The 288,358-nt window shown below is 39.0% G+C and overlaps 1 long non-coding RNA gene and 1 pseudogene across 2 annotated transcripts; both read left to right on the top strand.

The window, feature by feature from the left end:
* The first annotated feature begins 83,659 nt into the window (after positions 1-83,659).
* On the top strand, positions 83,660-205,920 carry LOC308513203. The gene is made up of 3 exons (XR_013995516.1): positions 83,660-83,731; positions 205,392-205,458; positions 205,863-205,920. It is a non-coding gene; the product is annotated as an uncharacterized lncRNA (long non-coding RNA).
* Positions 205,921-271,482: 65,562 nt separating this feature from the next.
* LOC308513961 (large ribosomal subunit protein eL19-like) lies at positions 271,483-272,058 on the top strand (annotated as a pseudogene). The gene has a single exon. The product of its transcript is annotated as a large ribosomal subunit protein eL19-like (transcript).
* The last annotated feature ends 16,300 nt before the right edge of the window (positions 272,059-288,358 follow it).

Consider the following 288,358-nt stretch of genomic DNA (forward strand, 5'->3'; position numbering starts at 1 on the left):
TGACATCATACTCTGTGGCTTTTATCTCCACACATCACTTCTAAACTCCAGTAAGAAGTTAATATAGGTAAAATTACAGCAAACGTGACCATCTCTTCTATCCCTTATCTTATTTTCTAGAATTCTACTTGCAGCAGGGATCTGGTGCCATAAGGAGATATGCTTCCTCACTGTCAGGATATGGACCTGCAGTGTTGTACAAAACTCTCTTCTCCTCATTAAAGGTGTACAAAAGCATAAAAATGACTTCTGCTCTTTCATCTTCCACTTTTTAGCAAACCTCTGAGGCCAGTTGCCAGCAAGCCAGTTCAGGTGATGAAAATGAAGCTAAAGTGTTCACAGGACAAAGTAGGAAGGCAGGAATTCAAGCTTACAGGATTGGAATCAAAGGCAGGGGGAGATCAAGAACTTGTTAGTAAGATTTTGATTTTAATATTTTGGAGAACCTTTCACTTCTAAACTCTAAGAATGGTAGTATAGCTGGTCATAGTCAACTGGGCTGTTGCTATTATATAAGGATTTGGAATCATCAGCAAAAACTGAAGATTAGTAAATCTTGCCTTTCCTCAAGGCTCAGCATCCAGGCAAAAAGTGTGGCTCCTTGGAAGAGTGGTCTCCTTTATTGTTTTGATTTCATAGGTACTAATATTCTTGCCCCCAAATACCTCCTCACTTGTCTTGCCAGCATACCTAAAATCTCCATGGTACTTACTCTACTATTGTAATGGATAGGTTACCTGGAAAAGCATCAAATAAAACCATTTAGAACCACTCCAATTTTAAATCCAGTTAATTTATTAGTTTACCTTTGTTTCCCAAAGAATTCTAAGGGATTGAGACATAAATGGAACCAGTTTTGGTGGGGAGAACATTCCTTGAGGAAGATGAGAGCATTATCTTGGTCACTGGGCTGCCCATGAAGAGCACTCTAGAAGTGATCACTAAGAGGGAAGTGTATGCACAGAAAGTCATGGAGGTGCTGATGTCACCAAATTGCCCAGAAGTTTCCTCTACTCCCTGGATTATTTAGAGAATGATGATGGAGCTGTAATTGTTTCAGGACTATGACTCAGAATATTTAATGAAAGCAAATAAATTGTGGGATTCTTAATTTAAGGGGACAGCTCATGCTTTGTTGCTACTTAGATAAAGAGATTAAATTCCAAAACAGAAATATTGATATCTATCTCTTAAACTTATATCCAATTTAAGATTATCTTTTGCTTTCCCCTGACTTTTTCCCCCATATGACTTACGGAATATTCTAGAAAAAGGACAACTCTTATCTTCAACTTAAATGCAACTCTTCAAAAGGTTTAGTGTCTTTTTGTTAAAAAAAATATTAGAATTTTCTGTAAATAGTGAGACTTTATTAAGAAAAATGTTGCTTCCATTTTCACTAGTCTCTGGAAGACTTGATAAAAGCAAATATTACTGCAGAAGAAAATCATAGCTTAACTTTGGAATATGCAAACTTACTACCCTTTGGACTGAGTTTTATCAAACAAAGAACTGTGCTATAGGTTCACTTGATAATATTTTTTGAGGCTGGATTTTTACAGGAGATTCTACAGATATGTTGAATTAAATAAAATAATTTCTCTATATGTACTCTGAATATTCTATTTACAATACTTCCAAAATATTTTTTCTCTACTCTTCTTTTCCCTTTAGAAATCCATATGGTCATATTGTAAGAAATATAGATATACAGACAGACATAGATATAATTTTTCCTATATATACATTTCCCCCAAAGAATGTCAATTGCTTGATATGATTTAACTGGTACTGGGAGAAGGCTTAGATCCCTGGACAGATGTGGAATATATTTAATGTTTTGATAGACTTGAAATATTTCTGTGTTTTCACCCTTTCTTTCAGACTGTTTGATCTTTCAACTATATCAAACATCTTGTTAGATTTTAGAAAGCAATTTTTCCTCTTTAATTTTTAAGCTAACATGAATCCATTTATTCAAGAGAATTTTATTGAACACAGAATTGAAAAGAATACTTATAAAACAGCATTATGAAATAAGAGCAGAGACATTAAATTGCTAACTTTATTGATTGACTATGTAAGGCATTCTAAGCTCACTCAGAGAGAAGCACTGAGGAGCTAAGTTCATTGCAGGGCAATTAAACAGAAATTTTATGCAATGTTAACTCAGCTTTCAACATAGAATTAAAGGGCTTCAGGAATCATATGTTGCAGCTCACACTAAATGTATAAAAGACATACATATATGCATCTGTAAAGATAAGAAATGCAGTATTTTTAAATTAAGTCATAGAATTCATTTAGGATTTCCTAGTCCAGGTCCTGAGAAAGAATTATAATATTTACAAACATAAAATACAGGAGTATATAATCACCACTTTATAGATTCCTGCATAAAGATGTATGGCAATTTCTTTTATTAATTTTCAAAATGATTGCTCAGTTTCCTTGTTTGTAAGAAAGAATTTGATGACAGGTTTGCGGAAAAAAAACCACCCAAAATAAAACAAACAAAAACCCAAACTATATATAAAACAATCAACATGTTAAATTCTTACACACTCACACATAACTATAGACACAGAAGGATTCTAACCTCATAGGGTATATAAATAAAGGATTCTCAGATTCTTTCTCTTGATAACAAGCTTCAGATATTGCTGCAAAGACAAGACATAGCCACGAAACATTGAGATAATCTGTTCAAGGGTTAAATGAAGGTCCAAGCTCACGCATGGGATGGAAACTGTGCATTCCAACAATAAGCATGCTATTATAGGTTACTGGTTTCCTCTTTTGTTCTGACTTTATATCATGACATATAGCTAGCTGTTGCATTTTTTCCCTGCATTTTCTCTCCCTGTATCCTTTCTCACTGTATGTATTTGGGGGTTGACACTCTCCCTCCTTCTTTCTCCCTTCTGCTTCCGTGTGGTATCTGCAGATGCAGCCACACCGCTCTCTCTATGAACATCCACTGATAGACAGGTGCAGAGATTGATCACAGCTCCGTAACAGTGCTGGGAATGGCCGCCAGTTGTGAAGAAGAATAACAACTGGCAGCCATTCTGATTGGTGCTGGCACTGAGTCTTTCTTATGAGATCCAAATGCCTTGAGAACCAAATGTTCCTGGGATTCAGGCTTTCTGCAGCCAACAAAGCTTAGGTCAAAAAGCTAATTGGCTACTTGAAACTTTACTTAGATATCTTCAAGAGAAACAAAAAGGGTTGTTCCTGTTAGCTCACCGTATGCATATACCAGGGAGTGATGGCTAAACAGATAGATGATAAAAATTTTAAAAAGCCAAATGCTCTTTGAAAGAGTTTTTCTTTCAAGGTAGGGTGAGGAAAGGAATTTGAAATAACAATGGAAAATACATTTGCCATATAAACCTGCACCAAACTGTTATTTCTTACATTCACCATGTAATTATGCCTTTGGTGATATAAAAATCTTCACCATTGTAATAGTTCAATGTAGAATGGGTCTAAAAAAAGAAAGAAAGGAATAAAGATAGGAAAAAAAAGAAAGAAGGAAGGAAGGAAGGAAGGAAGGAAGGAAGGAAGGAAGGGAGGGAGGGAGGGAGGGAGGGAGGGAGGGAGGGAGGAAGGAAGGAAGGAAGGAAGGAAGGAAGGAAGGAAGGAAGGAAGGAAGGGAGGGAGGGAGGGAAGGGAGGAAAGAAGGAAGGAAGGAAGGAAGGAAGGAAGGAAGGAAGGAAGGAAGGAAGGAAGGAAAGAAGGGAAGGGAAGAAAAAAGGGCTCTTTTCATTGGATTGCTAGGTGTGATTCAAATAGACACACCAATAAAACACTATGTCCTAAATCTTCTATACCATTGCTTATGTGAAACATTGGTATTCTCTCTCCATTGCCCCTCACTCGAATGCCAGAGCCACTATAGGGCAGGGCACAAAGAGTGAAACAGTACTGTGGCATTCTGATTAGACTCTAACACAAAAATGTCCTAAACACTCTTCCACTAGTAGGCAGTTCAATAAGAGAGGAAACTGGGAAGGCAGAACCTCCTGGACACTGTCATTAATGAACATCCAGTCGACATGGACCTCTGTGTAATGCTATTCTGGACACCATACAGCGCAGTTCACAGACACACTCCCTGCTGCTCTTTAAAGTCTACAATTGAAAACAGATGACAATAGGCTGAGAACACTGATAATAAGCCACTGTATGATTATATGCTGAAATTAAATCATAAAGCAAACAGAATGAAAAAAATTAAGAGTTATAATGTACAATAGATCCGGAAATAAAGAGTTACTCTATGCCATTCATTGAGGAGGATCTTCATTTTTATTTAATGAGAGAAAAAAGTCATATCATAGAGGTGCGTTTGAAGAGATCTTTATGTAAAGGAATCAGATGAGTGATGTTGGCAAACTAGGGGAAGGTCAGTGCACCAGATGTGGGGATCATAGGCTCACAATGCCCAGCATTGTGTAGGGGGCAGTGGACAAACTGATGGGCAAATGGAGGGCACGGCCTGAAGCCCAGGGAGAAGAAAGAGAACATAGCTATGTGCCACTGGATACAAAATTAAAGCTCAATGTTATTTGCTCCAGAATTTTATTATACTGCCACATGAGCGCATACGTACCACATATGCTCATTTTCCACCTTGAAACTAGGCAACTGCTGGTGCCGATTTGTCATGCTGCCTCAAGGTGGCATAGGTAAGAGAGAAAGGTGGGGTTCGGGTGGGCACTCTGAACTGAATTTGCCCAGGTTTTCTGACAGTGCTTCAGTGATAGACTGTGGACTCTGAGAGAAATTACTGGAGTGAAAGGGGAAAGAATATAAAACCACAAGAGGAAAGAAGGAGAACATTTATTCATTTTGTTTCTTTCCCACTTTTATTATTAGAGTTCACTGTGGTTCCCACTAATACTTGTTCCTGTGTATAAACATAAGAAAGTATTTCGTGAACTCATTTCTATTTTCAGTGTTGTGTTTTTGAGCGAATGTGAATATTTTTTAAAGAGATTCCTCTTTCCCAGGTAATCTGGTCTCTTAACCAACCATCATGGATATTATCCTGCCTATTTTAAGATAGTTCATTTTGACCAGCAATGTAGCATTTTTGAATAAAAAAAAACCCAAACACATAATTGTAGGAAGCTATCTGTCTTATTAATATTGCCCTGAGCCCTTTCATGAAAGTACAGTGTCATAGTTTTGAAAATTTCTAAGTTTCTGAACCATGAGATCCTCTGAATGTTCGGGTGATTTAGACAAGAACATGGTTAAAGGGACTTGGAAAAAAAGTTTATAGGACTTGTCACTGTTTCTCCTGGGGAACAGAAAATAAACTATGAAAACCAGCCTGTTTCTCATGGAGAAAATATGTTTGATTTATAAATGTTAACACTTCATTTAGACTAACGGGAGAACTCTTGAAGTAGGGACGCACCACTGAGGAAGTTCAGAGTTGTAACAATGGCACTCTTTAAAGCGGGGATGGACAGACTTAGCTGATGCAGAAATTCACCTGTCTGAGGAGGCAGGTGATTCACACCATATCTTCCAAGCCAGTCATTTGAGGCTATTTCTTGCCCAAGGCATGTGTCAGATGACATGGAAATATTATTGGTGGAAGTGGGATTCTTGGCAAATCGCTGAAACAGGAACTTCCAAAGGCCCCACGGGAGGATGAGGTATTGTAGAAAGCTTTGTTTCCATGGAATCAAACCCCTGAGCTTCCAAGGTCTCATTTTCCCTTCATCCCCTCAAGGAAGAAGGCTAACTCTGGCTTCCACAGAGCTGGAATCAGAGCCAGGGTCCAGAATTTTTGCTCCATATCGAAGCAGTGTCCAGTCCAGCATCAGGCTAGCTTAGTTTGCATTCCCAGTTGCAGTCCAATAGTCCTTTGCATGTGGGGTCCACAGGGCCACATGACCATGGAAGGAACATGGGTCAGAGCAAAGCCAATGGAACCAGAGAACCAAGAGAATGAACTCCTTGTTTGGGGGATTATGCATTCCCCAAATTTTCTCGGCTTGCAATGGCCCTGCCTACTTTAGCCAACCCCTGGTTTCCCAAGCTTAACAGACAGGCATTTTCCCTGTGCCCCATGACTCACTGCACATGCGCCCATCTCCCCTTTGTGGGACCCCTTCCCCCAGTGACTTGCAGGGAAGAGCTGGTGGTTCCCTGGGGCGTGTGAAATTGCAGCTCCCTGGTGAAGCTGCCCAAATGTCCATGCTTATAAGGTCTGGCCTCTCTTTTTCTCCTTTCCTATTATTAATAACTAGCTAATTACAACAGTGTCAGAAAGATGAGGTGTTGTTGTAAATCTTCATTAGTGAACTCACATGTATTGTTATAAATAACAAGGTGAGTGAATAAGTCACCTCCTTTTGACGCAAAGTTGATATTATCTCTTATCTTCTACTACAAATTCAGATTCAATTATTTTTATTAGAATTTGCTTAAGAAGTGTATACTTGGTTCACTGCTCATATATTTTCTCATTATTGCACTTCTTTCAGTTGGTTAGTAGAGGTTTCTTATCAATATAAACAGGGGCTTTTTTTAAATTTAAGATATCCATTTTCATAGTGTCATTACCGACACTGACGGCTGCCTAACAGCCACGTGAAATACATAATTGCCTAAGGAAGAACTTCCCATGACTGCTTCTTTCTCTTTTATATTAAAAAGAAGTTAGACAGGCTTGCTAAGCCCAAGGCTTATGAACTTTATGTCAGTTCAGGAATTCTTTTTATTTTCCATATGTTGTATTCATATCTTTTTCTACATATATCAAATCATTTTCCCTGAAACAAGTTTAGAAATATATTTCTTCCCTGTCTTTATCTAGAGATCTTTCTTTATAGTACCTCTTGCAGGCCCACAAAGACTCAAATAATCCACATGCCCTTACTTAGCAGGTCCCTAGTAATAGTATAAGCCTCTCCCCAAATTCCAAATATTATCTAATGCTCTCTAAATTTTGATTTGAATTTAAGGTAGGGTTTTAATTATTTAATACAAAAAGATGAATTGGAGCACCAACACTTTTTTCTGTAGGTGCATTATTTTTTTTTTACTGCTTTTTCCCCCCAAAGAATCGTCCCTCAAGGCACCCCCAACTGCATTAAACATTCCTTAACTTCTCCTCTTTGCCGCCCTTTTATCTTATCAAACACTCTCATTCAGGACTAAACAGGAAATGCCTGAACTTTTTATGAAGGCATCCCTGCTTTTCTCAAGGACACATCACTCTAATTCCTTTAACTTTCCTAATTGCTCATTTTAACAAACCTGATCGTTTTTGTTAGAATCGTTTGGACCCTCTTCAAGTAATTGGTAAGTATGACATTCCTTTTTCTTTGCAAACTGGTAAGGAAAAGATGACATTACTTCATCGCAGAGAGCAATTCCCTAAGGAATAAAATCTGAAGGCGAGTTAGAGAACTGAGGGCTGAGGGATAAATACAGGATGTGCAACGTATGTCAGACTTCATCTCAATTGTAGTCTTCAAGTTACTGTCATTTTAAGTTACATTCTTTATGCCTTGGGGTCTGAGGAAGATGTCTCACGCATACTCATGACCCCTCTTCATTTTCTTCACTTCGTACCAATATGTAAATATGCATTTTGTCACCCCTACTATTGCTGTTTTCTGTTATCAAGAAAAATGAGGTCACTTCAGAGTATGAAGCTGTCCAGCTCTGGCATGGGCACTGTACTGTGGTCCCCTGACATGGCCATGCCACGGCCACCGTGGTTGGCATCCCTGCTTTACTGGAGCACATGGTGGCTCCAGAATTTCTGCATTGGACATATCTGGGCTCAGCAGTTGGAAGGAAAGGGAGTTTCGTGGGATTTTTTTCTGAGGCTGTTTGTATTATTTATATGATTTTTATGTTTCCTTGGATATGTTTAGAGGAGAAGGCATAATGAATACCAGCTACTTCAGCAGACATCATCGAAGTACGACTGGGGCTGCAATGGAGCTGCAGGACTAATTCAGGACTGAGGTCAAATCCAGGGCACCCTTTTTTAGGGTTTGAGATTAGCTCCCAACACTAAGCCAGCCCTCAGGATTCCTCTGCAAACGGATGCTCTTCAAAAATCACTAGAGTCCTGGAAATTCAAGGTGGGAAACTCAAGGCATTCACAGTGGCAAATTCCTTTTGGCAATGACACATGGTTTTTCTCCCAAGGGTACCTTCCTAAGGTCTGCCTTTTCTTCTCCTTTTTACAATCATATAGAACCTGGTAGTTGGGGGGCATCAGAGAGATGACAAAGTAGTGGTGGCAGGCTGGGGCGTTCAATTTAAACAAAAACTTTGTTTTTTCAGACATGTCTGCCAACCAGAGAGTCGATGTAATAAACCCTGCTGTGCAACCAGGCCTGACAAGATTCCTGGAAAGAGTAGAAGCTGCAGGTAATGGTAAGGTGTCCCTACCAAGACATTGCCAACCAAGGCGAAACACGACCTAGCACCCAGGTCACCGTGGTGGGCAAACTGCGGCTCGCGAGCCACATGCGGTTCTTTGGCCCCTTGAGTGTGGCTCTTCCTAAGCCTTAGGAGCACCCTAATTAAGTTAATAACAATGTACCTACCTATATAGTTTAAGTTTAAAATATCTGGCTCTCAAAAGAAATTTCCTTCGTTGTACTGTTGAGATTTGGCTCTGTTCACTAATGAGTTTGCTGACCACTGAGATGAAGAACAAGGCAGGGAGCATCTCAAGGGGCTCTGAGTGTTGAAAACAAATCTTGCTTTTTGAAACATCTTACTACTCACTCTATTTTTTTGTTCTCAATCTTTTCATTTGTAATTTCATTTTTTTCTTTTGCTGTTATTATCAATTTTAAATTGCTCACGGGTATCCTTTTTAACTTTTTGTCTGAAACAAAATTATAAAATTTTGCTGTTAGTTTTTGTTCCTCAGCATTTTAAAATGTTACCTATTTTTCTATTATTATACTTTATTCCATTAAGTTTCATTTCTGTTTTGTGTGTGTGTGTGTGTGTGTGTGTGTGTGTGTGTTTTTCTGGTGTCAACTTTGTTTTAATCATCTCTTTTTCCTATCTATCTTTTTTTTTTTCATTTAGATACTGCTCTTTTAAAATTATCTTTACATCCTCTTTATAGATTCAGGAAAGACACGTGATCATGGAGGCAAAAAGAAAATTCCCGAAAACGGGGAGGCCTTGAGAACAGCAGCACTCTGTTCTCCCTTAACAGTTCCCGAATCCCCTTTAATGTTGAATCCGCTAAAATGTTAACTTGAGTGGCTCAGGAGACCACCACGTGTCAGATTTCCCCCCAGGATAATGCTAATGTTACCTGCACAAACAGCACATTCGACCTGCCGCAATGGTGTTGTTTTCTCAGCTCCCTCATGAAGGGAAACATTATTTAAAATCCACAGTTTCTGCCATAGATGACTGTAGACATTGGGCAAAGCTCCAGGTCAGAGCTGGGCAAAGTTACACTGAACAGAGGGAGGTAAGTAAGAGATTCCTTTCAGGCAAAGAATATCAACAAAATATCCCGAGTTTGACTTTAACAAGGACATAGGCTGTCTTTTCATTTTCACTGAGACATTCAGAAAGGTGACATTGAGCGGCTTCTTGATGGGTATATTGCAAGAGTTATTGAGGGTAAACAAAAGTTAATGTGCATTTTGGTGTTTTGGCTGCTATAAACTGTTGAAGAACAGTAGAGAAGCTTTCCCTCCAGAGAAAAGATCTACATTGTTTTGTTGTAAAGGTATGAATGTTAAAAAGGAAAATAGAATACAATAAACAAAACAAATTAATTATTATTTTTTAAAGGCCCTCAGGAGGGGGAGTTGGAAGGAGTGAAAATGCTCTGATGAGAAGAGGATTCACACTCTTAGCCTTGGGGAATGGCAAGGAGTGAAGAGGTCTCCAAAGGTGGTGAGATCCATGCCTCATTGCCCTGACTCTTTGATGAGGTGTGAAATGCTTGGGGAAAATGGTCCTAAACGCTGAAGCCTTGAAAACAGCAGCAACTGGTCACTCAGCCTGTGTTAAAAATCTAAGAGAGACCAGGAAGCCATTTTCATAGGCAGGAATACTATGAATTTGTACAACTTGCTGTGCTGTATTTAAAGCATTACTTGATTTGCCTTCATGCCTTCAGTCATTGTGATGATTTACTACATTTGATGACACTTAATTCCCTTAATTTCCTCTTCTTTGAAAGAGAAAATTATTCCTTTATTGGTGCTGACAACATTCGATCCCCCATTTAATCCTGTGTTAGGATACTGTCCTAAATATTTTCCCTACTGAAGACCTTCATTCCCAGATCCAACTGCATTTTCCTCAGTAGGAAAAAAAAAGTATTGTATCTGAAATTATTGAAGCATTAACTTTAACAACAAAGCAAAGCAAGCTAAAGTCTAATGCTAGGCAGAGGATTATATAAGTTACAGAACATTGGCATTATGGAGTATTATTGACCAAATTATGATGGACCATATCCATCATATCCATCATATGACAAACCATATAATGAAATATTATTTGAGTAAATACAGTATGTAAACCTTCTTCAAGTCTTTTTTAGAAAACTGATCAACTAACCACTAAGCCTCCCCATTTGGAAACTAAACACATTTATAAATAACTTTTGGATTAAAAAGAAAACCTAAGTAAAAATGATTAGCATTTATAACTGAATGAGCATGAAAATACCATCTATTGATTTTAACATATTTGAAAAGTTAAAAAATTAATTTAACTGTTCAGCTCAAGATACTGTCAGAAGGAAGATAACATAAATCCAAATAAAATGAAAGGTGATAAATATAAAACAGAAATATTAAAATAGAATACAAAATCCAATGGTGATAACCAACAAATTAAAAAAAAAATTCCTTGAAAGTACTAACAAAGTTGATAAACCCTTGAAAAATTAATCAAGAGAGAAAGTATAAATAACCTTAAGAATGGCAAAGAGGAAATGATTCAGAGAGAATAGATTTATTAAAATTCATAAGAGATTATTATAAACAAATTTACTTAATAAAAATGTGGCAGTCTAGATGAAATGAAAAATTTAGGGAGATATAAATTAATAAGAATATTCTGAATGGATCAACTATAGTAAAAGAAAGCAAAATGGTGGTAAAGACAACTCCTGTAAAAGACATCAAACAAAGGCGATTTTATAAGAGATCTATTAAACCATCACAAAACAGATCATCTCTATCTTCTACATTTTGGTCCACAATATGAAAAATGATGGCAAATTATGTAAAAATTTTGAGGTTAGTAGGCAAAAATGTCATAGAATAGATCAACTAGGGGGTAATTTCATTATGGGAATAAATATAAAATTAACACAGCAGTCCATTCCAAGACTAATGCATCGACCAAAAATTATTTATCCTGGAATGTAAAGATAGTTCAATATCAGAAAATTAAGCAGTATAAAACATTTTGATTAAGAAATATGAGATTAAAAAAACATATTGGGGCATAAAATTTTTCCTGAAATAAATTAAAATTTCCCACAATCATCCTGGAGCAAAATTGAAATGAACATTCATTTTCTGAGGCCAAAAGAGAATTGGGCCTGAACTTTGCTGGGTGGAGGTAACTGCAGATATTGATGATGAGAGGAATTGACTCCTGCTGTGTGAAGATCTCCCAGCAGTAATGCAAGGGCTCTGAATTTTGCTATGAATATAGGAGTCCTAAGAAATACAGCTTAAAGTGGGTATACACTGTTTGGTATGTTATATGTCTTTTTCTCAAGCCTTCAGCAAGCCTTGCTTACTTTCTTCTATCTGAGTGATATTATGGAAAATTGAATGATCTGTGCTTTTCTCAATGGCCAGAGTGGGACCATCACCAGCAGAGAGAGGGGCCCAGCAGAGCACCCATCCCATGAAGTTCAGTGGCAGTGGCCACAAGCTGACACTGAGACAAAAAGCCTGAGGGGTACAGTTTGGGGGTGATGATTATAATAAATAGATTGGTGAGGAATTATAACATAATTTATGTATCAAAAGGTTGGGTAATCTTTTCTTTGGCCACAGTTTAAAAGATCAGGAGGTATAAATTTCTCATTTCCTCTTAAATTCTAATATAGCCTAAGGTTGCTTTTGTTTTGTTTTGTTTTGTTTTCCACAGTTTCTCCATTTCCCCCCATTTATTTTTCATTATTTTCCATTTCATTTTATAGAATTATAATCTGATAATATCAACTATTATGGAGTTTCAGACTCAAGAAATAATATTTGTTATTGCACTTTATTCTCACACTACAGGTAGGTATTATTTTCTACATCTTAGAGGTGAGGATACTGAAGTTAAATAAGGGGACTTATCTAGAGGAGTAGGGAAGCCATGATTTGAACAATTATATACCCAGAACTGGAACCTACGCCCTTGGTCACTAAACTCTAATATCTGTTTTCAATTTTTTAAAAAAATTACAATTGATAGCTTTCTCATTCACACTACTTCCAACTTTCCTCAGCAATGTTTGGTGATTATTAATAAGACTATTAAAATTTTTGTCTATAGGAGGCCTGTGAAATTGGCATCCTTTTAATTAACATGTATCTGTTGTGTCAATCAGTGTTCAGTACAGGAAAAAGAAAAGCCTCTCTAGGTATATTGAGAAGAAAGAGATTTAATAGAGAGATCAGGACCTCAGGTCAAAGCAGAACTGCCCTTTGAGGTGACTACCAATTCCGAGGCCACTTCTGGAAAGCATGAGTTGAAATCGCACACTCCATGGCTGCCAATCAGTGACCAGAAAGTCATAACCAAAAAGTTCCTTCTACCGCTACAGCCGCTGCAAGGACTTCTCAGAGCCCAGGCAGCTAGAGAATGGACTTGGGGAGTCTGTCTCAGGCAGGATCGTGTTTCTCTCTACCTCGAGCCAGCAAAAGCAGCCGGAAGGGACAGGGAAAATGACCCCCTCTTCTCTCTGCCTTTGGAACCTCCCCTGGGTACAATTAGAGACAGACTTAATTTCCATCTGGAATCCTCACAGCTAGAGAGCCTAAAAGTATGTTTAGCTTTCTCCCCTTTCCAAATGGGAGAAATGGATACAGAATGAAGGAATCCACCACTTGCGGGGGGAGGGGAGGGGGCTGATGAGCACTTGAAGCTGAGGACCTTCCAAATGCTTGTTGGGCCCATGAATTATTTTCTCCTGTGAATTGAATGTATGTTCATATCTGTTGCTGATTTTTTTCTTTTTGGCTGGTTGTCCTTTCCTTATGAATTATACATATATTGATTTATTTATTCTGAACAGTAATCATTGTTGGTTGTATGCACTGCAGATATCTTCTTTCAGTCTGTGCATTCTTTTTTAATCATAAAGAAACTGTTATCATAATGCCATCAAATTTATCAATGCTCTACTATATGAATTGGGCATTTTGTGTCTTTGTCAAAAGTTATTCTCTATGCGGAGGTCATAAGCTAAGTCTGTCCATTTTCTTCTAAATGTTTTAAAGGCTTACTCTTTAAAAAACATATTTTTATTGATTTCAGAGAGGAAGGGAGAAGTAGAGAGAGATAGAAACATCAATGATGAGAGAGAATCATTGATTAGCAGAGCCCACAACCCAACCATGTGCCTTTAACCAGATCGAACCCGGGACCCTTCAGTCTGCAGGCATAAGAGCTAAGGCTAAAGGTTAACTCTTTACATTTAGGGATTCATCAATCTGGAATGTATTTTTGAGGATTGTAACAGAGAGAAATGTAATTTAAATTTTCTATAACGACAAATAATTCTGCATAATTTCACCGTTTATTACTTCATCCTTTCCCTTACACTTGAGGTTCTTTCACAGCTCTTTAATTTGGTCCAATTATTTTTTTGTCCATTTCTATTGCAATACAACACAATTTTAATTTTTAACACAATTTCCTATTATATAGTTATTACTCTTAGAGTTAGTGCTAATTTCTTAATATTTTTCTTTTAAATCACTAGTACTTCTTGACCCTTTACCATCCCATAAAAATTTTAGAATCAGTAAATTTCCATTAGAAAAAGTTGGGGTTTTGCTTGGAATTATATTATACTTACAAATTAATTTGGAAATAATGTACACCAAGTATAAACATCATTATGCATAGTCCACTTTATGCATATGAATCTTTGATATCTTTCAGTTTATTTTCTCAATTTTTCATAAAGACCTTTTATGTATGTTTTGATAAACATTCCTGGCTACATTACTGCTTTCTGAATGGAAAGATCTTATTAGTTTTTTGTTTGTCTGCTTGCTTGCTTGCTTGTTTTAAATTCTTTATTGTTAAAAGTATTACATATATCTCCTTTTTAAGATGGCATTAGTTTTTTTTCCTTCCTGGTTGAGGGCATAAAGGAACCCCCTTAGTCCTATGACCTTGCTAAACTCTGAACTTGTTTGCATAGATTCATTTGGATTTTTTTGTCCTTAGCTAAGCACAGCATCTAAAAATACTGACAATTTTGTTTTTTCACTTTCCAATCTTTACACCTCTTCTTCCTTGTCTCATGTGCTAAGAAGTCCTGCACTATGGTGCACAGCACATGCCCTCTGAGTGAGGGACAAACTGGATTAAGGGCCAGCTGGTTCTCACCAGGGGTGCTAATCTGTAAGGGGCTCTAAAACTTCAGTGGAATAAATCAAATATACGGTGCCAAAATACTCAGGTTTCCACAAGCAATTCCTTATATTATTGGCAAAATGAATATTGGTCCGGCTCCCACCAAAGTGGTGGTGCTCTGAATGGAAATTTATTTGAAAAAAAAACACACACACAAAAAACCTCTTTGCCAGCCAACTCTGAAGCTAGCTGGTAGACAGTCACCTGAACTTGGCAGCCAGCAGCAGCTAAAGTTCTAAAACAAAACAATGATTGCATAGTGCTATTTACTTGGAACAAGTGATTTTCTTTATTATCTAAATTTTAATCACTTCACTGTGCTTCTTCCCAAACACACCTAGTTCAGAAAAGCAAACTGAAGGTGGAATGTAAACCTCAAGAATTAGAGTATATTTTGCCTCTTTTTTTTTGACAGTCACTGGAAGCAAATTAGTAAGCGATTTTATATGTGAATACAATATTTATTAATACAAAAATGGTGTCTCTCCATCTTTACTAAGTCAATTTGAAAGAAAATTGCTTAAAGATTATTTTGAAAGGGCCCCAGATTATTAGCTTACATATTTAGGTCCTGAGTGGGAACCTAACAATTGCCCCATGAAATAAAAGTATCTGAGCATGATCTTTTAATAACTTAAATTCAATATTTTGCAAATAATAGTAATTATCAGAAAGTTAAGCATAAATGTCTGCACACACATATCCACATAGACAAGCTCAATTAAATGAACTTAGAACAGACATTACAGACATTTGTCCACCTGCCTTTGGAGCAAGAGGGCATACAGTTGATAAATCCTTTTGACATACAGTTGATATAGCCTTGATTTTCTTTCCTCGTGGAACTCACAGCCAAACATTTATATTATTTTGGTCTTTGTCTTTGGACAGTTTTTGGGATCTATGCCAACATCTCATAATTCAGTCCTGCCACTCATTTCATTTTTGCTTAAAGTTTTTCTTTTTCCATTTTTTTTCTTCTATCTCCATGTCATACTTTCTTTTGGTCTTTGTTAGTTGATTTTTTTTCCTTTTTCCTGTCACTCATTCTGTAGCAGCTCAGTAGCTCAACAGAGTGAAGGGGGAGATACTAAGATTCGTGTGTGTGTGTGTGTGTGTGTGTGTGTGTGTGTGAAAAACGAGAGAGAGAGAGAGAGAGAGAGAGAGAGAGAGAGAGATTTGAAGAACAAAAAAAAAAGAGACTTTCCCTAGCATAAACAAAGCTTGTACAGATTAGCTACCAAGTAGGTCTGAGATGTATATAACAGGTCACAAATTTAGAGCATGCTACTGTGCATACTAAAAAGTATACTTTTTCAATTACATACACAAGAAAGATTTAAAAACACACACAGTATGTCTATTAAAGATAAAAGTAAAGTAATAGCAATTAGAATGAATACGATGAGAAGTAAACAGCAGAGGCAATCCGCAGTTGAGCATAATGTATTCACAGAATCATATTATTCCTAAGAGAGCAAATATTTATCATCTGACTCCACTTAAAAACTTATTTGAATAACTGTCGCAGCCCCCCCCCCCACCACCTCCCACGATGCTTAGAGATATGTGTTTGTTCAGAAGACTTTATTGGAATGCTCCTAGCTGTTGTTGAATATTCACACCAAAATTGATCACTTTCAAAGTGTCCTGCATTTCTCCATTGAAATCATCTCAAGGATGGAAACAGAAGCAGAAACAGAAGTGCTGTTTTTGTGCAAGAACTTGTTTAAAGAGATGCCGACATAAAAATAAGCCGATGCAGTAGAGTTGCCGGGTTAGGATAGAAGGCTACAAAGAACACAGGGTGGTATGGAAGAGGGAGGACCAGGAGGTCGGGGAGTTCTGGGAGATGTTGATATCCCATGAGATATTAGGGTGATTCTGCAAACTGGGATGTGGATGGCGCAACAGGAAATAAGCATGCACAGGTAGGTAAGGCCACTGAGAACACCTATGACTTGCTAAGAAATTTGGAAATTTTTCCTCTGTGAACTGGAAAGCCCTTGGAGGCTGGTGAAGGGGGGAATCAGGAGGCCTAGGTTCTAGGACTGACTGTCATCCATGAGCTGAAGGTTGTTAAACAAAATTTACCTACTTCATGAGAAGAGAGGGAGCAGGGAGTCTATGTAAACCTTATCAATTTTGATCCATACTATTGATAAAAGCCATCATTTATGCATAGTTATGATGTACTAGACACTTCAGTTGTTTTCTCTCATTTAATCCTTGCAATGACCCTGAGATAGATCTGACTACCACCATTTATTACCAAGAAACTAAGTTGAGTAATATTAACACATTTAATGAGTGAAGAACCTAGATTGAACCCATATGGATTTTCCCAAAGCCAATGAGGTTTTAATAGTACTTTCTTGTGCTTCCTTAATTCTAAATTTTTAATGAAAGGTTATGTGTAATAGATATTATTTGAAAGATGGTGGCCAGTGGATAAATTTCTATCTTCCATGAGGAGAGAATAAAGAGAAATGGGCTGCAAATGCAGTATATCAACCGTGATTCCACTTACATACAAAGAGAATTTTTATAGAGTGGAGGCAATAAGTTATAGTTGAGGCTATAGGCATATTTCCTCTAGAGATTTTTCATTAATCAGAGTCTTGCCATTCTGAGTTACTTAAAGTATTGTTCTGAGCAGATATAAGCAGTTGAATAAGACAGATACTTATGGTTATTTTTGAATCATGAATTAATCTAGAAATATCTCCCAATAACCAGACATGTTTCCCCATTGGAAGGGATAGAAAATACTGGCCTTAACATAGTCTTAAATGATTATAATATCCTAACATATACTGGAAATGCTTTATGAAAAATGGAGGTCAGTGTTTTAAATTAATTTTAAAATTTTCTCTCTCAATTAAATTATTACCACGATTAAAATATGTATCTATGCATATATGTGTGTTCTGTATACAGATGCTTGAAGGGGAAAAGACCTGTGAAAATTCAAACTTACAACATTCATAAATCAAGAGGTAATTTATTTAAATCAGTGTTTCCAAACTTCTGAAGACATTTGTTTCTTTACATAAAACTGAGAATTTCATATACCACCCCTCCTAGTATTCTGATATAAATGTCTTCCCTTCATGAAAGACTCTGAATATCTCCTACGTGTGCCTCCTGGTCATTAAGGTAGTGCTAAGCTTTATTCTTGACAATTTCTCTTACAATAACAGTAGTTTTTTTTCTCTCTCTCCCTGACTACAAATATACTTTATGTTTTTAAAATTACACCTTATCTGCCCACCTCTTCAAAAAATTCTGGTTTGCTATTGTGGTCTAACAGATTTCTGGATCTCAAAATACTTGAGTGCCTTCACATAATCTCTGTCTACTATTTAGGGAGCTGGGTGAGAACAGAAAAGAAAAACATTAAAGTTGAAATCTGAGGAATAATTCCCAAATAAGTAGGCATGATCATGTCTTTGAAATTGTGAGATGCTCCACATCAATGCAGTTAAGTGGTTAACTTTTTAGCTGTCTTAAGTGAAATTCGCGTGTCCCCAGTCTTGTTGGTTTCCCCTTTTTTTATTATTAGCTGCTCTTTCAAACACGTACCTAAACAACTTTGCTAGACTTTATTTGAACTATACTTGTACTCTTCAGGCAAGTTAATTAAAGCACAGTTGAAATTCTATTCAAAAGGTCTTTAGCATTTTTACTTAGAGGAAAGCACCCCTGTGAGGACCTGCTACTGTGTACTCAGCTGACATTTCAGATGCATCTATTGCTCTTGAAACTGTCCTTGAGGAAATAATATACCATCAATGAATAAAAAAATGCTAGTTTACCCATTATTATAAAACTCAAAATACTTAATGTATCTCTTGTTAGATACAGTTACACATTTATAAACTGACATAAATGAAAAAGGGGAATGATTATGTTTGAAATTTGGTCACTGAAGTTACTAATGATTTGGTTGATTCCATTTCCCCCTTGCCCCAGCATCAATTACCAGATATCTCGCTCATTGGATGGTTGCCAAAGCATAGAAAACCCTCATAAAAGAATGTTAGTGGAGTTATTAAGTTATTACTATTTCTATTACTCCCTCTCTTCTCCTCTTTTCTACTTTTCTCTCCTCTACGTCCCAAATAGGCACATTGTCTGTAAATGGGCTAATCATCTTGCCCACCTTTATAATACCATTAAGGCACTTTTAAAGCCAACTGAAATAGCAAAGCCTACAGAAAAGTGAGCTATTAACAATAGACATGTAATAGCAACTGCAATTATAATAAATACAATGAAATTGTACTCATTAGAATTAGTGAGGACGACATTCAAGGCTTGAAAAAAACTTATTTTAATGAATTAGCAAAGTGAAGAAAGTCAACTGAGCCCTTGTTTTCACCTTCTTGCCACCCTCTGATAGCTCACATCTATTCCCTCATGCACAAATATCTATCAAATTAATATCTACAGCTAGAAACTGGGCATCTTCACTCAGATGATGCTAAAGGATTCTGTAATATTTTAATAGCTATAGAGAGGTATAATTCACATATTAGACAATTAATCTACTTAAAGCGTTCAACTCATGTTGTTTAGTAGACTCACTAAAACTTAGATTGTGCAACCATCACCATAATCTAGTTTTCTATTTTCTTTTCCCCCCAAACAAACTCCATACCCATAAGCAGCCACTTCCCACCTTTCCCCACGACCCTAGGCAACCATTTCTGTCTCTATACACCTTGCCTAGTCTGGATATTTTATATGAGTGGTATCATACGATAATATTTTTAATGTTTGTTCATGTAGCATTTCATTTCTTTATATGGCTGAATGATATTTAGTTATATGGATATAGCACCTTCTGTTTATCCACCTATCAGTTGATAGATATTTTGGTTGTTTCTACTTTTTGGCTAATATGAATAATGCCTCTATGAACATTCATGTACAATTTTTTGTGTGAACATCTGTTTCTATTTCTTTTGGGTAGATATAGAAATGAACTTACCAGGTCATATGGTAAGTCTATGATTAATATTTTGAGGCACTGCTAAACTCTTTTCCATAGTGGTTACACCATTTTACATTCACACTGCATTGTATGACGGGTCCAATTTCTTCACATCCCTGTGAACACTTGCTTGCTATCGCTTGTCTTTTTTTAATATATATATATATATATATATATATATATATATATATACACATATATATATTTGATTGATTTTTTACAGAGAGGAAAGGAGAGGGATAGAGAGTTAGAAACATCGATGAGAGAGGAACATCGATTCAGCTGCCTCCTGCACACTCCCCACTGGAGATGTGCCCGCAACCAAGGTACATGCCCTTGACCAGAATCGAACCTGGGACCTTTCAGTCTGCAGGCCGATGCTCTATCCACTGAGCCAAACCGGTTCGGGTGCTTGTCTTTTTTTATTATAGCCATCTAGTTGTTTTATCATAGCCATCTCATTGTGGTTTTGATTTGAATTTTTCTAATGAATAATTATATTGAGAATCCTTTGAATGTGTTTTGGGCCCTTTGTATATCTTCTGAGAGAGATATTAACTCAAATTTTTTACTCACTTTTTGTTTTAAAATATACTGCATTAACAAAATTTGAGGTGTAGTAAGGCCCACAGATCAGGAGCTGATTGTCATTAAAAAGACAGTTTATTACAGTTCTCAAGAGGAGGGGGCATGCCATGCTGGGAAATGCCACGTGGGGAAACACCAAGGGTATCATGAGTCAAGAGAGGAAATAGGAGGCAACTGTGGGCAAGAGCTTTTCTTGCAATTTACAGAGAAAGAAACAGATAAGCTTTGAGTTGGCTAGTTCGAATAATTTCAGCAGGCTCTGGGCCATAGGGAACCATCTCTGTTACTGGTACTGGGGTGATTAGGGCAGGTGTATGAGAAAGGAGGTAGTTGAAGGCAATCTATATCGATTGCCATGTATTTAAAAATTACACCCCAGGGAGGAAGAGTTCCAGGTGGTGATGAGAGAGGCAGGTGATTCAAGTATGTAACTGAGTTGTCTAGGATGTGGCATATCCAGCATATGCATCTAGGGCAGATGTCCAAGCATCAAGTTTATAAAAGCTAGAAACATAGTTTATTTTTAAATTGTGTTATCTATTTTATTGTTGAGTAATAAGAATACATCTTTATATACTCTACATAAAGTCTCTTATCAGATATGTAATTGGCAAATATATTTTCCATTTGGGGATTGTTGTGTGTTTTTCACTTTTTTTTTGATAGTATAGTTTGCAGCAAAAAGGCTTTCATTTTTATGTAGTCCAATACATCTCTTTCTTTTTTTTGTTTTGTCACTTGTGATTTTGGTGTCATATTCAACAGAACATTACCTAACTCAAAGTCACAAAGATTACTCTCTTATTTCCTTTTACATTTTTCCTATTTCATTGAATTTATTGGGGTGACACTGGTTAACACAATTATACAAGTTTCACAGGCACAATTCCACACACATCATCTGTACACTGTATTGTGTGTTCCCCATGCTCTCTTATTTTCTTGAGTTTTATTGCTTTAGTTTTTATATTTAAGTTCGTGGTATATGATATGGGAAGAAGTTGAAACTCATTCCTTGGCCCGTGGATAACCAGTTTTTCTTGCATCATTTATTGAAAAGACCTTTCTTTGCCCATTGGATGATCTTAACACTCTTGTTAAAAAGCAATTGCCCTGGCTGGAACCTGCAGCACAATATTGAATAGAAGTATCGAGAGCATTCCTATCTTGCTCTTGATTTTAGGAGAGAAGCTTTCAGTATTTCACCCTTAAGTATGATGTCAGCTGTGGATAACTTTGCATAGACTCCTATTCTTACTGTGTTGAGTGTCTTAATTGTGAAAGAATGTTAGGTTTCATCAGGTGTTTTTTCTGCATCTATTAACATGATTAGGTATTATTGTACTTTATGGTATGATATTGTTCTGGTGTGTTACACTGATTCCTTTATGTGCATTGTACCAATCTTGCATTCTGGAATAAATCTCACTTAGTCATAGTATATGCAGGTTTCCCCTGCTATTCAAAATAGTCAATAGGGGGCAGGGAGGGGAGGGGACATATGTAATACTTTCAACAATATTTAAAATTAATTAATTAATTAAAAAGCATTCCTATGAATCCTTTTGTAAGCTGAAATAGCATAGAGTGAAAAAGCATATATCATTAATATATGTGGGAAAAGTTTTGAGCATTCCCAGACCCAAAAACCAACTTACCAAATCATACCAAATACACTAAATTATGTCCAGTTTAACCCTAAGCGTAACCCCCTTACAAGCTTTCTTAGGCTCTTCTGGTACCTTAGGACACATCTTGCTAACAGATGCACAAAACAAATTGAGATAAAGTGCAGATGCTCACAGACACAGTTCAAAGCTATGGCACCTTGATGCTGACATGCTTAGTGTAGATCCTGGGAAAGGAGTTCGGGGCAGTCACGTTGCTGCTCTGGGTGTGCATTGCCTCAATGACGACTCATGAAAAACAAACGCTGAACACCATTTTTGCTTCTGACCTTTTTTTTTTTTTTTTTTTTTTTTTTTTGTAGAAGTAAAATCCTCTTTGGATTTCTTTCAGTCAGCAAAAACAGGTACTATAAAGTAAAGTGGCATATGCAAACGCTCAAAAAGCAGGGCATGCTTATAATTCCTTATACATGTTGCTGAACTGGGTTTGCTAGATTTTTTTTGAACATTTTTGCATCTATATTCATAAGGAATATTGGCCAACAGTTTTCTTATGATATCTCTGTCTGGTTTTAATATAAGGTTAATACTTATCTCATTTAGTGAATTTGGAAGTATTCCCTTTTCTAAGCCTTTGAAGAGTTGCTTTAAATGTTTGGTAGAATTCAACAGTGAGCTTTCTTTGTGGGAAACTATTTTTCAATTACTAATTAATCTGTATATTTGTTATAGGTGTATGCAGGATTTCTACTTCCTCTTGATTTGCTTTAGTAATTTTTTGGCATATGGTTATAGTACTTTCTTATAGTCTTTTTATTTCTGCAGGGATTATAGTGATGTCCTCTTCATCATCTTTGAGTTTGCTGATTTGAATCTTCTCTCTTTTTCCCTTGGTCAATACAGCTAAAGGTTTTCAATATTGTTGGTCTTTTCAAAGAACCAACTTTTGGTTTTGATATTCACTATTAGTTTTCTATTCTCTATATAGTTTATTTTCATTCTGCCCTTTATTATTTCTTCCTTGTCCTTGGTTTAGGTTTAATTTGTGTTGCTTTTTCTAGTTTCTTAAGATGGAATATTATGGTATTGATCTAAAACCTTTAATTTTTTTTATTATAGGCATTTTCAGCTTTTGATTTCCTCAAAGCACTGCTTTAGCTGCAGTTTATAGATTTTGGTATATTGTTTACCCATCTCAATTCTGTTAGTTTTGGCTTTATGTGTTTTGCAGCTCTGATGGATTTGTGTTTATATCGTTGTATTTTCTTAAAGGATTAACTCTTTTATCATTATGAATTGTCCCTCCTTATCTCTAGTAACAACTTTTTAGTTTCAAATCTAAGGTCATTCTTCTGTAACTATATACAACTTATATGTTAAAGGTCATGCTTACATTCATTTGCCCAGTTAAACTTTAATTCTCTACTGTGAATGTATGTGTGTTTTTGAGGCTGCTAGCACAGATCAGGGAGTTTATTTCTCCTCCCCACCCGCCCCCCATATTCACTGAGGGACTAGTAGCTGAAAGGTTCTCTCTCTGGTCTTTTGAGAGGACGTATGCTTGGACATTCACATAGTCTTTCGGGTTACCAGGGCTGAGTGTGAGTTTATTTTTAATCCTGGATTTCTAGGAGTCACCCCTTGGCTAGAGTCATTTATTGTTCAGTGGTTGACCAGAGAGTGTGCTTGAGGCATTTGTGCTAGTGAGGCTTCAGCCCTGTGTTGATGGGATTGTGAGTGGCATGGAAAAAAAAAAAGTTTCTGCTTTTTATCTTGCTCTGAATGACTCTGAGTGTATACAAACCTAGTGTCTTTGCATGACCTTCTCAACCCCCAGAGTTGACTGTGATTCCAAGAGGGCTCCGGGGTCTTCTTGGTTGTGTCTTTTCCTGGTTCTCTCAATTAAACTTGTGGCTGCTCCACTGTTTTGCTAGTATCACGGAGCTATCAGTCTCCTCTTAATTGCTTTCTACCAAGCTGTCCAATGTTAGACAATGCCTTTAGGCATGGAGTCTCCTAGCTCTGTTCGAAATAAAGTTGGTTCCCTCCTATAGAGCTCTAGAACCCTTAGTCCTATGACTTGCCTTTCCCAGAGGGCATAATCATTGTAGCGCTGTATCAAAGGTGGGGGAAGGAAGCATACTCTCACTAGAGTGATACTGCACTCTCTCAATGAACCCTAGGGCGGTTGCTTGCCCTCCGTTTCCTTGCCTTGTCCCTCCTGTCATTGAACTGAAGGCAAATGTGGACCTCGTATTACAGCCTGCCGCACCAGGAGACATACCACGAGCCTATGAATGGGTAAAAGGAGACCCATTAATCCACTATACTTGCCTAGAACAGACCTCTGCAACTGAAAGTTGAGGTGGGAGTCAGGGGGATAAAAATATTATTGGCCTGACATTCCTAGGGTAAAACTATAGCTCTAGACCTGGAGATGAGAGAGCAGGGAGTCCATTTTCCTAGCTGCACCTGCCTGAAGTAGAATGCCTAGAGCATTGTTTCCCTAGTATAAAACTGAGGAGAGTTCTTAAAGGAGTGGCCATGAATCAAATGCCATAGGCTCATGCTTTCTTCATAGAGAACTAGCAGATTGTCTTAAATGATTGTTTCTCTATTCATTGTATGCTCTTACAGCAATCTCCAGAGACTTTTAATATATATTTTTTAATTTTACAATTTCAATTGTTTTACTGCAGAAAGGCTGTGAAGAGCTTTGAATATCACATTCTGGAAGTTCTTCCTCCTCCTACTCTCCCTCCTCCTCCTCCTCCTCACCCTCCAATATTTCTTATTTCATTAAGTGGCTCTATCATTCATGCTCTCAGTTTTAAAATAAGACTCAGATCTTTACCACTACCCTTCATTATCAGTTCCTTTTTTAATATTGCAATACCTTCCTTATTAGTAACAGTAGAATATTAAACTTTTAATAAAGAAATCTTCAAATACAATGCATTGAAGAATGTAATTCTGCTATCTTTTTATTTTATTTTTCTTTGGCTGTGTTTAGTCAGCTTAGGCACTAATTGAAGAAAATCTGTTATTATATTTTTTATTTATAACGTTTTAATTATTTTTAAAAATATTTTCTAACTCTGAGCTAAAATAATTTATCTCATTTAGCTTTCCCCCAACTTTTCCATTAAAATATTTACATTTTTGTGTTGACAGTTTCAACATCTATATCATTTCTGAATCTGGTTCAAATAGAAGAGATTGCATTGTCTTTCGTCACTGTGTTGTTTTTTATTCATTTTTTTGTATGCTTTATGTTTGTTGTTGTTGTTGAACACCATATTTAAGACAGCAGAGGATGAGATTTTATGGCTGAAATTAGGCATACCTTTCCTTGTTCCAGGCCATGAGTGTGAGATTTAGAGCCTGCTTTTTCAAAGTTGAGCCAGACCTGAGACTTGTTATTGCGATGGTTATTGTACGTGTACTACTGATTTTAAAGTTCTCCAACATTACTTGGTGTTTAGGGTGGGAGCTGGTTTGTTAAAAGGTTTTTCTCAGTGTATGTTCCAATCTTAGTGTGTCTCCTTTGTTCTGTCAGAGAGGGATTTGCTTCATGTTCTTCTCCAGTAACTTGTTTTTGTTATTCTAATGTTAGCATGGTGGAAGTGGGGGAGTGTGGAGCTATTCTATTTTTTTTCTGATTAAGCCTCCATCTTAGCAAACATTCTGTCCTTTGAATTAGGTCATGTGGCCTCCTTATGTCCCTGTCCTTTTCCCAGCTTTAGTTCTATGCAAAGCATAGATTCCGCCACTACCCCAAGAACAATGACTTGTTTTTTTTAAGATTAGAAAGAGTCAGCTTGTCATTTTAGAGCATCTTTCTACAAGTCAGAAATAATTTATTTTAACTAGAAGTCCATTATGATCACATGTCTGGTCTTTCATTTTTCCACCAAGGATAAAAATACAATGAGCCAACTCATTATTGGAATGAGTTTTTAACAGTGCGCTGAATGGGGCTATTGTTAGTTGCCCTTCTCACAGCACTTTAAGACCTGTGTTCAATAAAGAGAATGGGAGAAAGATCAAGGGTAGCAATGCTCATGTCTTTTTCACTGATGTTTCCCTAGTCACACAGTGCTACAAGGGATGCTTTCTCTGGACTCTTTTTGTCCTCATACTTCTGTGTGCCCTAGGAGTTCTATTCCCTTGTTAACTTACACTCAAATATTGATAAACTTTAAAGAAAGTTATCAATTTCTTAAAAATTTTAGCTGAATCATTTTTACCACTGCTCTGTGACATCTGCCTCAAGTAAGGTAATGTTAGCATCACATCTCTCTTTGTATGACCTGTCTTCTTGAATTTCAGGTTAGTTGCTTATCCTATGACCTTTGCTCTATAAATAGTTTAAGAAAAGATGTGATTTTGAAGGTTGTCCAATATTTTTTGTAAGGGTGAAAGTGATTTTCTTTCCACCTTTCTCCATTCTAAGCAGAAGCAGGTAATCTATAATGGATAGAATAATTCAAATGTTGCAGTTTGGAGGATACATATGATATGACTAGAAAATGGATTCAGGAAAACCAGAGGTTGGGTCTCTAGTAGTTCAGAAGTGAACTGGTGGTGATGGTGGAGTTGGAGATAAATAGACCTACTCAAAAGATAGGTAAGAAGTAAAATTAACATGATTATAGATTGGATAGGGTAGGGGAGGAAAATGGAGAATTGTCCAAAATGATGCCTAATTTTCTAGTTTATGAGACAAGATAATGGAAAGACAGTGGACATTAAAAGAGGAGGATTTTCAGGGGACAAGGATGAGTATGATTTTATACATATGGAATTGGAGGTGCTTTTGAAGCTGTCAGTTGAAGACCTTCAATAAACTAGTATATAATGATGTAGAGTTCAGAGATATCTGATCTACTGAAATAGAACTGTAAACCATTTTCTTGTAGGTCAGAATAAAAGCCATGTTTCCTTGAAGCTATAGAAATGGCATAAGTGAGAGAAAAAGAGGGCTTAGGACAGAGATTTAAGAAACTCTTTGAAGAATGCTCTGCTTGTTCTCAATGTTCCCGTTATATATTAAGCCCTTTTAAGTTCATGGATTGCAGTAGGGTTTTCTCCACCTCTGCACATGTTTCCTTTGTGAGATTGTTGTTTCTAATCTCTATCAATTCCCCTTTCCCATCTCCAAATATTTTCACTAACTTCTATTAGGTTATAGTGATTAAAGTATTCTACCAGGAAGCTTTATTAACTTTCTCTAAATCAATTGGTCCCATTCTAGAATATTTTAGGTCCCTGTTACATGCTCCCATCCTGACTTCTCCTTCATAAGATTTTTCACGTTAATTTCTTATTTAGCATGTATCTCCTCCCACACTATAAGTTTCATGTTTACATATATTTATATCTTTCTTTCTCACCAAAAAAAAAGTGTAGTCTTGAACCATTGCCTGGCCCATATGGGCATTCAATAAATAGTATTTGAATAAGTGAGTTCCTGTATGGCCATGTTTTATCTTACCTATTGATCACCTGAAGTTGTGTGCTAAGACTCATCTGGTAACACAGAATAATCCCTAAACTATCCTAGTGAAAGTTGAAATGGCATGTTTTAACCATCAGAGGTTAACTCACTAAAATGTATGAGAGAGAAGAACTGAAAATTGGAAGGTGGGGAAGACAACAATAGATGGTATATATTTTACTTTTATAATTTTCTGCTTGAGTGATAACCAGACTTTTGATAGTAAGGAAGTTCGGTATGGAGTAAAAATGAAGTCCTTCTCCTGATTCATATCTCCATGTCTCTCTGTCCTCTCTCTCCTTAGCATGATTTGTCTCAATTATTTCCTATTAAAAGTGTTTGCATTCTGGAGAAGAAGGAAGAAATCTGGGGGTATTTGAATATATTACCTATATTTTTCTTTCTCATTAGATTAATCTAATTATATTAATCATAATTGTTGCTTCTGTTTGGAGCCAGGAATTATTATGAGCTTATGCCTGTCAATACTTGCTGTTAATCTTGCATTGCATCCCATCCTCTTTGCTAATAAGGTAACAGAGAAGAGTGTATAATACTAAAGTAATAAGGTATAACAAGGTGTGTAATTATTGTACAATAACCTTTCTCATGGAGCAAAAAAGGTATTGCACAAAGGGCAAGATGCTTAGAATTCCTTGCTGTGCAGTTATTATAGCCTAGCTGTGCAGCAGTTATATCACTATTGTGAAGATTTTTTTAAAAAATTGTAACATAAATTGTTTAAAAAAAGAAAATACGTTAGGAAGAATTGTAAAGAAAATGCCAGTTTATGAAATAACTTTTACTATTTTTAACTTCATTCTCGTTAATGTTGCAGTAGATGATAATTTCCTTGCCTGCTGGAGACTAGTTTTTTAAAATGTCTTCCAAAATTAGGTGAAATGTTATAACAAAACTGACTTTTCTTGCACATAGAGTTGAGATGACGGTTTGTGAAAAGTGCTTATTAAACAAAATAGAAATACAAAGTTAAAATGTTCAATATCTTAGAGATACTAAGCCCTTTTAAGTTCATGGATTGCAGTAGGGTTTTCTCCACCTCTGCACATGTTTCCTTTGTGAGATTGTTGTTTCTAATCTCTATCAATTCCCCTTTCCCATCTCCAAATATTTTCACTAACTTCTATTAGGTTATAGTGATTAAAGTATTCTACCAGGAAGCTTTATTAACTTTCTCTAAATCAATTGGTCCCATTCTAGAATATTTTAGGTCCCTGTTACATGCTCCCATCTGGACTTCTCCTTCATAAGATTTTTCACGTTAATTTCTTATTTAGCATGTATCTCCTTTTCAAACTTTTCAGAGCAGAAACTGGACAGCTTATAAGGCTGTCAGTTAGAAACATAAATAACCCCAAATTAAACTAAATATGACATTATGGTTTAATATCTATATTTAATTGCATATAGGTCTTTTAGTGGGGGTGGCAGTCTATTGGTGCTGGAATATCTTTGGGCTAATATTGTCATTTTGCTGCCTTAAAGAACATTATTCCAACTATCGGTCTTATAGAGTTTTCTTCACACTCAAAGATTTTAGATGTATGAGAGAAGCCTTTACTGAATGAATGGGGAAACGTTCCACAACTGCTAATGATATAAGGATAGGATTTTGTCTATGCATCTATTCTTCCTTTAACCATAAGGCAATACTATATAAATTGTAAGAATTCAAAAAATACTTGCTGAATCAACTGAATATATGGAGATGAAATTATTTAGAGAAGTTAGTTTTTAATGTATTATGTCATAAGAAAAGAGATACGGTACCTAGACAAAATTAAGACAAGCCAGACAAAATGAGATCAGATTTCAAAAGTTATTGAGAAATTAGAGCTATTGGTAGCTTCTATAAAACATGTAGATTACTGTTACCTGAGCAATCACAGAAGATATGACTATTCTCATGCTCTGGTCCCATTGTTAGAATTTATTCTACATATGGACTAAAGACTCAGCCAGACTAGTAGTCATTAGTCAGGAATTACTATAGAACCTGACCTCAGTTTATTCTCCCTTCCTTTCAAAGTGGAAAAATCCTCCCCACTGAGAAGATTTCAGAGTCAAGAATGGAGCTACATACCACAGCAGTCAACTTCAGCTTGTGTTAAACTATCACAAAAAGCTAATAAACTAGGCTTGAGGTGTCTTCATTCCCAGTCAACTAATCATAGGAAATGCTCCAGAAAACCATATCAATTTAAAAAGAGAAAGCAATGTAGCACTAAAAAAGCTGAGGGGGTGAGTAATTGGCTCATGCAACTAACTTTTACCTTCTGGATCAGCTGATTACTTATCCATGGAAACTATTTCCATCTGACTGCTGTTGTATGTGTTCAACTTCATACTCAGAAGGAGTGATTATACCTACCTCATAATGGTAGCATGCCAATCAATAACCATGAAGGAGATTTTACCCAGCTTGTAGCTAAGAAGTTGTTCTGGACATTTTATATAGATGCTGGCAGAAGACATAAGACTTCTGGATCAGGACTTTATTTCTCATGGCACAGTAAGTCACCAGCTTGTATCATTTTGATGTTTGTATTAATCTCATGGGGAAGATGTGGAGGGAGTCCCAAAAGGGTGGCTTTGTGTTTTACAGAGGTAAGCAGATGAATGTCTCCCACAAAAGAAATACAATCCTGAGGGTAACCATGGTACTCCTCCTGGAAAAAATGTTTACAAGTGTTGGGACATTCAGTGACACTTATATCCATTGGTGGCATAGGTTGACAGTGCCTTCCATGTGGCTTCTTGTCTGTCTAGGGGTCTTATGATTCCTAGGTCATTTTGAATAACTGAGTTCAGTTCTTATTAGAGGGATTGCCTGAAGGAAGCCAGTTTGATTTGTCTTATTTGTCTAAGACACCAGCTAGGTGTCATTAATCTACCCTCTTAAATGACTGAGTGGGGCAGGACAACATCAGAGGTGTTGATATGTGTTTTATGTGTTGCCTTTGATAGACTTCATGTTAAAGTTAAAGGGAATGGTGATCAAATCATGGTCAAAGCTCCCCAGATAGGGATGGCAGATCCAGCAGCCACTTCCTTGTAGAGCATTTGCAAGAGTTTGGGAGAGCTGCACCAGCATGTTGTCTTTCTGGAGGAAGACACCAAGATCATCAGTGTCCCTCCCTCTCCCATACTTTTGAGGATATAAGATGGCCCCTCCCCAGGTTCCAGGTTGTTGTTTTCCTCCTCTTGCCACAAATGCAGTGCATTCTATTCCAGGACCGACAAGTTCATTTTTTTCCAGTCATGCTTCACTTGTATCCAATCTCTTCATCCAGAAGGGTCAGATACAAGACATTCAAGGGAGCTTTATAAAACTTAACCAGAATTAAACTTGATTCACATAGGCCCCCTCCTGGCCAGGCTGCCACCTAGAGGATGTATCAACCAGGCTAACCTGGGATTACTAATAGGAAAAAGAAAGTTGCATCATAATATTCTAGATGGGATCCTGAGTTTTTAAAGTAAATCCATTTGACCTATCACACCACTCCTGACAATTCCCCAGAAGCAAATGAAAGTATCCCTTTCTGGGGAGGGCTGCACTCAATGACCAAACTGCATTACTAAGGTTTATGGCCTAAGGAGAGGGGAGCTAAGGAAGATGGTTTTGTGTGTGTGTGTGTGTGTGTGTGTGTGTGTGTGTGTGTGTGTGTGTCTGAAAAAGAGTACAGTACCAATGGTTTGGAAAGCCAAAGACATGACATGGATCCATTTCAAGGGCTCCTGTGGTGTATCTGAAGTCAGCTGATCAGTAATCTGAAAAAAAGGTGCCAAAATTGGTGACCGAGGCCTAAGCATTTAGGAGAATCTTTGAGAATCAAGGTCCCCAATGGCCAGTGGTTTAGTGTCATATGGAAGAGGCAGGAATAAAGTTTCCTCCAAAAGAATATCTGCCACTATTTTTGTATGTGTAAAACTGAGATGCCACTGGGGCCAGGCAGGATGTAGTCTTGAATATATCATTCCAAGTTGAGAAACATGCTTTTTGGGCCTTTCCTATTTTGTTAGTCACGGAGTCCAAATTAAGCCACCCAAAAAGAGGATGTCAAGTCAGAGAGTCACAAGACCCCCATGGATCAGACATGAAATTTTGATTAGAATTCAGTAGAAAATTACAACTATTTTTTCAAAGCTGTGCACCTGGTAGATATGTCCGAGAGGCCACAAGTTTAAATCACAGAGCTGCTTCCAGTTGGAGGCTGTGTCCCTTTGCTAGAATCTCCAAATGACAAAAGCATCAGTTCCAGAGACTTGCACCATCTCCAAAAACCAGTGAATCCAATACGGTGCTGCACTTCCTTGTTGATGACGAGGAGCCAAAGAAACAGCAGTTGTTCTCTGGCTGATGGATGGATTGAGTATTGTGAACCCATCCTCATAGTCCCAAGATTTACTTGGCAAGCATGAGTTTTCTTAGGGTTTACCAGCAACCCCTATTGGCAGAAGTATAACATCCTAGTCAGGGCTATTGAGACTGAGGCTTCTGACTTGCCAAAAGAAAGGAGGGTATCATCTCTTCAGTGAAAGCTTTAGATATCAGAGGGAAGAATAATATTCATACTCAATCCTGAAGCCCCTCTAGTGGCAAGTGGAAGTGGAATTTATGCCACTATCGTTTTTCTACCTGCAGCTCTTCCCAGATTACGGTAATCTCCTTGGGCACTTTATACAATCAGGAAGTATAAGCACACAACACATCAATTTGTAGAAGCAACAAAAATAGTCCTTTGAACTAGCCAAGCCCCACTCAGCAGATCTTGTTTGTTTGTCTCCTCCATTGTGGTCCCTGCCTAAAACCCACCAGTGGTATCCAAGCACCACTTTCCCTTGGGGTCTGTATAGAATGAAGACTGAGCTCTTGTTTCTAATATGAGCCATGCCCATAGGAGATGGTTACTTGCCTCTTTAGTGTTCCCCAGCCTACACAGGAAGTAGGTGAAGTTGAGATCTAGTGAGTTTTAGAGATCAAGGGAACAGAGTTAGAGAGATAGAGATACATAGAGATAATAGAAATAGAGATGAGATAGAGATAGAGATAGAGATAGAGATAGAGATAGAGACAGAGATAGATAGAGATAGAGATAGAGATAGAGATAGAGACAGAGACAGAGACAGAGATAGAGATAGAGACAGAGACAGAGACAGAGACAGAGACAGAGATAGAGATAGAGATAGAGATAGAGATAGAGACAGAGATAGAGATAGAGATAGAGACAGAGATAGAGATAGAGATAGATAGAGATAGAGATAGAGATAGAGATAGAGATAGAGACAGAGATAGAGATAGAGACAGAGATAGAGACAGAGATAGAGATAGATAAAGACAGACTTTGTGAAAGCAAAACACATTAACTTTTGGTGCTAGTAAGCAAGTCACTTTTGGTTTTGAGTAACTGCATCATGGTTCAAGTAAATCAGGGGTGGGGAACCTTTTTCTGCCAAGGCCCATTTGGATATTGATAACATCATTCTCGGGCCATATGAAATTATCAACTTCAAAACTAAACGGCTATATTTGGTCAAACACTTAATTAACTCACTCCTAATGCCTTGGCAGGTCCAGACTAAGTGACTTTGCGGGCCTTATACGGCCTGGGCTGGACGTTCTCCATCCTGAACTAAATGAATTTCTAATGCCCGTGTTCCACTCAAATCTCTATATCAGATTTAGAGACTCCTTGGCTCTTCCTACTCCTGCTTGAAGAAGAGTGAATCACCACGAATACAGTGTGTTTCTTTCCTACATCCTGGCTTTCAAACTCCCTGAAAGGCAAGACAGTAGGAAACCCTTACTCTCCCATCTTCTTCACCACTTGGGTGACAGTATTTGCTGCTGAAATCTGGGGCGGCTTCTCAGATCCCCTAACCCAGCCCACAAAGAGCCTCTGTCCTTTCCTCTTCCAGAAAGCCATGTTTCTGTCAGCATCCCATCCTTGTCACCAAAACTGTCATAAAACTTTAAAGAGTCTGAGATTTTACTGTTCTGACAAGCTAACAAGTTAGACTGCTACAGTTTCATAGATGCTAGCAGAAGACATGCAATCCCTGGGTTATAAATGAAGGATTTTGTTACCCATGGCAGGTAGACAGACAGAGCTTCATGTTTGCCTCAATTCCCCTTGTCTCCAAAGTTCTACGGGGTTCCATTGGATGTTGCACACATAGTAGGTTTGTGTCTTAGCTGAGGAGTCTTACACTTAGAAAACCCCAATCTTCTAAAGGGGCTCTTAGCATATCTGCCCAACCTTTGTGTTGTACTGAAGGGACACATCATTTCTATCATCCCAGGCTATTTTCTATACAATCATCCTTAAAAAGAGGGTCCAGTAGATACACCTAAAAAGAAGATGTGCAGGAACATGAGAGATCCACGGAGAACTGTTCCCAACACATTTTTACCTGGTGATCCATGGATAAGGAAGGACTCAGTCTCCATCAGAGTTCATAGCAAATCATACCATCAGCTATTTCCCAAAAGGAGAACACTTAAGAAAGGTGAATGACTTCATTCCAAAACCCTAAAGAATTCTGCAGTGATTCTTCCCTATAGGCTTGTTAGAAGCCCATATAACCTGCCTTAGAACCTGAAGTAAGCAGAATACCATCCCCAGCGATGTCTATGTCCAAATCCCTAGATCTGTGAATATTGCCCTAACATGGCACATAGGAATTAAGGCTGAAGTAGGAATCAAAGTTACTCATCACCTGACCATTATATCCACATGTCCTACTTCTCATTTTCTGACATTTGCAAGACACTGTGGTATAAAAGAAACAATAAGGACTTTGGATCAGTAAAACTAGGATTTAGAATTCTCATCCTACAAGCATTTGGACTGGTTATTTAACCTGAGTCTCAGTTTATTCACATGCATAATAAGGATGAGAAGATTTACATTACAGAAATGTGATGTTAAAATGAGATAATCTTACCAGGGAAGATGCTTAAAAGATGTTAGTATCCAACTTTGTACCCTTATATTTTAGAGAGAGCTAAATAACCAATTTATATCTTAACTCAAAGAACTTCTTATTTATATTAGTGTGCTGGGTCTGGTGTAATAAAGTACTACAAATTAAGTGGCTTAAAACAGAAATGTATTGCCGAAACCGGTTTGGCTCAGTGGATAGAGCGTCGGCCTGCGAACTGAAGGGTCCCGGGTTCGATTCCGGTCAAGGGCATGTACCTGGGTTGCGGGCACATCCCCGGTGGGAGATGTGCAGGGGGCAGCTGATCGATGTTTCTCTCTCATCGATGTTTCTGACTCTCTATCTCTCTCCCTTCCTCTCTGTGAAAAATCAATAAAATATATTAAAAAAAAAAACAACAGAAATGTATTATCTCACAGTTCTAGAGGCTAGAAGTCCAACATCAAGGTGTCAGCAGAGTCAGTTCCTTCTGAGGGCTGTGTGGAGACTCTGCCACACCTCTTGCCCATCTTCTGGTGATTTTCTGGCAATCTTAGCTATTTCTTGGCTCATAAAGGCATCATCCCAACCTCTGCCTTCACCTTCACATGACATTCTCCTGCAAGCATGTCTGTTTCCAATTTTTCTTTTTCTAAAATAAGGACATCAGTCATATTTGGTTGGGGCCCTCCCTACTCCAGTATGACCTTACCTTAACCAAATACTATATCTGCAATGACCCAATTTCCAAACAGGCCTCAGTCTGATGCACTGGGGGTAAGGACTCCACTCTATGAAATTTGGGCACACAATTCAATCCATAATAGTGTTCTAAGCTATCTCTGCTAGTGATAGTTTTTGTAAAATAGGGATGTGGTGTTCATAATTGTCAACCCAATATCATTATCTTCTACTGAAGAGTGCAGGTTTGTCAGATTGTCAGGTAATAATGTCTAGTATAGTAATGTGCATGATATGTTTAATGAAAGCAGTAACTGAAACATTTCTTTAGTTAAACATCATATAATTGTCTTCCCACAATAGCCAGAGAAGGTCAAATCATTATCAACGAAAGAACCTCTGTTATTCAGGGAGCTTTAGAATGTATTATTATCAGACTAAATCAAACCACATTGTTTGATTTCTGTATAGTAATACAATATTTTTCGTGAGCTCAGATTAATAGTGATAAATAGTACATGCATTATATATTGATTACCATTTTTAAAGTGGCTTTGTAAAAGGCTAAAGATTTATGGGATCTGAAGAGAGACCAGAGTATCTGAAGAGAAATTATGCTAAGTGAAATAAGCCAGTCAGTGAAAGAAAAATACCATATGATCTCACTCATTTTTTATGGATAATAAAGAACATTATAACCTGATGAACAAAAAGATAGACACAGAGGCAGAGAAGCATTGAAAAGACTGTCAAATTACAGCAAGAAGGCTGGGGAGGGTTGGGGGGAGGCGAGGTAAGAGATCAACTGAAGGACTTGTATGCATGCATATAAGCATATAAGCATAACCAATGGAACCAAGACACTGAGGGGGTGGGGTTAGAGCATGTGCTGGGTGGTAGGGGAAGCTGGGGGAAGGTCAATGGGGGGAAAAAAGGAGACATATGTACTACTATTTGCAATACTTCAAACAATAAAATAAAATTTAAAAATAATAACATAAAATAAAATAAGAATTAATAATAATTAAGGTAGGCAGCCTTATTTTAAGATTTGTATTGGGGAGAGTTCAGCTTTGTGTTTGAAGAGAGCTCTGGCAATAATGGTGTTCTGCAGATCCCTACAGAAGATATAGGATCCATGGAATTCTGTCTCTCTTTTCCTCACTTTTGTTTTGCCAATCATTTGTTTAAAAACTTCTGAGAAACACAACACTGTATCCAGTGCCAGAAATGCTAAACCTTACAATTAAGGACCTCACAGTTTAGTAAGGGGAAATACAGTCACACATCAATAATTATAATGTAGTATTTCTACTTCCGATCAAGATGGAGTAAAGGAATTTAGCCTCCTGCTGAAACAACTTTAAAAAAGACAAAATCTATAAATCAACGATTCTTAAGACATTGAACACCAGGCAACAAAAGACAGTGATGTCTGAGAGCTTAGAAATAAACGAGGTGAGCCATACGATTGCCCTAGCTTACTGCTGGAGAGAGTTTCCTGGCCATGATGCCTGGAGGAGGAAGCCAGTCTGAGCTCAGAGGATTCTTTGAGTCCAGTAGCTGGACTGGAGAGTCTGGGAGACCAAGTAGCTAGAGGTCTCAGGGCAGACTACAGGAAAGAAGAGAGAGCCCTGGAGACCCAAGACAGTCCCCTCCAGCCTCCAGCCAAGTACCCATCAGTTCATGCTGCTGACGGAACTGTCTAAGGCCAACGGGAAAACTACCTGAAAAAACGAGAAGAACTGATACTTGGGGGTGCACAGACAGCTGAGAGTAATTTGTTTTTCCACCAGCCAGAGTGGAAAGTCTCATAATTCACAGAGCATCAGGCTGACTACTCAGTAATGGCCCCAAATTAGCCCTGGACTAAAGGCCGCTCTGGCCCATCTTACTAAAGCTTATATCCGAGCCCCACATGAATTATACTCTTTTGAAATAACTTAAATGTGTCTCAGAAGAAAGCTCAAGAACATTTCGAACAACACAAAAATACCCATATCCAAGAAGATTAAATTCACAATGTCTGGCATGGAATCAAATATTAGTAAGCATGCAAAAAAGCTGGAAAATATGACCCATCTGAGAAAAAATAATGTAATATGAGTTGTGATATTAGGTATATTCAAAAGAAATTGTGCGAGTACCAAGGAAAGGACAATGAACTCTGCATGGTTAGTATGTACGAGGCAGGTGTTCAAAGAAGGAACACCTGCCTCTCTCCTGGAGGAGAGAGCTAATATGAAATTAAAGACGAGGTATCAGCCAGGTGACAGAGACCACAGGGGGTGTGCCACAGCACAGAGGCACGCAATTATAGATTCTCTATGACTAAACAATGTATAAGTGGGCCCGTGTGGCTGAGGGTAGGAAGAGACAAGGAAGATTCAGGAGAGGTATGTGCGAGTCAGGACTTGGAGTGTGTCTTGTTTGGCAAACTTTTCTGTAAAGGTCTGGGTAGTAAATATTTTTAGTTTTACAGACCACATAAAGCCTTGTGGCAAATTCTTTTTCTGTGGCCCTTGGACCAGCGACTGCAGATCTCTGCTGTAGTTTTTTCGAAAGGAAAAGACCTGTTAGGTTTGTCTTTAAAAAAAAAGAACACACATATTTTTATTGATTTCAGAGAGGAAGGGAGAGGGAGAGAGAGATAGAAACATCAATGATGAGAGAGAATCATTATGTGCCCTGTCTGGGAATCAAACTGTGACCTCCTGGGTCATAGGTATATAGTACACTCAACCACTGATCCATGGCCAGCCAATAGGTTTGCCTTTTATTTATTTGATTGTTTTGTTTGTTTGTTTGTTTAATCCTCATCCAAGGATATTTTCCCGTTGATTTTTAGGGAGAGTGAAAGAGAGATGGAAAATCAGAGAGAAACATCGATGTAAGAGAAACACACCGATTGGTTGTCGCCTGCAAGAGCCCTAACCAAGGCCTGGGCCGAGGAGTAGCTTGGAACCAAGGTACCTTCCTTTGACCAGAATCAAACCCAGGACCCTGTGGTCGTCAGGACGATACTCTATCCACTGAGTCAAACTAGCTAGGGCCAGGTTTGTCTTTTAGATAGATCATTTTTCCAAATGAGTGGAGGATGGATTTGAGGGAAGGCAGGGAGGTGCTCAGAGAACTATTGTGTTAGGCCATTTGAGGGATACTGGGGGTGGAAAAACTGGCTGTATGAGTCTGAAGCACTGAAGAGAAGCCTGGATTATATATAGACTTGGGAAATATCAGCCCATATCTTAGTTTAACCCTCAAGCATGGGAGAAGAGATTTTATTGAAAAATGAACGTGTGCTAGACACATTTACTTGTCAGTGCATTCATCCTTAATACAACACCGTATAGATAGCTTTCATTACCCCCATTTTACAGACAATGAATCTGAAGGCTCTGAGAGGTGCAGCAGCTTACCCAGAGCCACCAATTAGAAAGACCATTGGAACAAAACCGGTCCGTTTGGTTCTAAAGCTCTTACTCTTCTCCATGGCACTCTGCTCTCAGCTCTCCTTAAGAAGTAGAGCAGGTGGCCTTCACCTGGCATGTGGTTCCTGTTCAAGGCGCTTCCCTCACTGCATGAGTGCACAGCGCTCTGTCCTTAACCACGTGGCCCAACTATACACAAGACCTGGCCAAGCTGCTGACAAAGGAGAAAGAGCCTGCTGCCGCCGAACGCCTGTGATGCTTCTATTTCTAAAGATGACACCTTTCCTCATTGCAACTAATTTTGCCTCCAAGATCTCGATTTAAATCAACCTCACTGCCCTGCCACTAATCCCTTGAAACTTAAAAATTCATATAGTTCAGACACACAAGATTCACACGATCCTTTGAGACACTCTCCAGCAGTGAGGAATTTCTAAAAGTCAGTCCTAGCACTGCAACTGTTCGCAACGAGAAACTGGCCAATATTCGTAATTCTACAAACATATGGTAAGGCAGGGTGTATTTTAAATATCAAGAACATTTACTCAAGACCTCCCTAAATGGTTTCAAAGTTTTATTTGGGGTTTGGACACATATCAGAGCATGAGTTTACCTGACAGCTCGTGCCCTGCCTAAGTCTTTGAGGCGGCTGCGTTTACCAGGCCATCATACTGAATGTACGTATTAATTAAATGTTGCATCCACTCTGCAGCAACACCGGGAAGGGCTTTGATAGGTAGGCAGCGCTTTGCTGAAGTAACTCTAACATCCTTCTCTTAACATGAATTTCCCCTTTTTATTTGTTTGATATGAAAAACAAACACTGAGCATATGGAAGGATAACAGGGAGTGCTAAAAACTTTGAAAAATATTTTGTGTAGGTTTAATTTTGGTTACACAGGACTTAATGTTTTGAAGGATTTAGAGAAATTTTTTCCTTCATTCCTAGGGAATTTCTCGATATGAGAAAAGTAGAATTGTGTTTGTTCTTGAACAAACAGAAGCTTTGGGGAGCGCCGTCAGTCACAGATCCATTTTACTAACAGGAAACCAAAAGACATAGAGGAGAGCACATTTCATAGAATTATACCCACACTCTTAGAAAACCTGAAAAGATACCAAATATTTTATTTTCTCACTATTTTCCTCTACTTCTAGCAGATCTATTCTTTTAAAACTAGAAATTGAATAAAAATATTGGAGAGAAATACTTTTTAAATTTATTGGAATTGAAATTTTATGTCAGAACTCTTTAGTAACATGAATCATGAAACAGTGAAAGTATATAAATGTAGGAATAGGCTATCAGTTTAACAACAAAAATACTTGCAATGCCATGGATTGCTTTAAAAGTATTTAGTCCTAATTTTCTGAATTTCTGGTTTCTCCCAATCCTTATTTTGCCCATATGTTTTATATGATTTCTTTCATATCATCTCTGTGTTTCCACTGAGTTATTTTTCTCTGACTAAAATATCTAAAATTCCACTTCTCCTGAGAAATATGCTTTGATTACAGGTCAGAAGGGGTACACAGAGATGGGAAAATGAAAAGATTCTTTTCCCCCTAGCAGAGTCACAAGCATCTGACCGTTCTTTGGCTTTAATTTCAAATAAAATGAAATGTAATGCAACCTTAGTCAAACACTTTATTATGCCTTTCTTCCTACTTTTCTAAGAATGTGGCTTATTGATAAATATTCCTATAATATTAAATCCAGGGACAAATTTATTCTTTTTCATTAAAGGAACCAAAGACAGTGATATTTTTTCTATATGAAATTAAATTATATTTGTTACATGTGGATACATACACATATGTGTACATATGTATGTGATATATATATATATACATTGAGATATATATGTATATATATATATTCTAGTTTTTAAATGTAGCATTTTCAAAATTCCTTTTAAAACAGCAAACCTAATAGCATATTTTGTCTTCAGAATTGCATTGTTTCTGTGAAACACCAGCTCTCTTGTGGACTTGTAAGCTTTGAGAAATATGAATATAATAACAGAGGCCAGTGCCGCTGACATCTCGTGGACACCCACCACTTGTTTTTTAAATAGTAAATGCAAAACACACTCTAATTAGAAGCTATAACTCTGGTACTTGAAAGATTTATCATGTTGACTCTGTTGCAAGTGTACCCACCTTGTAGATCAGAAATTTCCAGTGAAGATTTGCTCTACAAATAAAGGAAGATACGGCTGCACATAAATCTGGGTGTGTGCATAATTGAAAGAGCTATAGAAACGAAAATGGGGAGGGAACGAGCAATTCCTGGAATTGATGCCCATTGAATCTCTGCCCGTTTCTAAAAAAGAACCTTAAGAGAAAAAAAAAAAAAACATATCCTGGCAAAATGTTGGTTTCCATTACTTTTCATTTTCTCTTGCCAGGATCAGAACCAGATGTTCTGTAATATAGCAAAGTCTGTTCTATTGGCATGTTTGGTGTATTAACTTCAGGAACTACTGGAAATTTTATGTGAGAAGATTCACAGGTGATTAGCATCCAACTTTTCTGAGACTTCAGGGGTTTTGATGGGGTTGGAGCAGAGATGGCATACAGTGGAAGTGGCCAAATATCCTGTGTTCTCTTCTTGATATGTTCATATTCATAATGAAATACATATGCTCATGTAACTTATCTTACAACATATGGTGTAATATAATTGAAGAAAGTCTATGCAATTATTTCACCCCTCCTAAAAAAGAAAACAGTTCTACATTACTAATAAAAAAGAGTCAGGGCTTAGAGTATGTGCTAGAGATACAGATTTTAAATATAGCCTATCCTCAAATCCCACAAGTTTATGTGGAAATAGGAATGGGACATTGTACAACTTGGGTTAGTGGTTCTTTAGCCCTCTTACATCTAACCTGACTATAAAGTAAGTGATTTTTAAAATGGATAACTCAAGCATATAGAACTTGAAATTATGTGGCTGATCATACTTAAAATTAGAGTCATGACTTTCATCCTCTGCAAATTTCATCATATCAATTAATGGTGGGAGTGTCTCCTATAATGCAATACTATATTTAAAAGCATGCCCCTACAGGCACACATACTGCATTTGAAGAGCTAGTCAAAGTGCTTGCAGTTAAGAGCATTTTAAAGATTATATTTTGGCAATGCTACCATAATCTGGCTGTCATGAGGGTTTACCACATGGGGAAGCTCTGTTGTGCTGGTCTAGCTAGTTGACATAGCATTGACCATGTAAGTGAGCTTCAATTGGACATGCTTATGTTTTTAATTTTATAATGCTCACTAGGTGAGGCAGTGAAAAGCATGTATATTGGTAAAGAAAATAGGAAAATGTAGCTAATATTTTTCTTTAGAGAAAGAACCTTTCCGAAGAGGTTCCTGATTCTTCATTTTATTCACTACCTCAATGGTGTTGTGATGAGACAGAGCAGGCCTCCTCTCCAAGAGTGGGAGAAGAAGGTGGTTACTAAAGTGTCAAACTTCCCATACCCCCCAGCACACCCCCCACACACACACACACACAAAGGCTTTATGGGTGAGTTTCCAGCATAATATTTCATATCCTGTGGGAAGAATGAGGATCAGAAAAGGTTATCAATGGAGACAGGCAGGCTATGACCAGATGTTCAGAAAATTACTAATCACAAGGCTGGAAGGCTGAGCTGGAGTCCTGACATTTTCCAAAAGCCCCTTTCGTAGGACTTTTGTGGCCAGGTCAACTTGAAATATTAGGCAACACTCCCCTCAAACACATTACACCTATGATCTAGTGAAAGACTCAGCAATTCAAACTCTCCTCGTACAGAACGTTTCCCTAATATTTATCAGTGAACAATACTTTACTTATAAAGCCTTCATGGGACTTACTTGATAACCCACTAAGAGAGAGAGGGAAACATAAGCATGTGAGGCCCTGAGAACTTGAGCATTGGAACTGCAGGGAACAGGATGTGGGCCAGAAAGTGAGCGGATGAGGTAAAGAGCAGTGTTGGTGGTAGGTCTCTATGTGTTTCACAGTGTTCTCTCAAATTGGCCTTGACAATGATGCTCAAAACTAAATTCAGACAGGCCATAGCTTGCCAATACTGTGGACAGTGCTTTGTTTCTCTCCATTCACACTACCCAGAGAGAGATTGCAATTGTGTATTGCTATTCTAATTCCCCAAATCACCTCTGGAAAGAGGCTGGCCTTTTTCCAATTGGTGGGTTTGGGAATCTCTGGAACCACCAAGACATATTTTCCTTAAAAGGTTGGCAAAGTGCCCATAGCCTGGGGAAAGCGTTTGTTATCATATTTTCCAGAGTAGAAAATATAATTACTCCCTCTGTACCAATATGCTTCCAGCTGCTTCCAGATAAGCAAATCAGAGTTGATCTCCGTTACTATCCTCCCTTTCCAGATAAAAGAGACTGTCAGGCCTTGATGTCATGGGACTTCTAGGTAGTCTTTTTGACTCTCTGACAGTCCCCTGGGCACTTAAAGAGCGTGTAAAGAAACCCTGTCCCTCCCCCCACCCCACCCCCCCAAAAAGTGACCCTGCCTAGAGGAAAATTGGAGGGCAATACTTAAATGATAATGTCAAATGCAGGTGTGTCTTATAGTCAATAGACATCATGATCAGACAGTTTATGCTCTAAAGGTTTAAATTCACTCTGTAGGGATGAACCCTACAAATGAACTAAAGTAGTGGTTCTTGTTCAGAAAGATGGCAAACAGTAGAACAAATCATGTCCTCGGGCTGGCTGGGAGAGAGTTGGGTCTGGCATTCAAAGAGTTGAGCACTAATTGTTGCGACCTAAGAGCTGGCCAAGCTGACTCTAGTGATTGGAATTATCCTCCCTCCAAATAGATGCTACAGCAGAAGGGTCAGTTATGTGGACCAGAGCAGCATTTCTGGGTGACACCATGTGGCAGCACAAAGCCAGAGCAGCAGCAGACTTGTGGGACTCATGTTCTCCCTGCTTTGTAGCTCATAAGCTCTAAGGTTAACAGAAGATTTACAGGAAGAAAGAAGCAGATATTTTTCTGGCTAATATATTCATGGGGTATTAGAGTAACTCATTGGAAAAAAATAAAATTTCCTACCGCTGTATTTGCTGTCTGAGTTTGTGGAAAAATTTATGCTGTTATATTCAGGGAAACACTCTCAATATTCAGATGACAAAAGAGAGAACTTGGGTTGGGAGAAACAATATTTAGGGCTAAAGCTGTTGATCTAAATGTTACACAGCTATTTAAGCCCTTGCCAGGAAGGAGAATCCAATTCTGATGTCTCTTCCAAAACTTTATTCATTACACAAGACTTTTTGTAAAGTTCAACAGCCCTGCCCCTGCCCCTTGATGATTGCAGACTTCATTTATCATTCATTTATCCACTTCTTCAATCAAAAAATATTTACTGAGCAACTATTTTGTGCCAAATACTCTCCTGAATGCCAGGCATACAGAAGGGGAAAATACAAATTCCCCATCTTTGTAGAGCTTGTTTTGAATGTGTGTTTTTATTTTCACACTAGGGCTCAGAGAAATAAAAGCTATGTTGATAGCTCTAGCAAATGGTACATGCTTTTCCCTAAAATAGCATCAACTCTTCATTCTGGTGATATAGCCTCACTCTTCAGTCTTTCTTCTTTTTCTTTCTTTCAAATCTACATTCTCTTTAGAGAAAGATGTAAATATATGGTGAGAGTTTTAAGTGCTTAATCCAGGTGGTTTAGCAGAAGTCAAAGTATTAAGATGAATAAATTAAGGAGAATTTAAACCCAACTACTAAAGCTGGGATGTCAAGCATGGATTAGTAGGGAGTAGAGTATAAATAAGCATTTGAACAGTATTTGATCCTTCCAGGTATCTGAGTCTCTGAGTTTGGCATCACAATTATTGATGCCATTTTGGATATTATTATAGTGCTTTTTATTTATTTTTTAAAATATGTTTTTATTGATTTCAGAGAGGAAGGGGAGAGAGAGAGATCAATGATGAGAGAATCATTGATCAGCTGCCTCCAGCATGCCCCCACTGGGGATCAAACCATGACCTCCTGGTTCACAGGTCGATGCTCAACCATTGAACCACACTGGCCAGCCTATCGTGATTTTTATTACATTGATATTAAATTATGAAATATAAATTTATACTAAGAAGTTGGAGATATTTAAATTACTAATTCTTATTTTGCTGTTTAGTCATGTCTTTTTCTATTAGTTACATAATATTGCATAGTTCAAGTATGTAATTCACAGGCACTACATTTTTTCTAAAATCATCAAAACATGGGCATATTTTAATTGACCTTAGCTTTAATGCTACATGTAGGTCCTCACAAGTTCCAGCTTAAAAATCTATAGAGATAATAACAAAAGAAAAACTCACAAACATTAATACCAAAGGAAGAAAGAAAAACATATGTCAGAATCTTAGAGGAATCTAACCAAGTGTAAGGCAGATAAAGTTTGATTTGAAAAAAAGCTTCTCTGATTGCCTTTGAATTAAGACTGCCTGAAAATAAAATTAAGAAAATATATTTTATTTCCCATTTACTCAGAGACTCCCAGCCTATACCAACTCAAGTTTGCCTACAAGCCTGCTCTCTGCTTTGGGAAGAAGGGTGAAGACTATTTCTGTTTCTGTTTCTTCAATCCCAGGTATCTACTAGATTTAGCAAATTACAAAAGCCAAGAGAGCATTAAATTGACAATAAACATGCTTTGCATTTGAGAGGTATATTGTCTCTATGAGTAAAGTGCATTAGGTCAAATAAAGACACCCAGAGCAGTGCCAGCTTAGTGTGACATTTCACATGCTCTCTGATTACTACGTAATATATGAATTGCTGCTAAATGTAGAGAATTGAACCCCACCTAAGAAAAATAATAGGAGAGAATTGATCATCTCTCAGCTTCAGGAATAAGTACTAAGTCTGGAAATATCTTGCCTCATTTGAGTAAAATCAAAGTAAAAATTATATGTGTGTATGATATTTGAAAAAGATATTTATAGACAATAGAGTATCAAACTCTAAAAAGAAATTGCTAAAAATAAATCTACTTTGGAAATCAGGAAATAAGTTTCAGAAAACAAATGTGTACAGTCAATAAAACTTAGGAAAATATGGCCACTATAAGGCTATTAAACTGTTAAGAGACAAAACCTAAAATGAAAAGTCAGTAGGATGGACTATAAATGGGTATACTTAGAAAACACTTCCAGGAAACAAATATGCAACAACTGGAGGTAGTAGTACAAAAATGACAAAGAAAAAAATTAATTAGTCATGCAGTGTGCAGACTTGCAAATCATCTTCGAGCTTAGAGCAAAAAGATAAAGATGTTAAAAATAAGTACTGAGAAAGTGATAGACTTGGACAACTGAGAATAAAAATGTAAATATAAGTAATACACCTGAAGAAGCAAGAAAATACATAACTGGAGAAAATATTCTGAACTGAAAAGGATTCATGTAAACAATGAGTTTAAATGAATTTTACATTTTAGGTTAAATAACTTAGAGAAAGTAACTTCATTAAATACTTTCAGAAGAAATGTTTTAAATACAAGGACTCTGAAAATCCCCTCAGCATTGTGAATAGATCACAATGGCATGTGACTATCCTTCATTAGTAGGTACTATTAAATGGCCCTGCAGCTGTATATACAGAGACCGGAGGAAAAACTTTTATGAGACCGGAGGAAAAACTTTTATAGAATAAGATGACAGAAAGTTTCTCTTTCAGTGTGAGAAAAATATATTCTCAAATATGCAAGAATATGAAAGATACACTGTCTTCTATGTAATTTGTAATTAAAGACCTAAGCAAACTAGACATAAGGTAAAAGGAAAAATGATACATTCAAGGACATGCAATATGTAATAAAACAAGTTAAACATAGATTACTTTTAAATAATGTTTGTACATGACTGTAAAGTTAAATGTTCAATGTCCAAATTATTCAGAAAGCAATAAGTATAGTATATGAATTTTAATAAGTGGTAATCTCATTCTCATATTGGAATACTACACAGAGAGATGTGCCTGACTAAGTTCAGATAAAAGCAAAATTTTGTTTAATTATGTATCTTAAAGAGAAATTAAAAGTTATGATTTCAGCTTATGTTTGGCTGAACAGAGAATTACAGTTAATCTTTTTTTAGAAACATAAGATAACCACTAACAGACCAAATGTATACCTCTTAAAATAATAGTATTTCCAGTAAGTGCAGAGAAAACATAATCTGTTTAACAGAGATCAAAATAAATTAATCAGCAAAGAAAAACTAAAAATATAATGTATAAGATGACATAGCCAAAAGAAGATATATATGTCAATAATAATGATAAATACAAATGGGCCAAATTTTTATGAAAGAAAAAAGATTCTTAGATTGATTTGATGAATACATTAATATTGCATGGTATTTACATTCTACTTCTAAGGCTAAATCCTAGGAAATGATGAAAAATTTTCTTAAGCAAATTTTATCATATTCATAAGATGAATTTAATATAGCCATTAAAATTATGTAGAAGCAGATGACCTAGTATTAAATGAAAAATAAGGATACAAGGTGATCCATCTGTAATGTTAAATTACATATATCATGTAGGTTTTATTTTAATTATACAATTATTATGAGCATATTCATTTATTCAAAAAATATTGAGCACCTTTTATAAAGCAGACAATAATCTACACACTGAAGATTCAGCAATAAACAAAACAAAATAAGAGAAAAATAAATTCCTGCCTGAATGGAGATTTCACATTGATATAACACATAATACTGGACATATTATAATACGTAATGCTATTTACAATATAGGCAAACACTAAGCAATTTTTGCATGTGGCATTATGGATGGTTTTCAAAAATATTTTTATCTTAATTATCTCCCATAACCACAAAAAATACATTTAAAAGTGACTTCTAAACAAGATTTCTTATTAAAGATGTACTTCAATAGAACTTTTTAATATTAATATACTAGAAATGTTTTTATAACGACTATACATTATAGTCATGTTGCAAAATTAAATTTAGGATAATTATTTTAATTCTTGTTACCTAATTAATATTCCAAAAAGTGGCATTTCTCTAGACCACTATTTCTAGAAATGTGAAATTTATTGGATGTCAGAAATTTCCTAGGCACTTCTAATGCCCTAATTCCAATTATTTATTTGAAATAATTTAATTTTGTTTGTACTGTATCCCTTTCCTCCTGCATTAAGTTTCTGTCTGACACTAGTGGAAACAAATTACTAAACAACACAACAAAGGTTTTCCTCACAGCTGCTTCAACCAGATGGTAGATCTGAGCTTCTGGAAACGTATTAGGAAAACCTATTCGCATACAGTCTGTTCCAAGCTTAGACTTCCTGGGGCCCTTGAAGACACAGAATGGACTGCTGAGTTTGAGGTGTTTTTCTGGACATTAATTTCTATCTTTGTGCTATTTAACTGTCATAAACTCTTAGGTTATCTCTGACCTCCTCGCCATCATATACATGCTTACATAACACTATGAACTTTAAAGCCCTTGCACTAGGTAATTCTGTTTATACCCTTTTGCATATCTGAACTCTTGGTATTTTATGATGCCATCTCAGAGAACCAACCATTCAAATCTATGCTAGTCCTTTCCCCAGTGAGATGGTCTTTTTGAAGAACAAGATACGAAGATAACTATTGAGAGCTGATAAAATTGATCCAAATGTTGCTATAAGCAGTCTTAGAAACAACCACCAGGGGTTTAGAAATAAGTGGCCCGTCTCTTCTGGCCACTCATCTCTACATTTTCTTCTATATGGACAACCAAGAAACAGAAGAATCTAATTACTTGATTATAGGATAAAATGTTATCACCACACTGTGGCAGGAATTATTACAAGCTTTTCTTATTTTTAGTTTTTAAATGTATATAATTTGTGTTCCTGAGTTGGCAGTTTGCCATGTGTAGACCAGTGAGCTGAAGTATTGCTGACTTTATACTAGACTAGAGGCCTGATGCACGTAATTTGTGCAAGATAGGCCTTTGTTCCCCTGGCTGCTGGCACCAGCTTCCATCTGGCACCCGGGACCCAGGCTTCCCTCGCAGCCCCAGCTTCATCCGGAAGGTCATCTGGAAGGACATCTGGCCTAATTAGCATATTACACTTTTATTATTATAGATACCCAGATAGCAAGCCTAAAACCCAATTCCTTCCACCACTAGGCAAAAATTTGAGTAGAGTTATGGTCTAAATTGTTGCCCTAAAGAGCAGTTCTAATCACGTAATTTCACTGGACAAAGACTTTTAATGATGCTCTACTGCCTACAGAAAGAAGCACAAATTCTTCAGTCTAATAAGAAGAAGCTATACAGTATGGTGAAGCCTTTTTCAGTTTGACCTTCTTTTGACCTATATGTCCCATGGTTTCTCAAAATATGCTTGGTGCTCACTTTGAGAATGGCTGGACTATAACAAAATAAAACTTGTCAGACTACTTGATTGTCACTCAAATTCCCAGTTCCACCTCCAAAGTTTAGCTCCCATTACTCCCACATTCTTCTTTCTTCCAGATCAGCTCTAATACTCATTAATTGAAGTCTTTCTTGCCTAAGCTGAGAATTCTTTCCCACCTGATTCTACATGAATAATACACTGGCAGGCGAGGGGGATGTCCCTGCATTTTGGGAACTGGAAAGTAGAAGTTCTCTGACTTTCCACAAACCTCTGTGTACTGATCCATAAAATGAGTAATTTATTCATTCAATCCTCCATTGGGCCAGGTTTTTTTTTAATATTTCTATACATTAAGCATTTTTCTAAGAAAGTTATGTAAATGACCAAACATTCTGGGCTTTCAAAGATAGTGACTGCCCTGGACCTTTACAATACTATGTGCTTTGCAAAAGCACCTGAACCTGAAGCTTCCTGGCTTCGAAGGAAAGCACTGTTTCCCAAAGTGGTACCTGGAACAGCAACAGCTTAACATCACCTGGGAATTCCTCAGAAATGCAAATTCTCAAGCTCAACCAGATCTACTGAGTTGGGAATTCTGGAGGTGAAACCTTCCAAACTGGCCATCAACAGACGTAGATGGTTCATCCAAACATTTGAGAAATACTATATTAAAAAAATAAAGCTAAAATAAAATTCTCACTGACATCTCAAAACACTATTAATTCTTCCTGTCTCTGTCCCTCTAGCAACCTAAATATATTTAATTATTTGTTATCCAGGCACCCTCATTCCTGTGTGGCTTTCTCCATCTCATCTGAGCCCTTTTGTTATCCTGCCCTTCAAATACTTCCTCTGTATTCATATTCATTTAGCTCATCACTTTGTACCTATTTATCAGCCCCTCCTGCATTCTTAGAGCCAGAGCATTAGATATATTATCATACTTTTACCTTTCCTATTTTGGTTTTTGTCTCATCTGGAATTCATTTCCTTTTAGTGTGGTGTGAGTTATATATCTCCATATATAGTGAGCCAGTTTCTCAAGACCATCTGCTAAATATTCTGTTTTTCTCCACTGATTTTTTCTCTGAAATTTTTATCTATATTGTCTGTACATAAATAGTTCTTTCTCTAGGCTCTTTTCCATTCCATTTTTTATGGGAGTATCACACTGTTCATTACTATTGCGTATGTTATGCCCTAACATCTGGAGGGACAAGTGTCTCCTCTTTGATCTCTTTATTAAAGTTGATAAGCTTTTTGGTCCCTTAATATTTCCACATGAATGGAAATATATTGGTCACATTCCTATAAAAACTCCAGGTGGGATTCTGATTGGTATTCTATCCAAATTGCAAATTAATTTAAAGAAAATTTTCATAATATTAAAACTTTACACACCAAAAAAAGGAATATACATTATTTTGTTTAGTCTACCTTATTAGAGTTTTAAAATCTCACCTGTGGAGGGCTAGTTTATTATTTTTTAAGTGAAATTCTTAAATATTTTATATTTTGTTGCTATACCATTTTTTGATTATCACATATTTGGATGATACCTGTTTATGTCAAGAAAAATATTTATATAATATTTGCTGCCCTAATTTTATCTTTCTTATGTAGATGATCATATAATAAAAATGGGATATTTAACCTCTTTTATTGGAAGTTTTATGCCTTTTACCACATTCCATGCTTCTATTATTTGCTAGCTCTCTGGGACTAAATTAAACATTAGGAATAACTAGCATCTTTTCTATTTACTGTCTTAAAGGAGACATATCTAAAGTTTTCCATAAAAAACATTTTCTTCAGATTTTTGATATATAAAGCATGACAGAAGGAGAATAGAGGTAGCAAGATATTGAAAACCTATTTGAAGAAATAATGACAGAAAACTTCCCCTGGTGAAAGAAATAGACTTACAAGTCCAGGAAACACAAAAGTCCCAAAGAAGATTAACACTAAGAGGCTTACACCAAGACACATCAAAATTTAAATGTCAAAGGTTAAAGACAAAGAGAGAATCTTAAAAGCAGCAAGAGAAAAGCAGTTAGTAACCTACAAGGGAGTGCCCATATGACTGTCAGCTGATTTCTCAACAGAAACTCTGCAGGCTAGAAGGCAGTGGCAAGAAATATTCAAATGATGAAAAGCAAGGACCTACAACCAAGATTATTCTACCCAACAAAGCTATCATTTAGAATTAAAGGTCAGATAAAGAGCTTCACAGACAAGAAAAGCTAAAGGAGTTCACCACCACCAAACCAGCATTACAAAAAATGTTAAAGAGCTTCTTTAAGAAGAACAAAAAAAAAGATAAAAAATATGAACAATAAAATGTCAATAAATACATATTTATTAACAACTGAATCTAAAAATCAAAATAAACAAATGAGTAATCTAATGAACAAAATAAACTGATGAATAAAATAGAACCAGAGGCATGGAAACATGGAACACACTGATGAATCTCACAGGGAAAGAGTGTGTGTGGGGGGGTGGGGGAGACATCTGGAAGAAATTAACCAAAGAATTTATATGCATATATGCACTTACCCATAGACACAGACAATAGGGTGGTAAGGGCTGTGGTGGGGTAGGATCCAGGTGGAGGAGGGCAATGGGTGGAGAAAAGCGGGGGGGAGGGGGACATCTATAATATTCTCAATGTTAAAGATACATTTAAAAAATTTACTTTAAAAGGAACTGCACCCTTGGATATGCTTCACAGAAGAAAAAAATGAAAAAATAAAATAAGAACTGTGTTCTGTGAATTAGAGTCACTTTTTCTGAATCCATACTTTAACATCACAATATTTTTTGTGAGGCATAGCTATTGTTTACTAAAAAAACTGAAATTTAAAGGGTTAAATTTCCTATACGACATTTCAATTCTATTGATACAATGATCTAAACGCTTGTAAAAAGCCTTTTTAATAACTTTAAAACTATTTAATTATTTTTTAAAGTTTAGAAAGTGAACTTCTAGTCTTCAAATTCTTCCTTACTTGCCTATCATGCATACTTTCCTTATATTAATCTCAATATATGATTTGTCACCAGGGTTCTGAACTTTCTGTTGAATTACTTCATTGCATGGCTGCATCAAGATCATTGAATATATAAGAATACTAGAGGCCCGGTACATGAAATTCATGCGGGGGGGGGGGGGAGGGTCCCCATTGCTCAGCCTGCACCCTCTCCAATCTGGGACCCCTTGGGGGATGGCCGACTGCCGGTGTAGGCAGCGGGGATCGGGCCTACACCAGCAGTTGGACATCCCTCTCACAATCCAGAACCACTAGCTCCTAATCGTTCACCTGCCTGCCTGCCTGGTTGCCCCTAACTTCTCCCTGTTGCTGGCCTGATCACCCCTAACTGCCCCCCACCTGCTGGCCTGGTCACCCCCAACTGCCCCCTCTGCTGGCCAGGTCACCCCAACTGCCCCCTCCCTGCCAGCATGATTGCTCCTAACTGCCCCCCCAACACTGGCCTGGTCACCCCTGACTGGCCCCCCTACTGGCCTGGTCTCCCCAAACTGCCCCCCTCTGCTGGCCTGGTTGCCCCTATCTTCCCCACCCTGCCAGCCTGGTCACCCCCAACTGCCCCCTCCCTGCTGCTTGGTTGCTCCTAACTGCTTCTCCCCTGCCGGCCTGGTCACCCCTTACAGCCCCCCACCCCTGCTGACCTGGTTGCTCCCAACTGCCCCCCTCTGCTGGCCTGGTCTCTCCCAACTGCCCCCACCCGCCAGCCTAGTTGCCCTTAATTGACCCCCTGCCAGCCTAATCACCCCCTATTGCTCCCCCCTGCTGGCCTGGTTGCCCTCAACTGCACACCCCCCTCCCCCCCACGCTGACCTGGTCACTCCTAACTCCCCCTCCCACTGGCCTGGTCACCTCTTACTGCCCCCCTTCCATCCTGGTTGCCCCCAACTGCCAGCCTGGTCACCCCTAACTGCTCCCCCTGCCAGCCTGGTTGCCCCCAACTGCTCCCCCTGCCAGCTTGGTCTCCTCTCACGGCCCTCCTGCTGTCCTGGTTGCCCCACGCAGCCTGCTATTCAGTCATTTAGTCATCCCTCACTAACCCCGCTGCCGGCCTGGTCGCCCCACGCAGCCTACTTGTTCAGTTGTTTGGTCATCCCTCACTAAACCCCTTGCCAGCCTGGTTGTAGGCAGCCATCTTGTGAGGGCGTGAGGGTTAATTTGCATATTATCTCTTTATTATATAGGATGAGAAAATAAAGGAAGGCTGATAATGACTTACACCATTTAAAAGATGGAACTAAATGAATTTATCCAGCAGAAATACTGTAAATTCATTCTATAATTCAAGCATTTTTAATAGCTTTTTCCCTGAATAAACATCTTACCTCAAAATGCAATAACAGCTACTTATGATTAGCTTTAATATTATATTTACAGGGAGGATATCAAATATAAACATATTATGTACTTCACAGTTTTTACTATGTCAAAAACAAATGGTTTAGTGCAAGTGACTTTTATTTCTGTGTGGCAAGACTGTCTCGATGATGGATACAGCATGTTGATTCACTTTCAAATACAACTTCCTTCATTTGGGTAATAATTCCAGAATGTTTTCCTGTTAGTTCATCTATGCCAAAAAACATATCCTACATAGAACCTGAACTCTAAAAGCATATTTTCTGGTAATACAGTCCTTTATAGTGTAGACCATTTAAAAATTGTTGTTTATCCTGAATAAACCTGAAAAAAATTCTTCCTTCATATTATTAGCATGTTCAAATTGTACATATACTATAAAAAATGTCATGTTAGAAATATAGGTGCATTCACTAAGTTGCAATAAAAAGTACTTCGCTAATAATTTTTGTTCTGTAAGTTGGTCTTTCATATCATAAATTAATTCCTGAATATTCTGAGACATTGTGTCGGGGGGGGGGGGGTGGTGATATCTGAATTATCTTCTATGCTACAGATCTTCCCAACAGTTCTAAGCAAATATATTTAGTTCAGACTTTAACTAATGTCTTGACAATTACCTATGATGTTTTACTTTTAGTAATCCACATTCCTTTTAGCAGGAAGCCCAATAACTATCAAATAGTGGCATCTTATCTTTCAGCTTTTTAAATTCATTGTCCTTCCTTTTAAAAATTCTTTCAGTTTTGAACTTCTTACTTTATGTCTTTTTTTTTTAATGTAATCACTACCTACCTTACAATAGTTCCATTGTTTTAAAAGTCAGTATCTATCTGCAAATAACACACCAGGGGTTTGTACATTTCAACATCAATTATGGCTACGAAATTGAACTCAACATATGAAAATATTTATTTCCAAGTAAAACTAATACGAACTTTTTTGGTCTTTGTGTATTTAAAATTGCTTTCATAATCATCATTTGGTTTATCACTACTAATGTAATAAAAAATGGTTTGTTTTTTTTTGTTTGTTTTTTCCCCAAGACATTTCCAGAAAGTTTCTTTGCTATCTGCAAATTGGGTTTAAAATAAATAATATAAATTATACTTCCATAATATAGTAAACAGTGCTAGACTAGAAATTTAAACACAGGTTTGACTAAAAATTAAAGTGATTGCTAAAATAAAAATTTACAATAATAAACGATTTTAAAAGAATTTTACACTTTCAGGTTATAATTGAAACTGATCTTATTGTAGGTAATGTGGTCTCCTGTGTATGACCAATATGCATCTTGTTCCGCATGTGACATACCACATGACTTCAACAATTGGAGCCGGATCTGTTTCCTCTACAATGAAACCAGCCCACTGGTCAGGTGTTTGAATGCAACAGGATGCCACATATCTGTGACAGTTTCTAAGCACTCTGGATTTTTGGATTTACCACAGATTGGTGACAAGTAGTACCCAAACCAGTTCCACGAAACCTGGTTAGGGCCTGTTTTGGGGCTGTGAGTTTGGAGACAAGTAATTGAGAACATATGAACTGGTAGTCATTATGTTTTAGGTTTCTCTACATTTCATATTATGTTTTCATAAATTTATTTCCATGAGGTAAAGTGGAAGTGGTATTTCCTCAATGCAGTTTTACTTTAATAATACTAGTTCCAGTCATATCTCCTACATATTCAATCATTCATTTGCTAGTGATTTGAATTTTGTCCTTTTTTTTCTTCTTTCAGTGTACAGCGTGAGAAGCTGTATCAGATGCTGCTAGTCAAGTGTCTTGTTAAACCAAAAGTGTTTCATATACTCTTTTTGACTGTCCTCAGTGGTAACAAATCTTAAAGTTTTGAGAATGGGTTTGACCTTTTGGACTAGCAAAAAATCATCCAAAATCAAGGTGTGGCTATACAACGATGGGGTTAATTTATTTGCTGCTCATTAATTAAACTCTAAAGGCAACTTCAACAGGGAAGTTTGAAAATTGCTTTGAGTAATGAAAATATCACTGCAGACTAACTGTCCTAAAATAGTTTGCTTATTATAAAATTAATCAATAATTTTCCCAATAAATTTCTTGGCTTACCAATTGAGACATTCATAATGTAGGTATTTTCTAATATTGCTTCTTCTGCCCACACAATATCATTCACTTCGGACATAACAAAGTATTGTAATTCTTCGTCTATATTACGCTTCCTTATATTTTAACTTTCTATTGTCTGCTCAGGAAGCATCTTCTACTTCTAATTACCTAATACCTAGCTCCTTCAGGACTCACTACCAGCATCCTCTTATATCTTATCCAAACACCCTTCGAATCTGAATTACCTATCCGTCCTCTAGTCTAGGGTGTGAAATAGTCTTCACTGTATAACAAAATCACTGACACACTTGTTATGAAAATCATGCTTTCAGTCCTTACCCTAAGAGATTTCAGAATGCTGGATATCATGTATTTTTTGGACACAAGATCAATTCGGTAATTAGAACATAAAATAAATAGGATAGGATGAAATGGAATAGGAAGGAAAGGAAGAATGTAGAACAGAAAAGAAAATATCAGAATGCCTCAAATGTAGTTAGGAAAAGCATGTGTTTTTTTTGTGTTTCTTTTTTGTTGTTGTTTTTTTCTGAAACTCTTGTTTAAACACAAACATTAGCTTGCTATATACAATGTACCTTTTTTTTTTTTTGGAACTACTGTCAAAAAATGTTGGAAAGCCACAGCACTGCATTTTAAGTGCTTGTCGATCTTGTCTTCTTAGTAACCAGCACAACTGCTAGCACGCTGTAGGCAATGAGACAATTGTTGAATGACTCGATAAGTATAAAACTTTTCAAGTTAATTATCTTTAAAAAGATGTACTTGATTTTATAAATCCTAGTATTTTTAAAAGGAGTTATTGGTACATTATAATCAATAGCAATACAGTGTTTGGGGCATAATTATTAAGAGTAATGTTTGCAAGCTCATCATCTCTTGATGCTTCTTATTTTCTCCAGCATTCCTTTCCTATGTTTAGAAAAGTGATGCCTAGGTTCTAGATTTCCAGGTCAAACACTCAGACCACCTTGGGAATGGATAACACAAAGATTAACGTACTTCTTATTTACAGGTTCTTTTAAAAAATTGAAGACAGATATTTTATTAAAAATTAAGCTTAATAGTAATAATTCTGTAGCCACATCCATAGCGCGCATACATGCGCATGCATGTGTACACACACACACACACACACACACACATGCACACACACACTACAGTACAATGCAGTGCTGTTCTTGCTAACATTTCATCGTTATTTTAACTTAAGTACCATAACCCTGTTTAACTCCAGACCTGCTTAGGAAGTTCACTTCAATCCATCTGAATTGCTTTCTGTGGCATGTGGATGGTCCTGGATTCCCAGGGAAGGAACCCTGTATCATATTTGGAACACCTGGGTTTCTAGGCCCTTCTTTTCCTTGTAACTAGATTATATCTAGCTAATCTTTCTATATGTTAGTTTCTTTCAATGAAATATACTCTCAAGTTTCCTCTCAAACTCTGATGTTCTGAGAATCAGGCAAGAGCACTGCTGAGGTTCCTCCCATCTCTAGCATCAGAAAGCCTGTCTTTGTTTCATTTCTAGTGGGAAACCTCTCCCCCCCCCCCGTAGATTCCTGATAAGACACTGTTTGTTTTCCTAATGTATTACCAACTTTCCGACCACCTTTCCACCCCACCCCCAAAAAGGTCTCTTTAATCAGAGCATTTCATCCATGGTATATAGTCCCATGAAAAATAACCACGATAAGTACATGAGTATTAGAAAAAGGGATTATGAAAAGTTTTTCTGGGACAAGTAGAATATGTTTACTGGGTATTAGAATAACAGAAGAAATAGGCAGAACCAATCAAAGGTAAAAATGCATTGCCAAACACCTCATTACAGATAATAATCTTTATAACAGTGTCCTGTGCTTTTTTCAATTTTCTAGGTGGTTGTCCCTTAAAATGCTCAGGTCGTTCTTGATGAGGCTGATTGTTAACACCCATCACTTTCTCTGCCATAGATTAGCATAGATATATGCCATGTTGTCAAGTTAAAAGCAGGGCCTCTCCCATATCAAATGCTCAGAAGCCACTTGTACCTGGTGGCTGCTGCTTTGGACCATGTAGCTTCAGAAGGTTTTGTTGATGAGTTGTTTGGAATCTGTAGTGCAATGTGCCATGAATAATGTAAAGTAAAAAACAGTATAGTATTTGGGGAAAAAGAAAAGAAAAGCAGGGCCTTCTTTGGTGGCATTTAGAGAAAGTACAAAGCATCAATATTGGATGTAAACTAGATCAAGGTGACTCAGTCAGAGTGGCTGTGGGAAATGAGTCTTTCCTTAGAGCATCAGTGGCTGGACTCTGGTGAGGAGAAAGGGAAAGATAGCAATAACCAGACCCTAAACTAAGGTTGTGTCTTCAGGATTAGAAGGTTAAGTCAGCTTGATTCTTACTTTTAATTAACCTCAAAAAGAACTCCAGTATACAATGCTTCAGTGCTTTGCCATTTGTAAAATGCCTTTAGGATCAGAATGCTCTTCTATTCCTTAAAAAAAAAAAAATCTAACCTATACATAAATTTTTCTTTCAATTAAAAATCTAAAGGAGCACTGACTATTTAGACAAATGACATTTTCACATTGGAAGATTCAGAGACTCTTCCGATGAATTTGGTTTGCGTGTCATTTTGTACTTTGAGAGAACGCCATTGTGGAAAATACAGCAGTGCTAAGTGAGCGTGACTATACATTCAGATCAATATGTGACAGTGATAGAAAATGCAGAGCATACCTAATCCGGCTAACTGTGCCCCTGACAAATGCGGTGTGAGCACTGTGTCATCGGTGCTTTTCCTTTCTTTATTTGCATTATCCATCAGGACAGCCCATGAGGGAATGCTGGGAACCGTGGCGCTTTCCGTAATAAGCTACAGCACTAATGAGGCATAACAAATTTAGCAAGTATCATGTATAATCTTGATCTCTCATTGACACTATTACCCGTATAGATTACATGTTGCCATTTGTTATCTGCCCTGAAGCAGATGAAATGGGAGGGTGTAGCTGAGTTGCTCCTCCGATAGTTAAACATTTTTAACAAATTGTCATCTTCCAACACAAAAACTCAATAGTCCTGGCCTCTGTTTTTGTTGCTGCTGCCTCTCAGCAAGGTTGGCTGGCTGTTTTCATAGAAGGTCAGCCAGATTTTGTCTTTCTCACAGTTTCACATTCCTCCTGGGAGTGAGGGTCTAATATATTTCTGTAACACACCAACTGAACCCAAGATAAACAAGTGCCCAGAGGAACATGGCCCTAGTGTAGGCCTCGGGTTAGTTCAACAATTTAGAAATCACATGTCTGCAATGATCCTTGTCTTTAGGAATTGTTGAGCCTCCGCCAAGAGAAGGAAGTTGCAGTAAGGCCATGTGTCAGGGATGAGACTTTTGAGTGGAAATCACTAATGATAATTTATAAAGAATCTGTGTACATTACTATTTCACAGAACTTTTTTAAAAAGCTAAATTCATTAACCCCTTGGGAAGAGCCAAATGTTGGTTTTATTTTATAGATGAATGCATTTTCTAGAGTCATTGAGGTCATTACATGAGTAGAAGAAAAATGTGTACATCCTGATGCTTAGCTCTGAAATTTTCTGAAAAGGGGGAAACAATCATAAGTATAGGTACCTATGAAATACATATGAAAACAGTTTTAGAGATCATGAAAATGCATCAGTTTGTCTAAGAGGATCTGGGAGGACAGGGTGATAAATGAGAGCTGTATCCTTTCCTGGGTGTATTATGGTGCTGTTCTCTATAGAATAGTGTGTCCGTTTCCTCATGTAAAATGGAAATAATAGTGAAACTATTGTTATTATGAGCATTAATTGAGTTTATGCATGTAAAGTGCATTGAACACATGTCCTGGCATCTCCAATGTAGACAACAATGTGATGATCTTAACTGCTTGTTCCAAGGATCCAGAGAGTTGCTCAAGGATGACCTAGAGAGCAGGTTAGATAAACTAGAAATGTCAGCTCCTCACCATAGTAGCTCTGTCTACCTCCCTGGCCTAAGGGCTTCATGACTTCAACACTCTGCTTCTATTTGTCTGAGAGGAGTGCTGACTTCAGATTGGTCTTCTCCTTGTCTGACTCATAAGATGGGAAACATTATCACAATAAATTTGCTCTTTAGATCAATCCTCCCACCTCTTATCTTTCTTTCCCTTCCCTACATAAGTCTTTGTATATGTGATATATGTGTGCTCCTTTGTTTTTAACCCATCACAGAACTCCTGAACTTCTCTACATGGCCTTTGGAATGTCATTGTCCTCAGCTCATTCACAAGGCACAAGGGATTCCAAAGCATAATTATGCAATCGTTTCACCATGTTCCATTAACACTATCCAGTACATATTTATGTTTAACAACTTATAAATACTAAGCACCAATATGGGGCAAAAGAATGCAAGGTGTCAATACATCTGGAGGGCAAGAGCTCCCTTGGACCACTTCTGGGACCAGTTCAATTTAGTGAATTACCTTCAAATTTTTAACTTCTTTATTTTAATCAATGGGAAAGGTAAAAAGAAAAATGCCTTTCAGGATGAAGGGCATAAGGGTGATATTAAAGTAAACAGAGTACTTCTGGAAAACATTGTGGATATACTTAAATTTATATTAAACAACTATATACTCATTTTTGGCGTATATGGTTGTTATAAAGATACTAGAAGCCCGTTGCATGAAGATTCGCGCAATAGGCCTTCCTTCCCCTGCTGCTGGCACTGGATTTCCTCTGGCACCCAGGACCCAGGCCATTGGTCTGGCCGCAGCAAGGCTTGGCTTCTCTCCTGCGGCCAGAGGGGAGAAGCCAAGCCTCTTCAGTCTTCAGTCTTGTCTTCAGTCTTCAGTCTTCAGTCTTCAGTCTTCATTCCAGTCAGAGCCTTGAGTTGCCTGCGTATGCAAATTAACCACCATCTTTGTTGGGTTAATTTGCATAGTTGCTCTGATTGGCTGGTGGGCATAGCAGAGTGATACCAATTTGCATGTTTCTCTTTTCTTAGTGTAGATTCATATCTGAAATGCTTAGTTTCTTCACTTTATAAAGTCCCTCTTATATTAGATTTTGAATGGAAAGCCCACTCAGTCTAGATAAAACTGTCAGGTCATCAGAAATAATTTTATTCATGAAAATATATTCATGGAAAGGATATAGCTGTGTGTCCTTCCTATAAGAACCTTCCTGAGATTGCATTTGCTTCACTGCAGCTCTGCCTGCATCTGGCATGGCTGACCAGTTTTTCATTCTCTCCCTGGCTACAGCTACCAGTGGGCAAACACTTCCTGTCCATTAGACTCACTTTGGTGTTCTTGTTCCATGGTGACTCTGACTCAGCCTGGCCTTGGTTCACTTGACCTGGAGAACCTGCTTGTTCATTCCTGTCTTAACCAACATCTTGGCTTCTAGACCCTCTACTTGCCCTGACTCACTTCTAGCTGCAAAGTGCCGGCACCCAGCCAGGTTTCCAAGCCATGGTCTCTGGCTGGGCTGGGCTGGTTGACCAGGAGTCTGACTGGCTTTGCTTTAAACTCCAGCTTCACTCCCTCAGATTTCTCCAAAGACATTTTAATCTAGTGTTCACATTTGATAGAGCAGGCCGAACCCATTGATACAAGTGATGAGTGTCAGTGGCTGGCTGGCTGGTGAGGGACCAGAGACGGTACAGGATGGCTGTGACTGATAACTTCGCTGAGGCCGAGGGGAAGCCAAGAAAATGTGTCATTCATCGTGAGCAGGCACACTTTTATTCTCAATGATGTCGGTAGCTCTGTCGCCTTTCCCATTTCTAGTTGTTCTTGTTTTTTCCTCTATTTTTTTTCCTTATTTAACTACTTGTTTATGTCTTATTGATCTTTTCAAATAATCTGTTTTGGTTTTTACTTATACTATCTGCTTTTTGTTTGTTTTTATCTCATTTCATTAGTTTTGTTATTGGTTAATTTTACTTTCCTGTTTCTCTTGTTTATTTAGTGGCCAAGAACAACTTCATAGCCAGACTGCTTAGGCCATAACCCTGGTTCCACTGAATACTAGGCCTTGTAACCTTGGATGAGTTATTTGGTTATTAGTAACTCCATTCCCTCACCTATAAAATGGAACGATGATATACTTACCTCATTCAGTTGGTATTTACATTCATCACTACTTCAAAATTAAGGTAAATACTAGGCTCACCACCAGAATTTGTTCATTGTTCCTTGTAATACATTATAATTATTTTATGCATCTCCAACATTTACTTTGAGATAGGTTTTACCATCTGCCAGAGGGTTCAATGACACAAACAAAGGTTATAAAGCCCTGTCTTCTAGAATGCAACAGCAGATTGGGAAGACCCTAGATCCTTGAATAAACCCATAGAGTACCCTCATTCACCCTCTCTCCTCTGTGCTGTTATAGGAGAGAAATAAATTTCTATCTTTTGGGAGATATTAAATTTTGGAATTTAGAATCAAAACATATACTCTAAGTTTACATGCATACAAATATCTTATTTCACTCTGACAGTGAATGCCGTTTGGCCTGGATGAATTATTCTTGAGTTGCATTCCTCCCTCCCACCTCCCATAATAATTTTGTGGACAGTATTCTACCACCTTCTAACATCCAGTGTTTCAGATGAGAAGTACAATGCCAGTCTGATTGTTATTCCCTTGGAAGTTCATTATTATTATTATTATTATTATTACTATTACTATTATCTGGAAGCTTATAATAATCTTCTTTTAGTGTTTGGATTCTAAGAATTTACAGTTGAACATGTTTTCTCATCATTCACTTCTGGAATACAAAGAGCCTCTTCTGCAAATATGCATTTATCTGCTTTGGAAATTTTTATTTTATTATATTAATTTTATGTTTCTCTTTTTCTTTTACAGGAATTCTCATGTTAGGTTTGCTGAATTTATCTTCTATTCACCTTGGTTGTTTTTCTCTAATACCGTTTATGTTTTTTTACTGTTGCTCTGTATTTGAGATATATCTTGCATTTATTGAGTCTCAAAACTGACCATTCCCTATTTCAATTTACAGACCTCTTAAGCTTCAATATAGTGTCTTTTCCTTCTGAGAATTCTTATTTTTTGTTTTCCTGCACTTACTATGTTAAAGTATATAGTAGAAAGAGATGAAAAGCATGTATGATAAGTGAGAGTATTTAGCAGAAAGATAAAAACTATAAAAAATAGACAAATGAAAATGCTAGGAATGAAAATACAATATTAGTGATGAAAACTTCCCTCTCAGGGTAGATAAAATAATCATAAACTGAGAGTTAGGTTAATAAAAATTATCTAAACTGAAATATAATCAGGGAAAAGTGTGAAAAAATAGCTCAGAGCACCTAAGATCTGTGGAAAATACATGAACACAAGAACACACATAATGGAAATAATGAAAGACACCCATTATAATTTTAAAATGTTTAGGTATTGTAACTTCTAAACTGACAACTAAAAAAACAACAACACAGAGGTATAACTAAAAATCCATTAGAAAAGGTAACATGAAGGCTAAAAATTATATTTTATTCACCTTACATAAAAATACAAAGAAAAAAGAGGGACAAAGAACAGAAAGAATAAATAAAAATAAAATATCAAGATGGTAGACTTAAATAGAAATATGTTAATAATTATAGGAAATGGACTAAACATTCGATTTAGACACCTGGCAAAAGAATCTGAGAGAATGGTTAATACGAATAGGTGCTCAATATCATTATTCAATACCAATTAAGCACACCATGAAATAGCTACCCACACACCTACTGGGATCACAAAATTATCAAATCAAAAAGAGTAAAATTACCAATTTTTGGAAGGGATATATAACAACTGGAACATTGGTAACAGAAATATAAAATGATACCAACATTTTGGAAAACTGTCAGTTTCCATAGAAGTTAAACATGCATTTCCCCTCTGATCCAGCAATTCCTCTCCTAGGTATTGCTTCCAGGAAATAAAAACCCTTGCTCACAAGAAGCTTTGTACAAAAAGTCTATATTATCTTCATTTATCATAGTCCAAAACTGGAAACAATCTTGATCTACATCAGTAGAAGAACTGATACATAAACTGCATTATCCATACAATGGAATACTATTACTAAAAAAAAAACAAAAAACAAATGATCTGCTGATACATGCAACAACATGGATTAAACTCAAGAATATTATGCTCAGTGATAGAAGTCAAATGCAAAAAAAATGTATCCTACATTACTGCATTTAAATGAAATTCTAGAATGGATAAAACTTGCCTGTGGTGGAAAAAAAAGTGACACAATAGTTGATTTATCCGGGGGGATTAATATGATGGGACACAAGAGAGCCTTCTTGGGTGATGGAAATGCTCTGCTCATTGATATACATTCATAAAAACAAAATTATATACTTAAGATTTGAATATTTGATATGTAATTTATGCCTCAATTAAAAAAGAAAAACAAGGACAACACTGTCTACTATATGCAAGACACAGTTCTAAGTGATGCTGGAGAAACACCCAAAACAAAGAATAGAAAAGCTCCTGGTTTTCATAAACAAATAAACCAATAAAAAAGTTAACTGCTGGATATCAAATAACTGGAATGGTGGGTAATAATTATTTTGTACACTTGGGAATGTAACATTTGTACTGATTCCTGGAGAATGACAAGAAGTAATCCATGGGCTGTGTTAAACAAAGAACATTCTAGGCAGAGGCCTAAAGTGCTTAGGGTATTTAAGAAACTGTAAAGAGGTCAGTGTATCAGCAACATAGTGAGATAAAGAGGGAGTGGTATGAGATTAAGGACATCTACTGAGGTACCAGATGAATAGGTTCTTCTTGGTCATGATAAGAAGTGTAGATTTTAATCAACATGGCCAACACTGTTTCTGATGGAGTGACAGAAATCAACTTTACTTTTTAACTTCAATAACTAGGCAACCAGGAAGCATGTATAAAACAATATCTTTTGTACATTGACTAATAGGCAGTACAGGACTATGCTTCCTAAAAAAGTGGAAAAAGGAACATGAGCCTTATGATTTTCCCAGTTTATTGCCTAGAAGCAGTTTCCAGTGCAAAAGTAGAATGTAAAACAGATCCTTTCAGTTTTGCCAAATGAAAAAGATGGAAATTGGACTTTGAAAAGATAAAAATAGGTGAAAAAATTTTTGCACAAAATGGAAAAAAAGGAGAGAGCTACACTAAGTGAAATCACCAAAGATTAGAAAAAGAGAGACTCCCTCAAATCGTTGGTTATATGCTAATCTCTAGGTGTTAATGGGAAAGTGTCTTAAGCCAAGAAAATAACCAGAAAGCAATGGCCCGAACAATTTCCAAAGCTTACACAGGGTTGGAAAATATTTGCTCCAGATTGGAAAAAACTTAAAATGCACAAGATATACTGTAAAGTCTTCTGAAGGATGGCCTCTTAGTTAAAGGGTCTAAATTAGTCTAAGATTAAAGTTGTTTTCATTTTAATGAAGCCTGAAGCAATACACAAAAGTATCCAACTTTCCCAGGTAAAGTAACTGAATGCCATAAAAAGTTTAAATCTATGTAAAGCACAAAAATAAATTCTAGCACATGATAGATAAAACACAAATGTCTAACATCCAGTAAAAAAATTACTAGACAGGCAAAGAGACCAGAAATGATGGACCACGATCAGGCATAAACTCAATAATAGGTAAAGATAATGGACTTAGTAAAAAAAAAAAAAAGACTTTAAAACTCATAAATATGTTGAATATGCTCAAAATGGTGGAGGAAATATATGAACATGATGGTAAAAAAACACAAAATGAAACTGCTAAAATCAAAATAATATAACATTTAAAATTCAATAATGGACTAGATGGAATTAATAACATATTAGGCACTGCAGGGGAAAAAATCTGTGAAATGAAAGACGTAAGAATAAAAACTTGCCAAAATGAAGCACAGAGAGGAAAAGGATTCAGCAATTGAAGACAGATCATCAGTGATCTGTAAGGTAACAATAAGCAGTCTAGCAGATATATAATTAGAGACCCAGAAAGTGAGGAGAGGAAAGTGAGGATAGAGAAACAAAAGAAATTATTTCCAAAATTTATTCCAAATTTGATAAAGGTATGTACCTCAGCTAAAGAAAATCAATAAAATTTAAACAAATGAAATCAAACTAATGCACAGCATAATAAAACTGCTGAAAATCAGAGGTGGTTTTAAAAAACCTTAGAAACCAAATACAAATGACATATTACATCCAAATTAACAGAGATAAGAATGACAGCAGATTTCCTGTCAGAATCTCTATAGGCTAGGAGAAAGTTAAGCAATATCTTTAAAGGACTGAAATGAAAAAGATATTAATCTACAACTATATACCCTGTGAAATGTCTTACATAAATTAAGGGGAAATAATGACTTTTAGGACGAAAGAAACTGAGATCATTCTTTTCCAGCAGATTATAATTAGAATAATTTTATAGAAAGATCTTCAAGCCCTAGCTGGTTTAGCTCAGTAGATAGAGTATTGGCCTGCGGACTGAGGGGTCTCAGGTTCGATTCTGGTCAAGGGCATGTACCTTGGTTGTGGGTACATCCCCAGTAGGAAGTGTGCAGGAGGCAGCTAATCCATGTTTCTCTCTCATCAATGTTTCTAACTCTCTATCTCTCTCCCTCTCTGTAAAAAATCAATAAATATATTTTTTTTTTTTAAAAAAAGAAAGATCTTCAAACAAAGGAAAATGATAGCGGACAAAAACTTGGATTTCACAAGGAAATTAAAAACACCCATACCAGTAAATATGTAGGAAAACTATTAAACATTTAAAAAACCCTCTTTGAAAAATAATTTGTTGTTTAAACCAAAATTAATGACAAAGTGTTGTGAGATTATAACATATGTAGAAATTAAGATATGACAAATAAAACCTACATAAACAGGAGAGACTAAAGGAAATATAGGTTAAATTGCATAATATTTAAAAGTATATTGTGATATATTAAAAATATTATTCTAAATTCTGGGTCAATAACTAAAGAATAAACAAATAAAACAAAGAATTTTCTAGTAAATCAATAGTGGAGATTAAATAGAATCAGGAAAAATATTCAATTAAAAAGAAGTCAAAAAAAAAAAGAAAAAGTGATCAAGAAAAGATGGTATGAATATAAAAAAATAGCAAAATTATATACATGAACCCAGAAATATTAATAATTCAATTAAATATTAATAATACAAACTAGGGAAATGCCATAACTTTTTTTAAAATATATTTTATTGATTTTTTTTACAGAGAGGAAGGGAGAGGGACAGAGAGTCAGAAACATCGATGAGAGAGAAACTTCGATCAGCTGCCTCCTGCACACCCCCCACTGGGGATGTGCCTGCAACCAAGGTACATGCCCTTGACCGGAATCGAATCTGGGACCCTTCAGTCCGCAGGCCGACGCTCTATCCACTGAGCCAAATCGACCAGGGCGAAATGCCATAACTTTTTAGATTGACTTTTTAAAAGCTAGATTCAACCCTATCTGTTTATAAGAAGTCAATTGTAACTAACAGAATATAGATAGATGAAAAAGTAAAATAATGAAGAAAAGATACCATTCTAACACAAATCAAAAGAAAGTGAAGTGGCTATATAACAAATAAAGTAGACTTCAGGACTAGATTATTTCTAGGGATAAAAAGAAGCATTTAATTATGATAAAGGTGCTATCCATCAAGAAAACAAAACAATTCTAAATATGTATGCACCTAATAACAGAGCTGCAACATACAGGAAGATAAAACTAGTAGAATGAAAAGAAAAATTAAAAGATCCAAAATTATAGTTGGAGATTTCAACATGCTTCACTCAGTATGTGATAGGACAATTACCCAGAATACCAGTAAGGATATAGAAAATTTGAATAAGTCTTTAAAACAACTTAAATCAATTTATATTTGTAGAACAATCCATCCCACAGCAGCAGAATACACATTCTTTTCAGGTGCACATAGATTATTCCTTAAAATAGACAACATTTCAGACAACAAACCAATGCTCCAAGAAATTTAACAGTGTCCACTGACCATACAGTACTAAACTAGAAATTAATAACAGAAAGATATTTTTTAAATTCCCAACTATTTGGAAATAAAATATTTTTATTTTAAACAATTTAAAAATACAAGTGAAATTAGAAATACTGTATTAAATAAAAATAAAAACACAACATTAAAGTTCTTATATGTACCATAGAGAAGATTTTATAGTATTAAATGCTAACTACCATGGTGTACACCATGGTGTAAAACCAATCCTATATAATAAAAAACTAATATACAAATTGTCCCCTCGACCAGGAGTTTGACTAGGAGTTCAACCAGGGAGTGAGGCCAGACTGCCAACGGCCCACAGCCCCTCCTCCCGGCCAGCCCCACCCCTGATCAGGGGTGGGGCCGACTGGCCAACTGCCCACAGTGCCCCTCTCCTCCCCCCGCCCCCCCCCCCCTACCGGCCCAGCTGGATCGGCCCAATCAGGGCGGGCCAGCCAGACCCCACTCATGCACGAATTCATGCACTGGGCCTCTAGTACAAAATAATATTGAATGCAAACTATAATCAGAAAAAAATTAAAAAAGAGGAATTAAATCACCTGAACAATTTTTCACCTATTAAATTTGTAATTATGGATCTCACTAAGAAACTGTAGGTTCAGATGGCTTTATTGATACATTTTACTAAAGGGTTAAGGAAGAAGTAATACAAATTGTATACAAACTCTTTCAGAAAAGAAAGGAACAGGGATCACTTCCCAGTACAGGTTATGATTCCAGATTACCCTGATAAAATAACCAGTAAAAAATCACAAGAGACAGAAACTATGGAACCATCATCCTGAATAATACGGACACAAAAATCTGTAACATAATTTCACACAGTTGAATGCAACAACTTATATAGTAAAGAATAATGCAACATGATCGAGTTGGGTTTATCTTAAGAATGCAAGGTTGATTTAACATCTGGAAATAATTCAATGTAATTCACCTATTAGCAAACTAAAAGCACAAAACAAAATATCCAAACCAAAAAGCATAATTATCTCAATAGATGCAGACAACATATTAGACAAAATACAGCATCCATCAGCAGACTAGGAGTAGAAGGAAACTTCCTTGATCTGATAAAGAGCATCTAAAGAAAACAAGCTATCATCATACTTAATTAGGAAATTTGAATAGTATCATTTTATGGTTGAAAAATAGGCAAGAAAGATTGTTTTTATTCTGTAGAGGGTACGAATGAGGGGGGGGGGGAAGCTTTATTTTTTAACCCAGTGAGCCCTGGTACAATGATATTATATTTAACTATTTATTTTCAGTTCAAGACATTTTCTAATATGCAGCAAGAACCAAGGAGGAGGCACCGTCAACATTCTGCCTGGAAATCTCTAGCTAAATCATCCGCTTTACCAGCTTACTGTAGGCAACAGTGCTGTTAAAATTCTAACAGTATCTAACAAATGTCTCTCCTTGCCTTCAGTTTCCAACCATCTTTTCCTCACTTTCCTTTAATCCATCACTATGGCCTCTTCAAAGCCGTTGTAGCATCTGTCCTCAGTCCAGTCCGAAAGCCACGGCCAAGTATTTCAGTTTTTGTTACAGTAGCAGTTTGGGACTAGTTTCAGGTACCAAAATCATTCCTAGTCATCTACTGCTGTAGGAACATATTACCACAAATTTAATGGTGTCAAACAACAGCTATTTATCTTTATCTTCATCCTCATCCTCTCATCCTCATCCTCATCCTCATCATCACCACCACCTCATGGTTTTGGTGTTAACTAAACCCAGCTATGCAGGTCTGACTAGGTCTGACGTATTACTGAAATCAGATGGTAGCTGGGTCTGGAGGCATCTCAGACTTCCTCACTCATGTCTGGTTGTGGACATTAGCTGCCAGCTGAGACCTCAGTGGGGGCCGCTGATCAAACAGCCTCTCCCTGTTACCTGGCCTTCACAGCACAGAGCAAGCATGTCAAATTCGCGGCCTGCGGGCTGCATGCCTTGTTTATTTGGCCCATGTGAGCCTTTGAGTTTCACATCCTTGGATAGATTCCAAAGGCAGGAGTTCCAAGAGAGAGAGGCAGAAGTTAGCAGCACAAATCATGTGGGGTCACTTCCTTTACATTCTGCTCTTTAGAAGCAAGTCTCTAAGGCCACCCATATTCAAGGGGCGAAGAATTAGGCTCCACCTCTTCATAGGAGGAGCATGCAAGAGTCTGAGAACACTTTTGAAAAAACATCACCAGCAGCGTAAATTATACAGGTACCAACTGGAAAACAGCATTGGGAATACAAACATTCCTAGGCTTCTACTAATTCCTAGGCATCTACTGCGACAAACCCAAACATCTTTTTGGATTTCCCAGCAGGGAGGACACCATTATTGGAGAAGGTATTATAAGGACTTCCTCATGACTGTAGGTCCAGGTTAGATCTGTGAGTACTCGCACACTCCCTACATCCTGCATTTTCCAACTCTATGTCTGGACCACTTCACTATTTTATTTTTTCATCCTCACCACCATAGACTCTCACAACCAAAATGTACATCTTGTTATAGTCTCTTCGATCCCCTTGGTCCTTGGATATAAGACATATAAGCATCCCCAGTGCTGAGACTTTACATCAAGTTTGCCTCCTTAAGTACCTCTCTGATCTTAAACACTTCTCTCTCCGGATTCCCAGGGTCTAGGCAAGCTTTGTGCCCTGGCTGTGGGAATCAGGTCCCTCTCATTTCTGGCCTATTTTCCTGCTTGCCAGCCCTATTGTTTTAAAGACAAAAGCCTCCATGTGAACCCCATTCCTCATGGCATCATGGGACCCTATCTGCTGCTGCCAACATGCCCTCATCCTGTGATCTGCCCACCTGCCAGGGAGCCACCTATTGTTCACCTCTGGCCACCAATTTTGCCAACCACCTGCCTGCCTGGACATTTAGCTTCTACCTGTTGCCAAAACCCCTGGACAGCTGGCTCTGCCATCTTTTTGGATTTCCCAGCTGCTGAGTCCTTCTCCAAAAAACTTTATTCTCCAGGTCTGGCCCTCTCCCACTACCTCTAGTTCCTAGCCCTGACATCTACCAAAGAGCATTTGACTCTCTCTCTGGCTGCCACTGTTTCCTTTGCACTCTTATGATCCGTGCCCAGTGAGATCTATGGAAGCAATTAGAAAAGCAAAATTCACCAGGCGAGGATCGGCCTGATTTTCTAATTCAGTTACAACCTTGCACAGCATCAAACTCCCTTACTTCCTCTATCGCTTCATCTCTAGGAAAACTGCCTGCCCCAACCTTCCCTGACTGGTTCCTGAGCTTCTTCCCTTTTGGCTTTCTCTTGGCTTGCAAGACCTGCAAACTCCATGCCTATGGCCTGATGCCCTGGATTTCAGATTCCTGGCTTTCTCGCGATTCAGCAGTCGTCTGGCCCTCAATGCTCAGACTGTACCTTGCACACCCGGCTTCCTGGCCCCTGCCTAACCAGTCCTATTAGCTGCCACCCACATCTGGTTGGGTTTTCTCATATCTGGAAAAGTGGGGAATAAGTTAAATTATTTTGCATCTATAGTACAAAACTTTATTTTTGCTACTTGTAGACATTTTAGATTTTTAAATGCATAACACACAATAAAATCTTTGCTAAGTTTTCCTTGAACTCCAGTCCACTTACTGGAAGCTTGAGACTTTGACTTTACATGTACGATATATTTTTTTCTAAGACTGCTCACAACTGGCATGAAATTTTTTGATGGGAATAATAATATGATTAGCATGTTTATAAATTAACAGTCAAGGAGGTGTGCAAACCCAAAATTATTCCCACAGGAAGCAAGTTGCTGGCTCTGACATCCCTTCTCTTTCTTAGCCTGCCAGAAACAGATGTTGACAGTTCTCTCATTTGGGGAATTTATCCAGAAGGATGAATATTACCCTTGAGAAACACAATATACTGTACATGACTTCTTATAAGCAAAGGAGAGGTTTATTTAAGCTTAGAGCAAGTACATACTGACAACCGGTGCAGAGAAAGGGAAGAATGTCATAAAGCAATCTAAGAGCTGAGCCAGGCCTCAGCTTCATGCGCCTTTTCTAGGCTGGTTGAAAGGGGCAATTGATCGTGTGCTCAGAGGCTGCAGATGGAGTCAGACTTGAGAGACCAAAGTCTTCTCCACACAAAGCCAGAGTTCTCTGAGAAGTGAAAAACATCAGCCATCCAGCGGGCTGTTTTGCCCACATTTCACAAAGAAACCCAATTTCTCTTAACACATAAAAAAACTATAATTAACCTGTTTTCATTGAAATCCAAAGGTATTTAGAAGGAGCTTCTCATATACCAACACTATGCATGCTTATATGTTTGCATGGAGGCATAAAAATGGTGTGTGATAGTTCCTAGTCTCAAAGACGTCAAAATAGAAATTAGTTCGATTCTGAAAAGTAAAAAGTCTTGGTGAAATAAAAGAAACTAGTTAATTTGTCTAGTACTGCCCAGAAAAATCTAGTCTACGTTTCTTAGCATAAGTAGCTTTTGTTCTTTAATGCAGCATGCCTGATTTTGCTGGGGGTCGAATATCTGACATGCAACTCACAGAAATGTGTCTATATTGTTGAATGAATGGAAGCATATACTGGGAAGGAAATGAAACAGCTCAGCGATCCCAGTAGATGCGGAAAGGGTTGAAGCCACCAGAGCCCAGCGGTGTGCAGCAATCAGAGATGGATGAGTCCCTTTGAACAAAAACGTCATGCTGACCTGGTGGGGAAGGTGGCAGAATGCAAACCCTGCAAGTGGTATCTGGCAGCCACTATCAAAAGAAGAGAGTCGGTGTATAATCAGCCAATCACACACTTCTGACTTCAGGGACCCAAGCCTCCAGCACTTTCAAATATGCAATACTACCCTTCTATGCTCATCAAGCAGGAAGCACGTGTGCTCAGGTGTCAGCGGACCTCTTCATACAACCAGTTCAGGGACCCTGAGCTGCTGGTCTCTGGACTTTGATGCCTGTGGACAGAGCCCTACCTGGCATTTGGTCCCAGCATTCAATGGTCATTAAAACATGTCATATTTGATCCAAATACATCATATGTTGAAAGTGCAACACTCGCTTTTGACCAAAAGTTCTGACAACTTTATTGGTTTACAGAACATCAACTGAGTTAAAAATAAGATCTGCCTAATATTATTTTTAGCTGCCAAGGACTTAGTTCAGGGTCAATATGGTTAGTTATGCCTGTCAAAATATCTGAAAAAAGAAAAAGCATTTAAAATAAAATCAAGGATACTACTTCACCCAATGTTTTTATTTCTATGAATCTGTTGTGAGAAAATAATCATGAAGTAGCAAAAATATATATATAAAAAGAAGTTTGAGAAAACATTGTTTATAATATTAAAAACGACATGAAACATAAAAGGTTACATGAATCAGGTACATTTGCCCCATGAATGTGAAGAAATTTCAAAAATAAAAATTATATTGTCAGGAAAAAAGTCTCACAATGTAATATTAAATGATAGAACTTATATTCATTAAACAAATATAGGTGCTGACCATGCACCAAGCATTATTCTAAGTCTAGGGGAATGACTACAAACCAAAAAGAAAATCTCTTCCCTTCTGGAGATTATAGTCCAGTGTATCTTAAACTGTTCTTTTAACTATGTAAACAACCAAGCAGCCAAAATAAGCAAGTATAGAAAAGAAAGTAGAAGGGATACATTGTCGTGGACACTCCATTCGTATCCCTTGGATCCCTAAATATTTTGTGCACGATTCCTCCTGTGTCCTTTCCTTCCCCAAGCCAGCACCTTCGTCTCTGGTGAAAGGCTACTCTGGGCTGGCTGCAGAGCCTGCTTTGCTAGACGTGCCTGGAAATACACAGACCCTGGGGGCAGCCCTTATCCAGTGACCGAAGGAAGCTTGGTGTAAACATTGCATCTCTCATGCTCTGACTGGGACATCTCTCTCCTGTGGATCGGCCCACAGATGCCCACTGTACCACCTTGTTTCCTGCAGCACCTTTGCTGCTAGAGAGCCAAGCTGAGACTAACATGTGAACAGAGATGGCACAGTAATAACAAGCAAAGCTTATTTACTAAGCACCTCTTACGTTTCAGATTTAACATGAATTATCTTAATTTTTACAGCCACAATTGAGATAACTACTATTAATATTATATATCCTCATGGTACAGGTGACTATAAGGCTAGGGGCATTTTCTTTCTTTTATAATCATTTTTTTAATATATCTTTGTTGATTTCAGAGAGGAAGGGAGAGGGAGAGAGAGATAGAAACATCAATGATGAGAGAGAATCCTTCAATTTGACAAAAACGTAATTTTTGTGCTGCTCAATAGTGAAGCACAATCAAAAGAGGTATTACCTGCCTGATTTCTTCCAATTTGTCCTAAAATGTCCTAATTTTGTTTTTTTAAGTTCATGTCATTCAGACATTAAGTTTTACGTTCAGTTTTGAAATTTTTCTAAGCTAATGACATTTTCATAACAAAGAAAGAAGTGATCATCTAGAGGACATCAAAACAGAGAATAGGATTAAAAATCAGGGATAAAGTAAGCAATATTTTAGGTAATTATTCATTACATTCCTCCATTAGTAACTATTTATTATTTGCTTGTTATATATTAGCATTATAAAACTATGTTTCTTTATTCAATCAACAATCACTGAATATCTCTTGTGTACCAACCACTGTGGTATTTTTGGGAAATATTGTCTGCCCACATTGCTCACTTTGTAGGCAGCTCGATCCAACATAACTTTTTGCAATGATCATAACCCTAGCCAATATTTACAAGTGATAATGAAACTGAAGATCTATCTATATTTTTAGTATTATTTAGGGTTAAAATTAAATTTTGAATAGTTAAGATGGCTAGGAATGCTAATACAGATACACATGCATACACACATGGACACACACTTATGGTTAAACCTATTAGTACTAAATGCAGGGCTTCAAAAATAAGTTTCAGAACCCAAGAGGAAGAATTTAATTCCTTTGAAATTAAGATGAGAAAGGAGAAAATTTGGCTGTAATTTGAAGGAAAACAATTTAAACACACACACACACACACACACACACACACACACACACACAGAACAGTGATGGAGAAAATGTGTTCCTGGTATTGGGAAAGGCAGTTGCATAGGATTTGGAGACCTGGAAGTCAGGTGGGGGCTTTTTTGTTTTTGTTTTCTTAGGCCAGAAAAAAAAGTATATAGTGGGCATTAGAAAAATATAAAGTAAAAGCACATAGAAAAAATATACGATATTCATTACACTACAATATTTGAACTTTTTGTAAGGTGCTAATAATTAGAATAATAAGTTAATTTTTAAAATACTGTGTAGTTAGCTTGTAGATAGAGGTGTTCAAGAGGCTATTAAAATAACCTCTCTGGCCTAACCGGTTTGGCTCAGTGGATAGAGCGTCGGCCTGTGGACTCAAGAGTCCCAGGTTCGATTCCAGTCAAGGGCATGTACCTTGGTTGCAGGCACATGCCCAGTAGGAGGTGTGCAGGAGGCAGCTGATCCATGTTTCTCTCTCATCGATGTTTCTCTCTATCCCTCTCCCTTCCTCTTTGTAAGAAATCAATAAAATATATTTAAAAAAAAATAATAAATAACCTCTCTGGGCTTAGACGAGGCCTGAGCTGGAGATAATACTTACAGAGAAGGGATGCAAAAAGAAGAAAAGAGGACCAAGGAAGCTTCATCTGGGTTGATTTTATTATCAATTGCCCTAAGAAATAATTAACTTAGACAAGAATCTTTTGAAGACCTAGACCATTTATGCTGTGGCTCAGGAATGCTTAATTGGAATTTCTGAATCCTCAGAGGGCTAACTCAAAAGCAACCTCATAGGTCAGATCTCAGATAGGTGTCCCTGACTCATAGTGGGTAGAGGACTTTACCCTTCTTAACCCAGGCATCCTTTTCTCTATGCCTCAACTGCCCTCTGAAGCCAGGTCTGAGGGACTGGCATACAGGCCTATTAACATCATACATCCAAGGGTGGCATAAATGTTCTGAAGAGGCAATGTGCTCTAACTAGGAATTCAGATGAAAGGATTTTATTCCAAAGGTAGATTCTCCTTGTCTTTGACACTATTACCAGGTTACTTTCATTGGGATTGTAAAATGACTTCATGTAGGTCATCAAGGAGAAGTGAGTTTTTATTGTCTTAGGGGCTAAAAATAAAATTAGATTAGCAGTAATTAGTGAAATGGGTGTAATTCCATACCTTTGACTATAATCATTTCCCAAAGTGGTTTTCTCTTGATTTGACTTTTGAGTGTTTTATATTCCCTTGTTGAAAGAAAACATGCATTCTGTACCCCCTACAAAGGCAATTTTAAGGAAAGTACAGTTAACATCAACTAATGTAACGATGGGCTACATAGAACACTCTGTTTTCATGAAATAAATCACTAAAAATACTTCATACAATAATAATATTGTAGTTCAAGACAATCCCAAGCTATTATTTTATTTTGCAAGATGTTGTTGGCAGAATCTAGTCTCAATAATTACTTTTTTAAGAAAAGAGAAGAAACAATTTAATGCACTCCAATGCAGACTCTAAAAATATCAGAAAACCAAGTATACAAGGATCAGGCTATTAATAGCTTGAAGCACTGTCAGTTGGTGGGATGAGACACTTTTTTTTTTTAAGATTGTGAGCCAAAATCTAAATTTTACTGCCGAGATATACTTTGAATCTGCAGCATGCTTAAAGGTGAGAAAAGGCTGTAAGTGATTAAATCCCGTGTTTCTTAACACCCTGTAGGAGATATTCATTGTTTCAAGAGATGCAAAAATCCTCAAATGTGATTGATTCAAGTGTAATTAATTTCAAACAACACATATAGCACTTTTACAGAATTGGTAAGAGTTATATGCAAACTAAAGTGTGATTTGATATCACAATTTTAAAAATCTATGTATCCCTGAACTAAGCATTAGAACCAGTTTGACTAAATACAGTAGGAAATGGGACAAAAGTTCAGCAAATAGGGTTCAATCCTGAGAAAGCCTTTCAGCTGCCATAGATACCGGTTTATCTGTCACCTTCCATGGCTTATTCAGGCTCACCACTATCCATACTGGGTATTTCACCAGTGGCCATTTCTTTGACATTTTAAAAATCACTAAGCATAAAAGAAAAGGTTAATAACATTTTTATAAAAATTATGAATTTATCTTCATCAAACGTCAGGAGGGTGAAAAGGCAAGTTAGATGGTAGAATAAGAAGTTTATATATTGGGAATTTGACCAGGGTTAAACATTTTTTCCATTTGTCACACACAGTGAAGACAAGAGCAGTAGGTGCTGCTTTCCCAGTGCTACACACAGTGCTGGGCATAGGGTTAGTGGTGAATGACTATCTGTGAATGAATGCATGGATACTGCAGTGAATGAATAAAGGGGTAGCCCCTATTGAATGGTATACAGATCATGAGACTCTGATGGACAATTTGTTTCCCATAAGGCTATGAGAAACCTCAATATAAGCAGACAAGGGGACTCTGAATAAGAATCTCATACCTGAGCAATACCAACCTGAGAGATGGCCCAGATGACCACTCATCCTTAGAGCTAATGTACAAGTTCCTGTGGAGTACTGTCTGTCTCCCCAGCCATCTTTATTGATGCCCTGGGTCACAGTAGCTATCTTACCAATGATGCACCTTCTGCATTAAAACAGGGGTGGAGACCACTCGAGGGGCATCGTGGTCTACTAAAAAGAAAATACTACCACAAATGCACCCTAAATAACTAATTTCCCATTCTGGGATTTAGTTTCCCAAATGGTAAAATAAGTGGGATCATCTTTGAGCTCTCTAGACCCTACTTGCTTTAACATTCTGTCACCGAAGAGTCTGGGGAAATAGCTTTTCTGGGAGAAACAGTACTCATCATCCCTGGAGGTCAAGATGACCTGAGCAATGTGCTCTGCTCATGTCCCAGAAGGCCCACAGTATCTTTATACTGGATCCAAAAAGGCAAACTTTTAAGTTGCCCCAGCATCTAACTACTCTTTTCTGTAGGCTGAGATGAAAAAAATGTCCACACTTCTTTGGAAAAGAAGCCCAAACCCTACACAACAATGCTCCTTGGATACAAGTAACATTTTCTTCTAGAAATAGAAAGTGTCCTCTAAGCATACTTATAATTTCTACAATCTGTTCTGCCAATTTTTTTTGTTTGTATAACTGTTATTCACAGTTGTTTTGGCAAAAAATGAAAACCTAGCTTATTTCTAATAGCCTAATAATTTTCATGGGTTGTCCCATTTAAGAACTGATGAAAAAGTCACCATAGAAATCTTGTTATTAAGATATTTAACCATAATTACCTATTTGTTATTAAAAAAAAAAACAATCTGTGGAATACCATCAATGTAAAAGAAAGCTTTTTGAAAGAGTTCACCATGCCATAAACATCGCTTTCTCCTTTCTCACTTAAAAACAAATCCCTGCTTCCAGTTTAAAGAGCTGTATCCTAAACATGTGCTGTATAACCGAGCATGTTAATTATTTTGCCTTAAAAAAATAAGCTTCTCTAATAGCAATCACCAAATTCAGTAGTAGAAGAGATCCACCAGCCTGCATGATAAGCCATTCTGGCCTTCTTGAAAAAAGACATCCAATATAATAAAAGGCTAATATGCAAATTGACCGAACAGCAGAACTAATGGTCACTATGACGTGCACTGACCACCAGGGGGCAGATGCTCAACGCAATGACTCCCCCTGTGTGCACTGACCCAGGCTCATGGCTGGCAAGCATAGCGGTGGTGGCGGGAGCTTCTCCCACCTCCATGGCAGCACTAAGGATTTCTGACTGATGGCTTAGGTGAGTGGGCCTAAGCTATCAGTTGGACATCCCCTGAGGGCTCCCAGATTGCGAGAGGGTGCAGGCAGAGCTGAGGGACCCTTCCAAGTGCATGAATTTCATGCCCCGGGCCTCTAGTCATATATGAATGGCATGCCAGTACCCAATCAAATGTAAAGTAGTAACATCCCAGCCTATGGAGAAAGCATGTGTGTAACCAACTTAAGATGCCACTGATGCGGTCAGAGAAGCTCTATCATGGAAGGGAGGTGGCTGAGTCGATATCCAGTCCTTAAAGTGACAAATACAGTCCAAAATTGTGTCATGCTCTGCTGAAAATCTTAAGCAATACATAATACGTATATACATACATACATCAGTACTTTTACATGCCTGCGTAAGCCTCATGTAAACAATGCCACTGTCATGTACACATGCCTTGCAACATCATCCTCAAACCCTGATAATGATAATCTAATCTAATAAAAGAGAAACATGCAAATTAATCATACCTCTGCTACACCCACAAGCCATGCCCACCAGCCATGCCCACCAGCCAATCAGGAGTGAATATGCAAATTAACCCAACTAAGATGGCAGCAGCCACAGAGCTGGAGTGAGCAGGAGGCTTGGATTGCCCCTGGTGATGGAGGAAGCCAAGCTTCCTGCCTGCCCTGACAGCCCTAAGCTCCGCTCAAGGCTGCAAAGTTTCAATTATAGAAGATAAATATATCCCAAATACCTGCTTCCAGCCTGCAGCCATGACCAGCTTGAAAACACCCATCAGCCCCTCACCCAAGCTGGCCAGGCACCCCAGCGGAAACCCCACCCTGATCCAGAACATCCTTCAGGGCAAACCAGCCAGCCCCCACCCATGCACCAGGCCTCTATCCTATATAATAAAAGGGTAATATGCAAATTGACCCTAACAGCAGAATGACTGGGAATGACTGGTCACTATGACACACATTGACCACCAGGGGGCAGATGCTCAATGCAGGAGCTGCCCCCTGATGGTCAGTGCGCTCCCAAAGGGGGAGCTCTGCTCAGCCACAAGCCCGGCTGATGGCTGCCAGCACAGCGGTGGTGGCGGGAGCCTCTCCTGCCCCTCAGCAGCGCTAAGGATGTCCGACTGCAGCTTAGGCCTGCTCCCCGCTGGCAAATGGACATCCCCCGAGGGCTCCTGGGGTGCCAGAGGGATGTCTGACTGCCAGCTTAGGCCCAATCCCCCAGGGAGCGGGCCTAAGCCAGCAGATGGACATCCCCCGAGGGGTCCCAGACTGCGAGAGGGCACAGGCCAGGCTGAGGGACACCCCCCCACCCCCGAGTGCACAAAATTTTTGTGCACTGGGCCTCTAGTAATAATTATAATAAATAAAGGTCAGAGGTGTCACGACCGAAATGACAAAACAACCAGTCACCATGAGGTTCATGGAGCACCTCTTGGGCCCTCCCCACACCCACCCTCATACCCCCACCCCCACCCCTGGGGCCCTGGCAGCATCAGCAGAGTGAAGCGGGGTGCCGGCAGTGTCAGCAGAGTAACGCAGGGTGCTAGCAGTGTCGGCGGAGCATCGTGGGGCTCCTGCAGTGTCTGCGAAATGTGCGAGGCATCGCGGGGCGGCGGACATGGCCCTGATGGCAGCTAGGCCTAGGGGACCCTATATGCACATGATTTAATGGTGTGCTGGGCCTCTAGTAGATAATAGTTACCAGGTACTGAACCAAGCACTTTTTAATGCATTACTTATTATTCTTGAACTACCCTGTAAGCCAAGTACTTATCACCAGTTTATAGATGAGGATGCCAAGGCACAGAAGGGTTAAGAAAACTACCCAAGATCAGTGGGAAACAAAAGTCTAGATATGAACACAGGTAGTCCAGCTTTTAAGCACTTCTATACTACTTCTAGAGAGATGCTGATATGCTCTATGGTACACTAAAATGACCACAAATTCTTTGCTCTTTGCTGCTTTTATTTCTTCATCCTCTAGGTCAGGGACAGGGAACTTTTTAATCATTGAACTCTTCAAAACTTTCTTACACCTTTACTGTAAAAAGGATAATACAAATAGGTTTGCTTTATATTCAAGCTCTCCAAAATAGAATACAAACCTTTCTTTCTAATTTTAATTTTTACCACCTCTAAGAATGTCTTCTACTCTAGCCAGTGTACTCCGGTCACACCATATACATCCTTGAATCTAGGACTTTGCTTATTACATGCCTCCTGTGGAAATGTACTCCTCTTCATAATTCCAACAGAAAATCTTGATCTCTCCATGGACTAATGTTGGTAATTGTTTTCTCTTCTTTTATCAGTCAGGATTTAGTCCAGGAAACAGAAACCACTCCAGGTATTTCAAGTAAATGGATTTTCCCAAGATATTTTAATGCAGGGAAATAGTTGGAAGAGCTGGAAGATCAGGGAGCTGTCATTCATCTATGGATTATAAGGTTGTACTCTTAGTTAAAATCTAGCAGTGAGAATATTTCTACTATAGCCTCTTAAACTCACCAAACTGCACACCCAATTCTGTGGAACCTAATTGGAATCCACAATCCTAGCTGCAAAGGAGTCTGGTTATTCATTTTTAGCCTTCCAAATATAAGTAGGGTAAAATGGACATTAGGAGTATCTATTTAAGACATCTATCATATGTTTTTTCATGCTTAATATGACTTTGATCTATTTTTTTACATGTCCTGTCCTTTTACTTATAAAAATGTAAGTTTCCTGAAACAATACATTTTATATATTTATTTTGTCTAATAAACATTGATATAGTACTTCCCAAGTGTTTTAAGTGCTTTTCAAATATTATCCTATTTATTTCTAATGACAGCCCTAGGACGTAGATACTTACTCAGCATTATTTACATACTCAGCATGAAAAATCTGAGGTATCAAGATGCCAAATAACTCACTCAAGGTTACACAGCTAGAAAGTGGACACACCAGAATGTGATCATGAGTAATCTGTCTCAAGAGTCCATCTTCTTATCCATGGTGTCTTGGTTTTCACAGTGAGCAAAATACTAACCCAAGAGTGAAGTGAGTGTGTGTTAGTCTTGGATCTAATAGCATGCCACTCTACAGAGATTATATAAGGGCTACTTTGATTAAATCAATGAACAAGTGACATAGCCTTTTATAGATTAATTATGCATAAATTGATTACAGACCATCTGACTTTAATTTGATTATATTTAAATATTTGAACAAAGTAATATATTTGAAATTGAAAAAATATTAAAACAATATAGAAATGCATACTGTAAGGACTTCTTCCCCTACCAATGCCCACATTCTAGAGGTAACTACTGTGCAAAGGTAGTCTCCAGCTTTCAAACATTTTTATGGAAATATACTACACATATATCCACACACATACACACACACACACACACACATGCACAGTACTTTTTTCCAAAATTTGAATCATATTATATATATATGACACTGACAACTGGCTTTCCCACTTAAGTACATGATTTCTCTCTGTTCAATACATGTTCTTTCTAAGGGCAGTGTAATATTCCATTATATCTGTTATTTTACATGTGATTTCTCACTTTTGTGTCATAACTTACAGTTTGCAAAGCATCTTTGTATTCATCATCTCATGGTCAAAAAGCTTTGGCTAAACATATCTGTGCTCATTTTAATAAATAAAGAAGAAATCAATAACCATTTTTCACATTAATAGCCTCCAAGAACATAACCTAAAAACAAAAAAGAAGTTTACTAGTATGGTCTGAATTTATTGTATTTTAAAATATTTTTATGAGTGAACTCCATTGGTGAGGAAACAAATGGAAATAATGATTTATTGTGCTTCTACTTCTGCTGGGATCCCAGTGAATTCCTGAGGAGGGGTAGATTACATCAAGCAATATTTGACCAGAGGACTAAATTTCCCCCAGTGACTTCATCTGAGCTCTGACACTTTCCCTGATTTCACAAGAAAATCCTTGAGGCTGAGAGGGAATTGAAAAGCTGGCTCAGTGTTGGGTAAAAGTAAATCTACTTTATAGGACCACCATATGGGGGAGGGGAGTGTTATTTTAACACTTTTCCTCCTACAGCGCTCCAGTGTAATGCTCAAGGTCCCTGCCTCTTTTGATGCTCTTAAGCAGGGATTTCATTTTATACTAGTGACCCAGTGCGCAAAATCGCGTGAGACCTGGGACCCCAGAGGCTCCTCGATGGATTGCCCCAAAGAGGTAGGCTGGAGCCATGGGCCCCGCCTCCACAGAGTGCACAGCCGCAGGACTCCCACGCCCTACCCACCCACATGCACCCTCCTCACACGCAGCCTCCTTGTGACGGTGTGAGGGCACCACAGCATGAGGGCATGACCAACACCTAGGCTATTATTAGTATAGATATGGAAGACACAGCTCCTGCAGGAAAGAGCACTCCTGGCATTGCTATGTCATTCACCAGAGATACCTAAGGTCCTTCCATTGTTCAGACGCAAAGCACAGAGTTGTCTATCTAGCACCATTTGACCCTCTCTTAAACACCCTAGTGTTTGGTTTCAAACCATGGAACATGGCTTGAAATGTACACTGTGCACTATTAGAGCAGGCAAAGGCCCTCAAAGTTCTTTATCATGCTTGAAAAAATAAGTGAGAGAAGGAAAGAAGGAAGGAAGGGAGGAAGGAAGGGAGGAAGGGAGGGAGGGAGGGAGGGAGGGAGGGAGGGAGGGAGGAAGGAAGGAAGGAAGGAAGGAAGGAAGGAAGGAAGGAAGGAAGGAAGGGGAAGGAAGGAAGGAAGGAAGGAAGGAAGGAAGGAAGGAAGGAAGGAAGGAAGGAAGGAAAAGGGAGGGAGGGAGGGAGGAAGGAAGGGAGGAAGGAAGGAAGAGGCTCTCTTTACCTCCTGGAGCTTTCTCCCACTGCTCCAATAGGAAGCATTAGTGATACACAGCTTTGGCCAAATCATGTCTCAGTGAAGGCATGCTTTTACCCCAGTTTTTCAGGTACTTAATTTTTTAAAAAGAAAAACACAAAGAATCTGACCTAATACAATAAGATTCAGCATAGATGTTTGTTAACGAATCGAAAGGGAAGCAGAAAATTCAGTGTGGCCATGGATCACCAGAGAAAATTCCAGGCTTCCCAGTGGGAAGAAGGGCAAGGCAGCTTAAGTGGATGGACATCAGAAGAAAATGAGCAGAAGGAAAAGAAGATCAGCTGTGGCTGTGGTGGAGGATTTGACTGCGGCCTTACAACCCCCAAGGCAGTGAGTGTATGTGTGCGTGCGTGTGTGTGTGTGGCGGGGGGGAGAATTGTGTGTGAAATTTTGAGCTTCTCCCTTTCTAGTACATTGCAATGTTTCAGGACATCGGGGCTTGAATTGTTTCCCTTTGACTGAGCGTGTAGCCGAGAAAGCTGTCTGGAGAATACAGTATTGGACACAGCAGCGAGGATGTCTGCGCAGAAAGGTAAGAGTGGGATGTATGGGTAGCGCACTGGTGGCACTCTGCCAGCTCGCGGTAAGCCTCTGCTGCAGCACCCAGTGGTCTCTGACTTAGCAAAAGCATTATGAACATATTTGGTGTCATAAAAGGAACACTTTATTTAACCTTCCTGTACCAACTTTAGGCGCATTAATCTGTCACAGTAGGCTCTATCTTGTACATGTAAATGGACGAGACTCTGTAATCAAATCCTAAATGTGTATTTGTAGCAATATGGCTTTTGAGAAGAATGTGTGATAGGAAGCAACAGACGGAGCAGGGGACAATTAAAGGAACAGCACCAGGCTCGGCGAGACCTGTTCCACCCTGAATGGAGTTCCCCAGGACTGCACTGATTTCTGAATTTTCATGTTTATTTACCAGCCAGCACCACTTTATTGGGACCCCCACATGGCCTCTCCTCCTCTATCACCTGCAATGGAGACTCATTTAGGCCAAGAGAAACCTTGCCTGGATGTAATTCAAGGAGCAACCTAATTTCCTCTCAACACCAGCTCCAATTATGCATTGCAGCTCTGTGTTCAAAATAGTTTGAGTCTGAGAACAGTCCTAGGGAGAGACGCTTTGTGAATCTCAGACCGGAGACGGGCAGGCCACAAGCTCCAGGTCTTGGGATTTGGACTCAGTTCTGTCCCCACCCAGACTGTCCTGGCGAGGAAGGAGGCATTTGCAGATGCCGCCAAGCCCACTGGATATTCGCCAGTCTGTTTGGAGCTTATGATTTATTGATCCTTAAATTTCAGCCACCAGAAACAAATTCCTCGTGACCAAAAACAAAAATCTTAGATGGCTTTGTATAAAATATTCATTGTCAACAGTTGGGGCAGAGGAGAAAAGCAATCGTTTGACTTTAGATCAGAAGAACAGGGGGCATTAGAAGTTATTGATGTGAATAATATCAACACATTTCCTCCTTAAAAAAAAAAATCTTCGCAAGATTTGCATTCGTGTTTATTGTGCAAAACATATGCATCTTGCCTGGAATATATTTTATTGTGTGGCATATGGTTCCTTTCAGCAAAGGATCTTAAATGACTTTTACAGAAAGAGTTCCTCCCTTCATTCACTCCCAGAGAATAAGGTGCTATTTAAGAGGCAATAACTCTTTCCTGAGGGCTCCACTTAAGCCCTTAGTAACGGACTTGTAAATTGCACGCCCATCAGTTTTTCTCCCATCACTCTCTTGGCAGGGCTAGCTGGGCTTAACTGCCCTAGGCAACCCGGGCCCTGCAAATCCATAATAGAAGGCAGGAGTGTCTCTCACTCACAGTCTAGAGGTGGGATTCCTGAAGGGAATCCAGAAGAATTACAATCTTGGGCAGCACTGTCTAATAGAACTATTATATGTCTCACAAGTGCGAGCCACATACTTAATGTTGAACTTTCTAGTAGCTATTTAAAAAATTAAAGAGAAACAGGGCAAATTAATTTCATCTATTTTAAGAAATCCACTATAATAAAGATAGTACAATTTCAACATGTAATCAACATAAAACTATTGAGATATTTCACATACTTTTTAGTACTAAATCTTTTTAATCTAGCATGTATTTTTTTCTAACGGCTCGTGTCAGTTTGAACTAGCTACATTTCAAGTTTGAGTAGCCACATGTGACTGGTGGCTACTGTATTATATAACACCGGTTTAGGGAGAATGCCAGACAATTCTACCCAAGTAAATTGTATTCTATAGCAGAAGAGGCAAGCATCAAGGGCTGAGGCAATGCTAATGACGATGACATTGGTAAGGATGAGGATGGTGATGGTAATAGTTTATATTTACTATTACTTTAACTATTTACAATGACAAAAGTACTTATTTTTTATTATTTTATAAATTTATTTATTATTGACTACCACGATTACTATCATAGGCTGTTTTAAACATTTCACATGTTATTTCTTCAATTCATAAAAGACCCTTATGCAGTAGACACCATTATGATTCCCTTCTATAGAAGAAGCTAAGGCACGAAGGTGGCACTGGGAGGATGTGGGAGAAGCTGGTGGAGAGAACCAGGAGCAGCAGGTGGTGACAAGTGAAGAGGTGGGGATGCTCTCTAACATCAGGAAGCTGGGTCCAGACTCTGCATTCTCAGGACTCCTAGTTTTGGTGGAAGGTTAGGTCCATTGCCTCATCTCTGCTAACTAAATCTCCCCTGAGCCACCCTAAAGTGAATACATGGCACCTAATGTACTCCCATATAAGGTAAGTTCAGAGAGAATTTGAAGATGAAAGGTGCTGAGAGCAAGTTTATACAAAAGAGGAGAAAAGTCCAGGTGGAGGGAATCCTCCATGCTTAGCCTCGCACGTACCTGTAAAGGTTCTGCAATAACCTGAGCCTGGTCATGCGAGGGCAGCTTTTTGTAGTGGATCTCAATGTGTGTGATGGCCTGCAGTTGTTCCTCTAAAGATCCTGTCCTGTGCTCATCCCCCGGCTGTTCTGGTCTAGGAAAATAAGGATTACACATGAATAAGACACAGACCACGAGCGGCCCATGTAGTGGGAAAGGTGGGACCTTCATCACATAATCCCAATGCAACGTGATAGAACTAGATGTAAGAGCCATCGGTGGGAGAGAAGAGGAAGTCAGAGAGAAGCGTGTGGGGAAGAAGCAGCGTTGGGGGCCAGGCCAGGCAGGAGTTAACGCTGAGCAGTAATCTAGAGGATTGAGGAGCTCCCAGAGGGCAAGTGGGAGAGGCATCCCTGAGAGGCAGTCCTACTTACTCATCTTGTAAATTGTGCTGACAGCACACCAGCACTTTTTCACTGAGCAACAGGAACACACATCCAGTCAGAGAACTGAGTCATCTGGCATTCACAACATGTTCACATGCCAAAACATGGCCTGACCCACATCACTCTTCTGTACACCCAAATATAACATATATTCACTGCAAGAAGTGATGAGAAGCAGTAACTTTTTCTTCTTCTTCTTCTTTCCATGGCAGCACTCTTGCTCCACACCCAGCGCTGTGTGAAATGTACACATGGGAAAGACAGGAAAGGTCATGTGACATCAGTTCAGCCCACACATTGGAATGGGAATCTGTTGGCAAACTGTGAACTATTGGTCCTGCAAAATTAATTGGGACGGGAACATCAACATGTGAGAATGTGGCCTTTTTGTTCTTACAATGCCACAAAGAAGCATGCCATGGATATCCCAAAGTGTACATTTAAGAACGTGAACTTGAAATTCAGTAGGGGAGAAGGGAGAGAAGCAGGTAGAATAAAGCAAAGGGGAAGACAGTATACCATTTTTTTTCCAGATGTGACTGTTAGCATCTCCTATTCCTCCCTGGAAAGCCGTGAATGTTGATAACAATTGTGAAGACTGGGGGCTTTCAGCATTTTGGAGAACGTTTCACAAAGCAAACTTTAGTCATGTAAGATGGGCAAACATAATGTGAAATGTATTAACACATTTGGTGAATTCTGCAAATATATTTTTGCACAATTAGCTTAATTATTTAAATACATATTAAACCTTACTTGCCTCAAGCAATTTAACATGGAATGTAATTTCACATATTATCACAAGAAAAACACATTTATAGAAAATCTGTGTCTCTCCTTTCATAATAACACTTCAACCCATCATTACTTGAGACATAAATAGATCATTTATATTTCAAGGATGATGAATGTTGTCTTCCAGAGAAAGTGTCTCCTAATCCGAGCAAGTGGCCCCCTAAGTCCCCCTCCATTCATTTGTGGTGCTGCAATAGGCCCTGGTACTGCTCCCTGGGTGACCCCATAACAATATGCAAAGCAGGTGCCCCCACCTCGTTCCAACTGAAAGATTAGTTATAATTTACTTTGAGGGGCTTTAAAAGTAAAGAGCATGCAGAATTAATTTTAAAAGACTTGGGGAGGAGGTGGGGATGGTTATGGAGGTAGCTCTGCATATTCCCATGCTTACAAGGCAATAGTAGCTACTTCAACCATGAAAATCCTGCTCTCCAGTCATTGTTGACTGCTGTTCCATAAATATTTTCAATAGATGGTATGTAGCATTGCTTCCTGAAAGGGCAAATTATTTTTTGGATGTCCCCTGTATTTTAAGGCGACCCTGCTAGCCTTAAAAGTCCTCTTTGCAACAGAAAAAAGGGTAGCATGCCCTGGTTAGGTGACTCAGTTGGCTGGAGTGTTGGCCCAAACACCAAAAGGTTGCAGATTTGATTCCCCATCAGGGCACACATCTAGGTTGTGAGTTCGATTCCCAGTCAGGGTACATATGGGAGTCAACCAATCAGGGTACATATGGGAGTCAACCTATCAATGTTTCTCTCTCTCTCTCTCTCTCTCTCTCTCTCTCTCTCTCTCTCTCTCTCTCTCATCAACAGAAACATATCTTCAGGTAAGGAGTAAAAAAAGAAAGAAAAAAATAAGCATTAATGGTAGGAAAACTTTGTACAGTGATTAAAAGAGCTGCCACATATATTACTTTTTTATGGAACAACTGGATGGATGATCTAGGGGACAGTGTTTAGTATTGTCCATTTACATTTAGCGAAACTCCACTTTACAAAGAGACAAAATAAATCAGAGAGAAGAGTAACTTGCCATAGTCACTTAAACTGTGACCACATAGACAGAAGTATTTTTTTCAAATATGTTTTTGGCATTTTACTGTATGACAAGCAATAGCATTTTGAAGTGAAAGCACGCGTGTGCGCACACACACATACACACACACACACATCTTCCAAAAAGTATCTTTTAAATTTCCAGTTACATAGATTTGATCTCGAAAACAATCGCCTGTTATATTTTATAGTTTGAGAGCTTCAGGAGGGTAGCAACATGAGGAAATTGTCTGCCTGAGGGGGGCGATGGACAAAGAACAGCAGCACGGTGGCCCCAGGCTGAGACCCCTGTGAACTTAAAGGCGACCCTGCTAGCCTTAAAAGTTTTCCCTTTGGGGTAGAAACCAGTCGCACAGGAAGAAAGACCCTGGACTCCGTTTGTGGTGCTTTTCATTGAGAACTAAGCTAAGGGGGCTGAGAAAAATGTCTGTCCGGGTCGGCTGGGGGTGTGACAGGTAGGGACTGAAGGAGCCGGAGGCAGGACCCTATTAGAGAGAATCTAAAAGGGACCGGGGCTGCCAGGATGAAGAAATTTCCCTCGCAAACCTGAGGACAGTTCAGGTGGGTGTTAATGTCAGTTTAAAATCCTTTCCCACTCAACAGACGAGCTTTGAGAAGGAGCTCTGGCTGCCAATCTGACTGAGGGCTGACGCCTCAATTAGAAAAGCTTCTATTCAGTGAAGGTCGGGGGAGGAAGAGAGAGGAAGCCACTGAGCTCATGCACCCAGAAAAGGTGAGCCCCGCGCTCTCTGGAGGACAGGGCAGCATGGTTGGACTCTGAGGTTCCCATTCGTAACCTGCTCATTTTCTACAGCCCTGAGGGTCCCCGGCTGTGCAGTTTGTAACGTGGAAGCCCGATTTTAAATTGGTGTTTATCGGAAGGAAAAAGTGTCTTAGTAACTGGCAACCCAAGATCCACCTCCCACTCTGGGTTACTCTTTCCTCCTCTGTCGGCACATTTCCTTAGAGGAAGAACTCTTTTTTAGCCTCTGTGTGAAAAATGGTCATTGTGTGTGTGGCAGAGACAGCAATACTCCCTATTCCATTTGCTTTCTTGCACTAAGGTGGGGAGGGAGGGTGTCTCACGAAACCCGTGTGGAAATAATATGTCGCTGTGGGCTGCAGCATGAAAAGCCACACATGGCTTCTCAAGTCTCTCTTTCCATCCGAGGAAGGTCTGTCTTTCAGGGGAGCAGCTGCGCGATGGGCCTCTGTTGGGCTAGTTTTCTGTGTGGGCGAGTTGAGCTGAGTTCCCCACTCACTCACGCTGAGTATGACCCATGAGTGTGAATAAATCCATGTGGGGTCAAGCACGGAGATGTTACCACTGCTGCCCCAGCATAGCCTAACCCTTGCTAATGAATGCAACAGAAGAGCTACAACTTTGAACAACATTGTAAGGCAGTTACATTAAGAAATAAAGACCCGCTGAAACCGGTTTGGCTCAGTGGATAGAGCGTCGGCCTGCGGACTGAAAGGTCCCAGGTTCGATTCCGGTCAAGGGCATGTACCTGGGTTGCGGGCACATCCCCAGGAGGAGATGTGCAGGAGGCAGCTGATCAATGTTTCTCTCTCATCGATGTTTCTAACTCTCTATCTCTCTCCCTTCTCTGTAAAAAATCAATAAAATATATTTTTAAAAAAAGAAAGAAAGAAATGAAGACCCACATCAGGAGCCTATGGAAATACTAGTTATGTCGATGTCTGCAGATGTGAGGGCTGTCCTTTCCTGTTGCAGCGCCTGATGCAAAGAACTTAGTGACAGAGAGACAAGCTGAAGTTAAATGTTCAGTCGCAGGGCCTTTTGGGAGACTCGCATACAACTGGTTGCCAAGTTTGGCTTTTCACCTACTAAACATCACAAATCTCTCCAACTCTATGGCCTTACGATGAGGTTACCATCATCTCTCATCTAGACTGTGGTATTCACCTTGGTGCCCTCTAATGCACTGGCTTCCTTCAGCCCCAGTCCCTTTCGCTCCCCAGATTAGAACTCTTCAATCGGTTCTCATTGCTCTTAAAATAAATTCCAAACTACTGATTATGGCTCCAAAGGCCATACCTGAGTGGAAGACAAGGACAAGAAGCATGGAAGGTCATCCCATTTAATTTATCCCAAAGGGCTCCTAAAGTCAACTTGTCTTTGACCTACTCAGCTAGTAGAGATTTATTTCTGGGTTCAGAAAAGAGTGTTTGGCAAACAGCTATTCACTGTTAGCAACACTCTTTTCCATAACTGCGGATAGAGGAAGTAAGAGAAGATAAAGACATGGTTTCAACGAAATGAATGAGCATTTATCTGAGTCTCACACTCCCATAAAATTTACCTTTTTGTTAAAAGTTCTTTTCCAAAATAATTGTGTACAACTGGGGAAGAGGGGAGCTGGAAGACAATTTTCTCTTTTCATGTTTTACTCCCTTTATCACTTTCAAGACCTGACTTCTATGATACTTTATTTTGAACACTACCCTGAATCTCTCAAACAGAGTTAACTGAGCTCTTCTAGCAATGAATTGATAGTTCTGTACCAGGGTTAACCATGTGGTATGGTCATTGATATCATTATTACTATATGTTTCTTTCTCATGAGGACAGAAAAAACATTATTACTATACATTACTTAAAAGTGACTTATTTCTATAAAAAGATATTAGTACTTTACTCAAGGTCCTATTTCCCAGGTTCCCCAAGATACTTGAATTCGAGGAGGAGGCAAAGGGCAAAGTGCTGCTGGGAACCACTCTGAGCAATAAAAATGGTGCATCTGCCATCTAGTGGTGACCATGTGTAAATGCACGTGGGTGTGATTAAAGAATCTCAAAGGCCATCCAATGGTGAACACAGTAAAAATAACACCTAACATGTCTTGAGCTCCTACTATGTCCCAGGCACTGTGATAAATGCTTTATATGAATTATCTCATTTAACATTCAAGACAATAATATTCAGTACATTCTATCTTTATACCCATTCTAGAGATGACATGTTTAAGGCACTGAAAAGTTAAAGTTTCTAAGCCTGGCAGCCTGAATTCAGAACTCACATCCTTAAAATCAACACTATAATAAATGATGGTCAACTGAGCTAAGCTCTACACAGAAACATTAATTTCTGTATTAGTACACATAGTAATTCTTCAAATGTGGTTTTTTTTTTATTTTAGAGTTGGAATAACACATTTGTTTTATCTTTGCAACCTCAAAGGTTGAGTGCATCAAGGGTTTGAAGAAGAACCTGGGACTATCAGAGCACAGAAGGCAAGGAGTCGCCAATTCTCTTCTCTCCAAGAGGCTCTCCTGTGCCAAGTGCTCCATCTGCCAGAACATTTCCTCTACCAACAAGCCACATCACCAGCACCAGCATCCAGCCCTCACTCCCTAAGCATGGCTGACTTACACAGTTAAAAATATGTCTGTGTCATCTTGAGAACTACCATTTCTTCCCAACATGCCAAACCTCTTAGGAATTCTGCTCAGACACTGCTCCCAGGCAGGCCGTAGGAAGCTCTAACTAGCTCCTGGATCTGTTGGTGCTCAACTTGGGGAGACAGGTAACTTTATAACATGGATCTCAGCTTCTGATTATAGGACATGTTCTTTCCCTTTGTTGAAATGTGCTCTGTTCATTTGGGCTGCACTTCAAGCTTTTCTATATTTTGTCTACTCAATACTCCATTTTATTCCTCCTTTAAAAATATTTATTAAGATGGAATATGTAGCCAGTCCCTCACTTCAAGGAGCTTGCAGTCTTGTAGAATGACATATACCAGTTAAATTAATAGACAAGGTAATGACAGACTGTGCTAAGGACAGGGGAGAAAGTAAACAGCTGATGGATGGAGAGGACCATGCTAGGGAGCACCTGCATTTCTGAATAAATGGGAAGGGAAGTGGGAGAAGACACGATTAGTGGGAATGTCTGAGCCTCTCTCAGACTTACTTTTGTGCACTGTTATCACTGCAATCATACCTCTGATTTCCTTCCTATCTTCTTATCTTCTCATCTAACCCACAGATCTCTGGGCATTTATACTCTATCAGCATACAATGTTATATAGATTTACACATCCCCGCCCCTTACATTTGTATATTATACTCACATATAAGCTCCTTAAAACACTATTTTCAAAGTTCTTCATATTTATATCTCTCTGCCTTGATGTGGCAGAGTAACAGAAAAGTAGCAGGCAATTTTTGCAGTAAGAGAAAGGAAATGGAAAAGGGGTAAATATCTGAAAGAAATAATTTTGGATAGACAATTGTCTTGATTATAGAACACTCAGGGTGGATGTTCTATATGATCACAACATTGGCAAGTAAAAGGCTCTAAACAATAAAAATTTCAAGTGATATAAAACTAGCAGTTCTTTTAGCACATGGATGATTTTGAATTAGTTGCATTTTGTGACATCAGATGAGAATTAAACTCTTAATATTTTGCTGCCCACAGAAATCCTCTCTTTATCACAGCAGTGACAAGTGTGTGGGTTGTTCTTTGGTGGGGTGCATAGAGCCTCAATTACCATCCTTTTATAGAGAATATATTATGTGAAGAAGAATTCAGAGTGTTTCTATAAAAGTAGAACTTTCTTATTCAATAGTGTCATGCCCAGTGTTTTCAAGTCCTATACCCTCCCTTTCTTAATCCCTCCCAAAATATACAAACAAATATAAAAACAATGACGGGAAAAAAAAAAAACCCTCACTTTTCTCTATATTCTCCTTAGGCTATCAGAGTCAGAAAATCCTTCACAGAAGAGACAAGCTAGATTATATTCAACCTCACGCACCATCAACACAGTTGTCAGCCATGTAGCATGTTCATTACAGCGACGGTATACGAAGCAAAGTGAACACAGCTGGAATTTCAGCTCCCAGGTTGAGTCTGCAGGGCTGCCTGTTAGAAACATCATCTTTTCACTTATACACTGAGAGAATTTGATCTGGAAGTCATTGAAGGGGAATATGGAAGCCCCATGATGTCACTCCTATTGAGTGGCTTTTCCATCTCTCAGCTTTGGTTCAACACAAACAACATAAGCAAATGATTACTGAAATAACATTTTTAGATATACAATGATATACTGTTTGGAATGGTATAACAGATGAGTTTCTTTCAGGTCATTAAAAATCTTGAAATATATTTTAAAATAATATGTTCTACACTTTAACATTTTTAAATATTCTTTTCTCTTCATTACCACAAAAGCTGTTGTTTTTCTCTTGTGGGCATCACTGCAGCTAAACAAGACTTACTGTGAAAGAAATGTAATTAATAGTTATCATAGCAGCAGTAAAAGAATTACTCTAATTATTTGTCTTTTGCGGTTCTTTAAGGGCTGAATTTTTATTGTGTTTGGTTTTTAAAGGTCATATTTAGAATTATTTTGTTTGAGATCTTAAACAAGTGGGCCTTTGTTTCTGCTCCAGAAGTTATTGAAATGCAAGCCAAGGTATCCCATATGCGTTTTTATTTAACTGCTTAATCAAACTATTCTCCTGAAGGAAAGAAGATCGTTCCGCTCATTCTTTGCTGACTGTTTAATTAATTGATTCTCTTCAGAGAGGACATGAAGTTAATGTTTGGGGACCAGTTCCCTGAAAAAAAGAATGAATATAATATCTGCATATATGGGTCTTTCCATTATACGCGCATCCTTTTCTTCCTCCTGTCATATAAAGTCAGCTTCGCAAAGCACACTGGTTACAGACCAAAGTAGAGTGTCTTTGGACTGTTTCTCGGGCTCTCTACAAGTCTCGAGACTCCATTCGATAGTGTAGGCTTTTTATCTCATCTAACTCTCAGTTCTCTACAATGGAAAAAATCTTGAAGAAATATATTCTGAAACACCCATGCTTATTTCTTATTCAACAAGCAAATTAGCTGGATCTTCCACCCTGAGCTACTGTAACCTATTAAGCCACTTTCATTTCATTAAAAGTGAAAATTTCTTTAACATATTACCAAGCTACTTACCCACACTCTTTTTTTTCCCTTCATTGAGCTCCTGTCTTTGTGCAAATCACTGTGAACCTTAATTAAGACATTAAAATTCCCCACAATGATCCTCTATTGTCACTGGAATAGAAGCGTTATCTCTTGGCACTTCCCCACACTGTCCTTTAAATACTTTAAGGCAAAGAAATCACATGCTCAGCTTATGCGATGCTCTTTATCTTTGCTGAATCATGGCATAAAGGGCCAAATCTTCATATACTCTAAACTGCTACAATATCTGTGCGGTCCACATGTGTCAGTTCTCTATTTTAGAAGTTTGAAATGAAGGTTTTAACACTTTATTCTCAGCCATGCATTGTCAAAAAATTAAGACAATGACTCAGAGAGAAATGTACTATGTCAGACAAGATAAGCTATGTGTCCCTTCCAATTTCTACCAGGCCTAGCCAGTCTGTTCTGTCCCTGTGGTTTTACTGCCTGGGACCAACCAATCTTCCTCTCTTCTCCTCTCTTCTCTCCTCTCCTCTTCTCTTCTCTCTTCTCTCTCTCTCTTTCTCTCTCTCTCTCCTTTGTCTCTTAGTCAAGCCAACCAGCCCAAAGTTTCTGGCTAGCCCATCAATTCTGGATTACATGGAATCTGTGTCCCAAGCAACCGCCAATGGGCCAGATGATGTTGCAATCTCCAAGTTCAGGAGCATTAACTCCGTGTATGAACTCTGACTGATGGGTCAGGAGATGAAGAGCTGGGTAGGTATTCTCTGTCCTTCATTCAATCCATGAATTGCTCCGAGGTTTGGTCATTCAGTCTTTCCAGAGAAGTATCACGTGTCCTACCAAGCTGATGTACCTGCTGCATGGTCTTGGAAGCTCATTGTGAAGCACAGGCTGAGCAGCAACGTACTGCAGTGCATGGCTTCCTGTGCTTTTCTGCCTTCTCATTCTCATTTCCATGGATTTATACCTCTAAATAAAGAGAAAACACTTAATTCTTTGCCTCAAGTTACACTTTCTAGGGTGCCTAGGTGAAGGCAAATACAATAAAAGCAAGAGGCTTATACTTCCCATTTCCATTCAAGAGTCTATGAAAATTACTGAGAAAGAGGATCCTAAATGTTTATGTTTTAACAAATAATTATTTAAAGTTTTATTTTTTAAATTGATGTTACCTGGAAAAATGTAAACACTAGCTTAACCAGATGATCAAACTTAAGATCTTCAACATTGAAACAATCCAATATTATGTGCCTCCTAATGTAGAGAACAGCAGCACGTTGCTACCATGGTATGCCTGACCAATATACATTACATGAGTGGAACCATGAGAAAACAAGTCAGCCTTAATGGAGGGGCTTATTCTAAAAAGTACATGGGCTGTACTCTTCACTTTCGAATCTCAGAGAGGAGGTGGGGGTGAGTGGGTGAGAAAAGATCAACCAAAGAACTTGTGTGCATATATGCATAACCCATAGAGACACAGACAATACGATGGTGAAGACCTGGGGCAAGGGATAGGGGGCAGGCTAGAAGAGGTCAATGAGGGGGTGAGGGGAGAAAATATGTAATACTTTCAACAATGAAGATTTTTAAAAGTAAAATAAAATAAATACTTCAAGGAAGATAATAAAGTCATTAATCATATCAACATTAAATGATGACCAGATGAAGCCCAAAGGTGAGAAGTTTGAATAGAGCAGTTCTCAGAAGAGACAAAGGGTTAAGTAAACAACAGAGTGTATGTGTGTGTGCTTAGTACTCAACCTAGCACAGGCTATGGTAACAAACAAGACCAACATTTCTAGGAGCACAAGAAAGAATAGTTTATTTCCCATTCATATAACATTCCATGTGGCTGTTTCTGCCTGATGGGAGCTTTCCTCCACGTGATGCTTCAGGCACCTAGTCCTTTCCATCCCGCGGTTCCACTACCCCTTAGCATCTCCCAGTTCTCTATACTCAGCAGTGGGGGAATGGGAATGGATAAGGCGTGATTGCCTCTAAAGCAGCGATTCTCAACCTGTGGGTCGCTACCCCTTTGGGGTCGAACGACCCTTTCACAAGGGTCGCCTAAGACCATTGGAAAACACATATATAATTACATATTGTTTTTGTGATTAATCACTATGCTTTAATTATGTTCAATTTGTAAGAATGAAAATACATCCTGCATATCAGATATTTACATTATGATTTATAACAGTAGCAAAATTACAGTTATGAAGTAGCAACAAAAATAATTTTATGGTTGGGGGTCACCACAACATGAGGAACTGTATTAAAGGGTCACAGAATTAGGAAGGTTGAGAACCACTGCTCTAAAGTCTTTAGCCTGATCCCCATCTCTTTTATTCACACTGAATTGGCAATAATTCACAAGTGGCCACACCTAGAAATAAGTGGGGCTAAGAAATGTAGTTACTGGCTAGGCAGCTGCCTCCTCCCTGTAACAAAACTCTATAGAGAGTGGAGCACAGAATTTTTATTTATTTTTGTGTGTGTGGATGGGGTGGCAGAGGGAAAAGATTTTCCTATGTTGTATAATTTGCAATAAAATCACTACCATTTATTGAGCACTTACTATGTGTCAGAAATAATGCTAAAAGTTTTATATGTCATTCATTCAAAAGTCCTATAAAATAGATTTATTATCCCCATTCTCCAGTAAAAAGCCAGAAGCTTTCTGAAATGAAAAGCAACTTGCCCAAGGGCACACAACTAGTTGGTGGTATTCTGAGGTTCGCCTTGCTCTCAGTCCCCTATGGTGGTTACATGCATGAATTCAGGATGGACATCTGATTCAAATCTTGGCTCTCACTTTTTTAGTTCCATGACTTTGGGGAAGTTACTTCATCTATTTAAGCTGCAGTTTTCCTGCCTATAAACGGGAATGATGATCTCACGGAGGTTTTTTTTTTTTTTTTGGTTGTTGTTGTTTTTAAGAAAAAGATAATATTAACAAAGTTCTGCTCTTGGCATTTTACTAAATGCGGGGGATGCAAATAGTAGTATTTGCATCCTGGGAATCTTAATTTCTTTCACTGCTTCTTCACCTGTCAAAATTAAATGGCTTGATGTATAAAGTGATCAGCCCAGTGTGTGTTTGTATTAGTTTCCTATTTCTGCAATATCAAATTACCACAAATTTAGTGGCTTAAACCACACAAATTTGTTATCTTATATTTCTGGAGAAGTACAAAATCAATCTCACTGGGCTAAAGCCAAAATGTCAGCATCCCTTCTGGAGGTTTTCAGGTTCAGAGGTTGCCTACATTCCTTGGCTTGTGGTCCCTTCCTCCATCATGAAAGCCATAAGTGAACTTCTCTTTTCTCTGGCCTCTGCTCTGTTCCTACATCTTCTCTCCCTGACTCTACTCTCCTGCCTCCCTCTTATAAGGACTGCTGTGATTACATTAGGCCTACCCAAGTCATTCCTTTCCTCAGCTTAATCTCAAATTCCTTAGTTTAAGCACATCTGCTAAGTCTCTTTTGCCATATAAGGTAACATAGCCACAGGTTCTGAGGATTAGGATATAGATATATTTAGAGACCATTATTCAACCTACCACAATGTAAGCAGTACTGTTTGTATAATCAGAAGTTATTCCAAATTAAATGAGATAACACATATACGTGACTAACACAATGCCTGATATTCAGTAAAAACTTCATTGGGTTACTCCCCCCAAAAAATCTTGAATAACCTCTGGCACTTGAAGAGACCAGCTTGGTTCCCCAGTTAAAATATGAAGAACCAAAGTAATTATCCCACCTATTTAATTCAAAAGACTAAAAACTAACAAGAAAACAGAGCTGATATGTCTCCCTTGGTATAAAAATTCTGGAGGAAATTGAAATTTCTTTTTGGTTTGATTGCTTTTATTGAAATATCTGAATATTTTAGCCTTAATCTCTTTTGTGGCAAAGACCTGGCTCAAATCCCCTATTTTCTTATAAGTTAGCTAGAAATATTATCTTCATGTTCTTTTTAAATTTATTTTTCTTTTATGCAGTGAGCCTGCTGCAAGATGGTGGAAGACCATGGGCTATTTGGGCTCTAGAGAGAGCTCACCCTAAGGCTTCCAATGGGGGAAGTTATTAAAGACACAGCAGGACTACATGGTTTTAGAAACTTCCATGTACATTGGGAGGATCCTAGCTTGCAAAGTAATAATTTTCTTTTAAAGCCAAATTGTTCAGCTCAACCCACAGATGATCTGGCTTTTGGTTACCTTAAGGTATGTTTTATGACATTAGAAAAATGAGAACATGTGTTATCTGGCCTGGGGAGGAAAAAGCAGCACCCCTAAATTCTAATAGTTTCTTTCACAATCCAAAGGAAATCTCTTAAGTCTTTAAAAGGTTGGGTTAACAACACTGAAAATATTTTTATTTTTCACACTCCTCTGCTTTTCTTGGTTCCATCTGGAACCAGAAGCCAGTACGTTGAAATACCAGGAGAAAGGCAGGCCTCAAACACTTCCAGCCTGATGAGAGGCAGGAAATAGCAGAGAGCTCAGAAGGGCAGATTTTCTTGTCTGCTTACAAGATTTTCAGGCTAATTTAATATGTTAACAAGTTTGCATAAGTAATACTCAATGTGATTTGGGAATACCCAAGTTTTGAAGCCTGTTAGGGTTTGTGTTCCAAAATGAATATTCATCTTTATTGTCACTGTGTTATTGTTAATATAAGTGATATCATTTTTATTTATGTAACAACATTCTTATGGGGATTCTAACATCTTTAAATAATAACATGACTGCAGCAAGCCTTTGTTCTCTGAAGATTTCATTAGGAGATCAGAGTATAAATAAAAAGTTATGATTTTTTAAAAGATAAGCATGATGTTGGTTTAAGTTCACTGACAAATGCAGCTAAGTGTTTCTTCAGTTATATGAATAAATGCAAGATAATGTAGGAGGAATACCAATTGTTTAAGAGACCCAAAATGATTTAGCAAAGAATGTAAAAAATATCTCAATATTTTCTTCATACAAGTAAACTCACCAACTCAAAGTTCTCCAAATATGGCTTCAAAATGCTTTGGAGGGGCCAGAGCCAACTCTCATGAGTCAACAAAGTAAAAATACCTTAAGAGAATGATTTAATAGCTACTTCCCATTCTGGTTCTAATAGAATAGGCCTAATTTTTTTTAAATCTATAAGACATTGAGAAATTGGGCTTTGTTCGTAGCTTGGACCTTTTCATATATTCACACTGAAAAACACGAGAGACCCAGGGAAAAGAATAATTTGCAGCAGCAGCTTTTAGCCATTAAGAATTTAGAGATTGTTGAGATCAGTGAGACTAAGGTTTAAAACTTTCCCCAAACAGTCCTAAAGCTAAATGGATTTAATTCACACTAAACATGCCTTTTTGTGAAATTTATTTGTGCTAGGTCTTTTTTAGATCATTAACATACTGAAGGGCAGGATTTGTGTCTATAATATGTTCCTCTTATAACATCTCCAGTAGGTCCTAGTCACCATTCAACATTTATGGAACAGCCAGTTCTAGGTCCCAGAAACTGGACTCTGTGAGATTAGAATAATCTCCTAACCATTTTTAAAGAAATGATTAATTCATGTATTTCATCATCAAATATTGCTTGGGTTTCTACTACCTGCCATGGACAAGACTATGCTTTACACATTCAAGGATCTCTGTCTTTATGGAGCTTACAGTGTCTTGAGATAATACAGACAATAAGTGGGTTAACAAATAATCACTGAATTTCAAATTTAGAGAAGTGTTGAAAAAGAAAGAAATAGGATGTGGGGTTGGAGGAGCGGGTTCTGGAAAAGCCTATTTAATTATATACTATCTAAGGTACAATCTGGATCTATTAAAATAACCAAAGGGGAGCATTTCAAGAAACCATATGACCTACCCATGTCAAAGGCTAATGAATGATCAAGCCAGATCAGCTTTTGATCCATCAATCAGAGAAACAGCAAAAGTGTGTCATCCACCTCCTGACTTGTACCCATTTGGCTTCTCCAAGAACATAGGTTGAGTCCCTTAGCACAGCCTTGCTATGGCCCACTCTCTTCACCTACCCATCTCCCACCACCTCTGGGGGAAAGTGAAGCTAATTGTTCTAGCCAATATTATGTGCCTTCCCTATTGTCCTAACAATATGGCCTCCCAGCCCGCACTTATCTGGTACAATCTTTTTCCATCCTTTCTAAGTCTTCTCACAATTTCAAAAGGTATAGTCAAACTTTTCTTAATAATGCCATCATAAAAGTGAACAAGTCTGAAAAGTTTAGGGGGTGATAAAGTAACCCATGTTCGCTACAAACTCTATGTTCCCAATTTATTTATTGTTCATGTCTCTTCTCATTGAACTAATGTAGGTGAGCAGGGGAGAAAGAAACTGACCCAAGCATGAGAGTGATCAAGGAGTTTACAGTGGGGTCTCCAGGAAGAATGGGACTATGCCTCAAAGCTACAAGTATATGGGGTCCATAGGCAGAACAAAGAGAAGAGAAGGTGAAATCATGTTTGAGGATGAAATGATGTTTATAGCCCGGTGAGAAACTGAAATTACAATTTGAATTTCTAGCTCTTTATCTAATGCATTTTTTTTCTTTATTATCTTTCTTCCACTTACCTAGTTTAAGATTTTGAGAGTGAAAACACTTCATATAACTCTGAAATTTAATTTCTAGTAGTGTTAAACCAATACATTTTTTAAAAATTAGCAATCAACTTTGAATTTTGACCTGCCATCCTAATATTAGGGTCCAATTTTATTTGTAAGGCAATAGATTGAATTAAAATTAGTGTGCAATATTAGGGAACCACCTGCCTTGTTTAGACAGGGGAAATAAGCAATTATAATACAACGCTATAAAAGTTGGCATGAAAGGAGTGAGAAGCATCTGTAAGAAACTGTGCTTTTCCAGTTTTCTGATCTCAGTCAAGTTCTCTTTTTATTGACCACACCTCAATAACACTAAAATATTCCTCAAAGAGTGCCACCAAGCTAGTTAGTGACCTCATCCTTCCACAAACAGAATTATTTCCCTTGTATATAGTTCCTTTGTAAAAGACATTTATAGTTGTGCCTTTTAAGGCTTAGCATTACCCAGCTGTTTCTGCCTTTTTGCAGAACTCATAAATATTATGTGCTTTGATATATCAGTTTGGGGCCCTGAATTGTAGGTACTAAGGTTTGTCAACATAAAAGGTGTGCATTTTTTGATGGTTTGGTCATTCTACAAACATAGGAAAAGGATGCCGAAACTATTCTTCATGAGCATCATTCCCTGAAAGACAATTGAACCTTACAATCTCACAGTTCCAGTATATGTTTTGCTGTTGAAAGTTGTTATATTGAGCCTTGTTTTGTGGACAGATAGCTATTGGGATTGTATCAATAAAGGTAAAACAGTCACTCTTTAGTTAACAAACTTGTCTGCTCAGAGGGAAAAGTACCAGGATAACTAATGTGCAAGCCTTGCCCTTAAGATACTCATGACCAGTGGGAGGAGAGGCAAGGAAAGTCAGATGTTATGAGTGCAATGTTATGAGCCTACCTGGTCCTTGGCCAGTGTCCCAGTGGATGAATAGGGGTTTAACAGGCAGAACAAAAGGTAAGGACATTCCAATAGAAAGAAATAGCATCATAAAGAAATGGAGGAATGAAGGAACATGGAATATCAGGGCAATGAAAGAACAGTGTGAAAATGAAAAATGGGGTCCATTTGGGGAAGTAGCTAGAGACGAGTGGGCAGGTCATGGAATTTGCATTATGGAGTTAACTTGGGTGTTTCCTTGAAGTCATTGGAGAATCACAGAAAGATTTTAGGCAGATGAGCAATATAGTCAGATTTCTAATTTAGAAAGAGGTTCCTAGTGACATGGCGTAGGAGGGATTGGGGAAGGTGAGCTGAAATTCTTTGGGCACATGTCATACTAATCCTAGAGAGAAGTGGTTCAGGCGAGACAAAGGCTGCGGAAACGGGGATGAAGAGAACTGCTGTGGTATCTGTAGGAGCTGGTGACTGGCTGAAGGGGGCTGAGAGAGTTGGAGAAATCGAGGGTACCTCCCAGAAGCTTGGGAGTTGCCTTGGATGCCGAAGAGCATGGAGCAATTTGTCAGCCGGTACAATCTGCATTATGGCCAAAGTGGATAATTAGAGCAATGCCCCAAATGCTCTTTGCCAGTTTACAGTAATAGCTAACAGGCAGTGTGGGCTGGCTCTGGGCCAGCCTCTGATCTCAGTGTGTTCCATGTACACAGCATAAGGATGGAGAGCACTTACTCAGGATCCAGACTGAATTCAAATCCTACCTTTGCCACTAACTGACTGGATGGCCTTGGTCAACTTAGTTAATCTATACCTTAGTTTCCTCACTTGCAAAGTGGGGGGTAATAATGATAAAACCAACCCCAAAAATGTGGTGGTAAAGATGAAATAATTCGAGTAATTCACTTGGATGGGTGATGGGAATATAGAAAATGTCCACTGAATATTGATTATTATTGTTATCATATGTGTTACTCACACAATCATGTAAACTCACATAATCTATAGAGATAGGTGTTATTATCTCCCTTTGCAGAGAAGGAAATGAGACACAGAAAAATGGTAGAGCTAGGAAATCAAACCAAGCAGTCAGATTCGGGAGCCTTTACTCTTAACTATTTTGCCATCATCCTCTAAATCAGGGTTGGGGAACCATTTTTCTGCCAAGGGCCATTCGGATATTTATAACATTATTCGTGGGCCATACAAAATTATTAACTTAAAAACTAGCCTGCTATATTTGGTCAAACATTTAATTAACTCACCCCTAATGCCTTGGCAAGGCCAGACCAAATGATTTTGCAGGCTTTATACCACCCAGAGGCCAGATGTTCCCCACTCCTGCTCTAAATTCAAGGGTATTAACAGCACAGGACTATTCCAGGTAGAGGCAAATAGAGGTTTGAGTGGTATAGGGAAGGAGGTCCCAGCACACATAACTCTATTAAAATCAAACCTGAATTTGATACTCCTATGCAAGTGCTGACAGCCATAATAGCCATACCACTTGCTGACTTCACGATAAGGACTCTGTCCCTCATAGTAGAGAGGCAAGGAATCATTTAGCTGATTCCTGCTACCCCACACCTTGTTCCAGGGCTACCCGGACAAAAGAAATGACTGTCACACCACTGCTATAAATTAGCTAAATTTGGTGCTATTTTCCCTGTCTAAATAAGTAATAGTTCTTGCTAAATTTAGAGTTTTCAAGCTTTATTTTTATGGAAAGAGGCAGTTTAGTGTAGTGGTTAAGAGTTTTAGCTTGGGAATCAAAAAGACCTGTCTGGCTCTGCCAACAACTAGCCAAATTTAGCAAATGAAAATGATGGATGCTTAGTTAAATGTGAATTGCAGATAAGGAACTATATATACTAGGGGCCCAGTGCATGAAATTCGTGCACTGTGTGTGTGTGTGTGTGTGTGTGTGTGTGTGAGTGTGTGTCCCTCAACCTGACCTGCACCCTCTCCAATCTGGAAGCCCTCAGGGGATGTCCTACTGACAGCTTAGGCCCACTCCCCATGGTTCTCTGCTCTCTGCGGGGCCAGCCTGTTCCACACCACAGCAACTGCCAAGTAGGCCATGCTGGGTACTGCCTGCAGGCAGGGCTTGCCTGCTCCCCGGTCGCCCTGGTGACGGCCAAGCAGGCCATGCTGGGAGCTGCCTGCTGGCCGGGCTTGCCTGCTCCCGGGTCACCACATGCCGTGCTGAGAGCTGCCTGCGGGTGCGCTTGCCTACGCCTGGGGCACCATGGCGACGGCCAAGTAGGCCATGCTGGGAGCTGCCTGCAGGCCGGGCTTGCCTGCTCCCCAGTTGCAGCAGCAATGGCCAAGCAAGCCGTGCTGGGAGCTGCCTGCGGGCCGCATTTGCCTGCTCCCTGGTTGTGGCGGCGACAGCCAAGCAGGCCATGCTGTGCTGGGAGCTGCCTCCTCCCTGCTGTCAGTCTCCACGGAGGCGATGAGGTTAATTTGCATACTCACTCCTGATTGGCTTGTGGGCATTGTGAAGGTATGGTCAATTTGCATCTTTCTCTTTTATTAGTGTGTGTGTGTGTGTGTGTGTATATATGTAGTTGGTATGTTTCCTGGGACATACTTATACTAAAATGAAGTGTCCATTGTTTATCTGAATTCATATCTACATGGGCATCTTATAATTTATCTGGCAATCCTATATGGGAATTGACTTCTTAGTGCCTCTGTTCTCTCACCTACAAAATAGGGATAATAAAAGACAGCAATAGTGACCACAATTGATATTTGCTATGAAGATTAAATGAGATAATATATATTGGCTATTGTTATTGTTATTCTCAATATGTATTAGTTATTGTTATTCTGGGATGATGGAAAGCTAGCAAAGTATGAGGGAATTTTCCAGTACTGATTCTTTTGATGGTATTTTAAAAAGAATTGGAATTGGGAGTAAAAAATATTCTGCACGCTACAAGTGCACTTCAGAAATGGAAATATAAATCCAACTTCATTTTTCTGATTTTTCAAGAGGAACTGGGTAGATGCTCTTATTTCCCAACATAATTTTCACATTTTCTCCTAACTCTTCTGTCCATAAAATATTTGCCAAGCCAACTTTATAAACAAGGAGAGGTTTCAGGCACTTAGGCCTTTATCATGAATAAATTCAATAAAATATAAAATAAAATTGGAAAGCCATCTATAAATAAAGTCGAAGTAAGATGAAGTAGTACTCATTAATCCTCCCCTATTTCCTTGGGAAGAATTTGACAAAAACTGATTTTACAAACTCAGCCAGCCATCTTTGAAGGCTATATGCTCTGGGCCAATTATATATTACATGATAACTATACCCAATAATTAACAAATTAGTTAGTTTCTTTGGGAAATGATCAGAAGTGTCAGGGATTGACGAATGTTTAGATTGCCGCCATGAATCCTGCTGAAGAAACATCTGGTTCTTTTTTCTTCAATCAACATGCACCCTGAAGAGTCCCAAATTCAAAAATGATTATATTTCATGTCATTTATGTGCCTTACAGTGTGACAAATTTAACTTGTAAGAATAAGTGACTCCGTGTTCAATTTACGTTGATCCCATTTTCATCCAACATCCAAAGAGAGAGGACCATTATAGATTGATAAAAGCTGCTGATTGATCTATTGATTTCCAGACCTTAAATCTCCTAGGGACATCTTTGTAAAGTTCGTGTTCATAAAATTCTTGTTCTGCCACAAAAGCTCCCAGTGGATTGTGTTTCTCAACTACAAGGAAAATCATCAGGGACAAACCCAGAAAATGTTTCTTTAGTATACACTAGGCAGGAGGGCCTTCCAAATTCAGTCTCAATCTGGTTTCTTCAAAGGTTTATTTTTATTTCATTTTTGAAAACTTTTAATTTGAAGAGGGGGGAAAAGGCCCTTTAAAGTTTAACAACCCGCGGTGATGTAAGTGCCTTTCGGTCTCATATATAATCATGTCTGTTTGGACGTGCTGGGTGTCATGTCCAGGGCAATGGTGCCACATTGAGAACAATATTGAACTAAATAGTTTTGACAGAACAGCCAGACCTTTTCTTGGGGCTCCTGCTATATTGCATATCTGTTTCTTTGTACACAACGGGGTGAACGAGTGATGGAAAGCAGGGAGTTCAATTGTGGCTAGAGTCCGAAAAAGAGCCATCAATGGAACCTCTTTACAGATTTGCACGAACTCCTGGGAGACAGAGTAGAGATGACTATATTTTCCAGGTTATCAGGTCTGAGAAAAAGCAAAATCATTTTTCTAAAATGAGTACTCTAGCACAATAAATGCCCTGGGTTCTTTCCATGCAGATTAATGGTGGCCTGTGTGGACTAGGCTGAAAGAACATTGTTAATCTCAGCTCCTCTTCTCCATTGCTTTATGGAGAGTAGTTTATGGGTACTGGGTTCTGTGGGTGAACTCTAGATGCATTTGTCTCTAAGCGGGGTGTTTTATGTATTTATTCATGAGAGCTCATCTTTCCGATGGCGTAATTTACTGAGATAGTTTATTGAGATTTTAATTCAATAATATTAAGTGTAAGTGCCAGCCTCCACTGCCATCCCCATGACTGGCTCAGCTTGTAGATCTGTGTGCTCCAGAGTAGACATCAGAGGCTTTGCTTTTAAAAAAGAGCTACATTAAGTAAAGGAAAGGAGAGGCTCAGAAAGTGGTGAGGCAGAATCTATCTAAACTAGTAAATATTTTCCAGGAGGCACAGAAAGAAGATGGGTTCTGGGGCTTTCATGAGTGTTGGGAGACCTGAATTATGTTCCAAGCAGCACTGAGAAAGATGACAAACATGTAATGTGGTGGCAGCAGTGTCCTTTCAAATCTCACTGAAGGATCGTGGATCCCATGCTTGGCCCAGATGGAAGGATCTGCTTACCTTGTATTGACACATGGGCTTACTCAGTGACCCATGGCCTTACCCGATTACTATAAGGAATTGAAAATTGAATCCTAATCACCTGATAGTAGCATTTATCTTCTCCTCAGTGTTATTTTGATTCTGGTCACCGTTTTCAGAAATTTTACCATTATTAGGAAATTTAGAATCTCTCCATCATGAATTTAAGGTCTTCCCATCAGGTACAGTGCTAAAAACTTTTAGAGTTATAGTTTGGTGACTTATGGCTAAGTTCAGTCAGTAGATACGTTTTGTTTAGTTAGCATGACATTATTCAAATTTGAGCATTTAATTTTTTTTTTTAAATCAGAAGGTTCCTTATAAAAATCTGGAATTCTGGGTTCTTTTAAAAAGCACAGATAATCTGGCATGATTTGGCCCATATTCCTAGTCTAACCACCTCTTAGAGCTGGGCAATGAGTCTCCAATTCACTACAATTCTTTCTACTCCTTTGACTCCCTGCTGGTCTGCTTCCCTTGTTTGCATGTGCTGCGTCTTTGTAGACCTATTTGCTTGCAATCTCTTTGAACTGAACAGAAATGGATGGGTGAACTGGGACCAGAGGTGGAGTTCAAGAAGTGAAATGTAAAAGTTCAAACTCTGCAGCAGAGGCCATGATAAGTTCATTTTAGCTTTCAACTTGGGGCTAGAGACATGAAGATCAGAATCTAAGTAGAAGAAGATGCAGCAATGTATTGGCATATGAGTCTATAGCTATGTAACAGATCGCCCCAATGCTTAGTGACTTGAATCAACAATCCGTGTTTCACCTCTCAGTTTCTGTGGGTCAGGAATATGAGCGTGGCTTGCCAAGTCAGTTCTGGCTTGGGTACTCATGAGGATTCAGTCAGGTAATAGCTAGGTCCTCCCAAAGGCTTCTTCACTCGCGGTCTGGAGCCCAGGGAGAGTCTATCAGCTGGGTTAGCTTTGACTCCTTGGGCATGAATGTCTATCTCTAAGTGATCCCTTCACCTGGTCTCCCCAGCACAGCATAAGGGCTTCAAGGCCAAGTACTCAAAGAAGAGAGCTAAGTGGAAGCTGCATCCCTTTTTTGGACAGCCCAGGATGTCCCTAGTCTCACTTCTGCCTCAACTTCAGAGGGGGAGCACTCACAAGCCCCCATGCAGACCTGGGAAAAGGAAATACGGACCCTACTCTCGGTGGGACAGGCGTCAGTCACATAGTAAGTAGAGTGTGTGGAATGGAAGCTATAGATCGGGGGCATCCTTCTGTGGAAAATGCAATTTGCTACAAACAAAGACAGGAAATAAGGTCAAGAACCCAGATATCTGAATGGAATAAAAACAAATGAGAACTTGAGTTTCTCTGTAAGAACAGGAAACGGAAAAGAATGTCTGGAGATTGAAATACCTGCTTGGTTGGTTTGGTTTTTCCCCATCTGACCATAGCTCAGAGGTTAACTTGGGAATGCCAAGCCACTTAACATCACCAGGTTCTGAAACCCTCTCCCACTCTCACCTTGGATGGTATGATTTGTCATTACCCAGCTTTCCACTTTAGCCTCACTATGACCAGTGCACAGCTCACCTCAGCCTCTGCCTGTCTCCTCTGACCTGGGTTCTCCCCTCCCCCCCCCCCCCCCCCCGCTTTATTCAATCTCTGATCCCTTCTTCAGGGAAGCCTTCAGTTCGCTCCTGGTTTCAATCAACATGCATTATACAGATTTCTCAAGCATGGTAGCTGCCCTTTACCAGTATATAAATGTGAGTGTGCTTTAAAATCATTATTCCTCGCTCTCTCCATTTAAATAGAGTATTTGACATAGAGTGAGCCTTTACTTTCTTATTTTGCAGATGAAGAAAGAGAAGCCCAGAGAGGTGAGGAGCCTGCCCAGAGTTACTTGGCAGAGAAGGGACACAGGCTGCCCCTCTTGGCTTGTTTGGAGCTCCGTTTGGTACTCAGGGGTCAAAACTGGTGGGCAGCCCATAGGCCTGGACACACCTGGTTGGCCAGCACATAGTGTTGTATTTTACTTTGCTTTGATTTTAAGCTTTTACAGTTCTCTGCAGACTTCATTAATCTCTACCACCAAGTCACTCACATAGTTCATTACTGGCCTGGTTTATGAAGGCATTGAGTTTCTGTAGCTCCCCCCCCCCCCACTATAACTTTATGTACTTCTTAAAGGGAGAAATTTTACTCAATAAGAACAGCTGACACTTGTTGATCTTTAGTCTGTGCCAGGCAATTTACAAATGCTAACCTATTTAAGAGTAATAGCACCCCTATGGTTATCCCCATTTTGTAGATAAGAAAACTCAGACACTGAGAGAGTAGGTAATTTGCCCACATCCTAACACAGATTAAAGACTGAAAGCTGGAATTTGAATCCAAACACTTTCACAGAGCTCATAATCTCAAAGGCTCTGCTGAAGTAAGTAGACAGACAAGAGGCAGTAAAAATAAACGTGGTTAGATCTAATCAATCCTTTTAAAAATAGTCATTATATTTTCAGATTTATAAAGTCTATCTGTTAGTTTATATTTTAAAGAAGAGGATGGGACCAACCGGTGTGACTCAGTGATTGAGCATCGACCTATGAACCAGGAGGTCATAGTTCGATTCCAGCCAGGGTGCATGCCCGGGCTGCAGGCTCAATCCCCAGTGGGGGCATGCAGGAGGCAGCCAATCAGTGATTCTCTCTCATCTTTGATGTTTCTATCTCTTTCTTCCTCTCCCTTCCTTTCTGAAATCAATAAAAATATATTTAAAAAATAAAAGAATAGGATGATAGTGCACTAATGCGTTAATGTGGCTCATCTGCCAAATGAAATGTCCATGTATCACGAAAAGTGAATTTCACTACCTCAAAAATGCCTACCATCTGGATTTGATTTTTTCAGGCTAAAACTCAAAATTTAAGCATTTTAACCAAATCACCATCTAAATCTTTATTTTAGTCTCCAAATGCTTTTGTGGCTAGCGTAAAGATGAATGGAATTCAAAAGTGGCCACTAAGATTACTACTGCATGATGGAAACTAGAGTCTACTACATAAATCTAAATCCCTCCATAAATTTCAAAGAAGATTTACTGCTTAAAAATAAAAATATAAATCATTCTCATTTTCTAAATCATAGCTGCTGCTGATCATCCTCCGAGTGGTGAGAGATCACTACATTATTCTGGATATAGTACTACGTTTAAATTTCCTAAGCAGTCTCAACTGCTCCTGGGATTTACTACTTCATGGACTTGCCAAGATAGAAGGTATTTCTGCATAATTCCTGTAGCTGAACATTATTGATGCTCTAAGTGCGTGGAACATTTAATATGTGTAGCAAGTCCAGCAAGATCAGTTACTGACATGAATTATGATTTTTACGCTGAACCTTTGAAGGCCCAATTAGAAAATTGGTCACTTTTGAGGAGTCTGTCTCCTAATCTCTCCTGTTTACAGAACAGGACTCAGGGGCAGGAACAACTCACAATAGGGTCAGATAGTGGTGGGCCCTGAAGACCAGGCTAACGCATTTGAACCCTTACAGATAACAGAGGGCCACTTAAGGATTTTTTTGAACAAAGTGAGTGATATGATCAAAGAAGTGTTTGAGGAGGGTTAATCTGTCAGTGGTGTGTGGAATGTAGTGACAAGAAAATGGCTGTGTGGACAGAAAACAGTGACATAATTCACAACATATGAAGAACAAACCAAGTTCAACAGCTATCAATCCAGACCAACATTCATGTCCATTATTCAGATGCTCTGATCACTTTCAAGTCATAGCCTCAGAACTCCAGATCACTGATGACTAAAGGACGTCCCTGGCTGTATTTGCAGGTCAGGGAGAAGAAGAGGAGAAAGAAAGCCTGGAAAGCTATAACGCCGTCAGAGGAGCACCCGGGACACCCCAGCAATTGACTGGAAGAGGACCCTTCAGCCAGTTAGTTTTCATGGATGACTGTTTGTTGGGTCCTGAGATTATTTCTGACTTCCTATTGTTCCCTGAGCATCTGTCCTTTCCAGTGGACCCTTTTCTTGTGTCTTCTGCAGCAGATGCCCAGCCACCCAGGCTGTTTTGATTGCTTTCTATACTGGTGCAGTCTGGGAGGTTTCTACTCTATCCAGTGCTGAGTGGATGGCCAGGCTCTTCTCAAAATAACCCATTATCTGTACCGCAGGACGTAAAAGCAGTCATCTCCTACCATGTCAATGCAAAAGTGTTAACAAAATGTTTTTTTAGCCAGTTTGGGTAATAATATTTTATTGTTCTACTATTTCAGGAAATTCACCAGAACTGGGAACTGCTCTCACATTAAAAATGCCTGATTTTGTTACTTATACGCTGGCATGGAGCCAGATCTGTCTTAAATCAGGGATGAGAAAATCCTTAAGATCTTTTACTATGCTCTAGCTCTGCACAGCCTGTCTAGAGACGTGAATCTATCAGCTGGAAAATAAATAGGATGGGCAGCTGAGAGGCTGCTGAACTAATGCTTATCTCAGAATGAGGTGAGCCTCTCTCTCTCCTCTCTCTCTCTCTCTCTCTCTCTCTCTCTCTCTCTCTCTCTCTCATTTATTCATTCAGCAAATAGCTATTGGGCATCTATGGAATGCCCATATTGCACTGCATGGTTGGGATGCAGAGGTAAAAAAGACAGTAAGGTGCCTGCCTCATGGGGCTTATAGTCCCCAGTGAAAGGTAAATGTTTTTAAACAAATGAGCAAACAACTGAGTATAAAATTTGAAATGACAAGCGCTATGAAGGAAAATAAATGGGATGGGTGAGAGATCTGCAGAGTACACCTACTTGAGATAAAGTGGTCAGGGAATGTCTCTCTGAAGAAGTGATGTTACAGCTGAAACCAAAAGGATTAACAGGAACTAATAGGGTAAAAAGGTTGGGGGAAAGGGTATCACTGGCCTAGGAAAGAGAAGGTGCAAAGGCCTGGGGGAGGGAAAGACAAACTGGTAAATGCAAGGAACTAGGTAACAGTCTCTCTCTCTCTCTCTCTCTCTCTTTCTCTCTCTCTCTCTCTCTCTCTCTCTCTCTCTCTCTCTCTCTCCCCCTCTCTCTCTCTTCCTTTCCTTCATTACTTCTCTTTTCTAGTTATTACCTCTTTTTCTATCGTATTGTTTTTGTTACCATTATGTCTCCATAAATTAAGTATTGTATAAAATATAAACACAGCTTTAAGAGATTTGGGGGATGAATTCCACATTTATTTATTGTTTAGAAGTTAGAGATGACTTTTTTGAAAGTCATCTGTATGATCTAGACCAGTGGTTGGCAAACTGTGGCTCGCGAGCCACATGCAGCCCTTGGCCCCTTGAGTGTGGCTCTTCCACAAAATACTACATATGGGCACACATGTACAGTGCGATTGAAACTTCGTGACCAATGCGCAGAAGTCGGTTTTCGGAAAGGAGATAGACGAAACAAGTATACAAGACGAGTGTGGATGGGAGAGTTGGAAGGGGTCGACCTCAGTGAACATACCTCAATCAGATTGAGGACGTCTTTAGCAAAGGCCAGCTTAGGAGTACCCTAATTAAGTTAATAACAATGTACCTACCTATATAGTTTAAGTTTAAACAATTTGGCTCTCAAAAGAAATTTCAATCGTTGTACTGTTGATATTTGGCTCTGTTGCCTAATGAGTTTGCCTACCTCTGATCTAGACCCTTAAGTACCACTGTGGGAGAAGGTAATCCCCTGATTTTAAGAGTTACAGGATGTGAGGAGAAGATTAAATCCATCCACTAGTGAACAGAGGTCTGCTGATACGTCTGATGAACAGAGACCTGGATAGAAGCCACACTGCAAGGAGGAACAATGGAGCCTGTCGGAGAAAACTAACACAAGCGAAAAGGGATGAATTAGTCACTGAAATACAGCACTTGAAATGCTAGAGAAGATGGTGGCTTACATGACGTCTGAGACTGTGAAAGCTGCTCTACCCGGGTATCTGTGATGCCTCTGCCCCGGGAGAATGGGCTGGCTTCGGGGACTGCTAATTGTCTTACCAACCAATAGCCATTGCCTCCTTCTGCCGTAGTGTGAAACCCTAATTTTGCTTAGAGCGGTGTTCTGCCCTGCTGAAACGTGAACTATCTCAGCCGCCTTTGCAACTGGTTGTGATCACGTGACTAAATTCTGGCTCCATGTTATCATGGTATGGACTTCAATAAAGACTTCTTCAAAGGCGCTGACTCAGCCAGGAGGCCTGCCCCTTTTGCCCTTTCCTCCTCTGCCTTCTTGCTGGCTGGAATGGAGTTATGAGAGCTGGAGCTCCAGCATCTATATTAGTTCAGGAGGTGACCTTAGGATGAAAGCCACATATTAAGAGAGTGGAGCAGAAAGAGCAGCTTTGGGGCCTGATGAATAAGACCTCAACTATGTACCTTGACATGTACATTAGATGAACAAGAAATACACTTCTATATTATAGAAAGCAGTGTTCTGGTTTGTTATAGTTTTGTTTACTTTCTCTTTTTTTTGCATAAAGGACAACTTTCTAAAATATAAAACCAAACCTAACCTTGATTGAGGACTGTATGAATGTTTCATTACCCATAGTGGACAACCATAATTTATGATATCTCATGATTCTGTGAGTCAGGAATTTGGGCAGGACAAAGCTGGGCCATTCTCTGGTTCCATGCGATGCCAGCTGGAGTCCCTCATGCAGCTGCATTTATCTGAGAGCTTGGCTAGAGCCGGGACACCCAAGGTGGCCTCACAATCTCCAGAACTTCCCTCCATGTGGCCTCTAGGAATTCGATAGCTTTGCTTGAACTTCCTTCCAGCATGGCAGCTGGGACCAAAGAAGAAGCAAGGGAGAGTGCTATGACACTAAAACCTGTTCACCGAAGTCCCAGAATATCAATTCTCCCACATTCCATGGTCAGAATAAGTCACAAACACTTTCTAGGTTCAGGAAGAGGGACATAGGGTCACTTCTTTATGTAAGAAGCAGTATGCATGAACAAGAATGGCAGTAATAATTGGCAACCATACTTGAGGACTATTTCACCAAAGTAGTTAAAATAAAAGAATAGTAGACTGGCTGGCATGGCTCAGTGGTTGAGCATTATCCTATGAACCAGGAGGTCATAGTTTGATTCCCCATCAGGGCACATGCCCGGGTTGCAGGCTCAATCCCCAGTAGGGGGCGTGCAGGAGGTAGCCGATCAATGATTCTCTCTCATCATTGGTGCTTCTATCTCTCCCTCTCCCTTCCTCTCTGAAATCAATAAAAATATATTTTAAAAAAATAAATAAAAATAAAAGAATAATATATTACCAGCCATTTTAGCCCCTCTGCTACAAAACTGCTCACTGAGAGGTGGGTAGAAAAACTGGAAACCTGTCCTGATGGAGTTGTAAGTCTGGTGATGACAAAGCTGCAAAATATGACCGAGAAGCTCTTAGGGGGAGCTGAGAGGCAGGCAAGTACCACCCGGAGGAGTAGATGACGTCCTGCAGATAGCATCAATATGGAGCAAGACATAGTGGTGGATGGTGCGAGCAACAGCTAGAGCAGAAAGACTCCAGGGACACAGGAATTGGTCCTGATTATACATGAGAGCTTCTTCCTCTCTCCCTCTCCTTAATCTCCTACCTCTACCTCTGGCCTCAGCAAAGACCCTTGAAGAGACTTAGGGGTTTGAGACTGGTGGCACAAACTTTTAAGGTGGCCTTCCTAGTCACTTAGACATCACAAACTGGTGATTTAAATTGCATTAGGAGATAATATTTGCATATGCTTCCCTCTTAACCTGAATGTAAATTCATTCATACATTTCTTTCTATGTGTACCTATACGTCACTACCTTCACATAGGAAAAAGTCTAAAAAGATATATACAAAATTTTAATACTTACTATCCCTAGGTTATAAAATTACTGTTTTCTTCTCTTTACTTATTTATGCATTTTAAATTTTCTAAAATGAATGTGTGTTATTTGCCTAATATTTAAGTAATTTTATTAAAGATGTGTTATTACTATTTTATGGTTCCCCAGGGAAACTTACTTCTCACTTATCACTGGCCTTTAATTGATCATTTTCTCAGCAAGTTGGTAGTCACAGATTGCTAGGAAAGGTCTCCAGTCTTGCCTCAGATTTGCTCGGTGAAATAGTAACACTCCTGCAGAAAGATTCACAATCCCATGACATACATCTTAGGTGTTGCAATGCCAAAGATTAAAGAAATTTCAAAGGAACCTCCAGAAGGTTGAATTATTGAAATGCTAATGAAGACATGCCCTCGGAGAAAATGCAGGGAGTCTTCCCAGTGTTTAAGGCTTCATCGGAAAGACCTTTGCAGAATAAACATGCTATTCAATTTATGTTTCTCCAAAGGGCTGCTGGAGTTTGAATTGGTGCTCCCAGAGAGGATTTCAAAGCAGAGCTTAGATCACTAACCAGTAAAATTTCCACTTGGTATCCACAAAATCCATGTGTCTAAAATGTGAATTTTTATTTTGTTTCAAAACCAATTGATTCACATAATCAGTCTACTGATGGGTAGGATGCTGAAAGAAGTAAATTGGCTTGGGCAGGAGGAATAATACATTGTTGGGAATGCCACAGTATATTTACATAAAAAGCTGTCATTGCTACATTTTTAAATGATAGCACTTTTAAAAGATGGCCTCTCCCAAGGAAGTAAGTTTATTATACAGCTCTTAAATGTCCATGTGGTAAAGGTAATTATATATCTCCTATCTTTTTTAAAAATCCATAGAGAACAACTAGACATAAATAGTATAAGTGATTGCAAAATTATCTCTAGAAATATTTTGAATATTATGCATATGAGTGGTGTGTGTGTGTGTTTGTGTGTGTGTGTGTGTGTGTGTGTGTGTAGGTAGATGAAAGAGAAGATGGATAGATGAATAGATAGATACATGGATAGACAGGTAGAGACAATATTCCATATGCATAAATGTATATAGTCTTATAAGAAATATGTTTATCAGGCCAAAATATAACACACATAATCATAATTAAAATGCATTTTATAGATTACAATTATGCATATTTCCATGTTCTGTTACTAGTTTGTTGACCTCTCAAATTGTTTGAATGTCATGATATAAAAATCAGAGAAATATTCAACCTTTTGTGCCACTTCTGGAACACTAGAGAAGAGAGATCAAATTCCTTGACCCTCATTACTGATAGTTTTCATGTGTGATTAAATGACTTTTTTAAAAATGTTATCCTGCTTAGGATGTGAACATGGCATTCTAATTCATAGTAGCATGCCTGGGCATTCATATGTTGTCACACATCCAGAGACTGTAGGTGTTAGGCTACATGAAATTCTACAAGGAAAAGTCTTGAAATATTTAAAAGGGAAAAAGTCAAAAATTCTTATGAAATGAGAATCCCACTAGCAACCTAGGGAAGAAAAATACTGTAAATGCAATGCAAAGGTCTTATGGTTGACTGTGTTTTCACCTATTTTAACAACCATAAACTGTAAAATTGTTGGTGAACCAACCTATCACATGATGCTAAGCTCAGATCATATTTCCTCAAACTATTTAGGAAAAAAGCATCTGTGAGTTAGGACTTACAGTGACACTGGTTTCTTATTAAGATTCTTTACCCAGTACAAACGGAAAATTCATTCTTGGTCTTGCCATCTGAGTAGTTTCCATGATTTTGTTCTTACTTCTAGCATGGTTAGATTATGGTGATAAACAAGCAGCTATTAGAGAGAAACTGACAACATGATATGTGCAAAATCTCTGTTGATAAGATTCCTTGATCTAAATTTATAGATCCAATATCCATTTCCAGGGCAGCCAAAGTTTAATGGCAGGGCAACCATGGACATAATAACAAGGCTTCAACAGCGTGATATTTTGAGTGTCGAGGCATTACATTTCAGAGAAAAAGAGAAGATAAGTGTTGTCATTTTAGCATACAGAGAATATGAAGCAATACGATTCCACGTCTTTTTCAAAGACTCATGCAAATCCAATGCATGAGCAATTTCTCCAGCTCTGCATTTACTGGTTATTCACTCATCTGTTAAGCAAAAAATATGTTTAGCTATTGAGCTAGCAGAAGCTATGGTTAGTCCAGTAAAGGATACAATGTGATAGAAAACACAGTCCCTGTTCTGTAGTTGCTCCCAACTAATAATGTTGTAATAATGTAGTAAGTACGTCAATACATATTTGGAGCTCTGACCACTAGAGAAGAAACAATCTACATTTGCTTGAAGGAGTTAAGAATGGCCTCGGAGTAGTTACATTTTAAATGGGACTTGCAGGATGAGTTTACCAAAAAAGGGCACCTCTTGTACGCTCTAGAAATACTATGATCTTCTCAACCTGTCATGGGATGGAATCAGTGTCATACGAAGCTAAAGCATGTGCATCCTAGGCAATAGAGATCTCCTGAAAAATCTTGGGCTACAAAGTGGTGGCAATATGAATCATTGGAGATAGGAAGACAGCTAAAGATACATATTTGCAATGGCCCAGAGAAGAGAAGGTAAACAACTCAGCTGCTTCTCATTGGGGTCACTCTTGCGCTCTCTTCATGTCATTCGGTTGAACAGAACTCCTGTTCTGTGTGGCAAGAATGCATCTAAGAGGCACAGAGACCCTGGGATGTCAGGGTAGGGCCACATTACTGATCTTCGTAAGGAGGCCTACATTTGGGATAAAAGAGAATATTTAGAGATCTAACAATCAAGTGTTGGCTCACAAAATTACTACTTTGAGCAAAAAGAATGAGGCCACTTTCAAGGAAATTTGTGAAATGAGGAAATGACACTGTTATTTTGGGTGTTGACATGTAAATATCCTCTGGCTCAATTCCCAGGGAATCCATTTTTCTACACAAGGGATTATAAGCTCAAAAAATAGGCAACCTGAAAGAAGTGTGTCAATTTTTATTGTGTGTATGTGGAGAGGAAGAGATGTGTGGCAATTTGTGTATACACATATATATTTTTTTTAACTTGGCACATTGCTTAATTCACTTGAAATAAAATAAAGGACCATCATAAGTGTAAGTAGTGATCATCTCTTTTCTAATTAAAGAATAAATAAAAGCAAGTATTATGTACCACTTGATGATACAAGATTAGCAACAGTTGCATTAACAGAATTACTCAATGAAACTTAATATAATCTTACAGAAATTAGTAAATGTGGGAGAAAAGTTTATGTGTATACATACACTCACACACGAAAGAGAGAGAGAGAGAGAGAGAGAGAGAGAGAGAGAGAGAGAGAGAGAGAGAGAGAGAATGAATTTATTTAGGCCCAAAACACCTAAGGAATGAGATGAGCAATGGACCTGAATTTCACTTCAGCTGTCTTAAGCCCTGATGGAAGTGGCTGCATCTAAAGATGTGGCTGGGAATGACAATAGCAGCTAAGGAGTGACTAAGTGACAGGCAGAAATGATAAAATCCAGAAGGCATGACACCAGCAGGGCCTTTGGCAGCAGCCAAGCCACACAACAAACTTCCAAGATAGATTGTGAGCCACTGGCATCCCCAAGCTGAGCAAGCACTTGGAGTCAGGGCAGGAGAAGGTAGAAATCCAGAAATAACAATGTAATAATCGGTGAGGAGGACTCAGAGAAAATTGCTATTATCCTTCATACTCATGAGTATTTGCTGAAACTGCTGGCAGGATTCAGAGAAACAAGGGTTACACATGCGTTCACAAGGACCTGAATCTGCTATACTCCAGCTGTACCAACACGGAGCCAGTGAAATGGACCATGGTATGGAAAATATAGTGTGTGATTTACTTCTGTCAACTTGTAAAGCTGGGACAGATTTCTGCAGCTGCACTAGACAAGCAGCGATCCATTGAGCTCATTAAGATGTCAATGACCAATCATGTGCACCATGTTTCTCTGGGTTCACAACTCTATCCACGATGCTGAAGGCCAGAACCTCCTGGAAATCAAACTTTTTGTATTTTTTATAAATTCGATGATTGAACAGATGTAAGGCTACTTTCCATTTTTACTTCATTTACTGTGAATATTCACACATTTTGCTGCTGAAATTTAATGATTGGGTGCCGCCCCAAACACGGCTGGAAGTATTGCATAATGTATGACACATGTACCCAATTACCCCTCTAAACTTTCTGACTTCTGAAGCCCATCTGGCCTCGGGGGCTTCAGATAAGGGATCGTGCACATATATTCAACCTTTTCTCCCATAGAAACAATCTTATTTTAGATTTAGAAGCATTTTCGCAGTCATTATTTGTATTGACCCTTTCCAAAAATACAGAGGTGAGTCTACTCTTAAATTTGCTTATAATTGCATATTTCCATGCCTTTCAAAAAAAAGAGTAATAATTATAGCTAACACCAAGTGCTTACTAAGTGCTAGACTTTGCTTAAAAGCTTAGTTCACTAGCAACATGTAGCTAGGCCTAGAACCCTGGCACCTCAGCAAATACCAGTGACATATACTTGCATTCCGCTTGGTTTCGAATAACCATTGTCAATGAATCTTCTTTAGACTCTGCCTTAGCGTTGCTGAATAACTCCAGCAGCTTCCATAGAGGGCAAATTTGGTTCTGTGGGATTCCTGAGCCCCTCCTAGCCCCTTGTTTTTTCTATTTACAGCATTGATCACATTTGTCAGGCTTCAAACTCACACCTTGTCGCTTCTGCCACATTCTATTGGTTAAAGCAAATTGCAGGGCCAGTCCTGTCTAGGGCCTGGAGAAATAGAGCCGGTCTCTGGATGAAAGGAGCAGCTTGTGCATACTAGGATGGATGGCACTTGTGGCCATGAAACAATTTACCGCATTCTACCATCTGGCCACAAATTGCTCACAATCCTCCCACATGTAAAATATGCCTATTCCTGCCCCAGTACCTGCGAAAGCTTCACCCCAGGTATGGCACCAGGCTTGAAATTCACCAGTTTGTGCTTCCCTTCTAGTCTACACACAAATGAGACTTCTCTGTGGAGCCCTTCAGTTCTCCAGAGATCTGTAAACTGGAACTACTAGTATAAGGTATCTGCGCTCTCCCACCCAAATATCTAAGACACAAAGGTGAGACAAAGGAAAGATAATCACACTGAATATGCCTTTTTAAAAAGAAAAAGAACTGGAAGTACATAGCAGTCACTGGTGTGTAGCAACTGTGAAATCAAAACAGGGCATGTCCTGGGACAAGGAATGTTGCCTGATTAAGTGCCTATTTCTTATCCTTTGCAGTGATTCTCTAACCCATTTTGTTCCTACACTCTCTGACTGATCAGCTCTCTTATTTTTTTAAATATATTTTCATTGATATCAGAGAGAGGAAAGGATAGGGAGAAGGAGATAGAAACATCAATGACAAGAGAGAATCATCAATTGGCTGCCTCCTGCACGCCCCCTACTGGGAATCCAGCCCACAACCATGGCATGTGCCCTGACTGACCAGGTTTTGAACCATGACCTCCTGGTACATAGGTCGATGCTCAAACACTGAGCCACGCTGGTAGGGCTGTTCAGCTCTCTTAGAAGTCCTTCCTTTCTATAAGAACTAGCTCATGTTTGCTAGTTCTCTCAGTCAGCTTTGTGCTTATAGGAAGTTGATGGCCCAGAAGTTTCTTAAACGGTCTCTGTCCCTTTTCATCCACCTTAAGACAGGTTCTTTAACATTCCTTATGGGATTTCTCAGATTAAAGTCTACTCTAATGGATAATAGCGAGGCTCACTGTTCTTATCAAGACAAGCCTTCCTCTAATTTTCCTGATGTGTCAAAGTTGGGTGATATGTATGGATTCACAGATGTTCTGTTCAAGTGAAACGACAACTAGACACCACGTTAAATCATTCTGAGGTTTTATGGCCACACCCATGAGGCCCCATTTGACTGAATGTAACTTTTTACTCACAATTTCATTTTCTTTGATAATCTTTTCCAATCCAGCACATCCTGGGTCTTCTATATTTTCTCTAAGTTCTACTTACAAACTGAATAGTTCTTTCTCAAGTTAATCTCTGTCTTCCTGCATTTCATCATACACAGCTATAAAAAGCCAAGTCACAGTTGTAACATTCTGCCCGGGAATCCCCCAGCCAGATCCACAAGTTCCTTAGGGAAAATTTGTATCTTCCAACTGTAGCAGAGAACATTTTGCCATTTATTTGGCCAATATTTAACAAGGGTGGTCCTTTTTCCACCCTCAATAGCAATTTCCTTATTCATCTCCCAGCACTTACTAATCACCTCCTCACCTCCTTTCTAGTCACCAATCTCCCCCATTACCAAATCCAATGCCATATGTTTTTTATTTTTGTTATGACAGCACCCCACCTCTATGTAGTGATTTCTGTGTTAGTTAACCATTTCTGTGCAACAAACCACCCCGAAATCTAGTGGCTTAAACAATAATGGTTTCTTACCTCCTATACAGGTCTGCAGGTTGGTTAGGATGTTCCACTGCTGGTTTCATGTGCTTGTTCATGCTGGAGAGTCATCTGAAATGGAAGGTTCAAATGGCCTCACTTGCATGTCTCATGATGGGTATTGACTGTGGCTGGGACAAGGAATGTTGTACACGGAATGTCCTGGGACATTCTCTTGTACACAGCCTTTCCTCCTCTGGTTAGTCAGGCTGGCTCACTTATATTGTTATCTCAGTACATCATTCCAGGAGGGCAAGGGCAGAATCTTCAAGGTACCTCAGGGGCCAGTCTCTGGGATTTGTACTTGAATGTGTCTCTTCTGCTACATCCTGCTGGTCCAAGAGAGTCACAGGTTCAATCCAGTGTAGGAGGTGGAGAAACAGCCCTAACCCTGGATGGGAAGAAAGGCAAAAATCACTATGCAAAGGGATATGCATACTGGGATGGGAGGGATTTTTGGTCATTAAGCAATCTACCAGACTAAGAATCTATTGAAAGAGTGGATGCTTCATTTTTATTTAGGGTATGAACATGGCCTTAGTCCCTGATCTTCATTTTTGTCTCTGGTATCAGACTCATTATGTGAGATTTCCCAAGTGATTGGTTATTCTCTGATTCCCCCTACTTCCTTAATTTTTGTGAACAATGGGGTCTTGAATATCCCAGGTCTATTGTACTCTACCTCATATTCTAGACCAATCTGGAGGAACAGGTAGATCTGGTTTTGAAACTTGGCTTTACCATTTACTCACTATGTGACCTTGAGCAGGTTATTTACATTATTTAAAATTTCTGCCTCATCAGATTTGTAGGATTAAATGGCAGAGTGTATTAAAGTTCTCAGCACATGGTAGTAAATTAAAGAATATCAGTTTTTCACCTGGCCGGCATGGCTCAGTGGTTGAGTATTGACCTATGAACCAGGAGGTCATGGTTCATGCCCAGGTTGTGGGCTTGATCCCCAGTCTTGGCATGCAGGAGGCAGCCAATCAGAAACAACATCATTAATGTTATCGCTCTCTCTCCCTCTCCTTTCCTCTCTGAAATCAATAAAATATATATTTTTAAATGCCATTTTCTTCTTTCGTGTCACCAAATAGTAAAAGACATCTAATACAAGATTAAGACTACAGATTTATCATCAATGGCCAGTTGTTGGTAATTTTTTACACCAGAATGTTTCAAAAATAAAAAAGGTTGAGAAATTAAATTATCAGCTATGTGTGAATTCTATATTAGACTATATTCTTCTAAATTATTCTTCATTTTACATATAATTTCAGAGGTTGTGAAGAAGTACCAGTATATTAATATAATCCTCATACAGTGATGGATTATTCAATTAATCCTAGAGATATGTTTAGGACACTATAAAATTAGGGCATTGCAGAAAAATTATATTTGATTTTTTTTTAAAGGACACTGAAATAGTCATCAAAGGAAAACCCAAAACTTTGTCAGACTTTCCTACATTTATATATTTTTAAATCTTGTCTTCTTTTTATTTGTAAATACATGACATAGAATGTACTACTGTCTTCTCAGTACTTTGTATCTTTGATTCAGCCTTTCCTTCACATATCATATAAAATATGAGGCCTTGAATAGCATTATTAGAAATGAAATGGAAACCAAATAAGAAACATATTTCATAATGAAAATAAATGATAAATCTTGGTTGTTGGTGGATAATAAAGATTGATGGCATGGGGAAAGTCAAAGATCTCACTATTCAACGAATATTTCACTTCACCCAAATCATCAATGCTATGTCAAATTAACTGAACTATCTTTTATATATATTCTATCTTATATTATATATTGAGTTTTCTCTTCTCAGAATATTTTATATTTTCAACAATAAGTCTTATTTTATTTATTTTTTTTTTTTTCAATTTGTTATGTTTAATTGGTAAGAAAATCCAGTCTTTCTATTGGAGGTGGTGGCTGTTACCAGTCTCTGTACTTTCTTTTTTTTTTTTTTTTTTTTTTTTTTTGCTTAAAGTATTACAAAGGGTATTACATGTGTGTCCATTTTATCACCCCGCCCTAGACAGTCCCCTAGCCTCCCCTATCCCCCAGTGTCTTATGTCCATTGGTTATGCTTATATGCATGCATACAAGTCCTTTAGTTGATCTCTTACCCCCCTACCTCCTGCCCCCCAACCCTCCCCTGCCTTCCTGCTGCAGTTTGACAATCTGTTTGAGGCTGCTCTGCCTCTGTATCTATTATTGTTCAAAAGTTTGTAATGGTCTCTATTATCCATGAATGAGTGAGATCATGTGGTATTTTTCCTTCATTGACTGGCTTATTTCACTTAGCATAATGCTCTCCAGTTCCATCCATGACGTTGCAAATGGTAAGAGTTCCTTCCTTTTTACAGCAGCATAGTATTCCATCGTGTAGATGTACCACAGTTTTCTAATCCATTCATCTACTGATGGGCACTTAGGCTGTTTCCAGATCTTAGCTATGGTGAATTGTGCTGCTATGAACATAGGGGTGCATATATCCTTTCTGATTGGTGTTTCTGGTTTCTTGGGATATATTCCTAGAAGTGGGATCACAGGGTCAAATGGGAGTTCCATTTTCAGTTTTTTAAGGAAACTCCATACTGTCTTCCATAGTGGCTGCACCAGTCTGCATTCCCACCAGCAGTGCACAAGTGATCCTTTTTCTCCACATCCTCTCCAGCACTTGTCGTTTGTTGATTTGTTGATGATAGCCAGTCTGACAGGTGTGAGATGATACCTCATTGTTGTTTTGATTTGCATCTCTCGGATGATTAGTGACTTTGAGCATGTTTTCATATGTCTCTTGGCTTTCTGAATGTCCTCTTTTGAAAGGTGTCTATTTAGGTCCTTTGCCCACTTTTTGATTGGATTGTTTATCTTCCTTTTGTTGAGTTGTATGAGTTCCCTATAAATTTTGGAGATTAGGCCCTTATCAGATATGACATTGGCAAATATGTTTTCCCACACAGTGGGTTTTCTTGTTGTTTTGTTGATGGTTTCTTTTGCTGTGCAGAAGCTTTTTATTTTGATGAAGTCCCATTTGTTTATTTTCTCTTTAGTTTCAAGTGCCCTAGGAGCTGTGTCAGTGAAGAAATTGCTTCGGCATATGTCTGAGATTTTGTTGCCTTTGGATTCTTCTAGAATTTTTATGGTTTCCTGTCGTACATTTAAGTCCTTTATCCATTTTGAGTTTATTTTTGTGTATGGTGTAAGTTGGTGGTCTAGTTTCATTTTCTTGCATATATCTGTCCAATTTTCCCAACACCATTTATTGAAGAGACTATCTTGGCTCCATTGTATGTTCTTGCCTCCTTTGTCAAATATTAATTGAGCATATTGGTTCGGGCCGATTTCTGGGCTCTCTATTCTATTCCATTGATCTATATGCCTATTCTTGTGCCAGTACCAGGCAGTTTTGAGAACAGTGGCTTTGTAATACAACTTGATATCTGGTATTGAGATCCCACCTACTTTGTTCTTTTTCAGGATTGCTGCAGCTATTCGGGGTCTTTTTTTATTCCAGATGAATTTTTGGAGAGTTCGTTCTAGATCTCTGAAGTATGCCGTTGGTATTTTAATGGGAAGTGCGTTGAATTTATAGATTGCTTTGGGTAGTATGGACATTTTAATGATGTTGATTCTACCAATCCAGGAACACGGTATGTTCTTCCATCTGTTTATGTCTTCCTCTATATCTTTTTTCAACGTCCTGTAGTTTTCTGAGTAGAGGTCTTTTACCTCTTTAGTTAAGTTGATTCCTAGGTAGCTTAATTTTTTTGGTGCAATGGTAAACGGGATTGCTTTTATAATCTCTCTTTCTGAAAGTTCACTACTGGTGTATAGAAATGCCTCAGATTTCTTGGGGTTAATTTTGTATCCTGCTACATTGCCAAATTCATGTATTAAGTCTAGTAGCTTTTGGATGGAGTCTCTGGGGTTTTGTATGTATAATATCATGTCGTCTGCAAATAAGGACAGTTTTACTTCCTCTTTTCCAATTTGGATGCCTTTTATTTCTTCTTCTTGCCGAATTGCAATGGCTAACACTTCCAGTACTATGTTGAACAGGAGTGGTGAGAGGGGGCATCCCTGTCTTGTTCCTGTTCTTAGGGGAAATGGTGTTAGTTTTTGCCCATTGAGTATGATGTTGGCTGTGGGCCTGTCATATATGGCTTTTATTATGTTGAGGTATGATCCTTCTACTCCCACCTTGCTGAGAGTTTTTATCAAAAATGGGTGTTGAATTTTGTCAAATGCTTTTTCTGCATCAATTGATATGACCATGTGGTTTTTTTCTTTCAGTTTGTTTATGTGATGTATCACGTTGATTGATTTGCGGATATTGTACCATCCTTGCATCCCTGGGATAAATCCTACTTGGTCATGGTGTATGATCTTTCTGATGTACTGCTGGATCCGATTTGCTAAGATTTTGTTGAGGATTTTGGCATCTATGTTCATGAGGGATATTGGCCTGTAGTTCTCTTTCATTGTGTTGTCTTTACCTGGTTTTGGTATTAGGGTGATGCTGGCTTCATAGAATGAGCTTGGAAGTGTTCCTTCCTCTTGAATTTTTTGTAGTAGTCTGAGGAGGATAGGTTTTAGTTCTTCCTTGAATGTTTGGTAAAACTCCCCTGTGAAGCCGTCTGGTCCTGGGCTTTTGTTTGATGGAAGCTTTTTGATGACTGCTTCAATTTCTTCCATAGTTATTGGCCTGTTGAGATTTTTAGATTCTTCCTGATTGAGTTTTGGAATGTTGTATTTTTCTAGGAATTTGTCCATTTCCTCCAGGTTGTCTAGTTTGTTGGAGTAGAGCAGTCCATAGTATTTTTTAATGATCATTTGTATTTCTGTGGGGTCTGTTGTTATTTCGCCTCTATCGTTTCTGATTTTGTTTATTTGGGTCCTCTCTCTTTGCTTCTTGGTGAGTCTGGCTAGAGGTTTGTCAATCTTGTTTATCCTTTCAAAGAACCAGCTCTTGGTTTCATTGATTTTCTGTATTGTTTTTTTGGTCTCTATGTCATTTATTTCTGCTCTAATCTTTATTATTTCCTTCCTTCTGCTCACTCTGGGGTTTTCTTGTTGCTCTCTTTCTAATTCTTTGAGTTGTAGAGTTAGATGATTTACTACCATGTTTTCTTGTTTTTTGAGATAGGCCTGTAGAGCTATAAACTTCCCTCTCAAGACTGCTTTCATTGTGTCCCATAGGTTTTGGATTGTTGTGTTTTCATTGTCATTAGTTTCCAGAATGTTTTTAATTTCTTCTTTGATCTCATTGGTAACCCAATCAATATTTAATAGCATGCTATTCAGCTTCCAGGTGTTTGAGTATTTTTGGTTGTTTTTATTGTAGTTTATTTCTAATATTATGCCATCGTGGTCTGTGAAGATGCTTTTTATGATTTCAATCTTCTTGAATTTGGGGATACTTTGCTTGTGACCCAATATATGGTCTATTTTTGAATATGTCTTATGAGCATTTGAGTAGAATGTATATTCCCTGGCTTTGGGGTGGAGTGTTCTGAAGATGTCTATTAAGTCCATCTGATCTAGTGAGTCATTTAGGATTGCTGTATCTTTGCTGATTGTTTGTCTAGAGGGCTTATCCAGTGCTGTCAGTGGTGTATTAAAGTCCCCTACTATGATTGTATTGTTGTCGATCTCTCCTTTGATATCTTCCAGGAGTTTTTTTATGAATTTGGGTGCTCCTGCATTGGGTGCATATATGTTTACCAGAGTTATATCTTCTTGTTGTATTGATCCCTTTAGTATTATGAAGTGGCCTTCCTTATCTCTTGTTATGGCCTTCACTTTGAGGTCTATTTTGTCCGATATAAGTATTGCTACCCCAGCTTTCTTTTCCTTTCCATTTGCCTGAAAGATATTTTTCCATCCTTTCACTTTCAGTCTGTGTGAGTCCCTTCTAATGAGGTGGGTTTCTTGTAGACAGCAGATGTATGGGTCATGTTTTTTTATCCATTCAGCCACTCGATGTCTTTTGTTTGGAGCATTTAGTCCGTTTACGTTTAAAGTTATTATTGAAAGGTACTTGTTTGTAGCCATTTCTGTTTTTGTGTGGCTGTTTTCTTTCTGAGCTTTTTATTTCTTATTTTTATACCAGTCCCTTTAGCATTCCTTGCATTGCTGGCTTGGTGGTGATAAACTCCCTTAGCCTTTTTTTGTCTGTGAAGCTTCTTATTTCCCCTTCAAGTTTGAATGATAGCCTTGCTGGATAGAGTATTCTTGGATTCAGTCCTTTGCTTTGCATCACTTTGTAAATTTCAGTCCATTCTTTTCTGGCCTGATGTGTTTCTGTTGAGAAATCATTTGACAATCTAATGGGAGAGCCCTTGTATGTAACTTTCCGTCTCTCTCTTGCAGCCTGTAAGATTCTCTCTTTGTCCTGAACATTTGCCATGGTAATTATGATGTGTCTTGGTGTGGGTCTTTTCGGGTTCACTTTGTTTGGGACTCTCTGGGCATGTGTGACTTTTTTCTTCCCCACCTCAGGGAAGTTTTCTGATATTATTTCTTCTAATAGGTTTTCTAATCCTTGTTCATCCTTTTGTTGTTCTGGTACTCCTATTATTCGTATGTTGTTTCGTTTCATGTTGTCCCAAAGCTCCCTTAGGCTCTCCTCCTGTCTTTTAATTTTTTTCTCCAATTGCAGTACATTTTGGGTGTGTTTTGCTTCCTTGTCTTCTAATTCACTAATTCGGTCCTCCGCTTCTCCTAGTCTACTGTTGATACTTTCAATGGAGTTTTTCATTGCAGCTATATCACTCTTCATTTCTTCTTGGGTCTTACTTAAGTTGTTGATTTTTTCATCTGTTTCTTCTAGCTTCTTCCATATGTTATCGATTTTTTCATCTGTTTCGTCTTGCTTCTTGCAGAGGTTGTCGATTTTTTCCTCCATCCGGTTTATGCACTCTAGGACCCTTATTCTGAATTCTTTTTCTGTCATGTTGCATGCCTCTGTATTACTTAGCTGCTTTTCTGGAGAGTCCTCCTTCTCTTTCCTTTGGGGGTTTCTTTGTCTACCCATGTTTGATCTCACTGACATATCTAGACGTTGAGTCGTTCAGTGGTTGCTCCCTTGGTAGCAGTGACTCCTTGATCTGTGGTTGCTCTTCGGGCGGTTGCGGTAGCAGCTGCTCTTCAGTTGGCAGCAGCTCCTCTGGTGGGTTCTGTTCACAGCTGTGGTGGCTCTTCTGGCTGGTGGGCGAGGTTTCACGTACAGCTGCTGTTCCTCGGCAGAGGGTGTGTTGCTCAGGAGGTTGCTGTTGCTTGGACCTGCTGCGTTGATTTAAAGGCACAAAATACAACACAACAAGGCACCACGTACCAGGCACTATACACAAATATATTCACGATATTAATAACCCCAAATAAAGGTGATCACCCGAATTAAGAGAATTAGGGAACAAGGAAGAAGAAAGAGAAAAAGATAAAAGAGAAAAAGAAAAGAAAAGTAGGGACCAAAAAAAAAAGGAGTGCAAAAATGAAATTTGGAAAAAGAAGGGGGGAAAATAAAAGCGATAAAAGAAAAGAAAAAAAAAAAAAAGAGCGAAAAGAGAGAATGAAGTGGAAGAGGGGAAGAGACTTTTTATATGAGGAGAATACTCCTATAGAACAGCCATTAATCCCAACAAATTCCAGCAACAGCTCCCTGGAGATGAATGCAAACTAGAAACAACCAATAATATAACGATGAAAATAGAATGGAGAACACTAATCCCAAAATAAAATAAAGAGAAAATAAAATGGCACTTTAAAAAATGGTAAAATGGTAGCAGTAGTAATACTGGTTAAAAATAAGAAGGTAGTAATTAAAAGGGTAAAATCAGGTGATGGAAAAAGAAGAAAAAAAAAAGAAAAGAAAAAAAAAGAAGAAAAAAAAAAAGAAAAAAAATTGGTTTCTTAGTTAAGAGGTGGAAAAAAAAAAATTGCAGTAGTGAAGGTCCCTTGGTTCTTCTATTCTTCAGTGTGGCTCGCCTTAGACCTGCCAGGTATCCAGGAGAGTGTTGAATTTCCCTGCGATACACTGTTCCTCTGTGTTGTAAACCACAGTCCTTATTTTAAAGCAGACCGCTTTTGTTTCCCAGACTGCCTTATTTTGTGTTTAGCAAAGAGTCAGTTTGTGGGTCAGCCTCTGGGTGGCAGTGTTTTGGGGTTGGCCTCTGAGGCTGTAGGGCCTTTCTGTCCAGTGGAAGTTCACTGCCCAGAGCTGGCTGCGTAATAGTTAGTTACCAGCGCTGTGTTGTTGCTGGGATTGAAAATCCCTCTATAGGCCAGACCCTGTTAACTCCTAGGGACTGATCAGGTTATTTTAATCCTTGATCTTGTACAGGGTGGAATCTGGGTGTGGCTGTGCTCCTTGCCTGGGGGCTGGGGGGAGGAGTCTCACTCTCCGGAGAGAATGGCTGCCCCAGTCCTGTGCTCGGGGGTGTCTCAGCACTCAATTCGCTGCCACCTCTCTCCGGCTCCCCCTCTCTCCTCAGTCTCTCCCCAGATTCCACTCCTCCGCACACTCTCCCTCTCTTCAGCACAGGTGAGTGTCTGTATCCGAAATGTCCCATGAACAGGATTCAGTGAAAACAATCAAACAAACGCCGGCCGCGGAAACGGGGAAGGCTTGGTTTCTGTAAGCTTCTTCTCCTACCGGGACTGCATGGTCTGGTCAGCTCTTCAGGCTGCCCCCTTTAGGCTCAGTCCTCTGTGATCACAGCACTGAGCTCTCAATTCCCCCGGCGGCGCCAGGAATCCCGCGGTTCTCCTTTCCCCCGTCAGGGGCTGTGCCTGTCCCAAGGGACGCGGCTGCCGCGCGGTCTCCCTCCGACTCTCTGGGTTCAGAGGTCTGGCAAACTTTCCTGCCCAAATCCCTGGGTTTTTTTTTACCTTTCCTGGGGAGTTCTGCTCTTCTCGGCTGCAAACCGTCTCACCAGCTGAGCAATTTCGCCAATTCGGTGTGGGTGTTACTAGTTTCAGCTGCTGACTCCATTTGCTCCGGGACACGACCTGGGACGCGTCTGCCTATATCGCCGCCATCTTCCGTCTCCAATAAGTCTTATTTTAAATATATCTTATTTTATCATTGAGTCTTTGAAGAAAATGCCTAATAATAACAACAATAATAATAACCATAATAATAATACTGTGAATGATGCACTTGTCTCAATTCTGCACCTCCCTACTGACATCCACTCTGTTCCCAACTTCCATGAGGTCAAAATATTCTGAGTAGTTGGGGGCGGAGATTGAGTTCTACAATATCAGGATCAGGAAGTACCTGTTGGCAGGAGACAATGATATTGGAATCAAGGACCAATGAAGCCAAGAACCTGAGTAAAGACCAAGACTGGAGTGAGCACATATAAACCCTGGGCCCTGAGGGCTGCAGGTAGGGATAACATGCAGATTATTGAAAAGTTTAGAGACAGGGGGAAGCATGATCAAAGCAAAAGTAGGTGTGAGGCAAGGTCACCCAGGTTATTTTAGGTTGATATACATAGGTCCATTTTATAGTAAACAGGTGGACCATGATAGGTCAGGCCTTCTACAAGGTCAGGGTGAAGCCAGAATAGAAATTCACTGAACACATTTTTTTTTCTCCTACCATGCTTGATAACATGTGGCTTTATCTCTGACGATTTACTCATACTTGTAATATTTGAAGATGTCTTTACATTGGTAAGTCTCCAGGGTCAGTCCTGAGCTCATAGCAGAATTAAAGGCCTTTTAAGTTGTTTATCTGAGAGTTTAGACACATGTCCATGAGGGCCAACGAAAGAAGCAGCTAGCCTCTTGGGGAGCTGGGACTCAAGAGAATTCAACTTTATGGTGGAAGTAAGATTCAAGTTTTAAGATTTACAATGATGCACTCAAAAAATTATATAAAATGAAAAATGATCATTTATGACCCCGCACATCTAGAAATCTATAGGTAAGATATTCAGTTTGACTTCCTCTCAGGTACTTTATCCTTGTGAAGTATGTCAGCTTGGTCCTCCGGTTTGAGCTTAACACATTCACTCAAATAGTAGGGACCTCACTTAATAATATCATCAAAGTGATATTTTTCTTCTTTTACACATTTTCAAGGCCAGGAAACCTTTCCACTGTGTTTTTAACACTCCAGAACTCGTAGACCTATGGGACCTGGAGGTAATGGAGTAGATACAAATGAAACATGTCTTTCATGACCATACTTTTCTTTCAAAACCCCCAGAGACTTGAAACATGGTTTGAAAACCAGTGGACTAAAACAATGAATTGAAATATCTCTTCTTTTCCCTTGAGATGTTGGTTTAACTTCAGTGTAGAAATCCAAGAGAGATAACGTCAATTGGTCTTTGGATGTTAACTGTGCAAGATTTCTATTTTTCCAAAGGGCAGGTGACCTATTGAAAAGGCACAAAGTCACAGTGCCTAAACTCTGCAAAGGTGCTCAGACTTCTTGTCCTTCCTCTGGTAAACTACTTGCTATTGAAATAAAAGTACTACCTGAGCTAAGCCATATAGCATACATGTACACATTTACCCCAGGAATCAGAAACTCTTATGAAATCTCTATTGAAAACAAAACAAAACACCTGTTCATTATTCCATTCTTCAGATAGTTCCTCTCCAAATGTATCTTTTGGGGTGCAGGTGGTATTCTGAGGCATATTAGAGATTAATCAAGTAACACGGACAAATTTCTTCTCTGGCATTGGCATGAATTGGGGCCTTGGATTCCAACAGTAATTCAGCAGTAAGAATCCTGTGTAGGAGTTATTAAGTGGGCCACAAAAACCTCCTCTCACTAATTGTTCCCTCTTCTTCCTCTATGCCTTCCATAGAAGAGCAAGAGAAGGCCTATACTTTGACTTGAGGCAATCAATGTGTACATTGCCTATTTAATTATGAATTTAAAACATTATTATACATTGTCTTCCAAAGGCTTTATATCCAAACATATTAGCACTTTTTAATTGATCTTATGAAACTCAACAAAAGCCATTATGTTTGTTTTTTAAAAAAGGAAAAAGAAAATCCTCCAGTGAACATGTAATAGTGAGTTCTAGAAAGCCAGATAATTTCTTTGCTTAATAATAGTTTTCTTTCCTCTTGGCTGCAGATTCTCATAACTAGCACCATGCCAAACATTCGAAGATTGGATTATGGCCTGTCGTACTTGATTATTTTTGTCAGCATGCTGACCCGGGGTGCCCTTTTCTTGTGTTGTTCCTTCTGTTTCCATTTTTCATGTCATCCAGCTTTTCATCTTGTCAATCAGCTTTTGACTTCCTGATTAAAGTGTCTGTCACAGGAGCAGCCTGGTCTCCAGTCAGTTGTTTAATTTGTTCCTCATGGCATCCAATTGAGTTATTCATCTGGCCCAGCTGTTCCCAAGTGCTTCCAGCATCACTTTTTCATGTGTTTGGGTTTAACCTCTATATCTATGTACAACAGTGTGAATTGTTCCATTCATACTGTTGACTGTGGACTGCTTTGCCTTCCTAATGCCTCGACGCTACTAGGCTGGCTGCTACGCTGCAGCCAAACCAACAGAGAGAAGCAGTATTTCAATCTGATGTTATGGTAACAGCTACAACTAAACAGACTAGTTTTAAAGAATTACAGCAAGCCCACTTTTTAACAATTAGGACGATGTAATGGAAACTCTGTACTGTTCAGATTCAGATCCACCCAAGAATAATGTTGATGGTGCTTGGCAGAGGAAAGGAAACGTTAGTCTGCCAATATTGTGGATATTGCCGCAAACGCTCCAGGACCTATTTGTTGCATTAGGTGACATGGGATACTCTCTTGGCTTGAATTGGTACAGATATCCTACTGGAAAAATAAAATTAAGTAAATCTGCTGAGTTTGCAAGCTAAAACTTGTCTTCTGGTGGTAAGATGATTTATATTACGCAACATTCAAGAAGCCACATAATGCAACAGGAAGCTGAAGAAAAGAAAATGAGAGCACATTCACCCACTCTCCCTTTTAGCCGCTCAAACCTAATTAATTCAGAAGTTCAGTAGATTGTTTATGAGTGAGCCATTCCTTCCTGCTATTGCCTATCATGTTTCTCCTGTACCCCCTACAAACCTGAAATGGCAACTCCATTACAGAAGTCATGAAAATAACCAGAGTCCGTGTGCCTAGGACCGAAGAATGTAGAATGAGTCTAATGAGAATCAGGCAGGAGGCTGAGTACCAACTTCGTAGCCTGCTTCCCATTTTGGTTTGATTCCATGCAACTATTTGCAAAGAATTCTTATTCCTATAAGAATATCCATTTGTTTCTTTAGGCCAATAATATGGGGTATAGTGAAATAGTGTAGAAATCCTGAAAAGAATTAAAGTTGATAATACCATATATGGAGAAGGCTATTGGCAATTAAACAGAGGAAATAAAATAATTTTTCTGACTATGGGTTTTTACAAAATATTTTGAATTTTCTTAGAGAGGTATTGTACATATGTTAATTCATATTATTAACAGTAATGCTGCAACTTATTTAGAGGCTTAATATATTTTATTTTCAGTTAGAAAAACTATTATCAAGTAAATTTGACTTCAACGAGTAAAAATAAAATGTTAAATCATGGGGACATTGTAATTTGAAATGTATATTTTTTGTTTTGTTCTAGTTAAATACCACTAGCCCCTCCCCACCATGGAGGTTTTCCATGATGCATTTCTTAGAAAAATAATATTATCAGTCTCTTCCCTGGGAGGTTTTCCTTATTTTCTTACATGGCTCTACTTTCCCAACTTTTCCAAATTCCTATCTCTGGAGGAATATCCCTATTAGTCTTTCCATTATTATCCCCAGAAAAGTGAACACAATGAGTTGGTACTCAATAATTATCCCATCCATCTTCTATTGTGTCTTTCTGTGCAGCAGGGGCTACAAAGTTAAAAATTACACTTGCTAGACTCCCTTGCAGCTAGGGTCCAGATGCGCTTTGGGTCTGACCCACCAGATACACTTGTGAAAAATTTGGAAAATGTAAGTGAAGCAAAGGCCACTATTTTTAACCATGTTGGTAAGCACAGTCCTGGAAATACTAAGCTTTGCTGTAGTAGTGTTAGCAGATGTCCCTATACGAAGAAGCAAGATGAGGGGCAATCACTTTTCTGTGGGGAGAGATCTAATAGGCACAGCATGACTTCGAAGCCAACAATTGTGGATTCAGAGTCACACCTAAACCTGAGTCACACCTAAAAGGTGATCCAAGTGCTTACAGTACAAATGGTGGCTTCCTGATTCCTACCTTACCAATTGCGACTGCCCTGGTGGGCCAGTTCTATGTTATTTCTCCAGGAGTTTTTCTTGGAGTTCTAACCCAGAGGCTGTTCTTCTAAACCAGGGGTGGGGAACGTCCAGCCCAAGGGCCATATAAGGCTCTCTTAATCATTTGATCTGACCCTGCCAAGGCATTAGGGATGAGTTAATTAAATGTTTGACCAAATATAGCAAGCTAATTTTTAAGGTGATAATTTTGTATGGCCCGAGAATAATGTTATAAATATCCAAATGGCCCTTGGCAGAACAAAGGTTCCCCACCTCTGTTTAGAGTGCCAGCGCTTCTCAACCTGTGGGTCGTGACCATCAGAAAACACATATAGCATATCAGATATTTACATTATGATTCATAACAGTAGCAAAACTACAGTTATGAAGTAGCAACGAAAATAACCTTATTGTTGGGTCACCACAACATGAGCTGTATTAAAGAGTCGCAGCATTAGGAAGATTGAGAACCACTGCGACCTTCCGATGATTTGCAAGCTCCGTATTCCCTGCATCACATCCTTTTCTGATTTAAAAGAGTAACATTTTACCTGAAAATTCATTCTGATAGTTTGTCTTTGCACTTTTTCAAAAGCTCTTGCTTTACTGTAAGTGTCATAGTGCAAATAGCAGATGCTTTGGAGTCATAAACATCATTATTGGTTATATCACTTTGAATAAGTGTATAAGCTTATCTAAGCCTCAGCTCCTTCATCTGAAAAAAAATATGCAATAATACTTAAATGCATTGTTGATCTACAAATAAAATGAGATGATAAAAATTTGTTGCCTGAACCTCTGATGCAAGTATTCAATAAATGTCAGCACTCTTCTTCAATATTTAAATTTGAACAGTTAGTTCCCAACATAATATTCCCACTAAACTAATCAAAGACCACATTTAGTAAGGAAAACAAAAGACTGGTAAAATATTGCATATTTGCCCTAGCCGGTTTGGCTCACTGGATAGAGCGTCGGCCTGCGGACTGAAGGGTCCCGGGTTCGATTCCTATCAAGGGCACGTACCTTGGTCGCAGGCACATCCCCAGTAGGCGGTGTGCAGGAGGCAGCTGATTGATGCTTCTCTCTCATCGATGTTACTAACTCTCTATCCCTCTCCCTTCCTCTCTGTAAAAAATCAATAAAATATATTTTAAAAAAATATTGCATATTTTATTAAAAGCATATTCCTGTGTCAATTGGGATCCAGTGAACCACTTACTTATGGATACTAGCACTGAGTTTAACACAGGGAACCAGACCCCATGAGATTTCCAGATTGCTATAAATTTAGAAAATATATATATATATATATATATATATATATATATATATATGCATGCCATATATGCCACATATAACCCTAATATGCAAATAGACCGAACAGCAGAACAACCGAATAACTGGTCACTACGATGTGTGCTGACCACCAGGGGGTGTGTGCAGAACATGCAGGCATCAGCAGCAGGTGGCAGAGCGCGGAACATGGCAGATGTCAGCTGCAGCAGGATGGTGGAGCAGGTGATTGGGTGTGCCAGACCAAGGCCAGGCATCAAGCCTCTGATGGTTACTGAAAATTCTTTGTTCCCATACACCACAGTCCTGCCTGATGCTCACCAGAGCTGCCACTCATACCTGCTGCCAGCACCCGGAGCCAGCCCCATCAGCGGGTGCGAGCAGTGGCTGCTGGCCCCAATCGCCCCTGAGGGCTTCTCCACCTCCCCCTGTTCCTGAGGGGTGATTGGGGCAGCAGCCGCCATTTGCACCTGCTGCTGGCACCTGCCCCAATAGCTCCGCGCAGTCAGTGGGTGTGAGCAGGGCTGGCACCATCAGCGTGTGCAAGCAGTGATGGTGGCAGGAGAGGAGCTGCCAGCAGACCAGGACCCGGGGGCTGCAGCGGGTGGGGCCAGGTGAGGGCACAGAGGATGGGCCAAGACCCGCCTCTGTGTTCACCACAGCCTCACAGCCTACAGTTCCTTTCAAGGTGCACAAATTCGTGCACTGGGCCCCTAGTACAGGCAGTCCTCAAGTTATGTCGGACTCGACATATGTTATTTTGTGGTTACGTTGCCATCTCCCACTTATTTATAAAAAAAAAAAGTTTCATCACTTAGAAGTATGTACATATGTGCTTTGTGTTTTTTATTATTTATTTACCACAAGTAAAGTTCAGGAATTGTTGTCTTTCTTTTAATTTTTTTTTTTTAATTTTTTTTTTTTTTTTTTTACTGTTTCACTTCATTACTGCTGTGTATGTGCTCCATGTGAGCGACATAGGTTCTCATGTAGGTGGGTTCCAACTTACGGCAAAAATCGCATTACTTTGCACTGTAGGAACAGATCTCTGACATAATCCAAGGATCTACTGTGTACTTAATTTCACTAATTCCATTTTATTAATCTAAGAAATTAAATGCATCTCCCTCTAGGAATAATGAGGAGAAACAGAAAAATGGACTTACAAGAAAGAAAGACAAATGCTCAGCTGTTGAAGTAAAAATGGGCCTGAAATCTTATCGGTGCATGTGTAGAAGATATTGTGGTGGTCTGAGATAGGATCTAATAGCTATAAGTTTGAGTTTAAAACTCAATAGATATCAAAAAAGAGATGAAGCTTTGGGCATACTTGAGTAGGAAAGCATAAATGAGAACCCTACAAGCCAGAACCATCAATGGCTGCATCCTCAGTGAAAATAAATACTAGAGAAACACACAATCATTGGGCAAGGGAAATGACAAGGAACCTTGCCTCTACTTGAGGCGCTGGGTCATGAAGTAACAAAAATCACCATGAAAAATTAATACCAGAGCCATGAGCAAATGCATATTGATTTCACATGTTTGGGGAGACAAAAGAAGTTTCAAACCAAGAAACATGAGGGGGGAAACTATTACAATGAACCTTGTGTAAGCAAATGGAAATTCAAAACACTTTAGGGGAAATACTTCCAAAACTAAAGCTAATTTAGATGTATCTCCCACTCTTACACACACACACACACACACACACACACACTGCTGAACTCACAATCAAAACAAGTTTAAAAAAACAAGAGGAAAATCCTTTATAAGCAAGATTAAATACACATAATACCAAAATTTAAGATTACAGAAAAATATGAAAAACTTATAAAAGTAAATAGGCTTTAAATGATTAAAATAGAAATAATAAGGCAAGAATGACACCATCATAAAGGCAAATTGAAAAAAAAACAATGATGTCAAGAAATAATGTATAAAGTTATTGAATTATAGACTCAATGGGTATAATAAAAAGCAGATTAGATACAAATTAAAAAAGTAAAATGGAAAATAGATCTGAAGATCTCATGCAGAATATGCACAGATATATAAAAAAGTGGGAAATATGGATAATAAATTAAGGTAAAATAAAAACGCACCTAATAGAAGGTCTGGGACAGAGTATAGATAATAGTAGCAGTATACTGTTCAATAAAAAAAGAAAACACTAATTGAGACTTTTCCTAAATGCCATATATCTTCAGATTCAACAATCATAACTAAAGAGAAGTACAAATCCTTCTGCACAAGACAATGCCAAAGCCCTGCCCATGTTTCTTTAATCCTTTCCTTCCCTCACCCTAAATACTGATTCCAGGTGTGCCTTCACTCCCAACTCTAACATCTGCATCTCTTTGTCAAGAGTTCCCTTTACTTCACATCCTCACCAATAGTTGTTATCTCTTGTCATTTTTATCATAGCCTTTCAAACAGATGTTGTTTAGGATTTTTTTCATTTATATTCATAAGGGATAACAGTTTGCAGTTTTCATTTTTATGTTGTTTTTATCTGATTTGTCATTAGGTTAATTCTGGCCTCATAGGATGAGTTGGAAAGTCCCTCCTCTTCTATTTGGAAGAGATTGTGAAGTATCGGTGTTAATTCTATAAATGTTAGGCAGAATTCACCAGTGAAGTCAGCAAACCTTATTCTTTATGACGAGGGTAAAAGACGTTTTTAGGAAAACGCAAGCTGACTTGCACTTAAGCTGAAGAATAATTCTCAGTTGTAAACTCAGAATCACACAAAGTAATACAGATCACAGAAATTGTTTAATATAATACAACATTTCTTTTCTATATTCCTTAACAGATAATTGTTTAAAGTACAAGCAATAGCAATATATCATGGGGTTTATACCAAATGGAGAAGTAAAATGTATGACAATAACACAAAGGAAGAAACATTGGAAACAGACTTTTATTATTGTAAGACTTTTAAATTATAGTGGTATGATAATATTTGAAGATTGCAATAAGATAAAAAAAACACAACTAAAGAACAACTATAAAATAAATAATATAGCAATAGTGGAGATGAAATATAATACTAAAGCTATACTGAATTACGTCTCTCCCCCCACTCCCAAAAAAGAACATAGACCAGATGGAACAAATAGCAAGATTGTAGTTTTAAAATGACTATATTCATCATAATCATATTAAATTTAAATGGTGTACAGCAGGTATCTTTCTTTAAAGATCCCAAGAATAAATAGATTTTGTAGGCCATACCATCTCCATCAACTACTCAACTCTGTGCTTGTAGTGTGAAAATAGCTACAGACAATATATAAATGAATGGGCATTGTTGGTTTTGAATAAGTTTCTTTTTTACAAAAATAGGCAGTCAGCCTATGGCTGGCTTAAGCTACCTCCTCATTGAGTGACCATCTATCTTGCCCCTGGGAACAACATGGTATCTTAGCCACTGCCAACAAATCCTAGAGAGTCTAAACATCTTGGTTGCCTCTTTAGCTTGCTGCTTGTTACAGTAATTATGTCCACTTGCCTCTAACAGTTAAGTGCCCCAACCTGGCCTCTTCTGTTACAGACTGCTATCATCACATCTGAAATAAGGAGTGGGGTTCTAGAGCAGCATCTGCTACAATGAACTCTGGCCTCCAGGGGAATGTCACCCCTGAGCGTGCCTACAATGCCAGTATCACCATGTCAGCAGCGCAAGTATCCTCTGGGTCCTCTAGGGAGCATCCTGCTAGGCGGAAGTCCTCTAAGAGAACTGGTAGAACACATCTCATAAATGTCCGACCAAGTAGCAAAAAAGCTGGGGTATATTTGACCATTCCCATCTCTCATTAGTTGAAAGCTACTCCTGGGGATGTGACTCCTCAGCATTGTTAACCAGGTCAGCACACTGCAGAGCTTCTCCAGGAACCAGCAAAGGGGCCTTTAGACTAGAGAGATGCAGAGGCTTGGAGAAAGAAGCCTCTGGTGTGTGCAAAGCTGCATAAATATGCAGAGGGGATGAAGGGTAAGGCCCTCAAAGTTTGCGCTTCTTATGAGGTAAAGAAATTCAACTACATGGGCCAACCTTAACCATTTAGAAGGATGTCTATATTATTGCTCTTTGCAACACTGAAAAAAATGTAAATAGTATAATCGTTAATCTCTTGGGAATATTGGGGAAGGGATAAATAAATGGTCTCTTCATCAATAAGAACACTAGGCTGTTAACATGAATAAACTACACTTATATTATTATTAGGGACAAATCTAAAAACATAATATTGAGCAAAAAATAACATAGAATGTATATATTAAAACAATACTAAATAATGATGTATTACTTATAGTTATCTGCATCTATATATATAAAAGCCTAAGCAACCGTTGAGACGGTTATGACCCAACGACCAGAACGATCAGTTGACCAGTTGCTATGGTGCACACTGACCACCTGGGGGCAGACACTCAATGCAAGAGCTGCCCCCTGGTGGTAAGTGCACTCCCACAGCCAACCTCCCGTGGCACTTCCCCCTGGCTGGCCAGCCCCCATTGGACCCTGGTGCTAAACTATTTGTAGAGACCCGATTCGGGGTTGGGGTTTTGTACTTAGCAGAGCAGCTCCCTTGCTGTGATCTATTGAAAGTCAGTCTTCAACACAAGGGTTTGTCTTGCTCCAGTCCTCTCCCTTCACCAGGGGCTGTCCACCTGCCACAGTGGTGGCGTGGCAGCGAGGGAAGGAAGAAGGGGGGGGGGGGAAACTGTGCGGTGGCAGGGCGCCAATAGCAGCAGCGGCATCTGGCGTCTGTTCCTTCCTCACCCAGCCCAGTGACCATCGCCTCCTTTCCCGATCCTGCCAGGGCCTTCGAGCCCCGGGCTAGGATAAGGAACCAGGGGTGGGTTGTGGCAGATGCAGCCCCTTTCCCAGGGAGGCCAAGGGCTGGGTCCCTCCTCTAGGCCAGTGGCCAACTTCCCATGGTCCCTCCCCCCGGCCAGCCAACCCACGGTCCCTCCCCCAGCAGGCCAACCTCCCGCCATCCCTCCTCTGGCCAGCCAACCTCCCGCAGTCCCTCCCTCCAGCTGGCCAGCCTCACCCCAGATCAACCCCAATTGCCAGCCAGGCTGAGGGATCCCACCCGTGCATGAATTTCATGCACCAGGACTCTAGTATTAAATAAAATTACAAAAATGTACATGGAATGATATATAGGTTCTTGGTTATTTCTGAAAAGGAAGGGATAGATCAGACTGGAGGTGAAGCTGTTTTTATAACACTTACGTCTCAAAGTAAATTTTAAAAGATAATCTGAAGCAAAGAGGTAAAAAATGTTGATAATTACTAAATTTCATGGTAAGTAATGGGCCTTATATTTTGTTTGAAACATTTCATGATTTAAAACTTTAATGAATTTATTTTATCACTATAATAAAACAAGTGGTGGGCTAGAAGATAGATTAAGGTGGTAATTTCTAGATCTGGTTGTTCATCAGAATTATCTGGAGATATATATATATAATCTCCCCCAAAATCAGTTTCAGTAGGTCTAGGGCAGGATCCCAGAATTTTGTTAAAAGTTTCTTTTTTTTTTTTTTTTTTTTTTTTCTCATTTTATTTTTTATTTATTTATTTTTTTAATTAAATCTTTATTGTTCAGATTATTACATTTGTTCCTCTTTTTTCCCCCCATAACTCCCCTCCTCCCAGTTCCCGCCCCACCATCCGCCCTCACTCCCCACCCATTGTCCTCATCCATAGGTGCACGATTTTTGTCCAGTCTCTTCCCGCACCCCCCGCATCCCTTTCCCCCCCAAGAATAGTCAGTCCATTCCCTTTCTATGTCCCTGATTCTATTATAATCACCAGTTCATTCTGTTCATCAGATTATTTATTCACTTGATTCTTAGATTCACTTGTTGATAGATGCATATTTGTTGTTCATAATTTGTATCTTTACCTTTTTCTTCCTCTTCCTCTTCTTAAAGGATACCTTTCAGCATTTCATATAATCCTGGTTTGGTGGTGATGAACTCCTTTAGCTTTTCCTTATCTGTGAAGCTCTTTATCTGACCTTCAATTCTGAATGATAGCTTTGCTGGATAAAGTAATCTTGGTTGTAGGTTCTTGGTATTCATCACTTTGAATATTTCTTGCCACTCCCTTCTGGCCTGCAAAGTTTCTGTTGAGAAATCAGCTGACAGTCGTATGGGTATTCCCTTGTAGGTAACTGAGTTTCTTTCTCTTGCTGTTTCTAAGATTCTCTCTTTATCTTTTGTTCTTGGCATTTTAATGATGATGTGTCTTGGTGTGGTCCTCTTTGGATTCCTTTTGTTTGGGGTTCTCCGCGCTTCTTGGACCTGTAAGTCCATTTCTTTCACCAGGTGAGGGAAGTTTTCTGTCATTATTTCTTCAAATAGGTTTTCTTAAGTAACTAGTGGCTCAGCATGCAAAATTATGCACAGTAGGCTGCCTGCCTCTTCTGCGGGAGCTGGTGGGAGCTGGCGGGAGCCGCAGCGCACCACAGGAGCCAGCGAGAGCCGCGCCACTTCAGCGAGAGGGAAGGACTGAGAGGTGCTCCATGCATTTCCTGGTGACCGGTCGCATATACAGCCCCACCCAGCCACTCACACCTCGGAGCGCACATAGCCCCACCCACCTGCATGCTCCTGCTGTGCACACAGCTCCTGCTGATTGGTCGTTACGCATGAGGGCGTGATGGCCATTATTATTATTAGGCTAATATTGCTTATTAGCCTATTAGTATATAGGATTTGATGCACAGTATATTCAGTTTTGGGAGCTACTAATTTGAGATATATTTCTTTCCCTAGGAAATCTAAGTTATATCCTAGTTTGGGGTTCTATGATTGTAAGTTAAGTAATTCACTGTAAACATTTTCATTAAGTTATAGCACAATGATAAGTCCTTCATTTTTAATGAAAAATCAAAGAAAGCTTTGGGATTTGCTGTAAAATCATTGATGGGTACAGTGTGCTATTTAGTGTCATTTGTAAACTATAACTTATAAAAAATGACACTCATACTTTACTGTCAAAAAATCTGTCATTCTAAATAACTGATATTATGCCTTTTACCTGTTAATAATTGTCATATAAGTAATTATGCATAAATTTTGCCTGCACTGCCAAAAAAAAACTCAAAACAAAATTTAATACTTAAATTTTTTTTATTATTTTAATAGCTTTAAATAGATTTGTGACTCTTAATGAAAGCCATTTCAAATATTTTGTAGTACTAGGTTTGGTATGAGTAATCAGTGGAGATGATGATGATAATAAGAATAGTAGCTACCATATTGGAGGTCTTTTAATATGTGACTGCATAAACTTAGTTTTTTAAATTTAATCCTCAGCTCATCCTTCCTCAGCAGGAATTATTATTTTACAGAAAGCAAATTACTCAACAGATTAGTTTTCCTTCACTGATGAAAAAAATTGGAATTATAGAAAAATAAGGGGGGTGTCTTAAAAATATACATAGTAAATTATTTCCCTACTAGAGGTGCAGTGCACAAATTTGTGCACCAGTGGGGTCCTTTGGCCTGGCCTGTGGGATTGGGCTGAAACCGGCTCTCCAACATCCCCCGAGGGGTCCCAGATTGTGAGAGGGTGCAGGCCAGACCAAAGGACCCCTCCAGTACATGATCAGGGCTAGGGAGAGACGTGGGAGGTTGGCCAGCCAGGGAGTGACCGTAGGAGGGTTCCACAGTATGTCTGGCTCATCCCACTCAGTCCTGATCAGCCGGACCCCAGCAGTGAGCTAACCTACCGGTTGGAGCATCTGTCCCCTGGTGGTCAGTGCACATCATAGCGACTGGTCAACCAGTCAACTGTCTGCCCCCTGGTGGTCATTGCACATCATAGCAATTGGTCGACTGTCTGCCCCCTGGTGGTCAGTGCACGTCATAGTGAGCGGTTGAGCAGCCTTAGCATATCGTTAGCATATTATGCTTTGATTGGTTGAATGGCCAACCGGTCGACCAGACACTTAGCATATTAGGCTTTTGTTATATAGGATTAATCTACCCAACAACTAGCCATTAGTCTAAAGCCACTATAGTGTATAGTTTTTATGGCTCCAAGTCTCAATTTATATCTTTAAACAGAGGAGATAGGTAATGATTTCAAAGGTTCCCTCCAGTTTGATATGGTCTTAAGTCATGAAACTTGTAAGGCTGACTTTAGCTAATATAGTAGCTGAGATGGAGGGCTACTATTTTTCAATTTTCTCTCTTCTCAGCAGAAACCAAAAGTATGGGCAGAATAGAGCTCTAGGGACTTTGCAATCTTAAAGATAATAAATACAGGGTAATCTCTAGCCTTCACTGTAGGAACATTTTTATTCAGTATACTTCCCACATTCCTCCTCTATCCCATCTTTGTCATTTTCAAATAATGAATAAATATATTATAATTAATAATAAAATGAATATTGTGTTGTTATATTTGCAGGTGACAATTATTGCATAATAAAACATAATTAACATAGTGGGTGTCAAGAAGGACATACATTCAAGAGGTCAGAATCTAGCCCAAAATATTATTCTCATGGTCTAAATATTTGTTAATTGAAATAATTACAATAACATTTATCTCTTGGATGTTTTTGTTATGACTATGTCACAAAGGTTGTCACCCCTTTTAGTTTGTCCTGTTTATACTAATGGACAGAAAAACAGCAGGTTGCATTCAAGGACATTTTAGAGTACCTTCTTGTTCTACTTGTTGATGCATTTATGTCATAAAACCATTATGTCCTAAAAAGCAAATTTATTTTAGGGCATGCCAGAATATAACTAAAGCAGGCCTGAAGGCTTGGATCTGTACATGCTGACTGGTGGTACACTTCTAATTTACTCAGATTTATAGGAAGAACCCATGAAGTTGCTGGGACTGTTTTTAGTGATTCTTCTTGATGATCAGACAGGCATATAACCAGAGTCTTCAGAATATTTGAGAGGGCCAGGAAGCTATAAAAATTCCTGGAAAATCAGAAAATAGGAGCTTCTGAAGAGCCTGAGAGTATCTTCTCCAAATCAGGAGACATCACTGATAGGTGAACACTTCTGGAGGAATCTGAGGGCCACAGAAACTTGACCATCTGACCTGGAGTAGTTCTTGGGTTCCTTGCACTGTGTAGCCATCTGTGTGAGAAACTTGTGTCATCTTACCTACTTTAAAGCAAGTTTACCCTTTGCTGTGTCTTTGGTGCCTTTGTATCAATCAAATACCACCAAATATTGACAACTGTTCATAGGGTTACCAGGAAATCAGACATAAATTTCATCACTATCAAAGTCACCCAGCTGGATCATGTTATGTAAAATGACATGAAAGACACAGAAATCACTCCTTGGTCTTCTTTTTCTATTCTTCTTTCAGAATGGATCAGAGCCGTGCAACTGAAACACTTTTTATCACCCCCTCAATAGTAGGTTCATTTCCCCTTTTTATTCATTTATCTCACAATTACTAAATATTTATAGAGTGCCTACTATAGGTCAGACTGCATGTGTTACCAAGCTCCTTTAGGGCAATTAGGTTTTCCTTCTGCAGTGCTATGAGAACATCAAGAAATAAGTAGATATATGAAAAAGAAGATCTGGGTGATATTTCTTATGTGTTTCACATGGACAATTCACTAAATCACCTTTTTGGTTTGGACGTCTCTTAGTACAGTTAAATGATACTACTAATGCTCTCTCCATGAAATGCCATACTTTAAAACTTTAAGAACGGGACGCGAGAAATATCTTATTGTTTCTGTTAGATCCATTGTCACCGTGCAGTTGACTTTGTGGCCTCGATGCGAATAAATGTTGGATCCAATGATTCAGAACAAGTGATGGTAACAATAGAGTTTATGTGCTGTGCATCACATTATGATGTGGTCAACTTCCTCATTGCCTACTTATTGAACAAGAGCTGTCTGGGTGAAATTGTAGGGAAACAAGAAAAACGAAAGCAATTGAAGGAGTGAGAGATGAGGAAATAATGACATCATGTCTAGATAATTCTTTGACAAATGGATTCTGAGGTGAGAGAGAGAGAGAAATAGAGAGGTATCCAGTGAGGAATAAGGCCAGACTTAGTTAAGAAGCTAATGGGGGAAACAAGTGTAACTTGTTCATTTGCAACTACAAATGAATAGCAAAATGATGGAGGGATACATTAGTATACTCATATGATGAAACAATATGTTAAAAAATTGCAATAAACTAAAACTACATGTAGCAAAATGAATAGATTTCACAATGTAATATTGAATAAAATATCAAAATGACACACATACAACATATTATTTATGAAAAAGTTAAATTCACAAAGTAGTGCTATATATTGTTATGTATATATAGATTTGTAAATATATAAAGATTAGAGAGGAAGGGTACTCATTAAAGTCATGAGGATAGTTGCTTTGGGGTAAAAAAAAATAGAAGGGGGAAGAATTGGAATTGAAAAAGAGAACAAAGTACATTTGTTTTATAATTTTTATATGTTTTGTTCCATAACATGTAAATTGGAAAACATTAACCATCTGTTAATTCTGGGCAGTGGATTAATAAGCCTTTGAAATGTTGTTCTCTTAAATACTCTACATTTTTAAACAAAGAAAACCAAAAGTCAATGGGAAGGATCCCGTTGAAAGAGTAAGACATTGAATCAAGATATGTTAGAAAGATTAAATGTAGCATTTCTCAGAAGCAGGAAAGAAATGGCAGACAGGAGAGAAACATTACATTCTTAACATTAGAGGAAGCAATATCAGGAGCTCATGGGGCATAATTCGGTAGGGTATTTGATTTTAGAATGATGAGGGAGTTCCTACATGCTATGGAGTGGCAAGAAGTAAGGGAAGTAAATTTGACAACAATAGAGAATGTTTTTAAAAATAATTTAGGGAGTGTGAATTGATTAAAGAAACGTTGCAACCCTGCCAAGCAATGGAATTTCCTTTTTGGTGACTATGACTTTCTAGTCAAACCAATCTGCCCTATTGTGTGAATTTATACAACAGCGTTCAGGCCCACAGAAACCAGGTTTGTTGTTTTTTAGAATTTTCTGGATGCATGTGACAAAAAGACCGAAGAGCAAGTAAATTTGGGTTTTAAGGAATATTATTGCTTGATGGATAAGGGAATCTAACTTGAATAAGAGAAAAGGGAATAAATACAGTACTTACAAATGGGAAAAAAAGCAGAGAATCCATGAGATAAGTTGAGGTCAAATAATGGCAAATAGTGGCAAAAACTAAACCAGTTATTCAATTAGTAATTTGGAAGGTAGAATGGTTATGGTGATATGAATTAGTAATTGGAACCAAAGGAGGGGATAGCTAAAATATGATGGAAGAGAAGCTCATGGAAATAGGAAGGTCGAGAATTTAAGAGGCTATTGGGCCACAAGGGCCATTCAAGTAGACATCTAAATCATACTAAACACAGGGTTTGGTTACTCTTCCACTGTAAAGAATGAAGGTTCCTCTGCCTATGCTTGTAATTCATCTGCCACTATGTACACATTTCCTGTCTTTCATATTTTTATTAAGAGGATATTTTTGGTTCAGTCCATCAGCATTCAGTTTGAGGTTCGCTGTTGGATTCTCAGAGCCATTTATGCCCTAGTCACTGACAAGCCTATAAAGGTTGTCACTGAGTTAGACCTGGCCTCGTTTCTTAGTTTGTCCAGATTAGATTATTCAGAACATGAAGACCTGTGCAAGGTCCTCAAAAGGAAGCTGTGTATGTGGTGAACAATAAGCAGTGTATGTGTGTGTGTGTGTGTGTGGTGTTTGATCATATCATACGCCATTTCTCCATATACACTCAAGTGCATATATCTTTATTCAACCAAGTAAAATTCAATGAAAATACCTGTTAGCTGCTTCTTCCCAAAGCTACCCACCAATATCTTTCCACTAGAAATGTTAGAGAAAAGAGAAGTAGCAGGGCATTTTGAACCTACACAACATAGGAACTATTAGTTAGCAAGCACACCCTCTTTTCAAAGATGTCCAGGATCCAGGAACTATGGGAGCATTGAAGACTAGAAGGGCAGGGGCTGGTAGAACAAGGGCAGCTGTGTGTTCTTGGCCAGAGCTGTGGTTAGGTGCCCAGTGGCACTTATTCTGAGCATGGAGGCACCAACCTATATGCATGACTGATTTAACTAATATAAAAAGTTCTTTTTTATTTTTGCACCTTGAGGACCAAGAAAAAAAAAGGGTAAAAGAAACCCAAAATTAATGAATAAAATCAATATTATTTTTTTTGCTGGAAAATTCGAGTGAACTATACAGTAAACCCTCACAATATTTCCATCTGCTAGGTATATGAATCCAGAATGGTTTTACATTTATAATTACAGAGGGAACGTGTGAAAGACCCTTATTCCTTTTTTCCCTTCTCTTAAAAAAGTAGTGAATAGGGCCTTTAATGCTCAATCTTAAATGAATGCTGTATATTTTGGCATAGTGTCAAAGTGTTAACAGAACTTGTACTATGGTCTTCTAAAGGGAAAAAACAAATAGTTTAACACTGAGGTATTTTGAAGCAGGTGCTCTGGACAATTAAAGAACTCTGTGGCTTTTGAAGGCACCCTTCCAAGAACTAGAAATCTGAAAAATGAATACCACACTGTCACTTTGATAAAATATCTGTTTTTTACTTCTTTGGGAGGAAAAAAAACCACCAGAACTCAAACAGCACAGAGAAAAGTTGTGTTTAGTAAGAGTAATGTACAAAACACTACTTAAAAAGTGCCAATAGCCCAAGAAAAAGCAGTTTATACTCCTCAGTTTAGATCCAACAGTAAAACTCCAATAGTTTACTCTAAAATTTTTGACAACTTACTGTCTTCATGGTATAGATAGGAATGTATAAAAGTTACAATGTAGGATAGACAAGGCTGTGACTGAAACTGGAATGTTGTAATATTAAGCAAAGGGGAAATGTGTGTAGGAGAACAAATGGCATACAGTTAAAGGAAAATAGGAGAAGAAAAAAGAGAATGAAAGAAAAATGGTGCAAACTGTAACACGAAATGTAAGTGAAAGAAAATGAAAATAAGCATCACTTAGATTGCTGAACAAAGCTCCGTTCCCAGACCTGGATATTTTCAACAGAAATAGGACTATTACTAGCAATAAATAGTGATTTCAAGTAGCACTGAGACATTAGGAAACTAACTCAATGTTTTTGAACATCAATCAGTTTTATCATCCATAAGAGGAAAATATAACCTCTGCTCTGTATACCTTACATGATTTTAGTGAGTCTCGAATGAGAAAATGGTTGTTAAAGCATCATAAAAATATCAAGTGGAAATTTTTATGAAGATTTAACCTAGAATCCTATAAAGGACAATAAAAATAGTCTAGAACAGCATATCATCTCAATATTGGTGACTTACGGGCTAAGGAAAAGGAAAAAATGAAAGCCAAGCAAACAATGAATGGTCAGTTCCCCTTGGGGGAAAGAGCTATGATTCATCCACAGAATGATGGAACTAATGACCTCAGAGTGTGCACACTTCCTCACAAGAATTCAGAAAATGACACATTGCACATTGTACTAGTAACACACCAACAGAAATACCTTAGTATCACCTAAGCAAGTCTTGGTCTGATGGATGCATAGACTGTCCTTAACTAGAGAGACAACTGTGGGGAGAAAAAAATCTCTATTTCCATTGAAGTACAAAATGTTTTAAACAGGTTACTTAACCCATTGGATTACTATAATAACCATGATAGGATTTTAAAAACTTTTTAGATTAGATTTTTTTTAAATTTTATTTTTTTTTAGAGAGAGGACAGAAGAGGGAGAGATAGAAACATTGATGGGAGAAAAACATGGATGGGCTGCCTCCTGCACGCCCTCTAATGGGGATCAAGCCTGCAACCAGGGCATGTGCCCTGACCTGGAATCTAACTGGCTACCTCTTAGTGCATGGAGCCAAATTCAATCAACTGAGCCACAGCAGCTGGGCTAGATTAGAAATTTTAGTATGCTTTTGACTAAAAATTGGGAGGGCATTACTGAACTTATTGCTAAAAATTCATCTGGAAGTTAGAGTTTAAATGTGTTTTCGCATACATTCACTTTATTACTAAGAAGCTTTCTCAAGGTCAATCTCATTTTGTATCTTATTCTTTTGCATATTTGCCTTCATTATTACCATATAGTTATATTATATAACATTTATAAGTGTAACTTTTTTCTATGAAACTCAAAGCAGTTAATGGGTTTTAAGTAAGTTATCTTCCTCCCACCCAACTGAATTAAGAAACCAAAAGCACCATCAGCCCCATTTTACTGGTCAATCTACTTCTGTCTCAAATGCTGGTCAAGGCTCCATGTTACTCAAGCTCTGGTTTCCCAGGTCCAGTTGTTCATAGCCCTGGCCTCACTTGAGAATCACTTGGTGAACTTTTGGAAAATAGCCATGCCCACACCCTATCTCAGACCAATTGAATTGGGACCTCTGATGGTGGGGCCTGAGCATCAGTATTCTTTCTAAACTCCTTAGGTGATTCTAAACTACAGACAAGGTGCAGAACCATTGCTCTAAAGCAGTGCCTTTTAAACACGAATGTGGGTGGAAACCATAAGAGGATATTAGAAATACAGACTGTGATCCAGTAGTTCTAGATGGCCACTGAGATTCTGAACTTCTAACACTCTCCCAGGTGGTGCTAATGCATAACCCAGAACACAGAAAATTACTTGGTAACAATTTCCTCAATACTTCCAAGGATAGTCTACAACTGGGACCATTCTAAATGCAAAGGAGAGAATTTAGTCCACCACATACAATGGACTCATTAGTACATTCAGCAGAATTCTTACAAAATCTGAGTTGAGAAAGACTGCTTCATGTGCGAATGGAAATTGAAGTAAAAAGATCAATTAATACCTTTCACAACTTGACAGCACACTATAGTCATTTCTATCTTCAAAACCTTACTAATTCATTTGCTAGTGTGAAATGTTCTAGGTTCATGGGGCATTAATATTTTCTTCATCCACTTCCATATTTGCATCCTCCCATTTATTTCAATTCTACTTGTCAAGTCCCTAAACTTTGGCCTCTGTCCCATCACTTTACTGAAATTACTCCCCTCCAAGATTATCTATTTCTTTGTTTAAATCCAATGGACTCTTTTACCTCCATATTCTTTTTCATACCACAGACTACTTCATGCTTGAAACATTCTTCCTGCTGAAATCCACTCCTCCCTCTCAGCTCAGCTCACTCTCTCTTCTTCCATCCTTTCATCTTTCTCCCTTTCTCTGTCTCTCTTAAATGTTAGCTATCCTGGGGTTTTACCCTTATCTTCTCACTCTACTCACCTTTTTTTTTTGGAGGCATCTTGCCTAATCCCATTGCTTTCTTGAATGTATTGATGACTTCCAAATCCTTGTCTCCACCCCCAGAGCAATTGTAATTGTTCGCTACACTTCTTGCTCTAAATATCAATTCCTTCATTACCAAATCTCAACCCACCACCATCCTCAAATCCCTTTTTCCTAGATCCTCTATAGTTAACTCTACAAATAATTTTTAAAAAATATGTTGAGAAACAAGAGAGGTGATGATACCTGGGGAAGGAAAATAGGGAAGTAACAACTTATAAACTTCCCTAATTCCAAATTCTGCCCTTCAGCCTTAGAGGTTCAAGCCTTAGTTTATCAGATGTTACCTCACAATAAACCAATATCATAACATTTATGTATAAATTCTATAGCCAAGTTAGTTTAATAAATTGTAGCTTTAATATTCCCATCAGTGTGACCAGGACATGCTCTCCCTATAAAAATATATATATTATATAGGAAGTCAAATAACCAAATATTTGCTCAGTAAGCATGAAATAAGTGCAGAGGAGTTGTTACATGATTTAAATATATAATAGAATCAGGCTAAGATTAAGTACTTGGCTTAGTCTATAAATAGTAATAAAGAACAATGAGTGAAGCTTTGCTAAGGATCATAATTCTTAAAGTTTGTCATCCAATAACCCTTCTCTTAGGAAGCTGCTTCCTGATATTCCTCACTTATAAAGCTGCCTCATGACATTTCTTTTTCTCTCTCTCCATCACTGACCAACCCCACCTTTACCTTCACATACAGCCATGCTGCCTGTTAACTGACACAATCACTGATGTCTTCACATTTTCCCACCTGCTTTCCATTTATTGCAGTCTCAATGTTCAAGAAGTCATTCCAATTCTTTAAAATAAGCCCTCTTTTCTACTCTGATTTTTTATTGTTTATTATGTACGTTAACTCTCAGAGAGAAATTTCATGTTTAACGCCTAAGTTTCCTCACTGTCCTTTACCCAAGTATCACTTACAGATAGCATCATTCACCTGCTTCAAAACCCTGGGTATCATAGCGACTCCTTTTCCTCCTTCATTTCCCCAAACACTTAGATACCAACTGCAGTAATTTACATAGTCCTCACTTTTTCTCAGCAGCATCACTACTGTACCATCTACCTGGCCCTTACCCTTCAAGAGGGAACCTCTCCAATCCATTCTCCACAATGCCTCCAAGCAGAAGAAATAGAAACTGCTACTTTGGGGACTATCACTGGAGGCCACATGATAGCTACACCTAAAGCTGCTGTGTCTAACACAGTGCCTCTCAACTGGGAGATAATTTCCTCCCAGGGGACAATTGCCAATGTCTGAAAAGATTTTTGGTTGTTGCGACTTGGGGGATGTCACAGCCATCTAGTGAGTAGAGGCCAGAGATGTTAAACCTCCTACAATGCACAGAATGGCTCACATCAAAGAATTATCTGACTCGAAATGTCAGTAATTCAAAGGTTAAGAAACTGATTATCATCCTAAGCAAAATGAGGTATAGCCACCATACTCATGCCTCTCACTATTAGCTTCATAAATATATGCCCCCAAGCTGTTCTCTAGCACCTGTAATCAGGTTCTAATGTTCTGAAATTCATTTTCTCAGTCATACCCTTCCATTCCATCTCCAACTTCTCTCCCTGTGCCTCCTGAAATGCCACCCATTGTCTTGGCACTTCCTATATAATCAACCTCTCCTCAGAACAACCCTCCAACTCCCTAACTTATCTGAATGCTAAGTAGCCCCTGAGGAGATCATGCCTCCTGCTCGTCTTTCAGTTTATTTATTCTGCATACTTTATCAAACTCAAGATTGGGAAGTGGGGATGTTGTTCTCCTCTAACCCCCAATTCCACCCTGTCTTTTTAATGATTTCTTATTTATGTGGCTGGCTTCCTCAGTTTATTGTACCCTCCATGAAATAATCATGTGTCTAATTTGCCAGCAACTAACATAGCACATGGCACATAGTTGTTGACATGGCTCTTTCCACTCCCCCAGGTGGTCTCAGTTGTCTTTGGAAGTTACAATAAGAATAGTAATGGCAGCAGGCAACTCCAGTTTGTTTAAACATCAATAAGAAGGTAAATGCCATGGAGCATGTCCATGCAATGACACTGTTTGCTTAGTTTCAAGTCAGTCAGAGACATAACAGGTTTGCAGATTCCTTATTTGTTATATTCCTAGTCTGGTTGGTTTCCTTCCAAGTGTTTGCAAACGGTATTGTGTTTCTGTACTCAAAACAATGAAGGATTGCCCAACTAGGGTGGCTCAGTGGTTGAGTGTCAACCTATGAACCAGGAGGTCATGGTTTGATTCCTGGTCAGGGCACATGCCTGAGTTATGGGCTCTAACTCCAGTGTGGGGCATGCAGGAGGCAGCTGATCAATGATTCTCTCTCATCATTAATGGTTCTATCTCTCTCTTCCTTTCCCTTCTTCCCTGAAATCAATAAAAATATATTTTTAAGAACAACAATGTAGAATCTAAATGTTCTTGTGATATATCTCTAATGCCCATATGTATGATGCTGGTCTATTTTTTTTTTTAATTATCTGTGTATATTTGACTCTGCTTTTCAGAAGAGCTCCATGTTTCTCAGCTGATGCCTACACATTACGCATTCTTAAGGTTTCTTTTTATATTTTATTTTAACCTCTATACATGGTAGTCAATAAGTGTTAATTCCTGAGAGAATTGCAGTTTTGAGGAATTCACAGTCCTTGTGTGGTAGTGTGGTACAATAGCAAATGAGCTCCCAACCTACACAAAAATTGCGAGTCATCATGTACTACAAGATCAGTGGCCCAATACCACTAATAAAATTGATTTTTTTTTCTCCTTCTTCTAGACATAAACTCACTGAAGATAGGACTCTGTGTTATGTTTTTGGTAGCCTTACCTCCTAATATAGTGACTCTCAAAGAGTGGACACTCAATGTTTATAGGATAAATAAAGATTAAATAAATGATAGTGAGGAACAGTCTCCTTCGCTCAACTCCTTTGAGCAATAATGAGGGAAGCCATCGACAAACTTAGAGTAATTAACAAGCACACTCCCAAATCTTTCATGTTTATATGCTGCAACGTTACACCAATGGAAATTCTTGTGAAATAAGAACTCTCACTTAATGGTGAAGACACAACCACTTAGAAATCCTAAAGAGAATTATTTTCTCTGTGTCTCAATGCAAAAATATGAGGCTATCTATTATATAACAATTCTTAGATACTGATAATATTATAAAGAAATTTATTATAAATAAACAATTTTAAATAAAATTATAGACGCTCTATGCAGAATCTTTAAGAAGATGCCTTTATGCATCTTTTCTCATTTTGTGTTGACAAGGCACAACTTGGCATTGGCTCATCTAGAGTAATGATAATAAGTTCCAACTTATAATTTCTTTGGTTGAAATCTAGGTGAACTATTAGACAGAATTTCAAGAAACAGGAGTTTTGAAAATGTCCACTTAAAAATAATATCTTACATTTCTCCGGGGTCTCTTGGTTTTTACAACAGTATTTTAAATTAATAGTATTGACTTGCTAGGTAGCTGTCAATTCAACTGTCACATATCTTTTTTTCAGGCATAACTATTTAAATGATGAGTGATGTACATATATACACTAAGACAAAGTGTTGATAAGTCGATTCTTTGGATTGAAAGGCATACATAGTCATTAAACTTCCATAATTAGAAATTTCCTATTGAAATTGTATTTCATATTATTTTAATAATAATTTATGTCATAATACAATTAAAGGTTTTCTCTTTAATATGCTTAAATCCTTAATTTATTCAATCCCTCAATGTCAGTCTGGATTAAAACTTTTTAAGTAAATGATTTTTTTTTTAAGCTGAAAAGATCCCAATACTACTTCTACATTAGAGCCTGTTCCACTTTAGCCAAATTAATGAACTGTCTTCTTCATTATAGCCAATTCTTTACTCCATTACCTTCCTCTTATTGATGAAAAATGCTAATAACCATTAATTATTTTATTTAACAAGTTTTGCTGGGTTTTTTTTTTTTTTTTTTTACCTACTATACCAGGCATAGTTCTAGACTCTGGGGGTACAACATATAAGAAAAAGAAAAATAGACAATGTCATTGCCTACCTGGAGGTCATACTTTAGTGGAAGGGTCGTGGGTTTGATTCCAGTCAAGGGCTGGTACCTGGGATGCAGGTCTGATCCCTGGGCTGGATCAGGAGGCAATCAATTGATGGGTCTCACATCAATGTTTCTCTCTCTTCTTCCCTTTCTCTCCCTCCCTCCCTTTCAATTCTCTCTAAAAATCAATGGAAAAAATACCCTCAAGTGAAAATTAACAAACAAAAAAACTGGTGGCCTCTATGAAAAAATTAAATTTGGTCAGATAATAAAATGAATTAAAGAAACAAGTTATGCAAAAATATTGGGAAGAATGCTTCAGCAGAGGGAACCACACTATAAGGCCTGAGACAGGAACGTGTTTGAAATTTTCCAGGTGGAGCAAGAAGTCCCATGTATCTGGAGTAATGTGCCTTGGTGAAGAACCAGAGAATAGATTGTGAAGGACCTGCCGAGCCACTCTGATACAGACTTTGAATTTCATTCTAAGTGGGAAAGGAAGCCATTGAAAGATAGAGGAGTGACTTGATATGATTTGGGCTTTAAATGGCTTGCCCAGGCTGAAAAGCCCTATTGGAAAGCCCCTGCAGTTGTCCAGGTGAGACCAATTATATCTTGGATTAAGGTCAGAGGTGTAAGTGGTGAGAGGTGATTTGGTTCCAAATATATTTTAAAATAACAAAATTTCTGATACATTGGACCTGGTCTGTGAAAAAGGGAAATCAAGACTACCTTCAACTGGACAAATGATGGTGTTATTACAGAGAAGAGAAGCACTGGTGGAAGAGCCAGTTTTAGGGTTAAAATAGAGCAGAAGGATAATTTGAACATTTAGTGGTTATTAAAAAACTGAGTGACATCAAGCCCAAGATCCAAATACTATGAACCTCAAGCAAGACATATTCCAGGAAAATCACTTTTAGGTTTATCACAGTAACATGAAAATCTTAAAAGTAAATAAAATAAAAAATATTTTCTTCAAGAATAATATTTAAATTGATGACTGCCTTCACAACAACAAAAAATGTATCTTTAAGTGCCTGAAAAATATCCCTCCCTAAAATTATATACTGAGCAAAAAAATCATTTTTAAAAAATTACATCTAAGAGAATTTGATACCTGTTATCTTCAGGCAAAAAGAAAATGATCACAGAAGAAAGGCTGAAGATGAAGCCTGGACCAAAGAGCAACAAAAGGAGTAAAAGGTAAATTAAATTAATGTTAACTCTAAAATAAAAAATGATATTTTCTCATGAAGTTTAATATACATAGAATTAATAGATATTGATAAGAAAAATCATATAATAATAGATTTTTATAAGAAAAAGGTTAACTTTATAACAAAGTAATCATAAAATATAAATAGTAAAAAAGCACATAACTTCGAAACTAAAGCAGGGAGAGAGGAATCCTATCTAATAAAAGAGAAACATGGTCATTAGCCATACCTCCGCTACCCTTCCCATTGGCTAATCAGGGCGATATGCAAATTAACTGCCAGCAAAGATGGCTGCTGGCAGCCAGGCAGCTTGAAGTGAACATGAGGCTTGCTTGCTTCAGTGACAGAGGAAGCCAAAGTTTCCCGCCTGCCACTGCCGGTCTCTGAGCTTGCAGTATGAAACATTGTTACAAATATAGAAGCTAAACAAAACCCCAGAAACCTGCTTTCAGCCAGCTGGGATCTCAGAGCTGGAGTTGAAACAGTGTTTCGATTATAGAACCCAAACAAACCAGATACCTGCTTTCAGCAGCCGAGGCCAAAGAGCTGGAGCCAAGCCTCAGAGCTAAAGCTGGCCCAGAATTTAAAAAAAAAGAAAAAAAGGACAGGTTGGGAGCTTCAGTCACCCACCAGCCTGAAAACAGCCCTCAGCCCCTCACCCAGACTGGCCAGGCCCCCCAGTGGGGACCCCCACCCTGAAGGGTGTGTGACCAGCTGCAAACAGCCATCATCCCCTCATCCAGGCTGGCCAGGCACCCAAGCGGGACCCCCACCCTGATCCAGGACACCCTTCAGGGCAAACCAGCCGGCCCCCACCCGTGCACCAGGCCTCTATCCTATATAGTGAAAGGGTAATATGCCTCCCAGCACCGGGATCAGTGAAACCTCGAGGCCTCCCAGCACCAGGATTAGCATGACAGGGGGCAGCACCCAAACCCCCTGATCGCCCTGCGGCTTTGTGTATGACAGGGGGCGGGGCCACAACCTCCCTATCCGCCCTGCTCTGTTCCTGACAGGGGAAGGTGCCCCAACCCCCTGATCAGCCCTGCTCTGTGCCTGATAGGGGGGAGCTCCCCAACCCCCTGATCGCCCTGTGGCTCTGTGTGTGACAGGGTGCAGCGCCCCAACCCCCTGATTGGCCCTGCTCCGTGTGTGACAGGGAGCGGCACCCAGCCTCCCATGGGCCCTGTCTGTGTTTGACGGGTTAGAGCCATAACCTCCCCATCGGCCCTGCCCTGAGTGTGAGAGTGGCGGCGCCCCAACCCCCTGATCCGCCCTGCTCTGTGCGTGACCGGGTACGGAGCCCCAACCTGCCTGATGGGCCCTGCTCTGTGCGTGACAGGGGGTGGTGCCGCACCCTCCCCATCGACCCTGCCTTGAGTGTGACAGGGGGCGGTGCCCCAACCCCCCAATCAGCCCTACCCTGAGCATGACTGAGGGTGGCATCACAACCTCCCAACCCGCCCTGCTCTGTGCATGACAGGGGGCGGCTCCCCAACTCCCCAATCGGCCCTGCTTTGAGCCCGACCAGGGGCTGCACCTAGGGATTGGGCCTGCCCTCTGCCACCTGGGAGCGGGCCTAAGCCAGCAGGTCGTTATCTCCCGAGGGGTCCCAGACTGCGAGAGGGCACAGGCTGGGCTGAGGGACCTCCCCTCCCCACTCCGAGTGCACAAATTTTTGTGCACTGGGCCTCTAGTCTATATATAAAAGGCTAATATGCAAAGTGCCCCCTCGGGAGTTCAACTGGGAGACCAGGAGTTTGATTGCTCACTATAACATGTGCTGACCACCAGGGGGCAGCACGGAATGAAGGAAGGGAAGGAAGGCCCTGGCCAGCAGCCAGAAGGGCCTGATTGGCCCTGATCGCCAGCCAGGCCTAGGGACCCTACCTGGGCATGAATTTCGTGCTTCAGGCCTCTAGAGAAATAATAAAAATTTACAGTCATTTCAAAAACATGGATGCAAGGAGAGTCAGAAAAGAAAACAACAATTGGGACAAATATGAAGCAAAAAAATCAGTATTAAATTAAATGTAAATAAACTAAAATTTTCAATTAAAAGGCAAAGTATTCAGACTGAATTTTTTAAAATACTGTTGGGAAAAAAATGTCCAAAATATAAGTATACAAGAGGAAACAGAAAACATGAACAGTCTTATAACTATTAGTGAAATTGAATCTTTAATGTAAAACTATTATAAGGAAAATTCTAGACATACTGAGATCACTTGTGAATTCTGCCTTAAGGAAGAAATAATGTCAAATATTCACAAAATCTTATAGTCAAGAGAAAAAGTGAGAAAATTCCCATTTGTTTTATGAGACCAATATAAAGTTAATATCAAACTCTAATGAGGACATTACAAGAAAGGAAATTGTAGTCTAATCTCACTCATAAATATAAATGAACCAACACTAAACCAAAACACTAGCAAACAAATATAACAATATATAAAGAGAAAAATAAAACTTGACAAAGGGTTTGTTCTAGAAAGAAAATTTTTGTTTAACATTTAAAGTTGAATCAGCATATTTCACCTTATTAACAAAATTAATGAGATAAAATACCCATTCATGGGAAAACTACTGTAAAATAAGAGTAAAGAAAATATTTCTTAGCCAGATGAAAGTATCTGCAAAAAGCTTATAGCGAAGGTTACACTTGATATGTGTTGAAGACTTTTCTGAGATTGGGAAATTCAGTATAGTTGACATTTGGAATGCTAAAATTTTCTTCTAAAATTAGAACAAGATTAAGAATGTCTACTTATCTTTCCTATTCAGCATTTTTGGTGTCATAAGCCATGCAGTAAAATATGAAAAACTATACAGAAGAAATATAATAAAAGAAAATTTGTTTTGTTGTTGTTTGTATTTGTAAGATGAAATAATTGAACACATACAACATTCAAATGAACCTACAGATAAAAATATTTAAATACTGTACTATGTTTGTTTAATAAGTTTGCATGCCTAAAGACAGCTAGAAAAATGATGTTTTAAAATATTCAATTTATAATAGAATCCACAAAATAAAATATCTAGGAATAAATCTAATAAAAAGGTGTATAAAACTCTTATACAGAACTTTTAAAAATACTATCGAGAGAAATTAAAGAAAACAAATAAATGTTCATGGACTGAGACTAAATTGGTCTTTAGAGTTGATGCAATCCCAATAAAAATTTCAAGACGGCGTGTGTATATGTTATTTAACAAAGTGACTTTCATATGTATATAAATTGAAAGAACCAAGATTAATTAGACACTATTGTAAAAGAAAAATATAGTGAAAGAACTTACTCTGCTAGATGTCAATTTAAAGCTACCACAATTAAGACAATGAGGTGTTAGTTCAAAAATAGATCAATGGAACCAATTACATTCTGATGGATATATGAATAGTTGATTTATGAAAAGATTATAAGTGGGCAGAGCAGTTGGAAAAATATTTTTAAAACGTGGCTGAAACAATAGGATAGCCAAAGGAAAAAAATACTGAACATCAACTCCTATTAAAGTTATATGCAAAAATGAAATCTGGGTGCATTGTAAATATGAAAGGAAATCAATGTAGTTTCTTGAACATAATATGGAGAAGGATTATTATCCCCTCACTGTGATAAAATCATTCTAAAAAAGACTAACCATGAAATAAAAGATAATCAGATTATAGTAAGAATAGAACTTTTGGTCACAGGATGACAAAAAAAGTGAAAAAGCAACCCACAGAATGGAAGATATCTATAACACACATAACTTACAAGAGGTTTACGTCTAGGATATATTCAACAAATCAGTGAGAAGATTTTAAAAAAATCCAATAGAAAAATGGGCAAGAAGCTTGAACAGCACTTCACAAAAAAAAAAAAAAGGATATCTGAAAGGCCATCAAGATATGAAAAACTGCTCATTTAGTAGTTAAGAAAATAGAAATTAAAACCAAAATAAAAATAAAACAGTATACACTGAAGTGCCTCAAATTAAACACACTGACAATGACAATGTTGTCAGGTATTTAGAGCAATAAGCACTTTCATTCATACATTGCTGGTGGGAGTGTAGATTGGTGTAAACACTTTGGAAATAGTTTAGCTTTATATCAGCTAAATTAGGCCATATAAATGCTATGTATCAAAGAACAACAATATCAATGGGATATACCAAAGCGCACCAATGTAGCTCATGCATCTACCTGGGGGCTGGACTCAGTTCATCGAGGCTGGCCTCTCTCTACTGGGTTGTGATGGGGCTGGGCTTGGACTCTTGTCTGCAGATCAGTTAGAACTCAGCTGATCTGGGCTGAGCTTAGTTGGAACAGTTCATCTGGCTGGGCTCTACTTCTACTGACTCCTCTTTCTGGTGTATTATCTTTCAAACTGAAATGTATCTTTGTCCAATGAGAGAGGTAGTGAGGGAGATTTAACTTTACCACACTATAAGCAAATAGCAATTTGAGTTGGCTGAATATATTTATTTGAAAAAGTATAATCTCTGTTCTTTAGAACTATTACAAAATATTTGAGAGATTTGCAGAAAGGCAGGAAAAGGAATACAGATTGGTCATTCTAAGTACAGTAAAAGAATGTTAGATACTTGGCCCTTTCCTCTTTGCTCTAGAAAAGGAATAAATATTACATACCTTTCTCTCCCCAATTTACCCATATACAGAATTATTTTCTGGTTTTCTAAAAGTGTTTAAGTACTTTGATATTTTGTACACATTTTATTTCTTACCCTAACCTATTTTTCCCTAGAATTACACTAAAATTACAAAAATTCATAACTACAGCTACAGTTTTTAAGAGTTAATTTTCTTCAACATGTTTTTCTCAGTCTTCCCAGAGAAGATGAAGAAAGTGGGCGGAAAGTGAGAACTTGTTTGATAAGCCTGATTCTTATTCTGTTTTAGTGTGATGTCTGAGGTGTTAATCTTGTCTTGTCTTTTAATCTAGGTAATGATAATGGGTTGTTTTTCAATATTGTTTCAGCTTCATTAATATGTATGTTGTCCTTTTACATTCAAACAGTTCTTTGAAGCTAACTTATAAGCCTCTTTCCTGCTTTAGGCCCAACTGGCTTTCTTTTTTACTTTCACATGTTTGTGTTTTGTGCCTCATTATAGTCCTGATTCTTCTATTCACTGCTCTACCATTATTCTTCCTGATTACCACATATTTTGTGCTTTATGTTTGGTCTCTCAGTATCTTGTCAATTTCATGTTGATAAAAACTTTATAGTAAACTTCAACAACAGTCATTTCAATTATGTATTTGATCAACAGATATTAGTGCTTATCCTGTGGCAGGCACTGCTAAAATCATCTTGTGGACCACTTGGATAACCAGGGCTCCTGCTTCACATGAATGAAGGATTTGGGGATATCTACGCTGATACCTATACTGGTTGTAGCACCCAAGCTTAGCCTGCTCTCTCATCCCCCATAAGGGTGCTTTCATAGTCACAAAAGTCCCCATTGTCAGATATTCTCTAAAAGTAGAGTAGCAAGGTTTGAAGATCTCTCTTTTAGAACCCTTCTGCAGTGCATTTAGTTGGGAGCTACTCCTGTACCCCTCTTAGTACAATGCTGAGAGCATGGGGTTTCCACAGATCATTCAGCCAAACATCTGCCTTTCAGTTTTCTCAATAAAGCTTGCTTTGTGCTTGCATCACATGTGATAGATGTCTGCCTTCCACCTATCACTCTACGACATGGAACATAACAAAAAGTCCTTATCTTCATGGAACCTCAGTGAGTTAGAGATCCTATGCAAATAGAGATCACATTTATTTTCGGCCCCCAGAGAGCATTTTGGTTATTAATTTTTACCTGATAAAACTCCATTGTTTGAATAACTTGGGCTTATTTTCATCCCGGTCCTCTTAACAACTTGGCTCTGTTCCATGGCCACAGATAGTACCTCCAGCCAAGCCATCCACCTGTGTGCCCACAAGCACTGCAATGAGGAAGTTGCCCCAGTAAGTAGATTAGCCCCAACTCACAAAACCACCAAAGAACAAAATACTTTCAGCCAATAGTCAGTATCATCATCTCCTTACTTGGGAAATAGCAGATAGCATTTGGCTCATTTGTTTTATTGAGAAGTCCCTTTTTCTTTCCTACCAAGTTTATAGGAATTATAAATGAAAGGAAGCAAAAGGGTCTCTAACACTTTGATATACAGAAAGTGAAACTTAAATTTTTTAGTATTTATTATAAGTCTATCATTTTCAAATATAATTTTCTAGCTAAAATAATAAGCACAGAATAAATGAGATTGACCATAAGAAAAAATACATTTCAGGAAGAAACAAAATGATTCAATAATTTCTCTTTTCATATATTCACTCATTAAACACAAATTTTGAGGTGGATCAACTATATAAACCAAGGTTTTCAGCAACCCAATAGTGTAAAGTGAAGAAGTGATGGAGGGGGACGGGGCATTCAAAGATCAACAAGACACATTCCCTATACTCAGAGAATTCACAGCTTAGTTTGAGTTGCACAGAAGTGTGATAAGTGCTATGGTAGAATATGTAGTAAATTTTTCCAGTTCTAGGACACCCTCCATTGGTTTTGGCCCTCTCAGATTAACAAGATAAACATAGTAATAACAAGGATCAATATAGCTTATGTATTTTTAAGGTAAAATATTGACTGCCAGATATTCATCCACACCATAAGGATTTCCAAATGGTAGATTTGGAGACATTCTTAGACTCCGAAGACTCTGCCAGTCTACTTACTCCCAGTTTAGTTGATCCATCTACAGTAAAAAAAATTGCAACCCAGGCAATAGTACTGATGCACCTCTTGGTATCTTGTGGTTTACAATACCAAACCATCAGCAGGAAATCTCCCCCTCATGTGTGGTCCTGACATCAGGCACAAGAGATATTACACTAGACAACTTTACATCCTTCTAATATCCTTTCTCTATCATCAAAGTTAAGGCATCTCAGAGATTGCATTTAGAAGTCTACATAGCAGGCAGGAATAATATGAAGAATTCTAGCTCCGATTATCCAAACAAATCTTAATCATTAAAATAATCTCTTAAATATTCTAAGATACAAACAGAGATACAAGATGTTGAGGGTATAGCCTTAATCACAGGTAAATAAGGGGTGTTTAAAAGGTATTACTTATTATAGAAGGCACATAAGAGAACATAAGGAACATATGAGAGAGAGAAATCAACCTAATAAGAAGTTTAAATGCAAAATTACCATGAAGGTAATGAAGCTTAAGCTTCAAGACCTCTCACTTGCACTGGACCCTTCTGCCCTTGAGAGGGACCCTAGAAATGTATTCACTTCACCATACATCAAATTCGCAAAGTTGTGATATTTTTTTAGGAGTAATTGGTTAAGAATGCTAACTTTTTCTCTTCTAATTGCATCCTTCATACATTTCCCTATCCTTTGAGTGGCTTGGAGTGGTTTCAGAACTTTGGAGGATTTGATAGTAGATTATGTTTGTACTAGAGGACCAATGCACGAAATCTGTGCAAGGGGCTTGGCTCTCACAGCCCTTCACAGCCCCAACCAGCACTCACAGCCCCTCACATCCCCGGCTTTGTCCAGAAGATCGTCTGGACCAATGTTCTGTTGTTTGGTCTAATTAGCATATTAGCTCTTTATTATATGGAATGCTTCCCAAGCACTTTCATATATATATATCTAAGTCACTGCTAACCATCCTGATGTAGGAATGGTTGGGGAATACTCCTGAGAGCCCATTGATAATGCTGCTCATCCAACATTGTGGATAAAGTTTTTGCAACCATATTAATCTCATTGGAGAAAATGATGGCTCAATGATCCTTGAAGATATTGGCCACTACGATATTTCATAGCAGTTATGTTTTCCTTTAGTTTCTTCTCATATTATAATAATTTAAAACACACATAACAATTGGAGTTTTTCTTACCCTTACACTCAAGGATAAAGAGATAATCTGCCCATGATAAAACTGTTCAAGCTTTGCAACAATAAATAAAATGACATTTTAGGGCCTCTAAAATATATGTAGAAAATTTGAAAGAGAATTCCAATTATAAAATAATTTGCAAATTTTTTTATTGAAAAAGTTTACAAAATTTGCATACAATGTTTTTTAAATATATTTTTTATTGATTTCAGAGAGGAAGGGAGAGGGAGAGAGAAACAGAAACATCAATGATGAGAGATAATCACTGATTGGCTGCCTCTTACATGCCCCACACTGGGGATTGACCCTGAAACCCAGGCATGTGCCCTGACCAGGAATTGAACATGACCTCCTGGTTCATAGGTCAATGCTCAACCACTGACCCACACTGGCTGGGCTGCATATAATGTTTTAACAATAACTCAAAAAGGAATTTGCAACATTTTTATAAAATAAGTGAGAAATTATAGACTGTTAATTCAATGAATATGAAATATACCTTCTTGCTCCTAAGTTGAGGGAAAATTCAGATAAGAAAATTAATGACATATGAGGTAAAAGGAATAGAGATGAACATTAAAATAAAAAGAAATTAACATAAAATGTTATATTTTAACACAAAATTTTAAAATAATTTCAAGGGCAATATCTTCATAAGAGAGAGATACATTTTTAACAGAAGTAATAAGTAGAGCTTGGGATGTTTTCTATTCCAGTTAATAGAGTGGTGTGAATCATGGGAACACATTAGAAAATATAGAAATTATTTGCCACTTTGATATAAAATTCTGGCATAGAGTTATCATAAAAATTATAATGTAGCTAGTAAACAAAGATATCAAACACAAACTGGTAAATAAATATCTTCAATTCAGAGTATTTGAGATTAGTTACTGTTCAAGAAATCCTAAGATGCCCTGAAAACATAAAGCTAGCTCAAGAAAGAAACTTGATAGAGATTTTGACAAATATGACCTTATCCTTATCCTATATAATAAAAACCTAATATGCTAAGTGTGCGGTCCATCAGTCGGCTGTTCAATCAATCAAAGCGTAATATGCTAATGATATGCTAAGTCCGCTCAACCACTCTCTATGATGTGCACTGACCACCAGGGGGCAGAGAGTTGACTGATCGACCAGTCACTATGATGTGCACTGACCACAAGGGTGTAGATGCTCTGACTGGTAGGTTAGTTTGCTGCTGGGGTACAGCCGATCGGGACTGAGTGAGATGGGCCGGACATGCCCTGGAGCCCTCCTGCAGTCCCTCCCCAGCTGGCCAACCTCCTGCATCCCTCCCTGGCCCCGATCGTGCACCAGTGAGGTCCCTCAGCCTGGCCTGTGCTCTCTCGCAATCTGGGACCCCTTGGAGAATGTCAGAGAGCCAGTGTCTGCCCAATCCTGCAGGCCAGGCCGAGGGACCCATTGGTGCATGAATTCGTGCACTAGGTCTCTAGTATTAGATAATACCAAATACTCCTTCTGAAGCTGAAAGAAACTTTCCTAAATTTTCAACAAAACAAATTCAAAATCAAGTTTAATCAACAGTGATAGACAAATGTGATAGACCTACTGTCCAAGGGAATGAGTGCACTAACCACAACCAGAAAGCTGGCCTGTTGAACAGGTTTTCCTCAGTGGCCATGGTGGAACAGGCACCCTCTCAGCTCCAACTTACTCCTGTTCTATTCACCTAGCAAGAAATGTTATTATCTGAATTTGCGTTTCAAAAAAGATTTTTATTTGAGGAAGAAATTGTGCTGACCAATCCAGAAGATCACAGTTCACATTTAATCAATTGCCATCCTCACTTATTTGTCATTCTTTTTGAATTTGATCAAGTGGCAGAAATTGAGTCCCCCCTTCTGTAAGTCCAGACTACCTGGATAGGAATTCCAGAGTCTCCATTCAGTAGCTGTGCAACCTCAGGCAAATTTCTTAACCTCTCTTTGCTTTCAATTCCTCTTGTGTATATGGCAAGAACGTAGTACTTACATCATGAAAATATTTGCAGAAAAACAGTATATATATATAGTGCTTAGAAGAGCACCTGGCATAGTGACACTATAAAAGCATTAGGTATTCTGACTATTGCCCTGGATTCAATCATAAAAGGCCCTAAGTTCTGGAATAAGACTGCCTGGATTTATGTTCTAGCCTTGTCCACAACTAACCTTAGGCAAGGAATAAGCCTTTTATGTCTCAATTGCCTCAGTTATAAATGGATTCAACTATTCAACTATTATAGCTACCTCATAGGGTTATTTGATGATCAGGTGGAATAATATATTTAGAAGCTCTAAGAACGTGGCTGGTCCACAGTCACCACTAGCTACTATCCTGTTTCACACACATTTGTTAAATGTACACAAATTGCACCTACAAAGAGGCCTAAATATAACCCCTGCTCTGAAGAAGGATGCCATCTTAGCAGAAAGATAAATATGTTAACAATAAGGTTAAAAAATGTTCTAGCTACAGAATAAAAGAAAGAATTGGGTGGAAGCGATGGCTAAGGAGTAAATACAATGGAGGACAAATTGGGCAAAGGCTTTGTGTTGAAATTTTATTTTAAATAGCACCATCAAAGTGTTTGTATTTCAAAAAACAGCCAAATATAAAAAGCCGAATGAATAAATTGTGAACCTTGTCTTCTTAGTCATTTAATAAACTGAATCACATCAATTTATAGTAGTGAAGACGTACATCTAAGGCAACTCCAAATGCTGAGATTAAAGAACATGTGGTAAGTGTCTACCTGCAAAGTTGGGAGTTGCCCTGATAAGTACTCAGCTCTAACTAAACTTCTGTGTCTTGTTCTTAGTCTTTAATCTGTGAACACATTGATTTCCTCATTTGTAAAGTGGAGCCAATGATACTTATGTGCCCTGCTTACCTCAAAGGATTGTTGGAAAGGTTCAATGAGGTAATGGACACAAATACGCTTTCAGCATTGGAAGTATTATATGTGACAAAGCATTATCATTATATTTGAGAACATATCATCCTTCTGAAAATCATTTTAAAAAATCAAAATTTCTCAACCTGTAGGCCAATGGATTGCTAGAGGTGGGTTCTCATTATCCTTGAGTTAATAAACACCTAAATCCAACCCATGCAGTGATTTCTGCTGCCTTAAGAATCATATTAGAACAACATTGAGGAGGTTCTGTTCACTGCTAAGCTCTCAGTTCAAGGCCTGAAAGCACTGTTTATTGGGATTTTTATATAAGCTCTTCTTTATCTGTCTTCCTCTTTACTGTGTCCATTGAGGTAACATAGATCCAGCACTTGAATCCAATACACCTATGTATATGACCCTTTATTTTTATGAAGCTTGAATATTCATGGGACAACTGAAAAAATATCTCCAGAACACCTCTTCATTTTTGTTCATTTTTACTATTGTCCTCCTTTCCCCACTTTCAATTTTACCAAATTAGTTCACATCATATTTGTTTCACATTTTACCAGTAGTATTAAGCTTACTTTTATACAGTATGCATAATCTATCTGGTAAAGTTAGAATAGGTTTCTCTAAGTTTTTATTATAAATTCTACAATATGGATAAATCATTATAATAAAAATTTTACATGCTGACGTGTATATTTATAAAAATTGATAATAATACACTGTTAAATGAACATGCTCTATGCTTTTATTAAATGGATAGATTATTTCACCTCTATTCCATGAGTATTTTTTGCTTAGCAAAATTTGGTTTTAAATTTAATTCCACTAATTTGTTAGGAAAATAATATTCTCTCTTGTATCATTATTTTCTTCATGATAAAATTTGTAGGAAGCACTTTTAAAAAGTGCGGCAATCTTGCCCATATAGGAAAAATATATTATAAATGTTGTGTTAACGATTTAAGTTTACTATTTGTAGGAACTTTAATAAAATTATATTTTACTTAATGTCTACTACCTTCCCACACTTTATTAGACATTGTTCATTAATTCTTTCAACAGGCCTATGAATTAAATCTTCTTATCCGAGTTTTACATGTAAATTCATTGAGACTGAAAAGTTGAGTTAAGTAGTTCTTAATATTATTAATATTACTGTGGAAATGTTATAGATGAGGAAATTAAGGATTCAAGAAGTTTAGTGATTTTCCCAAGATAGTGTGCTCTAGTTTCACAAGGCTGTTAGTCATTCATGCTCTGATTAGTGATACTAAAATTTTATCCACCAATTAGCTACCACTTATTATGAAATTTATGGCATTAGACTCCCTAGAGCTACTGATTTTGTTTCCAGATGAATTACATCTATTGAATTCTTGGCAAGCCTATTTATATTATAACAGACCTATACAGGAAAAAGAATACACACACACACACACACACTATATATATATATATATATATATATATATATATATATATATATATATATCCTGCTAGCCACGTAAATCTATATCAGAAAATTCAGCTCTACCTGGAGCTTTGTAGCCAAAGCAAAGGCTAAAGAATCTTCCTGGAGTTTTTAAAAAATGTATTTTTATTGATTTCAGAGAGGAAGGGAAAAGGATAGAGAGATAGCAACATCAATGTAAGAGAGAATCATCGATCTGCTGCCTCCTACACACCCCAGACCCCTGACTCCCCCCCCCAGTCGCGCTTCCCCCCCCCCCCCCCCCCCCCCCCCCCCGCGCACACACACTGGGGATGGAGCCTGCAACCCAGGCATGTGCCCTGACCAGGAATGGAACTGTAACTTCCTGATTGAAGCCAACTGGGCGATCTTCCTGGATTTTTGAGATTAGCCCCTATCCATGCTTCCACTTTATTCCATTACCAGAAACATCGCAACCACAGATATAGGGAATTAAGATATAGGGAATTAAGGTTCTGATGTTAATTAGATTACAGATGTCCAGTGGATAGGAAGATTGCTGATGTAGAGTAGATACAAATAAAGTCTGGTTGTGCCAGACTTGATCTACAAATTAGCTCCTCAAAGACCACTAGAGGTAGTGTGCGGAAGCCTACTCTGCTATTGTCAATGTTGGCTAATAAGAAGCTTGCTTAAAAGGTTAATAAAAAGATTAACAGGAAGGTTAATAAAAGCCTTTCATCTTCAAGACAGAATAAAGCCTAAATATTAATTTTCCTAAAGTTTTACTAGAATTTCTATCAGAGGTGCACTTACATATAACAGGTGAAAAACGCAATTTATCAAGGAAAATAATTTTTTTAGAAACTCACACTAAGTTTCCATATTCTCTGTGGCTATTCTAATTGTAGTCCCATTAAATATTTACATGCCATTGAAATAATAAATTGTCTTCTTTTTAAAATGTGACTTTTTAATTGGAAAAAAAATGTACAAAGACATTAAAATATTTTATTAATGGTTACCCAATTTCGTTGGAAGTTTAGAGCCTTAGTTCTTATTTCTAACTTTCCTCAGCTCAGAAAGATGTAGATTTTCTTTGCAAGAGTCACTGTGTAAAATATTCTGAGATAGAATTTTTTATCATAATTAATAATAGATGAAAATTTCTGAGTTTTTGATGTTCTAAACTCTATGCTGTTTGATTTAGGGTGTCTTTATAGTTGTTTTTTCTGGTAATTCTCAGCCTTTTCCTGTTGGTATAAAGGTTAGCCATCTTTCTTTTTCTAGATGGGTCTGATATAATTTTGCTTTTTCCCATATATCCATGTTTTACTTGTATGTATATTTTAATAAAAAGACCAATTCTATCATAATGAGACTAGACTACAAATTTTTTACATTTCAGGTGGAATTTTTAGCACATCTATACAGCTATGAAAACACTTTGCTATATGCATTCTCGAAATGTAAGCACTACATGTGAGCATCACAACTTTTAAAACTTATTTCCAAACCAGGCACCCACTCTGGTGACAATGATCAAAGATAACACATAAATTTTGTTCATTGTGAAGGGTTTAGTACAAGTGCCAGCACATTATTATCATGACATTCTCCTTTTAATTTTGTTTTGTAGTTATTTGAGGCCATTAAAAATGGAAAGTTGAAATACAGTTTCAATTCATACAGTGCAGATATTTTCCATAGAAAGCAGTCATGGAGAATGCAATCCCTGGGATGTCTTCTGTTTTTCTGTGGTGTCTTTCTCTTTCTATGTTGAGCTATAGGCTCTCGGAGCAGGCAGCAACAATATAGGTTTTATCATATGCTCCCTTCCCTTCTAGTATCTGCAATCTGGCTGCTAATTTGCACCTCTGCAATGGGAAAACTTCATTGTTTTGATGTCCAATTATCAATTTGCACCTATAAGCCCTGTGATGTGTCTCACGTTTATTGTTGAGCTTCTGTGCATTTTGGTGGAAATGGATAACTTTACCTATAACATATGGGTTTGTAGTCAAAGCAGAGCCTGTGTGTTTCTGCTATCTATACCTTCCAAAGTTGTTAAATATTTTGGTAAACAAGGATCGGTGAGTCATAGCTAAGTGTAGTTATTCTTATAAAATCCAGCATGACTGACCACTTTTATTTTTTATCATTATAACTAAATAAACAGCCACTTATTTTCCTTCTGATAACCTTGGGCAATAGCATTCTTTTGTATATTTGGCCTTTTAAAAACTATGGTTGGGTGGTCTATATTACTATAGAATCAGGCATTCACAGTTAGCAATTCTTTTTCAAAACTTAGAAAAATGTTTAGTGAGAAAACGGTATGTTTGTTTTTTGTTTTTTTGCAACCTGCTGCATTTCTAAATGTTTCCAGGAAATAAAAAATTATGCCCAGTGTAAATTGAGGCATTTTCATTCTCAAAATGTGATAATCGTTTTCCTTGAAGCCAGAATTGGCAAAGTACTCACTACAATTCCTGATACACACTATACTTCTTTGTAATTGTTGCCTGTCCTAAGAACAGCTATTTTCACATCAGTATTTTCAGATTGAGCACCTTCCAGGGAATGCTGTCAATCTAAAAAATCCAAGTTACCGAATTAAAAGCTATAAAGAGGTAAATGCAATGTTTCCACTCTTCCAGTCTAAGGAGACTATGACTTTAAGTAGTAGCTTAGGACAGAAAAATCTGTTTAAATAACTAAAATTAATTTTAAGGAAATCATAAGAGTAGAGGCCTATACAAATTATATGGGCCTGAATCTCCCCATTTAATGCTGAAAGCAAGCCTTTTTTGTGGATGTAATTTCCCCTCCTTTCAACAATGAGGCGCAAAAGGGTTTGGAGAACTGTCAAAAGTCAAATATCCAGAAAGTGACAGAGATCTGAGTCTGAGTCCAGAGACTGAGATCTTAACTAGGTTCTACCACTTCCTAGTGACAATAAATTTTAAAGGGTGCAGAACTTGGTGAAAACAAAAATGAGGTTTGCTTTCCACCATGAATCAGAGGTCTGCTCTGAAACCCAGCAAAACAAAGTTTCTTGACACTCTGAACCAGAGTTACCCATCCCTCAGGAATTCAGCCTCAAGTTGAGAAAAATCTTCCAGTCATGAAAGAGACTTTGAAGTCACTTGTATGACTAAAAACACCTACAGGTCCTATTCACCTCTCTTTTACTGGGGATTTCATTTGCTTTGTTTCACTTCATTGGGGGTCTCATTTGCATTTCCAAAAGTGAAAAGACTCCTTACCCTCATTTAATTAATGAGGAAACAGACACAAAAGTATCACTAGACCGAGAAAAGTTCACAACCTTAGGTTTTGAGCTGCTGAGTTCCTAATGTCTGACCTTTTAGAGCACTGGGCAAGAAATCAGCACCTTTCTCTGTGACCTAATTGTACAAAAACACATGCAAAACTGAATGTTACCCAATTTAGCTAACATAAAAGACACCCTGTGACCTTTAGAATACTGCAAAAACACTGATAATTTGGGATATGTTTATGGGACCTTCACAGTGAGTGAGGCATTGCAACTCTGATATTGAGAGAAGGTAAATAGGAAGGAAGAAATTTGCTCATAGCAAGGCTTGGAGGATACTCTGATCTATCTCATGTTGACTCAGTTACTACTCACACATGAATTTATTAAGAATTTTTACACATATGCTGTAATATCAGGGAATGTATTAAGAGATGTAGACAGAAACTAACCCTGCTCTCAAAGGGCTTTCAACTTAGGTCAAATACATCCTACCTCTCTAGTTTAAAATAAATATTAAAACTCTTAAATTGGATGGATTAATTTGCATATCAGTACTCAATTATAATTTGCCACTGGATATCTGCGAAAGAACTTTAATTGAATCTACCATATTGAGCATAGCATATAGAATGTTGTCCAAAATTTGTTTTAAGCATAAATGTGGATCATTCACTTTATACTTTTATTGTTTCTTACACGGTGTTTCAGAGTAAATTTTTAAAATATGTATGCCTTTTAATAAAAATGTATGTGCATTATTTAAAAGTATTATTGGCCGAAACCGGTTTGGCACAGTGGATAGAGTGTCAGCCTGCGGACTGAAAGGTCCCAGGTTTGATTCTGGTCAAGGGCATGTACCTGGGCTGCGGGCACATCCCCAGTGGGAAATGTGCAGGAGGTGTAAGGTCCCAAGATCTCGCTGGGGCCTCCAAAAGAATCCGCTCCCTTTCCTCTGTAGTAAAGAGAGTCTGGAGAAGCTGCTGACAGTCGTCCCAAGTGGGCTGGTGAGAGAACATAAGGGACTCGACCAGCCCCGTCAGGCGCTGGGGATCTTCTGCTGCGGCGGGGGCCTGGGCCATGAAAACCCAGGAGGCTCCGGGCGCAGCCAGGGTTTCAGCCAAGGGGGAGGGTTTTGGACCAGGTCCTGCCAGACGACGATATACGGCTGCTGGTCCGGGTGGCCCTCCGGGCCTGATTGGAACACCTTATTCTTTACTGCAAAAATAATAGACAGGTCAAAAGTCCCATCCGCTGGCCACCCCACGCCTAGGGCTGGCCAGTTGGATGAACAGAAAGTCTGCCAAGGACCCTTCTTGACACTGACGGAAAGGTTGAGTCCCTGACTCCGGACGTCCTTCCAGTGTGCCACTATAAGAGAAAGAGGGGTGCTGCTTCCTTGGCCCATGTTACCTGGATGGGAGAGGAGGAGTAGAAGACAAAAACAAAGAACAAATAATGACGCGACAAGACACCGGATCCACAAGAATTTACACAACGGCCGCTGAGGGATGACATCCCTCCCTGATGCTAGTCCGGCCGGACACGCGAGTGCCCGTTGCCGGCCAGCCCGAACCAGAAGTGACCAAGACCTCTTGGTCACCGCCCGATCCTGGGGCGTCCCCCAGGGTGACAGTTTTTCTGGCCGAAGTCCCTTCGACCAGAGGAGCCGACTCCTTACGGTGCCGAATGTAAGGTCCCAAGACCCCCGGTGAGTTCGACGGAGGGGGTGACGACCCCAAGTCAAATGCGGAGACCGAAACTTGATGCAAAAGCAAGAGGATTTTTATTACAAGCGCGGCGCAGGGGCTCTCAGGCAGACAGCAACACAAGGGAGGTGCTGGCTGACTGGAGCCCGGAGCAATTGCAGAACATGAGTTTATAAAGGCAAAAACCACACGCAGGTGGCCGGAAAAACAGGGAACTGGGTTAACAGTTAACTCATCTCCTGCAGGGACAGACCTTTGTTAGTAGTTGCCTAAGGGGCAGGGTGGTTTGTCTTTACACAAACCGATCCCAGGAAGAGATAAGCTAGCTATGCTATGACCAGACCAGGGCACCAGAGCTTACTGGAAAGGTCAGTTAAAACACAGGAGGAGGGGGGGTTTTTCTCTTTGATCTTACAATAACCAGGGCTTACTGGAAAAGTTAGTTAAGAGGGGGAAGGGAGGTTTCAGCGGCCTTACAGAGGCGGCTGATCGATGTTTCTCTCTCATTGATGTTTCTGACTCTCTCTCTCTCCCTTCCTCTCCGTGAAAAATCAATAAAAAATATATTTAAAAAAAAATAAAAGTATTATTGAATTAAGACTAAAATAGCTTTATTATAATATGATGTTTCTAAAGATGCTTTTCTATAACATCTAGATCTAGCAATCACCTCCCTATTAGTTCTCTTCTATGAGCAATTGACAGAAGTTGAAAATTTAGTATATAAAAAATATTTAAATCTATATTTCTGATAACTGTTTATATTTTAAATTTAATGCATGCAGTAGTTAGAAGCACAAGTTACTTAATTAAAAAGTGAATGTTTTTTGAAGTTTCTTTGTGAAAGAAAAAGACAGTCACTATTTCTGGAGAATTTAACCTGAAGTTATCTTCATCAAAGACCAAAGGCTTACTTCATACCACCTAGTATTTATTGTTTCCTCTAATGTCTTTAAATGTATATATATCCTGCAGAAAGGAAGCAAGTGTGTCAAGAGCATGGGAAGGGACAGAAAACTTGGCAGAGAAAGCATGCACAGCTCCCTGGAACAGCTTTGAGGAACATGTGGGCTGCAGAGAGGGAGGTATCTTATGGCGGTTGTTTCATATATAAGGACAGCATGAGAGAAAGGTGACAGGAATAGAGGTGATACCAAGCAAATTTCAAAAAAAAAAATACTCAATGTATTTTCTGTCCAGAACAGGGCCCCCAAAAGTCAGTTTTCATTGTAATCAGACTATATGCTACTAATAAAGAGCTCATCAGAATTTGGGGATGAATTCAGCTAATGCTGCCATCTGAAATTGAGGCAAATAAGAATCTGCATAAAACAGATAAGTTTTGCTATCTGCAGAAGTGACTCATCTTGAATATACTGCTGATGAGTACAGGAATTCCCTATTTCCTATTGTTAAGGTTCTATGGTATCACCCATAATTCATTAAGATGGCCATGTCAGAAAAACATGACTAATATGTTAAACTGAAGAAAGCCACAATCTTTATAACACCTTTGGTATGAATGAACACTGCTTTGGATGACAAATAAAATGAATAATTGGATATTAAGAATTTTTCCTCTGTTTTTATGGAAAGTGGGCTCCTGTCATTTATTTGATCAATCCTGGTTCTTTAAGAAGGGGTATTTTAGAAATGAGTCAAATAAATCCAAGTAGATTTCTAAATCCACTACTCCAATGACAGTTCTCTTGTTCCAGTCGCCAATGATCTCAGTCTTGCCAAATCAATTAATTATATGTTCTAACCTGACTTGGGCCCTCGCCAGGACTGAACTTCCTTCCTCTCGAAGCATTCTCTTTTTTGATACTGTGACACATCCCTCTCCAGGTTTCTTCCTATTTCACTGAATGCTTCATTTCCCTTTCCTTTGCTAATTTATTTACTGCTTAATCTCTAAATATCAGAATTCCCCGAGGCTTGAACTTTGTTCTCTTTTTTTTTTCTATATTTACTTATTCTTTCTAAGTGATCTCGTTAAGACCCATGGTTTTATTTTTTGTTCTATTTCTTTAAAAAATGCATTGGAATTTTAATGGGGATATAAAACTGAAACTCATAGACATAGACAATAATATGGTGGTTACCAGAGGGAAGAGGTTGGGGGGTAGTAAAGGGTAAAGGGGGCCAAATATATGGTGACAGGTGATTTGACTTTGGGTGGCGGGCACACAATGCAATATACAGATCATATATCATAGAAATGTGCACTTGAAACCTATATAACAGTGGTTCTCAACCTTGGCTGCACATTAGAATCACCTGGGAATCTTTTTAAAATCCTGATTTCTGGGCCTCATCCTCTGGAAATTCTGTTTCTTTGTTATGAGGTGGGGCCACAACATTAGTAACAAAGAAACAGAATTTCCAGAGGATGAGGCTCAGAAATCAGGATTTTAAAAAGATTCCCAGGTGTTTCTAATGTGCAGCCAAGGTTGAGAACCACTGCTATATAATTTTATTAACCAATGTCACCCCAATAAATGTAATTAAAAAATAAATTCAGGCTAAGTAAAAAAAATAAAATTGAATGAAGAGCTTTAAAAAAAGACCCATGGTGGAAAGGGGAAGATGGCGGCGATATAGGCAGACGCGTCCCAGGTCGTGTCCCGGAGCAAATGGAGTCAGCAGCTGAAACTAGTAACACCCACACCGAATTGGCGAACTTGCTCAGCTGGTGAGACGGTTTGCAGCCGAGAAGAGCAGAACTCCCCAGGAAAGGTAAAAAAACCAGGGATTTGGGCAGGAAAGTTTGCCAGACCTCTGAACCCAGAGAGTCGGAGGGAGACCGCGCGGCAGCCGCGTCCCTTGGGACAGGCACAGCCCCTGACGGGGGAAAGGAGAACCGCGGGATTCCTGGCGCCGCCGGGGGAATTGAGAGCTCAGTGCTGTGATCACAGAGGACTGAGCCTAAAGGGGGCAGCCTGAAGAGCTGACCAGACCATGCAGTCCCGGTAAGAGAAGAAGCTTACAGAAACCAAGCCTTCCCCGTTTCCGCGGCCGGCGTTTGTTTGATTGTTTTCACTGAATCCTGTTCATGGGACATTTCGGATACAGACACTCACCTGTGCTGAAGAGAGGGAGAGTGTGCGGAGGAGTGGAATCTGGGGAGAGACTGAGGAGAGAAGGGGGGCCGGGAGAGGTGGCAGCGAATTGAGTGCTGAGACACCCCCGAGCCCAGGTCTGGGGCAGACATTCTCTCCGGAGAGTGAGACTCCTCCCCCCAGCCCCCAGGCAAGGAGCACAGCCACACCCAGATTCCACCCTGTAGGAGATCAAGGATTAAAATAATCTGATCAATCCCTGGGAGTTAACAGGGTCTGGCCTATAGAGGGATTTTCAATCCCAGCAACAACACAGCGCCGGTAACTAACTATTACGCAGCCAGCTCTGGGCAGTGAACTTCCACTGGACAGAGAGGCCCTATAGCCTCAGAGGCCAACCCCAGAACACTGCCACCCAGAGGCTGACCCACAAACTGACTCTTTGCTAAACACAAAATAAGGCAGTCTGGGAAAGAAATGCGGCCTGCTTTAAAATAAGGACTGTGGTTTACAACACAGAGGAACAGTGTATCGCAGGGGAACTCAACACTCTCCTGAATACCTGGCAGGTCTAAGGCGAGCCACACTGAAGAATAGAAGAACCGAGGGACCTTCACTACTGCAAGTCTTTTTTTTTTTTTTTTTTTTTTTTTCTTTTTTTTTCTTTTTTCACCTTTTAACTAAGAAACCAATTTTTTTCTTCTTCTTTTTTCTTTTCTTTCTTTTTTTTTTTTCTTCTTTTCCATCACCTCATTTTACCCTTTTAACTACTACCTTCTTATTTTTAACCAGTATTATTACTGCTACCATTTTACCATTTTTTAAAGTGTCATTTTATTTTCTCTTTATTTTATTTTGGGATTAGTGTTCTCCATTCTATTTTCATCGTTATATTATTGGTTGTTTCTAGTTTGCATTCATCTCCAGGGAGCTGTTGCTGGAATCTGTTGGGATTAATGGCGGTTCTATAGGAGTATTCTCCTCATATTATAAGTCTCTTCCCCTCTTCCACTTCATTCTCTCTTTTCGCTCTTTTATTTTCTTTTTTTTTTCTTTTTTCTCCTTTTTTTTTTCTTTCTTTTTTCTTGTCTTTTCTTTTCTTGCTTTTTTCCCCCCTCCTTTTTCCCAATTTCATTTTTGCACTCTTTTTTTTTTTTGGTCCCTACTTTTCTTTTCTTTTTTCTCTTTTATCTTTTTCCCTTCCATCCTCCTTATCCCCTAATCCTCTTAATTCGGGTGGTCACCTTTATTTGGGGTTATTAATATCGTGAATATATTTGTGTATACTGCCGGGTACGTGGTGCCTTGTTGTGTTGTATTTTGTGCCTTTAAATCAACGCAGCAGATCGAAGCTACAGCAACCTCCAGAGCACCACACCCTCTGCTGAGGAACAGCAGCTGTATGTGAAGCCTCGCCCCACCAGCCAGAAGAGCCACCTCAGCTGTGAACAGCACACACCAGAGGAGCTGCTGCCAACTGAAGAGCAGCTGCTACCGCAACCGCCCGAAGAGCAACCACAGACCAAGGAGTCACTGCCACCAAGGGAGCAACCACTGAACGACTCAACGTCTAGATATGTCAGTGAGATCAAACATGGGTAGACAAAGAAACCCCCAAAGGAAAGAGAAGGAGGGCTCTCCAGAAAAGCAGCTAAGTAATACAGAGGCATGCAACATGACAGACAAAGAATTCAGAATAAGGGTCCTAGAGTGCATAAACCGGATGGAGGAAAAAATCGACATCCTCTGCAAGAAGCAAGAAGAAACAGATGAAAAAATCGATAACATATGGAAGAAGCTAGAAGAAACAGATGAAAAAATCAACAACTTAAGTAAGACCCAAGAAGAAATGAAGAGTGATATAGCTGCAATGAAAAACTCCATTGAAAGTATCAACAGTAGACTAGGAGAAGCGGAGGACCGAATTAGTGAATTAGAAGACAAGGAAGCAAAACACACCCAAAATGTACTGCAATTGGAGAAAAAAATTAAAACACAGGAGGAGAGCCTAAGGGAGCTTTGGGACAACATGAAACGAAACAACATACGAATAATAGGGGTACCAGAACAACAGAAGGATGAACAAGGATTAGAAAACCTATTAGAAGAAATAATATCAGAAAACTTCCCTGAGGTGGGGAAGAAAAAAGTCACACAAGCCCAGAGAGTCCCAAACAAGGTGAACCCGAAAAGACCCACACCAAGACACATCATAATTACCATGGCAAATGTTCAGGACAAAGAGAGAATCTTACAGGCTGCAAGAGAGAGACGGAAAGTTACATACAAGGGATCGCCCATTAGATTGTCAAATGATTTCTCAACAGAAACACATCAGGCCAGAAAAGAATGGACAGAAATTTACAAAGTGATGCAAAGCAAAGGACTGAATCCAAGAATACTCTATCCAGCAAGGCTATCATTCAAACTTGAAGGGGAAATAAGAAGCTTCACAGACAAAAAAAGGCTAAGGGAGTTTATCACCACCAAGCCAGCAATGCAAGGAATGCTAAAGGGACTGGTATAAAAATAATAAAAAGCTCAGAAAGAAAACAGCCACACACACAAAAACAGAAATGGCTACAAACAAGTACCTTTCAATAATAACTTTAAACGTAAACGGACTAAATGCTCCAAACAAAAGACATCGAGTGGCTGAATGGATAAAAAAACATGACCCATACATCTGCTGTCTACAAGAAACCCACCTCATTAGAAGGGACTCACACAGACTGAAAGTGAAAGGATGGAAAAATATCTTTCAGGCAAATGGAAAGGAAAAGAAAGCTGGGGTAGCAATACTTATATCGGACAAAATAGACCTCAAAGTGAAGGCCATAACAAGAGATAAGGAAGGCCATTTCATAATACTAAAGGGATCAATACAACAAGAAGATATAACTCTGGTAAACATATATGCACCCAATGCAGGAGCACCCAAATTCATAAAAAAACTCCTGGAAGATATCAAAGGAGAGATCGACAACAATACAATCATAGTAGGGGACTTTAATACACCACTGACAGCACTGGATAAGCCCTCTAGACAAACAATCAGCAAAGATACAGCAATCCTAAATGACTCACTAGATCAGATGGACTTAATAGACATCTTCAGAACACTCCACCCCAAAGCCAGGGAATATACATTCTACTCAAATGCTCATAAGACATATTCAAAAATAGACCATATATTGGGTCACAAGCAAAGTATCCCCAAATTCAAGAAGATTGAAATCATAAAAAGCATCTTCACAGACCACGATGGCATAATATTAGAAATAAACTACAATAAAAACAACCAAAAATACTCAAACACCTGGAAGCTGAATAGCATGCTATTAAATATTGATTGGGTTACCAATGAGATCAAAGAAGAAATTAAAAACATCCTGGAAACTAATGACAATGAAAACACAACAATCCAAAACCTATGGGACACAATGAAAGCAGTCTTGAGAGGGAAGTTTATAGCTCTACAGGCCTATCTCAAAAAACAAGAAAACATGGTAGTAAATCATCTAACTCTACAACTCAAAGAATTAGAAAGAGAGCAACAAGAAAACCCCAGAGTGAGCAGAAGGAAGGAAATAATAAAGATTAGAGCAGAAATAAATGACATAGAGACCAAAAAAACAATACAGAAAATCAATGAAACCAAGAGCTGGTTCTTTGAAAGGATAAACAAGATTGACAAACCTCTAGCCAGACTCACCAAGAAGCAAAGAGAGAGGACCCAAATAAACAAAATCAGAAACGATAGAGGCGAAATAACAACAGACCCCACAGAAATACAAATGATCATTAAAAACTACTATGGACAGCTCTACTCCAACAAACTAGACAACCTGGAGGAAATGGACAAATTCCTAGAAAAATACAACATTCCAAAACTCAATCAGGAAGAATCTAAAAATCTCAACAGGCCAATAACTATGGAAGAAATTGAAGCAGTCATCAAAAAGCTTCCATCAAACAAAAGCCCAGGACCAGACGGCTTCACAGGGGAGTTTTACCAAACATTCAAGGAAGAACTAAAACCTATCCTCCTCAGACTACTACAAAAAATTCAAGAGGAAGGAACACTTCCAAGCTCATTCTATGAAGCCAGCATCACCCTAATACCAAAACCAGGTAAAGACAACACAATGAAAGAGAACTACAGGCCAATATCCCTCATGAACATAGATGCCAAAATCCTCAACAAAATCTTAGCAAATCGGATCCAGCAGTACATCAGAAAGATCATACACCATGACCAAGTAGGATTTATCCCAGGGATGCAAGGATGGTACAATATCCGCAAATCAATCAACGTGATACATCACATAAACAAACTGAAAGAAAAAAACCACATGGTCATATCAATTGATGCAGAAAAAGCATTTGACAAAATTCAACACCCATTTTTGATAAAAACTCTCAGCAAGGTGGGAGTAGAAGGATCATACCTCAACATAATAAAAGCCATATATGACAGGCCCACAGCCAACATCATACTCAATGGGCAAAAACTAACACCATTTCCCCTAAGAACAGGAACAAGACAGGGATGCCCCCTCTCACCACTCCTGTTCAACATAGTACTGGAAGTGTTAGCCATTGCAATTCGGCAAGAAGAAGAAATAAAAGGCATCCAAATTGGAAAAGAGGAAGTAAAACTGTCCTTATTTGCAGACGACATGATATTATACATACAAAACCCCAGAGACTCCATCCAAAAGCTACTAGACTTAATACATGAATTTGGCAATGTAGCAGGATACAAAATTAACCCCAAGAAATCTGAGGCATTTCTATACACCAGTAGTGAACTTTCAGAAAGAGAGATTATAAAAGCAATCCCGTTTACCATTGCACCAAAAAAATTAAGCTACCTAGGAATCAACTTAACTAAAGAGGTAAAAGACCTCTACTCAGAAAACTACAGGACGTTGAAAAAAGATATAGAGGAAGACATAAACAGATGGAAGAACATACCGTGTTCCTGGATTGGTAGAATCAACATCATTAAAATGTCCATACTACCCAAAGCAATCTATAAATTCAACGCACTTCCCATTAAAATACCAACGGCATACTTCAGAGATCTAGAACGAACTCTCCAAAAATTCATCTGGAATAAAAAAAGACCCCGAATAGCTGCAGCAATCCTGAAAAAGAACAAAGTAGGTGGGATCTCAATACCAGATATCAAGTTGTATTACAAAGCCACTGTTCTCAAAACTGCCTGGTACTGGCACAAGAATAGGCATATAGATCAATGGAATAGAATAGAGAGCCCAGAAATCGGCCCGAACCAATATGCTCAATTAATATTTGACAAAGGAGGCAAGAACATACAATGGAGCCAAGATAGTCTCTTCAATAAATGGTGTTGGGAAAATTGGACAGATATATGCAAGAAAATGAAACTAGACCACCAACTTACACCATACACAAAAATAAACTCAAAATGGATAAAGGACTTAAATGTACGACAGGAAACCATAAAAATTCTAGAAGAATCCAAAGGCAACAAAATCTCAGACATATGCCGAAGCAATTTCTTCACTGACACAGCTCCTAGGGCACTTGAAACTAAAGAGAAAATAAACAAATGGGACTTCATCAAAATAAAAAGCTTCTGCACAGCAAAAGAAACCATCAACAAAACAACAAGAAAACCCACTGTGTGGGAAAACATATTTGCCAATGTCATATCTGATAAGGGCCTAATCTCCAAAATTTATAGGGAACTCATACAACTCAACAAAAGGAAGATAAACAATCCAATCAAAAAGTGGGCAAAGGACCTAAATAGACACCTTTCAAAAGAGGACATTCAGAAAGCCAAGAGACATATGAAAACATGCTCAAAGTCACTAATCATCCGAGAGATGCAAATCAAAACAACAATGAGGTATCATCTCACACCTGTCAGACTGGCTATCATCAACAAATCAACAAACGACAAGTGCTGGAGAGGATGTGGAGAAAAAGGATCACTTGTGCACTGCTGGTGGGAATGCAGACTGGTGCAGCCACTATGGAAGACAGTATGGAGTTTCCTTAAAAAACTGAAAATGGAACTCCCATTTGACCCTGTGATCCCACTTCTAGGATTATATCCCAAGAAACCAGAAACACGAATCAGAAAGGATATATGCACCCCTATGTTCATAGCAGCACAATTCACCATAGCTAAGATCTGGAAACAGCCTAAGTGCCCATCAGTAGATGAATGGATTAGAAAACTGTGGTACATCTACACGATGGAATACTATGCTGCTGTAAAAAGAAAGGAACTCTTACCATTTGCAACGTCATGGATGGAACTGGAGAGCATTATGCTAAGTGAAATAAGCCAGTCAATGAAGGAAAAATACCACATGATCTCACTCATTCATGGATAATAGAGACCATTATAAACTTTTGAACAATAATAGATACAGAGGCAGAGCTGCCTCAAACAGATTGTCAAACTGCAGCGGGAAGGCCGGGGAGGGTTGGGGGGCAGGAGGTAGGGGGGTAAGAGATCAACTAAAGGACTTGTATGCATGCATATAAGCATAACCAATGGACATAAGACACTGGGGGATAGGGGAGGCTAGGGGACTGTCTAGGGCGGGGTGATAAAATGGACACATATGTAATACCCTTTGTAATACTTAAAGCAATAAAAAAAAAAAAAAAAAAAAAAAAAAAAAAAAGACCCATGGTTTGAAATACCATCTAGATTCAGATGACAATTAATATAACTTTAATACTGAATTAAATATTTGTATATCTATCTCTTTATCATTTTTACTTAGATGGGTAATATGTATATCAGAGTGAATATGACTGATAGCAAGTATTTCATGCCCCCACCTGCTCCATCTCAGCGAATGGAATTTTCACTTGTCTAGGTGATCAAGTCATAATCTAAAGCATATCCTCGATTTCTCTTCTTGTCTCACACAGGGATAGTCTGTTAATCTAATTCCAAAGCACATCCTTAATATGTCCACTTCCCTCAACTTAACTCCCTGCTCCAAGTCACCTGGATTAGTGAATCAGCCTCATAATTGATCTCTACTTCCCTTCAATTCTCACCTGAGATCTTTAACAGACAACATCTCTTCCCTATTTAATTCTTCATTTACTTCTGATTACAGTCAGAATGAAAACTCGAGAATTTGAATCCTAGGTATTGAAAGCATTATGTTCCCGCTCACTCACTAGACTCCAGTCACACTGGTCTTTCCTGTTTTCAGACACACCCAGCTCAGGCCTGATTTCTGGATTTTGCACTTGCACTCTCCCTGTGGCAATCTGTCCCCAGATGCTCATCTGTCCAACTTATCTATTATTTAGGTCTCATCTCCAATGCCACTTCCTCCAAAAGGCATTTCCTGATCATCTAACCTGAAGGAGACCTCCTCCCACAGCAGTTTCTCTTATCACATCACCATGCTTTGTTGTCTGTGTAATATTTATCAAAATCTAAAGTCATCTTCTTTATTTATTCAATTGTTTCCTTTCCATCTCATTCCCTATATCTGTCTTGTACATAGTTGTATCTCTATTTCCTGGAGTAGAATCTGATAGAGAGTATAAAAACTTAGCAAATATTTTTAATTTATTATTTAAACACCTGTAATTATATGTATACATATATTAAATTGTATTATATTAAATGAATCAGATATATGAAATATATGTTCTTCATGCAGAGAGCATATATTTACATATCATATGTTAATATAATATATAATATTTAAGTATAGGAAATATTACCCTCATAGAACCCTATAATGAGACAGTATTAAATATATATATGTATATGTATATACATATATATACATTTTATGGAGAAGAACAACAAAATCAGAGTAGTTAGGAGTTTCAAAGTTTTCTTGGCAAGAGCCTTATCTTTGTCTGTTGAGATTTAAACTCATGCTTTAAAAAATATATAATCCTTACTAATAAAAGCCTAAGTGGTCAGCACAAGATGGCTGCGCGCACAGCAGGCGTTCGCAGGTGGGCAGGGCTGGGCTTGACACTGCATGCGTGGGACAGAGCCTGCTTGGGAGCCTTGCCTCCTCCCGGCTCCATGCGTGGAGCCGGGAGGAGGTGGGTTCACTCGCTCCACGAGGCAAGGCCTGCCTGGAAGTCCCCTGGCTCCACACAGCGAGGCCTGCCTGGGGGTCCCCCGGCTCAATGCAGCAAGACCGGCCTGGGAGTCCTGGGGGTCCTGCCTACCTCTTTGGGCAATCCATTGAGGAGCCCCAGATGGGTGGGCAGGGCCTACCTCTTTGGGGTGATTGATCACGTGGCTCCTGCACTGTGACAGGGCACAGGCCAGGCTAGGGGGACCCTCCCCCCCGCCCCCAGTGCATGAATTTTGTGCACCGGGCCTCTAGTTATTCTATAATACCTAGAAGGTTAAACAAATCTAGACATTTTTATCTTGGTTTAATAGTAACTTTGTAAAGTTAATTTATGTGCTAAGCCCCTCAGAGTCCTGTAATCTCTGTGTATTCGAATAAGTGTACATTTCTGGACCTGCTATGTTGAGTCCAGATCCTAGGTACACTGAGAAACTGGTATTCTGGGAAACCTAATCTCTATAATTAGTCAGACTCTATCAACATTCACAAAATTTCACTGGATTTATTTCTGATTCCCTCTCTGTAGCCCAGAAATAACAAACCTAGTCTGGAAAACGAGTATCAGCCTGAACAGGTGAGAGATACTCTAAACCTGAATATAAGAAAGCTTAACTCTTTTGTAACAAAGAACAGCAATATGTCATATTGGTGGTCCTTAAAGAAATGGTAAAGATTCAGAAGTTAGAGCCCTAGCTGATTTGGCTCAGTGGATAGAGCGCAGACCTGCGAACTGAAGGGTCCCAGGTTCAATTCTAGTCAAGGGCTGGTACCTTGGTTGCAGCCCACTCCCTGGCCAGGGCTTGTGCAACCAATCAATGTCACATTGCTATTTATCTCTGTCTTTCCCTCTCTCTTCCACTCTCTCTAAAAATCGATGAAAAAATATCCTCTGGTGAGGATTTTTAAAAAAAAGATTCAGAAGCAGATATGTCTTTATTCCTGTGTTTCTTTACTCTTTATAAAGACAATCTGTTTAGAGAGGAGTGGAGATAATGAAGAAGGGTCCTACCTTGTTTTAATGCCGAGTAGGTTGTTTGAGAGGTATATGTTCTGAAAAAATGCTGGAAAGGAAGGGTAATGTTTATACTAAAAGTCCGCAAAATCAATAATTTCTTCATTTAAATGTTGTTGTTTTTTTACAATATCTAATAGAGTGCCATGTTTACATGAAATACCTAATTTATGCTTTAGGAAGATAAGAAAGAAATGAGTTAGTTGTTGTAATTGATGTATAATCCTATCTTTTACTTGAAGAACTGGGCCAGACAAAATTATCGCTGGCTAGAATAAAAGGAGGGAAAGAAGAAAACAGAATGTAAAACCTCACAGCCAAAAATATAGAAAATGAGGGCAAAGCAAAGAGTGATGAAAGTCAGTGGTGGTTTTTATAAAAGAGTATTAATGACAGAAACTCAAGTACTTTCAAAGATGAATTACTAAGCTTCGATTGGGATTGTCTTAGCCAAACCATACACATATATTACTTTCAAATTGTAAAAATGGCCTTGGTGAGAAAATTACATTTTCAGTGTTTAGTTATGGATTTAAAAGCAAACTATTATTAAGGCTAATACAGCATATTTCTTCATAAATATAATAAAATTATGTACAGTTGGAAAAATCTACCTTTGCTTAGAATAAACTGAATTTTAGTAAATAATAATTAATCCCAGTAATAATAATTGTTACACATTATTACAAACTTACATTTACATGATCTGAATTATAATATTAAAATATGTTATAAATATATAAAACAATGAATCATAAATGCTTTAAATAATAAAACCTTAATATATACACAATGGTATTCACATGTTATAATCCATTAGAATATGAATTTTTTACCAAGCACATTCAATGAGCTTAACATTGACAGAAATGTGGGCACATCCAGTACTGTTTCAACTCTATTGGTAATTTATTTGGGTGATTGAATCATGACTTTTCCTTAAGTTAGGCACTAAATTAGCTCTTTAAAGCCACTAAAATATGATGTACAGAACTGAAGTAGGGTTTCTAAATAACATCTGATGGGTAGGGAGATTACTAAATACTATTGATTCTTGTCATCAAAATGTGACCTCCATTCACATCTGTTTAGAAAAGCACAATCTAATCATATCTCAAGTTCCAAGAAAATTAATACTGTAGCACCATCTTTCTTTAGCACTGATGTAAGAATGTTGAGGTAAGGATTAATTTAGATAGAATTTTAATGTTTGGTTATGTGATAATGCTATGCAAAACATACAACAGACTACCTTGACAAGACTCTCTTGATGAATGAATTAGTTCCTCCATGATTTTAAATATTTGTACAAAACGTTTAAGATCTATAAGCTTAATGAGCTGGGAAAGGTAAAGGCAAAATCAAAATATCTTGCATCTGGCAAATTGAGTCCCATTCCTCTTTAAATTCCAGCGGCTAAGAGAACAGATCAGGGAGGAGAGTATCCAATCAATCAGATGATAGGACTTGCCCTTCATGCAGAATGATCTCAGGGCACTTAACTTTAAGGCAACTCGCTTTCCTGACTACAACAGAAGGAAGGCAGAATAAAACAAATTAGTCTAAGACTCAAAAATGCCAAGGGCCCTATTAAGTATAAAAAGCTAATAGGGCATGCTTACACCCATAAGTGTGTGCATGTGTCTCAGAGAATGGCAATGTAAAAAGAAAGCAGCACATGCTGTTTTAGCAAGACCATATAGAGTTTTCTTGATTCATAAAACCTGACTTAGGAGCAAATCTCACACAAAACAAAGCAGCTTTAAAAGAGGAGTTCAGGTGGAAAGACAACAGGGTTACTTAGATGCCAACGTTAGTTTTTTTTTAAAATCACCAAAGCAATTCATCTTATGTTTTGATGCTATATTGGTGGAATACTGAAAACAAAAAAACAAATAAAAACACACTCCCTCCTGTATAAATATTTTATGCACTGGGGGAAAATTAGAGAGAAAATTTATTTTAGTGGTAATATCAAGAGAAATCTTGGTAATTATATGCAACTTTACATCCTCTATTATTTTCTATTTCTTGCTATTTCATCAGTCTAGCTTTTTCTTTAAAAAATACACTATAATAAAGACATCCTATGTGATTTCATTGATGTGTAATTGAAATCACTAATGGAGGCAGTTGCTAAAACTATATCCAAAAATACGCTGCAAAATACATTGTGATATGTATATTGTAACTGGAGTAGAATAATTAAAACTTTACCTTCAAAAGGCCTTGGTATGAAAGAAAAGGCATAAGTCCTTTTGCATATGTGTTTTGTTTCTATTGGGTGAATAAAATATGGAAAATATAAAATAAAATAATATTTTCTTACAAATAATGTTTCAAAATTCCATTTTTTATAGAGTGAGAAATCACAAAATGAGAGGCATTTGGGGATCTGTTTTAGTTAATAAGGAAACCAGATGGCTATAACATAGAAGGCTCAAGATTATAGGCCATTTTGACAAATAAATGGTCAGTAAGAATTTATCAATCTTTTCCATGTGTCCACAGTTACGGAATTGCTACTATCACCATTCCACACCCAAACCCCCAGCCAAGACTGACCCAGGGGAAACATCCAGGGTGTGAATGATGGAGGACTGGGAAGCTCCCTCAGAACTCCCAGGCAATATTCCTACTGAGAAAGCCCTCCCCTATATTGTACATTATAGATCCTCACAGTGATTGTCTATGTCCACAACATGTCCATTTCACCATTTAAGGAAGAAGTTCATCTCTTAATAACTGTCTCAGCAGGTTTTATGATCAGCCACCAAAGATGTAGATTCACCATTGCAGTATCACAGTCATTGAAATCCATACCTATCCAAATTATTCTTAACTAGAGGCCCGATGCACAAAATTTGTGCAAGAGTAGGCCTTCCTTCCCCTGGCTACCGGCATGGGCTTCCCTCTGGCACCCAGGACCCGGGCATCCCTTGGAGCCCTGGCTTTGTCCAGAAGGTCATCTGGAAAGATGTCCAGCCTAATTAGCACATTACGCTTTTATTATTATTCTTAATAGTAATAATGATGGTCAAGATTTAAAATTATGTAGGCACCACTACATTATTTGCTTCGAAGATAAAGTGCCTAAAACTAAGAGAGGTTAAATTACTAAGATTATAACTGTTATAATGGGCAAGCATAAACTTGAACCCCCATATATTTTATTCTAAAATACACATCTTTAAACCACTATTCCAAATTAAGGTAATTAAATTATGTTTTAAAGCAAGCATAATTCACACTTATGACAACTAAAGCAAAGTAAAGACAAATGTATGAAGAAAAAACTAAATTAAAAGGGACCTTCTTGGTTTTCCCTCAGAGACAACCAAGATGACGGCATAGGTAAACACCTGAACTTGCTGCCGTGGACAACCACATTAAAACTACAACTAAAAGACAAAATGAGTACCATCCAGGACCACAGGAAGGCTGGCTGAGTGGAAATTCTACAACCAGAAGGAAAGAGAAAAGCGCATTGAGTCCGGTAGGAGGTGCAGAGGTATGGAAGTGTGGAGGTATGGAGGAGCGCATGAAAGGGGCTGGCAGCTGGCTATGCTGTTGTCTTTTTCAATCAGGAGGGAGGTACAAGCTCCCGACTGCTCTGAACTCCAGTTACAGGTGAGAATCTGCGGACCCAGACTCATATGGAGAGAAATTGGACTGTCTGGCCTCCGGCCAGAACGTGAGGGAGGCTTCCTTGCAGAGGTGCTTGCAGTGGTCATTGCTCCTACACAGTGCCGTGGGACACAGAAACCCGGGGACCTCTCCAGGGCAGGGCCAACTGGCAGCCATTGCTGTTTGTTTCACCCTGGTGATTCCCTGAGACCCCACCCCACCCAATTTACAACCCCACCCAAGCTGTGCGCAGAGGCTTTTGCATACAAATGGCCTGGCCTTTCTCCCCCTAAAAACCTGTCAAACTGCAGCTGGGTCAGAGAACCCCAGAGCTTCCAAAAGAAGGCCTAAGGCTCATCAGCAGCCTGCATTGCTTCACAGGTGTGCCTCATCTAGGCACCTCCAAACCCCAAACAAAGAGAAAGAATCTGAAGACCTCTCTGTAGCTCCTGCTGGGTGGCCTCAGGCAATAGCTGACTTTGCACATCCTTGGAGATCCAAGAGCCAGTGTACCCAGTGGTCAGAGTGAGACCATCCAGATTACAACTCTTCACATCCATAAGAGACTCACTCAGGGGACAGACTCAGTGAGTACCAAAACCCCACTGAAGCAAGTCCTGCCCCATAAGGGTGTCTCCAGCTCAGAAGTTCTCCCACTGTAGACACAACTGGTCCTCACAGCCAATTGTGTCAATTCCTCCCAGTGATACCAACAGCAATCAAGGCTAAACTATAACAAGACTGTGCACACAGCCCACCAAGAGTATCCACCTCAGGTAATTTGGGAGGCTGAGCCACTGGGCCCTATAGGACACCTAGCACAGAAAGACACTCTATCAACACAGGGAAGCAGCCAAAATGCGGAGACAAAGAAACAGGTCACAAATGACAGAAATGGAGGAAAGCAAACTACTGGATATAGAGTTCAAAATCACAGTTATAAGGTTACTCAAGAATTTTCTAGAAACCTCAGAGAAATATAGTGAGACCTTCAAGAATATGAAAAAGGACCAATTAGAAATTAAGCATACACTGACTGAAATAAAGAAAAATATACAGAGATCCAACAGCAAACTAGAGGATCCCAAGAATCAAGTCAAAGATTTGAAACACGAAGAAGTAAAAAACACCCAACTGGAAAAACAAAATGAAAAAAAGAATCCAAAAATACGAAGATAGCATAAGGAGCCTCTGGGACAGCTTCAAGCGTACCAACATCAGAATTATTGGGGTGCCAGAAGAAGAGAGAGAGCAAGATATTGAAAACCTATTTGAAGAAATAATGACAGAAAACTTCCCCTACCTGGTGAAAGAAATAGACTTACAAGTCCAGGAAGCACAGAGAACTCCAAACAAAAGGAATCCAAAGAGGACCACACCAAGACACATCAAAATTAAAATACCAAGGACAAAACACAAAGAGAGAATATTAAAAGCAGCAAGAGGAAAACAGTTAGTTACCTACAAGGGAGTACCCATATGACTGTTAGCTGATTTCTCAACAGAAACTATGCAGGCCAGAAGGGATTGGCAAGAAATGTTCAAAGTGATGAATACCAAGAACCTACAACCAAAATTACTCAGCAAAGCTATCATTTAGAATTGAAGGTCAGATAAAGAGCTTCACAGATAAGAATAAGCTAGAGTTCATCACCTCCAAACCAGTATTATATGAAATGCTGAAGGGTATTCTTTAAGAAGAGGAAGAAGAAGAAAAAGTTAAAGATAAAAATTATGAACAACAAAGTGACAACAAATACATATTTATCAACAAGTGAATCTAAAAATCAAGTGAATAAAAAATCTGATGAACAGAAATAAACTGGTGAATAGAATAGAATCAGGGGCATAGAAAGGGAGTGGACTGACAATTCTCGGGGGGAAGGGGGTGTGGGGGGTGTGGGAAGGGACTGGACAAAAATCATATACCTATGGATGAGGACAGTTGCGGGGGGGTAAAGAAAAGGGTGTGGGGTGGTAACCAGGTGGAGGGGAGCTATGGGGGGGGGGAGGAACAACTGTAATTAGCTGAACAATAAAGATTAGAAAAAAAAAGGGACCCTCTCACTCACTTGCCTAAGAGGCTATCTATCTGAGTAAGTTATTATTACAATACTAGTGGCCTGTTACACGAAGATTCACGCAATAGGCCTTCCTTCCCCTGGCTGCCAGGCACCAGTTTTCCTCCGCCACCCGAGACCCAGGCCCCCAGTCCCTCTTTGAGCAGAGCCCAGGGCTGGCGGGAAGCTTGGCTTCCTCCATCGCCAGGAGAAACCCAAGCCTCCTGCTTGCTCCAGCTCCGTGACCGCCACCATCTTCAGTCATCTTCAGTCTTTGCTCTGCACCTGTGTATGCAAATAAACCACCATCTTTGTTGGGTTAATTTGCATAGTCGCTCTGATTGGCTGGTGGGTGTGGCAGAGTGGCAGAGTGACCAAGTGATGGTTAATTTGCATGTTTCTCTTTTATTATATAGAATTAACTTAATGTCAGAAAGCTCTCAGCAGCTTGTCCTCAACTCTCAAAAAGCAGATGCCTCCCTAGCAATAATCTGGTCCCTTAGAGCTTCAGAACTGATCAAGGAGAAAGTGTGTGTTTACTTGTCTGGCTTTCTCTCTGTGGCAATAGTGGCCATGCCTTCCCCACCATCTCTGTGAGGAGGCACTCAGCTCTTCATGAACAAGATAGAAGGAAAGAAAAAGGAAATCATTCTTTTGCTTCCCAAGGCACCAACTCTTTATTTGAATGTTTCTTTACCACAGTTACCATCTCCTTATAGTATATCTGCCCAACTAAGAAGGTTTATTCCCCAACCTCTAAGAATGGAGCGAAGTGATCCTTTCCCTCTGCAATTACTAATACACATGACTTATTCATTGTTTTGTTTTAGAAGTTTTTTTCACTACGATTTGAAGGCATTTAAAAAGAAATAAGATTAAAACTTTGAACTTAAATTCAACATGTTTTTAATTGGTTTTATATCTGTAGAACTTAAATTTTTCTCCTGAAGACCATTCAAAGTGACTCTAAAGAGGCACAAGATCTACCTACTTCCAGGAGCCTGACTATTTAGTGCTGGTGAAAGTTATTAATTCCTTTCAAAAGAACTATCATGAAGGTGAGTTTTCAAGATGTGCAATTGGCTTTTAGGAATCTGACATATGTGAAGGCTAACAGCTCTTCTGGAGCATAACTTTCCAGTGGAATACCCCAGAAGTAAAAATCTGAAATGCAGAAGATCCTTGCATGTGGAGATTTTCCATCCATGATTCTGAGCAGCCATGAGTATTCTCAAAGGTCTCATAATATGTAATCATTTGTGCTTTTTGTTGAGGCATGCATTTCAATCACTGCAGGCTGTTTTGCCTAACTCATAACTCAGTCTTGCCACCTCCCAGCATCAGCATTTGGTCATGCATGCCATATTCTCTACTCATTCCTGGGAACCATTGATGCAATTAAAGTAAAATCCAAACCTCTTAAATGGCCTACACATCCCTATATGGTCTGCTCCTTTCCACCCCACCCAACTTTCTGGCCCCATGTCAAACTACCCTACTTTCTTGTTCCTCTACAGCCATCCTGGTCTTCTCACTGAACACAGAAAGTCCATCATGGAGCAAGAACTTTGCCCTTACTATTCCCTTGTCCTGGATTACTCTCTCTCTTCCCCCTGTTATCTACCTTCTTGGCACATTTTTTTCCATTCTAGTGTCTGCTGTTAACATTTTATCAGGGAGGCCTTTTTTGACCCTTATATCAAAAGAAGACTCCCAATACTGAGCCTTCCTATCTCCTTTCCTCACTTCATTGTTCTTCATGATACTTATCACCATTTAAAATACTGTACGTACTTAATTACTGGCTTATAGTCTCTCAACTCTCCATTCACTCCCAGATTGCTCCTTCCTGTTCCTGCTTCTTGGCCCTCTGGGACACCTTTATTTTCTGTTACCAAGCCTCTGGTAGCCCCAGGATATCCTTCTAGAAAATCCCTTTCTTCTTCAGTAGTTACAGTTTAACCTACGTCAGCGTCAGCGTCAGCCTGTACTAAGAATCTCTAACTGGCACCCCAGACCTGTTTTCCCATTCCTAAAATGAAAGGGGGTTAACTTCCAATGGTCCTTTTGTCACCAGAGAACCTTTTAAAAATTGAGCTGTATGGTTGAAAGAAAATCAACAAAACAGATGAAAACTGCAGTCCTTTTGTATGGTAAATTGAAGTCATTTTCTAGTTACAATTAGATCCCATGATTTTATACCAGGTAGCAAATCACTCAATTACTAGACAATAGAGTTCTGCCGGAAGGACCTTCCAAAAAGTAAAGCTCTGCCGATGCCTGCTAGGCTTGCAGAACCTTGGAAATCTCATCTGCACTCAGCAACCCACCTCAGTGAAAGTGTTGACTTCAGGGGTGTGAAGTCCAACCGGTGCTGCCGCCCACCCCCTCCAACCTGGACTGTTAAGGCTACTTTTGATAATCCTCTGTAGCCTCCTCAAGGCAGAAACATCAAAAGGGCACATCAAAGCTCCCCATCACAGTGGAGAGAAGCCCTGCAAACCAGGTGACAACTTTTTTCTTCAGGCTCCTCAACACATACAAGCTGTAGGCCTTCCCCTGGGCAGGAGAGAATAATTTTTAATTCTCAGCTGCCTGCCCTGAGGGAGGCAAGAGACACCATCTTTGCAGGTAGAGGATAAAGCCACTCCTCCCAATCACACATTTCTGAGAGTTGGAGTGCTGTACTAACCACAAAAACCACACACGTGCAAGAAAAGTTTGAGCCATGCTTCACTGGTGTGTGTATTTTAAAATGCAAATAACAAAAGCTGAAAATGATGAAGTGAACATGTGCTGTATCACTGACATGCGAGACAGGCAATTAATGAAACTCTGGGACTCTGTATCAGCTGCCTGCTGACTTCTGCAATTGAATTAAAACTATCATAAGAATAATACAAGGACTTGCCCTTGTCCTTCTTGTCTATGTGTTTATTTAATTTTCTGTCCAACTGACTCTCAAATAAATTGGAAACAGCTGCCATTTTTTGATTCAGTAGCTCCATTACCCCCTTGTGACATCATTCTGGGCACGAACACTAACAATAGGTCATTATGTAGCAATTACTTTATTGATTTATGGAAGTTTTTAAGCTCCATCAGGAATATGCACAGTCAAGGGGGGGGGGGGGGGGAGACCACTTCTGTGCTTTTGCTAAGGAGAAAAACTGAACTGCAGTGGCTGGAATAATGTTGCTCAGATGGGACCTTCCTTGCCGAGGAAAACCATGGGAACAATTCCTGTTTTGTCGATTTTCTTTAAGTAAGAGAGAGAGATGGGGAAAGACCATAAAGTTTGAAAGTTATAGTACCCATAATTGAATGAAGTAACTAAATAAACAGATGACTCAAGTGCTGCTGTTATGTAATAGGAGGACTTCGGTGATATAATAGAAGTTGCTTAAAACAAATTAACAGTGTTGAAACTCCCATGACGAATGAACTTTGGGAGCTTACGCATAACATTTTAAGAACACCACTGCATAAAAACATGCTTTCTTTCTCAGTTCAAATGGATATCATAAGACTTCACATTGAAGTTAAAGGCTTGCCCCAAACCATTCAGTGGATCATACTTTTAACTGCTGTCAGGTCTTAGGCTGTTTTCTTGGGCCTCATTATGTAAATAAGCAAGAGTTTTCTCTCTCATAAATAGCTGGCTTTATTTGACATTCTCCTGGGCTGGGGAACTCTGGTCTAAAGATAAAAAATTAAAAATGAATAATGTGCCCTCTGGCTAGTAACTGAGCGAGATTCTCACCTCAGGAGCCGAGCAACAGCCTGCCTACATTTTGAGGAAAATGGTGGCTCCTTGATTGAAATCTGTATCTGCGACTTGTTGGCTCCTACTGGAGGTCAAGAGTTTAATGTCCTCGTTCTTCTTTCAATGCCCAAATAGAGGAACCATCCTAGGCCCAACATCTGGCTCAGTTCCCACTGGGAAGAAGTTATGGAAGCGACATCCCTGTGAAAACACATGAAGCTATGGCTTGTCCAAGATCAGTAACTGAGAATAAACAAGATGCTGTGTGTATCAGAGGTAATGGGTAGCATATGAGGAGCTTGAGCTTCTCCAATCATTTTTTTTTTCAGTTCTCACCAGATCCTGATAGAGATTGGGAAATAAAGTAGTAGGTGATCTTGTTTAGAAAATCCTTAACTCAGCTCAGACAAATTTGATGAGTCCTTGATCATTCAAAAGTCTTGAAACTTATATTAAAATAAATGCCCCAAAAGTGATTTAGGGGAGAAAATCTCTTTACTCGATTCTCGAGGCATTGTTAAGGGTCTTCCAGATAGAAAGTATACTAGGGACAAAGGATACCTAATCAACGCTAAAACTGAGACCTGCTCCAGTGAGAAAAGCAAAGGAAAACGAAGGCATGGTTCCTGAACTCTGGGCGCTTACATGCAGCTGGACCCCTACATGGCAGTTTAAAAGCAACACAGATGACCTCATGTAATATTAAAAAACAATAATACTGGACTTCACATTAGGAGACCTAACTTATAATCACAATTATGCTACTAATTAGGTGTGAGATCTTAAGTCATAATTGTCCTATTTCTCTCAGTTATGAACTAAAGAAACTGGGTTAGAGAACACCTAGAGCAGTGATGGCGAGCCTTTTGAGCTCGGCGTGTCAGCATTTTGAAAAACCCTAACTTAACTCTGGTGCCATGTCACATATAGAAAGTTTTTGATATTTGCAACCATAGTAAAACAAAGATTTATACTTTTGGTATTTATTTTATATATTTAAATGCCATTTAACAAAGAAAAATCAACCAAAAAAATGAGTTTGCGTGTCACCTCTGACATGCGTGTCATAGGTTCGCCATCACTGACCTAGACCCTTCCAGTTCTCACAAATCCCATAATCCTGATAAATCATATATCACACAACTTTTTAGCTGAGTCCATGTGCCATGGTTTATTACTATATTCCAGCTAAGGTCTGAAAACAGTAAGTGAGTCTCTGTTTATCATTCCAAAGAACAAGAGTACTTTATCTTGCTTATGCACAACACATCTTTCACACATCTGAATGCCACAATTGTTGCAGTCCTCACAAGACAGCTCAAACCCACCCACTCTTTATTAGGAAAATATTTGTACTCAGGGTAAAAAGCACATGTTAACATAAAGCCTTTTATCTGAAATATTATTTCTGAACCACCAAATTGTGCTTCCTTGACAATTGGTCTTTAGAGTAATATTTACTAGAAGGATGTAAAATGAGGAGAACATTTCATTTGAGATGATATAATTGATTGAAATATTTTTGAAAGAGATAAATCTGGAGCCAGGTCTTAGAGAAAGGTATAGGCATAGCTTCATGCAAGAGAGGAAGAGGCCATTCTGAGGGACCATAAAGCAATAACAAAGAAGTGGGCATGGTGAAGAGACTGGATTTTGGGAGATGGAGTGGATGACTCTGTTAGAGATAAGTGGGGTTTGTATGACATGGTATGTAATAAATGAGGGTTTGGATGCCATTAACATACATAAATGGGCTTCACCTGGCTTCCTGGGGAAATGCATAATTAAAGTCATGTCTAAGGAAGATAATATTTTTAGCTGTGTGATGAGTAGGCTGAAGAACAGAGGTATTAGAAACAAATAATACAACCAACATTTAGTTAACATAGTCAACAAATGAAGTTAAAGAAAACTCAGGCCCTAGCTGGTTTTGCTCAATGGATAGAGCATCAACCTCCAGACTGAAGGGTTCCAGGTTTGATTCCAGTCAAGGGCACATGTCCGGGTTGTGGGCTCAATCCCCAGTAGGGAGCATGCAGGAGGCAGCCAATCAATGATTCTCTCTCATCATTGATGTTTCTATTTCTCTCTACCTCTTCCTTCCTCTCTTAAATCAATAAAAATATATTTAAAAAAATTCTGGACTAGGATAATGACTTTTGAAATAGAAAAGAAGGCTCAAATCCAAAGAAACTAAGTAAGAAAGAATTAATAGCATATGAAAACTGACTTGATATATGAAGCCAAATGAGATTTTTAAAAAGGAAGTAGTAAAAATTAACTACCAGATGAAAGTCCCAGAGAATTAACTGGACAGTTGAGTCATTGGGAGAGGAACACAGAAGGAGAGAGAATGTTTATTTTATTGAATTCAAGGCATAAGTGCCCCACCAACCAGAAGTACAGCTAAGGGAAAACATATAGTTAATAAATAGACATGGAAGAATGGTGAAAGGTCGCGGATGGAGGATTACATTTTATTCAGTGAACATTTGTCAAATCCTCTTATGAGCCAGGCACTGTACTTGATACCAGGAATAAAGAGATAATAGTCATGAACTCCAGAAACTATTGTCTAGCGTAAGAAATAGTTACTTAGCTGCTTATAAGCAGCTTCTAATCAGAAGTATAGAATATAAAATCAACATTATTCATTATAAGCCAAAAGGAGATGCCCACAGCCCAAATGACTATGTGAGCTCAGGGAAGAAAACTGGGATAATGCCTGGAGCAGGGGATTTTACTTAAATAACAAGTCAGGACAAAGAATAATCTAGAGATTATAGCTTAAATAAAATATAACAGGTAGTGGAATAAAATAAAAGAAATAATAGAAAAAATAAAGAGGAGTTTACTATCATAATTTTTAGCCAACATTGTATAAATTTCTATTCTGTGAAAATAAAATAAATAAAAACTTAAAGATTAGAAAGAAAAAAGAGAACTGTCATCATTCACAGATGACTCTGCATGTACATTACAGCAGAAGATTCTACATACAAAATTTTAAAATTAGTAAGTCAATTTAGCAAAGTTACTTTATTAAATGTCATATTAATGTATGCCTTTATGCCTCTAGCAAAACTGGAAAATAAAAATTAAAATAGCAAGATTATTTATCATTGCAATAAAATGCATCAAATACCTGAGAGTAAATATAGTAATCAATATTCAAGACCTTTGTACTGAAAACTATAGAACAATGCTGAGATAGAGAACTAAAAATGTAGAAATATACCATATTCGTAGATTGGGGGATTCAATGTTTTGGATATGACAATTATTCACATATTGATTTGTATGTTTAATGTAACTATAATCAAAACCCAGTGGTTTTTTGCAAAAACTGCTAAAATGGTTCGACAATTACATAGAAATAAAAAGTACCTAGAAAATCACAGCAATTTTAAGCAAGGAAAACAAACATTGCCCTGCCAGATCTCAAAACTTTTATACATTGAAAGTACTTAGAACATGTACAAAACTGGAACAATGGAATAGACTAGAAGGTCTGGGAACAGACCTTAACATGTACAATCAACTGATATATGGCAAAGGTACCACTGTAATTCAGTGGGGGAAAGGATACTCTTTTTAATAAGTGGTGTTGCATTAACTGGATATCTGCATTTAAAAAAATAAGCTACTTTCTTTCAAATCACACACAAAAATTAATTCAATATGCATTACAGATCTAATTTCAAAGGAAAAACAAAAGGTTCTAAAAGAAGACATAAGAGATAATCTTTATGAAATTATTTTTAAGATTTTTTAAATGGAACATTAGAGCACAAGCCTAATACGAAAAATTAAAAATATTTGTTCTAAAATTAAATTTTCTTTTTTTAAAAACATATTTTTAATTGATTAAGATATTACATATGTGTCCTTATCCCCACGTTGCCCCCTACCCCCCACCCCCCCCCGGCTCATGCCCTCACCCCCCGTTGTCCGTGTCCATTGGTTAGGCCTATATGCTTGCATATAAGTCCTTTGGTTGATCTTTCCCCCTTACCCCCACCCTCCCCTACCTTCCCTCCAAGGCCCGACAGTCCAATCAATGCCTCTCCGTCTCTGGATCAGTCCTTGTTCATCAGTTTATGTTGTTCATTATATTCCACAAATGAGTGAGATCATGTGGTATTTATCCACTCTCCAGTTCCACCCATGCTGTGGCAAATGGTAAGAGTTCCTTTTTCTTCTTCCTCTTCTTAAAGAATACCTTTCAGCATTTCATATAATACTGGTTTGGTGGTGATGAACTCCTTTAGCTTTTTCTTATCTGTGAAGCTCTTTATCTGACCTTCTATTCTGAATGATAGCTTTGCTGGATAAAGTAATCTTGGTTGTAGGTTCTTGGCATTCATCACTTTGAATATTTCTTGCCACTCCCTTCTGGCCTGCATGGTTTCTGTTGAGAAATCAGCTGACAGTCGTATGGGTACTCCCTTGTAGGTAACTGAGTTTCTTTCTCTTGCTGCTTTTAAGATTCTCTCTTTGTCTTTTGCTCTTGGCATTTTAATGATGATGTGTCTTGGTGTGGTCCTCTTCGGATTCCTTTTGTTTGGAGTTCTCTGCGCTTCCTGGACTTGTAAGTCTATTTCTTTCACCAGGTAGGGGAAGTTTTCTGTCATTATTTCTTCAAATAGGTTTTCAATATCTTGCCCTCTCTCTTCTTCTGGTACCCCTATAATTCTGATTTTGGTACACTTGAAGTTGTCCCAGAGGCTCCTTACACTATCTTCATATTTTTGGAATCTTTTTTCTTTTTTCTTTTTTGGTTGGGTACTTTTTGTTTCTTCGTATTTCAAATCTTTGACTTGATTCTTGGTATCCTCTTGTCTGCTGTTGGATCTCTGTATATTATTCATTATTTCAGTCAGTGTATGCTTAATTTCTAGTTGGTCTTTTTTCATATCCTCCAGGGTCTCACTAAATCTATCAGCGGTTTCCATAAAATTCTTGAAAAACCTTATAAACGTGGTTTTGAACTCTATATCCAGTCGTTTGCTTTCCTCCATTTCTGTCATTTGTGACCTGTTTCTTTGTCTCCACATTTTTTATGCTTCCCTGTGTTGGTAGAGTGGTTTTGTGTGCTAGGTGTCCTATAGGGCCCAATGGCTCAGCCTCCCCAATTACCTGAGGTGGACACTCTTGGTGCACCCCCTTGTGGGCTTTGTGCACAGCCTTATTGTAGTTATGCCTTGATTGTTGTAGGATCACTGGGAGAAATTGACCTCGAGGCCAACTGGCAGTGAGAATCAGCTGTGTCTGCAGTGGGAGAACTTATGTGCTGAAGACACCCTTATGGGGAAAGACTTGCTTCAGTGGGGCTTTGGTGCTCACTGAGTCTGCACCCTGAGTGTGTCCCTTATGGTTCTGAGGAGTTGTAATCCAGATGGTCCCCCTTTGACAACTGGGTACACTGGCTCTTAGATCTAAGGAGGTGCTAATTTAGCCTCTGCCTGAGGTTACCCAGCAGGAGCTATGAAGAGAACTGCAGATTCCCCTTCCTTTTTTGGAGTTTGGAGGTGCCATGATGAGGCCCAGCTGTGAAGCAATGCAAGCTGCTGTGGGGCCTTGGGCCTTCTCTTGGAAGTTCTGGGTCTGTCTGGCCCAGCTGTAGTTTGTTAGGTAATTATCAGGTTGCAAAGGGCCCGGCCATTCATATGCAAAAGCCTTTGCCACAGCCTGGGTGGGGCAGGGTCTCAGGGAATCAAAGGGCGGAGCAAGCAGCTATGGCTGGTCCTCAGCCCTGCCCTAAGTGGCCACGCGTCTCAGTGTCCCGATAATTGCTGCAAGCACCTCTGAGGGAAAGCCACCCGCAAGTTCAGAGTTCTGCCTGCTGCCAGACAGTCCAGTTTCTCCCTGTATGAGTCCTGGGTCCCCAGAGACTTCCCAGAACTGGAGTTCAGAGCAGTCTGGAGCTTGTGACTCCCTCCTGATTCAAAAAGACAGCTGTGTCCTCAGGTACCAGCCCCTTTCCGCACGCGCTCGAGCCTCTGTACCTTTGCACTTTACTTCTGCAGCTCCTCTGAGTCTCAGTGTGCTTTTCTCTTTTCTTCTAGTTGTAGAATTTACACTCAGCCAGCCTTCCTGTAGTTCTGGATGATGTCCATTTTGTCTTTTCATTGTATTTTTGAAGTTGTTGTGGGAGGCAGCAATTTCCTGGTGTTTATCTATGCTGCCATCTTAGTTTCTCTAAAATTAAGTTTTCAAATTAAGAACTTCTTTATATCCAACAAAAAATTATACCCAATACCTATAAAGAACATCTACAAATAAAAATAAACTGCAAACCAATTTTTTTAAATGGATAAAGACTTAAATAGCCAACTCAAAAAAACAGGATGCCCAAGTTGCCTATATACATAGTATGCAATGCGCTTGTCACTGTTTTTCCTTGGAAAAATTCAAATTAAACCAAAATCACATGCCATCTCATGCCCTCTAACATTGCTAAAATTAAGAAGGACTGACACTGTCAAGTATTGGTAATTTAAGCTCTCATGCATTGCTGGTAAAAGACTAAATAGATATAATCACGTTAAAAACTTTTTGGCAGTATCTACTAAACTTGAATATTTTCATACTGATGACCCAGAAATTCCACTCCTAGGACTACACCCAACTGAAATTATTGCTTATATCACTGAAGATAAGAATGTTCATAACAACATTATTCACAAAAAGAAGGAATATGAAATAACCAACTGTTAGTCAATAATGGAATGGAAATGTTTATCATCAAAAGAAGGAATGAATAGATGGTAATATGCTCATACAGTGAAATACTACACAGAAAGAGAATAAAATAAAGTACTGGTACACAAAACAAAAATCAATTAATTTTAAAGATATCAATTTTAAGCAAAAAAAAAACAAAACAGATTAAATAAAAACATCTTTCATGATCCATTTATATAAAGTTCCAAAGGAGTAAAACTAGTCTTTCAACAATTAGTGCAAGAATGATTCAAGGTCCATATGCAAATAAAACAAACAACAAAACTTGGATCTATACCTCAAACTATATTAAAATTAACTCAAAAGAAATAATAGACATAAATGTAAAGCTGAAAACTATAAAACTTCTAGAAGGAAACAGAATAAACTATGTGATCTTGGATTAGGTAAGTATTTCTTAGATATGACACCAAAAGCACAATTCATAAAAGTTTCTGCTTTCAACAGACACTTTTAAGAGAATAAAAGACAAGACACAGACTGGAAGAAAATATTTATAGACCATATATCGGAGATATATATATATATATATATATATATATATATATATATATATATCTGATGAAGTACTTGTACCCAGAATAAATTTAAAAAACTCTCAACACTCAATAAGAAAACAAACAATTCAATAAGAAAATAGCAAAGTATTTGAATAGACACTTAACTAAAGAAGATATATGAATGACAAATAAGCACATGACTATAATATTATTCTTATGAAAAAATCAAAAAAATAAAAATAAATAAAACCAGAATGAGACATTATGTCACTCCTATTAGAATGACTAAAATTAAAAAGACTGACCATGCTAAGTGTTAAGGCTGTGGAGAAACTGAAATATTCATATAATGTTAGTAGAAATGGAATGGCACAACCACTTTGGAAAACAGTTTGGCATCTATATATATAAAAGCTGAGCGACCATTCAACCGTCCGACCGGTAGCTATGATGTGCACTGACCACCAGGGGGCAGACGCTCCATGCAGGAGCTGCTGTGCTGTGGTGACTTGGCAGCTGTGATTTTTGAGTGACACACCCAGAACCAGAGAGGAGGAAGCCCGATTTCAGGGTGTATCACCCGAGAACCACCCTCTTGCAATCCGGGACCCCTCCCGAGATGTTGGAGAGCTGGTTTTGGCCCAATCCCGCAGGCCAGGTCGAGGGACCCCACCAGTGCACAAATCCATGCACTGGGCCTCTAGCCCATTGGCTCCCCACTTCAGGTCTGGCTCCCTGCCGGGCCTCTAGCCCATTGCAAAGGTCGTGGGTCTGGCCATTACAGAAACATTTTCGTAATGATAAGCTAAATGATGAGATATGCAGGACCTACTGACTGCAGGCCCAATGTCTGGCACCCCCGCCAGCTCATCCACTTAATATTGATTTCCAGTGGAGGCAGTGAATTTTCCCGCTACCACTCTCAGCTGAGAAACCAGCCGCAGCTTCCCTCCTTCCAGGCAGACAGTAGCACCAGTGGGCAACTTCCGGGGAGGGAAAGAGGCGAAGGAGCAGCTCAGGTGGGAAGAAGGAGGTTCCCACCACCACAGGACTCCACCTGGGTGGAAGGGCCTGGGCAGGAGCCTGACATTGAACAGGGTCCTGCCCGAGGCCAACTAGATTCCAGGCTAAGTAAATCCGGTTTGCTAATTAATTGCATTTTGCAGGTAAATGCCCAAAGTCGTTAGTTACTGCCAAACTTAGAGTAAAGTGAGGTGAAAGAAGCAAGACAGATACAGAAAGTGACATACTATTGGGAGAAGAGAGGAAGGAGCCTGATTCCAGGGTGTGTCACCCGAGAACCACCCTCTTGCAATCCGGGACCCCTTGGGGGATGTTGGAGAGCCAGTTTCAGCCCCATCCCCAAGAGCCAGGCCAAGGGACCCCACCAGTGCATGAATCCATGCACCGGGCCTTTAGTTTTCTTTAAAAAATTAAACATAAATATATCATCTGATTAAACCATTTGCTTGATAATGGTCCTAAAAAAATGAAAAGCATATACCATGCTCACTGCAACTTTATTTTTAATAGCCCAAAACTAGAAACAACTCATATATCTATCAACGAATTTAACAAATTGTGGTATATCCATATACTAGAACTATATTCAGCAGTAAAACAAAAGTGAAATATTGATATGTGCTCTATCATAGGTAGATCACAAAATAATTATGCTGAATAAATTAAGCAAGGCTAAAAATTTACATATTTATGATTCCATTTATATAAAATGTAGTAAAATGCAATCAGTGGTTGCTGAGGGGTTGGAACGCAAGGAAGCATGGGAAGGAGGTATTATAAAGAGGCATGAGGAAATGAGAGTGATAGAATGTTTATCATCTTGATTGATGTTTTTGCAGATTTATATATCAAAATTATCAAATTGTACACTTTGTAATATTCCACTTATTGTCCATCAATATCTCTTAAAAGCTATAAATCTATAAGTTTTTTAAATTGGCAAAATTAATCTTTGGGGTAATAGTTTCTCAAAAGGGACATGAGAGTTTTCTATAGTTTGATGTGTGTATATAAGAGAACCATACAAAATGTAGCAAAATATTAAACTATATATTTCATATTTGTACATTTCACTGTATTTTAAATTGTTACTCTGTAAAAATAAATTCTACAAAAATGTAGTTAAGTGACAAAGTAGTGAGTATAGAGTCTACCATGACTGACTTTCATAGACATCCATAAATAAAGAACAGGAGAAAAAAATCACAAAGCAGAATATACAAGAATACTACAAATATAGGAGGAATACTCATAGGCAACAGCAGATAAGTTTTACTCCATCAATTTAAATGAACATCATGATCGAATGAAAAATGGCACTGTGGTCCATACTCCATTAACAGAATTGCTGGCATTTGTTCTCCTTCCCTCTCTCTCCCTCCCTTTCCCTCTCCCTCTCCCTCTCCCTCTTTCTCCCTCCTCCTCCTCCTCCTCCTCCTCCTCCTCCTCCTCCTCCTCCCCCTCCTCCTCCTCCTCCTCCTCCTCCTCCTCCTCCTCCTCCTTCTTCTTCTTCTTCTTCTTCTTCTTCTTTCTCTCTCTCTCTCTCTCTCTCTCTCTCTCTCTCTCTCTCTCTCTGTCTCTCTCTCTCTCTCCCCTCCCTCCCTCCCTCCCTCCCTCCCTAATCCTTTGGATCACACACTGGCTTTAAATAGTTTCAATGGGCTTTTTTTCTGTGGCAGAGTCTTTATCTCCTGAACAGGATTCTGGTCTTTCTCTTTTGTGTTTATACAGGAAAAGAGGTGAGGAGTTTCCTTGTCACATGGCCTGCCACACTCCTCTAAGGCCTGCCCCAGATCGGGTAGGTGTGATCTCTTACCTGCCACTATCTGATTACTTCGTGGTTTAGCAAAGGTCAGAGGAATAGTTAAGGGGGAGTAGGAATAGAACTGAACAGAGAATAAGAAATAGCAGAATGGCCAGGAGAAAAAGAGCAAGAGCATTTAAATGAGTCCAATGCTAACATGGGTTTTCTAAAGAAACCAGCAACAAGAAAGGATGTATCCCAAAGATTATGATGAAAAGGGATGGTGAGTAGGTGGAAATAGTCAACATAATCATGTAAGAAAGTCATAAAGTTTGGAAATATTTATAGAGAAAGAAGAATTAAGTGCAGGATTTTTACTTTAGCATGTGAATGTCATGAATAGAAAAAAATAATGTTTAGAAAAATAATTTACTACAGCATTTCTTCTAAATCCACAGGGAAGGAGTGAGCAAAAGAAAGAAATGGATACCGCCTTTCAAATTCACTGAATTCAATTTCTAGCACAATATAAAAAGAATTGATTTTTGTGTCTTCCAGCCTTGTTTTTACTATACTATACAGGCGTGTGTGTGTGTGTGTGTGTGTGTGTGTGTGTGTGTGTGTGTTGGGGGAGTGTCCATACAGGCTTGGTTGCCATGGAATGTGAAAAAGAGAAAAAGGAGGTGATAAGGACTGGAGAGCACTACTTTGAAAGTTAAAGATCTCAAAAGTGCTAGAAAGCAAGCAAGTGTTCTGAAAATCAGGAGTACAAAACAGATGACAGGGAGTTTGTAGTTCAAACCAACTGACCTTTCAGTTGAGTCAGAATCAACCCAGAGTTCAAAGTACATAGTACTGGAGCTCTAGATGATCACTGCGAGAAGAATCCCAGAGTGAACAGTACTACAACACCTAGATAATCTGCACTGACTGCTTGTAAACTGTGTGTTGAGTCCTGCCGAGCCCACAGGTGTATGGGAGGCAATGGCTGCCAAAGGGAGAGTGAAGTATCATAGAAAGTTGTTACATTATTTCATATATTTCATTTTGGTTTCCTTCCAATCTAAATCATCAGCTTGCCAAAGATGGAAAATGATATGATGTGATTAAAAGCTTTAAACCTACTAAGGTTAAAGAGTCATCACACATTTTAATTGAAGCAGATGTGAAGTGGCCTTTCCATGTATAAACATCACTCTGCTAGCCAACCAAGCCAACCTAAGACTTTAATCTAGGACCTCTAATTGAGTATATATATATATATATATATATATATATATATATATATATACATGCTGGTGAGTTTTAATAATTCCTATACCATAAAATGAAAACAAAAATAAAGATACTGCAGTCCTAGTCAGTTTGGCTCAGTGGATAGAGCATCGAACCTGCGGACCAAAGGGTCCCAGGTTCAATTCCTGTCAAGGGCATGTACCTTGATTGCAGGCTCAGGCCTGATCCCTGGCCCAGGCCCTGGTCGGGGCTCATGGAGGAGGCAACCAATAGATGTGTTTCTCTCACATCAATATTTATCTCTGTCTTTCCCTTTCTCTTCCATTCTCCCTAAAAATCAATGGAAAAATATCCTCAGGCAAGGATTAACAAAACAGACCGAAAAAAGAAAGATACTGAATGAGAAGGAAGAAGGGAGAGGAAAGACTATATATTCTAGTTGAGATAAATTGTTTTCAAAAACATCCTCCTGCCACCACCACTCCCATCTATGAACTATGAACCTGAACTCTGAGTATTTACTCCTTTGTATAGTCCCTCCCCTTAAATCTGGACTGGTTCTGTGACTCACTTTTGACTAATAGCATATGGCAGAAGTGAGCTTCTAAGGCTAAGTCATAAGAAGTCATGGGTTGCTCAAAACTCACCTTTCAGATGTTTCCTCCCAGAATCCAGCCATCAAGACAGGTGCATAGCCCCAGTAAGCGCCCAACTCAAGGGTTCCCAGTGATCTCCCACATTACATCCAGCATCAACTACCAGCCACCTGAATGAGCCAGCCCAGAAATTCCAGTCCAGTCTTACTCCTAGATAACATCAACATCAAACATCCTATGGAGCAGAAGAACAGACCAGCAGAGCCCAGTCAACCCACAGAATTGTAAAAGATAATAAATTGGTTGTTGCTTAAGCCATTCAAGTTTTTAAAGTAGTTTATTTAGTAAGAGTAAATAACCAAAATGACCTATTGATTTCTTAATGTGATCGCACACCAGTTAGATATTACCATGTAACAAATTACACTTAAAACTTGGTGATTAAAAACAGGGAATCATCAAACTTTTTAAAATGGTCAAGATCATAAATATTTGAGAATGTGTGGACCATACAGTCTCTCTCACAACTATTCAACTCTGCCATTGTAGTGTGATAGAAGCCATAGACAATACATAAACAAATGGACATGGCTGTGTTCCACTAAAATTTGACCAAAACTAGTGGCTGGCCCATGGCCATAGTTTGTCAACCCCTCTTTTTAAAAATAGAAGCATTGATTATTGCTCACAATTCTATAGGTCAGAGGGGTGGTTCTGCTGATCTGAGCCAGGTCTAGCTGATCTCAGCTTGGCTTGTTCATGCACCTGTCATCAGCTGGCAGGTTAGTAGCAAGCTGGCTGGTCTATGATGGCTTTACATACAGCTGGTGTTTTGCTGAGTGCCAGCTGGAGTGACAGGGGTGATTGGGCCACATGTCTCTTATCATTCATTAGGCTAGCCCAGGCTTGTTCACATAGTGGTGGCAGAGATGCAAAAAAAATAAGCAAGAGCACACAGGTCTTTTGAGGCCTAGACTCAGAATTGACCCATTTTTACTTCTGCTCTATTTTATTGGCCCAAATAAGACACAGGTCAATGCACATTCAAGGGATGAGAGAGCAGACTCATCCTTGATGGAGGAGATGCAAAGTGACAATGCAAATGGCATGAGTACAGATGGGAGTGAAGAACAGTGCCAGTTGGAAAATCATGAGACTATGAATATGTGACTCTAAGAGCAAAGATTCTAAATGGAAGCTGTCTCAGTTCTTTTGTAAAGGAAGAAAATGAAACCCAAGGAAAGAGGCTGACTCACCAAGTTATTCTTGCTAAGTAGGACAGCCTAGCAAGGCTGAGGTTAGAACAACTTACTCGCTATGTGCATAACTAGGGTGTAAAGATTTTTCTGACCCATTCGAATGTCCATGTAGGGCCTTTAGGGATTCCTAAGACAACTGGAAAGTTCCCCTTCTACACATAATTGCAGTCAGGTGACTTTCATTTCAAAGTCTCTTATTCCAGTAAAGTCACACCTAGGATGGGAAAAAATTATTATCCACCAAGATCCCTTAAATTCCCCTTATACCCAGAAGATCCTTCTTTATTAAACTCTTAGAATTCTAATTCCTAATTTAGCAGATCTTCAACCTAACATGTCTCCAAATAACTGCATCACTGGTCAGATGCCATGACTGTGGAGTGGTCTGGTGATAATAGGTCCAGTGAGAATGACTCTTACTCAAACAACTGAGCCAAAGACTTGCTATAAACACACTTAGAATGAGGTGGCTACAGGCTACCAACTACTCACCAACTCCTGTAGTCATAGGCAGCATCCCTACTGGTCAATTTGTAATCCACAGGGATTTATGAGAATGTTCAAAAGTAAAATCTTCCTTTCTATTCTCAATTGCTATGATGTTGGAAAACCAGTAGAATTATCTTCCCAACCCTGACTTAATGGCTTCTGGTAAGGATACAGCCCTATATTAAGTTCAATACTTTTTGCAGTTTAATAGGTTATAAAAATAAATTTCCTACTTTTTTTTAACCCTATGGACAGGATTGACTTAAGCCAGAGCATATACAAGAAGCTGGGTCCCTGACTCCAGGAACTTACATTACAATTTGTCGTGGAATCTGGACTATCCCCAATTTGGCTGCATTTCATTAAGCTAAATTGTTCTAATGTTTTGTTTATGTTTTCATGGCTCAAAAATTCCTTTGTGGCTTACTTGTAAAGCAGCTTTCTAGTGTTTTTGTCTCTACATCAAGTACCTTTTATGTGATTCAAAACTTTTAAGAATAATACTCTAAATCCAGTATTAGGCAACAAACAATCTCCCAAACATAATCTGAAACTAATTATCATGCCATGACAATAAACTGAGCCATGAGGCTCTAACATCAGCCATTTTCTACTTAGGCTCCACCAATTCATTCTTGCTCTCTCTGCTCACTCATTTTTATGGCTTCAATGGTTATGCTCTGACATTGCCATTCATCTTTGTTTCCCTCTATTCACATACAACTTGCCAAAGATTATAGATTCTACCTTTTTCATATCTTGGCAGTGATTTCTTTTCATTCTCTTTGCCCCCACTCACAGGAACCACTTATCCAGGCAATCTTGTGCTCTTTTTCGTGTTATTCCTTGCAATCAAATGTCTTCTCTTACCATCTATGCCCACTAAAGTCTCACTTAGACTACAATAAATAACTTGGTGTTCCCTGACCAAACCTGATCACTACATTTAAAACCTATATCTTGTTATGCCTCTCTTGTGAATGAAAATTATCGTCTGCTTTGTAGGTCCATTATCTATTCCGTTGTTGTATGATGCCTCCTTTCCCTATAGGAAGTCAATTTTTCTCTAACTGAAGGTGTTCCTTTAGCATATTTGACCCAGACATTAAACTTTCTAAGGCAAGATCTGCAAAGGGCCTATTGGAAGGTCTAATCCTTTCTGTTGATACAGCAGCAGTTGTACCAAATCCAGCAGCAATAAGAGTCTCATGGGTAAGTGGAATCCACATTTCCACAACCATATAGGAAATGTAAAGGCAAAATTGTTAATAGCCTCCCCAGGGTGTGAGCTCTTGCTATGATGCCTTCCATGATTTCATCATGTTTTAAAAGTAGTGAAATATCTCAATTCATGTTTCAAAGCATAAAATAAAAATAAGTGTGCTTTAGTCATCGTTTCCAAAGCCTGGTTTTGTTGTTAAGGTCTACAAGTTTCTTTCATATGTAACCTGATCACACGACAGCATTAAAATTTATTTTTAAGCTCAGTAGTATTACCATGTATCCTGTTATAATATTTTAACATCAATTCCTTGCACAGCAATATTGAATACCATATATATTGTTTTATACCTCTTTTCTTCAATATAAGGTTAACCTCTTCCCTTGTTGAAACACTCACTAGCTACGTTACTAAAAATGTTCCCTTCTTTCAGTCGAATTACTATACAGTTCTTTGGGATTTTGAAATCTTTCTAAGTATGTGTATAGATGAGAGGAGAGGAAATTTCAGGAGTCCTGCACTATCCTCAAAACAGATATATAATTACTAGGGTCATTACCTCCTGAATATAGAACAGCAAGCAACATCTGAACAAAATTTGTGCATATACCTTTGGATACATATTTGTATGCCTGACTAATGTTTGCTTTTCTTTGTCTTTCCAAGTTTATTTTACAATAGTGAGTAAAATTAAATTTACATGTCTGATCCCAGAAGAATTCATTAGTTTTGCTTCACTCCACAGAAGCTTCCACTTAATGAGTGCCTACTCTCAGCCAGTATTCATGGCATGCCCTTTCTACATTTATCTCAAAAATTACCAAATCTGGTTCCCCAGCTGTATTTCCTCTTTCTGTGAAAGGCACTCCCATCTATCCATTTGGCAAGCAAGAAACATATGTCTATCTCTTCTCTCACAACCTTTATTCCCAATTCATGCCAAGTTCTATAATTTTACCTTCTAAGTGTTATCCAGTCAGTTCACTTCTCTCTTCCTTCACTTCCATTCTCACATTTAAACTTAAATAATCTCTAAGCCAAACCACTGAAAGAGCCTCATAACTAGTTTTCTTGCATTTACTGTTGGGTTCCTCTTATCCACTCTCCACCCTGGTGTCTGTCCAAGTTTGCCTATTTTTAAGTAGAATCATTTGTCTTTTTATGATTGAGTTTTAGGAGTTCTTTGTATGTTCTGGATAAAAGTGTCCTTTTCACAATGTACAGCCAGTTCCTGGCAAACAATAGGAAGTTAATGTTCCTTGTTGAATAGTTGAATGAATAAACTGTTAGAGCATAAATTACCCCAGTTTATGGCTGAAGAAACAGATTCTCAGAGAGGTTAAGTTACTTGCACAAGGTCACCTAACTAATAAATTTCAGAACCAGGATAGGAAACCAGGTCTATCTGATATCAATGACCGCACTTCCCACTGTGCTGTATTGATTCCCAATTCATTGTCACAAATATATGCTCTTAAATTTATTGAACTATCTTATAAACATGTTTGTTAAATGCCTAGAAACACAGGTGCTATCAGTAATAAAAAATTATGTGAAGTTTATGCTTCGTTGTGATTGTATCAGCGGCCCATCTATCCATACATTCATTCACCCATAATTTATCTGTCATCCATCTATTAATCATATAAAAGATACCTTCTCTATTTATAGAGTGTGATCAAACAGGCATACTTCTTTATACTGATTAAGGAAGCTAGTAGTATTAAGCTTATATCAGAAAGTTATTTTTTACAGTTCATATTATAGTAAAATTTGCCTCAATAAGATGAACTTGACAAGTGAATACAGGTGAATAACCCACACCACTGTCAAGATAAAAAATATTTCCATTGCCTAGAATGTTCCTTCATGCCCTTACACAGTCAATTTCATCCACCACAGAGGCAACCATTTTTCTTTTTTTCATCGTAGATTAGTTTTGACTATTCTGGAACTTTGTATGAATGGACTTATAGTGTATTCTCTTTTGTGTCTGGCTTCTTTCTCTTGGCCTAATGTCTTTGAGATATATCATATTGATATATTTTCCGTTTTTATAGATGAATACTATTCTATTACATGAATGTCCCACAATATTTGTATCCATTCTCCTTTTGATTGACATTGAGTTATTTTTGAAGATATTAAAGACGAAGCTGTTGTGAGTCATTTTGAACAAGTATTTTTGTGAACATATGCTTTTCATTTCTTTTTATTTCATGCCTAGAAGTGGAATGGTAGATCATATGGTAAATGTATTATTAACTTTATAAAAAATTGACAAAAGTTCTTCCAAAAGTGGTTGCACCATTTTTTATGCCTATCAGCAATGTATGAGGATTCTAGTTGCTCCACATTCTAGCCCACATTTGGTAATAAAAGTATTTTCAACGTTAATCATTCTAGGGTTGAATGGGGGTATCTTATTGACTTTTTAGTTTGCATTACCTTGGTGATTAGAAATAATTTTATGTGCTTACTGGCTATTTGAATATATTCCTACTCATGCCTTACTGGTAAGGACTAGTTACACACCCCACTCCTAAATATAATGGGCAGAAAAATGTGGCCCTGGTTGGCAGCTGTTCCAATCAATAACTCTCCACTGAGGAAGGGAAGCAGGATTCCTTGGTGGTCAGCTCTCCTCTTTGCCAAGACCTAATTTTTAGAGTTGCAGTGAGGGTTAAATAAATGAATCCATGTAAAGACTTACAACAGTAGATATTATGCAGAAACTAAAGAGAGTGAAGCCCTTCTTTTCCTCCTTTTCTTCATTCTCCTGTGATACTCAAATAGCTATCCCCTTGAAACTCAGCAATTTTCTTTATAATCATCATTTACCCTTTTCTAAGGATAATTTCTTACTCAAAAATTGATTGGCATTCTATTTTTTTTAATTTCCCCTTGTTATATCTTCTTTGTTTATTTGGACCTCTAATAATGCTTATAGTAAAACTAGAGGTCTGGTGCACGAAATACGTGCATTCGGGGGGGGGGTGTCCCTCAGCCCATCCTGCACCCTCTCCAATCTGGGACCCCTCAGGGGATGTCCCACAGGGATCAGGCCTAAACCGGCAGTCGGACAGCCCTCTCACAATCCGGGACTGCTGGCTCCCAACCACTCACCTGCCTGCCTGCCAGCCTGACCACCCCCTAACTACTCCCTTGCCAGCCCAATTGACGCCTAACTGCTCCCCCACCACCCCAGTCCCCTCCAACTGCCCTCCCCTGCAGGCCATCTTTGACCACATAGGGTGGCCATCTTGTACAAGGGTGTGATGGTCAATTTGCATATTATCTCTTTATTATATAGGATATCACAGAGTGTCTAGCTTTCACTATACTTCTGGAAGAATTTTTTTTTAATGATATTTTTGTCATTTCTTTTTTTCATGGAGAAAACAATCTGAAATTTTGGTGTAAAGAACATGTAAAGTTGTCTGACTTTCTCAAAAGCCTTGTCCTCAATTAAACTATACAAAAGGAAGTACACTTTCCTTGCTTGGAGGGTTGTTTATTATTCCTCTGATTAACTTTAAGCTCACATATGCCGGGACAGTGTTCTTATATCTGTATAGAAATATACTGAGCTATATCCTAGAATTTAGTTTTGGTTTTAATACAAATGAAATTAGAGTTGCTGTGGGCCAACTCTTATAAGTTATCCTTCCTGGCATAAAACTCTATGTTCCGGATGTGTGTGTGTGTGTGTGTGTGTGTGTGTATATATATATATATATATATATATATATATATATATATATATGAATTTTTAATTGTATTTTTTTCTCCAAATGTTTTAATTTTAAATTTCTGTGGATTGAATAGTACTTTTTTTAATTCAAATTTTTTTATTGTTTAAAGTATTACAAATAGTAGTACATATGTCTCCTTTTTCCTCCATTGACCTCCTCACGACCTCCCATAGCACTCAGCACATGCCCTCACCTCCCCCCAGTGTCTGTGTCCATTGGTTATGCTTACATGCATGCATACAAGTCCTTTGGTTGATCTCTTACCCGACCCCAAACCCTCCTCTGCTTTCCCACTGAAGTTTGACAGTTTGTTCAATGCTTCTTTGTTTCTGTATCTATTTTTGTTCATCAGTTTATGATGTTCTTTATATTCTACAAATAAGTGAGATCATGTGATATTTATCTTTCTCTGACTGTTATTTCACTTAGCATAATGCTCTCCAGTTCCATCCATGCTGTTGCAAATGGTAAGAATTCCTTCTTTTTTACAGCAGCGTAGTATTCCATTGTGTAGTTGTACCACAGTTTTCTAATCCACTCCAAGAAAAAAATGGGCAAATGACCTAAGTAGACACTTTTTGAAAGAGGACATACAGAAGGCCAAGAGACATATGAAAACATGCTCAAAGTCACTAATCATCGGAGAGATGCAAATAAAAACAACAGTGAGGTACCAACTCACACCTGTCAGAATGTCTATCATCAACAAATCAACAAAGGACAAGGAGAGGATGTGGAGAAAAAGGAACCCTTGTGCACTGCTGGTGGGAATGCAGACTGGTGCAGCCACTGTGGAAAACAGTATGATGTTCCCTCAAAAATTAAAAATGGAACTGCCATTTAACCCAGTAATACCACTTCTAGGAATATATCCCAAGAAAACAGAAACACCAATCAGAAAGGACATATGCACCCCTATGTTCATAGCAGCACAATTGAAGTGCACTTTTATTAAGTTAACAAGAGGCCTCTACCTTCTATCTGTCATTTCAGTTACCAGTTTTCTATATATTTGCTGAAGCATTGATTAATAGACATGTATAGCTAATAGGATCATATATAGTAATGAATCAATTATCTATATCTTAAAGAATTATGTCTTGACATCTTCTACTTCTAGTCTTAAGAGATTAGCTGGTACTGAACTTGCCCCCTACCAAAAGTTATAACACCAAGCAACATAGCTATGGTAAATAGTTAGGAATTGAAAAACAGATAGTTCCAGATTGTGATTCTTAAGAGAAATAAAACAATGTGAGGTGAGCCCCATGAATGCTTTTGAGTGCTCCTACCTTTTCCTATGGGCACTTTCCTACCACAGAACAGGCATGTGCAACTTAAGTAGAACAGCAGTATCGCTTTGCTGAGGAGCATAATTGAATTCTGGGTTATCCCAGTCATTGGAATTTGCTGGGCAAGGTACCTAAGAAGAATAAGCTTCACAGGGGGTGGTGTCTAAAAGTCTGTGTAGGGGGTTACTGAATGTCCTTGAAAAATCATTATTTGTGAGATCAGATGTGTGGGTTGGAATTACTCAGGCTGAGACAGAAAATCTGAGCTGAGGCTGGAGGGAGGCCTAACTGACAAGCTTAGACCAAATAAGTCCAAACAAAACCTAGTCACTGGCTTTGAGACCATTGATAAAATTTTGTCTCAGTGCCAAGAACTGTGATTGGAACCTGTGCATAAATATGCTTCTATTCTAGACTTTTTTGATATTGTTTCTTTTTATATGTTAAATGTTAAACATACAAAGCTTAGAAAGAGAATGCTTTAATGAAGAATAAAGCAGCCAAGGACAAGTTCTAGTTTTACAATGAAATGCTGCTTTTTCATTACAAGAAAAATATTTTATTTCCAAAGGTTAAATAAGTTAATACTTAAAGAAATAAATCCACTGAAAAAGGAATTGAATCCAAACTATTCTCTGGCACTGTGTCCATTGTGCTTTTATTTGATTATCTGTTGAATGTACTTTAATTCTTTGCCACCCTGTATTTTAAAAAAAAATTCTAAAACAGATTTTTACACATCTAAAAACTCTACTAGCTCCATGGCTCTGCCTTCCACAGTATTTGTATGATTTACGTTTATTTCTAACTTAAAGTAGATCATTGTAGATGTGTTTTTATCGAATGATTATGTACCAAATTTATTGGGGGCTTTGTCATTAATGAACCCAGTCTTATCCACTTTTATTTACATAGTTTCTATTATCTTTTAATCTCATAATTGCATAGAAATCTTTGTGAAGGTTCAAGTGTTTCTCTGCTCTTTATCATTTTTTCAGTATTTTTTCAACTCTTTTGATACTTATATGCTTATAAGTTTACATTTCCCACCAAGATTATCCCAAGCTCAACTGAATTTAAGGCATAGCAATATTCACATAACTTGGGAGGAATGATTCAAAGCTGTTAAAGAACATACCACAGAAGAACAACATAGTAATATTCAAATAATCCCCAACTGTCATTTCTGAGTTCCATAAGGGGGAAAAAAAAAAACCCTGATGCCTTAAGTTTTGGTGGAGCTATGGAACCTGGACTGATAGAAAATTAAATACTTCAGAAGCAAAGGAAATTATGTTGTATAAGTTCATTCAGTAAAAAAGTTTTTGAGTCCTTAGGTTTCAAGATCCGGTGTAAAAGCTGGGGAACTGGATGGTGCCCTGCAAAATATGCCCAGTAAAGAAACACGAGGAGACACCTTTTCTAAAACTCACCAACACTTTTTAGTGCTCAAAGAGGCTTTGATTGAAGCAGATATGGGCCTGCCCTCAAGTAAGTTGGAGCAGAGGAGACAGACATTAAACAACTAAGTAAGCAAAACAACATAAAGTTACCAACTGTGACAAGTGCCATGAAGCAAATAAGCAGCGTGCTAAGAGAGGAAGAAGTGACAGGGACAAAAGGAATGCTTCTTATTCAAGATTCCTTATCAAGTCTATGACGAAATTATACTTGGGCTGAAATCCAGTGGATGAAGTACAGTGTGGAATGTAGAAATGGGGGTGTTCCGGGCAGTTCAGAAAAAAAAAATCCTGAAAGAAGACCGGAGTGGCTTCAGTTTCTCTGGCACACACACACAAAAAAAGGTGTTCCGCAAGGTAATATATGTCACTCTTCTAATTTAATGCCAATTCCTCCAATTTCTTAAATTCCTTGATAACAGGTCATCTCTTACTTGGAAGCATTTGGAAGCAAAACACTTTGTGAGTCAGGACACAGGTCCACAAATTCTGTCTTGTCCCAGGATGCAAAGCTTACCACTCCCTCCTGGGACAATGCAAACTCAAGCATAGCAGAAACCCCATATAAAAGGCCTAGTCCTGAATACCCTGCAGGCTCATAACGTATGGGCTGACCTGTAAGTCCAATATTAAGGGTCTAATTTGCATGAGAGACTGAGACTTAAGAATGACCTTCCTTACTAAGGTAGAAAAAAATTGAGGAACACAGGTTTGGCCCCTGGAAGTCATAAGGGAAAGGCATGGTGAAGTATAGCAAAGAAGGACCTAGGAACATTGTCCTCGTGTCTGTTTTCACTGGAGACCATGCCTTGGGAGAGACCTGGGAGGGAAGATGGTTAAAATAGCAGAGCTGGACAACAAAATCCATTTAAGGTCTGAATGAGAACAGGTAGAAACCCCATCTCCTTCTTTGTTATTGAAGATCATAGGAGCACAAAACATATCATCATAGCCACTTGGACTGGAGGCAGCTACAAGTGAAGGATAAGGACAGGAGATTAATAAGCACACATAATGTGCAAGGCACTAGTCCAGGCTCTGGGTGCAAAACAGACACATCCCCTGCCCTCACAAAGCAGAAGAGAGCCACTGATCAATAATTATGCCAATACATAAATATAAATTGTGATAAGGTGTCAAACAGTCCTGTTAGTTGTGTGTCTTTGAGCATGTTACTTAATTTCTATGAGCCACAATTTCCTTATTCATTTTGTTGTTTTGCCATAATCATTGAATAAGATAATGCATGGAAACCACCTGACATGAACTTGGTCTTTAATGGGCTCAATCAATAATACCTATTAATATTTGAGAAGTGCAATTAGTCAGGTTTTGGCTGATCTAGAGAAATGCTTTTTGTTCACTGTTTTTGCTTGAGGAAATATAGATTGCATAGATATTAAGACATTTGGTAACTGCATCAATGCTCCCTTTGTACACCTACTTACCATGGAGCACAGGGAAATGGGTACAAACCCAGACCTGTGGACAACTCTAGCTATTTCATAGCTTCTCAAGGTAACAAATTAAAATTTGATAATGGTCCTAGGTATGTTTTAGTCTAGATTAAATGTCCTCTTAGCAACTCACATACTCAATTCCTGAAAGTGTTTCAGATGCAAAACTAAGCTTCCTGGAACAAGGCATTAAAAACATTGAGAGGGAATACTGAAGAGCTTTTAAACAGTTATAATATGGGGTTTTACCACATGCATTATATGTCAACACTTTTTAGTCTGTCTTGTGGGAACTCCTCCAACATCATCTTGTGCCTATCACTTATCATTAAACAAATGAAATAAGTTCTATACCTTTACTAATGCACATTATACTTTAAATAGACATAACTGTACTAGCTAGCTTTATCTTCAAAACATTAAGCACAAAAAGTAGAACTCAAGTACAATATATTAATCACAACACATTGAAAGTGAGAACACCTTCAGTTTCTAGAAGCCAAATCCAACTGAAAGCACAAATATTTCGACAAAACAACTTTATGGGGAAATCAAACTAGCTAATACCTAGTTTAGAAGAGGAGGGCGACCTTAGCCATGAGAACCACCACAAATATTTTCCTTCTTCCGACTTCTATTTGGTCATCACTAACCTCCCTCATTTACTAATTTCCAATATCAAACCATTAAGAAACATTCATTGAAAAAATCATTTATCCAGTTCAAATGAAGTCTTTGAAGACTACGTACCATATTTGAGGCAAGAAATAAATAAAACAATGCAGCCAGCAAGCACCAAACTTCACCAACTCCTCCGTCCCATGCCCTACACAGGACATTTTATTTTTAGTTACATAAAAGGAGAAAAGACAGAAATAGAGAGAGAGCACCCCAGATTAAAACTAATTAAAAACTCTGCTCTACAACAAATTGGCCTCAAGTACATAAGTGTGTTGTTTGCAAAACTTACCATGGTTTTGTTTTTGTTTTGTTTCATATTTATATCTTTAATAAATGTCCCTGCAAAAATTGTGGACGCTTTTTCCCACTTCAGAAGTCTTTGGTTACCCAGGGCATCTGCACAAAACACAAGAGGGCATTCAGTTTCCACTCATGTTGAACGGCAGCAGAGCTTTGGGTAAAAGCTGCACTGTGCAGAGCCATGGCAGGAACTAATCGCCGGGTCAAGCAGACCCTTTATCCTCAGTAGCCATCTATCCAAATTCCCATGGAAAGACCTAAAAATCTTTAACTTTTCTCCTAAAAAAAAGCCCCTTTGGATGCAAACCTCCTGAAAGCACACTGCGAAGGGTCCTTTCTAAAGGCCTTCCAGTTATGAAGTGAACGTGGCAAATTATGCCTCCTAAGCTTAGATTTCTCCGTTAGATATTATCTCATATCCCTACATAAAGTCTGATTTATACAAATTGGCTCACTTTCTGAGGATTTGCTTTTATTTTAAATACGGCTTTTCAGTCAAACTTCACTTCTGGTGGAAACACATTTTTGATAGCTAGGGCTGAACATAAAATTCCATTATTTAAGTGGCAAAGAGTTGGTAAGTCAAGTCCGCGAGGCCTATGGCAGTAACTTACTCTGTTTGTGGTTTCTACTTTGTTAGACTCTGTGGAGCCATGAATCTATCTTGTCCTTAAAAAACTGAAAGAGGGGGCTTTTAAAATGAATGTAATGCTAAATTTATGTGCCCCAGGAGCAGCATATCAAGGCCTCTGGACTGATTAAACCCAGATGTTGGTAACAATGTTAGTGTTATGGACCAACTGCAGGTGTGGGAATAGATCCCCTTCCCTGGGACCCTCAGCAATCAGACCAGTGGTTTCTCCTGGCTCTCGGTTTGGAGTTTTCAATTAACACTACAATGGTATTGTTGTTCTCCAGCATTAGATCATATGTCATGTAAATGAAGCTGAATATACAGTTAAACTTGACAAGGTGATTTAGGCCAAGGATACATGTGTTCAGTATTATAACTTGATTGAGGTTAAATAATAATAATAAAAAAGCCCTGACATGCTATAAAGTTTTTATTATTTGGCTTATCAGTAGATTTTCACATTATGCTTTCATAAAACAGAATGTCATTTATAGCAGGGCGAGACGCTTATGAAAAGGGAGACACAAACCTACTTATAAATGACTGAAATGATTAATTCCAGATTGGATGCTTTTATATAGTCAGCATAGCAACTGGAAGTTCCCCATGTGCTTTTTTTTTTTAATTTCCTTGTTTCCATTTTTCCAAAATTCTGTCTGAGTTCTTTATCTTCTCCTTTAATGTGAGTGATCAGCACCCACATAATCACCCCCATTGGCGAGAGCAGTAGTGTCTGGCTGGGATTGTTCTGAAATATTACTTGACTCAAAGCGATGAATCCATCTCGTCGATGACCGGGACCATATTCCACTCTCCTGTGGGCATCATGATGCTTAGGAGAGAAGCCCAGATCACTAAAACACATTCTAGTAGCTGTCATTTCTTTGAGTTAGACTATAAGCTTCTCAGGGCAGGAAGCTTATTTGTTATGTGTTTATAGGTGCCACAGACACTGATCATCTCATGAATAAATACCAATAAAAACAGTTTCACAAGTCTGTTCTCTACTTCACTCTCGTAGAACATTTATAACTCTCATTACTGTTGATGGACCGTGCACAGTACAGAACTCTCCCTTTTTACTTATGTCTTCGTTTGTTGCAGCAGTCTCTTAGAGACCAGCCCACGTTGTAAGTCAGCTCAGTAAAATGTGCTTCAGTGTGCCAGCACATAGGGAAAGCTTTATGCCTTACGAATGTGTACATTACAAATGTAAAGAGAAACAAGGCTCTTTTTTGTTAGAGAGAGAATAAGTCCATGATCTAAATTCATCACAACTCACTAATATCATAACTCGCAAGTAACTTCTTTCAGTGAATAACAAATAACTGGGAAAATAAACTTAGTGCTAAAGGTCACACCTAACCTCCCTGTTAGGATCAGAAAGGGCTGATGGCATTCCCGTCTCTTTTCATTGCAGCCCATAAATGTGTGTGCACAGTATTTTGTCTTTAATTTATGAATTGAGCTAGAAACTTTCATTCCTGGCATAGTGACAAGTATTTTGGCAAGTTACTAATGAATCTCAATTTACCTATCTGCAAAATAAACGTAATGTGAAATGGGATGAATGCGTTAATAAGCTCTGAGGAAAAAGTCAAACACTCTTTGAGGATAAATTTTTCAAGACACTACATTGTAGTCCATTCAGGCATTTATTCAGCAAATGCTGATCATCTGTAATGAGCAAGGCACAGCGCAGGGCACCTGGATACAAAGATGAATAATGCACAGTCCTTTCCTCAAGAGATGACAGATACATAAACTTGCGTGCCATAAAGCAGTGCTATAAGTGCCATGATAAAAATGCATGAGGTCATGGAAAATATGTCAATATCAAAATTAAGTGAATTAAACCCCAATGAGTGTATAATTTTTAAGGTTGCCCCATTTGTTCTCAATACAAAGGAGACTGTAAACAATAGTATTTACATTGTGTAAAATGTGATTCGGCTTCTGCTGTAAAGACCATAGTCTGCACTAATGAAAACAAGTGAAAACGTATGACATGAAGAGTGAAGTTGCTTGGCCACTAAAATAAAATAAATTCTTATTTTTTCTTACTCTTCTGGATATCCTAGGTATATTTGTCATTAATTTTCTAACTTAATTTGTATCTAGAAATTCCTCTTTACCTAGCATTTCCTGGGGCCCTATTAAATGTTTATACTCTAAGGAACCCTACATAACTGTCCGTAGGTGCAATGATAAAATGCAGCCCATTGATTTTTCTGCCAAGTAAGTAGAAGAGTTATAAACACAGTTATTCTATATTGTATGACCCCACATTATAATAATGTGCTCTTTTCCCCCTCCGATGGTGTCCAAAAGCATGAAGAAAATGAGAAGTAATGATGTTAGTGACTGAAATTACTATTCCACAAATAACTCATCATGTCACTTAAATTTCCAAAGCAAAGCAGTTTCTGGAAGCTAACACATTTACCATAGTGGAAAGTAGAAGCATAGCAAGTAAACATTTCTGCTTTGAAGACATCCAAGGACACGTTGGTTTAGGGTAGTCACTATTATTTTCAAATCACTTTTAAAACAAACAATGGGCAACTACATTCTTTTGGAAAAACACCAAAATGAAACTAAGGAATTACTTGTTGCATGGGTTTAGCAACATTTCATGTGAATTTCTCCAATATCAATCATGACTCTGTAAGGGGAAATACTATTCCTCCTACATCACAAATGAGAAGCTGAGGACAAAACAGCAATGCAACTCATCTGCTGGATCCTAAATTGACCAAGAAAGCAATCAACTTTTAATTCCCTATTGCAACACCTAGTGAGCCCACTCAGCATTAGCCATTGTGCTAGATAAGGAGTAGGACATTAAGGCGAATAAAGCCTTGTCTGCTTTTCTGGATTTCTGCATGGTAACAAGATTGGGGGACTCCAATCAGATGTGCAACAAGGAAACACTTCTCTCTCTCTTTTTTTGTCAATCTCTCTGTTTTCCATAATAGTAATCTCTACCAACTGCTATCCCCAAGGACTATGCATGTATTACCTGAACTGCCTCAAGCACATTTTCCTGAAGATGAGACTCTTTAGTCCATAGTAAGTGTTTCTAACCCTGAGCTAGTTCTGCTCACCTCTTGCTAGGAGAGGACCCTTGTTCATAACTACAGAACTCAATTTTGCAAAGCAAGTTAGCATTTTGGCTTTTTATTACTAAGAACGGAAATTTGGGGTCCATGATAGAATCAAAATACAACGTCCTTTTGCCCTGTTTTGGATATAAAAGAACAAGCTATCTATAATCTATATGTATCAAAAAGAAGACAAGCAAGCAAGCACAATATTTTTAAAGGGATTTGCAGATGTCATTTATTTTTCCCCAGGACAGATACAGAAAGGGCAGTGACGACCCACAATCACACTCTATTGTTAGTTACATCTACTCCAATAAGAAGAAAAAATCACTACATGGTTGTATCAAGAGTCTTAGGCACCACTGAGAGCATTTTTGAGGATTCCTCAAGATTGAAAACAAGTACAATTAAAACTAAACCATTGATCCACTCTCCTGCTATCTACTGAGAGTATCATATTTTATATCATTGTTGAAAAAAATCTGTATGCTCTGCATTTCCCTTCCAGAAAGTGGTGGGTGAGGAGAGGAAGAAGATTGGACTGCCAGAGTCTGTGGCCTTTTTGTCCTGATAAGCACAGGATGGAGTGGATGAACCACCCACTGACAACTAGTATACATCCATGGAATATGCCAAAAGAAAAAAAAAAAAAGGACAGTTAAATAAAATAAAAATATGGGCCTTAGAGAAATTAATTTAGAAATAAGTAGATTGAGCATAGAAACACTGGGATTTTGCCAAAGATGATCTACAGAAAGGTCCTTCTGGCAACCATAGATCATAAAAAGGGATTTTCCAGCTCTTCCATATTTTAGGATCAGATTAGTATGGTTTGCACACACTTGAAAAAAAAGCCAATATTAAGTTTATTGAAGTATTGTGCAGATCTTTGAGAACTTCTTGTATGTTCCTGTATATATGGATAGATTATATTTGTAAAATATAAAGATCTAGCAATTTGCTAGGAACACTCACAAGAAATGTAATAGTAGGCCCCTTAGGAAGTGAAAATAAGCAACTGTGTTGAAGGGAGCTAAACACTTATAAAAATATTTCTGTACTATTTGAATTTTAATAAGCACATTATATGTATACATTTTCAGCTTTATTAGTGTACAATTGACAAAAAAAATTGTAAGATGTGTAAAGTATACGATGTGATGATTTAATATATGTATCCATTGTGAAAAGATTCCATCAGGGTACCTTTTTTGTGTGTGAGAACATTTAAGTTCTATTCTCTTTGCAAATTTCAATTATACAATACAGTGTTATCAACCATAGTCACCATGTTACACATTAGATTAGATGCTTGGATTTTATTCCACTCATAAATGAAATTTGTTTCCTTTTATGAACCTCTCCCTATTTCCTCCAGCCCCCAGCATCCACTTTTTTAGTGTTTCTATTAGTTCAACTTTTCTTTTTTTCTTTTCTTGGGTTCCACATATGAGTGATACCATGATGTACGGAGTATTTGTTTTTCTCTGTCTGGCTTCTTTCTCTTAGCATTATGTATGTCCTCCATGTTTTTGCAAATGATAGGATTTCCTTTTTATTTTTTTAAGGTTGAATAATATTTGATTGTATGTATACAATGCTTGATCCATTCATCTGTTGACAGACACATAGCTTGTTTCATACATTTTAAAAACTATAATTACAAGAGTTGATTGAGGCTAACTCTGTGCCATAGACCAAAAAACTGAGATAAGTAACCCAAAGAAGTATAGCACTGAGTCTTGAAACTAGCTGAATTGGGGTCTCAGAGAGACGAAATGATTTTGCTCATATTATAAGAAGAGTATGTATCTTTAAATAGGGGAATGCTAAATGATGGCTTTTCCATCCCTAGCTTCCATCCTTCTGTACATGCAAGAACATATATCCAAATAAGTACCTGAAAATAAGTTTCAATCAGAAACTGTCTTGTCTTGTCTTAAAATCCTGCTCTGCCTTTACTACCTCTTTCTGTTGACCTTTCTTCCTTTGCCCTTGCCCCCTTGGTATCTGTTTCCATATTGTCATACTCATTTTTTCAGTACACATCTCCTCCTGGGCAATCTGGCTCATTCAATGGTTTCAGCACCTCCCACATATGCCAGTGACTCCCAAACCTACAGCTCACACCCGCAATTCCTCTCCTAAACTCCAGACACAACACCTATCTGTCAGTGAGCTATCTCAACTTTGATTTTCTACCTCATATTTTTAGCACATCTAACACTGAATTCAATTTCCACCCAACCCTTTTCCTATTTCTGCCAGCTCCATTAATAATACTATCACACCCAAGGGTGAAGCCTTAAAGTCATTATTTAATTCTCTTTCTTTCTCTCATCCTCTATTTATATCCAATTTTGTCACAAGAAAAATGTCCACAAGAAAAACCAAACCAACAAAACAAACCCCACCTTTGCAACTGCTTTAGTCCCGTCTTGTCTAGTACATGGCCACAGGTTTTTTAAAAACTCATCCAGCTGGTGTTGCTCAGTAGTTGAGCATCAACCTAGGAACTAGGAGGTCACTGTTGGATGCCCAGTCAGGGCACATGCCCAGATTGTGGCCTTGATCTCCAGTAGGAGGCATGCAGGAGGCAGCCAATCAATGATTCTCTCTCATCATCATCATCATCATCATCATCATCATCATCTCTCTCTCTCTCTCTCTCTCTCTCTCTCTCTCTCTCTCTCTCCCTCTTTCTCTCTCTCTTCCTCTCTGAACTCAATAAAAATATAAAAATAAAATAAAAACTATTCTCCCCATCTTGAAAGCTCTTACCTTTTTCTTCCTCAGTGCCACTAGATAAAACATTCTGCTAAAAAATCTTCAAAGGCTCCCCACTTCCTAGAGGACTAGCCTCTAGACCAAATCTACCTGCACTGGTTTATCTCCATTATTCTGTATTTTCAGCCAAACAGAACTGCTTGCTTTTCCTCTGGACTATGGCATGCACTTTCATGCCTTTGCATCTTTCATCTTCAGCTTCCTTAGCCAGAAATATGACAAGTTCTGCGGGGTCGCAAAAGGTGGTATCTTTTTCTAAGCTTCACCTTCCGTCCCCCATCTGGTGGCAGTGCTGTGTTGGAGGTGGGAGGATGAGCCAAGAGAGTGAAAAAACACCTCCTGCCAAGTCAGTGCTAGGAATTGCTTTGTCAAACAATGCCTGAAAAGTCTTAGACACTATGACACTGTTAGAAAAAGTAGTTGAATAAAAGTCACAGGTGTTTCTGAGGATTATCCGGTTTAGGGGAGGAAGAGATATAAAATTGGAAAATAAACTGTCACCTTTATGCGTTGATATAGCTGTGAAATAATTAATGTGGCCTCTGTTGACTTTGAGATACAATCATTCTATACATCTTATTCATAGACAGATAATCAAATGTATTTGTCTGATAATAAGGAAGAAATTGTCCTTTGTAGTTAATACATTCAGGAGTAAATAAAACACTAACCAAATGCTAAAGTAGGTTTTCAGATGTAAATAAACTACAAAGCAACACAAATGAACTGTACGTTAATAGAGTGCTTTAAGTATAGTAAACTCCCTATCAATGTCCCCAGAGAATATTGCTAAACCAAGATGTCCAAAGCCCTTTATCCTAAAAACCATGTGGTACACGTACAAATCACTCAGCAATAATATTTCAAGATTCTGAGCAAATATACTTGCCTTCTCAGCAAAACCATTCTGTATTAATCTTTCCCTGGAGATGAATCGTGCCTCCCTAAAAAAATCAGAAAAATAGAAAATATTGTTTGGCCCACTATGTTTCCAAATCAGTGAATGTAAACTGAAGGATAAAAAAAAAAAACAGGAACAAAAAAATACATTTTATTCTGAAGGTGTGCTTGGTAGACAAAGCTATAGTATCTTTAAATGTATAAAATATACTTTATCTGAAACACTCCCCATACTATGTATTTTTGTAAGTTTGGAACCAGGTGTTCGCCTTCAGAGATATATGATGCGAAACTACTTTCGGTAACTAATATTCTTTTCTTGAATATGTGTCTACTACAGAACTGGAGGTAAGCCATCCAGAATATTCCTTATAGTTTCTCTTGTTCTTAGAATCCAGGAAGCAAATGGGAGCAAGCAGGATGATTCAGCTAAATATCCAGAAGGCCCTAGACCAGGGGTGGGCAAACTTTTTGACTCGAGGGCCACAATGGGTTCTTAAACTGGACTGGAGGGCCGGAACAAAAGCATGGATGGAGTGTTTGTGTGAACTAATATAAATTCAAAGTAAACATCATTACATAAAAGGGTACGGTCTTTTTTTTTTTTTTAGTTTTATTCATTTCAAACGGGCCGTATCCGGCCCGCGGGCCGTAGTTTGCCCACAGCTGCCCTAGACTCCTGTTCTCACCCCTCTTCCATGCTTAGTCACTCGTCCTCACTTCCCCCAGTGGCACTGTGCACAGCTCTCAGTGCTGCTTTACTGAGTGATGGAAAAAAATCACTATGTTGGTCTTCTCTCCACCACACTGCAGGCCCACATCCCCACTCCTACCCAAGTTCAAGTCCAAGATTGTAGAGAAATGCAGTCTTTTAATATTTGGAAACTAATTCACTGTGGAAAACTAATTGCAAAAACCAGCCCCAATTTTCCAGACTCCTTGCGATTATAATTTTGCAACTACTCCCTTCAACGGATCACAATTGATTTTCCCACCCCTTGAATTTGGACTGTCCTTGTGACTTCTTTTAGCTGAAAACAGTCAGTAAAACTGACACTATCTCAGTTCCAAACTTAAGTCTCAAGTGGCCTTGCATGCTTTCTCTCTTTGTCAGAACCCTGCCACTTCCAAGAAAATAAGCCCAGGCTGGCCTTCTGGAAGATGAGAGTAAGGCTGAGCCAGCCCAGTTGTCCAGGCCTAGGGCCCAGACATGTGAGAAAGCCTAGCAAAAATCAATAAACCTACTTTGGCAATGACTTACCAGCCAAGAATAGAACTGCTCTACCCACTCACAGACGCATGAGCTAAGTAAATGCTTATTGTTTCATACAGCTGAGTCACTGAGCTGAGCAGTGCGGTGTGGTTGGTTGTAGTACTATATATTGTGGCAGGAGATAACAGATACCCTCATTCACTTTGAGACTATGCTGACCTGGAGCTATCCATAGAAGCATATTCACATTAGCATAACCCCCTAAATTGTCTTAGTGCCAGAGCAGAACCCCAGTAGCAACAGCCTTATAAAGACCAGAGATGAGCCCAAGAACTCACAACTAGATCCTGGGACAGAGACTACTAATATGCAGGTAAAGTGAGTATTGGTTCCTAGGCCAAGAGTTGAAGGCAGGAGCCACCAACAGAAGGCCAGGCAGAGTGAATCAATTAGCTAATGCAGTAAAGAACTGTAACACTTGGAATCAACAGAGAAAGAGTCAGAGTTCCTGAGCATCAACCTAGGAACCAGGAGGTCACTGTTGGATGCCCAGTCAGGGCACATGCCCAGATTGCAGCCTTGATCTCCAATAGCGGGCGTGCAGGAGGCAGCCAATCGATGATTCTCTCTCATCATTGATGTTTCTATCTCTCTCTTCTTCTCTCTTCCTCTCTGAACTCAATAAAAATATAAAAATAAAATAAAAACGATTCTCCCCATCTTGAAAGTCAGTAAGAAGGATCAGTCTAAAGAAGGCAGTATAGGAAAGAACCCTAGGAGAAAACAAATACAAAGAGGCAGCTAGTGGAAGGTCTGCCTTTTCATATACAGATGTCTGAATACTGGCTGATTAAGAATTAGAATTGGTCAACAGAACACATTACTTTATTATACTAGATTGCAGTCTCCATAACAACAAAAGGTTTGTTCATTTGTTTTGTTTGTTTGCTATTCTGCTAACCCTCATATTAGGTCTCAGTAACAGTACAGTGCCTACACATCCTAGGTGCTCAACAAATGTATGGAATGAATGAATGAATATCTAAACATCTGATTTACAGCCAGGTCAGCCAAGCTCTGGCATTTAGAGACATAGGAAAAGGCTGGTCCAGAAGAATAATTCATAAAACAGAGTTTTCAGATTGTGAACTTCCATAATTAGAAATTTTATGATTGTTTATTTCATAAAACTGACTTTGAATCTCTGACTCTTTCACATAATAGGCATTTAATAATGTTTATTGAATTGCATTGGAAGGCATAATGAAGTAAGAAATGTTCTGGGGTTTTTTTAGGTATTAGTTATTATGACCAACTGGGAATTACTCAAAATGATCTCCACTCCCATCCCCTTTCTCAAGCAAGTGCACTTTCTTGACACTTAATGCATTCATGTGCAACTGCACTGGGATCTGGGCATAAAATCAGAGTGGACCAGGGATGCTACACACAGGCTTCCTTCGGGTTTGTTTTTATCAAAGCCCAGCATCAAAATTATCCCTCAAGATTATCAGAAGGCCCTGCTCCAATAGTGGAGGCCAACAGAACTGAACTTGTTGCCTATTTTTATTTTTTAAATCCTCACCTGACAATATGTTTTTATTGATTTGAGAGAGAGAGGAAAGGAGGTGGGGCATCAATGTGAGAAAAAAACATTGATCAGTTGCCTCCTGTGTGCGCCCTGATCAGGAATCAAACCCAAGACCTTTCAGTAGCTCCAACCAACTGAGCCACACTAGCCAGGACTTGTTGCCTATTTTTAAATGGACATTTACCAGGTGGCACAGAGTAATATTCCTTGAAGTCCATTTCCTAGATATATATATTATTTCATGCATTTTGCACTTACAAAAGCTAAAATACTATGCATCAATAAAATTGAAATATAGAACGGGGTCTGTGCATTGATTGGGATTTTCCAGACTCCCATTAAGGAGCACGCCTAATGGAGGTTCCCTTAAACAAAGACCAGGGAGGGGCTTCCTGCTCCTGCTGTTCTGTGTAGTTAGCAATCATGCAACTTTGATGAGAAGTAATACAAAGAGTAAAGCCAACTGTAGTCCTGGCATCACCAGTTGTAGAACTTATGATCCTTCTAAATGGGCTTAAATGATAAACTTCCTCCACACAGTAGTTGAGGATGAGGGAAAGCCTTTCACAAAAGCTTTTCATTAATGTCATATGTCTTTTTTAGTAATATAAAGTGGAGTCAAAGAGCCCTGGCTGGTGTGGCTCAGTTGGTTGGAGCATCGTCCCATGCATCAAAAGGTCGTGGGTTCAATTCCTGATCAGTACATATACCTAGGTTGTGGGTTCAAGTCCTGGGTTGGGGCAGGTATGACAGACAACCAATCCATGTTTCACTCTCATATCTCTCCCTTCCTCTCTCTAAAATCAGTAAGCACATCCTCAGGTAGGGATTTTTAAAAAATGGAATCAAAGTTGTTTTGAGGATAGGTGTTTTTTATCGTTGTTAATCCTCACTGGAAGATATTTCTTCCATTGATTTTTTATTTTTTTAGAGAGAGTGTAAGGGAGGGAGGGAGGGAGGGAGGGAGGGAGGGAGGGAGGGAAGGAGGGAGGGAGAAAGCAGGAGGAGAAAGAGGAAGAGAGAGAAAAACATCAGGACTCAATGGGGCAGGGGATGGAACTCACCACCCTTCAGTGTGTGGGCCAATACTTAGCCACACTGGCCAAAGCTGAAGTCAAAGTTTTTAAAATGTACACTGAAAGTAAAATGATCAGCATTTCTGAACAAAATACGACAATGCTAATAAAATACCTATTACGTTTTCTGCTAAGTCACTGTAGATAAAAAAATGAGTTCACCCAGTCAAAATATTACCAATATTCACAGACATTTAAACCTCTAATTGCATGCACTGTCTTAAATATCAACATTTAGAACACTTGGGCATATAGAAATAAGGAACGGACTTTATGTTCATTAGACCATATCAGAACAAGTACCTCCTAGAAGTTCCACCCCTCTTTTTCTCTTTGCTTAGTTTTAGAAATTGTTTTGTATTTTTTTTAAATATATTTCTTTATTGATTTCATAGAGGAAGAGAGAAGGAGAGAGACAGGAGAGAGATAAAAAACACCTATCCTCAACATCAATGATGAGAGAGAATCATTGATTGGCTGCCTCCTGCACACCCCACACTGGGAATGGAGCCCGCAACCCAGGCATGTGCCCTTGGCCGGAATCAAACCTGGGACCTTTCAGTCCGCAGGCCGATGCTCTATCCACTGAGCCAAGCCGTCTAGGGCTTGTTTTGTGTTTATTCTCTCTTCTAATGCTGTGTGTGTGTGTGTTAAGCCTTATACATACTACACCCTTTAGCACTTTAAAAAGGTCTTAAATTACTTTCTTATAGATATTAAGAAAAATCTTTTCATCATTATCTTTGTACTTTGACATCCATCACAAAGATAAAAAATGCTTAAGTAAACTCTATTACTAACCTGTTTTAATGATGAAGTCATATCAGAATGCCTGGCCTTATCAAAACTGGACTGGAAAGTGTGTTTGAAAACCTATTATTAAAATATTTGGTTGTTTTTTTTGTTACCCAGCCCAATTCCCAAAATATGAAATACTGAAAATCGAGAGAAGTTAACAGAAGTATGGATATGTATCTGTGTGTTTTTCAAATTTTTGATTCATGTTAGAAAATCTGAAAATTGCCTCATTGGATTTTCATAAAAAGCAAATAACTCTGCCAAAATGCAACATTATGATATAAATATGGGTATTGACAACTTCTAGGGGACTCTTTGAACATCCATCTAATTAATTGCTTCTCTTCTTGTCATAGTGATCATTTATTGTTAGGTGCCCTAAGACAGAATTGCTGGGAGAGTTGGACAGCAGAGAAAGCTAATAGTCAGAAGATCAAATGCAGCAAGAATTTATGGAGGTGAACTATCACGCTAAAATATGCCTAACCCTCAAACAAGAAAAGTTCTGAGCTTCTGAGGACACATTACTAAACTGAGGCTTAGGGGAAAGTTCTAGTTTAATTATAGAGCTGACTTGAATCTGTACACACAGTGATAGAAGAAAGATGTGGGAGTGAAATGAGATTGGAATGAGAGGGGAATGCACAGGAAAACTACATCTAGAGGTAGGAAAAACATATACAACACTTGGAAAGCCCCCTTTCAACACAAGTTTATAACAAGAAACAACATTACCTGATTTTGTATTTTACCAGGCACCCCCTCTTTCTGGTATGATGACCAGTATTTTGTTACAAGTGAGAGTAAATTGAATAAGCCAGGATAAAAAGGCAAAGCAAGAAGCTTTGACTGAATCCACACTGATTAAGAACACGCCACTCAATTCAGTTCAGTAAGTCCTTATTAGTGTTTTCATTGTCTATGGTGCTGTACTTCGTACCATACACACAAGGATGAATGCAACAAGGCCCCTGACCTTAAGAAACGTATTGTGTAGAGAGGGAGAGAAACATTTAAACAAATATTCATGACACATGCAAAATCAGAATTACAGAATTCAAACAGAAGAAGGAATGAGTCATTTGGTCCCGGAGGGTGAGAACAAGAAGTAAATGCCTTCTGTCCAAATTTTGAAGGATGAATAAAAGTTCAAGGATAAAACAGGAAGGCACTTCAAGGCAGATGGAATGATAAATGCAAAAATACAAAACCAGGAAGCAGCAGGTTATGTGAAGCAAGCTGGGGGCAAATTCTGAGTGAGTTACGTGGAGAGAGATAAGGTTCGAGACATGACCAGAGTCTGAAGTTCCAACCAAAAGAACTTGCTGGAATGTTATCCTATAGACCAGTGATGGCGAACCTATGACACGCGTGTCAGAGGTGACACGCCGAACTCATTTTTTTGGTTGATTTTTCTTTGTTAAATGGCATTTAAATATATAAAATAAATATAAAAAGTATAAGTCTTTGTCTTACTATGGTTGCAAATATCAAAAAATTTCTATATGTGACACGGCACCAGAGTTAAGTTAGGGTTTTTCAAAATGCTGACACGCTGAGCTCAAAAGGTTCGCCATCACTGCAATAGACGATGTCCAAGATGGAACCAACAGGGTCAGATTTACATTTTATAAACTATGCCCATGGCAAAGAGAAAGATGGATGAAAGGGTTGTGAGACAGAAGCAATTAGACCAATAGGAGCCTCTGCTACAGAAAAACCTCCTTAATTTTCCACCTCACTCATTGTAATTGTTGCTTTCTACAAAGCAAGCAAAGGCTTACAAGGCAACCCACCTTGAGGCCAAATTTTCAGATAGCTAAGTCTTTTCAAAATTTGGACTTATAAGAAAAAGGAAGTGGTTCTTTTTAAAGCATAAAGTGATTGTGACAATTAGAAGCATCATTTATGTTCAATATTGCTTGGCATGTGGTAGGCACTAACTGCTTATGAAATGTATGAATAAATTAATAAATATAATTGCCCTTCAGAGTGGGTCCTTTTTATATCATTTACAACTCATTCTTAGTAATTTATCATTTTTAATAGTAAATAGAGTTAACGTAAAATACTTTTAAAAGTAATCAAACTGAGTTTATTTAAATTTTTTTCTATAAATCAGACTTTTATTTAGTCAGGTTGCCCTTTACCCCAATTAATCCAAATCAGTAAGCTTTTACAGTAATTGAAAGTTGTGCATACTTACCATTTCCACTGACCCTCTAAGAGCCTGTAATAGCAATTGGAAAGTTTCCAAGGTCTGGTACCTTTAATTTCTCCTTTACTCTTCTTACAGACAATAGAAGTTTGCATTGTCAAGTTTAAATCTCTGAAAATGTGCCCTCATATCCTAAATACCTCCTTTAGAGGTTTTGCTATGACTCATTCCTTCTTCTGTTTTAATTCTGAAGTTTTGCTAAGTCTTTACCTAGCAAATTCTTACATGAAAATTAAGTAAATTTCTTGTATTCACCATCTCCATTAATTTCAATTACCAGCCACTGAGACAGAGGCTGAGATAGCCTTAGCTTCTCTCTCCCTCACACAGGCAGTCAGGTATCAGGCCCTGTTTAATCTACCACTGAAACTCCTCTCAAATCTGTTGTCTGCTCTATCCCTCTGCCATTCTCTAACCTCAAGCTCTCGAGATTTCTTGCCCAGATCTTCCCAGAGGTTTCCCTCCTCTAATGTCTTCATCCTCCAATCCATCCAGAACCACTGTCTATGGTCATTCTCTCAGATGCAAATCTGATTACGGTAGCCTCCCCTCCTTATCCTCTGTTTTGCTTTTCATTGTTACCCACAATCTACCGCAGTCCGAAAATATTAAATGGAAAATTTCAGAATTAAACAATTCAGAAGTTTGAAATTTTGCATTGTTCTGAGTATCATGATGAAATCTCACACCATCCCACTCTGTCTGGCCTGGGACACGAATCATCCCTTTTACCAGTGTGCCCACAGTATATATGCTCCCTGACTGTGAGTCACTTAATAGCCATTTCAGTTATCAGATTCACTGCCACAGTCGCAGTACTTGTGTTCAAGTAATCCTTATTTTGCTTAGGAATAGCCCCAAAGCATGAGAGTAGTGATGCTAGCAATTCAGATATGCCAAAGAGAAGCCGTAAAGTGGTTCCTTTAAGTGAAAAGTAGACGTTCTCAGTTTAATAAGGAAAACAAAAAAATATTGAATGCTGAAGTGCTAAGATCTACTGTAAGTAAAAGTCTTGCCGGAACCGGTTTGGCTCAGTGGATAGAGCGTCGGCCTGCGGACTGAAGGGTCCCAGGTTCGATTCCGGTCAAGGGCATGTACCTGGGTTGCGGGCACATCCCCAGTGGGAGGTGTGCAGGAGGCGGCTGATCGATGTTTCTCTCTCATCGATGTTTCTAACTCTCTATCTCTCTCCCTTCCTCTCTGTGAAAAATCAATAAAATATATATATTTAAAAAAAAAAAAAAAAAAGTCTTCTATTTGTGAAATTGTGAAGAAGGAAAAAGAAATCCGTGCTAGTTTTGCTGTTGCATCTTAAACTGCAAAAGTTACAACTACAGTGTGTGATAAATGCTTAGTTAAGTTGGAAAAAGCATTAAATTTGTGGGAGGAAAACATGAACAGAAAACATGTTCTGATTAATGACAAAATGTTGCACCAGAAAGTGTTGAATCCATACAAAGACTTCAGCAAGTGAGCACCTGAAACGAGTGAGCAGTTACACAGCTTTTATTACAGTACTAGAGGCCAATGCATGAAATTCATACAAGAGCAGGCCTTTCTTCCCCCTGGCTGCTGGCACCGGCTTCCCTTTGGCACCCAGGACCCGTGTTTCCCTCTGGCTGCCGGCATCCAGGACCCGGATTTTCCTCACAGCCCCGGCTTCATCTGGAAGGTTGCCTGGAAGGACATCTGGAAGGACGTCTAGTCTAATTAGCATATCATGCTTATTATTATTATAGATATTGTTATAATCGATCTATGCTTAGTTATTGTTGTTAACCTCTTACTGAGCCTAATTTATAAATTAAACTTTATCCTTGGTATGTGTGTATAGGGGAAAACAGAGTACATATAGGTTTGGGCACTATCTGTTGTTTCAGGCATCTACTGGGAATCTTAGAACATATCCCTGCAAATAAAGGAGGACTACTCTATGCAACCTCTCTCAATAGCTTTAAAATCCTTCAGCGGCTTCCCACTATTCACAAGCCCACATCCAAACCTTTTAGCATGGTCCAAATGGCCCTTTACATATGGTCCCAGAACCTTTTCATGTATTGCCTCACCTCTGTATTTTTACATATTTTTCCGTGATATTCTTTTCTGCCTAGCTCCCTTCTTCAACCAGCAAACTCACATACATCCTTTCAAGATGAGCTCAAGGGGAAAGATATACTAATATGGTGATTAAGAGCATGGGCGTTAGTGTGCTTAAACCTCAGTGTGAATCTAGCTCTGTTTCTAGCTGCATCCCAGCTCTACCACCTCCCGGCTCTGGGACTTGGGACAAATTACTCAGCCTTCCTGAGTCTCAGTGTCCTCTGCAAAGGAGAGTCATTTACAGGGCGTTGTGAGGAACAAATGAGATCACATCTCTAAAGTGCTCAGTTCAGTGCCTGTAGCATAATAGCTGTGCAGTAGTGACTATTCTTTTTAAATGTCATCTCTTCATTGAGGTTCTCTTTAATCGAGTCACCACTGATTCTCCTCCTGTGCTCTTAGAATATTTTGTTTCTGCTTCTATAGCACTTAGTTGATAATAGGATGCTTATTTCTTTAATAATAATCATAGTTAACCATTCAGCACTTTCTATGTGTGTCACTTTTGTAAGCCTCTAAGTATGATCTCATTTCACCCTTGGCAATGCTATGAGATGGGTATGATTATCCCATATCAGTGATGAGAAAATTGAAGCCAGAGAGGATAAGCAACTTGCCCAATGTTACTCAGCTGGGCATTAACAGAACCAGGACTTGAAACCACGTAACCTTGCTCAGAACACATTCTGTTAACCACTGCATAGCACACTGGAATATAATCTCCTTGGGTACAGAAATCCTATCCCTCACATCTGTATGTCATCAGCACATGCACAGCTTCTATAAACAAGGAAGGTTTTGATGAGCTTCTGAAGAGACTCCTGGAACCCAAGGTCCATGCTCCTCTGGAACCCAGGATGCACTGAAAATCCAGGCACACAAGCCATCTGTTCAGACCTATTCTCTTTCTCTCTACAGAATAAATTCCTCCACTTTGATCCAAGGAAAGTATGGGGACATTACATGTGGTCTACCACCCAAAAGGATTCCTATGTGTTGTGAAGTTACTCCAAAACATATGGACCCAGTGTAGATTCCAAATTTACACAGTCATGCACAGCTTAACAATAGGGGTACGTTCTGAGAACTGCATCCTTAGGAAATTTTATTATTTTGTGGACATCATAGCGTGCACTTACGCAAACCTGGGTCATCTAGCCTACTACACACCTAGGCTATATGGCGCAGCCTACAGCTCCTAGGCTATAAGCCTGTACAGCACGTCACTCTATAAACCAATATGATTTTAAATCAAGCACAAGAAAATGATGCAATCAAGAGACACCATCAACACGAGATGTATGAGGCTGCTGCTGGCATAACATGGCATACTTTTTTTATAAGTATGAAGAGTAAACTCTAAAATAATGACAAAAAGTATAATATAGTAAACACATACCAGTAAGTCATTCATTATCATTAGAAAGTATTGTGTACTGTACATAATTTTATGTGCTATACTTTTTATGTGACTAGCAGTGCAGTAGGTTTGTTTACGTCAGCATCACCACAAACAGGTGAGTAACGCATGGCACTACAACATTAAGATGGCAGCACGTCACTAAGTGGTAGGGATTTCTTAGCTCTGTTATAATCTTATGGGACCACCATTGTACCTTCTTATGAGAGCGTCATTGACTGAAACATTGCTGTGTGATGAAAGGACTGTGTATGTTTTAGCAAGGGGACGAATACAAAATTGTATTTGGCAAACTAGTCTCAAAGAATTCTTTGTTACTGTGGGAAAACTGCCACTTCATAACTAACTGAACTTAAGAAAATTCTGGAGAAAGCATACCTCCACTTTTACATTCAAAGGCATGGGTATAAAGAAGCTAATTGTTTAGAGGGAAATAGCAGACTTCTGAAACATGAAGTTTTTCCCAACTAATATTATATTCTATTTGATATGGGAATGGAATTGTATCTAAAGGCCCAGATATGCATTTTATCAATGGTTTCAGCTACTTGTGCTCTTTTTTAAAAAATATATTTTATTGATTTTTTACAGAGAGGAAGGGAGAGGGATAGAGAGCTAGAAACATCGATGAGAGAGAAACATTGATCAGCTGCCTCCTGCACACCCCCTACTGAGGATGTGCCCGCAGCCCAGGTACATGCCCTTGACTGGAATCGAACCTGGGACCCTTCAGTCCACAGGCTGACACTCTATCCACTGAGCCAAATCGGTCAGGGCACTACTTATGTTCTTATTTCCATTTTTAAAGGAGATGAGAGTAAAATCTCAAGGATTACTCTGTGTAGTTTAAATGATTGTGAACCTGTATATTCTATGTAGATTTGTATCTGCATTGTTAATATTGCTCAATAGACCTCTAATTTAAAAACACAATGCCTTCTTACTGCCTGAGTTCTTGTTAGGTCTGAGGTCGTATCATCAGCATGTACACATTCAGAGCATTTCATGAACTATATGATGTCTGCAGGTCATTAATAAAAACTGAAAAAGTAAAAAGCCCCATAATTAGCTCCTGAGGTAACTTTGGATGTAACATTTTCACCTCAGATTCAACACCATTAAACAAAATGACTGGGGTTTATTCACTAATGTAGCCTGAGAACCATTCCACTATCGTTAAGTTTTGCCAAATTGAGGGACACTCATATAGCAATATGTTGTGATTCATCGAATCAAAGGCCACAGACAAATCAATAGAGATAGTGGCTGCATAAAAAATGATAATGAACAAATGTAACAATATCACCAAGGTTACCTTGAGGACAGTAAAGAAGTGGTTTAAAACCATCACTAAAAATAGGGTCAACATATCAGCCTTGAATGGAAAGCTCATTAATTTTTTTAGCAGGTATAGAAAAAAAGAAAAAAAAAACAGAAAAAGAAAAGGCAAATAAGTATCCGTTGGGGAAATAACGAATTTATCAAGGTATACTGTAAGAGTCTGTCTCTTAATATGATAAGTAACCTGAGATGTCATAGGCCCACTAACAATAGGTTAAGACATTAACATGACAGTTATAAAAGCAAATTTTAAGGAGGAATAGAAACCCAGTACACCAAATCAGTGAGTCAATTCATATTTATTTTAAAAGTCTTCAGACACAGAAGCAGACTATTAGTCAAGTGGCAGACAAAGGAAAAAAAGAATGGGAAGTATCTAATTCGCTCCTTATTTTAACTCTATTTGATTATTTATCTTTAAACCAAACTCAATCCCTGGAGGAGAGTATAACATTTACCTAAATTACTCAAGTGGCTCTTTGAATTATTTGCTAACATAAAGAATGCAGTAGCAAATTATCTATAAGCAATGCATTGCTAATTCAGATTAAAAGTGTTGCACTGATATAAACTTCAATTAGTACTTTAGACAATTGGTGGGAAACAGTCATAATTTTTCCAATGATAGAAGTCTAAAATCATACAGCTAGAAGCTGCCTTTGAAATACTTTGCTCCAGCCCACCATCAGACATTTCCTTCTTTTATAGTACCCTTTTCTCAACATATTACAGAATTAAAATGCTTTTTGTACCAAATAAACTAACAAACAAAATATAAACAGACTCACAAATACAGAGAACAGACTGACAGCTGTCAAATGGGAGAAGGTTGGGGACTGGGTGAAAAAGATGAATGGAATAAGCAAACAACAACAAATAACTCATAGACACAGACAACAGTATGGGGATTACCAGCGGGAAAGGGGGGTAGAAGAGGGCAAAGGGAGTATAAATGCTGATGGAAGGAAACTTGACTCAGGGTGGTGAACACAAAATACAATATTCAGAAGATGTATTATAGAATTGTGCACTTGAAACCTATATAATTTTATTAACCAATGTCACCCCAATAAATTCAATAAAAACTTTTTTAAAATGTATTTATATATAAAACCCTAATATGCAAATAGACCAAACGGCAGAACAACTGAACAACCGGTCACTATGATATGCGCTGACCACCAGGGAGTGCGCGCAGAACATGGCGGGCACGGCTGCAGTGGGATGGTGGAACAGGTGAATGGGGGCGCCAGACCAAGGTGGGGGATCAGTCACTGTCATGGGGGCGAGCCTCTGGTGGTTACTGAAAATTCTTTGCTCCCTCACACCACAGTCCTGCCGAGCACTTGCACCCACTGCCAGTGCTGGAGCCACCACTTGCACCCGCTGCCAGCACCTGGTGCCAACCCCAATTGCTTGGCACTGTCAGCAATTCATTGTCCCTCAGGGCTTCTCCACCTCCTGCTGCTCCTGAGGGGTGATCGGGCCGGCAGCCACCTCTCACACCCGCTACTGGCTCACACCCGCTACTGGCAACAGCTCTGCTCACTCCTGCTGCCACCACCAGAGCCGACACTCACACCTACTGTCGGCACCAGCCCCGCTTGCACCCACGCCAGTGCCAGGGCCACCTCTCACACCCGCTGATGGCGCCAGCCCTGATTGTACCCGCTGCTGGTGCCAGCCCCAATTGCTCCATGCCATCAGCAGGTGCGAATAGGCCAGTGCTGTCAGCATGTGGGAGCGGCGGCCAGTGGTGGTGAGTGGAGGCAGCGGCAGGAGCAGGACTGCCTGCAGGCAGGGGCCTGGGGGCCACAGCAGGAAGGGCCAGGCAGGGTGCAGAGGATGGGCCGAGATTCACCCCTGTACCCACCGCAGCCTCACGGCCCACAGTTCCTTTCAAAGTACACAAATTCATGCACTGGGTCTCTAGTAATAAAATAAAATGCTTTTTGTACTGACTGTTCCATGAGTAAGTTTCTCTAAGTACTTTTCAAACATTTCAACATGAACTATATTTGGAAATTTCACTCTATATCTAAACATTTTTTCTAAACCACCAAAGTCACTGTATGCAAAATAAATAAATCATAAAGCAGGTAAACTTCATTTTAAGAAATAAAGGTTGAATTTAAGGTTGATCAGGAATCTGAATGTTAAACTCTTAGAAAAGGGCCACAGGCAAGTTAAGCTGTATCTCTCAGTTGTGAGGTCTGCCTTTTTATCTAGAATAAGAAATGTGAATAATTTGCCTTGTATTTTGGCAATAAATGATAAACAATAACTTCTTACCTGATAAAATGGTTTATAGGTTGTTTTGATTTTGAGCTCTTAGAATAATATTTAGCCTTTATAAATCATCATTTTGTTTAATACACATACAAACATGAATTTCTGAACTTTTTTATCTTGGAAGCCCAGCACAATGTCCACATTGGTATAGTTTTAGAAAATTCATATCCCTAACCATCTCTAAATAGAAAAAAAATTTACAGAGCTTCACAGCAAGAACAGATACGTTTATTTATCTAAGGAATCACAAGGAAAGTTTTATAAATATTATGAATCTGAATGACCACGCAAATGATGACCACAGTTAAGTGTTACAAGTCCAGTTTGTGGCATGGCTTTATTCACCGTCACAGAAGCTAGGATTATGCCTTTTGTGTCTCTACAGTCAGTTCCCAAGGCTACCTGATAGCTTCTGAATTATTGATAGTTTTCAGTAGAGCCCATTTAAAAAAAAAGAAAAAAAATTTCATTACAACTATTTAATTCTAACCTCCAAAATCTAAATATGAGTCAAGGACAGAAAGAGAAATAGGTGATTCTGTTACTATATAGAAAACAAACACGATGCTCTAGCACATGACTGACTAACCCCTGATCTGAGTGGGACCACCGGAGCATCCAGTTTATTTAACATGCTGAATATGGCCTTTGACACTAATACTTCTATAACGTGGGCTCTCTAACCTGTACAGCGGAGTTTTGCAAGCTGGATGGCTAAAATTACTTGAGAGCACAGGTTCTTAATCACTTGAGAGACACAGATCCCTTTGACGACCTGATAAAAGCCTCTTTCCTAAAAATAAGCACAAAATACAGATTTTTACACACTATTGCAAGGGTCATGGACCACCCTGCCAAAGCCCATGCACTGATTCTTACTCTAGGCTAAGCCAGAAAAATTGGGGGGGGGAATTTAAAACTGAAAATTAGCACATTATTTTAACTACCCTGGCATTTGAACAGCATTTTAAATGTGTGCTGGTTTTCATCAATACAGTTCCAGTCACTAGACATGTAAGGAAATAATGACACCATATGCTTTGGTCAAGGATCTATGTACAATGATGCTTAAGACTCATTCTATAGATGTAAGCCTTCTTTATATAATTTCCCTCACACTGGAAATACTTAATTTCTCTGAAACATAGAGAATCAAGGACAGAAGGGAAGAAGAATTTTGATAGTTCATATAGAAGGTCTTACAAACATGAAGAAATTTGAGTAAATTTTGTTAAGCCTCAACTGAGGATATTTTTCCATTGATTTCTGGAGAGAGTGGAAAGAAGGGGCGGGGGGAGAGAAACATCAATGTGCCTCACATCCATTGGATGCCTCCTTCGCGCATCTGACCAAGACTGGGAATCCCCCCTGCAACCGAGGTACATGCCCTTAACCAGAATCGAACCTGGGACCCTTTAGTCTGTGGGCCTATGCTTTATCCACTGAGCCAAACCAGCCAAGGCTGGAATAAATCCTGGAATTAAAATTGCTACCTATCTATATTAGTCTGGCCAGGCAAGAAATGCTTTCTATCTATCCCGAAAATTTCTACAATAAATGATTGCATCACTACCTTCTTTTTTCCTCCCTGAGACCATATTGCATTCCCTCCCTTATTATTATTATTACTAGAGGCCCGGTGCACAAAAATTTTTGCACTGGGGGGAGGGGGGTCCCTCAGCCCGGCCTGTGCCCTCTCACAGTCTGGGACCCCTCGGGAGATAACGACCTGCTGGCTTAGTCCTGCTACCAGGTGGCAGAGGGCAGGCCCAATTCCTAGGTGCAGCCCTTGGTCGGGCTCAGAGCAGGGCTGATTGGGGAGTTGGAGCGCCACCCCCTGTCACGCACAGAGCAGGGCGGATCGGGAGGTTGTGATGCCACCCTCAGTCACGCTCAGGGTAGGGCTGATTGGAGGGTTGGGGCACCGCCCTCGTCACACTCAAGGCAGGGTCGATGGGGAGGTTGTGGCGCCACGCCCTGTCACGCACAGAGCAGGGCCAATCACGGGGTTGGGGCACTTCCCCCTGTCACTCACAGAGCAGGGCCCATCAGGGGGGTTGGGGCTCCGTACCCTATCACGCACAAAGCAGGGCCAATCAGGGGGTTGAGGAGCTCCCCCCTGTCACTCACAGAGTAGGGCTGATAGGGGAGTTGGGGCATGGCCCCCTGTCATACACAGAGCAGGGCGGATCAGGGGGTTGGGGCGCCGCACCCTGTCACACTCAGGGCAGGGCCGATGGGGAGGTTATGGCTCTACCCCATCACACACAGAGCAGGGCCCGTGGTGGTGGTGGGGGGGGGGGATTGGGGCACCTTCCCCTGTCAGGAACAGAGCAGGGTGGATAGGGAGGTTGTGGCCCCACCCCCTGTCACACACAGAGCCGCAGGGCAATCAGGGGGTTTGGGCGCTGCCCCCTGTCACGCTGATCCCGGTGCTGGGAGTCCTCGCGGCTCCGCTGATCCTGGTGCTGGGAGGCATATTACCCTTTCACTATATAGGATAGAGGCCTGGTGCACGGGTGGGGGCCAGCTGGTTTGCCCTGAAGGGTGTCCTGGATCAGGGTGGGGGTCCCGCTTGGGTGCCTGGCCAGCCTGGATGAGGGAATGATGGCTGTTTGCAGCTGGTCACACACCCTTCGGGGGGTGGGTCCCCACTGGGGGGCCTGGCCAGTCTGGGTGAGGGGCTGAGGGCTGTTTTCAGGCTGGCGGGTGACTGAAGCTCCCAACCGCTCCTTTTTTTCTTTTTTTTTATTCTGGGCCAGCTTTAGCTCTGAGGCTTGGCTCCAGCTCTTAGGCCTCGGCTGCTGAAAGCAGGTATCTGGTTTGTTTGGGTTCTATAATTGAAACACTGTTTCAACTCCAGCTCTGAGATCCTGGCTGGCTGAAAGCAGGTTTCTGGGATTTTGTTTAGCTTCTATATTTGTAACAATGTTTCAAACTGCAAGCTCAGAGGCCGGCAGCGGCAAGCGGGGAACGTTGGAGTCCTCCGTCACTGAAGCAAGCAAGCCTCATGTTCGCTTCAAGCTGCCTGACTGCCGGCCGCCATCTTGGCTGGCAGTTAATTTGCATATTGCCCTGATTAGCCAATGGGAAGGGTATCAGACGTTGGCTAATTACCATGTTTCTCTTTTATTAGATAGGATTGTTACCTATTGCAGAAATGGCCATGTAGATGCCTGTCCAGACATAGTCCAGCCCCTGTAGCTGCCACCAGTGAGAGTGCCAACCAGGGTAGCTGCCACCTCTCGGAATAGTGCCTGCCTGTCGGGATAGTGCCTGCCTGTAGCTATATTTTGTGTCTGCCTCTTGCAACAGCATCTGCCTCTCAGGATGCTGGTTGCCTCTCGCGATAGTGGCCGCCTTTCACAACAGTACCCAACAGCACTACCTTCTTCTTGAGTATATGTCATTTCTAAGCCAAATCGCAGCCACATCAGTAAGTATGGCCTACTTTCTCTAACTTATAGATTAAAACATCCACAGGAGGACAGCCAAAGAGCCCTTCATGTCAGCTTCTACCCACCTGCATGTTAGATAACCAGCAGTAGAATCGACCACACCTCTGGAGTGGGACTTACTGGGGCCAGCATTCCAGCACTCACTCCTGTATGCAATCAACCAACTACTACCTACGGAGTGTTTCTCTGCCACAAATTGTATTTATGAATGAGTTAATACCAATAAAACAATCACAACAATGCCTACTCTTTGAAGCATTGAATAAACTGTTAGCTACGATTGTGATCATCATTATTGTTTTTATGGTTATACCAGTTCAAATAGCTTGTAATTCCTGTACTGAAGGAGCTGTGATCTAGTGAGGCATTTAAAAGAGAGTCTGATAAAAATATGATAGAAGTATGTAGAACTGCCACAGAAAAGATGGGGTGGGCCATGGACGTCCATCTTGTGAGTCAGGGAAAGTTTCCCAGGAGAGAGAGAGAATGGTGGTTAGCTAGACAAACCAGGAAAGAGATGTGTTCTTTCAGGGAATCAATTACATATGCAAAACACAACACATCAGAAATTTGGGTGACAGTAAGTTTGTATCATTAGAGCAAAGATTACTTGTGGAAGTTTGGCAGAGATGAAGCTGAAAGGAATGAAGAGGCAGATTATGACAAGTTGCCAGGTGCTAAAACTAAGGAGTGTAAATTTTACTTTGAATGCCACAGGGAGTTATTTAAAAGACTTTACACAACAGAGTTCTGCCATGATTAGCTGTGTTACTCTGAACTTATTTGCTCAATGGGCACATAAAAAAGAGAAACGGGCTTCCAAAAATTCCAGATATCACCTTCAAAATAATAATCAAAATGTATTTGAAGGCCCACTAATAATTTTCATATTTTTCTGTTTTGAATTTGATAAAGGAGATAAAAACCTACAGATTATTGCTCAGTCATTAACACAGTCAAGTACCACTTTAGTGGCTGATATTCAATCAGCCGATTAAAATTATGTCATCAGTTACCTTATGATTTTCCAATTTTATAGTCAAATCAGTTGGAGATAAAGTAATTAATTCCTATCTAAACTATCAACAGTTTTAGTTTTGCAGTGAATCTCACTAAAATTCTAATTTTGATTGACAGGTATAAAATTTAATTTTCTTTGCAAGACTTGAGTATTTCCATTGTTTTATTGAGATGAAAGGGTTTTTCAGAAGCTCTGCCCCATAACTCAAGCAGAAATGTGAATCTGATGAGACTGTTATCAATATATCCTGGTCATGCTCCTCTAATTCTTCCCCTTGTAGGTAAGTGTAGATATGGAGTGGGAGGATCATAATTATCTGTGTTTTCTTTCAATCACCTCACTCCAGCTAATGGTAGGGTGAAGTGAAAGGAGAGGGTCCTTAAATTTGACAATGGAAGGTAATTTAGTTACTTGCCAGGGTCTCATCTCCCATCTTTCTCTACTGTTTTCCTGTCTTCCCCTTCCCCTAGTAGAAAGAGTGTTTGAGTGAAAGGGATGCCATTGATTAGAACCTGAGTTCTTTCATACGTGATTTATTCTGTGTCAGTCCTTTAATTTTGGTTCTCAATATTTTAAGAAAAGTTCTTTTAGAATTTAGAAAATTCCTTTCTCTTGTTGGCAAAGGTTTTGTCCCCAAAAATTGAGTCAAAACAAAATCAACTTAGAAAACTTGTCAAAGGCAATTAATGTCTTCTTAGTTCTAGGTAGTATCCTCTTTCCTCTGGAAACAGGAAATGGCACCCAGGCAATGTATTTTGTAAGAAATTTTTAGAATACATCAGTCTAATACTGGATAAAGGAGATGTGGAAGAGTGGAAAAGAAAGTTGAAATATGATAGAAGAAAAAGAACACAGGAAGGCCAACAGAGATAGAAGAAAACAAAGATGAAGATTGGGAAGGAAACAGGCAACAAAGGATGAGCTAGGGAGAGCAGCAAAAGTAAGAAGAAAAGAGGAGGAGAAGGAAAGCCAGAAGATGGGTGCCAAGACGTTAATGCTCCCCCATCAACTAAGATGCTGGTGCGGTCTAGTGCTGCTCTCCTTCCTCCCACAGTCCACACTACTGCCAGAGTGCTCTTACCTTAAGCAAATCACAGCATCGTCCTTCTGCTACAGGATTCCAGGGACTCCTGTGGCCCACAGGGTAGGGTTAATTCTCTGCAGAGCCCTGCAGAGATGTTCCATAGCCATGCCACTCTATGTACCATGCACAGATACCATGTCAACATCATGGACAAACATTCCCTCTCCTCTGTAGTCCTTCATCCTGCTGAGCTGTTGAGCCATCATGTATATGATTTGCTCCCAAAGTCTTCTCCCTCTTTTCTACCTGAATATATCCTAGTCATTCTTAAAAATATTGGTCAAATGACACATCCTCCAGAATGTTATCTGCATCTCTCTCCATCCTCTTATATACCTTTATGACAACACATGAATAATTCTTTTAGTTAGAAATTTTCTTGTCTGTCACACCCACACAACTAGGCTGTGTGCATCACTTTATTCTCTGCAGCCCCAATGCCTAACTCAGTGACTTATACACACATAGTAGTAGGATACGTACTTTGAAACAAGCTAATTTCAACTGGTTTTCTCATTCTTCCTTAAGAGTTGTCCCTGTTGCAGTATGATACTGATGAAGACAAGAGTAGAGGGTGACACCTACTCTGGGCGTCCAGAGTTCATGGTACAAGGACTCTGCCCTGCCACTAATTTGCTCTATTATTTATGACAGTTACTTAACCCCATTCAACTTTAGTGTCTCATCTATAAAATAAAATAACAACACAGCTATTACTAATAACAATAAAAATCATAACATATATGATTAATAATACCAGTGATAAAACACCAAATATCTAAATTTTATTAACTTTCAGCATTTTAAAAACTCTTAAAGATGCTTCTAAATCTACCAACATTTAAAATTCTCTTACATATCTTCTGTTCCTTTCCTCTAATTTTTTCCCCTAGCTTAATAGTTTAATGTAATTTTATGAAAAAACAAAATAACTTTTATTCACAGTTTAACATATTAGCCATGTTTATCATTATTTCTTTTAATTTCTTATGCATTCCATTGTTTATTTAAACTGAAATTCTTCTAGTTTAAGTTCTTTTTCACTTTTAATTTTTATATTGCCTTATCTCACTTACTTTAATCTCCAAATTTCACCCAAAAAAAGTGTAATTGTCTTTATTTAGCATTGTTTTTATTCACCTAGCTCTTTAAAAACAACAGTGAGTACTTGTGACTGGGATAAAGGACAACTACTAAGATAACTCAAGTCCTAGGGAAGAAGGTTGGATTTCTTTTTTCTAGTTAAATCGACAGTGAAGTTTTAAGCCCCCCACCCCATTACCATTCCTTCTAGAGTTCAACTTCTGACTTTAAAACGTTCAAGCTAAGTAAACTAGTAGACCCACAGGTGACGTCTCCAGGATAACAAATCTTCCCCCAGTGGCAGTGCAGCTGAGCAGCTGGAAAGGTATTGTCTTCTCATATTATGTTTATAGGGGAATCCCTGGGAAAATCTCTGCCCTGGGACTAAACCTCCAAGCTCCTGACATGCAATGATTTTTCCTTCCTAAGGAAGCACAGATTGTGACCATTTTTTCAACTGAAGTCACTCTGTCCACTGCAGTAAAATATCTGCACTGAGGGAGAATAAATAACATGTGAAAATCCCCAGCTTAAGTATAAGTCTTTCTAATCTATTGAGAAAGGTCTTGTCCTTTTCATTTGAGGTCAAATGAGACTTTGCTAAGAATAGAATTTAAAGGGGACATTTTATTTTTAATGGACCAAGTGGGGTGGAGTGGGAAGGACTGAAATCAGGTTACCCATTTTTCTCGCTGAATGGCAGCCCCAAATTGCCCTGCCCAGGCTTGGTAGACTGAAAGCATCACTCTGTCTTCATCCATCCTTACTTATGGCTGAGCCATGTCAAGCAGACAGGGTGGTTCATATCATCAGACAACAGGACATAAACACATTGATGGGAAATATTATATAGTCAATGCATACATTGAGTAAAAGAGTAGCCCTATCTGGTTTGGCTCAGTGGATAGAGCATTGGTCTGCAGACTGAAGGGCCCCAGGCTCAATCCCCACTAGGGGGCATGCAGAAGGCAACCAATCCAATGATTCTTTCTCATCATTGATGTTTCTATCTCTCTCTCCTTTTCCCTCCCTCTCTGAAATCAATAAAAATACATTTTTTTAAAAAAGAGTATTTTAAACCCCTTGACTGTTTTTCCCCCAGTGGATATGGAATTGTTCTCTACATATGATTAACACATTCTACATATTATCTGGCCCAGAGGAGGATAATTCCTTAATTTTAATAATCCTAAATCAATTTTTCATCTCTTTATGAAAGTATATATGACCTCATCACTATAAACTCTACACGTGAGCCCCAATACATTTATGAAATGAAGGATGCTGGACAGCAAGAGCTCCCATCAAAGCAGGAACATACAGTGCTATAACTTAGGTTTAACTTTAAAAACAACCACAAGATCATGGATCTTCAAATAATATCCATTAAAATGAGTTACAATAAGAGTCTACATTCAAGCTAATGGGTTGTTTTATATCATCCTGCCTCCAGCATAATTACTTTTAAAAATAACTTCTCCTAGTATACCATATATTTCTCCTCATCCCCCTTTCTTTAGCATATGAGGTAAGAAATTTTTGACAAGGCCTAAGATAATCCTCAAGAAGACTTTTATTTTTTTAAATATATTTTATTGATTTTTTACAGAGAGGAAGGAAGAGATAGAGAGTTAGAAACATCAATGAGAGAGAAACATCTATCAGCTGCCTCCTGCACACCTCCTACTGGGGATGTGCCCGCAACCAAGGTACATGCCCTTGACCAGAATCAAACCTGGGACCCTTCAGATCGCAGGCCGATGCTCTATCCACTGAGCCAAACCACTTACGGCTAGAAGACTTTTAGAAAAAATACATTTAAAAGACTCAGGCCCTAGCTGGTTTAGCTCAGTGACTAGAGTGTCAGCCTGCAGACTGAAGAATCCCAGGTTCGATTCCAGGCAAGGGAAGGTGCCCCACTTGTGGGCTCGATCCCCAATAGGGGGTGTGCAGGAGGCAGCTGATCAATGATTCTCTTTCATCATTGATGTTTCTATCTCTCTCTCCCACTCCCTTCCTCTCTGAAATCAATAAAAATAAGTAAAAATAACATAAAAGACTCAGAATCTTAATACTGTTCAGAATTCAAGGAACTAAAAGAATGGGACACCTCAATCATTTATGATTAGAAACCTCAACTTCCAACAAATCCGTCCTCTCCTCATAGTCAACGGGCTCTTTTTCCATGTAAGCACTCACTTACCTATTGTCATGGGTTGAATTGTGTCCCTTAAAAGATATGTTGAATTCTTAACTCTCAGTATTTCCCAATGTAACCTTAGTTGGAAATAAGGGTTTTGCAAATGTAATCAAGTTAAAATGAGGCTATTAGTCTGGACTCTAATCCGATATGTCAGGTGTCCTTATAAGAAGACAAAAAGGGCCCAGCTGGTGTGGCTCAGTGGTTGTGTGTCAACCTATGAACCAAGAGGTCACAGTTCAATTCCTGATCAGGGCACATGCCCAGGTTGTGGGCTTGATCCCCAGTGGAGGGTGTGCAGGAGAAAGCTGATCAATGATTCTCTCTCATCACTGATGTTTCTCTCTCTCTCTTCTTCTCTGAAATCAATAAAAATATATCTTCTTTAAAAGAGACAGACCCACTGGGAGAGCACTATGTAGGATAGAGGCAGAGATTGGCGTGATGAAGCTGTTAGCCAATGTACACCAAGGCTGATGCCACCACCAGAAGCCAAGGCAAAGAAGGATTCTATCCAGAGTCTCAGAGAGAGTATGGCCCTGCTAACACCTTGACTGTGGACTTCTAGCCTCCAGAACTGTGAGAATACATACCTGTTGTTTTAAGCTACACAGTCTGTGGTGTTTTGGTACAGTAGCCCTAGAAAACTAAAACACCTGCCTAAAAGAAAAAAAAAAAATCTCATAGGGCAGATTTGAATTCTTAATAGATGAGTTGATTATATACATAGATTAGACCTTTACAAATATAATATTATAATCAACTAAAGTGCCCATTTACTGTGCCCTGAGGTCCAACCATCTACAGAATTTGCTCACCCTTCCACTACCAATGTCTGAATGCTTGCCATCTGATAGTCACAGTGATGAACAGTATTCATCTATTGCTTCACTCAGTCCTTACAACAGGACTCTAAGATATCCATTATATTCCCTATTTGGAAGATGAAAAAAATGAGGTTTAGAAAGGTTAAACAAGTAACTTGCCCGAGGTCACAAAGCTAGGAAGTAGGGAACTGTGATTTAAACCATGTCTGTTTGATATTCACTCCCAGGCTCTTAACCATAATGCTTATTGATTTTTATTTGCACTTTGTCCAACAATATTTAACCTCTTCAAATGTTCTTTTCTATTCATGTCATAGAACACTGTTTCTAAATTAGATATAAGGAAGACAGCAGAATCATTTCATGGGGTACTTTTTGAATCTAGTAAATCCCTTTAAAATGCACAGAATTCTAAATATCCTCTCTCTCTCTCTCTCTCTCTCTCTCTCTCTCTCTCTCTCTCTCTCTCTCTCTCTCTCTCTCTCTCTCCTCTTTCTCTCCACATTCCACATAATCCCATAACCCCATCCCTTTCTCAGGATAAATACCACTCACCCTTTTTTCAAGTGTCCATTTAAATATCACTTATTCAATGACCTTCCCTTGATGTAACAGTCTGTTTGGGGCCTGTAAAAACAGCCTCACCATCCTTCATTTCACCTTCATGCCATTTACAATGAAAATAAAATAATTATTTGGGTAGTAGGACAGACCTACTAACTGGACTGAGGACCTGCTGGCATGGCTCACATGGAAGTCTGGGTAAATGATTTCTCTACTAGTTCCATTGCTCTAAGATTAGGAAAATGGGAAGATCAGGGCACATTAGCCTGGGGAAGCTGAGAGGAATCAATAAGGCATATATATCCATGCTTGAGTGTGTTCTCACTACTGTCCTCTGCCAATATATCAAACATTTATAAAAATGAGATGGCTCAGTTGAAAGATCCTGGTCATGTTCAGGCTAGATAGGCTTTGCTTAAAGCAGCCGTGGGCAAACTACGGCCCGCGGGCCGGATCCGGTCCGTTTGAAATGAATAAAACTATTGAAAAAAAAAGACTGTACCCTTTTATGTAATGATGTTTACTTTAAATTTATATTAGTTCACACAAACACTCCATCCACGCTTTTGTTCCGGCCCTCTGGTCCAGTTTAAGAACCCATTGTGGCCCTCGAGTAAAAAAGTTTGCCCACCCCTGGCTTAAAGGGAAGCAACTGATTCCAGAGGATTTGGTGTAGCTCCCTCTGTCTTATCATCTACAGCTGGGGTATCTCCAGGCTGGTATCTGTGATTGAAGATGATTGCCAACCTCTGCTGTGTGTCTGCCTGTGTTGAGTTCCTCCTGGATCCTGCAGAGAAGCAAATCTTATTTAATTCCCCAGGTGATGTTTGCTCTGTAAAATAAATTACTGCATTCCCCAAGATCTAGAAAGCATGGGATATTTCTCTCAATAATGAAGATTCCTCTTTCAGAGTGAAGAAGAATGGAATGATAAATATGGGTCCAAATTGTCTAACTGTTCTCAGGGACTCTAAAACATCTTTGCCTATAGCAAATGTGGATGATAAAAACAAATTCCTTCTCTACAGATTAGGCTTATATGTATAAAATAATGCTGACAGGAGAAAATGTAGGTTGCTCCTGTTAATCCAAGTAAATGCCAAGTTTCTCATTTTACTCCCACCTCTTCGATTAGTTAGATGTCTTAGTTTATAGATCTCTCCTGACAATAAGCACAGAGGTGATGTAGGTGTCAGGCCTTACACTCACAGCCTCTTTGCTCTAAATATTACATGCACCCAACAGCTGACATAATTTTCCCCAGAGATCTAAATGCTAGGGTTCGCCAAGATTCTGCTCAAGATCCCATCTCACAAATCTCAGACAGTGGCCCACAGACTGCATTCAGTCTATAGATTTACTGAACTTGGGCTGCAATGTTTTGTGCTATTTCTTGAAATGTTTAAACCAGTTGGGATTTGCAGAACGAACATCCCCAAATCTCAATGGCTTCAACCACAAATATTTATTTCTTGCTCATGGGCCTGTTATTGGCTGGGGCTTTGCTGGGTTCCAGGGGAATCCACTGGCATCTGATAGGATTTACTTGGTTACAATCTGCAAGAAAGATGGTTCCAGATGCTCTACATATTTCCTCTATGTAGGACTGCAGAAAGAGCCTTTCTTAAGGTAAATGCAGGAGGACAAGTTGGGTGGGAGATAAAACCTGCTTCTTAAAGCACAATTCATGTTTTCCCACATTTCACTGGGCAATCCAAATCACATGACCAAATCCAAAAGCAACAAGGGCTTTTCTGTTCTATTGGGAAGCCCGAAAAGATTACATGGCAAAGGCAATGAATATGTAATTCTACCTTAAGGAAGAGATCAAGAGTTGAGAGCAATGACCCAAACTAATGCAGTTGTCATCATTTAAATATTGTGGTGTCCACATAAATCTGAAGTTCCAGGTTTTCTTGAAAAAACAAGAAGATTTAGTAATGAGCCCAAAGCTCAAAATATAATTTATCCCATTTTACAAAGGGACCTATAGAAATAGGACTCCCCAAAGAAGACAAAGCAGCTCTTGTTTCTTTGAATCAAGATCTATGAATCAATAACCATCCGCTGTAGCAGTCACGCTTAGTCTAACGGAAAGCCCACTGTGTATGGGCTTCAAATGTCTGGGTTCAAATCCAGACTCACTACTTACTACCTGTGAAACACTGGGCAAATGACTTCATCTCTCTGAACATCTATCACTTCATCTCACAGGGTTTTAGACTAACTGAGATATGATACATAAAAACTGTTCTGTGAATTGAAAAATGCTACCCAAACACTGGTTGTCATTATTAGCAGGGCTCACCTACTGAAACTCAAATTACTATTTAAGGAAATGACCAATTTGCATAGCCACCTGGATTTTACTGTCAACGACTTTGACTGGGATTCAAATGCTTTAGCAGCAGGGTTATTTCATTCACGGAAGATCCAGCTGGTGTAGCAGTTTGGGATGTACACTAAAAGATGCTTGGAAATACCTGCTGGTCTTTCAGCCATTGTGCGATAAAACCAGGTAGGGGGATCCTTTTATCATTTCCAGAGCTGAATTTGCTTTAAACCCCCTAACAGAGCCAAAATTGTCAGACCAAATTCCATGTGTGATGAAATCCAACCAGGTTAACATGCTCTTTCCTTGTTAACCACCCAGGCTTTTCTGGATGAAATCCCACAGCCCGAACACAGGCAAAACTTGACTTAACTTCAAGGAAAGTTTTGGATTTCAATGAGCCTTTGAAGTCCTTTCAAAAGAGATAAGAACTTCAATGAGAGGTTTGTCTATACACAGAGGACAACAGAGGTAGGCCATTTGTAGAAATTCAGTTCATCTAGGAGCAGAAGTTGTCTGATGAAAATTGGTTCAGTAAGGAGGGGCTAAGTGAGGCATGTAAGTTCAAACTCACTACAATGAAAATAACTCTATTTTAGATGATCAGACTTCAATTTTGTATGGTTACTCATGAGTTTTTAAAAGCAAGTGTTTATTTTTACTGCCATAAAGATAATTTAATAACTGTGGTTAAATTAGAGCCTCCATATAGTATACAAAATTTAGAAAGTGCTTAGCACATGGATATATTAGTAGTAGTAGTAGTAGTATTTAACAGACAAGTATTTTAAACTAAAGCTTTCCACAAAGGTTATGAATTCAGACTTTGACTCATGAATAAAGACTGTCAATTTATATTAAGTGCATTCCTTGCCACCAAATAAGCTAAAGTGGCTCTTCTTCAAATAGTTTTTGCCACATAGTATTTTCTAAATCAAGCTAATAATAATTGCATATTGAATATCTTTATCTCAAAACATTTCTATCAGGGCACATTATGCTGTAACTATATCATTTTTACTGTGAAAGTTATTGTTTTCTAAGCTGCAAGAAGTGTCACATTGTGCCACGGGAACTTAATTATAGCAAATGTACTTAACCAGAGCTCCCTGCAGAAGAGATTCCTTCAAATAGCTGCAATACATTTATGCATATGTAGTCAACATTCCATAAGAAGACTGTTTCTGGAAATGTGGTTGCTGAATATGTAGTGAAATTCCTGTAGACTACCGTAACTCTATCAGGTATGAACCAAAGGATGCTCTCTCTAGCTATAAAAACTGTTGTTATACTAACCCATATGTGCTAGAGATTTTTAGAATGTTTTTCAGCTAAAAGTTGTACTAAGATTCAGCAATGGTCAAAACAGGAATTCTAAAACACAATACTTTTTTCCATAAAAAAAAAAAAAAACAGCACTTGTACTCTGTGCAAATTTCTAATACTTCGTGGGAACCTAAGGATTTTATTTAGTCCACAGATTAAGATCTTAGAGTAAATATAATAAAAATATTTTAAAGGTTATGTATCAACAAGGTGTCAGTGTGCATAAGGATGAAGTATTCTAGTCATAATTAAATTTCAAATCTAATTATAATTTGAGGCGTCCTTTTAATTACATTGCCATATTTTCTTTTCCTAGGAAGATGAGTGGTATAGCATCTTTTATCTGTAATTTTCATTTAATTAAAAATGTAAATAAATCAAACCTTTACTTTGCACATAAAAAAGAGGATTTATAAAGTTGGGTTTTATCTACTTAATCCTATTTACTTTGAGCTATAAATATTTATACGATGTATGAATATATAGGAGTAAAGGTCTAAATTTTCCTAAATATTATGAAGCAGAAAAAAAGTGTTGCCTGTAATTACCTTTCTTGGCAGTAAAAAATCTTCCCTCACTTTTGGCAAATACCTATTAATTCTTCAAAGCCAGGTTCAAATGTCACCTCTTCTGTGTGAAGCTTCCCCTAATTCCCAAAGCCAAATTCAAGAGTAGGCAACTTCAATAGTGACTTAAATCCATAAAGAGTATTGAAATATCCCTGGGATTTTAGTAAATTCTGGAGAAGAGTCTTTACCAAAGTTCCCTCAGAAAGAGAACTGCATGTAGTTAAAAAAACAAACAAACAAACAAAACACTTGAGCCATTTGGGGGAGGAGATAAGCTATGCCCCTTCTGAAGCAGTATATATGAGTATCAGGGAGTACTAAATTATCTCCTAAGGATCCAGCTCCTTGGCAAGCTTTGATTCTCCTCTGTGAAATGTACCAGTTTAAAGCCAAAATGGGATTCTTGGACAATAGGGGACAGGCTGGGGGAAGACTTGAGTGTTTCTCCTCTGCCTACCCCCAGACAATGATAGATTTCTTCTCTTCTCTAAGTTAATCTTAAATAAATCTAAGCAAACACCCCCTGGTCCCATTTCTTATACTACGCCAACATCAGGCCATAGAATATATACTAGGAAAGAAGAAGTATGAAGCCAGGAAAGGGTAAATCCCGGTGATAAGATGTTAAGATCAATGACTAGGCAAGCAGTATCTATGGGGTGGGAGAAATGTTGGAGTGGACATTAAGAAGGGGTGATCAGAGAATAGAAACTGGAATTGAGACTATAGACAGCTTGTATTTATTAGTCATAATGAAGGGCTGGATATGACAAGAGAGTCAATAGCTGAGGTGAATTGGAGGACAAGGTCACTGAAGCAATGGAAGCTAAGAGAATCAAGGAAGTGGGGGGACTGTCTTCAAGAATAATGAAAACACTGAGAATATGATAGACAACTATCATGGAGTCAGTCACAGTGAACCAGGCACTCAAATGTTTCAGAAATCAGGGACAGTGACAACAGCGAGGAGAAAGTAGTAGATTGTTTGATGGTTTGATGACTTCAGACTCAAAGCTGGAGTTTATCATCAGCAAGAAGGACGCCTGCAAGTAGCAATGAGGAGCAAGGAAAGCATCCAGTAACCTCCTCCCACCACACTAAGAGGGAGAAAACGGGTTTCAGCTAAAAGAGGAAGCAGTATCTTCTGGGAGAACCAGGTTTCCATCTAGTGAAATAAACTGGTGGGCATTTGGAAGTCAAGGGAATGTTCACAGAAGAGGGGGAGGATATAAGGGATTTTTGCTGACTGCTGATTATGAAGCCCAGGAGACAGACTGGAGGTATTGGTGGTATTGGAGAGAAATGGGGCATGGGGTGTTGAAAGGAGATATACAGAGCTATGTGTGTGGAGTTGTGGGGTTACCTGGCCATATTAAGCTTCTTGCGGTACTGAAATAAATCGGGTTAAAAGATAAAATGAGCTCTAGCCAGTTTGGCTCCATGGATAAAGCATTGGCCTTTGGACTAAAGGGTCCTGGGTTCGATTCCAGTCAAGGGCACATGCCCGGGTTGTGGCTCAATCTCCAGTAGGGGTGTGCAGGAGGCAGCCAATCAATGATCCCCTCTCATCATTGATGTTTCTATCTCTCTCCCTTTCCCTTCCTCTCTGAAATTAATAAAAATATTTTAAAAAAAAAAGATAAAATGAGATTAGTCCTGATAGTTTCAAGACTAATGGTGATTAGGCTCTGAGAGTAGCGTAGGAAGCGGGGACATGGTCAGCCAGGCTCTGTAGAGTCCTAGGGCCCTTTCTGCATCCCTGCCAGCATGGAGACCATGACAAGGTGGTCTCTCTGCAGCACCAGCACCTCTGCAGCACCCACTCCTAACAACTGGAGCACTCAGGACAGGGATTTTACACTGAGTTTCGGGGCTCTTAAGTCCTATTGCACTATGCCCTTTGCTTCCTTTAAAAAAATGGAAATCCACTGAATACTTTGAGGATGAGAATGGTAAAATTCAAGTTGTTTTTTTAGAAAAATCCACTCGTTTTTAGCAGTTGGTCTCAGAGGGCCAATAGGAATAGGAATTGAAAACCTTAATTTTGTTAGTGAAAGTGAAGACAAAGAGAAAAAAAAAGCTACAGATTACTAAAAAAAAAAAAAAAAAAAAAAAAGACTCTTTACAGTTATATATGGGAGGATAGAGAAGAATCTAGAATAAATACTAGGTTTGAAGTTTGAGACTGAGTTGACAGTGGCTCCATCAATTAAGACAGAAAATAAAGGAGAAAAAGTTTAGTAGAAGTAGAAAAAGACTTTAACTCAAAACATAATGAGTTTGAGGTCTCTAAGAAACATTTAGGTATAGATACCTAAAAGGATTTGTTTATAAGAATAATGATGTTTCTCTGTATACTGTGAGCAAGGTTACTGCCCTTTGTTCCAGTCTATATTTTAAAGGATTTTTGCATAACAAACAACCTCGGAAGATAGAGTGTCTCCCTCCAGAGCCAAGGGAAGGCATGTTTACTGCTTGTTATAAAAGATTCAGGTTCCCTAAATTCAGCATTCCTCTCACATAATATAACTCACTAAGTGTGCAGGTGTTACGTAGCCCTCTTTGCATCGTCCTGTGGGAACTGGGGTTTAGGGAATCGGTGCAAGGAAGGCAGACACTCTGGCTACTGCTATTGCTATAATGAACCATCCATTGTCTCTTACCCGGGGGTCTCATGCCTTCTAATAGCACCAATGCAACAACAGCAGGTTAACATGTTTACTTGCAAGTACAGAAACATCTTAAACTCTTAATAGTTCTTGACATTTATCTGTAAGATAGTGCAACATTTTAATTTACATAAAGCATCTTACATTTTTAAATTTCGGACCTCAACTTAATAGATTCTTAACAATTAACTGACAGTCTCTAATATTTTTCAGACTCTTAGCAGGATTGATGCATTAATTCTGACAGTTAAGGAAATGATTGTCAGCATTTGGCGGAAGGAAACATCAAGATGCCATCATACATGGCTGTTTCAGTGTTATAATTATTTGGCATCTAACACCTTGTTTTGTGTATGGGCTCAGTAAAATATGATGTGAATCTAATTGGCTAAAATCTGATAAAAATATTTAACTAAAGTTCAGAATTCCAGGATCCATTGTAACATGAATTGATGGCATAACAGAAGTCCAATAGCAAGGGAGTAAATAGCAAGAAGAGCCCCATAAATGGTGCCGCCCAAATTTGTCCCAATCCTAGTCCCAAAAACTTGTGGATATGTCTGTCACTCTACATGGCAAAAGTGATTTTGCAGATGTGATGAAGTTAAAGATCTTTATATGAGGCAAGTATCTTGGATTATCTGGGTGTGCTCATCGTAATCGCAAGGGTCTTTATAAGGAAAAGAGGGAGGAGGGAGAGTCAGAGGAGATGTGATTAGAAAAGCAGAGGAGAAGAAGAGAGGGAGAGAGGGAGAGAGGGAGAGAGAGAGAGAGAAGATGCTATATGGCTGGCTTTCAGGATAGAGGAAGGGGCCATAACCCAAGAAATGCAGGCAGCCTATAAGCTAGAAAATTCAGGGAAGTGTGTTTTCCCCTACAGCCTCCTTCTAGGAGAAATGCAGCCCTATTGACACCTTGATTTTGGGGCTTCTGACCTCCATAAATGTAAGAAAATAAATGTGTGTTGTTTTAACCCACCACATTCCTAATGATTTAGCACAGCATTAATAGAAAACACCTTTGGTGAATTTTAGCTTAGATTGCTTGCTATTTCTAATGTGTATCCTTCGGCAACACTGGACTGAAAGAAATTCCTCTTCTTATACTTGCTCTTTCTCAGTAAGAGGCAGAATTGCTTTCAGAAAAGTAGGAGAAGGGGAGGGAGTTAAAGGGGAAAGAGAGGGAGCTGCCCTAAGTAGTAAAAAAAGAAAAAAACACCTCTGAAGCTTTTACAATTAAACAAATATTTAGCAATGCTTATTTCTAGTAATCAAGACAATATAGTACATATATTTTGACTCAAAGTTAGACAAAAATGCTAGGGACTCTGTGCCTCCTGCATGGCCCCTACTGGGGATCAAGCCCGAAAAACAAAACCACTTTTCAAGAATCACGACGGGCTATAAGAGGCAAATAAGTGTGTGTGTGTGAGTGGGGGGGGGGGGGGAGGCTGGGAGAATATATCTGTACCATGGTAGAAAGAAAAAGTCAAACTCCTTAATTCCTCTCCCCTCCCCCACCCACCTGTCTGCTTTTCTTAGTAACTAGTTTAGGCTGGGACTCTAACCAAGTATTCTGATCATTTTCTCCCTGCAGAAGGAGTCTTGATATGAGGGTAGAAACAGGTTTAGCCAGGAAACATATATTGGGGTATGCACATGGGAGTACTATTTGTATGGCTCTCAGGCACAAGGTGAAAAGTTCTAGATACAAATCCAATCCAGTTGATGTGGTCTATCCAGCTCTCAACCCGAAAGGACTAAGTGTATAGGGAGAGTGCAGATCTGACACTGGGACAGAACTCCAAACGGTGGTGAGGTGATTTGAGAAGAATGTTGGAGGGGAAAACCTGAGAACTTAAGGGAAGAACTTAGAGCTGGCCAGGGCTGCCTCTGAATGGTAGAATTAGCCCAGTGCTGAGCTGTTCGTTTGAATGCACTAATATGCATTTGCTGCACATGCTGTTAAGCATTCTTTTTTTAAATATATTTTTATTGATTTCAGAGAGGAAGGGAGAGAATCACTGATCAGCTGCCTCCTGCATGGCCCCTACTGGGGATCAAGCCTGCAACCTGGGCATGTGCCCTGAACAGGGATTGAACTATAACCTCCTGGTTGTAGTTCAATGCCCAACTCTCTGAGCCACAAGGCCCGGCACTGCTGAGCATTCCTGAGCTATCTGTTCAGGAAACACCTAAACTTCAGCTCCTCTCACTTATGCTGTACTGGAAGTGCCCTCCCTAGAAACCATTGTTCCCGTGGGCCATAATGCACCCCCAACATCCCCACGAGTGTCCTCTAGCTACTGTCATTTACCAGGCCCACTTCTTTATCTCCTTGCAAAGATTCCACACTCCTTATACATTTTCTGTCTCTTTTTGGTTTCAATCAAAGTGTGGAGTTCATTTCAATATTTGATACTCCCAGTGGAACCCAGAATGTTAACCCAGTTCAACATAACGATAAACACTTACATGTGCTGAAAACCATGCTAGGCATGAGAAGATCATGCTCTTTACTGTAAGGAATTGACCATTGAATGACATTTCAGATCTTTCTCTATCATGCACCCTCTCTCCCATAACTGTAAGGGCAAGGTAAAGACAGATTCTCTCCCCACACTCTTGCATAGAGACAGTTCACCCTCCCTTACTGTCACGTGGCTGGAGAGCTGTTCCACTTCCCTCAATTGTGCACAGTCCATGATTCAACCCGTCATCATCTGTGGGTTCTAACGGGCCTCATTGTGTGGACATTTTTTTTTATAAAAGTGTCTCTATTTGGCAGAGCGAAGAAGTATAAAATTGTATTATCCACTTTGCCTTAATCAAATTTTATTTTTACCCTAGCATTCTGGGTCCAGAGGAGCAAACATTCACAAGTTCTCGTGTTTCCAAGAAAGTCACACAGCTTCCAGGGACAGCAACACAAGAGGTCGTCACAAAGTCCCTAGCATTTTTTTTTTAACTTGAAGTCAAACTATGGATACTACATTGTCTTTATTCCTAGAAATAAGAATTGCTAAATATTTCTCAGTGACAAAGCTCAGAGCTTTACATATATTAAAAGCAAAACCAAGCCTCCCACAAAAAAAGGGGAGGCAATTTTTCTCACCCAACAGGCTCATAAATAGAAAAAAAGGCACTTGTATTTTTACCAAAATTGCCACAGATTAGATTCAAAACCTTTCCAAGACAATTGGAGGGTCGTTTCATGCCCTGTTTTGGTTTGACATACTCACACAGCACCTGTGTCTCAGGGTTTTTCGAGGCTTCAGATTGAAAACCTCTGAAATAAGTATTATTTCTTCACTTGGCACCTTCCTTTTGCACATGAAGAGTTTTGGATCAGACAGGCGGTTATGGTGGTGCTCAGCGGTAGCGTTCTTTTTCTAACTTGGCTTGTAGGGCTGCCGTTCCTCTCAGTTCCTGTGGAAACACACCATTCCATGACCCTGCCATGCCGGGTGCAGTACCACCCGGCAGAGGCGCCCAGGACTTTCCTGCACTAATTGTCTCCCAGACAGTGCTGCCTCCCCTCAGCAGTCCACGCCAGACTCTGTTGCAGCCTGTGCATATTTTCCACTCCCGTACGGAGTGCCAAAACCACTCCACAAGGCCTGCTCCAACTTTTCCTGTCAAGATAAGCTTCTAGCCTGATGTATAGGAGATTAGCATAGAGCACTAAGACCACAATCTCATGAAACTGGCAGCACAGCGTCCTAAGGTGAACTGTGGAATGGATAGACCCTTCCATACTGAAAACTAAAATAGATTTTCAGAACAGATACCTATTTTTATAAGATGATTTAGAGAAATTAGTTAAAAATTCTTCTTAAGTGGGATCATTACTTTATACAAAAAATAGATACATGGTAATCTTTCATTACACAAAGTTATCAAGCAGCAGCATTTGCAAATATGCCCTTTGTTCATCATCTCATATTTATTTCTACTGCTTCTTCACAAACATTTAGGAAACAGATGTCTACGTGCCAAGGTCCTTCTGTCAGTATGCTGAGTTTTCATTCTGATTAAGTTATATTATTCTGTGGTTTTTTAAAAAAATGGATTTACATAAGGGCTTCCAGAAAACAGTCCTGGCAGAATTTAAGATCTTAGAATCTCCAACCTCTATAAAAGAAAGCTTTGAGTTGCTAAGAGATCTAGGAATGACTCTCTTCTCAACGTTAGTGTCACTTCCTTCATGAAACTTCTTTGAACCTTTCCTCTCTTTCTCTTGTACCTCCACCACCACCCCCCCTTCTTCTTGAGGCTCCCAAAATTCCTGTGCATTACTGCATTTTCATTGTCTCCCTACCTAGACTGCGGAATCGGTGCAGACAATAGCAGAGAAACTTTCTTGGTACCATCTGTTTCTGGCACAGATACTGATACTTAGTAGGTACTCAATTAGTGTCTGAACAAATAAATGAAGGAGTGAGCCATCTATATATATAAAAGGCTAATATGCTAAGTGTCCCTCCACCCATCCAACCGGTTGCTATCATGCACACTGACCACCAGGGGGCAGACACTCAATGCAGGAGCTGCCATGATACGCACTGGCCATTTACAGAGAAATGGCACCACGGACCTGGCGCCGACAAAACAACTCGGCTTCCCCCAAGTGGGACACAGGCCCCGCCACCACCCTGGAGCAACACCCCACCAAATCGCAGCCAATGCTGCCATGGCACAAAATGTGGCCCACAGTACAGCCCAACCCCAAAATGGTGGCTGTGGGCACCGGATAATGACATCACATAGCAACGCCCCGCTTCCTCTCCCTAGCAACAACTAGCCTCCTTGCAGTTTCTTCAGCCCGGGAACACAACTTGCTTTATAGCCAGGTACAAATATTTTACACTTTAACCAAATGTGTGTGGAGCATTTTCCCATGCCTCATCTCATTTGATCCTCACAGAAGTCCTGGAATAGGTAGATAGGAGACTCAGTGGAATCCTATTTTCTTTTCATAAGCCGGAAAATGGAGATTTAGAAAGCTTAGAAACTTGAAACGACTGAAAAGAAGTAAGAAATGGTGGGCCTTGAAAATGACTTCAGGTTTTCTCACTGTGAAGAATATAGTCAAACACTGCTGCAGTTAAATATTTCACCCTTTGTTCTCCCTGCATGATCTACAATAATAATCTACTTCATGTTGATATTTACTGCTGTGTTGCTGACAATTGCCTGAAAGAGAAGTTGGGGTGCTTCACTGAGATGGAAAAATTTTAGCTAACTCAGAAAGCAGGTTTAATTAAGCAAGTTTATTCTATATCTATAAAAAGATAAGTTGACTCGCGCATGTGCAATACATATAAAGCTCTCGCTGGCGCCAACTGCACACGTGTGTTTCGATCTGTCATTGTCTATCATGAATTTGGTTGACACTTCTATTATAGAGAAAGGGCAAATAGCAATATTAAAATATTTCTTCTAATTAATTTTCTTTCAATGTGCACGAATCGGTGCACTGGGCCACTAGTGATAGTATATTTACCTGAGATATTTGTTCTGCTAGAGGCTGGAAAACATTTGGAATTCTTGAAGAGTGGGAAGGTTACTTTCTGCTATTTAAATTTTAACTGGTGTGTCACAGAAATTTTTAAAACGTGCAATACTTGACTATTTAGTCGGAGCACTGACCTCTTTTACCTTAGATTGTCAAATAAAAAAAAAAATGACAACAGCCAACAACAGCAGTCATCCCATGTGAATGAATCAAAATTATACCTTTTTTGTGTCCAATCGGCAAAATATATAAACTCTGTTTTGGCGTGCTCAGAATTTTAATAATTAGATTATGTGTGTCATGAGATTAAAAAGGTTAAAAATCACTGGTTTAAAGAAAAGATCAAAAGATTTCAGCCTGAGAAGAGGTCCCCATATGGTTTTTATTGTAATCTTTCTTTTTTCTCCTACTGATTAAAAATAAAAAAGAGAGAGTCCAAAATAATCTGGGAGACTGGCAGAAGTGTGAAAAGCCTGTGAAGCCATCTTTTCCAGGGCCTTCTGGCAATCCTTGTCAATCCAGGCAATGCTGGCCCCAGGCCCGGGGGCATCAGCTCCTGCATGCACCGGTGGACAGCTTGCCCCTTGAGGACATGCTTCAGGGGCTCCTCCGAGGCCTCTCTGTCAACTCTGCTCTCTCTTCCTGCCAGTTCTACCTGCCCAGCACTCAGCAGGGCCCACTGATGCCCTTGTACTCTGTGGACTTTCCAACAAATCTTCGTATTTCTACTCTGCTACCACTTATACGGGATTCTGCCTGAGTCCCTGCCAATCTCCTGGCCTGATTCCTCTTATTTTGTCTGCCTGCCTTGTCCTTTTGCTTGGTATTCCTTGCAGAGACTTTGACACATATCCTGATCTGAATAGGATCCATCCCTTCCTTGTGCACAGTTTTGTTCTACCTGGAAAATCTAGCTGGTGTATCTACTCAAAGCAGACATTTTTTGCACAGCAAAGGAAACCATCAACAGAACAAAAAGACAACCCTACCAAATGGCAGAGCATATTAGCCAACAATAAACCCCATAAGAGGTTAATATCCAACATTTATAAAGAACTCATACAGGAAGATAGCAGTGTAGGTAAACACCAGTCCTCACCTCCTCCCACAACCACATAAAAATTACAACTAAAATACAGAAGAACCATCATTCAGGATTGCCTGAACACTGGTTGAATGGAAGTCCTGCAACTACAGAAGTAAAAAAGAAAGCACATTGAGACTGGTAGGAGGGGTGTAGGCGCGGAACAGGCTGGTCTGACACCCACATGTGGCGTGTTTTTAATCAGGAGGGATATCTAGGCTGCAGAGACCTTCCGTGAGGAACTATGGGTCCCAGACCCGCAACAGCACTGGAAATATAGTCAATAATATTGTAATAACTATGTACGGTGCCAGGTAAGTACTGGACTTATTGCAGGATGGGGGAAATCACTCTGTAAGTTATATAAATGTCAAACCACTATGCTGTATACCTGAAACCAATATAATATTGAATGTCAATTGTAATTTTAAAATAAAAAATTAGAAGAAAAAGAAGCAAAGTCATCAGGCAAAGCTCTCTGCATGGGGCAGGCATTTAAGACCATAAAGGCAACAAACGCAGATTCTACGAAGATCAACAGGGCAATAGAAATCAAGGAAACAGGCAGGAAGACTGCTCTCAGGAATTAAAAGCTGAAACAAAAAATGAGTGTCATAGAAGGCCAGGAAGCCAAAGGGCCTAGGAAACAGCTACCAGTTACAGCATCATCCCCTTGTTTCTGTAATAATTCTTCGCTGCTGTCAAATAAATTTGTAGTTATGTCCTATTAGTGACAAAGCAGGAGCCCTAGATAGGACTGTTTGTGGGTTTGAATTAGGACTCTTCACATTTGTGTTGGACTAATTACCTAACCCCTCTGCCTTGATTTCTTCTTATGTAAAATGGAATTAATAGTACCTACACTAGGAAGGTTTTCCAGGCGTTAAATGAGATAATACAGGCAAGGCACTGGTATAGCCCTGTTTGACAGGAAGTTTTCTGCTGTCATTATTATTATAGTGAAGGTGATAGTGTTTAGTGTGACTAGCACGGGTCATGTGAATAGAAGTTAAGGTTTTAGGATCCCCGAATGGAAACCAAAGGAGCCAGCAGAATTGGCATGTGATGATAGATATCTCTGAAATGGAAAGATATTAAAAGTTTAGTTATTTGCCTTTAGAATTATTCTTCCAGCTTTATTGAGGCATAACTGGCACATAATAAACTGCATATTGAAAGTCTACAATTTGATGAGTTTTGACATATGCATACACTCGCAGAGCCATTACCACAATTAAGATAATGAGCATATCCATCAACCCCAAAAGTTTCCTCCTATCCCTTTGTAATCACTCCCTCTCACTCCTCCCTGCCCTACCCCCTATCTTCCTCAGGCAACCACTGATCTGCTTTCTGTCACTATAGATTAATTTACATGTTTCTGGAATTTATATAATGGAATCACAGTATTCTTTTATGGTTGGGAGGTGTCTGGCATCATTGACTCAGTGAAATTATTTTGAAATTAATCTATAGTGTTTTTTGGGGTCAATAACTCATTCCTTTTCATTGCTGAGTAGTATTCCATTATATAGCATGATTGGTTTATCCATTCATTGGTTCATGGACATTTGGGTTGTTTCCACAGTTTGGAGCTATTACAAATAAAGCAGCAGCGAACATTCACATATAGATCTATGTATAGACCTTGACTTTCCTTTCTCTTGAGTAAATATCTATGACTAAAATGGCTAAATCATATGATAAACATAGGCTTAACTTTTTAAGAAACAACCAAACTCTTTTCCAAAATGGCTGTACCATTTATATACTTAAATGTCAAAGACTTATCTTCTGAATTACTTTTATAAGAATATAAAACAGGTTTGATTTTTGTCTCTCTATGGATCTAAGATTGCTGGGTCCTAAGTTCTGACCTGCCTTGGAAACATAACCAAATTGTTTCGTTTTACTGGGGGAATGAACTTTTAAAAATGCAAGCCTACAAACTTAAATCAAATAATAAAAGCAGGCATCATGACAACTATTGGGTAAGGCATTTACTTGTTTAAATTCGCACTGTCTCTTTCAAGATTCAATAGGGAAGGCCCAGATCGAACAGTCCAGCATATGCTGAACAAATCACCTATCCACCCTCTTCCCATGGCCTTCCAGCCCATCCCCTAGGTCACTGTCGCCCTCTCAGATTGAAGAGTCACGACACAGTGCCATGTCAGAGGCACTGCTCCATATTCTTGTTCTCAGAGTTACCTGCAGACTTCACCTCTGAGGATGCCAACATGCAACTGCCCAAAATTCAACTCACAACTGGATGGAGAGGAATTCTCAAATCAGTCTCAAGACAAATTCACACTGAAAGCGCACAGTATTATTCAAAAGAACTGGTCATCTCAATTCCAAAAGGTTAAAAATCTCTCATCTAAGAGGGGAAAAAATCCAGTGGTGCCACCTGGATATTCTATTAATAGAACAATCAACATTACGACATTTTTGGCTGGCAGCTGCCAGTGTAAAGCACTCCTCTCCCTCTACATCCCCCCACATCCTAATCTCATTCTCTTTCTTCTCTCTCTCTCTCTCTCTCTCTCTCTCTCTCTCTCTCTCTCTCTGTTTCCTAAGAGAAGGAGGAAAGAGGAGATTTTGCTGTAGAAAAGGACCAGGAAAGTTGAAAAGGAAAAGGAAAGGTAAACGTTTATGAACTGGGGTTAAGCACTTTTGGTTACAGGAATGATGGCCAGAAGCTATGGGAGAGGGACTCTCGGCAACTCCAAGTATAAGTCAGGCTTCTTCAGCTCCAGGGCACTGTCAGCCATGAAAACAATAACTGGGGGACCCTGAGCATGGAACACGGGGAGTTTTCAGAGGCTGCTCCCTGGGCATGCATATTGCTCTACCCAGTGAGAAAGGGACTTCACCAAGTAACTTTGCAGGCAGTGGACAAGGGTTGTCACAACAATTGTGCTAACACTGATAAAAAGAATAGCTACCATTTATTAAGCTCTGTTGTATATTAGGTCTTGGCTAGGTATCTTATAAATATTATTTCATTGCACCTTCCAAATGAATGTATTGTGAAAGCACAAGGTTAAGTAACTTGCTTAGGCCACACAGCTGGTATGTGTTGGAGCGAGAATTTGGTGCAGTCGGTGTGCTTCTAGAACCAATGCTCCCAGGGAAAGGAGGATGGGGTAGAGGCATTGGCCACCCACAGTACTGAAGTTGGCTGGCAGTTGTATGTTGTATGAGAACCTGTGGGGCCCCCTTGGGGAAACTCCCAGGAATAAGGAGTGGGTGCTCTAAAGAAAGAGGGAGGACACCCTCCTATTATGCAGATGTGTACTCTCCAACACAGCTCTCTGGGCACCAGAAAAACTGGGCAAGTGTTGATTCGAGCAGAAGATCTTACCCATAGAATGGGGTCTATTAGGGATTACACTTTCAGAAACCATGTTACGGTTTTAAAATGTGTTTGCAATGGAAGGTTTAATTCAGTCATTTATCAATGTCCCCGAAAGCAGACGTGCAAATGTAACAATCTCAGGTATACTTGCCGCAAGGAGTGCTGGCAGAAACAGTTACCAGAGAGAATGTTCAAGCACAGCTGACAGAGGAAAGCAGGCTCCTAACCGTGTCTGAACTCAAGGCGGGATGGTGTCATCAAAAGCTCCTTCCCTGAAAGGGATCTTTTGAACCACAGGAGTAACAACCTCCCAGAGAGATGTGAAGGTTTAGGGGACTTCAATTACTTTGAGGCCTGCAAAGAAAGCTGCCTCTGACATGAGAGTTTTTTCCAACTCCAAGTCCCAACTTCAGGCTCAAGGAGGAAACAAGTAATTAAGCTCTGCCAAGACCGGGGACTGAGCTCCAGTTCCATTCCCCTGGGCCTGCCCGCCTGCTCCAGCTCTTGGCCAGGAATGCCCCAGGCCACTCACTTTGTCACCCACCAGGTCTTAGGCTCATTTTGCAAGACCCACAATCAAGCACCTCCCTGAGAAAGCCTTTCCCAACACTCTCCTTGGGGCCCACTCTCCCCCAGCCCATGGACCCCTGGACATCTTATAACCATGGAGCATAGTACTTTGTTCCCAAGTCTATCTTTCCACACTAAAAAGAAATTCTTTAAGGGCAGGAACCCTGTATTATTCACTTCTGCTTCAGTCCAGGGAACAACAGAATGGAGGACAATGAAAAGTTAGTGTAAGCTCCAGCAAAGGAACCGGACTTGTCAGAAATCTTAGAGCCTTTTCTGATTCTCTGCACTTTCCCCTCGGCTAGGATTGCTCCTCCCTAACTCTAGGGTTTAGGAAAACTGCTAATAACATGTGACAGATGGACATTGTCCTCAGAACATCTTCTGCAAGCCCCAGGACTCAAAGGCACCCAATTGACAGTTCCCATGATGGATGAGATTACTCGAAAAGAAGACACAGGCCAGAGCTGGCAATGCTTGGGCTGATGTGGAGAGACCAGGGCAATCAGGAAATTTGGGGATGTCAGAACAGGGATTGTCAAGGTCATCCCCATTCCTAGCCAATATACTGCGAGAACAGGCTAGAGCCCTGTTCAGGAAGGACTTAAAATTTGAGATATAAAGATGAGACTCTCCTAACAATGGCATTTGGTATCACAGTATTGTCACCGCCATCACCCAAAGTTCGGGCTTGCTTTTGACATGCAGACATATGCTTCAAGAAGCCTTTCTTCACACCTTCTTAAGAACTGGGTGAAGGGAAGGCAAGAGGAGGATTGTTTCCGAATACATGTATCCTGGCATCTTTTCATTTTATTCTCTCTGCCTTGCCAGAGTCTCAAGCGTGATAGTAAGAACTGTATCTCCCTAATCATTTAATTTATAGGTCCATCAGAGCATGGACCACTCCTGGGTACCTTCTAGCTTTTAAGACTAATATTTAATAAATTGTGAATACAATAAAAACAAAGCTAATGTTAATTATATGTAAGATTTTGTTTTTTAAAAAAAAGGTATAGGACTTCTTGAGACTTAATTATACCTAAAAAAGATATTGGTGTTGCATGGCCAGGAGGTGGATGTTAATTTACTATATTGATTCCTCTGCCACATCCCTTGAGCTATAAATTGTCATTAATTATTCATAGCCCAGAGACGTCCTATATTGGGAGGAAAATTTTCCATTAAGACTTAATGCACCAGCTCAACACTTTAAAAAGTTGATGCCTGGGTGATTCAGAGGTAAAGATGTTCTCTAATCAACACAGTGTAAAGACGAGTCTGACGTGTCTGCCACAGCGGTGAGGGAAAATAGAGGGCAAGTGACGAGGGAGAGAGAAGCAAACTAACAAAAATCTCCCCCTCGCCTACGTTATTTATAGAGAGAATCATTATCATTATCACCATCCAGATAAAAAGACTCTTGGCTGAGCCCCCAAGATCGTCTCCCTCAATAATAAAGGATTTTGTTTCCTCTCCTCAGACATCTTTTGTGCCCACCCTTCTTGTTTTTATTATTTCCTGACTAGGACAAATATGCTCACAAAAATACTCCCCACTCTGGCTCCTCCATAGGGAACTGACCACAGGTCATGGACCATGGAATGACATACTACATTATCATCCAATCAAACAAAAAAAATAAACAGGAGGAGCGAGCTCCAAGGTCTTGAAAGCAGAGACCTCATGGCCAGCGCTGCCTTTGAAGTTCCACTTTTTTATTCAATACTGATGTGGTGTTGTTCTTAGCCTATGACCTGTGTGCCGTCCCCTGCAGATGGTGGAGATCTGAGGACCATTGTTGTGGAGTGTGTTCATTAGATATGAAAAAAGAGACTGTGAATGAATGAAACAAAATGTCAACTCCCTTCAGATTCTTTAAGAATAAAAGCAAACAAGCCAGAAATTGAATACTGCTAGGTTTTATGTGCATTAGGAAACCAGATTGATATTGTCTATTAAATGTATTTGTCAAAAGGGAAAATAAAAAAAAAAAAACAGGAAGCAATTTCCAAATTAAGTTTTCTATTATGTTTGCCAAATCTAGGTGATATTGTTACATCCTTTAAAAAAATAAAATAAAGTCCCGTTTGTACCATGTGTAGAATATACCAAAGGCCTCTGTGACTTTGAAAAGGGATGAAATTCCTCAACAGATGGAGGAAGAATAGATGCCATAGACAGAGATAATCCATATGCTAGCGAATTGCTAAATAGCTCACTTCATGGAATGGAAAGGTCAGTTGTTAGAATGAAAATTCAAATTCAGCAGGCCCGTCTCCGAGTTTCTATATTTCTTCACTTATTCTTTCAAATGCTATCTGCCAACACTGTACTTGGCCTTATAGATACAGAAACGAGGAGGAACAGATCCTACCCTCAAGAAGATGACAATCCAGTCGGGTATCACTGCCGACCACATCCTTGTCACTTTAACTGCACAGTGTGTCACAGAGCAAAGAAGAAATCATGCTTATCAAAAACACATAATAAGTCCTGAGCCTTAACTTTTAATACATACTGCTGCTTCTTCATCAACCACTTTCTTTATCCTCCATGGGACCAGGAGGTAAAATCAGCCCCCCCGTCAATGTCCACTGCCCACCTCCCACTACCACGTGTTCAGGAAGCTTTCACTTGTGCACTTAGCTTCTCCCTCTCTCCCACCCAAACGTAGAGGCCTAGTTTCTTGTTCACGTATTCTTTTTGTTTGCTTGTTAATCCTCACCCAAGGATATTATTTCCATTGATATTTAGAAAGAGTGGAAGGAAAGAAGAGAGAGAAGGAAGGAGGGAGGGAAAAAGAGAGGGAGGGAGAAAGAGAATGAGAGAGCTGTGAGAGTGACACATCTATTTGTTGTTTCCCACATGCACCCCAACTGGAGCCCAGGATTGAACCTGCAACCCAGGTACATGCCCTTGACCAGGAATGGAACCCGTGACCCTTCAATGTGTGGGCCGACACTCTAACCACTGAGTTACACTGGCCAGGGCTTGTTCAGGAACTTTTGTGAAAAAGAACTAGGAGGATGTGTGGAAAGCGATTGGGGCAAAGGGTAGTCAAGGAAAGAGTGACGGAGAGAAGAACAAAGATAGTGCCCTCCCCGCGAGTTAAAGGATGAGTTTGGGGGCAGATTCCAGAGCCATGTTACAAGCTTTTCTTTCACCGCTGCAGCCGCAGCCACGAGCATGCTCAGGCTTCCCAAGAGGCTCGCCTTCAGTGCCCTTCACTGTGGCAAAAAGAAGGTCTGGCTGGACCCCAATGAGACCAATGAAATAGGCAATGCCAACTCCTGTTAGCAGCTCCAGAAACTGATCAAAACAGGTCGATCATCCAGGAGCCTGTGACTGTCCAGGCTGGATGCTGGCAAAACACCTGGGCCTGCCAAAGGGCAGGCAGGTTGGCATGGGTAAGTGAAGGAGTGCTGCCAGTGCCCACATGCCCGACGAGGCAGCCTGGACGGGGAGGATGAGAATTCGGTGCTGGCTTCACGGGACACACTGTGGATCACAGCCTGTACATGAAAATGAAGGAGAACGTTTTCAAAAACAAGCAGATTCTCATGGAACACATCCACAAGCTGAAGGCAGACAAGGCTCGCAAAAAGCTCCCCAATGACCAGTTGAGGCCCACAATTCTAACATCAAGGAAGCACACAGGCACTATGAAGACCCCTCCCAGCCAAGAAGGGGGAAATCATCAAGGCTCTGTCCAAGAAGGAAGAGACCAAGAATCAAAGTTCTCCCTCTCCTGTCTTTACATAGAGGCCTTGGCAGTAACATAGGTTAGTCCTTCCATGAAACAAAACTTCATCTGCCTTTAAAACCAAATGAGTGAAGGGATGAGCTAGCCATGCTCTGGGACACAGCCAGGATGGCAAAGGTGTGGAGGAAAAAATGAAGATGAGGTTTAAAAATACCACCCTGGTTATGGCTTAGATTCTCCTTAGCATGATTCCAGAGATGCAAGAAACAAGTGGGGTCTAATTCTACTTGTATTTTCACTGTGACATGAGAGAACCAAAGCTTTTCAAGTTAGTAGTTCTTATTCTCAGTTTTCAATTGAAATCACTGAGGCACTAAGAAATGGAAGAATTTGTAGGGTTATCCCACTACTTAAGCAAAGGTTTCCATTTGGAACCTGGATTTCCACACTCAAGACCTTGGACCCTTTTTCACTAAGAGCACAGACTCTGGAGTCAAACTGCTTACATTCAAATCACAGCCCTGCTACTTTCAAAACATGCCTCAGCTTCCCTAATGATTCCTATGTCAGAGGGTGGATGTGAGGATAAATAGGTGAATATATGAGACAATTTTACAACAGTCATAGTAAGTACTCAATAAATGTAGGTAGCATCAGCAGCAGTACTAGTAGTAACAATACTAACAGTAATAGTAGCAGAAATGGTGGTGGTAGTAATATTAGTAGAAATCATTTTGCCCCAAGCCTTGTATTTTGCTGGAAAATAAAATTTACAAACTTGATTATGGCTCCTTCTACATGGGAACAGTATATACTTAAGCTTATTAGAGACACATTATAATTTTTCATAACAGTTCATTTCCCTTCTAAAATTAAAGGTACAGGTAAGCTCCTTAGCCATTATATCAGAATACAGTCTCAAGTAAACAAAGAAAAGAGTCTTCTAAAATTTCTAGCATACCCCAGCCTGTGTGGCTCAGAGGTTGAACATCAGACCATGAACCAGGAGGTCACAGTTCGATTTCCCATCAGGGCACATGCCCAGGTTACGGGCTCGATCCCCAGTGTGAGGCATGCAGGAGGCAGCGACTGATGTTTCTCTCTCATCAGTGTTTCTATCTCTCTATCCCTCTCCCTTCCTCTCTCTAAAAAAATCATTAAGATATATTTTTGAAAAATTCTATCTTGAAAGGGGACTTGAGGGGCTCCAGGGCTTGGTTATATGAAAAATAACTTCCCATCCTGCTTTCCTGAATGAGATGATGTTCCTAATTCTTGATCTTGACACACATGGAAAGTAATACAATTTATACTAATTTTTCCCTTAAAAAGAAAGAGGGAATTTGGTCCCCTTGTTGGAAACCAAGCCTATAGCTAATGAAAGGCTCACACTAGGTCAGACTCCCACAACAGGAAATAACAGGAAGAGGAAGCTGTTACTTGTCCATCCCTTCCGTTTGTGTCCTGCAGCTTAAAAAGGTTTAAACAATCTCCTTCTTGCCATGGCTGCCATTTCACAGGCCTTCTGGGAGGGGGGCTCAGCCAGCCAGTTTCATATATGCTAACTCTTTTTTAAAAATATTTTTATTGATTTCAGAGAGGAAGAGAGAGGGAGAGAGAGATAGAAACATCAATGATGAGAGAGAATCATCAATCAGCTGCCTCCTGCACGCCCCACACTGGGGATCGAGCCTGCAACCCAGGCATGTGCCCTGACAGGGAATTGAGCTGTGACCTCCTAGTTCATAGGGTTGACACTCAACTACTGTGCCATGCTGCCAGGGCCATGCTAACTGTTAATCCTCACAACTGTGGAACATAGGCATTGCTTATCCTACTATAAAGTTGAGGAAATCGGATCTGAGAAAGGCATTAGTGACTTTCCTAAGGTCAAAAGCCATAACTGGGTTCATCTAAAGCAGGGGTGGGGAAACTTTTTTCTGCCAAGGGCCATTTAGATATTTATAACATTATTCATGGGCCATACAAAAGTATCAACTTAAAAACTAGCCTGGTATATTCACCCCTAATGCCTTGGCAGGGCCAGACCAAATGATGACAAGGGCACCCAGAACGTTCCCCACCCCTAGTAAAGTCACAAAGCTCAGAAGTCCCATGGGGTTCAAACCCTGACTCTCAATTTAGGCTTCTTTGCACCACCTCAAAGTTACCAGGGCTAGAAGCATAAGACAAGGATGAACAAAAGTTCAGATACCACCAGCTTTTACACCCCAGTCATCAAGCTACCCCAAAGGGCTGGTTTCCTTGCTAGCCTTCCGTAAGTTGATTTTCATTATAAACTTCAGGCCTAAAATACCCCTCCGAGGTTAACAACATTTTCCTGCATCCAACCTATTCTTCCACAGCTCTTGCAAGTTATTTGATGAACTAATTTGAGTTTTACACCCTCCTCACTCTCCCATCTGGGTAGCATATGTTCATCTGGCTACTGAACATTTATTGAGCAATACCATGTGAAAATATCTTTGCTAGGTATCTAAGGTAGAGAGGGAAAACGGATAAAGCAAGGTCCCTGTCCTACGGGCACTTACAATCTGCTAAGAAAGTAAAGAGGAACAGAAATGATCACAGCAGAAAGTCCAAAGTGCTGAGTACCTCTGGAGCATAGCAAATGTAAAAGGTAAAACACGCCCAGAAAGTCCACTGAATCTGTGCAAGGCACATTGCTGCGGGAGCTGTACTCTTTCCAGAGATAGAGCTTTTCCGGGGGGGGGGGGGGGGAGTGGAAACAAAAAAGGGCTTGATATTGATCTAGCAACACTGCCATCAGGAACAGCAGGTTGTTTTGTTCCAAAAATCTATAATGCAATCAATTCCTGATTAAGAATTGTTTATTATTCTTCACAGAGATGATTTCGCGTCTCTGCATCCGTACGGCCAACTCATTTCCACTTATTCAATTTTAAAAGGCAATGTCAACTATAGATGTCAAAAGAACAAAGAACACACAGAGATTACGCCGAGCTGGTGTTTGAAAGGGTGTTATGCTCTTTGGATATGAAAAGCATATTGCTTCAGTGCCTAAGTCTCATCTTGCTTTTTTTAACCTGCCACACTTGAAAAAGTCTACAGGAATGTGAATCTAATTCCGTGATCGCGAAGTAGTGTGGTGTTTTGGGGGGTTTGTTTTTTGTTTTGTTTTTTTAAGACTAGTTAGGGGAAACTGATGAAGGACATTAGATACAAGGATGCATGTGTAATCACTGATTTATGGATTTCCTCCTCTACCTGCTAATTCATTCTTGCTGGTAGCCAGTGTTCTCTGGGTCTTAACTTTTTTTTCCCATCCCAATTATTCAATGTAAACAAATGAAGAGCAAGTATGGGTATTCAGCTTGACTCATTGGAACAGGAGATAGGAAACATTAGTATCGATGTATTCCAGGACTTGCAAGCAAAGCACAACTAAATTTAGCAGCCAGTGATATTGATTTGATTAAAACTGGTTTAGGACTTGTAAATGTCACTGGAACTTAGCAAAATGAATATTATTAAATCCTTCTGGTGATGGGGAAAACTAACAAAGGGATTTGCAGTGGTTTCTGTAATTAATTGCTCTGTCATGATTTATATTAACTTACAGCACAACTCCATTAGCTCAGACCTGTCATCTCTGCTCAAGGAACCACCGAGTAATCACTAGCACATTAAAGAATAAATTAGTTTTTGGCTTGGAGCCTAGTTGTGGAATGTTTCATTTGTGTCTGCTGCAGACATATGTACCTAATAAAGTTGGGACGAATGAGTTAAAGTACATATATGTCAATGTCAGCGGGTTATATTTTAGAGACAATACTCTCAGCATTGTTCATTAGGACTAATGAATCATGGCCCTTCAGCCGCATCACCTTGTGTTTAGCAAATGCCTTCAGGTAAGTGGAGATGCAAGATTCCTTGAAAAGAGGTACATCTCTAGAGAGTTCACCCTCTTAGCAGTCTGTGGCCTGTGGTTGTAATAATAGCTTCATGTGGTTTTTGTTAACACTTCATTACCCTAAAGTTGGATAAATTATCCTCCTGCTTCTGCTCTACGTGCAAACACGGAGCCAAAGCCTTAGCTACTACTACTTACCGTAGATTATGGGGATTTGTAAGGGTCTATCAAATCATCTTTGACTTTGATAGTTGGATGATGCCTTAAGCAGTGCTTGAGAGAGGGCTGCTTTACATTTCAAAGGGAGCTCCGATTGCCTTGCGGGTTTGTAGGCTAAAACTCGAGCCACTTCCTTTTCATTGCAGACCCAGGAAGGCTAAATTGGCACTCAGCTGGCCAGGATGATCACTGACACAGAGGATGTGAGGCAAAGTCCTGTGGAGGCTGCGCCCGGGAAAGCGTGTGGCCCCAAGAGTTCACCAAAATCCGCAAGGCTCCAAGGGCAAAGTCATTTCAGCTCAAAATCTCTGGGCACTACCCAGACGCTCATAATTTGTCCTGGATCATTTCTGCAATTTGCATCATCAGATGTCAGTGACTCCTTCACAGATGCTCTGCCTGCAGTGCGAAGAGCTTGCCTCACGGGGGCTTCTCCTGCCTGGCTGAATAGAGTGACAAATGTCCAAAATGCAAGAAGATTGCAGCCTCAGCCAGCTGGAAAATGCATACATTATTGAGGATAAAATATGAAGAATGTGAGTCAAATTATGAAATATGGGGAAGCTTGTTTTTGCTCTTATAATGTGCTAAGTGATTAGATTTCATATTTGCAATGAGTGGTGCTGATGGCTTTGCATTTAATTGGGAGGAAAACCTGGAAACATTCTTCCCCACCCCCCAAAAAAAATTCTATTTGTGTCCTGCAGATTATTATATACCCTTTACTCTAGTGTAAGTAACTAACCAAGTATCTTAAAAATGAAACATTTTCTCCTGAAATAAAACAAATGTTTTTTAAAAAAAAAAAACAGCGGTGGCACAAGTAGGTCAGTAAAGATAAGACATTAGGAGAGGGGAGGGGTGATGACTGGGAGAATGGTAGCATAAGTAATGGCTCAAGGAGAATAAACAAGTTTTTTTTGTCAAATAGGAATTATTTCTAAATATTGGTTTCAGTTCACTAATAAATGAAGAAAACATTCTGAAGCTGCCCTTTTGGTAAAGTTTCCCACTTATGAATGCAATATCCGTACTAAAATCATTTCTTGTGTGCAGATAGCTTTTAAAAATGTCTGGAAAAGCTTCTCAGCCAAGTAGTCTCGTGTTTATTTTTATTTATAAAAGAAAATTATGATCATTTACCTTTGATCCTAACATATCAGTAATTAGGTACAAAAATTATGTCCCAAGCTAGACTTTCATAATAATAACAGCCAGCATTTCACATTTGGTCAGTATTGAGTCAAACATGTCATCAAAGTAAGAATAAAGTGAAAACATGGGAGGCAAAGAAGGAAAAAGGACAAGCCAATGGATTCGTTTGGCTGATTATTTTTTATGAAATTGTTCCCTTGTTTTCATGTCTCTCTTCTTTTCAGTTGCTCTTAGAGACAAACCAGCATGTTCACAGAGAGTTCACAGACTCGTGTGCAGACAGAATTAAGAGGCACTACATGTAACACAAAGAGAATCCTTTCCTTAGGCAGTGCTCTGTGATTCCTGCCCTTTTGTTTATGCTTCCCCAAAGGATGCGAAAATATCAAATACAGGTTCTAAATCTATTAGAACAATAGTTTCCCTATGGGCCAAAAAGAAGCACATGCAGATCAAACACCCCGATTTCCTCATCTTTCCTTGATGGCAACACAGAAGCAACTACATTACCCTAACAGCAACCAAAAATAGGGGTGATTTGGAGAGCACCGGCAATCTCTTCTTTCATATTCTTTTGTTTCAGTCAACTAACTAATCATCTAGATAGAGAAATTAAATAACATTTTTTCGTGTTTCTCACATCTGTGGGCCGGTTTTTGTGTAGCTTGATGACTTCAAACAAATTATATAGCTTCCGGCCTTTTTTGTCCCTCCACTTTGAGCTGCGGCAGAAGTTTCACATGCCGGGTGCAGCCCCAAGTCCCTCAGTAAAGCAAATGTTTCATTTTCAGCAGAGCCCACATATTCCATTCAGACTCATTTCTTTCACTGCTAGATGTGAAGAGCAGCTGTGTCTCCTGAGTAGCTAAAGGAGATCCTATGTACAAAGTTAACAAAACACAGCCTGGACAATGGATTTGATCTCTACAGCAGGGAAGCCGTACTTTTCAAATCCAGCTCTTTCTAGCTCCAACAAATTACAGCTCCCTGAAAAGATCTGGTGACCCTTTTTAAGTGTGTATGCTGAACAAGCTCGGAGGTGACCATGACTTAGTGCAGCATGTGAACATGTTTGCCAAACACTATGGGCCAGGATAGACTATCCATGGCATCCAGGCTCCCTCAGTTAGTGGCATTTAGGGGATCCATTAACTCTGCACAAACTGTATACATTCAACCACTTTTGACTGATGGACAGAATTATTTACCCCTCTATCATGGGGCTGGAGGCTGACCCTGATATGTGAGTACTTTCTCCCTTCCCCTGACAAGATACTCTTTTACCTCCATAAAATGGTGCTCTTTAAATATTTGTTCTTCATTTATTTGTTCATTTATTAGTTATCATCCCAGTACATGCTTGGAATAGTGTACACCAACAAGTGTGGGCAGCCAGTTTAAATCTTTCAAACACTGCCACCACTGTTTTTTCCCTATCTATAATGCACTATAATATAGTGAACCCAATTTAATAAAATATATATCATAAAGGAAAGCTGCCACTGTAATTTCAGGTTCATAGTCAATTTTATGACTGGTAAAATTGAACTTTCAGAACCTTTACTGGGAAGAAAGTTTAAAGTACTACTAAATAAGGGGTAATTTCTTGGACTCGAATTTTAGTTATATTAATCCCAAGTCCTAGTCACTCTCTTTATGGAAAGTAGGAGCAACAACCAACACTACTGTTATCATACAATACAAGAGCTGTGGAAAATGAGTATAGTAATATGCCTTAATAAGTCAGTCCTCCTTTATTACAATCTTTGTATCATTCCCTCCCACACTGATTCTGAGCTTGGCCATGTGACTTACTTTGGTCAATGGAACATTGGCCAATGACTTAACAAGAACTTGAAAAGTGCTTGTGCTTCAGGCCTTACTTATTCTCTTGGAATGCAACTGCCATGTAAATAAAAGTCTGAATTAGTCTCCTAAAGACACATGGGCCCTAACCGGTTTGGCTCAGTGGATAGAGCATCGGCCTGCGGACTGAAAGGTCCCAGGTTCGATTCTGGTCAAGGGCATGTACCTTGGTTGTGGGCACATCCCCAGTAGGAGGTGTGCAGGAGGCAGCTGATTGATGTTTCGCTCTCATCGATGTTTCTAACTCTCTATCCCTGTCCCTTCCTCCCTGTAAAAAATCAATAAAATATTTTTTTTTAAAAAAAAAGACACATGGGTTAGCCATCAGGCAGCAACAATTGCTTGGCATGGGAGTGATGACATCTTGGACCTTCCAAACCCAGTTGAGCTGCCAGATGATGCAGTCACATGAGTGACCCCAGCAAGAGTTACAGAAAAACTACCCAACTGAACTCAGCCAAAGTTATTGATCCATAGATTTGTGAGCACATAAAATGGTCATTGTTTAAGCTACTTCATTTTGGTGTGGGTTGTAAAGTAGGAAGAGAGAATTGATATGGCAGCAAACTGTCACAGCCACCATTTCTTCTCTCTCTCTTTTTAATGAGATAAAAGATCTCTCTGCTTTATTTTTTATATATGTTTTTATTGATTTCAGAGAGGAAGGGAGATGAATAGAGAGATAGAAACATCAATGATGAGAGATAATCATTGATTGGCTGCCTCATGCATGCTTCTTCCAGGGGATCAAGCCCACAACCCGACCATGTGCCCTGACTGGGAATCAAATCATGACCTCCTGGTTCATGGGTCAACGGTCAACCACTGAGCAACACCAGCTGGGCCATTTCTTCTCTTAAGATTTGATTATATCTTTGCTCATGTTTCTAATCCTGCCTGTTTCTTCAGCTTCCCAGACTATTCTACTCATCCTGCATTGTACCTTTCTTTAGTATCTGAGATGCTATCAATTCAATTCAACTCAATTCACCAAATATTTATTGAATGTTTATTCTTTTCCAGCCTTCTATCAAATTAATAAAGATGTTATCAGTTACCTGTTCACTAAATGGACTTCTATTCTAGTCTAGTCTATTTGTGTGAATATATTTGTTGGACAATACAAGTATTACAGAGTTAACTTATATGAAGAACACAGTTGATTTTTAAAAGGTAGTTACAGCTTATAAAGGGAGCTTAATAGACTCATGTGAAATTGAGTGTTGAGAATAGGAAATGTGCTGAGTCCATTAATGTATAACTACAGGTACTGGGACTGAGGGAAAGGATGCTTGAAAGGAAAATAAAAAATCGGCAAAGAGCCATAAGAATCAATATCAACAAATTTCATGCCTTTACTTTATATCTCCCGTCATTCTCCTTCCTGATGTCTTTTCTTCTAATTCCTTATGTTATTACTTACCTAATAGTTTATGTTTATGTTTATTATTTTCTTATACTTCCTCTTAGGTTTATTCTAAATATCATGAAGCTTCAGCATAAATAGAAAACTACATAAGACACATAGACTTTTTTTTATTCCAACTGGGAAAAGCACAGTAGTCCACTGGCATCTCCCCTGCCATAGTGTTTATATCATCATTAGCCACAAAAATCTGGTTGAAAGTGCAACAAAAATAAAGTGGTGGGTGAAGATGAGCCACATGGCTGGACACGCTTCAACAGCAGGCGTCTGGCCAGCCATGTCAACAAATGTGGTCCACATGGCACAGCGCTGTATAGTAGAAATGGGCCATGCAGCAAGGAGAGGAGAAATAGCCAGTCCTCTCCAAGTAGATGCTGCCCTCCACACACTATTTCATCAGCAACACCACAGTATACAATTTTAGACAGTGTAGCAGCTCCATTCTGTCATAGGAGTGAAAATTTTAACCTTTTCCTTACATGATGCCTTCTTCTTTGCTTAACTGGCCATGTCTACCTCATAATCATGGAGAAAGATGAAATCAAACTTCTGGGTAGAACAGAACCTGCATTGTGTCCTGAACCACAGCACAAAAGCAAGATAAAGTGAGGCATTGTCATTTTGAAGATGGAACAACTAAATCATTTCATGCCACCAAATTTTGTTGGACTTCTTCATGTCCAAGCAAGCTGGGCCACAACAGCCAAAAACCAGTTAAAGGGCATGGTTAGATTATCTCAGCACAGCAAATGAGTGACATTTAGTTTAGGAATTCTCAAGTGAAATTGAAAAAAAAAAGTTACTATTCAAAACATAGTATCTTGGTAATCACATCTCTATTATTGTGTTCATCTAACTCAGTGATTTTTCAACCTTTTTCATCTCCCGGCACACATAAACTAATTACTAAAATTCTGCAGCACACCAACAAATCGTTTATATTTTTTGCCCATCTGACAAAAAAACATAGGTATAATTTTGATCCATTCACACCAGATGGCTATTATTGTATTGGCTATTGGTCATTTTTTTATTTGACAATCTAAGTGAAAAGAGGTCAGTGCCCCTGACTAAATAGTCGGGTATTGCATGTTTTAAAAAATTCTTACAGCACACCAGTTGAAAACACTGGTCTAACTCTTTAAACCTTTACAAAAAAGTGGCAAAATATTTTCAGAAAGTTCCTTTTATATGCAAAAAATATTTTAATGACTTTACTCAAGCCAATTTATTAAGTCAAACTATGAATCAAAATCTATAATAAACTGTACTACTATACTGATTCCAAAACAGCAAAACTAAATCCACACATACTTTTATCTACAGACCAAAATTACTTTTAAAATTACTTTAATGTTAAAAGATTTTACCTTCTTTAATTTCTTTTTTTAAATATATTTTTATTGATTTCAGAGAGAAAGGGAGAGGGAGAGAGAGATAGAAACATCAATGATGAGAGAGAATCATTGATCGGCGCCTCCTGCATACCCTCTACGGGGGATTGAGCCCATAAGTCCGGCATGTATCCTGACTGGGAATCAAACCATGGCCTGCTGGTTCATAGGTCAACACTCAGCCACTGAGCCACACCAGCCTGGCTCTAATTTCATTTTTTAATTACAATTTTTATTTACCTTTGTCCTCTAACTCCATTAGTATAATTAAGCATATGTTTTTCTTTTTTTTTTAAATATATTTTATTGATTTTTTACAGAGAGGAAGGAAGAGGGATAGAGAGTTAGAAACATCGATCAGAGAGAAACATCGATCAGCTGCCTCCTGCACATCTCCCACTGGGGATGTGCCCGCAACCCAGGTACATGCCCTTGACCGGAATCGAACCTGGGACCCTTGAGTCCGCAGGCCGACGCTCTATCCACTGAGCCAAACCGGTTTCGGCGCATATGTTTTTCTAATAATACTTTCTATATATTTTGTCCTGTATAGTTATCCAAACAATTTTGGAATACACACAGAGTTGTAAGATAGGTCATTTACCAAACAGGTTTTAGTGATTTTGCCACACCTATAGGGGGAACAGTGGTCACGGGGCCCACGTTCAGGCTAGATCTCAGCTTTTTCTCCTACACCAAGCTTCTCCTCTGCTTTCTGGTGCTTTCCCTTAACATAGCCTTAGCACTCCTTCATGTAACAGAGCTAGGCAATGTTTGCCTATGGGTGTTGTCTATGGAGGATGTTTTCATATACGTTGGTTCTGGTTTTGTTTGTTTTTACTATCTATATGTATTTATTACAATCTGTTTCTCCACTCTTTCATAAATAAGTTGTATTTGGAATGCTCAGTATGGAGACTTTTGTAAAAAAAAGAGAAACACATTTGTGACGTGTCAAATTTAAAATGTAAACCATGAGAGAATAATGTATTTTCACTTCAATATTTTATGATTTTTCTGGAACCTGAATAGGTCAACAAGTCTGAAAGATAAAATAAATATATGAAAAGAATGAATTCTCCATCTTCATTACTGTAGAAAAGATTTACAAAATGGAAATCTGAAAAAATACCTAAAAATATATTTGGAAACTACATACTATAATTCATTTTAGTGTGTTATTTTTTAAATTAATATGTGAAAAATAAAAAAGTTATAAAATGCCCTTAGCATTTAATTCTAAAAATATTATTCTTTCCATAAAACCAGTGGTTTTTATAGGTCATCAAAATATTAAGCCAAAATGGCCAAAGTATAGTCTAAATTATCAAATAAATTGGATTAAAAGATTAAAACCTTTCCACACTGAAAAAGAAAAAAATATATTTTTCGTTAAGAACATTTTTGTTTACACGTGTAGAACTGCTCAACAGTTCTAACATACATAATAACATGGAATTAAAGTATGTAGTATTTCTTATCTAGCATGTTATTATATACTAGAGGCCCCATGCACGAAATTCATGCAAGGGGCTCAGCCCTCGCAGCTACAGCAGCTTGCTTCAGCCCCCTCAGCTGCGACAGCTTGCCTCGGCCCTCACAGTCCCCGCTTCATCCAGAAGGACATCTGGAAGGTCGTTTGGCTGTCCGGTCTAATTAGCATATTAAGCTTTTATTATTATAGATGTTAGAACTATTGGGTGTTGTATCTAGCATAACTATTATGTTCCTTGTACTTAGATTTTTTTGTCCTTTAGAGATATTTGAAATCCATAGTAATATTTAAATCATAAAATCAAACTAAAGATATTAAGGTATGCTTGTTAATTTTTTTTTTTGAGTAAACTAATTAAAAGCTACATAATTTTCAAGACTCTCAGGCTAAACATAAAAATATTTTCTGATACCAACTTGAATGGACTATATTGTTTAAGCCTTAACACAAATATGTGACATTCTCATGCTACTTTATCATTTACAAAGTACCAATCTCAAAGGAAGCTGTTGTATGTTTTTTTAATTGAAAATAAAAGCAAAGATTTAACCCTGAAATTTTTATTTTTTTATTTTTTTGCCTTTCTTACGGAAAAAACTTACACAGAAAGATTTAAGCTGTCTCCAACATAGGTGGCAGCTAAAGGGAGATAGGAGACACAGAGAAATGAAAACAGAAGCAGAGATCATAAAAGAGAGGAAGAAAAAGTACTTTTACAGATAAGGAAATAAGAAAAGAAGTTTAATGTAAATGTGGTACAGTCATGATGATTTAACTCATACGTAAGTACACAGGGCAAAAAAAAAATGGCCACATAAATGCGCTGGGTAAACATGAAGGATACAGAAAGGAGCCATTTATTGCTCTGTAACCTCAGCGGCAAACAAAAATTATTTCCTAAATAACAGATTTCCAGGCTTGCTGAATTACTGTGTAACAGAGGGGCAATAAGTTGCACTGAATTTCTCCCTTGGCTATCCTCAAAATGAGCAGCATGAACTAGATCCAGGTAATCTTAGGTGCCGTTTTCAGAAAGCACTTATCCATGAAAACTTTCTGTGGAAAACAGAGTCACCGATAGTTCAGGTTTGGAGAGTTTTAATTAATTACCTAAGTGATTAAAATCTAAAGAATGAGAAAAAATAGCATCATGCTAATTAAAAAAAATTTATACACTTTTGCTTTTGTCCCTTTTATCTCCTGTCATCATGAAGGAGTACACAGTTAAGTCAGATAGTTTTCAGAACCTCGATTGCCAGGAAAAGTTAATTCAGATATCAGAAAAATTTCATCTCATGAAATACTGAGATTTCCAAAGAATGCTTAAATCTAACACTGTCATCAGTCAATTTTAAAATTTGCTTCTATCAGTAATGGGAACAATAAGTGGGAGATGACAAACTTATATTGGTTTTTATATGCTTTCATACATCTGTTTAGTAGGTATTTTGCCTGATTCAGACATATGGATTTAGTTAATACAGTCTTTTTTCTTTCTTTCAGTACTTATGCAGTTTTAAATTCACTATAACCTACCATTATGACTTCACTGGTTGGCGGTAATTTTGTCAAACATTACAATTTTTATTTGCGTATTCTTATGAAAATAAACTATTTAGATATAGATTCAGAAAAGTGCTCATGTCCTTAATTATTTACACATAGTGTTAGAAATGTAATCATTTTTTTCCTTGTAAAGAGTTCAACTTGTTTTAAAGCTCCATATTGGTACATGGTGCTTTTTAAATAATACTTCAAAAAGTGAGAGAAAATAAAAAAATTAAGCTTAGATCATATGTCTTGTAAATAATATAGCAAAGAAATTAAAGTTGTTTAACCAGTAAAAAAAGATTATTTAGGTGACTATTGATCCATCCTTTAAAAAAAAATCAAGTCAGTGTTAAAACTTTAAACCCCTATGTCTAGTTCTAGTTCAAGGAGATACATTGAAGACACTGTAGAAAACCATATTCCCAGAGAAAACAATGTTAATATAACACAGAAATAATTTTTTAATGAAATAATAGTGACAATTACAGTTGAAAATATGCTATCTTCAGAGCTGCAGAGGAAATGAATGCTGATCTGCCCAGTGTTCCACTGGGAGGACTTCAGGTTCAGAACTGAGAAATCCTTTGGAGGAAAGGAATTCTAAATATGACTGAAACCAGAAAATTAACTGAAGGTCTCTTTTTATTTTTTAATATATTTTATTGATTTTTTTACAGAGAGGAAGGGAGAAGGGATAGAGAGTTAGAAACATCGATCAGCTGCCTCTTGCACACCTCCCACTGGGGATGTGCCCACAACCAAGGTACATGCCCTTGGCCGGAATCGAACCTGGGACCTTTCAGTCCACAGGCCAACGCTCTATCCACTGAGCCAAACTGGTTAGGGCTGAAGGTCTCTTTATGCATTAGGCAGCCAGCATTTACCTCCAGGCAAAAAAAAAAAAAAAAAAAAAAGGTGAGAGATGGGGATGTTTCCTATAAATAAGTGACAGAAGATGTTGGAAAAAAGCTCAGGATTCAAATGAGGATACTGGTCCCACCGAGTATTTGCATTTCTTCTGGATTTGGAAAGCCCTCATCCTACCAATAAAACATTTTACCCAGCCCTAGCTGGTTTGGCTCAGTGGATAGAGTGTCGGCCTGCGGACTGAAGGGTCCCAGGTTCGATTCTGGGCTGTGGGCTCGATCCCCAGTAGGGGGTGTGGAGGAGGCAGCCAATCAATGATTCTCTCTTATCATTGATGTTTCTATCTCTCTCTCCCTCTTCTTCCTTCCTCTCTGAAATCAATAAAGAAATGTATTAAAAAAAAACAAAAACATTTTACCCACTTATTCTAAAGTGAAGCCTTTTAAAGGACATAGCTCATCCCACTCCACTCCACTCCACATAAGATTGCCAGTTACAGGAGAAACTCCATTAGAAAAACTACCTTATATAACTGAAGAGAAAACCTATACTGTTTCTTCTTAAAATATGAGAGGGCAAAGTACGGTATATTAAGAGAATCAGTAGCATAGAAGAAAAAGATAAAGATGAACAGAAAGCCTCCATAGAGATCATTCAGGAAATAGAAGAACATTTATAAAATCTAATAAATATTCAGAGATTTGACAGATATTATATCTATGAATCAAAAATGGGTTACAATGAAAAACGCTCAATCCAGAACTCTCAAGACCAAGAAAGAACTCTCAAAAATGAAAATGCATTGGAAATTTTTAAAATTCAATAAGGAAACTAAATAAGAAAGGCAAGGAAATATTACAGAATATAGAGCAGAGAAATGAAAGGAAAAGCTAAGGGAGAAAAATAATCCTATCTAATAAAAGAGAAACATGGTAATTGGTGTATGACCGCTACCCTTCCCATTGGCTAATCAGCGAGATATGCAAATTAACTGCCAGCCAAGATGGTGGCCGGCAGCCAGGCAGCTTGAAACTAACATGAGGCTTGCTTGCTTCAGTGACAGAGGACTCCAACGTTCCCCGCCTGCCTTGCCAGCCTCTGAGCGTGCAGTTTAAGAAGCATTGTAACAAATATAAAAGCTAAACAAAACCCCAGAAACCTGCTTTCAGCTAGCCCGGGATCTCAGAGCTGGAGTTGATACAGAGTTTCAATTATAGAACCGAAACAAACCAGATACCTTCTTTCAGCAGCAGAGGCCTCAGAGCTGGAGCCAGAGTTAAAGCTGGCCCAGAATTTAAAAAAAAGAAAAGAAAAAAAGGAGCCGTTGGGAGCTTCAGTCGGCCTTAAAACAGCCTCAGCCCCTCACCCAGGCTGGCCAGGCACCGCATTGGAGACCCCCACCCTGAAGGGAGTGTGATCAGCTGCAAACAGCCATCAGCCCCTCACCCAGGCTGGCCAGGCACCCCAGTGGGGACCCCCACCCTGATCCGGGACACCCTTCAGGGCAAAGCAGCCAGCCCCACCCATGCACCAGGCCTCTATCCTATATAGTAAAAGGGTAATATGCCTCCCAGCACCAGGATCAGCGTGACAGGGGGCAGCGCTCAAACCCCCTGATCGCCCTGTGGCTCTGTGTGTGACAGGGGGCGGGGCCACAACCTCCCTATCCGCCCTGCTCTGTTCGTGACAGGGGAAGGCGCCCCAACCCCCTGATCGGCCCTGCTCTGCGCCTGATACGGGGGAGCTCCCCAACCCCCTGATCGCCCTGCGGCTCTGTGCCTGATACGGGTGAGCTCCCCAACCACCTGATCGCCCTGCAGCTCTGTGTGTGACAGGGTGCGGCGCCCCAACCCCCCCCCCACACACACACACACAGGCCCTGCTCTGTATGTGACAGGGTAGAGCCATAACCTCCCCATCGGCCCTGCCCTAAGTGTGAGAGTGGCGGCACCCCAACCCCCTGATCGGCCCTGCTCTGTGGGTGATAGAGGGCAGTGCCCCAACCCCCTGATCCGCGCTGCTCTATGTGTGACAGGGGGCAGTGCCCCAACTCCCCTATCGGCCCTACTCTGTGAGTGACAGGGGGGAGCTCCTCAACCCCTTGATGGGCCCTGCTCTGTGCGTGACAGGGGGGAGCTCCCCAATCCCCTGATTGACCCTGCTCTGTGCGTGACAGGGTAAGGAGCCCCAACCCCCCTGATGGGCCCTGCTCTGTGGGTGACAGGGGGCAGCGCCCCAACCCCCAGATTGGCCCTGCTCTGTGGGTGACAGGGGGTGGCACCACAACCTCCCCATCGACCCTGCCTTGAGTGTGACAGGGGGCGGTGCCCCAATCCCCCAATCGACCCTACCCTGAGCGTGACTGAGGGTGGCATCACAACCTCCCAATCTGCCCTGCTCTGTGCATGACAGGGGGCGTCGCCCCAACTCCCCAATCGGCCCTGCTCTGAGCCCGACCAGGGGTTGCACCTAAGGATTGGGCCTGCCCTCT

The sequence above is a fragment of the Myotis nattereri genome (genome assembly GCF_964212035.1).
Source record: "Myotis nattereri genome assembly, chromosome: 2".
NCBI classification, from domain to species: domain Eukaryota; kingdom Metazoa; phylum Chordata; class Mammalia; order Chiroptera; family Vespertilionidae; genus Myotis; species Myotis nattereri.